The 284,351-nt window shown below is 45.7% G+C and overlaps 7 protein-coding genes and 16 long non-coding RNA genes across 36 annotated transcripts; 5 read left to right on the top strand and 18 right to left on the bottom strand.

The window, feature by feature from the left end:
- Positions 1–11,489: 11,489 nt before the first annotated feature.
- LOC310837696 (E3 ubiquitin-protein ligase TRIM39-like) lies at positions 11,490–27,065 on the bottom strand. 4 transcript variants are annotated; one of them, XM_083724688.1, is made up of 8 exons: positions 27,047–27,065; positions 25,478–25,684; positions 23,405–23,929; positions 19,000–19,098; positions 15,670–15,900; positions 14,698–14,720; positions 12,799–12,914; positions 11,490–12,122 (listed from the first exon to the last, which is right to left on the bottom strand). In XM_083724688.1, exons 3-8 carry the CDS (start codon positions 23,819–23,821, stop codon positions 11,575–11,577), a joined length of 1,434 nt encoding a protein of 477 aa, XP_083580814.1. In that variant the 5' UTR covers positions 23,822–23,929; positions 25,478–25,684; positions 27,047–27,065; the 3' UTR covers positions 11,490–11,574. The 4 variants fall into 4 exon arrangements, with proteins under 4 accessions (XP_083580814.1, XP_083580813.1, XP_083580815.1 ...); XM_083724687.1 differs by lacking the exon at positions 27,047–27,065 and adding an exon at positions 26,605–27,028; XM_083724689.1 differs by lacking the exon at positions 27,047–27,065 and adding an exon at positions 27,005–27,022.
- Positions 27,066–33,970: 6,905 nt separating this feature from the next.
- LOC310838143 lies at positions 33,971–37,511 on the top strand. The gene is made up of 3 exons (XR_014560724.1): positions 33,971–34,568; positions 36,473–36,592; positions 37,363–37,511. It is a non-coding gene; the product is annotated as an uncharacterized lncRNA (long non-coding RNA).
- A 7,682-nt stretch (positions 37,512–45,193) lies between these two features.
- On the top strand, positions 45,194–51,913 carry LOC310838042 (uncharacterized protein). Of its 3 annotated transcripts, XM_083725426.1 has the most exons (5): positions 45,198–45,490; positions 46,047–46,129; positions 47,945–48,061; positions 49,525–49,678; positions 51,651–51,913. In XM_083725426.1, the coding sequence occupies exons 2-5, from the start codon at positions 46,108–46,110 to the stop codon at positions 51,766–51,768; spliced, it is 411 nt and encodes a 136-aa protein (XP_083581552.1). In that variant the 5' UTR covers positions 45,198–45,490; positions 46,047–46,107; the 3' UTR covers positions 51,769–51,913. The 3 variants fall into 3 exon arrangements, 2 of the variants coding, with proteins under 2 accessions (XP_083581551.1, XP_083581552.1); XM_083725425.1 differs by lacking the exon at positions 46,047–46,129 and having other exon boundaries at positions 45,194–45,490; XR_014560653.1 differs by lacking the exon at positions 45,198–45,490 and having other exon boundaries at positions 45,511–46,129.
- A 1,387-nt stretch (positions 51,914–53,300) lies between these two features.
- LOC310836254 lies at positions 53,301–57,174 on the bottom strand. Of its 2 annotated transcripts, none has more exons than XR_014559955.1 (3): positions 57,036–57,174; positions 54,137–54,256; positions 53,301–53,923 (listed from the first exon to the last, which is right to left on the bottom strand). It is a non-coding gene; the product is annotated as an uncharacterized lncRNA (long non-coding RNA). The 2 variants fall into 2 exon arrangements; XR_014559956.1 differs by having other exon boundaries at positions 54,137–54,253; positions 57,036–57,153.
- A 6,122-nt stretch (positions 57,175–63,296) lies between these two features.
- On the bottom strand, positions 63,297–67,491 carry LOC310839466. Its single transcript, XR_014561537.1, has 3 exons — positions 66,917–67,491; positions 64,089–64,229; positions 63,297–63,423 (listed from the first exon to the last, which is right to left on the bottom strand). It is a non-coding gene; the product is annotated as an uncharacterized lncRNA (long non-coding RNA).
- A 969-nt stretch (positions 67,492–68,460) lies between these two features.
- On the top strand, positions 68,461–118,455 carry LOC310838256. Its single transcript, XR_014560858.1, has 5 exons — positions 68,461–68,912; positions 84,761–84,923; positions 100,680–100,842; positions 111,821–111,926; positions 118,268–118,455. It is a non-coding gene; the product is annotated as an uncharacterized lncRNA (long non-coding RNA).
- Positions 69,578–83,093, bottom strand: LOC310838081 (uncharacterized protein). Its single transcript, XM_083725477.1, has 3 exons — positions 82,929–83,093; positions 70,482–70,622; positions 69,578–69,760 (listed from the first exon to the last, which is right to left on the bottom strand). The coding sequence occupies exons 1-3, from the start codon at positions 82,993–82,995 to the stop codon at positions 69,627–69,629; spliced, it is 342 nt and encodes a 113-aa protein (XP_083581603.1). The 5' UTR covers positions 82,996–83,093; the 3' UTR covers positions 69,578–69,626.
- On the bottom strand, positions 85,589–99,011 carry LOC310838082 (uncharacterized protein). The gene is made up of 3 exons (XM_083725478.1): positions 98,847–99,011; positions 86,493–86,633; positions 85,589–85,771 (listed from the first exon to the last, which is right to left on the bottom strand). Exons 1-3 carry the CDS (start codon positions 98,911–98,913, stop codon positions 85,638–85,640), a joined length of 342 nt encoding a protein of 113 aa, XP_083581604.1. The 5' UTR covers positions 98,914–99,011; the 3' UTR covers positions 85,589–85,637.
- On the bottom strand, positions 101,508–115,061 carry LOC310838080 (uncharacterized protein). The gene is made up of 3 exons (XM_083725476.1): positions 114,897–115,061; positions 102,412–102,552; positions 101,508–101,690 (listed from the first exon to the last, which is right to left on the bottom strand). Exons 1-3 carry the CDS (start codon positions 114,961–114,963, stop codon positions 101,557–101,559), a joined length of 342 nt encoding a protein of 113 aa, XP_083581602.1. The 5' UTR covers positions 114,964–115,061; the 3' UTR covers positions 101,508–101,556.
- LOC310838079 (uncharacterized protein) lies at positions 117,558–152,996 on the bottom strand. Of its 6 annotated transcripts, XR_014560661.1 has the most exons (4): positions 152,979–152,996; positions 151,687–151,822; positions 140,178–140,318; positions 139,280–139,465 (listed from the first exon to the last, which is right to left on the bottom strand). XR_014560661.1 is itself a non-coding variant. In XM_083725475.1 (3 exons), the coding sequence occupies exons 1-3, from the start codon at positions 141,662–141,664 to the stop codon at positions 117,607–117,609; spliced, it is 342 nt and encodes a 113-aa protein (XP_083581601.1). In that variant the 5' UTR covers positions 141,665–141,787; the 3' UTR covers positions 117,558–117,606. The 6 variants fall into 6 exon arrangements, 3 of the variants coding, with proteins under 3 accessions (XP_083581601.1, XP_083581600.1, XP_083581599.1); XM_083725475.1 differs by lacking the exons at positions 139,280–139,465; positions 140,178–140,318; positions 151,687–151,822; positions 152,979–152,996 and adding exons at positions 117,558–117,740; positions 118,462–118,602; positions 141,598–141,787; XR_014560662.1 differs by lacking the exons at positions 151,687–151,822; positions 152,979–152,996 and adding an exon at positions 141,598–141,782 and having other exon boundaries at positions 140,178–140,430.
- LOC310839836 lies at positions 125,011–128,803 on the top strand. The gene is made up of 3 exons (XR_014561681.1): positions 125,011–125,224; positions 127,478–127,597; positions 128,408–128,803. It is a non-coding gene; the product is annotated as an uncharacterized lncRNA (long non-coding RNA).
- A 14,189-nt stretch (positions 152,997–167,185) lies between the features above and the next one.
- On the top strand, positions 167,186–169,165 carry LOC310838296. The gene is made up of 2 exons (XR_014560901.1): positions 167,186–168,052; positions 168,853–169,165. It is a non-coding gene; the product is annotated as an uncharacterized lncRNA (long non-coding RNA).
- On the bottom strand, positions 168,424–173,089 carry LOC310838233. Its single transcript, XR_014560833.1, has 3 exons — positions 172,751–173,089; positions 171,978–172,085; positions 168,424–168,914 (listed from the first exon to the last, which is right to left on the bottom strand). It is a non-coding gene; the product is annotated as an uncharacterized lncRNA (long non-coding RNA).
- Positions 173,090–176,550: 3,461 nt separating this feature from the next.
- On the bottom strand, positions 176,551–180,868 carry LOC310838120. The gene is made up of 3 exons (XR_014560696.1): positions 180,494–180,868; positions 178,863–178,973; positions 176,551–177,532 (listed from the first exon to the last, which is right to left on the bottom strand). It is a non-coding gene; the product is annotated as an uncharacterized lncRNA (long non-coding RNA).
- Positions 180,869–181,942: 1,074 nt separating this feature from the next.
- On the bottom strand, positions 181,943–241,339 carry LOC310838317. Its single transcript, XR_014560922.1, has 2 exons — positions 241,280–241,339; positions 181,943–183,049 (listed from the first exon to the last, which is right to left on the bottom strand). It is a non-coding gene; the product is annotated as an uncharacterized lncRNA (long non-coding RNA).
- LOC310838110 lies at positions 183,116–186,188 on the bottom strand. The gene is made up of 3 exons (XR_014560680.1): positions 185,994–186,188; positions 184,968–185,078; positions 183,116–183,627 (listed from the first exon to the last, which is right to left on the bottom strand). It is a non-coding gene; the product is annotated as an uncharacterized lncRNA (long non-coding RNA).
- LOC310838272 lies at positions 193,626–195,723 on the bottom strand. The gene is made up of 3 exons (XR_014560877.1): positions 195,509–195,723; positions 194,611–194,718; positions 193,626–194,300 (listed from the first exon to the last, which is right to left on the bottom strand). It is a non-coding gene; the product is annotated as an uncharacterized lncRNA (long non-coding RNA).
- LOC310838099 lies at positions 198,870–201,732 on the bottom strand. Its single transcript, XR_014560664.1, has 3 exons — positions 201,501–201,732; positions 200,668–200,775; positions 198,870–200,360 (listed from the first exon to the last, which is right to left on the bottom strand). It is a non-coding gene; the product is annotated as an uncharacterized lncRNA (long non-coding RNA).
- On the bottom strand, positions 209,318–217,227 carry LOC310838142. 3 transcript variants are annotated; one of them, XR_014560721.1, is made up of 3 exons: positions 216,938–217,221; positions 211,769–211,876; positions 209,318–210,498 (listed from the first exon to the last, which is right to left on the bottom strand). It is a non-coding gene; the product is annotated as an uncharacterized lncRNA (long non-coding RNA). The 3 variants fall into 3 exon arrangements; XR_014560722.1 differs by lacking the exon at positions 216,938–217,221 and adding an exon at positions 212,640–213,293; XR_014560723.1 differs by lacking the exons at positions 209,318–210,498; positions 211,769–211,876 and adding exons at positions 214,087–215,036; positions 215,348–215,455 and having other exon boundaries at positions 216,938–217,227.
- LOC310838114 lies at positions 230,132–237,639 on the bottom strand. Its single transcript, XR_014560685.1, has 3 exons — positions 237,288–237,639; positions 234,971–235,078; positions 230,132–231,312 (listed from the first exon to the last, which is right to left on the bottom strand). It is a non-coding gene; the product is annotated as an uncharacterized lncRNA (long non-coding RNA).
- Positions 241,340–241,484: 145 nt separating the features above from the next.
- LOC310838152 lies at positions 241,485–244,705 on the bottom strand. Its single transcript, XR_014560734.1, has 3 exons — positions 244,482–244,705; positions 243,371–243,481; positions 241,485–241,871 (listed from the first exon to the last, which is right to left on the bottom strand). It is a non-coding gene; the product is annotated as an uncharacterized lncRNA (long non-coding RNA).
- A 7,736-nt stretch (positions 244,706–252,441) lies between these two features.
- LOC310838131 lies at positions 252,442–259,225 on the bottom strand. The gene is made up of 3 exons (XR_014560710.1): positions 258,962–259,225; positions 258,074–258,178; positions 252,442–253,940 (listed from the first exon to the last, which is right to left on the bottom strand). It is a non-coding gene; the product is annotated as an uncharacterized lncRNA (long non-coding RNA).
- Positions 259,226–270,284: 11,059 nt separating this feature from the next.
- Positions 270,285–279,945, bottom strand: LOC310837623 (hyaluronidase-1-like). Its single transcript, XM_083724514.1, has 4 exons — positions 279,680–279,945; positions 275,976–276,928; positions 272,976–273,065; positions 270,285–270,654 (listed from the first exon to the last, which is right to left on the bottom strand). Exons 1-4 carry the CDS (start codon positions 279,861–279,863, stop codon positions 270,328–270,330), a joined length of 1,554 nt encoding a protein of 517 aa, XP_083580640.1. The 5' UTR covers positions 279,864–279,945; the 3' UTR covers positions 270,285–270,327.
- Between the last annotated feature and the right edge of the window lie 4,406 nt (positions 279,946–284,351).

Genomic DNA, 284,351 nt, shown 5'->3' on the forward strand with positions numbered 1-284,351 from the left:
TGTACAACCACAGATTGTCTTTAATTAACTTTGACTTGTGGTTTGCACCTGTCTGTCTTGAGTGACAATGGAGTGCGCTCTCCAGGGGTGATGTCAAATGGCTGCATTAGCAGCACCAAAGTAGTAGTAATAATAATAATAATTTTTATTTATATCCCGCCCTCCCCAGCCAAGGCCGGGCTCAGAGCGGCTTACAAGCAATAATAAAAACAAGATGAATGATTACAACTTAAAAACAAAAATAAAATACAACATTAAAATAATGGAACATTAAAATATTAAAATGTAGCCTCATCTCAGGAGGAGAAGGAAAAGAAAGAAAGAGAAAGAGAGAGAGAGAGAGAGAGAGAGAGAGGGGGAGGGAGGGAATCAAATTGGCTCCAAGCCAAAGGCCAGGCGGAACAACTCTGTCTTACAGGCCCTGCGGAAATAAATCAGATCCTGCAGGGCCCTGGTCTCATGAGACAGAGCGTTCCACCAGGCCGGAGCCAGAGTTGAAAAGGCCCTGGCTCTGGTTGAAGCCAATCTAACTTCCTTAGGGCCTGGGACCACTAGGGTGTTGTTATTTATGGACCTTGAGGCTCTCCGTGGGGCATACCAGGAGAGGCGGTCCCGAAAGTACGAGGGTCCTAGGCCGTGAAGGGCTTTAAAGGTCAAAAGCAGCACCTTAAATCTGACCCTGTACTCCACCGGGAGCCAGTGCAGCTTGAAAAACACTGGGTGAATATGCTCCCATGGCAGAGACCCCGTGAGGAGCCTCGCTGCAGCATTCTGTACCCACTGGAGTTCTGGGACAGCTTCAAGGGCAGCCCCGCGTAGAGCGAATTACAGTAGTCAAGCCTGGAGATGACCGTAGCATGGATCACTGTGGCCAGGTCGGGGCGGGAAAGGTAAGGGACCAACTGCTTGATGCAGCGAAGGTGGAAAAATGTCGCCTTGGCTGTTGCTGTAACTTGCGCCTCCATGGAAAGGGAGGCGTCAAGGATTACACCCAAACTCTTAACGGAAGGCAATGGCACTAATTGGGCCCCCGCAAGAGAAGGGAGTTGGTCCCTCATCCCCATGCCATCCCGACCTAGCCATAGGACCTCTGTCTTCGAAGGATTTAGTTTCAATCGGCTCTCACGAAACCATCCAGCCACAGCTTCCAAGCATCTGGTCAGTGTGTTCGGGGCCGAGTCGGTGTGGCCATTCATCAGCAGATAGAGCTGAGTGTCATCAGCATATTGGTGACAGCCCAGCCCAAAGCTCTGGATAATCTGGGCAAGGGGGCGCATAAAGATGTTAAAAAGCATCGGGGAGAGAATTGCACCCTGCGGCACTCCACACACCAAGGAATGGCGCGACGACATTTCCCTCCCTAGTGCCACCCTCTGTCCCCGACCAGAGATAAAAGAGCACAACCAGTTACGGGCTATGCCCTGTATCCCCACGTCTGCGAGGTGGTGGTCCAGAAGATCATGATCGACCATGTCAAAGGCTGCTGACAAATCTAAAAGGATCAGCAGTCCTGACCCGCCTCGATCCAGTTGTCTACGGAGATCATCTGCTAGGGCAACCAGAGCCGTCTCCATCCCAAAACCAGGACGGAAACCGGACTGAAATGGATCTAATGCCGATGTTTCCTCCAGAAACCTACCAAGCTGTTCAGCAACCGCTCTCTCAATTACCTTACCCAGGTATGGAAGATGTGAAACTGGGCGGTAATTGGATAGGTCTAAGGGATCTAATGAAGTTTTCTTTAAGAGTGGACACACCACTGCTTCCTTCAGTTCCCCTGGGAATGTCCCCGTGTCAAGGGACAAATTGATAATTTCAACCAGGGGGGTCCGCGCAACATCTGGACACTCCCTAATCAACCAAGACGGGCACGGATCAAGGAGGCAGGTGGTGGGCCTAGCCTACCAACTTGGATGAATCTATCCACATCAGTAGGGAATATCCGATTGAAATGGTCCAACACTGGACCTGAAGTCAGTTGAGGGGCCTCCAGTTCAGTCACTGTATCTAAATTGGCAGGGAGGTCACGGCGGAGCAACAGGACTTTCTCCGCAAAAAAGCTCGCGAATGCCTCGAGCTGTGGGTCGAATTTGTGCTTAAATTTGGTTGTCCTCCTAAGGACGTTATTGACCTAATTATTCTAAAAAGTTGTGCTGGGTGAGAGCTAGCGGATGCAATGGAAGCTGCAAAGTAAGATTTCTTAGCAGCTTTCATAGCCATCTCATAGGCTTTCATAAGCGTCCTATAAGATGTTCTTGAGGCTCCATCACGAGTCCGTCGCCATACTTGCTCTAGCCGTCTGAGATCCCGCTTCATTTTCCGGAGCTCCTCAGTAAACCAAGGGGCCCGGTTTCGATGGGGTCGCAGAGGGCGCTTAGGCGCGATCTCATCAATGGCTGCCAAGAGCCGGTTATTCCAGTCCTCAACAAGGTAATCTAATGAGTTGCCAGGAGGAGCAGGGTTCCGCAAGGCTTGTCGGAATCTATCAGGATCCATCAGTTTTCGCGGACGAGCCCAAATAGGTTCGCCACCTGAGTTGGGGAGGAGCGGGAAGTCAATCTTGGCTTTCAGAGCATAGTGATCAGACCATGGCACTTCCACAGTGGGGAGCATGATCACATCTATGCCAGCCCCAAAGATCAGATCCAGCGTGTGGCCTGCTTGATGAGTGGGGCCCAAAACAAACTGGGAGAGCCCTAGTAGTAGTAGTAGTAGTAGTAGTAGTGATTTATTATTTATACCTCACCCATCTGGCTGGGTTTCCCCAGCCACTCTGGGCGGCTCCCAACAGAATATTAAAAATAGAATCAAACATTAAAAACTTCCCTATACAGAGCTGCCTTCAGATGTCTTCTAAAAGTCAGATAGTTCTTTATGATGCTGGAGGAGACTCTTGAGAGTCCCATGGACTGCAAGAAGATCAGACCTCTCCATTCTGAAGGAAATCAGCCCTGAGTGCTCACTGGAAGGACAGATTGTGAAGCTGAGGCTCCAATACTTTGGCCACTTCATGAGAAGAGAAGACTCCCTGGAAAAGACCCTGATGCTGGGAAAGATGGAGGGCACAAGGAGAAGGGGATGACAGAGGACGAGATGGTTGGATAGTGTTCTCGAAGCTACCAACTTGAGTTTGACCAAGCTGCGGGAGGCAGTGGAAGACAGGAGTGCCTGGCGTGCTCTGGTCCATGGGGTCACGAAGAGTCGGACACGACTAAACGACTAAACAACAACATACAGAGCTGCCTTCAGATGTATTCTAAAAGTCAGATAGTTCTTTATTTCCTTGACATATGGTGGGAGGGCATTTCACAGGGCGGGCGCCACTACAAAGAAGGCCCTCTGCCTGGTTCCCTGTAACCTTACTTCTCACAGTGAGGGAACTGCCAGAAGGCCCTTGGCACTGGACCTCAGTGTCCGGGCTGAATGATGAGGGTGGAGATGCTCCTTCAGGTATACTGGGTTTAGGGCTTTAAAGTGACCTCCCTGGGGCACAAGCCTGGGCAGGGTTAGGGTCCTGGGTTGCCCAGACAACAAGACCGGCCTCTCTTGGCCTCTCTGATATGGACCAAAGGAAAGCAGAACAATGCATTTGGCACCAGCAGGAGTTGCGAGAAGGAGGTGTACAGTGGAACATTGCGTTATGGATGGGATCCGTTCCGGAGGCCCGTCCGTACCATGGAACTGACGCAAGCCGAAGTGCTACATCTGCGCACGCACATGGCATGGTTTAGTGTGTCTGCACATGCACGAGCGGCAAACCCCGGAAGTAACCCATTCTGGTACTTCCGGGTTGCCGTGGGATGCAACATGAAAACACGTAACCTGAAGTGGACGCAACATGAGGTAGAAGAAGAAGAGGAGGAGGTGTTTGGATTTGATATCCCTGAAGGAGTCTCAAAGCGGCTAACATTCTCCTTTCCCTTCTTCCCCCACAACAAACACTCTGAGAGGTGAGTGAGGCCGAGAGACTTCAGAGAAGTGTGACTGGCCCAAGGTCACCCAGCAGCTGCATGTGGAGGAGCAGAGACACAAACCCGGGTTCACCAGATTACGAGTCTACTGCTCTTAACCACTTCACCACACTGGCAAGGTGCCTTGAGTGCCATAATGTACGAAAGTGGCATGCAAGTGAAACAACAGTCAGGTTATGCACTCTGCTCTTTGTCTGTTGAGCGGGAGCAGATCATCCCTGACTGAGAAGGACAACATGGCCCAGGCTTTCCTTTTCGCCGCTTAGATTCTGCTCTGCCTGGAACTGGTTGGTAAGTTCTCCAGTTGCAATTATGATCTGTAAATGTGCTGCTTCTTATATTATTGCCTTTTCCAGGCTGTCCAGCTTCGTATACCTGGAAATTTTTAATATTGAATAAAGTGGTCTACAAGATTTTTTTTTTAAATGCATCTTAAAGAATAACAAAACAATTTAAGAAAGCGGAGTTCTAGAGGTGGGTCATCACAACTAGGAACATAGGATGCTAATGTGTTCAGACCCTGGCAACTCTCCAAGGGTTCTGGCAGGGATATCTCCCAGCTGTACTTGGAGCTCTGTGGGGCAGCATCTTCCATTAAATCTTTGCTTACAAGGAGTTGCTGGCAGGTCTCGTTCTGTTCCCTATTCTAGGGAGCCTCTACTGCAAAGCGTGTCTCTATGAACTAGACGGCACGTGTCTTGCTGGTAGGAGAATGTGCATAGGCCGCAAACGATGTGTGGCTATTACTGTCAGTCTGGGTAAGTGAGAGTTTTGCTGTCCCAGTTTTCCTCGATTTGGAACTACACCAACCCAGGTTCCGGGGGGGATGGGTGGCCTGAGCTACAGATCTTTTGCAATAGGTACAAGATCTGCCCCTCCTGTGGTTTCCTGCAACTATTTAATTGTGCTTCTTAAAATTGATATACTGTTTGATTGTATTTTTTTTTCTTAAAAAACTTTAAAAAATAAAATTCAGATTTTGAAATTTACAAGCAATTGTCAAACAACCAAAACAAAAAGAGAATTCAATAAATTCCCGTGGACTCCCCTTTGTGGCTCTTTATGTTAATTTTTTTCTTCCTGCATCTTCTCTATTAATTCAGTTCTATTGAAATTGCATTGCAACCATTCTCCAACGTTAAACTACAAGTGTCATTCCAGTCCTGCTGAAAAAAATTAATAGTTTACAATGATTTTTTGGTAAATGATATCTTTCCCCATTCCTTATTGACATTTTGGTCTTCCTGGTTTCTAATTCTTCCGGTCAATTTTTTTAAGAAATTCAAAGCGGTTTACGAAAAGAATAAAACAATGAAACAATCAGTTAAATCAACACTTTAAAACTTTCCAGAAATGGATTAAAATCAACAATAGCTGAAAAATAAGATTTAAATGCATGTGAACATTCTGCATGTCTGGATAGGTTTGGCTAAACAAATTGCAGAAGTTATGCTTCATGACCCTTTGTGGTGTCTTCCAATTCAACATTTCTATGATTCTGTGTTTTCAAGTTAAGGCACCTGCCTGATGTCAATAGGAAGGAGTTCCAAAGGTTCTGCCTTGCTGAAAGAGTTTCCTTATAAACATAGAATGAGTATCTTTAGTGGTAGCTAGAAGCCATGTAGGGCTAACAGAGTCAGGACGGCATGTTGGGAGTGGGAAACCATAATTGACTTAAATTTTCTAACCTCCCTGCATGGTGCCACTCACTGGCCAAGGGCTTATACAGCTAACACCACAATACAGTGGTACCTCGGGTTACAGACACTTCAGGTTACAGACGCTTCAGGTTACAGACTCCGCTAACCCAGAAATAGTACCTCAGGATGAGAACAGAAATTGTGTGGTGGCAGCGGGAGGCCCCATTAGCTAAAGTGGTACCTCAGGTTAAGAACAGTTTCAGGTTAAGAACAGACCTCCAAAACGAATTAAGTTCTTTTTTTTTAAATATTTTTTTATTAATTTTCCACACAAATAAAAACAAAACAGTCAACACACACAAACAAACACCAACATATAAACATGTATAATTTCAAATCTTTTTCTTTCATAACCTTACTTCTCGGACTTCCCCCTCCCTCCCCTTCTCTGCTTCCCTATTTTAAATGTATCTTCAACAACCCTTCAGATCGGTTAATTAATCACTTATTGTCTTTTTAAATTTCTTCTGATAATTAATCTATCAGTCAATTACAGCTGTAATTCCATATTTTCCTTTACCTTGACATTTTAACATTCATCAATATTACAACAGTTCTTAAGATATACTTTAAACTTCTTCCAATCTTCTTCCACCGTCTCTTTCTCTTGGTCACGAATTCTGCCAGTCATCTCTGCCAGTCCCATATAGTCAATCACCTTCGCCTGCCATTCTTCCAGCGTGGGTAGTTCTTGTGTCTTCCAATACAGAACGAATTAAGTTCTTAACCCGAGGTACCACTATGGGCAACAGATGCTGTTGTGACACAGCTCCCGTCATCCCTGACCGCTGTCCATGGTGCTGGCCGGGACATATGGGAGTTGTAGTCCAACGATAACTGGAGGGTACCACAGGAGCTACCCCTGATCTGTACGCCCAAGGCATGAGAAATGATGTTGGAATGGAAAGCACGTGGACATCATTTCTCATGTCATTCTATGCTTCTCCTTTTAGATGGATGCCAGCTGTTCTATACCTACGGGTGCTTCATGCCTCAATCCTATTTCTGTGGGATGACAAAGATCCGCCTCAATGGCCAACGAACAACGGTGAACTGCTGCTGGAGGGGGAACTTCTGCAACGCGAGGCTGCTCTATTGATGGTGTGATTTGCCACAAATGGGCAGAAGCGTGTGCATCTCTTCACTTTGGGCCATACCAAAGTCACGCCATACATTTAAAGCACTATTACATCCCTTTAGCAGCATGCTTCCCCGCTAAGAATCCTGGGAACCGCAGTTTTGTTAAGAGTGCTGATAATTGTAACTCTGCGTCGGACCTCCTAACACTCTTAACTGAGTTCTCCAGAACAATCTGGGGATGGGCAGCCGTGGTGTGACCATCGTAAAATCTGAAAAATTGACTTCTTCCTCCCTATTAAGGTCTTTGCGTCTTCTACATGCTTAGACCATCTAATCACTGTTTTCTGTTTTTTTTTAAAAAAAAGAAGACAGACCACTTTCTGGAAAATCACACTTGATGAAATTAAGTATTTTTTAAAAGCAGTATGCCAGTCTTTCACTATAATTCATTTTGGCAGTCCTATCCAGGTTTATAAATGTTCAGGAGTAGAAAGAAACAGGAAGTTGTTGTCTGTGCCATGGCCTGCACCCATCCTTTGCTCTTGCCACCACTTATATCCCAAAATTTAGACCACCCTGAGCCACAAAGCACAGAGTAGGATCACTCCAAGGGGGGGCTTCTGAGGAGACAAATTATAGGCCAAAGTGAAGGAAGGCCTGAGGTTTATTTATTATTCAGGGAACTTTTTAAATATTTAACGCTGTATTGATTTTAATACTTCATTGGGAGCCGCCCAGAGTGGCTGGGGAAACTCAGCCAGATGGGCGGGGTATAAATAATAAATTATTATTATTATTATTAGATTTTTATATATTAGATTTCTAGACTGGCCTTCACCCAAGGATTACAGCGCAGTTTATAAACACCAAAATACGTAACATAGTAACAAACATAAAAATGCCCCCCCCCCCCAGTTTAAAAGACCATTGATTGTTTACCTAATTAGCCAAAGGCCACGGGGAGGAGGAATGTTTCACAAAAGCACCAGGCATAGGCGCCAGGTTGCCCCAAGATTGTCTTCTTCTTTGGTGATCACTCATAGCCGAGTAAGATTGTCTTCCATAAACACGGTTTTAACAGTGAGTCCGTAAGTGACTGTAGAGGCCAATTCTGTATCCACACGTCTTTCCACAGTGGGGACATTGGTTTCTGGGTGGGAGTTGATCACGGTGTGGATTTGCCAAGCGTGCCTTCCTTTTAGCACGTTTCTCCCTTGCGTCCTGAGTTCGAGTGTCTTCAAAGCCCATGACACCTTTGGTAAAGGCTCTTCTCCAGCTGGAGCACTCGCAGGCCAGTGTTTCCCAGTTGTCAGTGTTTATACTACCTTTTTTAGATTTGCCTTGAGAGAGTCTTTAAATCTCTTTTGTTGACCACCAGCATTACGCTTTCCATTTTTAAGTTCTGCTAAAACAGTTCTGCTAGACCAGTCAGGTCCCCGCAGCTTTTTTTACTAGCTTCAGCTTGTAAAGCAGCTAGTGTTATTTTGGACAGGGATAGCCTGACCATGCACTGGTAAGCTCCAGGTTAGATTACTGCATTGCATTGCTGCCCCAAAAGTTGGCCTGGGAGCTGCAGCTACTGCAAAACTTGACTGCTACCTGGGGCAAGGTAAAGCCCCTGGTGTTACGTTGCTGCTGAAAGAACTGCAGCTCTGAGATCTTTCTCCCGGCCGATAAAATAAAAATGCCCAAGAAGTGACATACGCACACGCACACACATATTTTGCCAAATAAAACAAAGAGATTTTATTAATAATCTTACAAGCCACAAGACATAGATCTTGCCCTAAGCTGTGGGTTGCCAGCCCACTCATGCTCAAGGGTCGGACGCACCCAAGTCAGAGCTTCCTCAGCCGCATAGATGCACACGTACACTACTCAATCGCACAACTCCAGACACTACCATTGGAAGGTAGAGGCAAGCTGAGCCCCACAGGGCCTCACTGGGAGGGATGGGTTAAAGCCAATAACTAACCTGAGGCTGAAATGGGAATTGAATATCTTAGAACAAGGTGGGTGGGGAAACCTGTGGCCCTCCAGATGTTGCCTTAGTCCAGGCATGTCCAAAGTCAGTTTTGGGGGTCTAATCTGGCCCGCCGGTCTGTTTAATCTGGCCCCTGTGGCAGTTTATTTCCTGGGATAAAATCCTAAAAAAAACCCCTCAACAACTTCAACCCTAAGAAAAGGTCAACAACTTTGGTCGGCCCTCATGGCCCTTCACTTCATCAAATCTGGACCTCTTTTGAAAAAAGTTTAGACACCACTGCTCTAACTCCAATCCCCTCCAGCCAGCATGGTCCAGAGTCAGGGGTTGTGGCAGATGTGGTCCATCAACATCTGGAAGGGCCTTGCTGTAGAGGAATTTTCCCTGCCATGTTCAGAGGCTGTTGGAATCTTTATTCAACGTACATATTTTGCACTCAAGGGTATTCTAATCACAAACATAAAAAGGTAAAGGACCCCTGGACAGTAAATGCCAGTCAAAGGCAACTATGGGGTTGTGGTGCTCATCTCGCTTTTTTGTCCACAGACAGCTCTCCAGGTCATGTGGCCAGCATGACTAAACCGCTTCTGGCGCAACAGGACACCATGACGGAAGCCAGAGCACATGGAAACAGTTTACCTTTTCGCTGCAGTGGTACCTATTTATCTACTTGCACTGATGTGCTTTTGAACAGTCTGGACAAATGCCAGCTCCCTTGGCCTGAAAGTGAGATGAGCGCCTCAAGCCCATAGTTGCCTTTGACTGGACTTAACTGTCCAGGGGTCCTTTACTTTACCTTTACCAGTCACAAACATACATACCTTCTGCAATAACTTTTAATATTCTAACTCTGGTGGAATCTCTCAGGACGACGAGAGGCGATGGTGGGAAAGCTGCATATTCATCTGCTTCCCATTACCCTTCTTATTTGCTCTTGTCACCTATCAAAAGCTGCTTCTATCCCCAGCTTTAAGCAGCAGCAGCAGCAGCACCATTCCTCCATGAAAACTGCCCGAACAAAGGCTGTTTCCTAAGGCAGGAGCAGCCAAGCTGAGATCATATAATGACGGATGGCCACCCAACCTCTGCTTAAAAACCTCCAAAGCAGTGTGATGATGTCACACTACAGTGCAGCCAGGTTGGTCTGTGTTCCAAACAGGTAAACGTAGCAGCTGCATTTTGCTGACTTCCCCCAAAACATTGCCCCAAAAAGTGTTTTTGGGTGTGGCTCCCTCTGCCTCACATTTGACTAAGCCGTGCAACGTGGGTGAACTTCAGGACAGAAAGGTTTGCAGAGGTGCCTTTTCCTCAATTCAAGGGAACTACTGGAAAACGTTCACCATCCATTGCAGGCCATTGCCCTCGACTCACCTGTGCACTGTGGGCACTAGTTTTACCCGTGCCAAATGCCAGCAGGCATTCCTCTTCACAGCCCACAGGCAAGGGTCACAATACATGCCGTTCAATTCATGAAAGACTTTGGGATGGGATGGCAGCTTGAGTTAAAGCCAAATGGATGCCACCAACTACAAATCATACAACTGGCCCTTTGGATAAAATTTGGGCCCTAAGACCAGCTTGTCCATGGGCGCTCACTACCAGGTAGCTCTGCTTCCTGGGTCCGAGACAGAAACTCAGTTTCAGCACCCCTCAGTCCAGATCTGCCAGCTGGCTGCAAGGGCTGTGCATCCCATAATAGGGCTGGCCAATATATCAATATGTCACCCACAACTGGTTTCAGGTCCATACCATGATATTGCTTTCATAGTTTTTGACCTATTGTGAATCGCGATGTGCATTTGTGTGCTATGCAAAAAAAATAAATCACAATGTGGGGGAAACTGTGAAGCCAGCCAAGGCCTCTACATAGCTCCATGCTCATTTCAGACATTGTGATGTATCAGTATATCGTGATGTTTAGCTGGCGATGTACTGTGATGCTGAAAACCGGGTATTGCCCAGCCCTGGTCCATAGAGATCTCTTAATACTCTACCCAGGGAGTGCTGGGGTGTTCAAGAGGAAAGGATCCATACCTGGCCTGCTTTATTCTCACATGTACATTACAGAACTCTACCAAGACTATAGGAGGCTGCTTCTGCATATACTGGATAAGGTGCAGAAGGAGCAGCGAAGGGAAAAAGAGATGTTTTCTGCAATCTACACACGTGCAATGATGAATCCCTTCAGACAGGTCACTTCCCTCTACTGCCCATGTAGCACACGCCTGCCATGCTCTCATTCACACACATTTCTGACCAGCTCTGCCCACAGCTAATGCAAACAGTGTGGCTTGGTTTTTCTCCATCCTGCCCCCCAAGTTTCAGCATCACCGTCTCAGATTTAAGCCCCGTTTGAGGTTTGGGAAAGCAGAAGGAATCCATTTCTTCACTGGCCTCCACAAAAGCCGAACTACTCCAAAACAGGCTCTTTGCTTTTGTGGGAATATTCCCTTCATTAGTGTCACATCCCTTCAAGAAAATGTGAAGCCAAAAAGATAAATACCAAGATTTCTGTAGGGTTCCCGCGGTCCCCGCCCCCTTCAGTGGTGTTTTTGAAAGCCTTTCCACGTTTCCTTCTGCCATTCCCGGCTGGGGATGACGCAACTTGGGTTCTCCACTGAGAAACTGCCTTAAATAACTCCCTCAACACATTTGATAAGATATTTAAATTAATATTTTAGTGGGGGGTGGGTGGGAAACAGATATTTGATATTATCTACTTTCCTTTATGCTCTAATAATTCCCCCCCCCCCAAAATTCATTCAATTAAAAACCACCTTTGAGGGCTAATCCTAGAACGAGGTTGCGGGGGGCAGAGGGAGAAGAATCGGCCATCTTGTCACTCCCAGTCCGTGGGAGGCCGAATGATGAGGGGAGCAGCATTCTTGCGTCCGGCACGGATTCCTGGGTAGAAAAAAGGCCACAGCTTCTCCGTGAAGGTGTCGATGAAAGTGTAGATGTGGGAGCGGTCCGTCACATTGTAGAAGGAAAGCCTGCCGGCCTCGTAGTCCAGGAAGACACCCACTCGCTTGGGTTTGGTGGCGACACTGAGGGGCGTGAAGGGGGTGGTGGTGGCCGCATACTTGTCCCCGTTGAAGAGCCTCACCCGCCAATAGCCAGTCTCCGGCAGGGAGGTCGTCTCCCCTTTGCGGCTCACAGATTCGTTACAGACCCCTAGGGCCCAGTGGGTCTTTTCGCCCACTTCCACTTCCCAGTAGTGGCGGCCCGAAGTGAAGCCCTCCGTCGCCAGGACACAAGGGTAGGTGGTGAAGCGCCGCGGGCTGTCGGGCAGGTCTCGCAGGCGTTGCTCCACAAACTTGACGCTCTTCCGGTCCTCGGAGAGCACTAAGTTGGGATGGGCCGTCTCGGGGTCGAGGGTCAAATCTCCTGCAGGAAAAGGGAGAGACATTCGTTCAGGCTCGGCTGTGACGGTGGCCAGGCCTCAATGGCTCAGGATGCTCATATTTAGAGATTTCTCCGAATCCGTTCAACTTAAATGTTCGGAAACCAAGGCATGGCTTCCGATTGGCTGAAGGAAGCTCCTGCAACAAGCTCCTGCAGCCAATCAGCAGCCATGGAAGTCATGTCGGACTTTCGGGTTCCAAAGAACGTTTGCAAACCGGAACACTCACTTCTGGGTATGTGGCGTTGGGAGCCAAAAGATTCGACTCACAAGGTGTTTGGGATCCAAGGTACAACTGTATCATTCCTGTTACTGCTGACAACTGGCTGTGCTTGGTGGGGTGTGTGTGTGTGTCGCAAAACATCTGGAGCACATCAGATTGGGGAAGGCTAATACTGTTCCTCTCCCACTATCAACAATTCTAGCACACCTCTCCTGCACTCGGTTCATTACAGAGTTGTGTTGTGTGTGCAATGATCAGAATTAAGCTCAATTGTTTGGACGGTGCTAATCCGCAGAACCTATTCCAAACTCAAAGAGTTTTGTTGGCACTGTGGATGAACCCCCTGATCCATGAGCAATGGAGAAGAGGCCCAATTCTCCCAGTCCCCACACCAACCAAAAAGAAAAATGCCTGGATGTGGCACCACACCAGCTTACCTGTGAGCCTCTTGATGATTTTGCGCAGGACAAAGTACTGCCTGGGGAAGTTGCAGAAGTTCTTTTCCAGCTCGATGGAGACCAGGTTCAGCTTCTGGGCCTGCACCTCTTCACATCTGCAAGACAAAGAGAAGAGCAAGTTGGGTGAGGGCAAGTCCAGGGTTGGGGAACCTGTGGTCCCTTCAGACGTTGCCAGGCTCCCAACCCCTAGCAGCCCCAGCCAGGATGGACAAGAGTCAGGGATGCTGCAAGCTGTGGCCCCAGGAACATTGGTGGGCCCCAGGTTTACTGTCCCTGAAGTTGTCTATTGCTTCCATGTATCCCCCAATCATCTTTCATTTCATGGCTATTGTGAGGCCAGACTTCAAATACTTGTAAGGTCTGGTCACTGCCTGGATGAGTGACCACATGAGAACCGACATGTCTGCAGCCTTGGCTTCTGGGATGGAATGAAGGTGTGATATCAGTGTACAAACGTAAATAAGCGAGTAAAAATTCTTGAGATTCACAAGTACTTTCAATTCTGCTGATTCTCTTATGCTGCTTTTTACATACCTTTGTGCGTCTTAGTTTAATATGTTTTTTTATTTTTTGTAAACTGCCCTGGGAATATGATTGAAAGGCAGTTATAAAAAAATACCGTATTTTTCGCCCTATAGGCGCACCTAGTTTTTTTGGGGGGAAATACAGGGAAAAAAATATTTCCCCCCCAGGCGCGGGGCTAGGGCGGGGGAGGCCCGAGCTTCCCCTGACCCCAGTCCCCAAACAGGCAGCTCTCTGCAAGCCGTGGGAGACCAGCGCTGGCTCCTGCTGCTTGCGGAGAGATCCGCGAAGCCTGGACGCGCTGATCTCAGCGCGCGCAGGCTTCGGCATGCAGGCAACTCTCCGCGAAGCCTGGATGCGCTGAGCTCAGCGCGCGCAGGCTTCGGCATGCAGGCAACTCTTCGCAAGCAGCGGGAGCGCTCCCGCTGCTTGTGGAGAGGTCCGCGAAGCCTGGAGAGCGAGAGGGGTTGGTGCGCACCGACCCCTCTCGCTCTCCAGGCTTCAGCGAAAGCCTGCATTTGCCCCATAGGACGCACACACATTTCCCCTTCATTTTTGGAGGGGGAAAAGTGCATCCTATAGGGCGAAAAATACGGTACTTACAATAAATATATAAAAGAGTCTCCAACCCTGGGGTGGGGGGATGAATCATCTCCCAGGCTATAATTGAGCAACTTGTTTATTTTCATGGAGGTTTTATTTAGCTTTCACCAGGTTTCCCCAAACTTGGGTCTCCGGCTGTTTGTGGACTGCAACTCCCATCATCGCTAGGGAGCAGGACCAGTGGTCAGGGATGACGGGAACTGTAGTCCAGAAACAGCTGCAGACCCAATTTTGGGAAACCCTGCTGGCAGTGTTCGAAACTCCCGTTGTTCTAGGCACATTTCCACTAGTCTTGGCCTCGCTCAAAGGCCAATCTGTTCTTGGAAGGACTCCCACTAGGAATGAAGTGGCACTTTTAGATCCAGCACCTTGCCTTTGCCCTTGCAAGTATTTGCTTCAGCAAAGCAGGGGCCTTTCATACCGTCAACCACACCTGATGCCAAAAGAACAGTAAGGTAGGTTGCAAGGCAAACCTCTCTGGGGAGAGCTTTCCGCAGATATGAAGGCGGATGGCACCACCATAGAGAAGGCCCTGTTTTTAGTAGCTGCCCACCTCCTTTCAGACAGTAAAGGCATCCATTGGAAGTGCTCCTTCAAGAGGTAAGGAGACCAGGAGTCTTTAAAAGAGCATTTTATGTGTCAAACCAAGACAAATATTTGTCCAACAGCTGTTTAGGACAAGGACCACCTCATAGGACCCCATGTTAAAGAGGCAGTGAGGCTGTTGTGATGACCAAAGAATTTGCTCCTTACCTTTCGAGGGTGTGCTTCACATCCTGCATGAGAAGGACAAGAAATAAAAATGGTTAAGAGTCGTGTAGTCATTAAGGAGCCCAACCGCTAAGTAAAATCTATCTATGCAGACTGGTGAAATGAGGAAGATCCCACCTTTGGTTAAAGCAACACATATTATTCTGCTGTTTTAGCTTAAAAAAGCACAGGCAAGTTTTAAAAAAACCGAAACGCACCAAAAAGATTGTTGGACCTTTTGTGCAAACCACATCAACTTCCAGTCTGCCACTGCAATGTCCTGAAATATCAGCTATATGTATATATATCTATGCAAGGATCTGCCTTCACAAAGCAAACCAATTCTGATGACCTTACACTGGACTTCATGCTTGCATGAGGACTACAAAGAGCTAGAGCCCTACGCATCTTGCCCTGCTTCCCACAAGAGGCATACAGATTCGCATCCAAAGGGTCTATAGAAATTGGGGTTCACAGACCCTTATGGAAATGTTAGATGAGAGGTGGAGGAAGTGGGGAACAGAAATGGCCTGGCGCAAGACTAGAATTCATTCACCCTTTGTTCTCCTCTCATCCCTCTGAGTTGCACGATCAGTGATGGAACCAAAACCCCACATGAGCCCCATTCAATGGTGGTCCCAAGCCAAGAGCACTGCATTCCTAAGAAACTGGTTGAGGCAAATGATCTCTGGAGGTTCTTTGAACCCATCACATGCAATCACTGCTTCCTAAGAAAGTCCTGTTTAGAGCTTTATCTGCTCCATCAGGAAAAAAGGGGAAGCAGGTTCTCTCTTTCAAAAGACAGTTCAAGTCTTTTTTAATCTACTGTTGATTTACCGCCTGCCTTAAGCTTTACTGGTGGTTTACTACTCCTTACTAGAAAAAAGTAAGGGAAGGAGGCAGACTCAAGGGCTGCTGAAGAATGGGATGTTCCAAGCAGCATTTGTTCAGATGCAGGAGACAGGCACACCCCACCTTGAGCATCTCCATGCCTGACTGCAGACACTTCTCCTCGATTTCCGTGATGAGGCTGTTGAGGGAGACCCGCTGCTCAGACAGCTCAGCCACATTGTCCTTTAGTTTCTGCAAGATCTCCTTCTCCTCGTCCTCCAGGTGTTGCATCAGCACTTCTTGCTCCTCCTCCAGGAACAAATGCATCTCCTCGAACTCTCGGATGATGAGCTGGCGGCGGTCCTCAACCTTCCGCTGCAGGGAGATGGGAAACAGGGTTCAGGTAGGGCTCAATGAGGTCAATCCAATGAGGTTGATGCTCAGGATACAAAACCGTGGTGCGACACATTACAGAAGGACGTGACCCAGGAAGACCCAAATTCAAGTACTTGCTCAGTTGCGACTCTCACTGGGTCACCTTGGGACAGTCTCCCTCTCAGCCCAACTTACTGTATAGAAACAACAACAAAAAAGCCTTGACACCCTGAGCACCAATTTAGTGGATCAAAGTCCATTTCATCAGATGAATGATGATAATGTGATGAGGTGGATTCTGTCTATGAAAGCTTGCATCATAATAAATGTGTCAACCTTTAGAGTGTCACAAGAATCTTTGTGGTTTGTGCTCCAACAGACTAATGCTGGCTAACGCTCTTGAAATTGGAAGGTTACCAATTTTTTTGTGAGGACAGAGGAGAGTTATCCCACTGTGTACCACCTAGAGTTGGAGGAAAAGTGGGCTATGAAGTGTGGCAATCTAATTCGTTCCGGGGGTCTGTACTTACCCCGAAAAGTTCGTAACTGGAGGTGCCACTTCTGCGCATGCGCACAGCACAATAGAGGTATACACAATATACACAATCGAAGTGTATAGAAGTATACACTTCCGGGTTTGCCGTGTTCGCAACCCAAAAGTTATATATCCAGAGCGGTATGTAACCAGAGGGTCCACTGTAATGTGATTCTCTACTATGGGCAGTACTATGGCATCTTAATGCAACATTAAAAAGAACTAGATGAATTCATTTAGGCCAAGTCTGTCAGCCATTTTAGCCAAACTAAACCTCCTCGTTCAGAGGCAGTATACTTCTGAGTATCAAATGAGAGGGACAAAACCCAGCAGGGGAAGGTCCGGGAAACGTTCCTGCGCTGCTTCGGGGTTCCCAAAGGTACTAATGCTGAAAGAGTACATTGCTTGCTGCTGCCACTGTAAAGTTGGCATAATTTTGTTGTATTTTTTTAATTGTTTCAATATGCTTTGGTATATTTGTACAATTGTTGGCTATCCCAGGCTTTGCAAAGAGGATAATAGGAGCACAAACATTACATACACAAATGTGGCTACACATTTTCACCTGTATCACTAAGACAAATCCTCGTGTTCTCCCACCCACTTGCAGATGTGGCTTCTTAGCTGTTACTAATAGTAATGCACTTTTAAAGTTGTTTGAAGGGTGCTTTGTGGGTTGTTGTTGTTTTGCAAAACATTTTTTATCATCATCATCATCAAAAGCAATTTCCAGAGAAGCTAAAACTAAAAGAAATTAAAAGCAACGGAGCATAAAGAACTGTCAGGACTATAAGGAAGGGGGAAAAAGAGCACATTATCCTAAAGTATGCAATTCTGGTACATTACAATTTTCCGGTGTGCTACTGTGTTCCTTTTTATAATTGGTTCGTTTTGACATAAAAGTTAACAGAATGTATTTTCTTATACCATTCTGATTCTGCCATGGTGGGGGCAGAAGGGTATTTCCTGCCCACCGACCAGCAACAAAAAGTAGCACAGAGCTTTGAGATAGTTAACTATTTTGAGGGAATCTTGGTGCAGGTGTATCATAGCAAATGAAAATATCACAGACAGTCATACCTTGGAAGTCGAATGGAATCCGCTCCGGAAGTCCGTTCAATTTCCAAAACCAAAGCGCGGCTTCTGATTGGCTGCAGGAAGTCGCGGAAGCCCTGTTGGACGTTCGGCTTCCAAAAATAAGTTTGCAAACCAGAACAGTCACTTGGTGTTTGGGAGCCAAAAGGTTTGGGAACTAAGCTGTTCGAAAACCAAGGTACGACTGTACCAGCTTTTATTTTATACAGCGAGTGCTTTTATTAAGTTATTTCCTATTAAGTTTTCTTTCTTTTTTCGTTAGCAGTTACAAGCTCGGTGGAGCATGGGAATTCTGTGATATTCTTGTGGAGAAGCTGGTAAAATGTGGGTTGAACGAGGTAACTTAGGTAGATTTGTAGCTGGTTGACAGACAGAACCCGAAGAGTACTCATTAATGGTTCCTCATCATCTTGGGAAAAAATGGCAAGTAGGGTGCCGCAGGGTTCTGTTCTGGGCTCTTTATATTGAGGGGAGGCTCATCAAATTTGCAGATGACACCACACTGGAAGGGGGAGCCCATGCCCCAGAAGACAGAATCAGCATTCAATTTGACTTTCAGCAGATTGGAGAGCTGGGCCAAAACTAACAAAATAAATTCCAACAGGGGCAAATGTAAGGTTCTGCACTTAGGCAAGAAGAGCCAGCAGCACATATATAAATCGAGCTAGACTCTGCAACTGAAATCTAAAGCCTTCTCTGTGTGCCACCTCCACAAGGGAACTGGAGGGTGGCAACATGAGAACAGGCCTTTTCTGTAGTGGCTCCCTATTTGTGGCATGCTCTTCCCAGGGAGGTTTCCCTGGTGCCTTTGTTACATATCTTTAATTGCAACACAAAAACATTTCTCTTCAACCATGCCTTTGGCCTTTTAAAGCACACGTGACGTACTGTTGTTTTTAATGTGTGTGTTTTTCCTTTACCCCTTGGATATTAATGAAAGTTTGTTTTTTGTTTTCATAAAGACGCCTTGAGTTGCCTCAGTGAGAGAAAATGTTACTACTACTATTAGTAGTAAGGTAAAGGTAAAGGGACCCCTGACCATCAGGTCCAGTCATAGCCGACTCTGGGGTTGTGGCGCTCATCTCACTTTATTGGCCGAGGGAGCTGGCATACAGCTTCCGGGTCATGTGGCCAGCATGACTAAGCCCCTTCTGGTGAACCAGAGCAGCACACGGAAACGCCGTTTACCTTCCTGCCAGAGCGATACCTATTTATCTACTTGCACTTTGATGTGCTTTCAAACTGCTAGGTTGGCAGAAGTAGGGACTGAGCAACGGGAGTTCACCCCGTCGCGGAGATTCAAACCACCGACCTTCTGATCGGCAAGTCCTAGGCTCAGTGGTTTAACACACAGCGCCACCTGCGTCCCACTACTAGTAGAAATTCAAGCAAGGCTCACAGGGTTTCCACTTTGCTTTGGGAGAAAATTCCAAGTGAAAGAGATACAATCCACAGCATGCAGCACTTGCCTTGAGCTCCCCAGGCTTCTTCTCCTCCCGGGATCTGCACTGGCCGATCTCATGCAGCTTTCGTTCAAGTGGCTCCAGGCATTTCTGCAGCTTTTCCTGCTTGAAAGAGGAGATGGCATAATTGGAAGCTAGCACAGGAAAAGCAGTTAAAGAGTACGAGTCATGAGCATAAGAATCACCCATCTTGCTTCCTGCAGCGGCCAAAAAACAGACAGACACCTCTAGGACGCCCACAAGCAGTGTTAGAAACTCATATATATATATATATAAGCTAAGTGTCAAATAGCTCCATAAATAAGGTTACAGTCTCCAGAATGGAATGACCTCATCTTCAGAAAGCAGAGAAAGGAAGACCCAGGTAATTACCAACCTGTGATCTTATCCCTGACATCAATACCAGGGAAGAGCCTAGAACAGATAATTCAACAGTCATTCTATGAGCATTTAGAAAAGGATGCTGTGATTACTAAGACCCAGCATGGGTTTCTCAAAAATAAGTCATGCCAGATGGAATTACAAACTTGGTGGATCAGGAAAATGCTGTGGACATAATATATCTTGATTTCAGTAAGGCTTTTGACCCCCCCCCCCCCGGTGATATTCTCGTGAGGAAGCTGGTAAAATGTGGGTTGAATCATAGAATCATAGAGTTGGAAGAGACCACAAGGGCCATCGAGTCCAACCCCCTGCCAAGCAGGAAACAAGCAGGCAGGAATGAGGTAGCTGTTAGGTGGATTTGTAGCTGGTTGATTGACTGAACCCAAAGAGTACTCATTAATGGTTCCTTGACATCCTGGAAAAAACTGAGAAGTGGGGTGCCACAGGGTTCTGTCCTGAGCCTGTTGTTGTTCAATGTCTTTATAAATTACCTGGATGAAGGAATTGAGGGGGTGCTCATCAAATTTGCAGACACCAAACTGGGAGGGGTAGCTAATGCCACAGAGGACAGAATCAGAATTCAAAATGACCTTAACAGATTGGAGAAATGGGCGCAAAACAACCAATTGAATTTCAATAGGGACAAATGTAAGGTTCTGCACTTAGGCAGGGAGAACCAGATGCACAAATATAGGATGGGGGACACCTTGCATACTAGCAGTACATGTGCAAAGGTTCTAGGGGTCTTGATGGACCACAAACTTAGAGTCAACAGTATGATGCAGCAGCAGCAAAAACAAAACAAAACCTAACGCTATTCTAGGCTGCATCAACAGAAGTCTAGTGTCCAGATCGAGGGAAGTCATAGTGTCACTCTATTCTGCCTTGGTCAGACCACACATTGAATAGAGTGTCCAATTCTGTGCACCACAATTTAAGAAGGATCTTGACAAGCTGGAACATGTGCAGAGGAGGGCAACCAAGATGATCAAGGGTCTGGAAACTAAACCTTATGAGGAGCGTTTGAAGGTATGAGTATGTTTAGCCTGGAAAAGTGGAGACTGAGAGGAGATACGATAGCCATCTTCAAATATCTTAAGGGCTGTCACGAGGAGGAAGGAGCATGCTAGTTTTCTCTTGCTCTGGAGGGTAGGACTCAAAGCAAAGACTTCAAGTTGCAAGAAAAGAGATTCTGACTAAACATTCGGGGGGGGGGGGGAAATTCTGACAGTAAGAGCTGTCCAGCAGTGGAACAAACTCCCACGAGAGGTGGTGGACTCTTCTTCCTTGGAGGTTTTTAAACAGAGGTTGGATGGCCATCAGTCAAGGATGCTTTAGCTGAAATTCCGGCATTGCAGGGGGTTGGACTAGATGACCATTGGGTCCCTTCTAACTCTAAGACTCTATGTCTAGTTGCAATTTTGGAGTTAAACAGCTCTAAAATCTTATTTTTCATATGGTGGACTGACTGTGATTGATTCTCAGTTAAACATTTGGCTAGTTCCAATGGCTACATTGAGCTAGGTTAAGAACTTTGAGGACTTAAAGAAGAAAAGTCACTTTATCCAGGGACAATCTACATATACACTGGCCTATTCCTGCCTCTTTTTTGCGACAGGGAATTTCATTAGCGTGAGCAGTTTCTGAGCTCTGGGCACAGTACCGCACCTAAGATTTCAGATTAAAACAGCAGAATGGAAGGAAAGGAGGACCTTTTTCTGCCTCCCCACTTCCAGGTACTCTCTGAAGACTGGAGAAGAGACCCTCTTAAGAGTATTGGGGGGGGGGCAGGGGAAGGACTAGATCATGTGAAAAATAAATGAATATTTTAGTCGCAGTTCATTCATTTTCAGCTTTGAATTCTTGTTATAAAAAAGTGCACCTAACCTAGGTTCAAGGTGCCATTTAGCTCCTAGCTTTCATATCTCAGTTTCTAACACGTTGTCTGTATAGCATGGTGAGCAAGCATGATAAAGTGCTAGTGCATATTCCTGTATACTTTGATCTTTACAAGGTTTACTTATAAGCCCAGATGATTGTGTTATAGTACAGTGGAACCTCGGGTTGCGGATGTAATCCGTGACGGAGGCACGTCCACAACCCACAGTGTTCGCATCCTAAAGCGCTGTGTCTGCGCAGGCGCAATTTAGTGCTTCTGTGCAAGCGCGAGTGGCGAAACCCAGAAGTAACCCTTTCCGGTACTTCCGGGTTTCCCGCGGTTTGCAACCCAAAAACACGTAACCTGAAGCGTCCGTAACATGAGGCATGACTGCAGAATAGTTCATGATGTACCAACATAACTTAAAGTTAACATACCTAGACTGTTTATGCTCGTCTTGTGTCTAAACATTTTCTATTTTGGATTGAACTGCGTGGGTAAGGAGTTTTCTAAACTGGGAACTCTGGAGAATACTGTCAAGCAGAAAGCAGGAAGTCTCTAACGTTCTGCTGATCTCACTGGCTGAAGTGTGGTGTAGTATCAACAACAGACTGTTAGCCCTGTGTAACAGGTTATGGGCCAACTGACCTCACAAGTCTAACACGTACTGGTCAACATTTGGCCAGATGCATTCTGCACTAATTGAAGTGTTCACATCTTCAAGGGCGGCCTCGTGTACAGGGGGATTACTGCAATGCAAGCAAGGGAGAGGTTGCTGGAATTTGGGGAACTGTGAAAAAGAGTATTCTTCCCCAGAAACAACTGTAGCCTGGCAAGTAAGCAAGAGCTGGACAAAGGCACCACCTTGGACACTTGAGGTTCAAGTGAGAAAGCTGGATCTAGGTGTAGCCCACCCCATAGCAGCATAACTCCACTTAGAGCAGGCTGCATACCTTGTTCCCAAACATAAGAGCAACCTACCCACATTGTGTCTGTCATTCGCTGCCTTTATTTTGCTATTCTTCCAGCCTTCCTATTCATTATTTAAGCCTTCCCTCGCAAACAATTGTGTTCCCTTTCTCCATTCAACTCTGCACTGAATTCTCACTTCAAATTTCAAGCTCCTTCTCCTGATTTTTAAGGCTTTCCATTCCTCACCTCCATGAGACCCTCTGATAACGAAGTCCACCTCTGACTGCAGTGCCTAACAGAAATTCAACTAACACGGAAGCCACCAAGAAACAAAAGAGAGGCACCAGCATGCTCAGGGGACCCCTGAGTTTTGCAGAAGAGCCAACAACAGCAGCCCCCACCCAGACAACCCTATGGAGACTGAGAGCATAGTCAGTGGTCACTAGCAACCAGCTGAGCATTACTTTGAAAAGGAAAAAACGGGAGAGTGAATTGGCTTACTTATAGTTCCCTAGAGGAAGCCGTGGCTGGCTGGCTGGCTGGCTGGCTGAGCACTTTAATGATTAAACAAGCAAATCAAAATACAGTGGTGCCTCGCAAGACGAAAATAATCCGTTCCGCGAGTCTCTTCGTCTAGCGGTTTTTTCGTCTTGCGAAGCAACCCTATTAGCGGCTTAGCGCTATTAGCGGTTTAGCGGCTATTAAAGGCTTAGCGGCTTAGCGGCTAAAAGGCTATTGGCGGCTTAGCGGCTTAGAAAAAGGGGGGGAAAGCGAAAAAAATCGCAAGACGTTTTCGTCTTGCAAAGCAAGCCCATAAGGAAATTCGTCTTGCGAAGCGCATCGAGAAACGGAAAACCCTTTCGTCTAGCGGGTTTTTCGTCTTGCGAGGCATTCGTCTTGTGGGGCACCACTGTATAGGACAGCATTTTCTTGCAGTTCCCACTTGGGCTTCCCTATTCAATCAGGTTAAGAACAGTCTGTGCAAGTTTATGTGCTACTGTGATGGCAAAAAAGGCATCTGCCCACATCAAATGCATACCTCACACGGCTGGTGATGTTTCTGGTTGTTATTTATATACATTAATTGCATTGCTCATGGAAATGACTCCAAGTCACTTACAGACACAATAGAAATATTAAAACCAATTACTATGAACAAACTCAAATGTTGGTCTTCATGCCCTCTCCCGTCTTTTTTAAAAACTTGATTCCAGCCATGTCCCATCCGCATTTTACCTTATACTCCAAGGAGGCATCGTCCAGGGTCACCACCGTGTGGGAGCGGTGTTCGTGAGAGATCTCGCACACTAAGCAAACGGCCTCCTGGTCGTCCTTGCAGAAGAGGCGGAGGACTTCATTGTGCTTCTCGCACAAGTTCTCATCCCGCACCTTGCGCTTGTTCGTGACCTGCAGCTGCTTGGCTATCTCCACCATGTTGCCCAGCTGCCGGTTGGGCCTCAGAATGCGGTGGCGCGAAGTCTTACGGCAGACGGGGCAGGGGAAGTCCCGGTTCAGATCTTCCCACCAGCGGGTGATGCACACCCGGCAGAAATTGTGGCCGCAGTCAATGATCACGGGGTCCTTGAGGTACTCCAGGCAGACAGAGCAGCTGGCTTCTACCTGGAGGTTCTCCAAAGGGTTTGTGGTGGCCATGGCTCCTCAAAGGCAGGAGGGGGAAAGCATGGATGGCAGAACCAAGGGCTGTATCCAGCGTAGCACTAAGTCACTTATTGATATCCTTGTTGTGCTGGCGGAGCATTGCTGTGCAAAGGAAAACAAGTATATTACAAAAGACTGCTCGCCAACAGATGACACAGCTGTTGTGCAACAAGCTTCCACTAGCACAACAGCTGTTTGATTCCTTCATTGCACAATCTTTAAACTATGCCATCCACTAGTGCAAGGGATCTTGCACTAGCATACAATAACACTGCATATGGCCACGACAGAGTGGTGGCACAGTTCAATTTCTCCCAACTGTGTTCTTTTCATAAAAACACCATATTTGCACCATACACAGAATACACAGTTGTTCTCAAATACTAAGGCATGTGACCTACCATGTACACAGGCATGTGAAATATTTATAATTGAGCATAGTGTAAGCACACAGTAACTCATATACAACCCAAAACAATATGGAATGTTTTCCCTATATCCTTCACATCCTGATCACAGACCCTCTATTTAGCTCAGGCGTGGGGAATCCGTGGCCCTTCAGATGTTGCTGAACTTTGTTTTGTTCTTTTTACAAACTCTACTGAAAATTCTGAAAGCAACCACCAAACATTAAGTGTTGTCTTCCAGGACAAATACATGAACATATGTTAAGTCTTGCAAGTAGTCATCCACACAGCATCAAAACAAACTTGCAGCATCTTTTACATTACAAATTCAGGCCACTTCTACAGGGTATATACATCAATCTAAAGAGTTAAGATAATTTCTTCATGCACTGCTGAACTATAACTCCCATCATACCTGGCCATTGGCCATGTTTGCTGAGACTGATGTTTGTGTGGGGAATTAAGACTCTAATCCCTATTTGCAGAGTATGTGGAAGACAGCCCTTTAGTTCTCTTTTTCCTCCTATAAAAACCACACAAGATACTCATGTTTAAAGACCAAATAACTTTTACTTAGCGTACTTGCAGTTGCACACACACACATATATGTGTGTGTGTGTGTACATACACACACACAATGAAGGTGGAAGTTTATTTAGTTGCTAGAACATCTTACATAGACTGTTATTGACTAACATTTACTTTGACTCTGAGGCAAACAGCAGCACAACACAACACACCTGCTGCTCTAACCATTAAGACTCACAAGACTGTTAATAACTGAACCAACTGAAATACCACAGAGTGTATGAAACCAACTGAAATACCACAGAGAAACGCCACAGAGCGTATGACATCACAGGGTTCCACAGTCCTTTCAAACCTTAACCTTCTCCATATGCATTTTGGATGCTAACAGCCCAACAGTTTGTGGTTCAGCAACATACGGAGAGCAAAGTTCCCCGGACTTTCTCCTGCTGCTGCAAAATTAGTACAATCCCTGGAACCTATGACAGGTGTTCCTCTGCTATGTGTAATTTGCACACATTCTGCTAATGCTAAACACAGCAGCCCAACATCTGGAGGGCAGAATCTGTCTCCCAGATTCAAAGCTAACCTATTCACTTCATCACAGTGGCTCTCGACTAACCAATTAAAAAGTGTCCACTCTCAGCTACAGCAGTTTTAGTATTTGTCAGGGTACTTCAAAGCCCTTTAGGGCAGGCGATGCCAGACTACCTACCCTGTTGCTTGGAGCTCCTCAGCTGGAAGCGTATTTTCCTCTTTGAGCCGGGTTTTGGACAGCAAATATTTATCCATTGGGAGCTGGCCGAGGCATGATTGAACATCCCAGTTGAACAGTTAAGCTATGGCTGTTGATCTCTTCCAGTTCCTTAACACCAAGGCACCTTGCAAATGAGTCGTCTAGCATTTAACACTTTGGTATTCCCTTCGAAGGTCAAAAGGGAAAAAATATATATTTAGAAAGCAATAATACTTCCCATTTATGCAGCATATTTCCAAGTGTTCGAAGTACTTCTCATGTATTATCCAGTAACCCTTACAACAGCCTTTAAGGAAAATTAGTATTATAAATTATCCCCATACAGCAGATGAGGTGCTGAGATTGAGAAAACACTGGCTTGCCCAAGGGTATTTATATCTCAAGCAAGATCTGAATTAGAGACTTTCTAGCTTACCGAAACTCTGGGCCTGTCCACACTGGAGTAAACCATACATTTGTACCCGCTTGTCTCCCTATTAAAGTAGGGTCACCCTCTCCACCCATTTCGTTCCAGATCTTTTACCCCTTTAAATGTCGGCTTTTGAGATTTCCCCTTTTGTACAGCGATATCAAATTCACCCTGTGGGGCCCAGATAGTGGGCCATTGCCTCTGAACCATCTAGCAAAAGCTAAAACGCACCAGAAACACACTTTTAAACGGTCCTGTTTTAGTTAACAAGGGGACAGCAGCCTCCTTCCTGGCAAGCTGGTCACCGTTTATGCAGCGCTTCTCCCAAAACACTTCATAGGCGTTTATCTCAAGTGCTTGTACAACAGCCCAATCTAGTAGGCCCGGTATTGCTCTCACGTTGCGCTGTGTAGGAGCGGTGAACTGAGAGAATGCCGCACAATGAACAGAAAGAAGATACAGTACAGGGCTTTTATTTCAGCTCACCCCGTTCAGCTACTGCACCACTCCAGCGCAGGCAGAGGAGGAAGAGGCAGGGCAGCAGAGCTGGCGGTGGCCATCTGTCAGGGATACTTTAGTTGAGATCCCTGCATTGCAGAAGGGGATTGGGCTTGATGACCCCCAGATCCCTTCCAGCTATGGAATTCTAGGACTGAGGCAGGCACCTGAAGCGCACCTGCAACCTGAAGCACAGGAGATCTCTGTGGAGAGGACTTGGGCTCGGGGGCTAAGACTGCGGCAGCCCCAGCAACGCCCACCTGAGCCCAAGGCGCCCGTTGTTAAGACGGCGCGGTGTTTTGAACCGGCTGCCAGGGAGAAGCCAGAGGGGTGGGGATCTCACGGCGTGCAATAAGGGCAATTTCAGAGGGAGCTTTAGAGGGGTAATTACGGGAGGCCCCACACAACCCGCCGCTCCTTCGCGCAGCACGGCCGCAATTACGGCAGCCCCGCCGCCCCGCTTTGGCCCTCACTTTCCCGCCCCGCGAACATGAGGGCGACGGCTGACGGGGCGAACCGCACGGCCTGCTGGACGTCCAGCCAACCGCCAGCCCCCTCCTCCCACTTCCACAACAAACCCGTTCCGTAAACGCCAACACAGGAAGCGGCTCCTACGTTACCGGAAGCGACGCTCTGAGCTCCGCCGAGGCCATAGAGCTACAGCTTGATTCGTTCTCCCGCCCCGCCTCCTCCGCCGTTCTGGGAAGCGGCTCTGACGTCACCGGAAGCGACGCTCTGAGCGCCGCCGAGGCCATAGAGCTAACGGTTGATTCGTTCTCCCGGCCGCTTTCGCTATCTCCGTTTTCCATAGACGTGGCGTGTGGGTAGACTCACAAAAGGCGTCGCCTTCCGGGTTCCTTTCGCCACCCCCGTTCTGTAGGCCTTGCAGGGAGTTGCTCTGTAGGCCTTGCAGTTGCTCTGCTCTCCTGCGGTTCCCAGCAACTGCTATTCGGGAGCTTTGCTGCCTCCAGCTGCTGAGGAAGAGCCTAGCTGTCGTGGCTAGTACCGAATCCTCTTTTAGAGTCAACCTGGATAGCTCAGTTGGTTAGGGGATGGTGCTGATAACACCAAGGTTGTAGGTTTGATCCCCATATGGGACAGCTGCATATTCCTGCATTGCAGGGGGTTGGACTAGATGATCCTCAGGATCCCTTCCAACTCTACAATTCTATTCTATGGTTGGTGACCATCCCTGCCTCCTGTGGGAGGGAGTTCCGCAGTTTACCTGTGAAGAAGCACTTTCACCTGAACCTTCCAGCCATTACCTTCATCTGGTGCCCGCGAGTTTTGGTGGGACCAGAGAGGGAGAACTCTTCTTTCGCCACTTTCTTAAAATATATATATATATAAATTTTTTTATACCTTTCAAGTTTATACATTTCACTATTTTTTACAATCATTTTGACATTTCAAAGCTTGACTTCCCTCCCCTCTTTCTGCGCCCCTCTAAATCTATTTTTAATATCTTCTGCATAACTAAATTAACTTAATTTGCTCATTTATTCATCTTCGTTAAATATATACTTATGAAGCTGCATAATTTCACGCAATTCTATCACGTAACTTCTCACTTGCCTTTTCTCGAAACAAAAAAGTTCCCATTGCCGCAACTTTTCCACACAGGTGTTAGGGTGCACACACTCCACAGAAAACCAATACTAGCCCTTCAAAGTTTAGGAAATGTTCCCCTGAGGAAATGACACATTATTTTCACACACACACAGCACTCCCCGCCCCCAAGCCATCTTGGTTCTCCTAATGACTCTAAATATTTCCTCTGCAGAAGAGAAACCTTTCCCAGTAGCCCTTTCACTTCCAAATCCTTCAAATCCTGCCCTAAGGGCATATTTTGTGCATGAATAGGGTGGGCCTGTGACCTGGATTCAAGAACTAATCTATTTACCATCTCAAAGGAATAGCCAAACTACAATTCTCAGCATCCTTAACAGACTACAGTTTCTGGGATTCTCTCCATGACTGCTGAACTGATGTAAAACTAATTACAGGTAAGGAAATCAGCCCTGAGTGCTCACTGGAAGGACAGATCATGAAGCTGAGGCTCCAATACTTTGCCCACCTCATGAGAAGAGAAGACTCCCTGGAAAAGACCCTCATGTTGGGAAAGATGGAGGGCACAAGGAGAAGGGGATGACAGAGGACGAGGTGGTTGGACAGTGTTCTCAAAGCTACCAGGATGAGTTTGACCAAACTGCGGGAGGCAGTGGAAAACAGGAGTGCCTGGCGTGCTCTGGTCCATGGCGTCATGAAGAATTGGACACGACTAAACGACTACACTCAATATGCCTGCAAATTTGGAAAACTCAGCAGTGGTCAGAGGATTGGAGAAGATCAGTCTACATCCCAGTCCTAAAGAAGGGCAGAGGCAAAGAATGCTCCAACTACCGCACAATTGCACTCATTTCACATGCTAGCAAGGTTATGCTTAAAATTCTACAAGGCAGGCTTAAGTAGTATGTGGACCGAGAACTCCCAGAAGTGCAAGCTGGATTTCGAAGGGGCAGAGGAACCAGAGACCAAATTGCAAACATGCGCTGGATTATGGAGAAAGCTAGAGAGTTCCAGAAAGACATCTACTGCTGCTTCATTGACTATGCAAAAGCCTTTGACTGTGTCGACCACGGCAAACTATGGCAAGTTCTTAAAGAAATGGGAGTGCCTGATCACCTCATCTGTCTCCTGAGAAATCTCTATGTGGGAAAAGAAGCTACAGTTAGAACTGGATATAGAACAACTGATTGGTTTAAAATTGTCAAAGGAGTACGGCAAGGCTGTATATTGTCTTTTTAACTTATATGCAGAATTCATCATGCGAACGGCTGGGCTGGATGAATCCCAAGCCGGAATTAAGATCCCTGGAATAAATATCAACAACCTCAGATATGCAGATGACACAACCTTGATGGCAGAAAGTGAGGAGGAATTAAAGAACCTTTTAATGAGAGTGAAAGAGGAGAGCGCAAAATATGGTCTGAAGCTCAACATCAAAAAAACGAAGATCATGGCCACTGGGCCCATCACCTCCTGGCAAATAGAAGGGGAAGAAATGGAGGCAGTGAGAGATTTTACTTTCTTGGGCTCCATGATCACTGCAGATGGTGACAGCAGTCATGAAATTAAAAGACGCCTGCTCCTTGGGAGAAAGGTGATGGCAAACCTAGACAGCATCTTAAAAAGCAGAGACATCACCTTGCCAACAAAGGTCCATATAGTTAAAGCCATGATTTTCCCAGTAGTGATGTATGGAAGTGAGAGCTGGACCGTAAAGAAGGCTGATCGCCGAAGAATTGATGCTTTTGAATTATGGTGCTGGAGGAGACTCTTGAGAGTCCCATGGACTGCAAGAAGATCAAACGCATCCATTCTTAAGGAAATCAGCCCTTAGTGGTCACTGGAAGGACAGATCGTGAAGCTGAGGCTCCAATACTTTGGCTACCTCATGAGAAGAGAAGACTCCCTGGAAAAGACCCTGATGTTGGGAAAGATGGAGGGCACAAGGAGAAGGGGACAATAGAGGACAAGATGGTTGGATGGTGTTCTCGAAGCCACAAACATGAGTCTGACCAAACTGCGGGAGGCAGTGGAAGACAGAAGTGCCTGGCGTGCTCTGGTCCATGGGGTCACAAAGAGTCGGACATGACTAAACGACTAAACAACAAAATTGACAGATATAATAAGGCAAAAACCAAAAAGTGAAGTGAAAAAGGAAGGGGAGTGCCTAAATGAATACCTTAAAAGCCAAGGTTCAAGGACAGAAATCTGGCTGAGTCTGGAATAACCTTGTGAATTGAAAGGACAAGAAATGAGGGATTTATATCTAGATGTTAGGATAGAGATGATAAGGAAAACAGGAAGATACAAAGAGAGGTAAAGGAGGTGCTGTGGGATTGGTGGAAGTCATCCCCCCCCCCTTTTTAGTGTTTATTAATTTGTAAGATCTGGAAGCGAAAGGAAAGTCCAATGCTGCAAAGAAAAATATTGCATAGGAACCTGGAATGTAAGATCTATGAACCTGGGTAAGTTCGAGGTGGTCAAAAATGAGATGGCAAGAATAAATATTGACATCCTGGGCATCAGTGAACTAAAATGGACGGGAATGGGTGAATTCAGTTCGGATGACCATCATCTCTACTACTGTGGGCAAGAAACCCGTAAAAGAAATGGAGTAGCCCTCATAGTCAACAAAAGAGTGGCGAAAGCTGTACTGGGATGCAATCTCAAAAATGATAGAATGATCTCGATACGAATCCAAGGCAGACCTTTTAACATCACAGTAATCCAAGTTTATGCACCAACTACTTGTGCTGAAGAAACTGAAATTGACCAATTCTATGAAGACTTACAAGACCTTATAGAAGTGACACTAAAGAAGGATGTTCTTCTCATTATAGGGGATTGGAATGCTAAAGTAGGGAGTCAAGAGATAAAAGGAACAACTGGCAAGTTTGGCCTTGGAGATCAAAACGAAGCAGGGCAAAGGCTAATAGAGTTCTGTCAAGAGAACAAGCTGGTCATCACAAACACGCTTTTCCAACAACACAAGAGACGACTCTACACATGGACATCACCAGATGGGCAGCATCAAAATCAGATTGATTATATTCTCTGCAGACAAAGATGGAGAAGCTCTATACAGTGAGCAAAAACAAGACCTGGAGCTGACTGTGGCTCAGATCATCAGCTTCTTATAGCAAAATTCAAGCTTAAACTGAAGAAAGTAGGAAAAACCACTGGGCCGGTAAGATACAATCTAAGTCAAATCCCTTATGAATACACAGTGGAAGTGAGGAACAGGTTTAAGGATTTAGATTTGGTGGACAGAATGCCTGAAGAACTATGGATGGAGGCTTGTAACATTATACAGGAGGCAGCAACGAAAACCATCCCAATGAAAAGGAAATGCAAGAAAGCAAAGTGGCTGTCCAATGAGGCCTTACAAATAGCGGGGGAGAGAAGGCAAGCAAAATGCGAGGGAGATGGTGAAAGATACAGGAAATTGAATGCAGATTTCCAAAGAATAGCAAGGAGAGACAAGAAGACCTTCTTAAACGAGCAATGCAAAGAAATAGAGGAAAGCAACAGAATGGGAAGAATCAATTTTCTGTTCAAGAAAATTGGAGATATGAAAGGAACATTTCGTACAAAGATTTCCATAATAAAGGACAAAAGTGGAAAGGACCTAACAGAAGCAGAAGACATCAAGAAGAGGTGGCAAGAATACATGGAGGAATTATACCAGAAAGAAATGGATGTCTCGTATACCCCAGGTAGTGTGGTTGCTGACCTTGAGCCAGACATCCTGGAAAGTGAAGTCAAATGGGCCTTAGAAAGCACTGCAAATAACAAGGCCAGTGGAAGTGATGGTATTCCAGCTGAACTATTTAAAATTTTAAAAGATGATGCTGTTAAGGTGCTACACTCAATATGCCAGCAAGTTTGGAAAACTCAGCAGTGGCCAGAAGATTGGAGAAGATCAGTCTACATCCCAATCCCAAAGAAGGGCAGTGCCAAAGAATGCTCCAACTACCGCACAATTGCACTCATTTCACATGCTAGCAAGGTTATGCTTAAAATTCTACAAGGAAGGCTCAAGCAGTATGTGGACCGAGAACTCCCAGAAGTGCAAGCTGGATTTAGAAGAGGCAGAGGAACCAGAGACCAAATTGCAAACATGCGCTGGATTATGGAGAAAGCTAGAGAGTTCCAGAAAGACATCTACTTCTGCTTCATTGACTATGCAAAAGCCTTTGACTGTGTCGACCACGGCAAACTATGGCAAGTTCTTAAAGAAATGGGAGTGCCAGATCACTTCATCTGTCTCCTGAGAAATCTCTATGTGGGACAGGAAGCTACAGTTAGAACTGGATATGGAACAACTGATTGGTTCAAAATTGGGAAAGGAGTACGACAAGGCTGTATTTTGTCTCCCTGCTTATTTAACTTATATGCAGAATTCATCATGCGAACGGCTGGGCTGGATGAATCCCTAGCCGGAATTAAGATTGCCGGAAGAAATATCAACAACCTCAGATATGCAGATGACACAACCTTGATGGCAGAAAGTGAGGAGGAATTAAAGAACCTTTTAATGAGGGTGAAAGAGGAGAGCGCAAAATATGGTCTGAAGCTCAACATCAAAAAAACGAAGATCATGGCCACAGGTCCCATCACCTCCTGGCAAATAGAAGGGGAAGAAATGGAGGTAGTGAGAGATTTTACTTTCTTGGGCTCAATGATCACTGCAGGTGGTGACAGCAGCCACGTAATTAAAAGACGCCTGCTTCTTGGGAGAAGGGCAATGACAGGCCTAGACAACATCTTGAGAAGTAGAGACATCACCTTGCCAACAAAGGTTCGTATAGTTAAAGCTATGGTTTTCCCAGTAGTGATGTATGGAAGTGAGAGCTGGACCATAAAGAAGGCTGATCGCCGGAGAATTGATGCTTTTGAATTATGGTGCTGGAGGAGACTCTTGAGAGTCCCATGGACTGCAAGAAGATCAAACCTCTCCATACTGAAGGAAATCAACCCTGAGTGCTCACTGGAAGGACAGATTGTGAAGCTGAGGCTCCAGTACTTTGGCCACCTCATGAGAAGAGAAGACTCCCTGGAGAAGACCCTGATGTTGGGAAAGATGGAGGGCACAAGGAGAAGGGGACGGCAGAGGACAAGATGGTTGGATAGTGTTTTCGAGGTTACCAGCATGAGTTTGACCAAACTGCGGGAGGCAGTGGAGGACAGAGGTGCCTGGCGTTCTCTGGTCCATGGGGTCACGAAGAGTCGGACACGACTAAACGACTAAACAACAACAACAACAAGATCTGGATTTGTTTTTTTATATGCTAGTTTTTGTGTTTTGTGTATTGTTATTTTCTTTTTCTTTTTGTTGTGTGGAAAATACTAATAAAATTTACTAAAAAAGAAAAAGAAAGAAGAAAGAAAGAAAGAAAGAAAGAAAGAAAGAAAGAAAGAAAGAAAGAAAAGTGTCCCCGGACTCATTGAAAAAAATCTGGTAACCTTAAGCAGGGGGAAGAGAGGGGGAAAGCCTCATTGTGCAAGCAGAAGTCCTTGCATTGGGCTTCCATTGATGGGGCTGTTATAATGTATTTAATATAAGTCGGTGTTCTTCAGCTGCAGGTCCCTAGATGTTGTTGGATTACAATTCCCATCAACCCCAGCCAATTTATCCAATTGTCAGCGATGATGGGAGTTGCAATTCAGGCAACAACCCAAAGTGGAAGAACACCACAGTAAGTGGCAGTTTCAGAACAAACTTCTTGACATCTCTGTCGATTTCATCCTGTTAAAAGCTTAGAGTGCAGGAGAGAAGGTACGGCAAGTTTCTTTTTTGTTTAATAAAAGTGGGATATTCCTGGAGCAGAACATATGAGAACAGAATGATCGGAAGGTAGAAAGCTGCAATGGCAGGAGCTACAGAATCCAGGGCCAGGACACGTAGGCGTAGAATATATGGGTGCTTTCATTTTTTCAGAGAATTGAACGTACTTTGCTACGTTATTGCTACCCATGGTGTGTATACTCATCCCACTCTAGGATAAAGGAGATCAAAAAAATCCCAGAGTATCTAATTTTAATTCCTTTGTTTTGTTTTTGTCAGGTTGGCGTTGGTTAAATGTTTAGCTGGAGTTGGTGGTTATTTTAACTTGGGTGTAACTGTAAACTCTTTATTGTTGTTGTTACTGATTTCTATTGATTTATTGGTTGGTTTGTTGCGTGTGGGATATTTTGTTTTTTAATGTTTAATGTTTTGTTGCGTTTCTGTATGTGTTGTAAGCTGCCCAGAGAGGCTGCGGAAACCCGGCCAGATGGATGGGATATAATTTTTTTAAAAATGAAACATTATCTCACCTAAGAACCAAACATTAAAATGGTAATCAGAGATCCCATGTGTTCAATCCACCTTCAGAAGCGAAGGCTAATCTCTGGAGTGTAGATGTGTTCTATGGTTGGGATAAAAACCAGACTGCCCACAAATGAGAAGTCACTTTCTCTTTGTTAGTTCCATCTAAGAGGACACTGTTGTTGCTCAAGGATCACTGTGGCTAGGCATGGCTCACATTTGGCTACTTGCATCTTGCATTTTTCTCTGCTTCATAGCAGGAGGTAAGCCCAACAACTAATAATAATAATAATTAGGGGTACGCATATCCTGATGTTGGGAAAGATGGAGGGCATAAGAAGAAGGGGACGAGATGGTTGGACAGTGTTCTCGAAGCTACCAGCATGAGTTTGACCAAACTGCGGGAGGCAGTGGAAGACAGGAGTGCCTGGCGTGCTCTGGTCCAGGGGGTCACGAAGAGTCAGACACGACTAAACAACTAAACAACAACAGAAATACCCTTAAACATTTTGTGAATATAAGTTTGGCCTCATTGAGGGGCAGTATTTCAATATGAGTAGGAAAATGAAAGTACCCCTAAACATTTTTTTTAGAAAAAAGCACTAATTTAATAATAATAATAATAATAATAATAATACATGGGATGACACTGGTCTGGGCATCGTGTCCCACCACCCTTTTCCCCCATCCGCCACATACATTTAAAGCATATTTAAAACACATGGCTTCCCCAAAGGATTCTTGGGACCTGTAATTTACCCCTTACAGTTTTTTGATTCTCCGCACCTTTAACAAACTCCAGTTTCCAGGAGTCATTGAGGAAAGCTATGTGTTTCAAACGTATGACCTATAAGTCAAACCCCCAATTTGCTTCTCCCCTTCAAGGTAAATTACAAGGTAATTTATTGTTTTTAATTGTAGAATTAGATCAGATAGCTTTGCCACTTGGTCCCAGATGATATTGCAATATCTGTGAACGATACAAGCATACACTTCCTCAGAATCTTCGCCATCTGCTGCCTTTCTGTAAACCCCCACTTTCATGCAGCCCATGATATCATGAGGACAACTACATATCCAAATGCTTTTAAACTTGGGAAAGACAAATCGGTGTCAGAACTCAGTTTTCTTAAGGCTACCAGTCATTTCAATTCTTATTGCAAACAGTTTGTATGGCACTTTGTATTTTATTGTACTGGTATACTGGTATAATTGCTGTACATTGCCTTGGTGATATGAAAACGTTTTAGGTCATCTCAAAGGTTAACTCTGAAGGGGGGGAAAGGGAGAATGAGTGCTCTAAGAATATGCAGTTGCTTGGGCATATTGATTACGTATTTGTCTGATATATTGTAATGGTTTGTTTTACGAAGTCCTGAAAATGTTCTAATGTCTATATACACAAACTGAGTTGCTTAATGGATTATGTTTTGAAATGCTTTAGCATTGGATCATTAATGCTATTTAACACTGTCTTTGGGAGCCATTGTTATTCATTCCTGAGCAGTTATATATATAAAAAGGTAAAGGTAAAGGACCCCTGGACGGTTAAGTCTAGTCAAAGGCGGCTATGGGGTTGCGGAGCTCATCTTACTTTCAGGCTGAGGGAGCCAGCATTTGTCCACAGACAGCTTTCCGGGTCATGCAGTCAGCATGACTAAACCGCTTCTGGAGCAATGGGACACCATGACGGAAACCAGAGCACACGGAATTGTCGTTTACCTTCCCGCCACAGCGGTACCTATTTATCTACTTGCACTGGCGTGCTTTCAAGCTGCTAGGTTGGCAGGAGCTGGGACAGAGCAACGGGAGCTCACCCCGTGGGATTCGAACTCCCGACCTTCTGATCGGCAAGCCCAGGAGGCTCAGCAGTTTAGACCACAGCGCCACCCGCATCCTCGTTCCAGAGGAGCTAAAGCAGTTATACTAAAGCACCTGTCACACTCCTTGCACACGGCACTATGTCATGACATAGCAATGTGAACAGCACTGTGTCATGACATAGCTCCATTTTCATGAGCATTGCTGGGTTAAGGAGAAAAGGAGGAGGAAGATAATATCTCTTTTCACTATCCAGAATCTAGATAAACTTGATCTGGAGACACTTGCTAATGTGGATCCTAGGAGCAACCGCATTATTATTTTTAATGCTCTTTCTTAACGACAGATGCTGTTGTCTGCCGACAGTGTGCTACCATGAGGCCATGGATACCATGCATGCCATTAGGGAAAAGATGTGCTGCCATAAAGAACAGAATGGTCTGCATAATCTTGAAAATCTACAAAGGTAAGGTGTCTTGTCTTCTTAGCAACCTTGACCTTTTCCTTGCAAGCTAGCACTTATTTCAAGAGCATTGCTTTTGGGGAAAGTCATATTGTGTTGGCCTGTGGATTACAACAACAACAACAACAACAACAACAAATTTATACCCCGCCCATCTGGCTGCGCTTCCCCAGCCACTCTGGGCAGCTTTCAACAAAATTTTAAAATACAGTAATGCATCAAATATTAAAAGCTTCCCTAAACAGGGCTGCCTTCAGATGTCTTCTAAAAGTCTGGTCGTTGTTGTTCTCTTTGACATCTGGTGGGAGGGCATTCCACAGGGTAGGTGCCACTACCAAGAAGGCCCTCTGCCGGGTTCCCTGTAACTTGGCTTCTTGCAGTGAGGGAACCTCCAGAAGGCCCTCGGCGCTGGACCTCAGTGTCTAGGTAAAACAATGGGGGTGGAGATGCTCCTTCAGATATGAATACAGCTGCCACTGGGGCATCAATCCCCCGGCTGGCCTTAGATAGGTCAGGACTCACAGCTAGGCCTGGTCTACTGACGAACGAAGGTGAGGCACCTACCTTGAGTGGTGGAAGGAGTCCAAGAGGTGGTGCCTGCCTCACCTCCGCCACTCACCCTCCTCCACCGCCAGTGGAGAAGCAGCGGCTAGTGTGTCGTGGGCAGCAGGGCGGGGTGGCGGCACGTTCCTGTTTCACCTCAAGCAGAACATGAATAACAACATGAATCAAAACACTTTCCTTTCTCCCTGTGCCTCTTCCCACCACCCCAGGTTTGGAGCTGTGGCAGAAGGTCATGGGCTGCACGAATGTGGATGACGACAGGTGTAAGCAATGGAATTTTGACAAGCGCACTGGCAAACTGTACACATTCTCCTGTTGCGCCGATAAAAATTATTGCACTCAGCAATAATATATGGCAGTGTTGCGTGTCTTAGTTCTTTGTGTGACGTTAAGAGAAGAACAAAGAGGGGCCGAAGCGACCAGAAGTCTTTCAGTTAATTAACAGATACCGAAAAAGTGAGTCTTTGTTCAGCCGTCAGTCACACCATCTCCCATGGACACTGTGAGGGCCACAAACCTAGGCAGCTTTAAACAAATCCAGCGGCCACTATTCACCATGGCCACATGCTACTTAAAGGGCCAGAGGCAAATATGAGCTGTTGAGGATCATGAGTGGAAGAATGTTTCTGTGGTCATGTGGGCTGCCTTTAGACCTATGGTTGGCACTGTAAGGAGAATAATGGCTGGACCTGAGAGGCCCGTGGTCCGATTCGGCAGTGCTCTTCTTTTTATGCTTTTATTCTCTGGGATAGCTCAGTCGGTAGAGCATGAGACTCTTAATCTCAAGGTCATGGGTTTGAGCCTGATGTTGTGCAAAATAACCCTGCATTGCAGAGGTTTGGACCAGATGACTCCATGGTCCCTCCCTTCTATAGCTAAGCATGTGGCCCTTTCTTTATTTGAGATTTCCATTTGCCACCACGGGCAGGGAAACGGGGAGAATGCAAACACTGGGAGCAAAGTCCTCTCTTGTTGTATTGGGTGGCCACGTTGATGTGGAAACTGGAAGAGTAATTCTAGCCCACTTGGAATCTGTGACCCCCCCTTAAGCCAAGCTGCATCAGGGAATGCGGAAGAATAGGCTGATTTGTGGTGTGACAGACTCCAGCCAATCAATTCTGCCCACGGCCAGTTTCTGCAGTCACAGTGTGATCTTGGTTCCCTTTAGGGGTTGCAAATTGCAGATGTGCAGACCAGCAAATTAAGCACTGGGTACCTTGCCCCTGACCTAGGTAAAGGGTTAAGGGACGCCTTACCATTAGGTCCAGTTGCAGACGACTCTGGGGTTGCGGCGCTCATCTCGCTTTATTGGCCGAGGGAGCTGGCGTACCGGGTCATGTGGCCAGCATGATTAAGCCGCTTCTGGCGAACCAGAGCAGCGCACAGAAACACCGTTTACCTTTCCACCGAAGCGGTACCTATTTATCTACTTGCACTTCGTGCCATCGAACTGCTACGTTGGCAGGAGCAGGGACCAAGCAACGGGAGCTCACCCTGCCGGGGGATTCAAACCGCCGACCTCCTGATCGGCAAGCCCTAGGCTCTGTAGTTTAACCCACAGTGCTACCCGCATCCCTTTGCCCCTGACCTACAGATATAGAAAAAAAAAAGAGAGAGACTGTCGCTGAACACATGCCCTTCAATTTAAAAATAGTTGACGGGATTGTGGCACAACCGAGTCCAGTCAACCCATGCTATCTGCAAACAGTTTCCGCTGCCAGCTTGCAGACTTGATTTTCTCAGATGAAAGTACTGGAGAAGAAGAGATACATTTAAATGAAGCACAGCGAGACTCTTTACAAACTGGTCCCATTCCTCTACAAGCTATATATTTGGTCTCATGGCCAAAGTAAATGTGATGCTAAACACACATTATTAGAACACCCAGTTTGTCATGGGGTTTGTAGGATCTCATTGGGAATGCAGTGTGAGGGGAAAGGAGGCTTAACCCTTTCCTTCCCCACTGCTGTCCTCCTTACATGCATGCCCCCAATGTTGGTAATAGTATTCTAAGCTGTTTCCCTGAAGGTTTACAATGTGGGAATAGGAAGTACTCCCGCCCCCCACCCCCCACTTTAAGTAACTTTCTTTAACCAAATAAAACCAAACCAAGTTTCATAAAATGGATCAAATACACCCGGGACAATTATTTTTCTGCACCACCAATTACATCTCAAACAGTATCCAATACATGGCAAACACATCATATATCGTCCAATATATCATCCAAAACTGGTTTGAAGGCTGTATCATGATATTGTGGTTTCATCATTTTTGTCCTGGCAATAATATATCACAAATCAGTGTGCAAGTGCTATGCAAAAAAAGACAATGTGGGAAAACCCATGAAGTCAGCCAATGTTTCTATCGATTGCTGCAGTGCATCATAAAAGCAGGTGCTGGCAAAAATCAAGATGCAGTAAAAGCCATGAAGCTAGCCAATAATAATAATAATAATTTATTTATACCCCGCCTATCTCTGGGTTTCCCCAGCCACTCTGGGCAGCCCCCAATCGTATATTAAAAACACAATACAGCATTAAACATAAAAAACTTCCCTAAACAGGGTTGCCTTCAAATGTCTTCTAAAAGTCAGATAGTTGTTTATCTCCTTGACATCTGGTGGGAGGGCGTTCCACAGGGCGGGCGCCACTACTAAGAAGGCCCTCTGCCTGGTTCCCTGTAACCTCACTTCTTGCAGTGAGGGAACCACCAGAAGGCCCCTGGCCCTGGATCTCAGTGTCTCTACATAGCTCCATCCATATTTCAGAGATCGTGATAGATTGGTATATCACGATGTTTAGCTGGTAGGTGATAGCTCAGTTGGTAGAGAATGAGACTCTTAATCTCAGGGTCTTAATCTCAGGGTTGTGGGTTCAAGCACCAAACTGGGTGAAAGATTCCTGCATTGCAGGGGGTCAGACTAGATGTCCCTCATGGTCCCTTCCACCTCTACAATTCTATGAAATATACAGTGGTACCTCAGGTTACAGACACTTCAGGTTACAGACGCTTCAGGTTACAGATGCTTCAGGTTACAGACTCCGCTAACCCAGAAATAGTACCTCAGGTTAAGAACTTTGCTTCAGGATGAGAGCAGAAATCGTGTTTCAGCGGCACCACGGCAGCGGGAGGCCCCATTAGCTAAAGTGATACCTCAGGTTAAGAACAGTTTTAGGTTAAGAACAGGCCTCCAGAATGAATTAAGGTCGTAACCCGAGGTACCACTGTACCACTTTACTGAAAAAAGCCCTAGTTACCACATTCTGCACAACAGTAAGCACAACAGTAACCACAATCAGCGCTATTTTTCTAGAAAAGGAGATGCCGGAACTCACTATGAACCCCTCCCTTGTTCTCTTATAACGGCAATGGCGCCCACCTGAGAGGTGCTGAAACTGAGTTCTGGAAAGTTCCGGCCGGAAGAAAAAAAAGCCCTGACCACAATCCCCTAGATGCGGTGGGGGCCAATATGGATGCACACACTAGCTCTGCCCCCTCCGTCACAATTCTTTACCATCCAACTCATTGAAAGCAAGCATCTGAACTGGAAGTCTTTTATATCCAGGGATATAAAATGAAAGAACACAGCAGCAAATGATCTGCTCAGTGCTGGAATATAGGAAGGTGCCTCATACTGAGTTAGATCATTGGTTCGGCTATCTCGGTATTCTCTGCGGTGAATGTCAGGCATGAATCTCTCTCAACTTTACCTGGAGAAGCTGGAAAATGAACCTAAGGACCGTCTGCAGATGCTCCTTCACGTTTATTCCTATTTCATGTAAACCCCTTACAGATTTGTTTATTATGTTAAGCAATATATTTTTAAATAAAGAAACAAGTAAAAAAAAAGGAAAGGAAAGATGTACAGTACAGGGTGAGAGAGGAGATGTTGCCTATCATTTTTCAGGAGAAGAACAGCTGGGCGGCAATCTGTCATGGATGCTTTAACTGAGATTCTCGCATTGCAGGGGGCTGGACTAAACAACAACAACAACAACATTTTTATCCTGCCCTCCCCAGCCGAAGCCGGGCTCAGAGCGGCTAACAACAGTAAAAAAAGCACAGTTTACATAAAATCACAATCAATTAATTGAAATACCGTATTTTTCACCCTATAGGACGCACTTTTCCCCCTCCAAAAATGAAGGGGAAATGTGTGTGCGTCCTATGGGGCAAATGCAGGCTTTCACTGAAGCCTGGAGAGCGAGAGGGGTTGGTGCTCACCGACCCCTCTCACTCTCCAGGCTTCAGGAAGCTATCCGCAAGCCTGGGAGCCCGCAGGAGTTCCCGCCGGGCTCCCTAGGCTTCCCGATAGCAGCCTGCATCCCAAAACCCAGGGCTTGAGCTCAGCGCACCCCAGGCTTCGGGCTTCGCGCGGCTCTCCGCAAGCCATGGGAGCCTGGCGCGACTTTGCTCCGGGCTCCCATGGCTTGCGGAGAGCTGCCTGTTCTGGGGGCTGGGGTCAGGGGAAGCTCAGGCTTCCCCCGCCCCAGCCCTATGCCTGGGGGGGAAGTAATTCCCCCCCTTTATTCCCCCCCAAAAAAACTAGGTGCACCCTATGGGGCAAAAAATACGGGTACATTCTAAAATCAATTCATTCTAAAATCAATTCAGAGTCAAATTAATGGCAACCATTGGGCTAGAGTTCTATGAGGATTACAGAAGGAGAGAGTGTGCCTTGGCCAAAGGCCTGGTGGAACAGCTCTGTCTTTCAGGCCCTGCAGAAAGATGTCAAGTCCCGCAGGGCCCTAGTCTCTTGTGACAGAGCGTTCCACCAGATCGGGGCCACGGCCGAAAAAGCCCTGGCTCTGGTTGAGGCCAGCCTAACCTCCCTGTGGCCTGGGATCTCCAAGATGTTTTTATTTGAAGACCAGAAGATCCTCTGTGGGACATACCAGGAGAGGCGGTCCCGTAGGTACGAGGGTCCTAGATGACCCATGGGGGTCCCTTAAAACTCTACAGTTCTATGATTCTATGATTTGGGGAGAGCAAAATCAGAAGGCAGAATGTCGCAATGCCAGCATCCATAGCATCCAGGACAGGTTGGACATGTAGGCAAAGAAAATATGAGCATATTTGATCTTGTTCAGAGAACTGAATGTACCCTCACCCCACTCTATGATAAGGGAGCTCCAAGACTCCCAGAGTAATGTGTGCCAGCCGGTTTGTGTGCACATGCTGTGATCTCGACTACGATTCAAACATTCAAAAGGTTGTCTGTGATCTCAAGGCCCACCCGTCGCCTTTCAACCCACCTTCAGAAGTGAGGTCTAATCTCTGGAGAATAGATGTGTTCTGTTATCGGGATAAAAACCAGTTTGCCCACAAATGAGAAGTCGCTTTCTCTCTGTTGGCGCCAACAGGACAGGGCTTCTACTTGAGGACCGCCGAAAGCTAGCCATGGCTCGGATTGGGCTACTGGCTTCCTGTTTTTCCTCTGCTTCCTAGCAGGAGGTAAGCCCAACCAACGTTGTGGCTCTGTAAGGGTTAACCGATGCCTGTTTTAAATGCTTTTCCATGGCTTATATTGTACCGTTTTATGTTGTGTTCCGGTAAACTGGTTTGATGTATTTTTAAATGACATAATGGGATATAAGTATTTTTATATTTAAATAATAAATTAGAGGTAAAGGACCCCTGGACGGTTAAGTCCAGTCAAAGGTGACTATGGGGTTGCGGTGCTCATTTTGCTTTCAGGCTGAGGAAGCGTTTGTTTGTCCACAGACAGCTTTCTGGGTCATGTGGCCAGCAGGACTAAACCTCTTCTGGCACAACGGAACACTGTGATGGAAACCAGAGTGCACGGAAATGCCGTTTACCTTCCTGCCACAGCAGTACCTATTTATCTACTTGCACTGGAGTGCTTTCAAACTGCTAGGTTGGCAGGAGCTGGGACAGAGGAATGGGAGCTCACTCTGTTGCAGGGATTCGAACCACCAATCTTCCAGTTGGCAAGCCCAAGAGGCTCAGTGGTTTAGACCACAGCGCCACTCGTGTCCCTAGTGATGCTGCTCCTCATTTTCAGTGTTGGAGATAGTATGCCCCTGGATACCTGTTTGCTAGGAGTCACAGGTAGGGAGAAAGCCAACACTCTCTGATCCTGCTTGGGGGCTTGCCATAGGCATCCCATAGGCCACTGTGAGAAAAGGATGGTTCTTTGGATAGAAACATGGAAGGACAGCTCAGTTGGTTAGAGCGTGGTGCTGATAACACCAAGGTCGCAGGTGTGGTCCCCTTAAGGGGCATTTGCACATTCCTGCATTGCAGGGGGTTGGACTAGATCAGGCACCCCCAACCTGCAACCCTCCAGATGTTTTGGCCTACAACTCCCATGATTCCTAGCTAATAGGACCAGTGGTCAGGGGTGATGGGAATTGTAGTCCAAAACATCTGGAGGGCCGAAGGTTGGGGATGCCTGGACTAGATGATCCTCAGGGTCCTTTCCACCTCTACGATTCTGTGACTTTTTCTCTTCTCAATTAAGATGGGAAATCAATAGGAAATGCGTCTGGAAGGGAAGGGAATAGGGTATGAACTAATGAACATGCAAGAAGTAAGTAATTATGGATTTTTATTACCTTACTAAGGGAACTTCTTGGAGATAAAATTGAATACACTGGGCCGGAGGAAGAATATTCTGAGTCTCTGGTGATAACAACAATTGAAGAGGACCTTTTGGACCTTTTGCGTGGAAAGGAAAATGAACAAATTTGGAGACTGAAGATTGAGGAAGCGCCGCCTAACAGATTGAGGAATACCTGGACCTTGTCTTGGAGTGAACATTCTGAATGCTTTGAACAATCTGAATATACATAATGGACCGATGGAGAATTGGAAGTCCTTTCTATCTCTTTACCTTATGCCTCTTTCTGTCTCTCCTTTTTATTATATTTAGCATTTGTGCTTTTTGTTTTTGGTTGATTTCATTTTTGCTTAAGTTGTATTTCGTTTTCTGATGTCCTCTACTCTGAGTTGAGGAGGAAGCTCACAGGAAGGTCATGGAGGACTGACGAAGGACCTTGCGTGAGAGGCAGGGAAGGGAAGAACTCCCAGGGTGGAAGGCTGGGAGAAGCAATGGAAGCTCCCAGGTGAGAGCTGGGAGGGTCCACACCCTTTTGTGCGAGAAAAGGGTCAAGATCTACTAATACAGGACTCTCTCTTTTCCCTCTTTGTTTTCTCTTTGTTTTCTCTATTTTAATTTAGATTCATTTTTTAAATTGTATTATATGCTGAAAACTTTCAATAAAAATTCAGGTTTTTTTAAAAAAATTAAGTTACACGGTGTTTGCAGTAAGGAATCCCTCTGTCCACACAAACGCTGGGCCAAAACCTTTTCCCCAACCCCCTGCTTCCAAAAATAGACTCCTGCGAAAAAGAGGGGCTATTTGTATTTGTTTTATGCTTTCCAGGGGGGGTTCGGATGAATTTGTTTGACATTTTCCAGAGCAGAGTTCCAGTCAGATCAAACTCCTTGAAGATGAGCCTCCCTGTTGTTTTATAATTGTCCTTAAATAGGTTTGTATTTTTCGGGGAGAGCCAGACACCCAAATATTTTATTTTCTTTACCACTGTTATTTCCGTTTTGCTTTGCAACTGATCCCCCCTTTGTTCCCCGTTCATATTTTTTATAATAATAATAATATAATAATAATTTATTATTTGTACCCCGCCCATCTGGCTGGGTTTCCCCAGCCACTCTGGGCGGCTTCCAACAGAGATGAGAAATACACTAAAATGTCACATATTAAAAACTTCCCTGAACAGGGCTGCCTTCAGATGTCTTGTGAATGTCAGGTAGTTGTTTATCGCTTTGACATCTGATGGGAGGGCATTCCACAGGGCGGGCGCCACTACCGAGAAGGCCCTCTGCCTGGTTCCCTGTAACTTGGCTTCTCGCAGTGAGGGAACCGCCAGAAGGCCCTCGGAGCTGGACCTCAGTGTCCGGGCAGAACGATGGGGGAGGAGACGCTTTTACCATCGTTTTTGTTTTATTCTTGTTAATTTTCAGTCCGGCCAACAAACCGAAGTCTTCAATTACTTTTAATGCTTCGGCTGTCAAGATTTGTGGTTCCTGTAATGTCAAAACTATATTGTCAGCGAAGGCTTTGACCTTGTATTCCTTTTCTCCACACTTTATCCCTGTAATTCTTTCGGTCTCTCTTATATTTTGAAGTAATACTTCCAGTATTTGTTTTTGTTTTTTGCATTCCAGGGGGGTTTGGATGAATTTATTTGTCATTTTCCGGAGCAGAGTTCCAGTCAAATCAAACTCCTTGAAGATGGACCTGCCTGGCAAGCTGTTGAGTTCCGTCCTGGAAGGAAGTCAAGATACAGGTATGAAAAACATATGCAGTGCTGGGGGTTGGACTAGATGACCCTCGGGGTCCCTTCCAACTCTACTATTCTATGAAAACAGCAGCATCCAGGTGCAAAAAGGAATGATCAACAGACTTTGTGTGTGTGTGGAGGGGCGAAGGCGGACTCCATGATTTGCAGCACTACCAAAACAAGCCCTTTAAAAAATTCAAATAGGGATTTCCTTCCTTCTTTTTCTTTTAAGAATGGGGCAGACCCATTGGTGTCCATTATTAAGGACAGTCAGTCCTCTATTATGAATAAACAAGAAAGCAAATGAGAGATACATACCTGCAGTTGCCAGTCTCAGAAGAGCCAAGATTTAGGGAGTGGGAGGATGTTTCAATATTTCACTTGGGAGGGTCTTACATTCCATAGACCAGCAACGATCCTTTGGCTCATTGCCAAGAGAACATGTTGATCTTCGGAGTGTAGGTGTAGATTTTTTAAAAAAATAAACAACAACAACAATCACAACAACCACCGAGCAGTAGTTTCATTCAGTCTGTCAAATGGGGAACATACTCTTCCTCAGGGCTCGGGGGCCAGTCGTGTTCCAGCCATGGCTACTTGTAGTCTATGTTTTCCTCTGCCTCATGCCAGGAGACCTGTCAAAAGGTAAGTTGACCTCTGCCAGCTAGTGACATGTTCTATTATTCCTCCCTGCCAGACTTCACTTTCCTGTCTCTTCTTAAAAAGTGACAAACCCCCAAGCTGCTTTCTGAATTTGGAAGATAATTTGCAAGAGTGATGTTAAATTTCTGCAGAGATGTTTTCAGGGGAGGAAGAAGAAAAAAAAACTAGCTGAGAAAGGGTTAGCTGCCTTTGGAGAGCACACACATATTGGGATGTCAGAAGAGGAAAAGGATTTTCTATTTATCTTATATTACAACATTTAGCTAAATATTCTTTGAATTTCTTCCAATCCTCTTGTGTCTCCTTTCTGGTCACGGATTCTTCCAGTCAGGTCGGCCAGCTCCAAAAAGTCCAACATCTTCACCTGCCATTCTTCTATTGTTGGTATTGATCCATATTATTTCTCACTATTGCATTTTTATGTTTGCAAACAGCACATGATGGTTCTCTTACATTGTTTTGATATTTTCTTTGCCATTGAAATGAATATATGTTGCAAAAATGGTTCCACAATTTATGTAGCTTACTTTGAATAGCGGAGAGTGAGATGACTAACACAGCACTTGGCAGAAACCGAACCACAGTACAACGGAAACAGCGCTGGTTGTGATGAGTATAGGTTGGAATGCAAACTGCTGCCTTTTTACATCCCTACAGACCTACGCTCCATGGAGGTGAAGGCGGCTCACTGCTAGCATGATGTTGATTAACTTTCAATGTACTTGTTGTGGTGATGTGTGCAAGAGGTGGAGGGGCTTGCAGATTGCGTGGGAATCTAAAAAAATATACATCTCTCTGTGATCAGAGGCACATTGATGTCCTCTTCCCCCTGAGGTTCATTTTAGTAAAGGTCATTGTGGCATGATTAGAAAGGTTTTGCCCAATATTATCCTGAAACAATTAGCTTTATTCAACCAAACTGGATGCCTGCTACCTAAGTCCACGACAATTATGTGCTTTTATGGGAAAATATCAACAGTGTCCCTTTGGCAGGGGAGAGACATCCCCTTAGGTTGGGATCACCAAAGTTACAGGTGACAATAGCTTCCAATTCTTGAAATACAATTTTTGAAAATGTACCCAAGAAAAAGTGTGCCTCCACCCTGGTGATAGTCCAAGAGAGTTATCCCAGTGTGTTTCTGAGCACAATTCAAAGTGTTGGAGCTGACCTTTAAAGCCCTAAACGGCCTTGGCCAAGTATACCTGAAGGAGCATCTCCACCCCCATTGTTCTGCCTGGACACTGAGGTCCAGCTCCGAGCGCCTTCTGGTGGTTCCCTCACTGCGAGAAGTGAGGTTACAGGGAATCAGGCAGAGGGCCTTCTCGGTAGTGGCATCCACCCTGTGGAATTCCCTCCCCTCAGAGGTTAAGGAAATAAACTATCTGACTTTTAGAAGACATCTGAAGGCAGCCCTGTTTAGGGAAGTTTTTAATGTTTGAAGTTGTTGCTTTTTTATTATTGTTATTGGGAGACGCACAGAGTGGCTGGGGCAACTCTGTATGTATGTATGTATGTATGTATGTATGTATGTATGTATGTATAAATAAATAAATAAATAAATAAATAAATAAATATTATCATTATTCCATGGTCAGTTTGAAGCTGCAATTCTGGTAGCAAGCCCCACCGAACTCTACAGGACTTGCTTCTGAGTATACACATATAGAACCCTTCCTACGTACTCCTCAGGCAGTACTATAAAAAAGATAAAATTGGTGCGGTGAGCATTCAAGGTAAGAACAATGCATTTAGGCAGGGAGACGCTGCAATAAAACATGTCTCTGTCTCTTTAACAGCAGATGGCTTGGTCTGCCGGCAGTGTCTCTCTATGTGGCCAATGTCACCGTGCATTCCATATAAAAATTTCTGCCAAGTCCGTGGTGGTGCCTGCTTCACCCTGAAAGTCTTGGGGGGTAAGGAGCCTTTCTGGAGGTCATGCATTCTCTAAGTGCCAACCTTTTATAGAATTGGTCGTGTTGGACGCGGGACAGCATTCTGCTCCCAGGCATCCCTTGAACTATGCTGTCTCAAAGTGCTGGAACTGAAAGCAAGCCTCACATGTTATCTCACTGGACGAGATCCAGTGGAGTCCGCCCACTGAGGTCACGGAACCTAATTTCAGTGGGTCTACACTGAGTATGAGTTGCCTGGATATCACCAAATATTTTTATGCCAACCTGGTAAGGCAGGCCGTTTTCAAAATTATGCACATCCCAATATAATTCCTCTTCACACTGGAGAGCCAATGTGGTGTAGTGGTTAAGAGCAGTGGACTCGTAATCTGGTGAACCGGGTTCGCTTCCCCGCTCCTCCACATGCAGCTGCTGGGTGACCTTGGGCTGGTCACACTTCTTTGAAGTCTCTCAGCTTCACTCGCCTCACAGAGTGTTTGTTGTAGGGGAGGAAGGGAAAGGAGATTGTTAGCCATTTTGAGACTCCTTAAGGGGAGTGAAAGGTGGGATATCAAGTCCAAACTCTTCTTTTTTATTATTGTCTTTATACCAATCACCAGTGAAGATGTTATTGGTTATTTTGTATATTCAGTCTTATGGTTTCTTGGCACTAACACTGGATGGTGTTGCTGTTTTTCAAAGCAACTTTGATGGCTAACAATTCATTTCCTCCAGTTCCATAGTTAATTTGTGTCCTTTCATGTATGCTCCTGTCTCTTTTGTAAAACTGTAATATGCCTTATATTGATGGTATAGTACAATTTATTACATTCTCTAGAAAGGAATTGCGATAGTCCTTGGGGCGGGGGGAAGGTTTACTGGTATATGACACACATGACAAGATATTTATGCTAACTAAGCTGTACATTGTGGTGTTACGTTGGTCACAATAAATGTTGCATGTAAAACATATTTCAGATAAAATCTCATCACATTTTCTTAATGCTAAGAACCTTAAAGAAGAGATTAAAATTTAAAAATATAGATTTTTCTCTTCATTTGTTGTGTGTGTGTGTGGGGGGGGGAGAGGTGTTTTTGTGACCAATGCAACGTGCTCACCCAACTAAGCTCATCCGATTTTATTCCTAACATAAAAATTATTGTCAGTTCACTAAATGTGAAACCAAAACTTTCAGTACAGTAAAGGGTCATTAAACTATTGTCTGTTTCCTTGGAGAGGTCTTTAACTAATCTTTAGAAAAGAATTAGAGAGGTTCTGAGTCATCTTGGGTGTCATGCTCCTGGTTGCTTTACTCATGTGCAAAATGCCATTTCGAAAAGCTGTGGCCAGATAAGGAAAATTTGGAAAGTTATCTTTAAAATAACGCAGAACATGTTAACTCTATGAAAAAAATGGGTTTGTAGGCGGACATTTTCTTGGAATTTCCCTAATACAAACTCTTTTTCTCTTTTCGCAATTCCAGAAAAGCGGTTGGAGAAACTTATGCTAGGTTGCGAAGAGGATGCAAAGCACAAATGTGGAAGTCAGTGGAGACACCCCAAAACTGATTTCCATTACATATTTAGCTGCTGCTCTAATAAAGACAACTGCAATTGGAAACCCTGGATCCGTCCATGGTAACCCCTTTCTCTGAAATTGCCATAAAAGTTCATTCCATTTTCATGGAGTAATCAGGCAACCTCAGTGTGGTGTAGTGGTTAAGAGCAGTAGATTTGTAATCTGGGGAACCGGGTTCGCGTCTCTGCTCCTCCACATGCAGCTGCTGGGTGACCTTGGGCCAGTCACACTTCTCTGAAGTCTCTCAGCCCCACTCACCCCACAGAGTGTTTGTTGTGGGGGAGGAAGGGAAAGGAGAATGTTAGCCGCTTTGAGACTCCTTCGGGTAGTGATAAAGCGGGATATCAAGTCCAAACTCCTCTTCTTCTTCTTCTTCTTCTTCTTCTTCTTCTTCTTCTTCTTCTTCTTCTTCTTCTTCTTCTTCTTCATTGTCAGCTCACTGTATTCCAGAGTTTTCTGTGTTCTCCTCCCATTCCCCCTCCCCATTTTGTTTGCCACCATAGAATGCAGCTACAGCACCAGCCTGCCCAGTGTGTTAAGGCAAAGCACTATCGATGGTGTTTCTGGGTCACTGTGCCTTTAATCAAAAGCTTCCTGTTTTCAGGTTGTGGCCCTCTTCTTCCTTTCCCTTCGGAGCTGCTGGGAGACTAATGATGAATGGTTCCTCCACATTTAGCTGGCAATACCCAAACCACTTACCTAGGAGTAATAATCCCTGAAATAAATGGGATTGTGGTGTTTGCCCTCCTAGGTGTGTGACATCATACTGGGTTCATAAGGCAGCAGGGAAGTGAGCACAGTGGTGGCACAGGGATAAATAGACCGTTAAATGTCCGGCAACCCTGTGTGATCGCCACAAAAGTGGTGTCAGTGGTGGGATTCGAACCCATGCCCCCGAAGAGACTGGAGCCTTTTGTGGCAATCACACAGGGTCCCCGGACGTTTAACAGTCTATTGATCCCTGTGCCACCACTGTGCTCATTTCCCTGCTGCCAGCAACCCGTTACTCTCGGGTACACACTGAGTCCAGACAGTTGTTAAAATTGAAGCAAATAAACAAGTTTATTTTATAAGTATTAACAAGTTTGTGGTTTCTCAGAATATTCTTGTCAGTTTCTTTACTTTCTTTACCGGCCTATACCTTCCTAATACCTTCTGACTGATTATATCAACTGTTTGACTGACTCCTCCTAACCGGTTCTCTCACTCTCCCACATCAGACTAGCCCAACCCACAGACTTATCCTCTCAGTCTCTTCTCTAACTCCAGACTGACTTCTTAACAACTCTAACTCCTCCCCTTGGGTTCCTATTGGTTAGTCATTTTACAATTAGTTAACCCTTTCCTTATGAACCCAGTATGATGTCACACACCTAGGAGGGCAAACGCCACAGGGATGTACTTCTGTGTGGACCTGTATAGGATTGTGTTGTTCATCGGCCTCTGATCCCTGTGACAGCGTAGCAGAGGCACTTGACTAAAGCAGGCAGAAGAGAGAAAGTCCTACTGAACCAACCAGTATACAACTGGTATATGCTTGGGAGCTAGTGTAGGGAGGAGATGGACTTTTAAAGCCCTAAACGGCCTCGGTCCTGTATACCTGAAGGAGCGTCTACACCCCCATTGTTCTGCCCAGACACTGAGATCCAGTGCCGAGGGCCTTTTGGTGGTTCCCTCATTGCGAGAAGTGAGGTTACAGGGAACCAGACAGAGGGCTTTCTCGGTAGTGGCGCCCACCCTGTGGAACACTCTCCCTTCAGATGTGAAGGAAATAAGCAGCTATCCTATTTTTAAAAGACATCTGAAGGCAGCCCTGTTCAGGGAAGTTTTTAATATTTAACGCTGTATTGTTTTTAACACGTGATTGGGAGCCGCCCAGAGTGGCTGGGGAAACTCAGCCCGATGGGCGGGGTATAAATAATATATTATTATTATTATTATTATTATTATTATTATTATTATTATTATTGATCTTGCTGCTTTTCACTGCCTTAAAAAAAAACAACCCAGTGCGCATTGGTGCCTTTACAGGAAGAACTTTGATAATGAAGAAATAAGCCAGTTTGAAAAGCTGAAAAGCACGGAGGCGCCTGTGACAACATCGAAGGGACCAATTCAGAATTTGGATGGCAGCAGTGCCCCCATTTAAAGTTGCCTTGCGTTGGTGTTAGAAACTGGTGATTCTGAAATCCAGAATGATTCCTGCAGTTCAGTGGCGTGTCTCGGAGGCAAAACATCCTCGGCTTAAGAAATGAAAGGAAACTAATGTTTAATAAAAAAATCAATAGGCGTAATGCCGTTAGATGTGTGTGTGTTTCTTGCATCCACTTGTCCATTAAACTTGGAGGGCCTCTAGCGCCATTGATTAATGCTTAGCAACAACAGTCACCTTCAATGGCCTGGTTTGCAGTCAGCAGTCAGTTAGTGGCCCTTTTTCTGATTGCCCCTGCTATGAACCTAGCAACCTTTGCTGTTATCTGCTCATTTTGATCTGATAGAAGAAAGGACATTGTGGCAGTGGTTGAGCGCCCTGGGATGGTTAGTACAAGTGGGGTGATGATCTCGTTCCTCAGGTCTTTGTAGAGAGTACAGGACAGTAGGACATGTGCCGCTGTTTCGGTGCTACCATCTCCACAGGGGAAAGACATTTCTCAGGTGGGATCTTTTGGAATCAACCCTCAAGTACCGTAGATAGCAAAACATCCAGTCTTGCAAGTGCAAAAGCACGTCTGTATTTTGGGCTAATAAGTTTGTGCAGATATGAGGCCAGAGAATCAAAATGGAGAGGTGGAAACTGAACATACCAAGGGCAGAATTTCCTTATAGTGGCCAGGTTGTTCTGATGCTCGATATCTTTTAGACATTGACCAATTACCGTATTTTTTGCCCTATAGGACGCACCGTCCCATAAGATGCACCTAGTTTTTTTGGGGGGAAACAAAGGGGGGGAAATTATTCCCCCCCCCAAGCACGGGGCCGGGGCAGGGGAAGCCCGAGCTTCCCCCGACCCCAGCCCTCAGAACAGCCAACTCTCCACAAGCCGTGGGAGCCCAGCGCAGGGCTCCCGCGCCTTGCGGAGAGCTGCGTGAAGTCTGGGTGCACTGAGCTCAGCACGCCCAGCCTTTAGCATGCAGGCAACGCTCCCCACAGCTTGTGGAGATCTGCGCAAAGCCTGGAGAGCGAGAGGGGTCAGTGCGCACCGACCCCTCTCGCTCTCCAGGCTTCAGCGAAAGCCTGCATTCACCCCAAAGGATGCACACACATTTCCCCTTTATTTTTGGAGGGGGAAAAGTGTGTCCTATGGGGCGAAAAATACGGTAGACTGTTTGCTTTAGGACCACTATGCACTATTATACTAACAAACTGTGGGAGGCAGTGGAAGACAGGAGTGCCTGGCGTGCTCTTGTCCATGGGGTCACGAAGAGTCAGACATGACTAAATGACTAAACAACAACAACATGCACTATTATTGCATCAAGAATATGCTGCAGGAGCTGGCTTTATTAAATCTGTTTATAGATGACCGTAGGAATTTATTTTTCAAGGACCTGCTAATCGTTGCCATGTCTGCAGCTAGAAACATAACAACACAATATTGTGAACAGCTACTAACTTTAAAGGGATGGTGAGACAGAATATGAAATATTGCCCTTATGGAAAAGGAGCAAAGCATCTTAGAGTATGGCTTACTCTGGGACAATCTACGAAGAGAGTGGAAGACACCTGACAGATATAAGCAATTCTAAACTACTTACAAGCATATTTTTTGACTATATCATTTACATGATTGTACAGCAGATTCATGGAATGTTTCTTGGGGGAGGGGGAGGGTATATGTTTGGGTTTTTTGGCTACATGTATTTCTAGAAAGGGAATAATAAAGCTAATTATGATAGTAAACATGTTGGAGGAGACACCTGCATTACAACACCAGCCTAGAGGGGCCCTTAAGCCACTTCCTGCCCAGGAGGAGCCAATGGGGAGCCTGGGTGGGTGGAGTCAGCCAGAGCCAGAAGGCTCTACAAGAAGAAGACATAGCTATGTGGGTTATCACATGGGGCATCAGCAGCAGTTCCTGACAATATCTACAATTTAAATGTCAAAGGTGGGGGGAAATCAGAGATGCAAGTTCTCTTCCTTTTATGCTGGTTTTCTTCCAGGCATCAAACACTTGTCATTTTCATCACAGCAGACAAAGGCACGGCGTAGTTTTTTGTCCCCACGTATCTGTTCAATTCCGCATACCTTTGTGTTTTTGGATATGCACGCCTTCTCTACTTTTTTCAAGGCACCTCCTGGGCGGGCTGGGGAGAAAAAGGATAGATGAAAGGGCAGGATATGTCCTCAGTACAAGCAAAGTGCGAAGTGTAGCCACTTGTCTCTTTTCGGGAAATAACATATCCTCCAAGTGCCCCAATTTTCAAGTAACAGTCCCGGAATTGCAGAAGCCATCCCATTTTCTGATTTGATCCTGCAATGTCCAGAGGGATGGTAAGTACCCACAAAATAATCCTTACCTTCGTAAATTAATGTGGTCAAGCAGTATCCATCAGGGATTGTGCAGGTAAATAGAGGCCAGCACATCTTATTGGTGTCTGGATTAGTAATTGTGCAGTGGTGGCATGTTATGGCTTCTGCTGCAAAAGAGACACACTGTTGTAACTCTTCCTTGCAGACAACATCCCTAATGTGGTGTCAGGATGCTGTCAGCAGCCCCCGGCTGGTTGCCCAGGAAAGTATAAAGACAAGGGAAAGTTTCTTACTGCCCTTTTTTCAATCTTTAGAGAGAGAGGCTGTAGAACGCAGCCTCTTGGATAATGGTGTTGTCCCAAGTGAATCTCCACCCGCCCCGTCTCTCCCACTTCCCCGTCCGTTTCCTCTACTGGTGCTGCTACGTGCCCTCTGTCTTTCTGCTCTTTGCTCTCCTACTTTTAAGGCTCATCAGGTTCTGGGAGACAGAGGATCTGGAATGCTTTCCAATGACGTGTCAGCTGGGTGCTGTTCTGGCTCTCCCAGCTTCTCCCCTCATCTGCCTTTGAGCTACAACCTCCCTCTAAACTGTCTTCTACTTCCTCCTCCCTGGAAGGGTCAGGATGGGGAGGCAGTCTCCACCATTCCTCCTCTGCTAGTCCCAGACACGTGGGAAAGATATAAGAAGAGTTTTCTTCTGCCAGATGAAAGGTCCCAAACATCCACCGAGCTCAGCATCTTGTATGTGTTTTTGTAGTCACTAGCTAGATGTTTCTCCAACATGTTTATTTACACCATTTCCACCCTGAAATGTCAACACAGATAGACATGGTCTGAGAGGGAAAGGAAGAGTTTGGGAGGATGTTGGTAGTGCCTATCCACCCATGAGGCAAGGTGAGGTGTTGACCTCATGTGGCAGGAGCCACAAGGGCAGCAGATCTGGCCTTCAAGGAATGCATTGTTCAGTACTGCTGCCGCTGCCAGAACAGGAGTGCCTCCTTGGAGCTCAGAAGCCCACCCTCAATGCCGCCTCTATAGCATTCTCTTGGCAAACTAATGCCAGCGTACTGGAAGAAGCAAAAATCACCAGTGTTGAAGCAATGATTCTTCAACATCAACTTCGTTGAACCAGTCATGTTGTGCGGATGCCTGATGATCGTCTTCCAAAGCAACTACTCTATTCTGAACTTAAGAATGGAAAGCGTAATGCTGGTGGTCAAGAAAAGAAGTTTAAAGACTCTGCCAAGGTAAATCCTTAAAAATGTAGTATAAACACACACAATTGGGAAACACTGGCCTGCGAGTGCCCCAAATGGAGAACAGCCTTTACCAAAGGTGTTGTGGGCTTCGAAGACGTTCGAACTCAGGGAGAGAAGGAGAAACGAGCTAAGAGGAAGGCACGTTTGGCAAACACTCACTGTGATCAGCTGCTACCCAGAAACCTATGTCCCCACTATGGAAGGTCCTGTGGATCCAGAATTGGCCTCCACAGTCACTTACAGACTCACTTTTAAAACCGTGTTTATGGAAGACAATCTTACTCAACTACGAGTGATTGCCAAAGAAAGAGTGGCCTCTTGGGGAATAGGTTGCGCTGCTGGTCTGCCTGGGGGAGAAATGGTGGGGGTCGCCCTCTGGGGTCTCCTGGACACTGCACCTGCTTGCTGGAATTTAGAGCAGGGGGGTACTAAAAGTGATTTCCTTGAGAATGGGCTTCTTGAAACGGGGAAGAAAGTAGATAGTGCCACGTTAAATCAGAACAAATGTGGTTGTGGGATTCATGGTGGGGTAGGAGAGAAGGAGGGTTTATCAGTAGGGGAAGGAGAAAAGGGAATGTTGGATGCAAAATCATGGAGCAGGGGCTAACAGCCATGTACCCAAAGGGAAACTGTGGGGAGAAGTGTCTCCAATAGAGAATCAGTGGAAGGGAATGTACCAAATGCCACATCACGGGGCAGGGGATGAAAAAGATTTATCTTCATTCCAGATCTGAAAGGAACCTATCTTCTAATGTGGCCACCTGTTTCAGACACCTGCTAAAAACATATTTCTTGCAGCAAACCTATCCAGACGCATACTTTTATTATGTCTTCACTTGTTTGAAATATTACTAATTTTATTGGTCATTATGCATATATAGAAACGGGAAGACTAATTTTTGTTGGTCTTTCTATATATGCGTGCACACACATATCGTTAGATGAAAACTACTTAGGGATTTTTCTCTTTTGATTAAGCAATCTATGCATCTTATGGCGGACAGACCATGCAACACACACACACACACACACACACACACACACACACACTGCAGAAGTAGCCAAAGAACACAAATCCCACATGCTTCTTCTTGTTTGGAAGTTGAAGGGCTATGGTTTCCTCTGCTTCCTCCATGCCCCTCCACTGCACAGCTACCCCTTCTAGCTTCAATCGCAAAGGCCCGTAAGAAACGATATTAGAGGCTTTTGACCAATCCCAGCTCCTATGCTATCCAGCAACCCTTTCACAGAGCCAGCATGGTGTAGTGGTTAAGAGCGGTAGACTCATAATCTGGTGAACCGGGTTCGCTTCCCTGCTCCTCCACATGCAGCTGCTGGGTGACCTTGGGCCAGTCACACTTCTCTGAAGTTTCTCAGCCTCACTCACCTCACAGAGTGTTTGTTGTGGGGGAGGAAGGGAAAGGAGAATGTTAGCTGCTTTGAGACTCCTTTGGGTAGTGATAAAGTGGGATATCAAATCCAAACTCCTCTTCTTCTTCTTCTTCTTCTTCTTCTTCTTCTTCTTCTTCTTCTTCTTTACAGGCCTTGTTGGGAAATGAGGTCCAAATGTGGAAAAGCAAGAAAGGCAGCAATGCCCATCAACTTTGGACCCCCCTAGTCCCTGCAAATATTTTATTGGGGGCCGAAGGGACCTGGGACCCTTCGAGTTGTCACCTATGTGACTTACCTCCTGGCATGAGGCAGAGCATAACGCAGACAGCAAGCAGCCAAGCTGGAGCCACACGAGGCTCTTGAATCTCCAGGATGAAGCCGTAACCCATTTTATAGCCCTTTGGTATGAACAGAGAGAATACGAGATTGTGCCACTGGGGCGCCTGTTTTTCTTCTGTGGGCAGTTGGGTTTCTACCACCCTGGCAGCTGGGCAGCTCGGTTGAGTGGAGGAGCCTGGAAAGAGCCATCTATTATATAAGTCCAGATGAAGCCTTATTGGCTTCTCTCAGGTCACCTGATCAACCTGGGCTTGATAGCTGCAGTAACACACAATGGCGCTTTAGGACAGGCAGATGTCTGACCGTGATGACGAACGAGGTTAATCCATCCCAGTTCTACTTGTGGCAGATTATATGGTATATCTGTGTTGTTCATAGAATCATAGAATCATAGAGTTGGAAGAGACCACAAAGGCCATCGAGTCCAACCCCCTGCCAAGCAGGAAACACCATCAGAGCACTCCTGACATATGGTTGTCAAGCCTCTGCTTAAAGACCTCCAAAGAAGGAGATTCCACCACACTCCTTGGCAGCAAATTCCACTGTCGAACAGCTCTTACTGTCAGGAAGTTCTTCCTAATGTTTAGGTGGAATCTTCTTTCTTGTAGTTTGGAACCATTGCTCCGTGTCCGCTTCTCTGGAGCAGCAGAAAACAACCTTTCTCCCTCCTCTATGTGACATCCTTTTATATATTTGAACATGGCTATCATATCACCCCTTAACCTCCTCTTCTCCAGGCTAAACATGCCCAGCTCCCTTAGCCGTTCCTCATAAGGCATCATTTCCAGGCCTTTGACCATTTTGGTTGCCCTCCTCTGGACACATTCCAGTTTGTCAATGTCCTTCTTGAACTGTGGTTCAAGGTGAGGTCTGACCAGAGCAGAATACAGTGGCACTATTACTTCCCTTGATCTAGATGCAATACTCCTATTGATGCAGCCCAGAATTGCATTGGCTTTTTTAGCTGCCGCGTCACACTGTTGGCTCATGTCAAGTTTGTGGTCAACCAAGACTCCTAGATCCTTTTCACATATACTGCTCTCAAGCCAGGTGTCACCCATCTTGTATTTGTGCCTCTCATTTTTTTTTGCCCAAGTGCAATACTTTACATTTCTCCCTGTTAAAATTCATCTTGTTTGTTTTGGCCCAGTTCTCTAGACTGTCAAGGTCGTTTTGAAGTGTGATCCTGTCCTCTTGGGTGTTAGCCACCCATCCCAGTTTGGTGTCATCTGCAAATTTGATCAGGATGCCCTTGAGTCCATCATCCAAGTCGTTGATAAAGATGTTGAATAAGACCGGGCCCAAGACAGAACCCTGTGGCACCCCACTAGTCACTCTTCTCCAGGATGAAGAGGAACCATTGATGAGCACCCTTTGGGTTCGGTCAGTCAGCCAGTTACAAATCCACTGAGTGGTAGCATAGTCAAGACCGCATTTTACCAGCTTCTTTACAAGACTATCATGGGGAATATCATGTTGTTCTCTCTCTCTTATCAGATCAGCCCTTAGCAAGCACAGCATGTGTAAAAGAAACCCAGTGAGCCGTATTCACAGGTGGCTCAATTATTACCAAGGAAGCTGAACATTTGGCTTTTAGCTCTATCAAATGGCCATCTCAGCTCTTCCCTTTGCAACCACTGAGCCTCATCTCTATGATACTCTTCAAGGCTCAGGGAAGTTATGTGCTTGGGTAGTGATGTGATTCATCTCAAAAAAGCAACAACCTCCCAAAGGTTTACTGCACTTGCTGCATATGGATTGCTCTGTGTTCCAGAACTAATACTTGACATGTGGAAAGATAAATGACGAAACAGAATATTCAGAGACGGATGCACGAATTTGATCCAGGACAGAGTGGCCACATGTACACAGAAGGTGCACACACTGCGTTTTGTTTTGTGAGGTGAATGTGGTAAATGTAAAGTTGTCGCTCTTTGTGGGTTCATCCTACACTGTTAGGTGTATGTGGGAGACTGTTTAGGACTCAGTAAAGCACTGAGGGATGAGGGTCCCTCCGCCGCTGGGTCTGGAATGGTTTCTAGTGATAACATGTCAGCGAACTGTTCTCCTCCTCTTCCATTATTTCCCAGCTTTCCCCCTCATCTTCCTCTGAGGTGTTGAAGGAAGGATCGCAAGTGAGAGAGTGCAATTATGCCCCACTTGTGGGCTGCCCATGGGCAGGGAGTGAGCAGGATGGTGGACTGCACAGGCCTTTGGCGTGATCCACCTGAGCTCAACTTGTATGTTTGTATAAGTGATTTAGATCTGCACTGCAACCCTATGCTTGTTTACTCAGAAATCAGTGGGGCTTAGTCACCCACATTGTGTAGGATTGCAGCTGGGTTGTGTGCAGTACCAGATCAGCTCATGGTGAACATGGGTAAAATGAATCCAGTTCTGTTTGAACAGTCTTCACTGGTGGCACAAGGGAAGCCGAACATTTTATTTCTGGTCTATCAAATGGTCATCTCAGCTCTGTCCTTTGTAACCATTGAGCCTCATCATTGGATACTCTTCAAGGCACAGGGAAATTCTGTGCTTGGGTTATGATGTAGTTGTGTGTGTGTTTTTTAAAAAAGCCTAAAAGCTCCCATTCACTGCAGTCGCTGCATACTGATTGTTCTGCTTTGTAGACCTAACGCTTGAAATGTGGGATGATAATAACAGAACAGAACACTTGGGGATGCCAGATAAGAAGATGGAATCTTGCAGCATGACTTTGATCCAGAACAGGCTGGTAATGTGTACAACACAGAAGGTGCACGTGTTAGATTTTATTTTGGGTGACAAATGTGGTAAATATAAATATAAAGCTATCGCTCAGATGGGATTCTTACCTGGGATAAGATAATGTTAGAAATATAATTGATTTAATTGAATATTTGGGTTCCAGGAAAGATAAACAAGCAGCTTTGATATTTATAGATGCTGAGAAGGCATTTGATAATGTGTCTTGGTATTTTATGAAAAGAAATTTAGAACTTATGGATATGGGTCCAATGTTTCTTAATGGTATTCAGGCTATTTACTCTGAACAATATGCTAAGTTTTATCTCTCTCTCTCTCCCCCCCCCCACCCCACTTCAGGGATTTCATCTTTGGTACACTCCACCCCACTATTTTCCTATTCAGGACACTCCTTGACTCCCATGACCCCATTGGTGCATGGCTTTCTTTCTTTCTTTCTTTCTTTCTTTCTTTCTTTCTTTCTGAGCTATTTTTAAGGAAATTCGCCAGAAGCTACACTTCCAACACGGGTTGCCATGGGTCCTGATTTTCACGGACATTTCAGCAATTTCCACCCAGGCACTATTTCCAACAGCTGAATCCTGGCAATGTCCAGGAAATTCCAGACATACGGCTGAGGATATTTCACCCCTCCCATTGCAAGAATCTGCTGATGTTCCAGAGAGGAGGGGGCAGACTTTTGCTCGCTACTTATTCCGCTCTGGCCTTACTTCAAAGAGGGAGAGACTGAGTGTTACCTCTGTGTAGATAAGGTCGCTGCAAAAGCAGCTGCAACACTCAGTGCTGTCCAGCATCTCCATAAAGCTTTGTATATAGTTTCTATAGTACAGTAGCTGTAGAGAATAAAAGAAGATATTATTCAGTGCTGTCGTCCGAGTGATTTATGCTCTGCTGTACTCTGCTGTTTTCTGGAAGTGAGTTCGGTGCTCACAGCTCTGAGTTGTGAGTCCACAGCACTTAGACCTGTTCCTGTGCAGAAGGTGGTCTCTGGAAATGCTACCCCAGCTCGCCTGGCTCAGTCGGGGCTGAAGTGGTTGAGCCCAGTCGGTGGCACTGGCTGAAAGGCGAAGCTGACAATGGCAACCCCAATTTTTGTTGGGTCTATACACAAATGTAGGTTCAGATGTGCTCTTGTGAGTTGTATCTGAGGTGGTGCTAAGTAAATAAGTGTCCTGCCAGGACAAGGACTTCCGCTTTTGCAATAAGGCTCCCTCCTATGTGACCATTGCATACGTTCTAGGGGTTCCCTCAGCCGTCTGGAACAAATTTGGGGGCAGCGCAGGGTTCGCAGTCTCTCCTCTCTCTTTCTCTGAAGGAATAAATCTTTCCCTTGTTTCTGTTTGTTGATGTTGTATAGGAAAACCAGCATAAAGCGTTTGTATTGCAATAATAAAACTCTATATGCTTATGTGGTGTTGGTGGTGGAGGCAGTTGTTGTGGCAGCTCTTCACATGACACCAGGAAGAGGATGGCGCATTGCATAATAATAATTAATAATAATAATTTATTCATACCTCGCCTATCTGGCTGGGTTTCTCCAGCCACTCTGGGCAGCTTCCAACGAAATATTAAAATACAATAACCTATTAAACATTAAAAGCTTTCCTAAACAGAGCTGCCTTCAGATGTCTTCTAAAAATCTGGTAGTTGTTTTTCTTTTTGACATCTGATCAGAGGGTGTTCCACAGGGCGGATGCCGCTACCAAGAAGGCCCTCTGTCTGGTTCCCTGTAACTTGGCTTCTCACAGCGAGGGAACCGCCAGAAGGCCCTCAATGCTGGACCTTAGTGTCCGGGCAGAACGATGGAGGTGGAGATGCTCCTTTAGGTATACCGGACCAAGGCCGTTTAGGGCTTTAAAGGTTAGCACCAATACTTTGAATTGTGCTCGGAAACGCCTAGGAGGCTGTTGCAAGCTGTCACCAGCATTGGGAAACACTGAAAGGGTGGGGAGCTGGCATAGATTAATCCCTTCATGGGAGAGCAGCACCTTGAATTTAGCTACCTGTGGCATTCAGATTGCTAAAAGTTAGGAGTATCCTGAAAATACAGGGGGGAAACAAAGCACACTACAATATGGGCAGAGTGTGTTAGGGGAAACAGTTCAATGAATTGAGGGCAAGAAGTTTCCCAGAGCAATGAGGTTAGTGCTATGTCACTGTGAAGAGTGCCCCTTCCCCAAGGCGGTAATGAAGAGGGCTGTCAGCAGGGGTGGGGAGGCTCCAGCTGGGGGAACCCCCAGAGGAGGAAGGCTCAGAGCCGGGGATAGCTGTTGGGACACAGAAGTCAAAGCGAGAAGATTGGTGAGAGGAGGTGTCGGAAGCTAAAGGGGCAAAGACTCTCCTCCCTGAAAGAGAGGGGAGTGGTTGTGGGCGGGAGCCCGAACACTGCTCCTAGCAGGGGGCGTTGCCCCCTGCCTCCAACTCACCTGGCTGGCACTCATGCCCCCCCCCCCGGTGGCCATCCAACCAGGTGCCATGGGGGGGTCGTGTCCAGCAGCCTTTATGCTGCAGTGCCAGCCTCTCTCCCCGGCCTCATTTCTCTTCGTTGTCCTGTGCGAGTCACCCACCCTCCACTCCCTTTGAGTTAGGGCTTAGGTCATTGGCCTTGCTATGGACCTTAGGTTGGTCGCCCCGGTTGCCCGGGGGGCCTGGTAGGAGTTTTTTCCATTTGGCATTAGGCTTCTTGGTTTTTTCGCCTACCTCGTAGCAATCGTCACAACCTTTTGTGGTATTGGTGGGTAGGTTAGGCATTGGAATAATGTGTTGTGGTGTGTCGAAGTGCTAGGTGTGGCCATCGCCTATGCCTTCAATTTCTAGGGGTATTCCGTTAAAGGAATCTGGCGGTCGTGTATTCTGTCCGAAGCCTGCTTGGCGGGAGGCCATGGCACGACCCTCGGTGACATCAGGGGTGAGCCTATAGTTGGATTAGCATCAACAGGTGATGAACCCCTGGTGAATAAACCCACTTGTTTCGTGATCCAATGCCTAAGCCAATACCTTTTCATTGCTGTAATCAATAAAGTTGTGGCCTTTTCTAGCCCATTAACCTTATATCGCATGTCCCTGTGTCTTCATTTCACATCGCGGGGTTCGGGTCCTCGAACCACAACAGGCTTTAGTGAGCAGGAAGAGCCTGTGACAGGGAGCAGTTCAGACTCCAAGGCTGAAGCAAAGGACGGCAGTGGTGATCAAGGAACTGCTGAAGAAGCCAGGGAGTCTTCTCCTCCAGCTGTGACAAGCTCCCCTCCTCCCTGGCCTCCAAGAATGCTGAAATGTGGCACAGAATTTTTAATTTTTAATTTTTAAAAAGCATGCCCGTCCACTTGCTTGCCAAGACCACTGAATGCCACTGGGCCCACACAGAGACCACTCACATAGACATCCCCACATAGCAACGTAACGCACAGCCCTTTGTTCACATCAGAGTTCTTTTAATACAGCATCTTCCTTAGACTGCATTCAAAGGCAGTGGTCTCTGTCATTACAGCAGTGGAGCTCGTGCACTTGCTTTACAGCATGGTGGACCTTTCGAGTTTTGCAGCCCCTGGCATAGAAGCCGCATCGTTTGTAGTAGCGCAACACATGTTTAGTTACCACTGGGAAGAGAAAGAAAAGTATCTGGGTTACTGTTAGAATCTAGCGAAAGATGCGTGATGGTAATGGAAGGATTCGCTCATAGCAAGGTCCCCATCAGAGGCAGCTGGGGAAACGGGGGTCTGTGCTGAAAGGCAGGTTTTTGCTACCACTGTTCCCAGGTACAGCAACCAACACCCCCATTTATCCTCAAGAATGAATGGAAAATTCCCATGACATTAGGTGAAGCATTGCAATTGGGATGCCACTGGCCAGAGGGCCCAACCTGGCCCCTGACTTGAGATACCTCAGCCAGGTGGACTGTATCACATGGATCCTTTCTGTATCCAGGATCCTTTCTGTACCTTGGCATGCTAGAGTTTGACTGGAGAATTATAAGTAAACTTAGAAAACTCATGTTTTTCCTACTGCTTGCAGGTATTGTTGATTCAAAGGATTTCCAGGGGGATACATTTCATCATGTGACTGAGGGCTTGGAATCAGGTTTCGCATTAGCGTAGCTTAGAGCTTCCATTGGAACGAGGTGCTTCTCTCGTAGTTGTTCTTCTGCTGAAATTGCAAGATCCCCGACCTCCTCTGCACCCAGTCATACTAGCCATGCCCCACCACCCACCCATGGAAATGCACTGAAAATAAGGGGGAGGGAAAGGCAAGAAGGACCACTCACTTGAAGTGATTCTGTACAAGACGCAGGCTGCAGGGTGTCCTGTATGTGGATCATCAGGGCATTTTTCTACATATGGGGCAACTGGTACACACGGCTGTCCTTCACCCTCTGAATCGCACACAGTACACATTAAGGCATTTGCTGTCAGTGGAAGAAGAAAGAAAGAAAGAAAGAGAGAGAGAGAGAGAGAGAGAGAGAGAGAGAGAGAGAGAGAGAGAAAGGCATCTGCTGTAAGAAAGGCTTTTCTATTTACATGTCTTGTCCCTCCCTGGGCTTCTAAGTCACCAAACTAGTTGTTTCCTTCAAAGAAGGAAAATGCTGATCAGAAAGTTCTGGGACATGATCCATGAAGAAATAAAAAAGTTACGAAGAACTTCACATAGCAAAAGACCAGAAACATACTTTTTGGGAGTATTGAATAGTGATATTTCTAGAGAAAATACTACGTGACATCAGTGGCGAGAATCCTGGTGGCTAAGTACTGGAAGGGTAACCAGGTACCGACCAAAGAAGAATGGCTATGTAAATTATGTGAATATTTGGAACTGGCCAAATTGACAGATATAATAAGACTAAAGGCAATGAATACAGTCAAGAAGGAATGAAAGTGCTTGAATAATTATTTAGAAAGACAAGGTTCTAAAGTAAAAATTTGGCTGTGTCTAGAATGACCTCGTGAATGGAAAAGGGGAAACATACATATATACATATCAATATATTGAAAGCAATACTGAAACACAGATAAAATATAAAATGTGAAAGGAAGTGTTGTGAGAGTGATGGAAGTCTATTACTATTATTATTTTATAAAACAGTGTTTATTGTATTGAAATATGATAAAGGTAAAAGGTAAAGGTACCCCTGCCCGTACGGGCCAGTCTTGCCAGACTCTGGGGTTGTGCGCCCATCTCACTCAAGAGGCCAGGGGCCAGCGCTGTCCGAAGACACTTCCGGGTCACGTGGCCAGCGTGACATCGCTGCTCTGGTGAGCCAGAGCTGCACATGGAAACGCCGTTTACCTTCCCGCTAGAAAGCGGTCCCTATTTATCTACTTGCACCCGAGGGTGCTTTCGAACTGCTAGGTTGGCAGGCGCTGGGACCGAGCAACGGGAGCGCACCCCGCTGCGGGGATTCGAACCGCCGACCTTTCGATCGGCAAGCCCTAGGCGCTGAGGCTTTTACCCACAGCGCCACCCGCGTCCCATTGAAATATGATACTTTTCTTTATTCTTTTATGGTCTACTTTTCTTTTTCCCCCTTTCCCCCTTTATTTTTTTCTTTTTCTTTATCATATTCTTTATGTATGGCTTGGTATTGATGTGTTAACTTCGCAATAAAAATTATAAAATAAAAATAAAAATGTTGAGATGCCCTGAGTCTAAAAAGGACATTGAGGGTGTTGGTTTCTGCTTCCTTCACTGTGCAGCGAAGTGCTTGTCACGGGACAATGTTTTGCATTCCACAGTCAGAGTACTGTTGGGTTTCCCACGGGAAAGGGAGACTGGATGTGACGAACACTGGTTTCCTGTTTTTCACAGTTCTCTCGGTGTTTCCGAGGAGAGGAGTTGCTTCTCTGCTCTCGCAGAGGCAAGATGCATGTTTGTAATCTCTCAGCATTGAAGTGTAAATAAAGTAAAGTAAAGTATGTGGCACGTACTGCTCATCATTCCGCTGTGCAGAAGAGTCTGCAAATTCAACAGAAGGTGTAAATTGAGCCCCACGGAGTTCCGCAGAATGTGATTGGCTGCGTCTCAGGCTGCCTAGAACCAGGAGGACCCTCCCCTCTGCCACATCCCCATAACAGGCATCTGAGGGTGCAGCCAGCTCCAGCATTGTAGAGACTTTGCAGAAAGGGTCCTCTAGTGAGTCTCCTGAGACTGGCAGGTACCAAGCAGCAGCTTAGAGTTGCCATATTTCAAAAAGTAAAAATCTAGACACTAAAGTTGTAGAGCTATTATTCTTATTATTATTAGTGAGGGTTGTTGAGCTGTTGGGACAAAATTGCAAAAAAAGAGAGAGAAGAATAATGATGTTTGTGAGCTATTTTTAAGGAAAATTGCCCAAAATGATAATGCTGACATGGGTTGCCATATGTCTAGATTTCCACTGACATTTTGGTGATTTCTGCTGGGACACTGCTTCCGACGTATGGCAACCCTACAACAGCCGGATGGGCAACATCAACAGATGTTAACACCAGAGAGTTTGCACCAGCCGGGGTGTGTGTGTGTGTGTGTGTGTGTGTGTGTGTGTGTGTCACTGCAGCTATGATAGGAGGAGCACTGCCTGCAGCTGCCATTGTAAGCTGTCCAGTTTATGCAAACAATTAAACATTTTTTCAAAAATAGTTGTTGAACTGCTTGGGGAGCGGAAAGGCTGCACTTATGACTACTGCAAACTACTTTGATTTTTAAAAATCAAATGTTTTAACAAGTGAATAAATAAAGATAAAATAACCCCCCTGCCCTGTGCAATAGAGCTTCATGCCCCTGAAAAACTTTCTGAAGCAGGGACCGTGCAGGGATTACAAGGACAGGAGACATAGCAGGATTGTGGAAATAATCTCTGCCAATACCCTGACCCAAGCATGGTGGGTGATGATGCCTGTATAGATCTGGCACTTAATAGCATCAAAGCCTTTCTCCAGGCTACGTTTGCATTATTTCCAAAGTTAGCCTTTCAATCATTATCCCGAAATAGGTGCCAGAGCTAAAAAGAGAAAGAAAATAGCTTACGGGTTCGCCAGTTCTTAGGAAGGTAGGTGGTGGACATACAGCACACTTGAATTGGTGGCCTACCATGTTTTTCCATTGGCAGGTGGGACTTACCTCCACAGCTGAGGCAGAGCAAAAGACAGACTCCAAGCAGCCAGACCTGAGCCAAGCATGGCTTCATGTTAGCAAGGAAAAAGCTCTGTCTGATTAGAAAGACTGTTTTCAAGAGTGATTGCTTGGAGACAGAGGACTAGGCTTCCTGGTAATAAGGAGGAGGGAGAGCTCAAATAATTCTCTCGGTCTGAGGCTCAATACTGTCATTATATAAGGCCAAGAGGGGCCTTTTTGGCTGCTCAACCCATTCTAATGGGCTTCAAGGTACAAGAGGGCTCTGGGCTGGCTCTGAAGAGCAGCAGAGATGTGGGTGGTGGTTCCTTGAGCCGTTAAGTGCATCGTGTCCTGATTGTTTAACAGATCCTAATGGGATGTGGGTTCAGCTGGATGCTCTACAGAATGTTCCATACCTCAGTGGTCCTCTGATACTATCTTTTGTGGCAGCATGCCCATTCCTTTCAATGTGTTCTCTGCCCAGCTCCACATTTCCTGGTTGACTGAGCCACGCAAACCAAAACAGGAGCATGGTGCACCAGGGTAGGCAAGTTCAGTAGCTGATTTGGCTCTGAGGCCCAGAACATACAGCTTTTAATTTTAACAATCCTAAGTGCTTGTGATACCCCAGTAAAAAGGTAAAGGACCCCTGGATGGTAAAGTCCAGTCGAAGGCAACTATGGGATTAGGGTTAGGGTTAGGGTTCAGACAAGTTCAGAAGCTGATTGGGCTCTGAGGCCCAGAACATACAACTTTTAATTTTAACAATGCTAAGTGCTTGTGATACCCCAGTAAAAAGGTAAAAGGTAAAGGACCCATGGACGGATAAGTCCAGTCAAAGACAACTATGGGGTTGAGGCACCCATCTCACTTTCAGGCCAAGGGAGCCGGCGTTTGAGCACAGACAGCTTTCCGGGTCATGTGGCCAGTATGACTTAACCGCTTCTGGAGCAACAGAACAACATGACAAAAGCCAGAGCTCAGAGAAACACCATGTACCGTGGTACCTCATGTTACAGATGCTTCAGGTTACAGACACTTCAGGTTATGGACTCCGCTATCCCAGAAATAGTACCTTGGGTTAAGAAATTTGCTTCAGGATGAGAACAGAAATTGTGCGGTGGCAGCGCAATGGCAGCGGGAGGCCCCATTAGCTAAAGTGGTACCTCAGGTTAAGAACAGTTTCCGGAAAGAAATAAGTTCTTAACCCGAGGTACCAATGTACCTTCCCCCCACAGTGGTACCTATTTATCTGCTTGCATTGGTGAGCTTTCAAACTGCTAGGTTGGCAGGGGCTGGGACTGACCCAACTCGAGATTCTGAAATCTTGTACAGAATGTCCTAGAGCTCAGCTTCCAAATGATGCTGTCTTACATGGGAAGGAAGTGTATTCCTTTCAGTTAACAAGACTTTCATTATAGGAGGCTCAGAGGCACCTTCTTTCTTCCTCAGGGCACCTGTCCCTGCTAGGCTCAAAAGGCACAAGGAGCTTTTTAGGTGCATAATATACTGCTTCTTTGGACAAATCCAAATGGGCTGAAGCTGAGGAACCAGCCGGATGCAGTACAGAGTGTCCCAGACTTCAGCAACCCTCTTACATGTAGGGATTACTTGTTCACCACCAGGAAGCTTCAGCCAGGCCCATATGTGCTATTCACATGGTTGTTTCATAGTCCTAGGCCTCCCTGGTCCTCTGATGCTATCTTATGGGGAAGAATTGCAGTATGTGTTCCCCACCAGGAAGCTGCAGTCAGGCATACGTGATTGTTGCATCACATGGAACTTCAGCTGCGTTGGAACCAACAGACCTGGACCAAAGATCAGTTTTTACTTTAAAAGGTTTGGATACAGAAGGGAATATTTTACTCAAGGACCTAAAGGGCATATTTCACCAGCGCTACCGGGTGAATGGGCTGGGAGGTCACACAGCTACTGACCCTGCAGCCACTGAGTGGATTTCTGTGCGGTCCTTTCTGTACAGCCTCAGATGCTCCCAAGGGTGGTAAGTTGGACTAATTAAATGGAACCTTTTCCCCTCAAAAAGACTTCACCCAGAATCTTCAGTAAAAAGCCACTTTACAATGAATTGAAGAAATGAGTTTCGAAGCCTCTTGCTTGGCCTCCGTCACAGCAGAAAATTTTGGATTTTTCCAATCACTCATTCACCAGAAAGATATGAACGGAAAGCAGTCCTCTCTCCAGATGAAAAACCTAAGTTCAGTGGAGGCTGGTCTACTACTACTTATTCTTAAGTTTCCACTAGATTCCCAAACTACACTCTTTCTATTTTCCCCAACCTCCAGTACTGAATTTCAATGGAGAGAGAATCCTGAATATTTTTCTGTCAATCTCCCGTTCTCTGGCTAATCAGCTCTCTGCAAAAGGATTGTTGTGGTGAGGTGGTCCCACCCACTTGTTCCTAGGCAGAAAATACCAGGCAATAAGTAGTCATAGTAGCTGAACCTCGAGTAAGGAAGATGTCACTTGGTTTGAGCACCCAGGCTCAATGCAGCCATGGCATACAGCCAGGGGAAACCTTGTTGACATCCCAGCTCACCTGAGATGCCCATCCACTCACCTGCTCAGATTCTGCACCCATGCAGGCACACACAGAGGCCACTCACATAGAAATCCCCACACAGCAACCTAACTCAAATTGCACAGCCATTTGTTCACATAGGAGTTCTTTTAATACAGCATCCTTCTTAAACGACATTCAAAGGCAGTGGTCTCTGTCGTTACAGCAGTCGAGTTCGTGCACTTCCGGTACGTCATCGTAGACTTTTCGAGTTTTGCAGTCGCTGGTATAGAAGCCACATTTTTTGTAGTAGCGCAACACACGTCCAGTTTCTGAAGGGAAAAGAAAGAAAAGAATCTGGGTTACTGTTAGTAACTGGTGAAAGATGCTTGATGATAATGTCAGGATCCACCCTTGCTAGGTCCCCATCAGTGACAGCTGGGGAAACGGGGGTCTGTGCTGAAGGGCAGGTTTTTGCTACCACTGTTGCCTGGTATAGCACCCAACCCCCCTGCTTATCCACAAGAATGATTGGCAGCTCTTCCCTAGCATTAGGTGAAGCACTGCAATTGGGATGCCATTGGCCAGAGGGCCCAACCTTGCCCCTGACTTGAGATACCTCAGCCAGGTGGACTGCATCACATGGACTTATCCAGGATCCCATCTGTACCTTGACCTGCTAGAGTTTGACTGGAGAATCAAAAGTGAACTTAGAAACTTCATGTTTCTCTTACTGCCTGCAGGTATTGTTGCTTCAGAGAATTTCCAGGGGGATACGTTCCGTCATGTTCCTGAAGGCTTGCAATCAGGTTTCGTATAGAGGCTGCATTAGGATAGCTTAGAGCTCCATTGGAAGGAGGTGCTTGAACTACGAGAGAAGGACCTCATTCCAATGGAAGCTCTAAGCTTCCATTGTACTACTTGTACTACTGAAGTTGCAAGATCCCCGGCCTCCTCTGCACCCAGTGATACTAGCCATGCCCCATCAGCCACTCATGGAAATGCACTGAAAATAAGGGGGACGGGGAGGGAAAGACAAGAAGGACCACTCACTTGAAGTGATTCTGTACAAGACGCAGGCTGCAGGGTCTCCTGTACGCGGATCATCAGGGCATTTCTCTTCATATGGGGCAGCTTGTATACACGGCTGTCCTGGACCCTCTGAACTGCACAGGCTACAGATTAAGGCATTTGCTGTTAAAAGAAGAAAGGGAGGGAGGGAGGGAGGCACCTGCTGTAAGGCATGATTCTTTGTTTACATGTCTTTTTTTAAAAAAATAATATTTATTACATTTAAACATTACAAAAAAGGAAAGAAAAAAAGAAGAGAAAAGAATATAATACAATACAATGTATAAACATTACACAACACAACATTAACACAACAAACCAAACCAAACAAAGAAAAAACAATTTAAAACACACATCATATCATTTCAATATCTTATCTTTCATTCACTTGTTTCAACGACCTCCTCACACCTCCCTTTTTGTATTCCACTTCTATTAATTGTTTCAGCAATTCCTTTCCATCTTCCTCTATTTTCTGTCATATAATTGTCTTAACATATTTTAACCTTATTTTCCCTTTAATACTCTAATAATCTATTTCCTTATAACATTTCTGCTAAAGCCATATGAATTCATTCCAACATTTTTCTAACACTCATTAATTTTACAATATTTCTATAAATAGTCTTTAAACTTTTCCAATCTTCTTCCACCGTCTCTTCTCCCAGGTCTCGGATTCTGCCAGTCATTTCCGCCAATTCCCTATAGTCCATCAACCTGGTAATCTTCTGTCCGATGCTCTTAACTCTTTTCCAAGTCCCTTCTGCAAGTCTTCTTTGTATTTATACATGCACTTTACTTTGTCTTCTACTGATCTTATTTTCATTTTCCTTCCTTTGAGGCTGAAGAGTAGATCTCGGGGAAGCTCCCACCTAGAAATGATTTTATTCCTTCTCAACAGGGCAACCAAATCTCCGTAGTTAAACCCAAAATCCAAAAGATATTTCGGGACGTCTTTCAAAATTTCCACTATTGACTGTTGTTCTTCTGGGTTCTTCTGGTAGTTCCAACAGTCTCTTATTTTGTTCTTCTCTTTTCCCCCTCCTCTTCCAAGTCTGAAGGCCCTCTCAATTTTAATCTCTTCTTGACCCAAGTCCAGGTCCCCAAAATCAGCAAATTCCTGCGTGATAAAATCCATCAAACTCTCCTTCTCCAGTTCAGGTAGGGCTCTAATCCTCAAAATCTGATTTTCTTTAAATTCAGTCGTAGAAGGCATCAACTCATTGCATCTGTAAGGCTGGGACTCTCTCTCTCTCCAACTGTGTTGCTTTAGGTTCAACGGCAACAACTTTCTCCCTAGCCTTCTCCACAGTTTGCCATGTCAAAGTAGGTTCCTGTATCAATTTCTGAATAGTTTCTGTATTGATGTTCACTTTTTGTCCCAAATTATCAATTTTGGTAGTTACCACATCCACCTTCTTGTTAAGCTGTTCCAGTGAGTTACTTATCTTAATGCGACCGCTAAGGCCTCTTCTGGGAAGATTCTGGAGCAGATCATTAAGCAAACAGTCTGTGAGCACCTAGAAAGGAATGCTGTGATCACCAATAGTCAGCATGGATTTCTGAAAAATAAGTCATGTCAGACTAACCTGATCTCGTTTTTTGACAGAATTACAAGCCTGGTAGATGAAGGGAACGCAGTGGATGTAGTCTACCTTGATTTCAGCAAGGCATTTGACAAGGTGCCCCATGATATTCTTGTAAAGAAGCTGGTAAAATGCGGACTTGACTATGCTACCACTCCGTGGATTTGTAACTGGCTGACTGACCGGACCCAAAGGGTGCTCATCAATGGTTCCTCTTCATCCTGGAGAAGAGTGACTAGTGGGGTGCCACAGGGTTCTGTCTTGGGCCCGGTCTTATTCAACATCTTTATCAACGACTTGGATGATGGACTCAAGGGCATCCTGATCAAATTTGCAGATGACACCTGTCAGGGACTCAAGAGTGGGAGCACAGGGAAGGGAGGAGATGGAGAGCGAGGGGGAGCAATCCGAGGGCAGCGTAGGAGAAGATGACAGTAGCCCAAGAGATTCCATGAGCCTCTCCAGCGAATCGGAAGATTCACAGAAGGGGGCGCCGGTGGTCAGGGCAAGGGGGGCCCCAAGGGGGACACTCCAGAAACAAGGGGCCAGCGGGGACTCCCAGAGCAGCAGTTGGAGATCAGGACCAGCTTCCCCACCAGAGCGTAGTGGGGGGGAGGAGTCCCAGGTATCAGGGCCAGCGTATTCACCACCAGGGAGAGAAGATGAGTCAGGGTTGACCACGCCTACATCGGAGAGTCAGGCAGCGGTGGGGAGGTCACGTCCAGCCAGCTTCCAGGAGGAAGGAAGCAGTGATAGAAGCAGTGTAACGGTCAGGAGGAGGATCACGGGGTTGGTGCGAGTGCCAAGTTCAAATGTACAGGAGCGCGGGACAGCAGAGAACGAGGATTGGGAACCAGGTCCTAAAGCCCGCAGGAGGCAGGGGGAGGAGTCAGGCGACTCAGCGTCAGAAGAGTCCAGAATGGTGAATGCCCCAGCGGGCAGGAGGACCCACAGGAGGAGAGAGGAGAGGAAGAGGTGGAGCAGGGCTAGGATCTTAAACTGGTGTCAGAGGGGAGGAGATTCAGACGGAGCTTCGCCGGTCTAGGGTTTAAGACGTAGAGCTGCGCGCTGCGGCTTTGAAATGGAAACTGAACTTCAATAAAGACTTTTGTACATAACGACAGCCTGGCGTTGGTCCTCTGTGAGCTGGAACCTAGGGGAAGCTCTGACAACACCAAACTGGGAGGGGTGGCTAACACCCCAGAGGACAGGATCACACTTCAAAACGACCTTGACAGATTAGAGAACTGGGCCAAAACAAACAAGATGAATTTTAACAGGGAGAAATGTAAAGTATTGCACTTGGGCAAAAAAAATGAGAGGCACAAATACAAGATGGGTGACACCTGGCTTGAGAGCAGTACATGTGAAAAGGATCTAGGAGTCTTGGTTGACCACAAACTTGACATGAGCCAACAGTGTGACGCGGCAGCTAAAAAAGCCAATGCAATTCTGGGCTGCATCAATAGGAGTATAGCATCTAGATCAAGGGAAGTAATAGTGCCACTGTATTCTGCTCTGGTCAGACCTCACCTGGAGTACTGTGTCCAGTTCTGGGCACCACAGTTCAAGAAGGACACTGACAAACTGGAACGTGTCCAGAGGAGGGCAACCAAAATGGTCAAAGGCCTGGAAATGATGCCTTATGAGGAACGGCTAAGGGAGCTGGGCATGTTTAGCCTGGAGAAGAGGAGGTTAAGGGGTGATATGATAGCCATGTTCAAATATATAAAAGGATGTCACATAGAGGAGGGAGAAAGGTTGTTTTCTGCTGCTCCAGAGAAGCGGACACGGATCAATGGTTCCAAACTACAAGAAAAAAGATTCCACCTAAACATTAGGAGGAACTTCCTGACAGTAAGAGCTGTTCGACAGTGGAATTTGCTGCCAAGGAGTGTGGTGGAGTCTCCTTCTTTGGAGGTCTTTAAGCAGAGGCTTGACAACCATATGTCAGGAGTACTCTGATGGTGTTTCCTGCTTGGCAGCGGGTTGGACTCGATGGCCCTTGTGGTCTCTTCCAACTCTATGATTCTATGATTCTATGATTCAACCATACACAATTCAATCTGCATTGGAAAATAAGATTAAAGAACTTGACCCCAAAAGATAGAGGTTTAACAGCATATAACTTAAAATATCACAAGAAAACAAGGAAGGAGAATCAGAATCAGAGCCAACTGATCCCAAACATTCAAATCAGGGTGTATGTAGAAGATAGCGGGGAAGAACACAGGGCCTGGGTTAGTATAATAATAATAATAATAATAATAATAATAATAATAATACCCCACCCATCTGGCTGGGTTTCCCCAGCCACTCTGGGCAGCTTACAGCATATATAAAACATAATTTGTCTGGTGAGAGGTGATTCTTATGGTATTGGGGTCTTGAGCAGCATAAGGCTTTATAGATCAAACATAGCACTTTCAATTACCGTATTTTTCGCCCTATAGGACTCACTTTTTCCCCTGCAAAAATGAAGGGGAAATGTGTGTGCGTCGTATGGGGCGAATGCAGGCTTCAGGAAGCTATCCGCAAGCCTTGGGAGCCCGCGGGAGTTCCCGCCAGGCTCCCACGGCTTGTGGAGAGCTGCCTGAATCCCGAAGCCTGGGCGCACTGAGCAGTCACGCCAGGCTTTGTGTAGCTCTGCGCAAACCGCGGGAGGGGTCCTACGGCTTGCGGAGAGCAGCCTGTTCTGGGGGCTGGGGTCGGGGGAAGCTCGGGCTTCCCCCGCCCCAGACCCGCACCTGGGGGGAAAATAATTTTTTTCTTTATCCCCCCCCCAAACTAGGTGCGCCCTATGGGCCGGTGTGCCCTATGGGGCGAAAAATACGGTAGGCATGGAAATTAATTGGTAGCCAGTATAGTCAGGACAGGACAGGCCAGGCCTTACATTGCTTAGACCAGAGCATGTGTCTTGAGCCAAGGCAGCTGAAAGGCCATGTAAATACCGGTGCAATTTTGCCTTTTGGCAACATAAACGATTCTCCATGGGGCCTAAGGCTATCATACCTGCCAATCATAATGCCTATATGGTATCTGGGGTAATCTCTCTCTCTCTGCATACCTGTTGCTGGAGATCGCAAGTGAGAGAGTGCAATTATGCCCCACTTGTGGGCTGCCCATGGGCAGGGAGTGAGCAGGAGGGTGGACTGCACAGGCCTTTGGCGTGATCCACCTGAGCTCAACTTGCATGTTTGTATAAGTGATTTAGATCTGCACTGCAACCCTATGCCTGTTTACTCAGAAATCAGTGGGGCTTAGTCACCCGCGTTGTGTAGGATTGCAGCTGGGTTGTGCGCAGTACCAGATCAGCTCTTACTGAGTATGGGTAAAATGAATCCAGTTCCATTTGAACAGTCTTCACTGGTGGCGCAATGAGTACAAGGGAAGCCGAACATTTTGTTTCTGGTCTATCGAATGGTCATCTCAGCTCTGTGTTTTGTAACCATTGAGCCTCATCACTGGATACTCTTCAAGGCACAAGGAAATTCTGTGCTTGGGTTGTGATGTAGTGTGTGTGTGTGTGTGTGTGAGAGAGAGAGAGAGTGTGTGTGTGTGTGTGTTTAAAAAGCCTACAAGATCCCATTCACTGCAGTCGTTGCACATTGATTGCTCTGCTTTGTAGACCTAATGCTTGAAATGTGGGATGATAATAACAGAACAGAACACTTGGGGATGCCAGATAAGAAGATGGAATCTTGCAGCATGACTTTGATCCAGAACAGGCTGGTAATGTGTACACAGAGAAGGTGCACGCGTTAGATTTTATTTTGGGAGACGAATGTGGTAAATATAAATATAGAGCTATCGCTCAGATGGGATTCTTACCTGGGAGACAAATGAAAGGTAATGTTAGAAATATAATTGATTTAATTGAATATTTGGGTTCCAGGAAAGATAAACAAGCAGCTTTGATATTTATAGATGCTGAGAAGGCATTTGATAATGTGTCTTGGTATTTTATGAAAAGAAATTTAGAACTTATGGATATGGGTCCAATGTTTCTTAATGGTATTCAGGCTATTTACTCTGAACAATATGCTAAGTTTTATCTCTCTCTCTCTCTCTCCCCCCCCCACCCCACTTCAGGGATTTCATCTTTGGTACACTCCACCCCACTATTTTCCTATTCAGGACACTCCTTGACTCCCATGACCCCATTGGTGCATGGCTTTCTTTCTTTCTTTCTTTCTTTCTTTCTTTCTTTCTTTCTTTCTTTCTTTCTTTCTTAGCTATTTTTAAGGAAATTCGCCAGAAGCTACACTTCCAACACGGGTTGCCATGGGTCCTGATTTTCACGGACATTTCAGCAATTTCCACCCAGGCACTATTTCCAACAGCTGAATCCTGGCAATGTCCAGGAAATTCCAGACATACGGCTGAGGATATTTCACCCCTCCCATTGCAAGAATCTGCTGATGTTCCAGAGAGTAGGGGGCGGACTTTTGCTCGCTACTTATTCCGCTCTGGCCTTACTTCAAAGAGGGAGAGACTGAGTGCTACCTCTGTGTAGATAAGGTCGCTGCAAAAGCAGCTGCAACACTCAGTGCTGTCCAGCATCTCCATAAAGCTTTGTATATAGTTTCTATAGTACAGTAGCTGTAGAGAATAAAAGAAGATATTATTCAGTGCTGTCGTCCGAGTGATTTATGCTCTGCTGTACTCTGCTGTTTTCTGGAAGTGAGTTCGGTGCTCACAGCTCTGAGTTGTGAGTCCACAGCACTTAGACCTGTTCCTGTGCAGAAGGTGGTCTCTGGAAATGCTACCCCAGCTCGCCTGGCTCAGTCGGGGCTGAAGTGGTTGAGCCCAGTCGGTGGCACTGGCTGAAAGGCGAAGCTGACAATGGCAACCCCAATTTTTGTTGGGTCTATACACAAATGTAGGTTCAGATGTGCTCTTGTGAGTTGTATCTGAGGTGGTGCTAAGTAAATAAGTGTCCTGCCAGGGCAAGGACTTCCGCTTTTGCAATAAGGCTCCCTCCTATGTGACCATTGCATACGTTCTAGGGGTTCCCTCAGCCGTCTGGAACAAATTTGGGGGCAGCGCAGGGTTCACAGTCTCTCCTCTCTCTTTCTCTGAAGGAATAAATCTTTCCCTTGTTTCTGTTTGTTGATGTTGTATAGGAAAACCAGCATAAAGCGTTTGTATTGCAATAATAAAACTCTATATGCTTATGTGGTGTTGGTGGTGGAGGCAGTTGTTGTGGCAGCTCTTCACATGACACCAGGAAGAGGATGGCGCATTGCATAATAATAATTAATAAGAATAATTTATTCATACCTCGCCTATCTGGCTGGGTTTCTCCAGCCACTCTGGGCAGCTTCCAACGAAATATTAAAATACAATAACCTATTAAACATTAAAAGCTTTCCTAAACAGAGCTGCCTTCAGATGTCTTCTAAAAATCTGGTAGTTGTTTTTCTTTTTGACATCTGATCAGAGGGTGTTCCACAGGGCGGATGCCGCTACCAAGAAGGCCCTCTGTCTGGTTCCCTGTAACTTGGCTTCTCACAGCGAGGGAACCGCCAGAAGGCCCTCGATGCTGGACCTTAGTGTCCGGGCAGAACGATGGAGGTGGAGATGCTCCTTTAGGTATACCGGACCAAGGCCATTTAGGGCTTTAAAGGTTAGCATCAATACTTTGAATTGTGCTCGGAAACGCACAGGAGGCTGTTGCAAGCTGTCACCAGCATTGGGAAACACTGAAAGGGTGGGGAGCTGGCATAGATTAATCCCTTCATGGGAGAGCAGCACCTTGAATTTAGCTACCTGTGGCATTCAGATTGCTAAAAGTTAGGAGTATCCTGAAAATACAGGGGAAAACAAAGCACACTACAATATGGGCAGAGTGTGTTAGGGGAAACAGTTCAATGAATTGAGGGCAAGAAGTTTCCCAGAGCAATGAGGTTAGTGCTATGTCACTGTGAAGAGTGCCCCTTCCCCAAGGCGGTAATGAAGAGGGCTGTCAGCAGGGGTGGGGAGGCTCCAGCTGGGGGAACCCCCAGAGGAGGAAGGCTCAGAGCCGGGGATAGCTGTTGGGACACAGAAGTCAAAGCGAGAAGATTGGTGAGAGGAGGTGTCGGAAGCTAAAGGGGCAAAGACTCTCCTCCCTGAAAGAGAGGGGAGTGGTTGTGGGCGGGAGCCCGAACACTGCTCCTAGCAGGGGGCGTTGCCCCCTGCCTCCAACTCACCTGGCTGGCACTCATGCCCCCCCCCGGTGGCCATCCAACCAGGTGCCATGGGGGGGTCGTGTCCAGCAGCCTTTATGCTGCAGTGCCAGCCTCTCTCCCCGGCCTCATTTCTCTTCGTTGTCCTGTGCGAGTCACCCACCCTCCACTCCCTTTGAGTTAGGGCTTAGGTCATTGGCCTTGCTATGGACCTTAGGTTGGTCGCCCCGGTTGCCCGGGGGGCCTGGTAGGAGTTTTTTCCATTTGGCATTAGGCTTCTTGGTTTTTTCGCCTACCTCGTAGCAATCGTCACAACCTTTTGTGGTATTGGTGGGTAGGTTAGGCATTGGAATAATGTGTTGTGGTGTGTTGAAGTGCTAGGTGTGGCCATCGCCTATGCCTTCAATTTCTAGGGGTATTCCGTTAAAGGAATCTGGCGGTCGTGTATTCCGTCCGAAGCCTGCTTGGCGGGAGGCCATGGCACGACCCTCGGTGACATCAGGGGTGAGCCTATAGTTGGATTAGCATCAACAGGTGATGAACCCCTGGTGAATAAACCCACTTGTTTCGTGATCCAATTCCTAAGCCAATACCTTTTCATTGCTGTAATCAATAAAGTTGTGGCCTTTTCTAGCCCATTAACCTTATATCGCATGTCCCTGTGTCTTCATTTCACATCGCGGGGTTCGGGTCCTCGAACCACAACAGGCTTTAGTGAGCAGGAAGAGCCTGTGACAGGGAGCAGTTCAGACTCCAAGGCTGAAGCAAAGGACGGCAGTGGTGATCAAGAGACTGCTGAAGAAGCCAGGGAGTCTTCTCCTCCAGCTGTGACAAGCTCCCCTCCTCCCTGGCCTCCAAGAATGCTGAAATGTGGCACAGAATTTTTAATTTTTAATTTTTAAAAAGCATGCCCGTCCACTTGCTTGCCAAGACCACTGAATGCCACTGGGCCCACACAGAGACCACTCACATAGACATCCCCACACAGCAACGTAACGCACAGCCCTTTGTTCACATCAGAGATCTTTTAATACAGCATCTTCCTTAGACTGCATTCAAAGGCAGTGGTCTCTGTCATTACAGCAGTGGAGCTCGTGCACTTGCTTTACAGCATGGTGGACCTTTCGAGTTTTGCAGCCCCTGGCATAGAAGCCGCATCGTTTGTAGTAGCGCAACACATGTTTAGTTACCACTGGGAAGAGAAAGAAAAGTATCTGGGTTACTGTTAGAATCTAGCGAAAGATGTGTGATGGTAATAGAAGGATCCGCTCATGGCAAGGTCCCCATCAGAGGCAGCTGGGGAAACGGGGGTCTGTGCTGAAAGGCAGGTTTTTGCTACCACTGTTCCCAGGTACAGCAACCAACACCCCCATTTATCCTCAAGAATGAATGGAAATTTCCCATGACATTAGGTGAAGCATTGCAATTGGGATGCCACTGGCCAGAGGGCCCAACCTGGCCCCTGACTTGAGATACCTCAGCCAGGTGGACTGTATCACATGGATCCTTTCTGTATCCAGGATCCTTTCTGTACCTTGGCATGCTAGAGTTTGACTGGAGAATTATAAGTAAACTTAGAAAACTCATGTTTTTCCTACTGCTTGCAGGTATTGTTGATTCAAAGGATTTCCAGGGGGATACATTTCATCATGTGACTGAGGGCTTGGAATCAGGTTTCGCATTAGCGTAGCTTAGAGCTTCCATTGGAACGAGGTGCTTCTCTCGTAGTTCTTGTTCTGCTGAAATTGCAAGATCCCCGACCTCCTCTGCACCCAGTCATACTAGCCATGCCCCACCACCCACCCATGGAAATGCACTGAAAATAAGGGGGAGGGAAAGGCAAGAAGGACCACTCACTTGAAGTGATTCTGTACAAGACGCAGGCTACAGGGTGTCCTGTATGTGGATCATCAGGGCATTTTTCTACATATGGGGCAACTGGTACACACGGCTGTCCTTCACCCTCTGAATCGCACACAGTACACATTAAGGCATTTGCTGTCAGTGGAAGAAGAAAGAAAGAAAGAAAGAAAGAAAGAAAGAAAGAAAGAAAGAAAGAAAGAAAGAGAAAATCATCTGTTGTAAGAAAGGCTTTTCTATTTACATGTCTTGTCCCTCCCTGGGCTTCTAAGTCACCAAACTAGTTGTTTCCTTCAAAGAAGGAAAATGCTGATCAGAAAGTTCTGGGACATGATCCATGAAGAAATAAAAAAGTTACGAAGAACTTCACATAGCAAAAGACCAGAAACATACTTTTTGGGAGTATTGAATAGTGATATTTCTAGAGAAAATACTACGTGACATCAGTGGCGAGAATCCTGGTGGCTAAGTACTGGAAGGGTAACCAGGTACCGACCAAAGAAGAATGGCTATGTAAATTATGTGAATATTTGGAACTGGCCAAATTGACAGATATAATAAGACTAAAGGCAATGAATACAGTCAAGAAGGAATGAAAGTGCTTGAATAATTATTTAGAAAGACAAGGTTCTAAAGTAAAAATTTGGCTGTGTCTAGAATGACCTCGTGAATGGAAAAGGGGAAACATACATATATACATATCAATATATTGAAAGTAATACTGAAACACAGATAAAATATAAAATGTGAAAGGAAGTGTTGTGAGAGTGATGGAAGTCTATTACTATTATTATTTTATAAAACAGTGTTTATTGTATTGAAATATGATAAAGGTAAAAGGTAAAGGTACCCCTGCCCGTACGGGCCAGTCTTGCCAGACTCTGGGGTTGTGCGCCCATCTCACTCAAGAGGCCAGGGGCCAGCGCTGTCCGAAGACACTTCCGGGTCACGTGGCCAGCGTGACATCGCTGCTCTGGCGAGCCAGAGCTGCACACGGAAACGCCGTTTACCTTCCCGCTAGAAAGCGGTCCCTATTTATCTACTTGCACCCGAGGGTGCTTTCGAACTGCTAGGTTGGCAGGCGCTGGGACCGAGCAACGGGAGCGCACCCCGCTGCGGGGATTCGAACCGCCGACCTTTCGATCGGCAAGCCCTAGGCGCTGAGGCTTTTACCCACAGCGCCACCCGCGTCCCATTGAAATATGATACTTTTCTTTATTCTTTTATGGTCTACTTTTCTTTTTCCCCCTTTCCCCCTTTATTTTTTTCTTTTTCTTTATCATATTCTTTATGTATGGCTTGGTATTGATGTGTTAACTTCGCAATAAAAATTATAAAATAAAAATAAAAATGTTGAGATGCCCTGAGTCTAAAAAGGACATTGAGGGTGTTGGTTTCTGCTTCCTTCACTGTGCAGCGAAGTGCTTGTCACGGGACAATGTTTTGCATTCCACAGTCAGAGTACTGTTGGGTTTCCCACGGGAAAGGGAGACTGGATGTGACGAACACTGGTTTCCTGTTTTTCACAGTTCTCTCGGTGTTTCCGAGGAGAGGAGTTGCTTCTCTGCTCTCGCAGAGGCAAGATGCATGTTTGTAATCTCTCAGCATTGAAGTGTAAATAAAGTAAAGTAAAGTATGTGGCACGTACTGCTCATCATTCCGCTGTGCAGAAGAGTCTGCAAATTCAACAGAAGGTGTAAATTGAGCCCCACGGAGTTCCGCAGAATGTGATTGGCTGCGTCTCAGGCTGCCTAGAACCAGGAGGACCCTCCCCTCTGCCACATCCCCATAACAGGCATCTGAGGGTGCAGCCAGCTCCAGCATTGTAGAGACTTTGCAGAAAGGGTCCTCTAGTGAGTCTCCTGAGACTGGCAGGTACCAAGCAGCAGCTTAGAGTTGCCATATTTCAAAAAGTAAAAATCTAGACACTAAAGTTGTAGAGCTATTATTCTTATTATTATTAGTGAGGGTTGTTGAGCTGTTGGGACAAAATTGCAAAAAAAGAGAGAGAAGAATAATGATGTTTGTGAGCTATTTTTAAGGAAAATTGCCCAAAATGATAATGCTGACATGGGTTGCCATATGTCTAGATTTCCACTGACATTTTGGTGATTTCTGCTGGGACACTGCTTCCGACGTATGGCAACCCTACAACAGCCGGATGGGCAACATCAACAGATGTTAACACCAGAGAGTTTGCACCAGCCGGGGTGTGTGTGTGTGTGTGTGTGTGTGTGTGTGTCACTGCAGCTATGATAGGAGGAGCACTGCCTGCAGCTGCCATTGTAAGCTGTCCAGTTTATGCAAACAATTAAACATTTTTTCAAAAATAGTTGTTGAACTGCTTGGGGAGCGGAAAGGCTGCACTTATGACTACTGCAAACTACTTTGATTTTTAAAAATCAAATGTTTTAACAAGTGAATAAATAAAGATAAAATAACCCCCCTGCCCTGTGCAATAGAGCTTCATGCCCCTGAAAAACTTTCTGAAGCAGGGACCGTGCAGGGATTACAAGGACAGGAGACATAGCGGGATTGTGGAAATCATCTCTGCCAATACCCTGACCCAAGCATGGTGGGTGATGATGCCTGTATAGATCTGGCACTTAATAGCATCAAAGCCTTTCTCCAGGCTACGTTTGCATTATTTCCAAAGTTAGCCTTTCAATCATTATCCCGAAATAGGTGCCAGAGCTAAAAAGAGAAAGAAAATAGCTTACGGGTTCGCCAGTTCTTAGGAAGGTAGGTGGTGGACATACAGCACACTTGAATTGGTGGCCTACCATGTTTTTCCATTGGCAGGTGGGACTTACCTCCACAGCTGAGGCAGAGCAAAAGACAGACTCCAAGCAGCCAGACCTGAGCCAAGCATGGCTTCATGTTAGCAAGGAAAAAGCTCTGTCTGATTAGAAAGACTGTTTTCAAGAGTGATTGCTTGGAGACAGAGGACTAGGCTTCCTGGTAATAAGGAGGAGGGAGAGCTCAAATAATTCTCTCGGTCTGAGGCTCAATACTGTCATTATATAAGGCCAAGAGGGGCCTTTTTGGCTGCTCAACCCATTCTAATGGGCTTCAAGGTACAAGAGGGCTCTGGGCTGGCTCTGAAGAGCAGCAGAGATGTGGGTGGTGGTTCCTTGAGCCGTTAAGTGCATCGTGTCCTGATTGTTTAACAGATCCTAATGGGATGTGGGTTCAGCTGGATGCTCTACAGAATGTTCCATACCTCAGTGGTCCTCTGATACTATCTTTTGTGGCAGCATGCCCATTCCTTTCAATGTGTTCTCTGCCCAGCTCCACATTTCCTGGTTGACTGAGCCACGCAAACCAAAACAGGAGCATGGTGCACCAGGGTAGGCAAGTTCAGTAGCTGATTTGGCTCTGAGGCCCAGAACATACAGCTTTTAATTTTAACAATCCTAAGTGCTTGTGATACCCCAGTAAAAAGGTAAAGGACCCCTGGATGGTAAAGTCCAGTCGAAGGCAACTATGGGATTAGGGTTAGGGTTAGGGTTCAGACAAGTTCAGAAGCTGATTGGGCTCTGAGGCCCAGAACATACAACTTTTAATTTTAACAATGCTAAGTGCTTGTGATACCCCAGTAAAAAGGTAAAAGGTAAAGGACCCATGGACGGATAAGTCCAGTCAAAGACAACTATGGGGTTGAGGCACCCATCTCACTTTCAGGCCAAGGGAGCCGGCGTTTGAGCACAGACAGCTTTCCGGGTCATGTGGCCAGTATGACTTAACCGCTTCTGGAGCAACAGAACAACATGACAAAAGCCAGAGCTCAGAGAAACACCATGTACCGTGGTACCTCATGTTACAGATGCTTCAGGTTACAGACACTTCAGGTTATGGACTCCGCTATCCCAGAAATAGTACCTTGGATTAAGAAATTTGCTTCAGGATGAGAACAGAAATCGTGCGGTGGCAGCGCAACGGCAGCGGGAGGCCCCATTAGCTAAAGTGGTACCTCAGGTTAAAAACAGTTTCCGGAAAGAAATAAGTTCTTAACCCGAGGTACCAATGTACCTTCCCCCCACAGTGGTACCTATTTATCTGCTTGCATTGGTGAGCTTTCAAACTGCTAGGTTGGCAGGGGCTGGGACTGACCCAACTCGAGATTCTGAAACCCTGTACAGAATGTCCTAGAGCTCAGCTTCCAAATGATGCTGTCTTACATGGGAAGGAAGTGTATTCCTTTCAGTTAACAAGACTTTCATTATAGGAGGCTCAGAGGCACCTTCTTTCTTCCTCAGGGCACCTGTCCCTGCTAGGCTCAAAAGGCACAAGGAGCTTTTTAGGTGCATAATATACTGCTTCTTTGGACAAATCCAAATGGGCTGAAGCTGAGGAACCAGCCGGATGCAGTACAGAGTGTCCCAGACTTCAGCAACCCTCTTACATGTAGGGATTACTTGTTCACCACCAGGAAGCTTCAGCCAGGCCCATATGTGCTACTCACATGGTTGTTTCATAGTCCTAGGCCTCCCTGGTCCTCTGATGCTATCTTAAGGGAAGAATTGCAGTATGTGTTCCCCACCAGGAAGCTGCAGTCAGGCATACGTGATTGTTGCATCACATGGAACTTCAGCTGCGTTGGAACCAACAGACCTGGACCAAAGATCAGTTTTTATTTTAAAAGGTTTGGATACAGAAGGGAATATTTTACTCAAGGACCTAAAGGGCATATTTCACCAGCGCTACCGGGTGAATGGGCTGGGAGGTCACACAGCTACTGACCCTGCAGCCACTGAGTGGATTTCTGTGCGGTCCTTTCTGTACAGCCTCAGATGCTCCCAAGGGTGGTAAGTTGGACTAATTAAATGGAACCTTTTCCCCTCAAAAAGACTTCACCCAGAATCTTCAGTAAAAAGCCACTTTACAATGAATTGAAGAAATGAGTTTCGAAGCCTCTTGCTTGGCCTCCGTCACAGCAGAAAATTTTGGATTTTTCCAATCACTCATTCACCAGAAAGATATGAACGGAAAGCAGTCCTCTCTCCAGATGAAAAACCTAAGTTCAGTGGAGGCTGGTCTACTACTACTTATTCTTAAGTTTCCACTAGATTCCCAAACTACACTCTTTCTATTTTCCCCAACCTCCAGTACTGAATTTCAATGGAGAGAGAATCCTGAATATTTTTCTGTCAATCTCCCGTTCTCTGGCTAATCAGCTCTCTGCAAAAGGATTGTTGTGGTGAGGTGGTCCCACCCACTTGTTCCTAGGCAGAAAATACCAGGCAATAAGTAGTCATAGTAGCTGAACCTCGAGTAAGGAAGATGTCACTTGGTTTGAGCACCCAGGCTCAATGCAGCCATGGCATACAGCCAGGGGAAACCTTGTTGACATCCCAGCTCACCTGAGATGCCCATCCACTCACCTGCTCAGATTCTGCACCCATGCAGGCACACACAGAGGCCACTCACATAGAAATCCCCACACAGCAACCTAACTCAAATTGCACAGCCATTTGTTCACATAGGAGTTCTTTTAATACAGCATCCTTCTTAAACGACATTCAAAGGCAGTGGTCTCTGTCGTTACAGCAGTCGAGTTCGTGCACTTCCGGTACGTCATCGTAGACTTTTCGAGTTTTGCAGTCGCTGGTATAGAAGCCACATTTTTTGTAGTAGCGCAACACACGTCCAGTTTCTGAAGGGAAAAGAAAGAAAAGAATCTGGGTTACTGTTAGTAACTGGTGAAAGATGCTTGATGATAATGTCAGGATCCACCCTTGCTAGGTCCCCATCAGTGACAGCTGGGGAAACGGGGGTCTGTGCTGAAGGGCAGGTTTTTGCTACCACTGTTGCCTGGTATAGCACCCAACCCCCCTGCTTATCCACAAGAATGATTGGCAGCTCTTCCCTAGCATTAGGTGAAGCACTGCAATTGGGATGCCATTGGCCAGAGGGCCCAACCTTGCCCCTGACTTGAGATACCTCAGCCAGGTGGACTGCATCACATGGACTTATCCAGGATCCCATCTGTACCTTGACCTGCTAGAGTTTGACTGGAGAATCAAAAGTGAACTTAGAAACTTCATGTTTCTCTCACTGCCTGCAGGTATTGTTGCTTCAACGAATTTCCAGGGGAATACGTTCTGTCATGTTTCTGAAGGCTTGCAATCAGGTTTCGTATGGAGGCTGCATTAGGATAGCTTAGAGCTCCATTGGAAGGAGGTGCTTGAACAACGAGAGAAGGACCTCATTCCAATGGAAGCTCTAAGCTTCCATTGTACTACTTGTACTACTGAAGTTGCAAGATCCCCGGCCTCCTCTGCACCCAGTGATACTAGCCATGCCCCATCAGCCACTCATGGAAATGCACTGAAAATAAGGGGGACGGGGAGGGAAAGACAAGAAGGACCACTCACTTGAAGTGATTCTGTACAAGACGCAGGCTGCAGGGTCTCCTGTACGCGGATCATCAGGGCATTTCTCTTCATAAGGGGCAGCTTGTATACACGGCTGTCCTGGACCCTCTGAACTGCACAGGCTACAGATTAAGGCATTTGCTGTTAAAAGAAGAAAGGGAGGGAGGGAGGGAGGCACCTGCTGTAAGGCATGATTCTTTGTTTACATGTCTTTTTTTTAAAAAAATAATATTTATTACATTTAAACATTACAAAAAAGGAAAGAAAAAAAGAAGAGAAAAGAATATAATACAATACAATGTATAAACATTACACAACACAACATTAACACAACAAACCAAACCAAACAAAGAAAAAACAATTTAAAACACACATCATATCATTTCAATATCTTATCTTTCATTCACTTGTTCCAACGACCTCCTCACACCTCCCTTTTTGTATTCCACTTCTATTAATTGTTTCAGCAATTCCTTTCCATCTTCCTCTATTTTCTGTCATATAATTGTCTTAACATATTTTAACCTTATTTTCCCTTTAATACTCTAATAATCTATTTCCTTATAACATTTCTGCTAAAGCCATATGAATTCATTCCAACATTTTTCTAACACTCATTAATTTTACAATATTTCTATAAATAGTCTTTAAACTTTTCCAATCTTCTTCCACCATCTCTTCTCCCAGGTCTCGGATTCTGCCAGTCATTTCCGCCAATTCCATATAGTCCATCAACCTGGTAATCTTCTGTCCGATGCTCTTAACTCTTTTCCAAGTTCCTTCTGCAAGTCTTCTTTGTATTTATACATGCACTTTACTTTGTCTTCTACTGATCTTATTTTCATTTTCCTTCCTTTGAGGCTGAAGAGTAGATCTCGGGGAAGCTCCCACCTAGAAATGATTTTATTCCTTCTCAACAGGGCAACCAAATCTCCGTAGTTAAACCCAAAATCCAAAAGATATTTCGGGACGTCTTTCAAAATTTCCACTATTGACTGTTGTTCTTCTGGGTTCTTCTGGTAGTTCCAACAGTCTCTTATTTTGTTCTTCTCTTTTCCCCCTCCTCTTCCAAGTCTGAAGGCCCTCTCAATTTTAATCTCTTCTTGACCCAAGTCCAGGTCCCCAAAATCAGCAAATTCCTGCGTGATAAAATCCATCAAACTCTCCTTCTCCAGTTCAGGTAGGGCTCTAATCCTCAAAATCTGATTTTCTTTAAATTCAGTCGTAGAAGGCATCAACTCATTGCATCTGTAAGGCTGGGACTCTCTCTCTCTCCAACTGTGTTGCTTTAGGTTCAACGGCAACAACTTTCTCCCTAGCCTTCTCCACAGTTTGCCATGTCAAAGTAGGTTCCTGTATCAATTTCTGAATAGTTTCTGTATTGATGTTCACTTTTTGTCCCAAATTATCAATTTTGGTAGTTACCACATCCACCTTCTTGTTAAGCTGTTCCAGTGAGTTACTTATCTTAATGCGACCGCTAAGGCCTCTTCTGGGAAGATTCTGGAGCAGATCATTAAGCAAACAGTCTGTGAGCACCTAGAAAGGAATGCTGTGATCACCAATAGTCAGCATGGATTTCTGAAAAATAAGTCATGTCAGACTAACCTGATCTCGTTGTTTGACAGAATTACAAGCCTGGTAGATGAAGGGAACGCAGTGGATGTAGTCTACCTTGATTTCAGCAAGGCATTTGACAAGGTGCCCCATGATATTCTTGTAAAGAAGCTGGTAAAATGCGGACTTGACTATGCTACCACTCCGTGGATTTGTAACTGGCTGACTGACCGGACCCAAAGGGTGCTCATCAATGGTTCCTCTTCATCCTGGAGAAGAGTGACTAGTGGGGTGCCACAGGGTTCTGTCTTGGGCCCGGTCTTATTCAACATCTTTATCAACGACTTGGATGATGGACTCAAGGGCATCCTGATCAAATTTGCAGATGACACCTGTCAGGGACTCAAGAGTGGGAGCACAGGGAAGGGAGGAGATGGAGAGCGAGGGGGAGCAATCCGAGGGCAGCGTAGGAGAAGATGACAGTAGCCCAAGAGATTCCATGAGCCTCTCCAGCGAATCGGAAGATTCACAGAAGGGGGCGCCGGTGGTCAGGGCAAGGGGGGCCCCAAGGGGGACACTCCAGAAACAAGGGGCCAGCGGGGACTCCCAGAGCAGCAGTTGGAGATCAGGACCAGCTTCCCCACCAGAGCGTAGTGGGGGGGAGGAGTCCCAGGTATCAGGGCCAGCGTATTCACCACCAGGGAGAGAAGATGAGTCAGGGTTGACCACGCCTACATCGGAGAGTCAGGCAGCGGTGGGGAGGTCACGTCCAGCCAGCTTCCAGGAGGAAGGAAGCAGTGATAGAAGCAGTGTAACGGTCAGGAGGAGGATCACGGGGTTGGTGCGAGTGCCAAGTTCAAATGTACAGGAGCGCGGGACAGCAGAGAACGAGGATTGGGAACCAGGTCCTAAAGCCCGCAGGAGGCAGGGGGAGGAGTCAGGCGACTCAGCGTCAGAAGAGTCCAGAATGGTGAATGCCCCAGCGGGCAGGAGGACCCACAGGAGGAGAGAGGAGAGGAAGAGGTGGAGCAGGGCTAGGATCTTAAACTGGTGTCAGAGGGGAGGAGATTCAGACGGAGCTTCGCCGGTCTAGGGTTTAAGACGTAGAGCTGCGCGCTGCGGCTTTGAAATGGAAACTGAACTTCAATAAAGACTTTTGTACATAACGACAGCCTGGCGTTGGTCCTCTGTGAGCTGGAACCTAGGGGAAGCTCTGACAACACCAAACTGGGAGGGGTGGCTAACACCCCAGAGGACAGGATCACACTTCAAAACGACCTTGACAGATTAGAGAACTGGGCCAAAACAAACAAGATGAATTTTAACAGGGAGAAATGTAAAGTATTGCACTTGGGCAAAAAAAATGAGAGGCACAAATACAAGATGGGTGACACCTGGCTTGAGAGCAGTACATGTGAAAAGGATCTAGGAGTCTTGGTTGACCACAAACTTGACATGAGCCAACAGTGTGACGCGGCAGCTAAAAAAGCCAATGCAATTCTGGGCTGCATCAATAGGAGTATAGCATCTAGATCAAGGGAAGTAATAGTGCCACTGTATTCTGCTCTGGTCAGACCTCACCTGGAGTACTGTGTCCAGTTCTGGGCACCACAGTTCAAGAAGGACACTGACAAACTGGAACGTGTCCAGAGGAGGGCAACCAAAATGGTCAAAGGCCTGGAAATGATGCCTTATGAGGAACGGCTAAGGGAGCTGGGCATGTTTAGCCTGGAGAAGAGGAGGTTAAGGGGTGATATGATAGCCATGTTCAAATATATAAAAGGATGTCACATAGAGGAGGGAGAAAGGTTGTTTTCTGCTGCTCCAGAGAAGCGGACACGGATCAATGGTTCCAAACTACAAGAAAAAAGATTCCACCTAAACATTAGGAGGAACTTCCTGACAGTAAGAGCTGTTCGACAGTGGAATTTGCTGCCAAGGAGTGTGGTGGAGTCTCCTTCTTTGGAGGTCTTTAAGCAGAGGCTTGACAACCATATGTCAGGAGTACTCTGATGGTGTTTCCTGCTTGGCAGCGGGTTGGACTCGATGGCCCTTGTGGTCTCTTCCAACTCTATGATTCTATGATTCTATGATTCAACCATACACAATTCAATCTGCATTGGAAAATAAGATTAAAGAACTTGACCCCAAAAGATAGAGGTTTAACAGCATATAACTTAAAATATCACAAGAAAACAAGGAAGGAGAATCAGAATCAGAGCCAACTGATCCCAAACATTCAAATCAGGGTGTATGTAGAAGATAGCGGGGAAGAACACAGGGCCTGGGTTAGTATAATAATAATAATAATAATAATAATAATAATAATAATAATAATACCCCACCCATCTGGCTGGGTTTCCCCAGCCACTCTGGGCAGCTTACAGCATATATAAAACATAATTTGTCTGGTGAGAGGTGATTCTTATGGTATTGGGGTCTTGAGCAGCATAAGGCTTTATAGATCAAACATAGCACTTTCAATTACCGTATTTTTCGCCCTATAGGACTCACTTTTTCCCCTGCAAAAATGAAGGGGAAATGTGTGTGCGTCGTATGGGGCGAATGCAGGCTTCAGGAAGCTATCCGCAAGCCTTGGGAGCCCGCGGGAGTTCCCGCCAGGCTCCCACGGCTTGTGGAGAGCTGCCTGAATCCCGAAGCCTGGGCGCACTGAGCAGTCACGCCAGGCTTTGTGTAGCTCTGCGCAAACCGCGGGAGGGGTCCTACGGCTTGCGGAGAGCAGCCTGTTCTGGGGGCTGGGGTCGGGGGAAGCTCGGGCTTCCCCCGCCCCAGACCCGCACCTGGGGGGAAAATAATTTTTTTCTTTATCCCCCCCCCCAAACTAGGTGCGCCCTATGGGCCGGTGTGCCCTATGGGGCGAAAAATACGGTAGGCATGGAAATTAATTGGTAGCCAGTATAGTCAGGACAGGCCAGGCCAGGCCTTACATTGCTTAGACCAGAGCATGTGTCTTGAGCCAAGGCAGCTGAAAGGCCATGTAAATACCGGTGCAATTTTGCCTTTTGGCAACATAAACGATTCTCCATGGGGCCTAAGGCTATCATACCTGCCAATCATAATGCCTATATGGTATCTGGGGTAATCTCTCTCTCTCTGCATACCTGTTGCTGGAGATCGCAAGTGAGAGAGTGCAATTATGCCCCACTTGTGGGCTGCCCATGGGCAGGGAGTGAGCAGGAGGGTGGACTGCACAGGCCTTTGGCGTGATCCACCTGAGCTCAACTTGCATGTTTGTATAAGTGATTTAGATCTGCACTGCAACCCTATGCCTGTTTACTCAGAAATCAGTGGGGCTTAGTCACCCGCGTTGTGTAGGATTGCAGCTGGGTTGTGCGCAGTACCAGATCAGCTCTTACTGAGTATGGGTAAAATGAATCCAGTTCCATTTGAACAGTCTTCACTGGTGGCGCAATGAGTACAAGGGAAGCCGAACATTTTGTTTCTGGTCTATCGAATGGTCATCTCAGCTCTGTGTTTTGTAACCATTGAGCCTCATCACTGGATACTCTTCAAGGCACAAGGAAATTCTGTGCTTGGGTTGTGATGTAGTGTGTGTGTGTGTGTGAGAGAGAGAGAGAGTGTGTGTGTGTGTGTGTGTGTGTGTGTGTTTAAAAAGCCTACAAGATCCCATTCACTGCAGTCATTGCACATTGATTGCTCTGCTTTGTAGACCTAATGCTTGAAATGTGGGATGATAATAACAGAACAGAACACTTGGGGATGCCAGATAAGAAGATGGAATCTTGCAGCATGACTTTGATCCAGAACAGGCTGGTAATGTGTACACAGAGAAGGTGCACGCGTTAGATTTTATTTTGGGAGACGAATGTGGTAAATATAAATATAGAGCTATCGCTCAGATGGGATTCTTACCTGGGAGACAAATGAAAGGTAATGTTAGAAATATAATTGATTTAATTGAATATTTGGGTTCCAGGAAAGATAAACAAGCAGCTTTGATATTTATAGATGCTGAGAAGGCATTTGATAATGTGTCTTGGTATTTTATGAAAAGAAATTTAGAACTTATGGATATGGGTCCAATGTTTCTTAATGGTATTCAGGCTATTTACTCTGAACAATATGCTAAGTTTTATCTCTCTCTCTCTCTCCCCCCCCCCCACCCCACTTCAGGGATTTCATCTTTGGTACACTCCACCCCACTATTTTCCTATTCAGGACACTCCTTGACTCCCATGACCCCATTGGTGCATGGCTTTCTTTCTTTCTTTCTTTCTTTCTTTCTTTCTTTCTTTCTTTCTTAGCTATTTTTAAGGAAATTCGCCAGAAGCTACACTTCCAACACGGGTTGCCATGGGTCCTGATTTTCACGGACATTTCAGCAATTTCCACCCAGGCACTATTTCCAACAGCTGAATCCTGGCAATGTCCAGGAAATTCCAGACATACGGCTGAGGATATTTCACCCCTCCCATTGCAAGAATCTGCTGATGCTCCAGAGAGTAGGGGGCGGACTTTTGCTCGCTACTTATTCCGCTCTGGCCTTACTTCAAAGAGGGAGAGACTGAGTGTTACCTCTGTGTAGATAAGGTCACTGCAAAAGCAGCTGCAAAACTCAGTGCTGTCCAGCATCTCCATAAAGCTTTGTATATAGTTTCTATAGTACAGTAGCTGTAGAGAATAAAAGAAGATATTATTCAGTGCTGTCGTCCGAGTGATTTATGCTCTGCTGTACTCTGCTGTTTTCTGGAAGTGAGTTCGGTGCTCACAGCTCTGAGTTGTGAGTCCACAGCACTTAGACCTGTTCCTGTGCAGAAGGTGGTCTCTGGAAATGCTACCCCAGCTCGCCTGGCTCAGTCGGGGCTGAAGTGGTTGAGCCCAGTCGGTGGCACTGGCTCAAAGGCGAAGCTGACAATGGCAACCCCAATTTTTGTTGGGTCTATACACAAATGTAGGTTCAGATGTGCTCTTGTGAGTTGTATCTGAGGTGGTGCTAAGTAAATAAGTGTCCTGCCAGGGCAAGGACTTCCGCTTTTGCAATAAGGCTCCCTCCTATGTGACCATTGCATACGTTCTAGGGGTTCCCTCAGCCGTCTGGAACAAATTTGGGGGCAGCGCAGGGTTCACAGTCTCTCCTCTCTCTTTCTCTGAAGGAATAAATCTTTCCCTTGTTTCTGTTTGTTGATGTTGTATAGGAAAACCAGCATAAAGCGTTTGTATTGCAATAATAAAACTCTATATGCTTATGTGGTGTTGGTGGTGGAGGCAGTTGTTGTGGCAGCTCTTTACATGACACCAGGAAGAGGATGGCGCATTGCATAATAATAATTAATAAGAATAATTTATTCATACCTCGCCTATCTGGCTGGGTTTCTCCAGCCACTCTGGGCAGCTTCCAACGAAATATTAAAATACAATAACCTATTAAACATTAAAAGCTTTCCTAAACAGAGCTGCCTTCAGATGTCTTCTAAAAATCTGGTAGTTGTTTTTCTTTTTGACATCTGATCAGAGGGTGTTCCACAGGGCGGATGCCGCTACCAAGAAGGCCCTCTGTCTGGTTCCCTGTAACTTGGCTTCTCACAGCGAGGGAACCGCCAGAAGGCCCTCGATGCTGGACCTTAGTGTCCGGGCAGAACGATGGAGGTGGAGATGCTCCTTTAGGTATACCGGACCAAGGCCATTTAGGGCTTTAAAGGTTAGCATCAATACTTTGAATTGTGCTCGGAAACGCACAGGAGGCTGTTGCAAGCTGTCACCAGCATTGGGAAACACTGAAAGGGTGGGGAGCTGGCATAGATTAATCCCTTCATGGGAGAGCAGCACCTTGAATTTAGCTACCTGTGGCATTCAGATTGCTAAAAGTTAGGAGTATCCTGAAAATACAGGGGAAAACAAAGCACACTACAATATGGGCAGAGTGTGTTAGGGGAAACAGTTCAATGAATTGAGGGCAAGAAGTTTCCCAGAGCAATGAGGTTAGTGCTATGTCACTGTGAAGAGTGCCCCTTCCCCAAGGCGGTAATGAAGAGGGCTGTCAGCAGGGGTGGGGAGGCTCCAGCTGGGGGAACCCCCAGAGGAGGAAGGCTCAGAGCCGGGGATAGCTGTTGGGACACAGAAGTCAAAGCGAGAAGATTGGTGAGAGGAGGTGTCGGAAGCTAAAGGGGCAAAGACTCTCCTCCCTGAAAGAGAGGGGAGTGGTTGTGGGCGGGAGCCCGAACACTGCTCCTAGCAGGGGGCGTTGCCCCCTGCCTCCAACTCACCTGGCTGGCACTCATGCCCCCCCCCCCCGGTGGCCATCCAACCAGGTGCCATGGGGGGGTCGTGTCCAGCAGCCTTTATGCTGCAGTGCCAGCCTCTCTCCCCGGCCTCATTTCTCTTCGTTGTCCTGTGCGAGTCACCCACCCTCCACTCCCTTTGAGTTAGGGCTTAGGTCATTGGCCTTGCTATGGACCTTAGGTTGGTCGCCCCGGTTGCCCGGGGGGCCTGGTAGGAGTTTTTTCCATTTGGCATTAGGCTTCTTGGTTTTTTCGCCTACCTCGTAGCAATCGTCACAACCTTTTGTGGTATTGGTGGGTAGGTTAGGCATTGGAATAATGTGTTGTGGTGTGTTGAAGTGCTAGGTGTGGCCATCGCCTATGCCTTCAATTTCTAGGGGTATTCCGTTAAAGGAATCTGGCGGTCGTGTATTCCGTCCGAAGCCTGCTTGGCGGGAGGCCATGGCACGACCCTCGGTGACATCAGGGGTGAGCCTATAGTTGGATTAGCATCAACAGGTGATGAACCCCTGGTGAATAAACCCACTTGTTTCGTGATCCAATGCCTAAGCCAATACCTTTTCATTGCTGTAATCAATAAAGTTGTGGCCTTTTCTAGCCCATTAACCTTATATCGCATGTCCCTGTGTCTTCATTTCACATCGCGGGGTTCGGGTCCTCGAACCACAACAGGCTTTAGTGAGCAGGAAGAGCCTGTGACAGGGAGCAGTTCAGACTCCAAGGCTGAAGCAAAGGACGGCAGTGGTGATCAAGAGACTGCTGAAGAAGCCAGGGAGTCTTCTCCTCCAGCTGTGACAAGCTCCCCTCCTCCCTGGCCTCCAAGAATGCTGAAATGTGGCACAGAATTTTTAATTTTTAATTTTTAAAAAGCATGCCCGTCCACTTGCTTGCCAAGACCACTGAATGCCACTGGGCCCACACAGAGACCACTCACATAGACATCCCCACACAGCAACGTAACGCACAGCCCTTTGTTCACATCAGAGATCTTTTAATACAGCATCTTCCTTAGACTGCATTCAAAGGCAGTGGTCTCTGTCATTACAGCAGTGGAGCTCGTGCACTTGCTTTACAGTATGGTGGACCTTTCGAGTTTTGCAGCCCCTGGCATAGAAGCCGCATCGTTTGTAGTAGCGCAACACATGTTTAGTTACCACTGGGAAGAGAAAGAAAAGTATCTGGGTTACTGTTAGAATCTAGCGAAAGATGTGTGATGGTAATAGAAGGATCCGCTCATGGCAAGGTCCCCATCAGAGGCAGCTGGGGAAACGGGGGTCTGTGCTGAAAGGCAGGTTTTTGCTACCACTGTTCCCAGGTACAGCAACCAACACCCCCATTTATCCTCAAGAATGAATGGAAATTTCCCATGACATTAGGTGAAGCATTGCAATTGGGATGCCACTGGCCAGAGGGCCCAACCTGGCCCCTGACTTGAGATACCTCAGCCAGGTGGACTGTATCACATGGATCCTTTCTGTATCCAGGATCCTTTCTGTACCTTGGCATGCTAGAGTTTGACTGGAGAATTATAAGTAAACTTAGAAAACTCATGTTTTTCCTACTGCTTGCAGGTATTGTTGATTCAAAGGATTTCCAGGGGGATACATTTCATCATGTGACTGAGGGCTTGGAATCAGGTTTCGCATTAGCGTAGCTTAGAGCTTCCATTGGAACGAGGTGCTTCTCTCGTAGTTCTTGTTCTGCTGAAATTGCAAGATCCCCGACCTCCTCTGCACCCAGTCATACTAGCCATGCCCCACCACCCACCCATGGAAATGCACTGAAAATAAGGGGGAGGGAAAGGCAAGAAGGACCACTCACTTGAAGTGATTCTGTACAAGACGCAGGCTACAGGGTGTCCTGTATGTGGATCATCAGGGCATTTTTCTACATATGGGGCAACTGGTACACACGGCTGTCCTTCACCCTCTGAATCGCACACAGTACACATTAAGGCATTTGCTGTCAGTGGAAGAAGAAAGAAAGAAAGAAAGAAAGAAAGAAAGAAAGAGAAAATCATCTGTTGATCAGAAAGTTCTGGGACATGATCCATGAAGAAATAAAAAAGTTACTAAGAACTTCACATAGCAAAAGACCAGAAACATACTTTTTGGGAGTATTGAATAGTGATATTTCTAGAGAAAATACTACGTGACATCAGTGGCGAGAATCCTGGTGGCTAAGTACTGGAAGGGTAACCAGGTACCGACCAAAGAAGAATGGCTATGTAAATTATGTGAATATTTGGAACTGGCCAAATTGACAGATATAATAAGACTAAAGGCAATGAATACAGTCAAGAAGGAATGAAAGTGCTTGAATAATTATTTAGAAAGACAAGGTTCTAAAGTAAAAATTTGGCTGTGTCTAGAATGACCTCGTGAATGGAAAAGGGGAAACATACATATATACATATCAATATATTGAAAGTAATACTGAAATACAGATAAAATATAAAATGTGAAAGGAAGTGTTGTGAGAGTGATGGAAGTCTATTACTATTATTATTTTATAAAACAGTGTTTATTGTATTGAAATATGATAAAGGTAAAAGGTAAAGGTACCCCTGCCCGTACGGACCAGTCTTGCCAGACTCTGGGGTTGTGCGCCCATCTCACTCAAGAGGCCAGGGGCCAGCGCTGTCCGAAGACACTTCCGGGTCACGTGGCCAGCGTGACATCGCTGCTCTGGCGAGCCAGAGCTGCACACGGAAACGCCGTTTACCTTCCCGCTAGAAAGCGGTCCCTATTTATCTACTTGCACCCGAGGGTGCTTTCGAACTGCTAGGTTGGCAGGCGCTGGGACCGAGCAACGGGAGCGCACCCCGCTGCGGGGATTCGAACCGCCGACCTTTCGATTGGCAAGCCCTAGGCGCTGAGGCTTTTACCCACAGCGCCACCCGCGTCCCATTGAAATATGATACTTTTCTTTATTCTTTTATGGTCTACTTTTCTTTTTCCCCCTTTCCCCCTTTATTTTTTTCTTTTTCTTTATCATATTCTTTATGTATGGCTTGGTATTGATGTGTTAACTTCGCAATAAAAATTATAAAATAAAAATAAAAATGTTGAGATGCCCTGAGTCTAAAAAGGACATTGAGGGTGTTGGTTTCTGCTTCCTTCACTGTGCAGCGAAGTGCTTGTCACGGGACAATGTTTTGCATTCCACAGTCAGAGTACTGTTGGGTTTCCCACGGGAAAGGGAGACTGGATGTGACGAACACTGGTTTCCTGTTTTTCACAGTTCTCTCGGTGTTTCCGAGGAGAGGAGTTGCTTCTCTGCTCTCGCAGAGGCAAGATGCATGTTTGTAATCTCTCAGCATTGAAGTGTAAATAAAGTAAAGTAAAGTATGTGGCACGTACTGCTCATCATTCCGCTGTGCAGAAGAGTCTGCAAATTCAACAGAAGGTGTAAATTGAGCCCCACGGAGTTCCGCAGAATGTGATTGGCTGCGTCTCAGGCTGCCTAGAACCAGGAGGACCCTCCCCTCTGCCACATCCCCATAACAGGCATCTGAGGGTGCAGCCAGCTCCAGCATTGTAGAGACTTTGCAGAAAGGGTCCTCTAGTGAGTCTCCTGAGACTGGCAGGTACCAAGCAGCAGCTTAGAGTTGCCATATTTCAAAAAGTAAAAATCTAGACACTAAAGTTGTAGAGCTATTATTCTTATTATTATTAGTGAGGGTTGTTGAGCTGTTGGGACAAAATTGCAAAAAAAGAGAGAGAAGAATAATGATGTTTGTGAGCTATTTTTAAGGAAAATTGCCCAAAATGATAATGCTGACATGGGTTGCCATATGTCTAGATTTCCACTGACATTTTGGTGATTTCTGCTGGGACACTGCTTCCGACGTATGGCAACCCTACAACAGCCGGATGGGCAACATCAACAGATGTTAACACCAGAGAGTTTGCACCAGCCGGGGTGTGTGTGTGTGTGTGTGTGTGTGTGTGTGTGTGTGTGTGTCACTGCAGCTATGATAGGAGGAGCACTGCCTGCAGCTGCCATTGTAAGCTGTCCAGTTTATGCAAACAATTAAACATTTTTTCAAAAATAGTTGTTGAACTGCTTGGGGAGCGGAAAGGCTGCACTTATGACTACTGCAAACTACTTTGATTTTTAAAAATCAAATGTTTTAACAAGTGAATAAATAAAGATAAAATAACCCCCCTGCCCTGTGCAATAGAGCTTCATGCCCCTGAAAAACTTTCTGAAGCAGGGACCGTGCAGGGATTACAAGGACAGGAGACATAGCAGGATTGTGGAAATCATCTCTGCCAATACCCTGACCCAAGCATGGTGGGTGATGATGCCTGTATAGATCTGGCACTTAATAGCATCAAAGCCTTTCTCCAGGCTACGTTTGCATTATTTCCAAAGTTAGCCTTTCAATCATTATCCCGAAATAGGTGCCAGAGCTAAAAAGAGAAAGAAAATAGCTTACGGGTTCGCCAGTTCTTAGGAAGGTAGGTGGTGGACATACAGCACACTTGAATTGGTGGCCTACCATGTTTTTCCATTGGCAGGTGGGACTTACCTCCACAGCTGAGGCAGAGCAAAAGACAGACTCCAAGCAGCCAGACCTGAGCCAAGCATGGCTTCATGTTAGCAAGGAAAAAGCTCTGTCTGATTAGAAAGACTGTTTTCAAGAGTGATTGCTTGGAGACAGAGGACTAGGCTTCCTGGTAATAAGGAGGAGGGAGAGCTCAAATAATTCTCTCGGTCTGAGGCTCAATACTGTCATTATATAAGGCCAAGAGGGGCCTTTTTGGCTGCTCAACCCATTCTAATGGGCTTCAAGGTACAAGAGGGCTCTGGGCTGGCTCTGAAGAGCAGCAGAGATGTGGGTGGTGGTTCCTTGAGCCGTTAAGTGCATCGTGTCCTGATTGTTTAACAGATCCTAATGGGATGTGGGTTCAGCTGGATGCTCTACAGAATGTTCCATACCTCAGTGGTCCTCTGATACTATCTTTTGTGGCAGCATGCCCATTCCTTTCAATGTGTTCTCTGCCCAGCTCCACATTTCCTGGTTGACTGAGCCACGCAAACCAAAACAGGAGCATGGTGCACCAGGGTAGGCAAGTTCAGTAGCTGATTTGGCTCTGAGGCCCAGAACATACAGCTTTTAATTTTAACAATCCTAAGTGCTTGTGATACCCCAGTAAAAAGGTAAAGGACCCCTGGATGGTAAAGTCCAGTCGAAGGCAACTATGGGATTAGGGTTAGGGTTAGGGTTCAGACAAGTTCAGAAGCTGATTGGGCTCTGAGGCCCAGAACATACAACTTTTAATTTTAACAATGCTAAGTGCTTGTGATACCCCAGTAAAAAGGTAAAAGGTAAAGGACCCATGGACGGATAAGTCCAGTCAAAGACAACTATGGGGTTGAGGCACCCATCTCACTTTCAGGCCAAGGGAGCCGGCGTTTGAGCACAGACAGCTTTCCGGGTCATGTGGCCAGTATGACTTAACCGCTTCTGGAGCAACAGAACAACATGACAAAAGCCAGAGCTCAGAGAAACACCATGTACCGTGGTACCTCATGTTACAGATGCTTCAGGTTACAGACACTTCAGGTTATGGACTCCGCTATCCCAGAAATAGTACCTTGGGTTAAGAAATTTGCTTCAGGATGAGAACAGAAATTGTGCGGTGGCAGCGCAATGGCAGCGGGAGGCCCCATTAGCTAAAGTGGTACCTCAGGTTAAGAACAGTTTCCGGAAAGAAATAAGTTCTTAACCCGAGGTACCAATGTACCTTCCCCCCACAGTGGTACCTATTTATCTGCTTGCATTGGTGAGCTTTCAAACTGCTAGGTTGGCAGGGGCTGGGACTGACCCAACTCGAGATTCTGAAATCTTGTACAGAATGTCCTAGAGCTCAGCTTCCAAATGATGCTGTCTTACATGGGAAGGAAGTGTATTCCTTTCAGTTAACAAGACTTTCATTATAGGAGGCTCAGAGGCACCTTCTTTCTTCCTCAGGGCACCTGTCCCTGCTAGGCTCAAAAGGCACAAGGAGCTTTTTAGGTGCATAATATACTGCTTCTTTGGACAAATCCAAATGGGCTGAAGCTGAGGAACCAGCCGGATGCAGTACAGAGTGTCCCAGACTTCAGCAACCCTCTTACATGTAGGGATTACTTGTTCACCACCAGGAAGCTTCAGCCAGGCCCATATGTGCTATTCACATGGTTGTTTCATAGTCCTAGGCCTCCCTGGTCCTCTGATGCTATCTTATGGGGAAGAATTGCAGTATGTGTTCCCCACCAGGAAGCTGCAGTCAGGCATACGTGATTGTTGCATCACATGGAACTTCAGCTGCGTTGGAACCAACAGACCTGGACCAAAGATCAGTTTTTACTTTAAAAGGTTTGGATACAGAAGGGAATATTTTACTCAAGGACCTAAAGGGCATATTTCACCAGCGCTACCGGGTGAATGGGCTGGGAGGTCACACAGCTACTGACCCTGCAGCCACTGAGTGGATTTCTGTGCGGTCCTTTCTGTACAGCCTCAGATGCTCCCAAGGGTGGTAAGTTGGACTAATTAAATGGAACCTTTTCCCCTCAAAAAGACTTCACCCAGAATCTTCAGTAAAAAGCCACTTTACAATGAATTGAAGAAATGAGTTTCGAAGCCTCTTGCTTGGCCTCCGTCACAGCAGAAAATTTTGGATTTTTCCAATCACTCATTCACCAGAAAGATATGAACGGAAAGCAGTCCTCTCTCCAGATGAAAAACCTAAGTTCAGTGGAGGCTGGTCTACTACTACTTATTCTTAAGTTTCCACTAGATTCCCAAACTACACTCTTTCTATTTTCCCCAACCTCCAGTACTGAATTTCAATGGAGAGAGAATCCTGAATATTTTTCTGTCAATCTCCCGTTCTCTGGCTAATCAGCTCTCTGCAAAAGGATTGTTGTGGTGAGGTGGTCCCACCCACTTGTTCCTAGGCAGAAAATACCAGGCAATAAGTAGTCATAGTAGCTGAACCTCGAGTAAGGAAGATGTCACTTGGTTTGAGCACCCAGGCTCAATGCAGCCATGGCATACAGCCAGGGGAAACCTTGTTGACATCCCAGCTCACCTGAGATGCCCATCCACTCACCTGCTCAGATTCTGCACCCATGCAGGCACACACAGAGGCCACTCACATAGAAATCCCCACACAGCAACCTAACTCAAATTGCACAGCCATTTGTTCACATAGGAGTTCTTTTAATACAGCATCCTTCTTAAACGACATTCAAAGGCAGTGGTCTCTGTCGTTACAGCAGTCGAGTTCGTGCACTTCCGGTACGTCATCGTAGACTTTTCGAGTTTTGCAGTCGCTGGTATAGAAGCCACATTTTTTGTAGTAGCGCAACACACGTCCAGTTTCTGAAGGGAAAAGAAAGAAAAGAATCTGGGTTACTGTTAGTAACTGGTGAAAGATGCTTGATGATAATGTCAGGATCCACCCTTGCTAGGTCCCCATCAGTGACAGCTGGGGAAACGGGGGTCTGTGCTGAAGGGCAGGTTTTTGCTACCACTGTTGCCTGGTATAGCACCCAACCCCCCTGCTTATCCACAAGAATGATTGGCAGCTCTTCCCTAGCATTAGGTGAAGCACTGCAATTGGGATGCCATTGGCCAGAGGGCCCAACCTTGCCCCTGACTTGAGATACCTCAGCCAGGTGGACTGCATCACATGGACTTATCCAGGATCCCATCTGTACCTTGACCTGCTAGAGTTTGACTGGAGAATCAAAAGTGAACTTAGAAACTTCATGTTTCTCTCACTGCCTGCAGGTATTGTTGCTTCAACGAATTTCCAGGGGGATACGTTCTGTCATGTTTCTGAAGGCTTGCAATCAGGTTTCGTATAGAGGCTGCATTAAGATAGCTTAGAGCTCCATTGGAAGGAGGTGCTTGAACTACGAGAGAAGGACCTCATTCCAATGGAAGCTCTAAGCTTCCATTGTACTACTTGTACTACTGAAGTTGCAAGATCCCCGGCCTCCTCTGCACCCAGTGATACTAGCCATGCCCCATCAGCCACTCATGGAAATGCACTGAAAATAAGGGGGACGGGGAGAGAAAGACAAGAAGGACCACTCACTTGAAGTGATTCTGTACAAGACGCAGGCTGCAGGGTCTCCTGTACGCGGATCATCAGGGCATTTCTCTTCATGTGGGGCAGCTTGTATACACGGCTGTCCTTCAGCCTCTGAACTGCACAGGCTACAGATTAAGGCATTTGCTGTTAAAAGAAGAAAGGGAGGGAGGGAGGGAGGCACCTGCTGTAAGGCATGATTCTTTGTTTACATGTCTTTTTTAAAAAAAATAATATTTATTACATTTAAACATTACAAAAAAGGAAAGAAAAAAAGAAGAGAAAAGAATATAATACAATACAATGTATAAACATTACACAACACAACATTAACACAACAAACCAAACCAAACAAAGAAAAAACAATTTAAAACACACATCATATCATTTCAATATCTTATCTTTCATTCACTTGTTTCAACGACCTCCTCACACCTCCCTTTTTGTATTCCACTTCTATTAATTGTTTCAGCAATTCCTTTCCATCTTCCTCTATTTTCTGTCATATAATTGTCTTAACATATTTTAACCTTATTTTCCCTTTAATACTCTAATAATCTATTTCCTTATAACATTTCTGCTAAAGCCATATGAATTCATTCCAACATTTTTCTAACACTCATTAATTTTACAATATTTCTATAAATAGTCTTTAAACTTTTCCAATCTTCTTCCACCATCTCTTCTCCCAGGTCTCGGATTCTGCCAGTCATTTCCGCCAATTCCATATAGTCCATCAACCTGGTAATCTTCTGTCCGATGCTCTTAACTCTTTTCCAAGTCCCTTCTGCAAGTCTTCTTTGTATTTATACATGCACTTTACTTTGTCTTCTACTGATCTTATTTTTATTTTCCTTCCTTTGAGGCTGAAGAGTAGATCTCGGGGAAGCTCCCACCTAGAAATGATTTTATTCCTTCTCAACAGGGCAACCAAATCTCCGTAGTTAAACCCAAAATCCAAAAGATATTTCGGGACGTCTTTCAAAATTTCCACTATTGACTGTTGTTCTTCTGGGTTCTTCTGGTAGTTCCAACAGTCTCTTATTTTGTTCTTCTCTTTTCCCCCTCCTCTTCCAAGTCTGAAGGCCCTCTCAATTTTAATCTCTTCTTGACCCAAGTCCAGGTCCCCAAAATCAGCAAATTCCTGCGTGATAAAATCCATCAAACTCTCCTTCTCCAGTTCAGGTAGGGCTCTAATCCTCAAAATCTGATTTTCTTTAAATTCAGTCGTAGAAGGCATCAACTCATTGCATCTGTAAGGCTGGGACTCTCTCTCTCTCCAACTGTGTTGCTTTAGGTTCAACGGCAACAACTTTCTCCCTAGCCTTCTCCACAGTTTGCCATGTCAAAGTAGGTTCCTGTATCAATTTCTGAATAGTTTCTGTATTGATGTTCACTTTTTGTCCCAAATTATCAATTTTGGTAGTTACCACATCCACCTTCTTGTTAAGCTGTTCCAGTGAGTTACTTATCTTAATGCGACCGCTAAGGCCTCTTCTGGGAAGATTCTGGAGCAGATCATTAAGCAAACAGTCTGTGAGCACCTAGAAAGGAATGCTGTGATCACCAATAGTCAGCATGGATTTCTGAAAAATAAGTCATGTCAGACTAACCTGATCTCGTTTTTTGACAGAATTACAAGCCTGGTAGATGAAGGGAACGCAGTGGATGTAGTCTACCTTGATTTCAGCAAGGCATTTGACAAGGTGCCCCATGATATTCTTGTAAAGAAGCTGGTAAAATGCGGACTTGACTATGCTACCACTCCGTGGATTTGTAACTGGCTGACTGACCGGACCCAAAGGGTGCTCATCAATGGTTCCTCTTCATCCTGGAGAAGAGTGACTAGTGGGGTGCCACAGGGTTCTGTCTTGGGCCCGGTCTTATTCAACATCTTTATCAACGACTTGGATGATGGACTCAAGGGCATCCTGATCAAATTTGCAGATGACACCTGTCAGGGACTCAAGAGTGGGAGCACAGGGAAGGGAGGAGATGGAGAGCGAGGGGGAGCAATCCGAGGGCAGCGTAGGAGAAGATGACAGTAGCCCAAGAGATTCCATGAGCCTCTCCAGCGAATCGGAAGATTCACAGAAGGGGGCGCCGGTGGTCAGGGCAAGGGGGGCCCCAAGGGGGACACTCCAGAAACAAGGGGCCAGCGGGGACTCCCAGAGCAGCAGTTGGAGATCAGGACCAGCTTCCCCACCAGAGCGTAGTGGGGGGGAGGAGTCCCAGGTATCGGGGCCAGCGTATTCACCACCAGGGAGAGAAGATGAGTCAGGGTTGACCACGCCTACATCGGAGAGTCAGGCAGCGGTGGGGAGGTCACGTCCAGCCAGCTTCCAGGAGGAAGGAAGCAGTGATAGAAGCAGTGTAACGGTCAGGAGGAGGATCACGGGGTTGGTGCGAGTGCCAAGTTCAAATGTACAGGAGCGCGGGACAGCAGAGAACGAGGATTGGGAACCAGGTCCTAAAGCCCGCAGGAGGCAGGGGGAGGAGTCAGGCGACTCAGCGTCAGAAGAGTCCAGAATGGTGAATGCCCCAGCGGGCAGGAGGACCCACAGGAGGAGAGAGGAGAGGAAGAGGTGGAGCAGGGCTAGGATCTTAAACTGGTGTCAGAGGGGAGGAGATTCAGACGGAGCTTCGCCGGTCTAGGGTTTAAGACGTAGAGCTGCGCGCTGCGGCTTTGAAATGGAAACTGAACTTCAATAAAGACTTTTGTACATAACGACAGCCTGGCGTTGGTCCTCTGTGAGCTGGAACCTAGGGGCAGCTCTGACAACACCAAACTGGGAGGGGTGGCTAACACCCCAGAGGACAGGATCACACTTCAAAACGACCTTGACAGATTAGAGAACTGGGCCAAAACAAACAAGATGAATTTTAACAGGGAGAAATGTAAAGTATTGCACTTGGGCAAAAAAAATGAGAGGCACAAATACAAGATGGGTGACACCTGGCTTGAGAGCAGTACATGTGAAAAGGATCTAGGAGTCTTGGTTGACCACAAACTTGACATGAGCCAACAGTGTGACGCGGCAGCTAAAAAAGCCAATGCAATTCTGGGCTGCATCAATAGGAGTATAGCATCTAGATCAAGGGAAGTAATAGTGCCACTGTATTCTGCTCTGGTCAGACCTCACCTGGAGTACTGTGTCCAGTTCTGGGCACCACAGTTCAAGAAGGACACTGACAAACTGGAACGTGTCCAGAGGAGGGCAACCAAAATGGTCAAAGGCCTGGAAATGATGCCTTATGAGGAACGGCTAAGGGAGCTGGGCATGTTTAGCCTGGAGAAGAGGAGGTTAAGGGGTGATATGATAGCCATGTTCAAATATATAAAAGGATGTCACATAGAGGAGGGAGAAAGGTTGTTTTCTGCTGCTCCAGAGAAGCGGACACGGATCAATGGTTCCAAACTACAAGAAAAAAGATTCCACCTAAACATTAGGAGGAACTTCCTGACAGTAAGAGCTGTTCGACAGTGGAATTTGCTGCCAAGGAGTGTGGTGGAGTCTCCTTCTTTGGAGGTCTTTAAGCAGAGGCTTGACAACCATATGTCAGGAGTACTCTGATGGTGTTTCCTGCTTGGCAGCGGGTTGGACTCGATGGCCCTTGTGGTCTCTTCCAACTCTATGATTCTATGATTCTATGATTCAACCATACACAATTCAATCTGCATTGGAAAATAAGATTAAAGAACTTGACCCCAAAAGATAGAGGTTTAACAGCATATAACTTAAAATATCACAAGAAAACAAGGAAGGAGAATCAGAATCAGAGCCAACTGATCCCAAACATTCAAATCAGGGTGTATGTAGAAGATAGCGGGGAAGAACACAGGGCCTGGGTTAGTATAATAATAATAATAATAATAATAATAATAATAATAATAATACCCCACCCATCTGGCTGGGTTTCCCCAGCCACTCTGGGCAGCTTACAGCATATATAAAACATAATTTGTCTGGTGAGAGGTGATTCTTATGGTATTGGGGTCTTGAGCAGCATAAGGCTTTATAGATCAAACATAGCACTTTCAATTACCGTATTTTTCGCCCTATAGGACTCACTTTTTCCCCTGCAAAAATGAAGGGGAAATGTGTGTGCGTCGTATGGGGCGAATGCAGGCTTCAGGAAGCTATCCGCAAGCCTTGGGAGCCCGTGGGAGTTCCCGCCAGGCTCCCACGGCTTGTGGAGAGCTGCCTGAATCCCGAAGCCTGGGCGCACTGAGCAGTCACGCCAGGCTTTGTGTAGCTCTGCGCAAACCGCGGGAGGGGTCCTACGGCTTGCGGAGAGCAGCCTGTTCTGGGGGCTGGGGTCGGGGGAAGCTCGGGCTTCCCCCGCCCCAGACCCGCACCTGGGGGGAAAATAATTTTTTTCTTTATCCCCCCCCCCCAAACTAGGTGCGCCCTATGGGCCGGTGTGCCCTATGGGGCGAAAAATACGGTAGGCATGGAAATTAATTGGTAGCCAGTATAGTCAGGACAGGACAGGCCAGGCCTTACATTGCTTAGACCAGAGCATGTGTCTTGAGCCAAGGCAGCTGAAAGGCCATGTAAATACCGGTGCAATTTTGCCTTTTGGCAACATAAACGATTCTCCATGGGGCCTAAGGCTATCATACTTGCCAATCATAATGCCTATATGGTATCTGGGGTAATCTCTCTCTCTCTGCATACCTGTTGCTGGAGATCGCAAGTGAGAGAGTGCAATTATGCCCCACTTGTGGGCTGCCCATGGGCAGGGAGTGAGCAGGAGGGTGGACTGCACAGGCCTTTGGCGTGATCCACCTGAGCTCAACTTGCATGTTTGTATAAGTGATTTAGATCTGCACTGCAACCCTATGCCTGTTTACTCAGAAATCAGTGGGGCTTAGTCACCCGCGTTGTGTAGGATTGCAGCTGGGTTGTGCGCAGTACCAGATCAGCTCTTACTGAGTATGGGTAAAATGAATCCAGTTCCATTTGAACAGTCTTCACTGGTGGCGCAATGAGTACAAGGGAAGCCGAACATTTTGTTTCTGGTCTATCGAATGGTCATCTCAGCTCTGTGTTTTGTAACCATTGAGCCTCATCACTGGATACTCTTCAAGGCACAAGGAAATTCTGTGCTTGGGTTGTGATGTAGTGTGTGTGTGTGTGTGTGAGAGAGAGAGAGAGTGTGTGTGTGTGTGTGTGTGTGTGTGTGTTTAAAAAGCCTACAAGATCCCATTCACTGCAGTCGTTGCACATTGATTGCTCTGCTTTGTAGACCTAATGCTTGAAATGTGGGATGATAATAACAGAACAGAACACTTGGGGATGCCAGATAAGAAGATGGAATCTTGCAGCATGACTTTGATCCAGAACAGGCTGGTAATGTGTACACAGAGAAGGTGCACGCGTTAGATTTTATTTTGGGAGACGAATGTGGTAAATATAAATATAGAGCTATCGCTCAGATGGGATTCTTACCTGGGAGACAAATGAAAGGTAATGTTAGAAATATAATTGATTTAATTGAATATTTGGGTTCCAGGAAAGATAAACAAGCAGCTTTGATATTTATAGATGCTGAGAAGGCATTTGATAATGTGTCTTGGTATTTTATGAAAAGAAACTTAGAACTTATGGATATGGGTCCAATGTTTCTTAATGGTATTCAGGCTATTTACTCTGAACAATATGCTAAGTTTTATCTCTCTCTCTCTCTCTCCCCCCCCCCCACCCCACTTCAGGGATTTCATCTTTGGTACACTCCACCCCACTATTTTCCTATTCAGGACACTCCTTGACTCCCATGACCCCATTGGTGCATGGCTTTCTTTCTTTCTTTCTTTCTTTCTTTCTTTCTTTCTTTCTTTCTTTCTTTCTTTCTTTCTTTCTTTCTTAGCTATTTTTAAGGAAATTCGCCAGAAGCTACACTTCCAACACGGGTTGCCATGGGTCCTGATTTTCACGGACATTTCAGCAATTTCCACCCAGGCACTATTTCCAACAGCTGAATCCTGGCAATGTCCAGGAAATTCCAGACATACGGCTGAGGATATTTCACCCCTCCCATTGCAAGAATCTGCTGATGTTCCAGAGAGTAGGGGGCGGACTTTTGCTCGCTACTTATTCCGCTCTGGCCTTACTTCAAAGAGGGAGAGACTGAGTGTTACCTCTGTGTAGATAAGGTCACTGCAAAAGCAGCTGCAACACTCAGTGCTGTCCAGCATCTCCATAAAGCTTTGTATATAGTTTCTATAGTACAGTAGCTGTAGAGAATAAAAGAAGATATTATTCAGTGCTGTCGTCCGAGTGATTTATGTTCTGCTGTACTCTGCTGTTTTCTGGAAGTGAGTTCGGTGCTCACAGCTCTGAGTTGTGAGTCCACAGCACTTAGACCTGTTCCTGTGCAGAAGGTGGTCTCTGGAAATGCTACCCCAGCTCGCCTGGCTCAGTCGGGGCTGAAGTGGTTGAGCCCAGTCGGTGGCACTGGCTGAAAGGCGAAGCTGACAATGGCAACCCCAATTTTTGTTGGGTCTATACACAAATGTAGGTTCAGATGTGCTCTTGTGAGTTGTATCTGAGGTGGTGCTAAGTAAATAAGTGTCCTGCCAGGGCAAGGACTTCCGCTTTTGCAATAAGGCTCCCTCCTATGTGACCATTGCATACGTTCTAGGGGTTCCCTCAGCCGTCTGGAACAAATTTGGGGGCAGCGCAGGGTTCACAGTCTCTCCTCTCTCTTTCTCTGAAGGAATAAATCTTTCCCTTGTTTCTGTTTGTTGATGTTGTATAGGAAAACCAGCATAAAGCGTTTGTATTGCAATAATAAAACTCTATATGCTTATGTGGTGTTGGTGGTGGAGGCAGTTGTTGTGGCAGCTCTTCACATGACACCAGGAAGAGGATGGCGCATTGCATAATAATAATTAATAAGAATAATTTATTCATACCTCGCCTATCTGGCTGGGTTTCTCCAGCCACTCTGGGCAGCTTCCAACGAAATATTAAAATACAATAACCTATTAAACATTAAAAGCTTTCCTAAACAGAGCTGCCTTCAGATGTCTTCTAAAAATCTGGTAGTTGTTTTTCTTTTTGACATCTGATCAGAGGGTGTTCCACAGGGCGGATGCCGCTACCAAGAAGGCCCTCTGTCTGGTTCCCTGTAACTTGGCTTCTCACAGCGAGGGAACCGCCAGAAGGCCCTCGATGCTGGACCTTAGTGTCCGGGCAGAACGATGGAGGTGGAGATGCTCCTTTAGGTATACCGGACCAAGGCCATTTAGGGCTTTAAAGGTTAGCATCAATACTTTGAATTGTGCTCGGAAACGCACAGGAGGCTGTTGCAAGCTGTCACCAGCATTGGGAAACACTGAAAGGGTGGGGAGCTGGCATAGATTAATCCCTTCATGGGAGAGCAGCACCTTGAATTTAGCTACCTGTGGCATTCAGATTGCTAAAAGTTAGGAGTATCCTGAAAATACAGGGGAAAACAAAGCACACTACAATATGGGCAGAGTGTGTTAGGGGAAACAGTTCAATGAATTGAGGGCAAGAAGTTTCCCAGAGCAATGAGGTTAGTGCTATGTCACTGTGAAGAGTGCCCCTTCCCCAAGGCGGTAATGAAGAGGGCTGTCAGCAGGGGTGGGGAGGCTCCAGCTGGGGGAACCCCCAGAGGAGGAAGGCTCAGAGCCGGGGATAGCTGTTGGGACACAGAAGTCAAAGCGAGAAGATTGGTGAGAGGAGGTGTCGGAAGCTAAAGGGGCAAAGACTCTCCTCCCTGAAAGAGAGGGGAGTGGTTGTGGGCGGGAGCCCGAACACTGCTCCTAGCAGGGGGCGTTGCCCCCTGCCTCCAGCTCACCTGGCTGGCACTCATGCCCCCCCCGGTGGCCATCCAACCAGGTGCCATGGGGGGGTCGTGTCCAGCAGCCTTTATGCTGCAGTGCCAGCCTCTCTCCCCGGCCTCATTTCTCTTCGTTGTCCTGTGCGAGTCAGCCACCCTCCACTCCCTTTGAGTTAGGGCTTAGGTCATTGGCCTTGCTATGGACCTTAGGTTGGTCGCCCCGGTTGCCCGGGGGGCCTGGTAGGAGTTTTTTCCATTTGGCATTAGGCTTCTTGGTTTTTTCGCCTACCTCGTAGCAATCGTCACAACCTTTTGTGGTATTGGTGGGTAGGTTAGGCATTGGAATAATGTGTTGTGGTGTGTTGAAGTGCTAGGTGTGGCCATCGCCTATGCCTTCAATTTCTAGGGGTATTCCGTTAAAGGAATCTGGCGGTCGTGTATTCCGTCCGAAGCCTGCTTGGCGGGAGGCCATGGCACGACCCTCGGTGACATCAGGGGTGAGCCTATAGTTGGATTAGCATCAACAGGTGATGAACCCCTGGTGAATAAACCCACTTGTTTCGTGATCCAATGCCTAAGCCAATACCTTTTCATTGCTGTAATCAATAAAGTTGTGGCCTTTTCTAGCCCATTAACCTTATATCGCATGTCCCTGTGTCTTCATTTCACATCGCGGGGTTCGGGTCCTCGAACCACAACAGGCTTTAGTGAGCAGGAAGAGCCTGTGACAGGGAGCAGTTCAGACTCCAAGGCTGAAGCAAAGGACGGCAGTGGTGATCAAGAGACTGCTGAAGAAGCCAGGGAGTCTTCTCCTCCAGCTGTGACAAGCTCCCCTCCTCCCTGGCCTCCAAGAATGCTGAAATGTGGCACAGAATTTTTAATTTTTAATTTTTAAAAAGCATGCCCGTCCACTTGCTTGCCAAGACCACTGAATGCCACTGGGCCCACACAGAGACCACTCACATAGACATCCCCACACAGCAACGTAACGCACAGCCCTTTGTTCACATCAGAGTTCTTTTAATACAGCATCTTCCTTAGACTGCATTCAAAGGCAGTGGTCTCTGTCATTACAGCAGTGGAGCTCGTGCACTTGCTTTACAGCATGGTGGACCTTTCGAGTTTTGCAGCCCCTGGCATAGAAGCCGCATCGTTTGTAGTAGCGCAACACATGTTTAGTTACCACTGGGAAGAGAAAGAAAAGTATCTGGGTTACTGTTAGAATCTAGCGAAAGATGCGTGATGGTAATGGAAGGATTCGCTCATAGCAAGGTCCCCATCAGAGGCAGCTGGGGAAACGGGGGTCTGTGCTGAAAGGCAGGTTTTTGCTACCACTGTTCCCAGGTACAGCAACCAACACCCCCATTTATCCTCAAGAATGAATGGAAAATTCCCATGACATTAGGTGAAGCATTGCAATTGGGATGCCACTGGCCAGAGGGCCCAACCTGGCCCCTGACTTGAGATACCTCAGCCAGGTGGACTGTATCACATGGATCCTTTCTGTATCCAGGATCCTTTCTGTACCTTGGCATGCTAGAGTTTGACTGGAGAATTATAAGTAAACTTAGAAAACTCATGTTTTTCCTACTGCTTGCAGGTATTGTTGATTCAAAGGATTTCCAGGGGGATACATTTCATCATGTGACTGAGGGCTTGGAATCAGGTTTCGCATTAGCGTAGCTTAGAGCTTCCATTGGAACGAGGTGCTTCTCTCGTAGTTCTTGTTCTGCTGAAATTGCAAGATCCCCGACCTCCTCTGCACCCAGTCATACTAGCCATGCCCCACCACCCACCCATGGAAATGCACTGAAAATAAGGGGGAGGGAAAGGCAAGAAGGACCACTCACTTGAAGTGATTCTGTACAAGACGCAGGCTGCAGGGTGTCCTGTATGTGGATCATCAGGGCATTTTTCTACATATGGGGCAACTGGTACACACGGCTGTCCTTCACCCTCTGAATCGCACACAGTACACATTAAGGCATTTGCTGTCAGTGGAAGAAGAAAGAAAGAAAGAAAGAAAGAAAGAAAGAAAGAAAGAAAGAAAGAAAGAAAGAAAGAAAGAGAAAATCATCTGTTGTAAGAAAGGCTTTTCTATTTACATGTCTTGTCCCTCCCTGGGCTTCTAAGTCACCAAACTAGTTGTTTCCTTCAAAGAAGGAAAATGCTGATCAGAAAGTTCTGGGACATGATCCATGAAGAAATAAAAAAGTTACGAAGAACTTCACATAGCAAAAGACCAGAAACATACTTTTTGGGAGTATTGAATAGTGATATTTCTAGAGAAAATACTACGTGACATCAGTGGCGAGAATCCTGGTGGCTAAGTACTGGAAGGGTAACCAGGTACCGACCAAAGAAGAATGGCTATGTAAATTATGTGAATATTTGGAACTGGCCAAATTGACAGATATAATAAGACTAAAGGCAATGAATACAGTCAAGAAGGAATGAAAGTGCTTGAATAATTATTTAGAAAGACAAGGTTCTAAAGTAAAAATTTGGCTGTGTCTAGAATGACCTCGTGAATGGAAAAGGGGAAACATACATATATACATATCAATATATTGAAAGTAATACTGAAATACAGATAAAATATAAAATGTGAAAGGAAGTGTTGTGAGAGTGATGGAAGTCTATTACTATTATTATTTTATAAAACAGTGTTTATTGTATTGAAATATGATAAAGGTAAAAGGTAAAGGTACCCCTGCCCGTACGGACCAGTCTTGCCAGACTCTGGGGTTGTGCGCCCATCTCACTCAAGAGGCCAGGGGCCAGCGCTGTCCGAAGACACTTCCGGGTCACGTGGCCAGCGTGACATCGCTGCTCTGGCGAGCCAGAGCTGCACACGGAAACGCCGTTTACCTTCCCGCTAGAAAGCGGTCCCTATTTATCTACTTGCACCCGAGGGTGCTTTCGAACTGCTAGGTTGGCAGGCGCTGGGACCGAGCAACGGGAGCGCACCCCGCTGCGGGGATTCGAACCGCCGACCTTTCGATCGGCAAGCCCTAGGCGCTGAGGCTTTTACCCACAGCGCCACCCGCGTCCCATTGAAATATGATACTTTTCTTTATTCTTTTATGGTCTACTTTTCTTTTTCCCCCTTTCCCCCTTTATTTTTTTCTTTTTCTTTATCATATTCTTTATGTATGGCTTGGTATTGATGTGTTAACTTCGCAATAAAAATTATAAAATAAAAATAAAAATGTTGAGATGCCCTGAGTCTAAAAAGGACATTGAGGGTGTTGGTTTCTGCTTCCTTCACTGTGCAGCGAAGTGCTTGTCACGGGACAATGTTTTGCATTCCACAGTCAGAGTACTGTTGGGTTTCCCACGGGAAAGGGAGACTGGATGTGACGAACACTGGTTTCCTGTTTTTCACAGTTCTCTCGGTGTTTCCGAGGAGAGGAGTTGCTTCTCTGCTCTCGCAGAGGCAAGATGCATGTTTGTAATCTCTCAGCATTGAAGTGTAAATAAAGTAAAGTAAAGTATGTGGCACGTACTGCTCATCATTCCGCTGTGCAGAAGAGTCTGCAAATTCAACAGAAGGTGTAAATTGAGCCCCACGGAGTTCCGCAGAATGTGATTGGCTGCGTCTCAGGCTGCCTAGAACCAGGAGGACCCTCCCCTCTGCCACATCCCCATAACAGGCATCTGAGGGTGCAGCCAGCTCCAGCATTGTAGAGACTTTGCAGAAAGGGTCCTCTAGTGAGTCTCCTGAGACTGGCAGGTACCAAGCAGCAGCTTAGAGTTGCCATATTTCAAAAAGTAAAAATCTAGACACTAAAGTTGTAGAGCTATTATTCTTATTATTATTAGTGAGGGTTGTTGAGCTGTTGGGACAAAATTGCAAAAAAAGAGAGAGAAGAATAATGATGTTTGTGAGCTATTTTTAAGGAAAATTGCCCAAAATGATAATGCTGACATGGGTTGCCATATGTCTAGATTTCCACTGACATTTTGGTGATTTCTGCTGGGACACTGCTTCCGACGTATGGCAACCCTACAACAGCCGGATGGGCAACATCAACAGATGTTAACACCAGAGAGTTTGCACCAGCCGGGGTGTGTGTGTGTGTGTGTGTGTGTGTGTGTGTGTCACTGCAGCTATGATAGGAGGAGCACTGCCTGCAGCTGCCATTGTAAGCTGTCCAGTTTATGCAAACAATTAAACATTTTTTCAAAAATAGTTGTTGAACTGCTTGGGGAGCGGAAAGGCTGCACTTATGACTACTGCAAACTACTTTGATTTTTAAAAATCAAATGTTTTAACAAGTGAATAAATAAAGATAAAATAACCCCCCTGCCCTGTGCAATAGAGCTTCATGCCCCTGAAAAACTTTCTGAAGCAGGGACCGTGCAGGGATTACAAGGACAGGAGACATAGCGGGATTGTGGAAATCATCTCTGCCAATACCCTGACCCAAGCATGGTGGGTGATGATGCCTGTATAGATCTGGCACTTAATAGCATCAAAGCCTTTCTCCAGGCTACGTTTGCATTATTTCCAAAGTTAGCCTTTCAATCATTATCCCGAAATAGGTGCCAGAGCTAAAAAGAGAAAGAAAATAGCTTACGGGTTCGCCAGTTCTTAGGAAGGTAGGTGGTGGACATACAGCACACTTGAATTGGTGGCCTACCATGTTTTTCCATTGGCAGGTGGGACTTACCTCCACAGCTGAGGCAGAGCAAAAGACAGACTCCAAGCAGCCAGACCTGAGCCAAGCATGGCTTCATGTTAGCAAGGAAAAAGCTCTGTCTGATTAGAAAGACTGTTTTCAAGAGTGATTGCTTGGAGACAGAGGACTAGGCTTCCTGGTAATAAGGAGGAGGGAGAGCTCAAATAATTCTCTCGGTCTGAGGCTCAATACTGTCATTATATAAGGCCAAGAGGGGCCTTTTTGGCTGCTCAACCCATTCTAATGGGCTTCAAGGTACAAGAGGGCTCTGGGCTGGCTCTGAAGAGCAGCAGAGATGTGGGTGGTGGTTCCTTGAGCCGTTAAGTGCATCGTGTCCTGATTGTTTAACAGATCCTAATGGGATGTGGGTTCAGCTGGATGCTCTACAGAATGTTCCATACCTCAGTGGTCCTCTGATACTATCTTTTGTGGCAGCATGCCCATTCCTTTCAATGTGTTCTCTGCCCAGCTCCACATTTCCTGGTTGACTGAGCCATGCAAACCAAAACAGGAGCATGGTGCACCAGGGTAGGCAAGTTCAGTAGCTGATTTGGCTCTGAGGCCCAGAACATACAGCTTTTAATTTTAACAATCCTAAGTGCTTGTGATACCCCAGTAAAAAGGTAAAGGACCCCTGGATGGTAAAGTCCAGTCGAAGGCAACTATGGGATTAGGGTTAGGGTTAGGGTTCAGACAAGTTCAGAAGCTGATTGGGCTCTGAGGCCCAGAACATACAACTTTTAATTTTAACAATGCTAAGTGCTTGTGATACCCCAGTAAAAAGGTAAAAGGTAAAGGACCCATGGACGGATAAGTCCAGTCAAAGACAACTATGGGGTTGAGGCACCCATCTCACTTTCAGGCCAAGGGAGCCGGCGTTTGAGCACAGACAGCTTTCCGGGTCATGTGGCCAGTATGACTTAACCGCTTCTGGAGCAACAGAACAACATGACAAAAGCCAGAGCTCAGAGAAACACCATGTACCGTGGTACCTCATGTTACAGATGCTTCAGGTTACAGACACTTCAGGTTATGGACTCCGCTATCCCAGAAATAGTACCTTGGGTTAAGAAATTTGCTTCAGGATGAGAACAGAAATTGTGCGGTGGCAGCGCAATGGCAGCGGGAGGCCCCATTAGCTAAAGTGGTACCTCAGGTTAAGAACAGTTTCCGGAAAGAAATAAGTTCTTAACCCGAGGTACCAATGTACCTTCCCCCCACAGTGGTACCTATTTATCTGCTTGCATTGGTGAGCTTTCAAACTGCTAGGTTGGCAGGGGCTGGGACTGACCCAACTCGAGATTCTGAAATCTTGTACAGAATGTCCTAGAGCTCAGCTTCCAAATGATGCTGTCTTACATGGGAAGGAAGTGTATTCCTTTCAGTTAACAAGACTTTCATTATAGGAGGCTCAGAGGCACCTTCTTTCTTCCTCAGGGCACCTGTCCCTGCTAGGCTCAAAAGGCACAAGGAGCTTTTTAGGTGCATAATATACTGCTTCTTTGGACAAATCCAAATGGGCTGAAGCTGAGGAACCAGCCGGATGCAGTACAGAGTGTCCCAGACTTCAGCAACCCTCTTACATGTAGGGATTACTTGTTCACCACCAGGAAGCTTCAGCCAGGCCCATATGTGCTATTCACATGGTTGTTTCATAGTCCTAGGCCTCCCTGGTCCTCTGATGCTATCTTATGGGGAAGAATTGCAGTATGTGTTCCCCACCAGGAAGCTGCAGTCAGGCATACGTGATTGTTGCATCACATGGAACTTCAGCTGCGTTGGAACCAACAGACCTGGACCAAAGATCAGTTTTTACTTTAAAAGGTTTGGATACAGAAGGGAATATTTTACTCAAGGACCTAAAGGGCATATTTCACCAGCGCTACCGGGTGAATGGGCTGGGAGGTCACACAGCTACTGACCCTGCAGCCACTGAGTGGATTTCTGTGCGGTCCTTTCTGTACAGCCTCAGATGCTCCCAAGGGTGGTAAGTTGGACTAATTAAATGGAACCTTTTCCCCTCAAAAAGACTTCACCCAGAATCTTCAGTAAAAAGCCACTTTACAATGAATTGAAGAAATGAGTTTCGAAGCCTCTTGCTTGGCCTCCGTCACAGCAGAAAATTTTGGATTTTTCCAATCACTCATTCACCAGAAAGATATGAACGGAAAGCAGTCCTCTCTCCAGATGAAAAACCTAAGTTCAGTGGAGGCTGGTCTACTACTACTTATTCTTAAGTTTCCACTAGATTCCCAAACTACACTCTTTCTATTTTCCCCAACCTCCAGTACTGAATTTCAATGGAGAGAGAATCCTGAATATTTTTCTGTCAATCTCCCGTTCTCTGGCTAATCAGCTCTCTGCAAAAGGATTGTTGTGGTGAGGTGGTCCCACCCACTTGTTCCTAGGCAGAAAATACCAGGCAATAAGTAGTCATAGTAGCTGAACCTCGAGTAAGGAAGATGTCACTTGGTTTGAGCACCCAGGCTCAATGCAGCCATGGCATACAGCCAGGGGAAACCTTGTTGACATCCCAGCTCACCTGAGATGCCCATCCACTCACCTGCTCAGATTCTGCACCCATGCAGGCACACACAGAGGCCACTCACATAGAAATCCCCACACAGCAACCTAACTCAAATTGCACAGCCATTTGTTCACATAGGAGTTCTTTTAATACAGCATCCTTCTTAAACGACATTCAAAGGCAGTGGTCTCTGTCGTTACAGCAGTCGAGTTCGTGCACTTCCGGTACGTCATCGTAGACTTTTCGAGTTTTGCAGTCGCTGGTATAGAAGCCACATTTTTTGTAGTAGCGCAACACACGTCCAGTTTCTGAAGGGAAAAGAAAGAAAAGAATCTGGGTTACTGTTAGTAACTGGTGAAAGATGCTTGATGATAATGTCAGGATCCACCCTTGCTAGGTCCCCATCAGTGACAGCTGGGGAAACGGGGGTCTGTGCTGAAGGGCAGGTTTTTGCTACCACTGTTGCCTGGTATAGCACCCAACCCCCCTGCTTATCCACAAGAATGATTGGCAGCTCTTCCCTAGCATTAGGTGAAGCACTGCAATTGGGATGCCATTGGCCAGAGGGCCCAACCTTGCCCCTGACTTGAGATACCTCAGCCAGGTGGACTGCATCACATGGACTTATCCAGGATCCCATCTGTACCTTGACCTGCTAGAGTTTGACTGGAGAATCAAAAGTGAACTTAGAAACTTCATGTTTCTCTCACTGCCTGCAGGTATTGTTGCTTCAACGAATTTCCAGGGGAATACGTTCTGTCATGTTTCTGAAGGCTTGCAATCAGGTTTCGTATGGAGGCTGCATTAGGATAGCTTAGAGCTCCATTGGAAGGAGGTGCTTGAACAACGAGAGAAGGACCTCATTCCAATGGAAGCTCTAAGCTTCCATTGTACTACTTGTACTACTGAAGTTGCAAGATCCCCGGCCTCCTCTGCACCCAGTGATACTAGCCATGCCCCATCAGCCACTCATGGAAATGCACTGAAAATAAGGGGGACGGGGAGGGAAAGACAAGAAGGACCACTCACTTGAAGTGATTCTGTACAAGACGCAGGCTGCAGGGTCTCCTGTACGCGGATCATCAGGGCATTTCTCTTCATATGGGGCAGCTTGTATACACGGCTGTCCTGGACCCTCTGAACTGCACAGGCTACAGATTAAGGCATTTGCTGTTAAAAGAAGAAAGGGAGGGAGGGAGGGAGGCACCTGCTGTAAGGCATGATTCTTTGTTTACATGTCTTTTTTAAAAAAAATAATATTTATTACATTTAAACATTACAAAAAAGGAAAGAAAAAAAGAAGAGAAAAGAATATAATACAATACAATGTATAAACATTACACAACACAACATTAACACAACAAACCAAACCAAACAAAGAAAAAACAATTTAAAACACACATCATATCATTTCAATATCTTATCTTTCATTCACTTGTTTCAACGACCTCCTCACACCTCCCTTTTTGTATTCCACTTCTATTAATTGTTTCAGCAATTCCTTTCCATCTTCCTCTATTTTCTGTCATATAATTGTCTTAACATATTTTAACCTTATTTTCCCTTTAATACTCTAATAATCTATTTCCTTATAACATTTCTGCTAAAGCCATATGAATTCATTCCAACATTTTTCTAACACTCATTAATTTTACAATATTTCTATAAATAGTCTTTAAACTTTTCCAATCTTCTTCCACCGTCTCTTCTCCCAGGTCTCGGATTCTGCCAGTCATTTCCGCCAATTCCCTATAGTCCATCAACCTGGTAATCTTCTGTCCGATGCTCTTAACTCTTTTCCAAGTTCCTTCTGCAAGTCTTCTTTGTATTTATACATGCACTTTACTTTGTCTTCTACTGATCTTATTTTTATTTTCCTTCCTTTGAGGCTGAAGAGTAGATCTCGGGGAAGCTCCCACCTAGAAATGATTTTATTCCTTCTCAACAGGGCAACCAAATCTCCGTAGTTAAACCCAAAATCCAAAAGATATTTCGGGACGTCTTTCAAAATTTCCACTATTGACTGTTGTTCTTCTGGGTTCTTCTGGTAGTTCCAACAGTCTCTTATTTTGTTCTTCTCTTTTCCCCCTCCTCTTCCAAGTCTGAAGGCCCTCTCAATTTTAATCTCTTCTTGACCCAAGTCCAGGTCCCCAAAATCAGCAAATTCCTGCGTGATAAAATCCATCAAACTCTCCTTCTCCAGTTCAGGTAGGGCTCTAATCCTCAAAATCTGATTTTCTTTAAATTCAGTCGTAGAAGGCATCAACTCATTGCATCTGTAAGGCTGGGACTCTCTCTCTCTCCAACTGTGTTGCTTTAGGTTCAACGGCAACAACTTTCTCCCTAGCCTTCTCCACAGTTTGCCATGTCAAAGTAGGTTCCTGTATCAATTTCTGAATAGTTTCTGTATTGATGTTCACTTTTTGTCCCAAATTATCAATTTTGGTAGTTACCACATCCACCTTCTTGTTAAGCTGTTCCAGTGAGTTACTTATCTTACTTAATGCGACCGCTAAGGCCTCTTCTGGAAAGATTCTGGAGCAGATCATTAAGCAAACAGTCTGTGAGCACCTAGAAAGGAATGCTGTGATCACCAATAGTCAGCATGGATTTCTGAAAAATAAGTCATGTCAGACTAACCTGATCTCGTTTTTTGACAGAATTACAAGCCTGGTAGATGAAGGGAACGCAGTGGATGTAGTCTACCTTGATTTCAGCAAGGCATTTGACAAGGTGCCCCATGATATTCTTGTAAAGAAGCTGGTAAAATGCGGACTTGACTATGCTACCACTCAGTGGATTTGTAACTGGCTGACTGACCGAACCCAAAGGGTGCTCATCAATGGTTCCTCTTCATCCTGGAGAAGAGTGACTAGTGGGGTGCCACAGGGTTCTGTCTTGGGCCCGGTCTTATTCAACATCTTTATCAACGACTTGGATGATGGACTCAAGGGCATCCTGATCAAATTTGCAGATGACACCTGTCAGGGACTCAAGAGCGGGAGCACAGGGAAGGGAGGAGATGGAGAGCGAGGGGGAGCAATCAGAGGGCAGCGTAGGAGAAGATGACAGTAGCCCAAGAGATTCCATGAGCCTCTCCAGCGAATCGGAAGATTCACAGAAGGGGGCGCCGGTGGTCAGGGCAAGGGGGGCCCCAAGGGGGACACTCCAGAAACAAGGGGCCAGCGGGGACTCCCAGAGCAGCAGTTGGAGATCAGGCCAGCTTCCCCACCAGAGCGTAGTGGGGGGGAGGAGTCCCAGGTATCGGGGCCAGCGTATTCACCACCAGGGAGAGAAGATGAGTCAGGGTTGACCACGCCTACATCGGAGAGTCAGGCAACGGAGGGGAGGTCACGTCCAGCCAGCTTCCAGGAGGAAGGAAGCAGTGATAGAAGCAGTGTAACGGTCAGGAGGAGGATCACGGGGTTGGCGCGAGTGCCAAGTTCAAATGTACAGGAGCGCGGGACAGCAGAGAACGAGGATTGGGAACCAGGTCCTAAAGCCCGCAGGAGGCAGGGGGAGGAGTCAGGCGACTCAGCGTCAGAAGAGTCCAGAATGGTGAATGCCCCAGTGGGCAGGAGGACCCAGAGGAGGAGAGAGGAGAGGAAGAGGTGGAGCAGGGCTAGGATCTTAAACTGGTGTCAGAGGGGAGGAGATTCAGACGGAGCTTCGCCGGTCTAGGGTTTAAGACGTAGAGCTGCACACTGCGGCTTTGAAATGGAAACTGAACTTCAATAAAGACTTTTGTACATAACGACAGCCTGGCGTTGGTCCTCTGTGAGCTGGAACCTAGGGGCAGCTCTGACAACACCAAACTGGGAGGGGTGGCTAACACCCCAGAGGACAGGATCACACTTCAAAACGACCTTGACAGATTAGAGAACTGGGCCAAAACAAACAAGATAAATTTTAACAGGGAGAAATGTAAAGTATTGCACTTGGGCAAAAAAAAATGAGAGGCACAAATACAAGATGGGTGACACCTGGCTTGAGAGCAGTACATGTGAAAAGGATCTAGGAGTCTTGGTTGACCACAAACTTGACATGAGCCAACAGTGTGACGCGGCAGCTAAAAAAGCCAATGCAATTCTGGGCTGCATCTAGATCAAGGGAAGTAATAGTGCCACTGTATTCTGCTCTGGTCAGACCTCACCTGGAGTACTGTGTCCAGTTCTGGGCACCACAGTTCAAGAAGGACACTGACAAACTGGAACGTGTCCAGAGGAGGGCAACCAAAATGGTCAAAGGCCTGGAAATGATGCCTTATGAGGAACGGCTAAGGGAGCTGGGCATGTTTAGCCTGGAGAAGAGGAGGTTAAGGGGTGATATGATAGCCATGTTCAAATATATAAAAGGATGTCACATAGAGGAGGGAGAAAGGTTGTTTTCTGCTGCTCCAGAGAAGCGGACACGGATCAATGGTTCCAAACTACAAGAAAAAAGATTCCACCTAAACATTAGGAGGAACTTCCTGACAGTAAGAGCTGTTCGACAGTGGAATTTGCTGCCAAGGAGTGTGGTGGAGTCTCCTTCTTTGGAGGTCTTTAAGCAGAGGCTTGACAACCATATGTCAGGAGTACTCTGATGGTGTTTCCTGCTTGGCAGCGGGTTGGACTCGATGGCCCTTGTGGTCTCTTCCAACTCTATGATTCTATGATTCTATGATTCAACCATACACAATTCAATCTGCATTGGAAAATAAGATTAAAGAACTTGACACCAAAAGATAGAGGTTTAACAGCATATAACTTAAAATATCACAAGAAAACAAGGAAGGAGAATCAGAATCAGAGCCAACTGATCCCAAACATTCAAATCAGGGTGTATGTAGAAGATAGCGGGGAAGAACACAGGGCCTGGGTTAGTATAATAATAATAATAATAATAATAATAATAATAATAATAATACCCCACCCATCTGGCTGGGTTTCCCCAGCCACTCTGGGCAGCTTACAGCATATATAAAACATAATTTGTCTGGTGAGAGGTGATTCTTATGGTATTGGGGTCTTGAGCAGCATAAGGCTTTATAGATCAAACAGCACTTTCAATTACTGTATTTTTCGCCCTATAGGACTCACTTTTTCCCCTGCAAAAATGAAGGGGAAATGTGTGTGCATCGTATGGGGCGAATGCAGGCTTCAGGAAGCTATCCGCAAGCCTTGGGAGCCCGCGGGAGTTCCCGCCAGGCTCCCACGGCTTGTGGAGAGCTGCCTGAATCCCGAAGCCTGGGCGCACTGAGCAGTCACGCCAGGCTTTGTGTAGCTCTGCGCAAACCGCGGGAGGGGTCCTACGGCTTGCTGAAAGCAGCCTGTTCTGGGGGCTGGGGTCGGGGGAAGCTCGGGCTTCCCCCGCCCCAGACCCGCACCTGGGGGGAAAATAATTTTTTTCTTTATCCCCCCCCCCAAACTAGGTGCGCCCTATGGGCCGGTGTGCCCTATGGGGCGAAAAATATGGTAGGCATGGAAATTAATTGGTAGCCAGTATAGTCAGGACAGGACAGGCCAGGCCTTACATTGCTTAGACCAGAGCATGTGTCTTGAGCCAAGGCAGCTGAAAGGCCATGTAAATACCGGTGCAATTTTGCCTTTTGGCAACATAAACGATTCTCCATGGGGCCTAAGGCTATCATACCTGCCAATCATAATGCCTATATGGTATCTGGGGTAATCTCTCTCTCTCTGCATACCTGTTGCTGGAGATCGCAAGTGAGAGAGTGCAATTATGCCCCACTTGTGGGCTGCCCATGGGCAGGGAGTGAGCAGGAGGGTGGACTGCACAGGCCTTTGGCGTGATCCACCTGAGCTCAACTTGCATGTTTGTATAAGTGATTTAGATCTGCACTGCAACCCTATGCCTGTTTACTCAGAAATCAGTGGGGCTTAGTCACCCGCGTTGTGTAGGATTGCAGCTGGGTTGTGCGCAGTACCAGATCAGCTCTTACTGAGTATGGGTAAAATGAATCCAGTTCCATTTGAACAGTCTTCACTGGTGGCGCAATGAGTACAAGGGAAGCCGAACATTTTGTTTCTGGTCTATCGAATGGTCATCTCAGCTCTGTGTTTTGTAACCATTGAGCCTCATCACTGGATACTCTTCAAGGCACAAGGAAATTCTGTGCTTGGGTTGTGATGTAGTGTGTGTGTGTGTGAGAGAGAGAGAGAGAGTGAGAGTGTGTGTGTGTGTGTGTGTGTTTAAAAAGCCTACAAGATCCCATTCACTGCAGTCGTTGCACATTGATTGCTCTGCTTTGTAGACCTAATGCTTGAAATGTGGGATGATAATAACAGAACAGAACACTTGGGGATGCCAGATAAGAAGATGGAATCTTGCAGCATGACTTTGATCCAGAACAGGCTGGTAATGTGTACACAGAGAAGGTGCACGCGTTAGATTTTATTTTGAGAGACGAATGTGGTAAATATAAATATAGAGCTATCGCTCAGATGGGATTCTTACCTGGGAGACAAATGAAAGGTAATGTTAGAAATATAATTGATTTAATTGAATATTTGGGTTCCAGGAAAGATAAACAAGCAGCTTTGATATTTATAGATGCTGAGAAGGCATTTGATAATGTGTCTTGGTATTTTATGAAAAGAAACTTAGAACTTATGGATATGGGTCCAATGTTTCTTAATGGTATTCAGGCTATTTACTCTGAACAATATGCTAAGTTATCAGTCAATAGAACATTGACCGACAAGATTGAGACTACAAAAGGAACTAGACATGGGTGCCCATTTTCACCATTATAATAGTCCTTGAGGTCCTGACAAGGAAGTTAGAAGTTAGAAGCAACTATGGAAATGAAGGGGATTGGTATTGGTTCAAAAGAATATAAATTAAAGTCCTTTGCTGATTCCAGCACTGACATTAGAACAACCGATATCCAGCGCAGTGGAAGTACTGGAGAGAATAGAAGTATATGGGCAATTAGCGGGTTTTATACTCAATAAATCCAAAACAAAATTATTAACTAAGAATATGGATAGTAAGGAAAAAGGGGAACTGCAACAGAAAACAGGAATGATGATAGCAAAAAAAGAGAGTAAAATATTTGGGAGTCTGGTTCACATCTAAAAATATAAATCTGTATAAGGATAATTATGAAAAAGTGTGGAATGAAGTCAAAAGATATTTGGAAATTTGGGGAAGAATGAAATTATCATTTATGGGAAGAATTTCTGCTATAAAAATGAGCGTGCTACCAAGAATGTTATTTTCCCCCCAAACATTCCCGATTATCAGCGGAACAGGACAATTCAATATATGGCAAAAGAGATTTTCAAAATTTGTCTGGCAAGGGAAAAAAAACAAGAATTAAGTATAAGCTTTTGGCAGATGCTTTTGACCTATGAAGAGGTTAACCTGCAAAAGAAGGCTTAACTGAGGGAGGGCAGGGGAGGAGAAGCTCTGGAGCTGACTGAGGATTCCCAGGTAAGTTCTGCCGGCTATTGTGTGGGCAGGGCGGTCCCTCCCCTTATCTGGCCAAATCTCCTGGCAACACCTCCCCAGCCGGGATAGGATAACTGACAGAGGTAGGAGGAGACCTCCAGGTGTCCGGCTGCGGGTGGTGATGGTGAAGCCAGGCTGTATTGCCAGGAGCAGCATAGGTCCAGGGGTGTGAGCTCCAAAACAGACTCCACAACAGCAAGAGGTCAGGTCAGTTTCTCCTCCATGCCAACAGGCTGGACAATGTGTTATGGCTTCACCCTGCAGACCCAGAGGCCACACTTGGCTAAGCTTTGGCTACTTGCTGCCTGCGTTGCTCTCTGCTTTGGGCTAGGAGGTAAGTCCCGCTTATGAGAAAGGAGGGGAGTTACACACCAGTGCTTGGAATCCTTTTTTGAGGGGAAAAATACTTTTTCATAAAGTCAGCAGGTGCTGAAATGACAGCAGAGGTGGCAACAGCAGAGGGAACTCCAAAGAGTAGGCAGATGTCACAACACACCAAAGACCTAAATGGTGTGGAACGGGCCTCCTGATAACATGGTCCCTTGCAGGAGGTTCTCTCTAGGAGAGCACAGTGATACGTTGGGTATGGAAGGGAGGAGGAGACCCGCAACTGGTGGGGATTGTTCCAGCTATTAGTCGAGCCTTTTATTCTTCCTGTTAGTAATGTATTTTTATTGATTACAGTAAGGTCCCAGGGTGGGAGAATTTGGAGAAAGCTCTGAAACAGATTTTGTGGTTCCCTGGAGGTGGGGGGGGAGGGGAGAGGAAGAGACCTTTCAAAGGTGCAAGAAGAAATCTGTGTGCTGATGAAGCAATCTGCTTAGTATTGCTGCCCAATAACAATAACAATAATTTATTATTTATATCCTGCCCATCTGGCTGAGTTTCCCCAGCCATTCTGGGCGGCTCCCAGTGTTAAAAACATGCCATGTTTTAGTGGATCAGGTCCAACATGGTTTCTTTAAACTAAAATTTGAAGCAAGCTTGCAGTTTTAAACCATGCACACTTGATTTTGCACACAATTCTCAAGCATCCAGCTCCTCCTGTTCTGCAGCCTCCTTTGTACCTGGGTTTTCACTATGCCTTTCCCTCCCTACTCCTTTTCTGCCGACCTCTCGCCCAAGACACCTTGCGAGGCTCCCTGTATGCAAAAGAGGCTCCTCTGAACATATGCAGAGTGCCTTTTCCTCCCCCACTGTGTTTTCCCACCTGCCCATGACTGATCTCCTATGTATACTCCATTTTCCTTCTCTCTCTCTCTCTCTCCCCACCCCCACCCCACCTCAGGGATTTCGTCTTTGGTACACTCCATCCCACTATTTTCCTATTCAGGACACTCCTTGACTCCCATGACCCCATTGGTGCATGGCTATTAGCCCCACCTCCACCCCACCCCATGATTTTGTATCCTTGCTAATTATGCTTTCCCTTTTCTCCATCCCCTTCTGATAAACCCTACTCCCCTCCCACCCCCTATCACAAATCCCACCACGGCACTTGATGTTTTTATTCTGTGGACCGCCCTGAGTTCTAATGATGCAGCACAGTATAGAAATCATATACAGTGGTACCTTGGTTCTCAAACGCCTTGGTACTCAAACAACTTGGAATCCAAACACTGCAAACCTGGTTTGCGAACTTTTCCCGGAAGCTGAACGTGCTCTGATTTGAGTGCCACACTTCCATTTTGAGTGTTATGCTGAGGTCTGTCTGTTTTTGCTATTTATTTTGCCTTTTTGTTTTTGTGGCCCTTTTTGTTTTGATTTGTTTTTTTTTGTGACTGTGTGGAACCCACTTCAGCTACTGATTGATTGATTGTGTGTGTGACTGCAGTATATTGTTTATTGCTTTCATTTTATGGCTCAATGGTCTCGTTAGAGAGTTAAATTGTTTTTAAAAGTCTGGAAAGGATTAATCCATTTTGCATCACTTTCTATGGGAACGCGCGCCTTGGTTTTGGAATGCTTTGGTTTTGGAACAGACTTCCGGAACGGATTAAGTTTGAGAACCAAGGTACCACTGTGGATGGATGGATAGATAGATAGATAGATAGACAGACAGACAGACAGATGTAGATAGATGATAGATGATAGATGATAGATGATAGATGATAGATGATAGATGATAGATGATAGATGATAGATGGATAGATAGATGATAGATGATAGATAGATAGATATAGATATAGATAAAATGGAACTATATTCTTGCCCCTTTCAAAAAACCCACTTTTAGCACACTTCTTCCCCTTAGCTAGCTATTTCCCTTTCACATATCCCCAAAATTGAAGAAGACACATGTGCTTTGGAAACTGGGATTCACCTTTATAGCTCAGCTCCCATTCAAGGGGCTTAGAATTTTCCCCAAGGTCTGCTATCAGCCCCTGAATGGGCAGGGCAGAAATGTTGCCAATAAATTTGTGGGAGTCTTCTGGGAAGCACCCAGCTTGTTGCTGCAAAAAGCGAGACGGTGAGCTTGGTGGATGTCTGGGGCTGCTCTTCTGGCACAGCAGAACTCTTCTTAGACCCTTCTCACCTAGGCAGGTTGCTTGCCAGGAAGAGCTGAAATGAGACATTTCTTTTACAGCAGTAGCAATCCACTGCCAGGTCTGCAAACTGGTGCCGGAGGGGAGCATGCAGTGCTGGCCTAGAAGAAGCAATTGCACAATGAGGGATGGATATTGCTTGCAGTTAATAACTATTGATGGTAAGGATTCTGTCAAGGGTGCTTGCCATTGTCTCTGCTCCAACCCCTAAAACAGCTGTGGAGAAGCTTTGGCTCTCCAGGTGTTGTTTTAATTTCAGTCCACCATTCTGACTTTTTGTATGTTTTGAATTATTGCTGGGGTGGGTGGCACTGTGGTCTAAACCACTGAGCCTCCTGGGCTTGCCGATCAGAAGGTCGGCGGTTTGAATCCCTGTGACGGGGTGAGCTCCCGTGGCTCTGTCCCAGCTCCTGCCAACCTAGCAGTTCGAAAGCACACCAGTGCAAGTAGATAAATAGGTACCGCTGTGGCGGGAAGGTAAACAGTGTTTCCATACACTCTGGTTTCTGTCAGTGTTCCATTGCACCAGAAGCGGTTTAGTGCTGCTGGCCACATGACCTGGAAAGCTGTCTGCGGACAAATGCCGGCTCCCTCAGCCTGAAAGCGAGATGAGCGCCACAACACATAGTCAGCTTGGACTGGACTTAACCATCCAGGGGTCCTTTACCTTTTACCTTTACCTGTGGTGATGGGAGGAGACCAGCAGTACCTCCTAATTACTGAGAGTGAAGGCAGTATGGTGATGGGAGCTGCCAAGAAGAAGCCATATGTGGCCTTCAAAGTGCATGCTGCAGCTGTCATTGGCACCGTGGCAGCAGTGGTGGGTGATGGAGGCCAGTTCTGCTGCCCCCGTGGATCCTGCCGCCTGAGGCGGTTACCTCCTCTTGCCTCATGGGTGGACCAGCCTGGCTTAGCATTCTACTTGTACCGAGGACGTATCCTGCACGTTCATTTGGCCTTTGTCTCCACAGTCGAAACAGATACCGTAAAACATATACGTAGGAACTGCATTTCCAAAACCACAAAGATGTGCAAGCGCAAATTCCTGAGCGACGACAGAAAAGAAATCTACGCTTTTGCCTGCTGTGATGAAAATGGGTGTTTGATGCCTCATGGAATGGTCAACTGAAGTGTATAGTGAAGATGATCTGGACACAAAAGCTTTTCTCTTTCTTTCTTTCTTTCTTTCTTTCTTTCTTTCTTTCTTTCTTAGCTATTTTTAAGGAAATTAACTAGAAGCTACACTTCCAACACGGGTTGCCATGGGTCCTGATTTTCACGGACATTTCAGCGATTTCCACCCAGGCACTATTTCCAACAGTTGAATCCTGGCAATGTCCAGGAAATTCCAGACATGTGGCTGAGGATATTTCTATGCGTATGAATATAAATCCTCCGTCCAGTCACGCTTCCTCTGGGCAGCTCTGCTTGGAAGCGCTGACCTGGCAGGATAGCAGCAGAGTAAATGCAGCGGTCCTGAGTCCATGTGAGAAAGGGATAAATTAAGTCCAAAGACAGATCGGTTCTTATCTCTAGAAGTGTTTATTTACAAGCCATAAATCAGTCTCTTCCATCAGAGTTTTCCTGCATTCTCCGTGCTTCCAAAAGCACATAGATTCACAGCCTCTCCGTTGAGCTGTGACTCTCAGGCAAAATCGAAAGGAACTTTTACAAAGCCTGTGACGTCCGGCCCTGCTTCGGGCTCCTCCCAGATACAGGACACCACGGAGTTTTAACCCTGTCTGTTCCAAACTCCACAATTTCACCCCTCCCATTGCAAGAATCTGCTGATGTTCCAGAGAGGAGGGGGCGGACCTTTGCTCGCTACTTATTCCACTGCAGCCTCACTTCAAAGAGGGAGAGACGGAGTGTTACCTCTGTGTAGATAAGGTCGCTGCAAAAGCAGCTTCAACACTCAGTGCTGTCCAGCATCTCCATAAAGCTTTGCATTTAGTTTCTATAGTACAGTAGCTGTAGAGAATAAAAGAAGATATTCTTCAGCGCTGTCGTCCGAGTGATTTATGCTCTGCTGTACTCTGCTGTTTTCTGGAAGTGAGTTCGGTGCTCACAGCTCTGAGTTGTGAGTCCACAGCACTTAGACCTGTTCCTGTGCAGAAGATGGTCTCTGGAAATGCTACGCCAGCTCGCCTGGCTCAGTCGGGGCTGAAGTGGTTGAGCCCAGTCGGTGGCACTGGCTGAAAGGCGAAGCTGACAATGGCAACCCCAATTTTTGTTGGGTCTATACACAAATGTAGGTTCAGATGTGCTCTTGTGAGTTGTATCTGAGGTGGTGCTAAGTAAATAAGTGTCCTGCCAGGGCAAGGACTTCCGCTTTTGCAATAAGGCTCCCTCCTATGTGACCATTGCATACGTTCTAGGGGTTCCCTCAGCCGTCTGGAACAAATTTGGGGGCAGCGCAGGGTTCGCCGTCTCTCCTCCCTCTTTCTCTGAAGGAATAAATCTTTCCCTTGTTTCTGTTCGTTGATGTTGTATAGGAAAATCAACATAAAGCGTTTGTATTGCAATAATAAAACTCTATATGCTTATGTGGTGTTGGTGGTGGAGGCAGTCGTCGTGGCAGCTCTTCGCATGACACCAGGAAGAGGATGGCGCATTGCATAATAATAATAATAATAATAATAATAATAATAATAATAATTTATACATACCCCGCCTATCTGGCTGGTTTTCTCCAGCCACTCTGGGCGGCTTCCAACGGAATATTAAAATACCTATTAAACATTAAAAGCTTTCCTAAACAGAGCTGCCTTCAGATGTCTTCTAAAAATCTGGTAGTTGTTTTTCTTTTTGACATCTGATCAGAGAGTGTTCCACAGGGCGGATGCCACTACCAAGAAGGCCCTCTGTCTGGTTCCCTGTAACTTGGCTTCTCACAGCGAGGGAACTGCCAGAAGGCCCTGGATGCTGGACCTTAGTTTCCGGGCAGAACGTCTTGGAACTTTGAAGTGTCAGGCATAGCTCTAATGGCTTTAGCCCAAACGTAGCAGAGTTTTCCTGCACAGCGAAGAAGCTAGTTGAGGTGGAAATGACTTGTCAGCTAGACTCAGAATAACTATTTACAGGATTTATTAAAAGGAAAAATAAAACCAGCAGAGTTTCTGCATACAAAACAAAGCAAAATAAATCCTTTCTTTCTCTCTCTCTCTACACAGCACTTCTACTCCTAACACACCCACAACACAAACCGTGCTAGCATTCCTAGATAACACAGTTGAGTGCTGGTCGTTAACCAATCAGAGTAAGTGGTTTCTAGGTCAAGCAGACCTTGGCTTTCTGCCAAGAGTTAATTGACACTGCCTTGAGTTAATTGTGTGAAGCCAGAATCTGTAAGTTTTCATGAGAATCAATTAACAGAAACTGAACACCCCCTCACAGATTCTGCTGGACAATTAACATCAAATAACACCTATGTAGGAGATTATTTTTCCAGCAAACCTAAACCCTTGCACATTTGCTTGTTCTTTATCTTTGCCAATGGTTTAGTTAATACATCTGCTACATTTTCTTCACTTGATACATAAGTACATGTGATTATATTGTCTTGTACACAGCAACGTACATTTTGGTATTTTACAGAGATATGTTTGGAACGTGATTTAAAACCCTCAGTTTTACTTAAGGTTATACAAGCCTGATTATCAATGTAAACTCGTACTGGTTCTCCACAATTTACATTTAAATCTGCTAACAAATGCTTGAAATAAATCACCTCGTTGCACAATTCACTCAATGCGGCGTACTCGGATTCCGTTGATGACACACTTACAACGTCTTGCTTGTGTGACCGTCAGCTGATTAAAGCTCCACCGACCATTATGACTAGTCCTGTGACAGATTTTCTATCTGGCAAATTTCCCCAGTCACTATCACAGTAGCAACTCAACATTTCATCCTCTGAAGAATTTAATTGTAACATATAGCCAATTGTCTGTTTGAGGTATCACAGAACTTGTTTTACCCCTTTCCAGGCATTTAGTGTGGGTTTTGAGACCAATCTACTTAATATGCCTACTGCGTAGCTAATATCAGGTCTGGACCACTGTGCTAGATACAATAAACTTCCTAAGATATTAACTGATGCGAAAGAAAGAGGGGGATTTGCCCTGCCAGACTTGAGGTTATATTATGAATCCGCAGCCTTCTGCTGGTTGAAAGATTGGATCTTACTGGAAAACACTGATGTCCTAGATCTGGAAGGGTTTGACAATGCTTTTGGGTGGCATGCATATTTGTGGTATGACAAGGTTAAAGTGCACAAACTGTTTAAAAACCACATTGTCAGGAGAGCAATTTTAATGGTCTGGACAAAATATAAAGACTTATTGGAGAGTAAGACTCCGAGGTGGCTCTCACCGGTGGAGGCCAAGGCACGTAAGAGACCTAATATGGAAGCCAATTGGCCTAAATATGGGGAAATTATTGAAAAGATTGGAGACAATTGGAGGTTGCAGAGCTTGGAAAAATTAAAAAACAAGGTGCGAGATTGGTTGCATTATGCACAAATTCAAGAGGTCTTTAAAGTAGATAAGAAGGTTGGATTCCAGGTGGAAAAATCGAAACTAGAGACAGAATTGTTAGAACCAAAAAGTAAACTACTTTCGAGAATGTATAACCTGCTGCTTAAATGGAATACTCAGGATGAGACAGTCAAATCCGCAATGATAAAGTGGGCGCAGGACTTGGGGCATAACATTATGTTTGAAGACTGGGAAAGGTTATGGAACACCGGAATGAAATTTACGGCATGTAGTGCCTTGAAGGAAAACATTATGAAAATGATATACCGGTGGTACATGACCCCAGTCAAGCTTGCTAAGATATATCACCTGTCTGATAATAAATGCTGGAAATGTAAGGAGGCGGAAGGGACATTCTTTCACCTCTGGTGGACCTGCCCGAGGGTGAAGGCCTTTTGGGAAATGATTCATAATGAACTAAAAAAGGTACTTAGATTTACCTTACCTAAGAAACCAGAGGCCTTCCTCTTGGGCATGGTGGACCAGAGGGTGTTTAAGAAGGATAGAACTTTTTTTATGTACGCCACCACAGCAGCAAGGATTTTGATTGCAAAATATTGGAAGTCACAAGATTTACTCACACTGGAGGAATGGCAAACGCAGTTGATGGACTACATGGAACTGGCCGAAATGACTGGCAGAATCCGAGACTTGGGAGAAGAAACAATCGAGGAGGACTGGAAAAAATTTAAAGTCTATTTGGAAAAACATTATAAGTTGTATGAATGTTAAAAAACGCACCTTTTAGGAAATTCTAGCTTCAGTAATGTTAAACTAAAGAAATGGAAATTAAGGTACAAGAAGTCAGAGATAGAATAATGAAACAACTTTATTGTGTTAAAATGAAAACGTACATGATTTGGGTCATAATATATTTGAAATTGGGTGACATGATAAAATGAAAGATACAACAAGTATTGAAACAAGTTAACAAATTGCTGATGTAATGTATCACAGAGAATGCAGGGTTGGGATGACGCGGGGAAGTTCAGTAGATTTGGAAAAAAGAACAAGAAAATTTGTAACTTTCTTTCTCTACTTTTATAATATGCTCTTTATTCTTTTTTCTGTACTTCATAAAACTAATAAAAAATATTATAAAAAAAATAAATACAATAAACTTCCAATTACAGAATGATATACATCAGGATGTTCAAATTCAGGACTCTCATCTATATGAAGCGTTTTTATGAAACCTGGATCCATAGGCACCACTGCCCCTTTGCAATCCTGCATCCTGTATGTAGTCAGTAATTGTTTAACTTTGTTCTGCTGACTAATTAGGCAGCTGCCATCTTGGGCCCAGCACACTTCCAACCCTAGATATGTCCTAACCGGGCCTAAGTCTTTCACTTTGAACTTACTGGACAATTGCTTGGCAAACCTTTTAGTTTGTTTATCTGTTTTGCAAGCATACAATACATCATCTACATAAATCAGACAAAACTCTTGATCACTGCCTGTACCACGTACATAAACACAATTGTCAGCTGTACTCTCCTGTCACCAGAGGTTTAAGTTTGTACACCCACCTGCAGCCTACAATCTTTGCCCCCTCAGGCGCTGCTACTGGTGTAAAGACCTTGTGCTCATTCAGAGAGGACATCTCTTCCTCCATTGCCTATTTCCAGAGCTCTGCCTCCTCTTTTGGTAACTTTAACACCTCCTGAAAACTCTTGGGCTCTGCAATTTGCAGTATCTGGAGAAAAGCGCACCGGAGGCACTCCTTTGTTTTGTCTTTTAGATCTTCTGGGAGAAAATTTTTCTTCTGACCCACTTTCCTCCTCAGAACTACGACCTCTCTTTTGTTGCTTAGCAACTGGTCTCTGGCTAATTCCACTTTCTTGAGAGCTCTTATCTGAACTTTCCTCCCCCTCAGACTCTGATTCTCTATGTTTACCTTCAGAGTCATGAATCTCCTGGGAAGGTTCAAACCAAACCTCAGTATTGGCATGTAGTCTCTCCCAGCCACTATGTTCACAAAAACTGGCATTTCTGGAGATCACAATGCCATTTGTCCCTTCAGCAAAGCGGAAACCTTTTCCCAGCTCCTGGTAGCCCACAAACACTAACTGTTTGGTCTTAGGATCTCCCTTCTTTCTCATTTGTTTTGGAATTAATACCCAGGCTTTTGATCCAAACACATGCAAATGGTCAATTTTGGGTTTTTTTCTGAAACAATTTAAAGTACGGAGTTGTACCTATTGTTTGATGAAAGAGCCTATTTTGGAGATAACACGCAGTGAGCATGCTCTCCCCCCAATAAGACATGGGCAAATCAGCATCATCAAGCATGGCAAACATCATATTTTGTAAAGATCTGTGTTTTCGCTCTGCAACGCCATTCTCCTCTGGGGAAAAAACGTTCGTTTTTCTATGCCCAATGCCACGCTTTTGTAACCAATCTCTAAAAGCATTTGACATAAATTCGCCACCTCTGTCCGTCTGAATCCTTCTGAGTTTAATGGACAGAAATCTTTCCACAGATGCCACCCAGCCTTTAAACTTAGTGAACACGTCACCCTTATTCTTCATGGGAAAAACCCAAGAGTAACGCGTGGCGTCATCCACAATTGTTAATGAAAAACGCGATCCACCCCTGCTTACAGGAAATGGACCGATTACGTCCATGTGAACCAGCTGTAGCGGTGACTCACTAACTCTGTCACTTCTGGGGTAAGAGACTCTGTGGGATTTAACCTTTTTACAAACATTACAATCAAGGTACTTGTTACAACTCTTTAACTTACCCCCATCAGCCAATTCAGACATTTTTAGTACACTTTTCCAGCAAGCATGCCCCATTTTCCTATGCAATAAGTGCACACAGTTGTCATGTATAGCTTTGTTATTCACTGCAGGCTGAGATTTACTGACTACTGCTGCAACTTGAGATCCTGCTTTAAGCCAAAACAAGCCTCCCTCTGACTTAGCAGTGCCTAAAATCTCACCAGCCTTCTTAATAATGCAACTGTCTCCTTCAAAGTACACTTTAAACCCAGCTTTTAGCAAACAATCTACAGACATCAGATTGCTCCTTAATGAAGGCACACAAAGTACATTTTGCAGGCATTCACGAAGACAAGGAACAAAAACTGCACCCCCCGAAATCACTTCGGAAGTACTTCCGTCTGCTAGAGCCACCTGGCTGCGCTGTGCTGAGTTCTTGGAAACAAACAGTTCATCTGAATTTACGATATGCCGAGACGCTCCCGAATCGACCACCCAGACAGCTTGTTTCTCATCAGCAATCTTGACCTCGGTGGTCACCAGCTGAGCCGACTGTTTTCGTTTGAAGAATTTCTTTTTTCGCTGCTGCTGCTGCTGATCTCGTCTCTGCTCTTGCACTGGCCACTGAGACTTGACCAACTCCGGACATTGTCGTTTAGATGCGCTGAAGACCCACATCGGAAACAACGCCTAACAGCAAACGCTGACTCCTCACCGGTACACTGCTTTTGCTTCACCTCTGGCACGGCATGAGAACTCCTTCCAAACCGCCCGCCTGTAGAAGCCTCTGCAGCAAACGACCTTTCTTGCCTCTTCTGCCATTCTTCAATCAAACGCCCAGTAACATAACTGACTGATAAATCACGCTCCTGTATGCCTTCTAGAGACAAAACTAAATTATCCCAGCTTTCCAGGAGAGAACTCAAAATAATAGTCACCTTCTCCTGCTGGTCTAACGCACAGTCTCTTTCCTGTAGCGCAGCAAACTTTAACTGTAAACTGTGTAGGTGTTCCTGCATTGTAACCCCAGGCTGTAACATTGCCTTGTACAATGCCTTGCGAATGAACAGCTTGGAAACCGCTGTCTCACGCACATGGAGTTCTTTAAGTGCTTGCCACACACCTCTAGCTGTCTTGATTCCCCTCACATACGGCAACTGGGAATCTTCCAGCCCCAAGACAATTGTGGCCCTTGCTCTTTGGTCTTTATCGAGGTCTTCATCATCAGGCTTCGCAGGAAACTTACTCACCACTTGCCAGAGACAATCCCTCTGCAGCACTGCCTGCATGCGTTCCGACCACAGCAAGTAATTGGAGTCATTCAGACGCTCAAAAGCCATCTGAACTGGTTGTGAGGCCATCTTGAGAGCGATGTCCCTGGAACCCGGAACCAGCTACTCACGACCACCGAGAGAGAAAACAGGAACCACAGCACCCAGCACAAGCACGCTGCAGCTGTTGTCCTTGTGTCCACTGCGTCACCAGCTCACAGCAGTCAGGAACCAGCCAGTGTCCATCTGCTGCACCAACAGGAACAACAACTTCTGGAACTACTGGAACCAACACCGTTGATGCTGACACCACCACAACTCAGGCTGGCAGCACAATACCCATAACCTCTTGGAAACTTTGAAGTGTCAGGCATAGCTCTAATGGCTTTAGCCCAAACGTAGCAGAGTTTTCCTGCACAGCGAAGAAGCTAGTTGAGGTGGAAATGACTTGTCAGCTAGACTCAGAATAAATATTTACAGGATTTATTAAAAGGAAAAATAAAACCAGCGGAGTTTCTGCATACAAAACAAAGCAAAATAAATCATTTCTTTCTCTCTCTCTCTACACAGCACTTCTACTCCTAACACACCCACAACACAAACTGTGCTAGCATTCCTAGATAACAGAGTTGAGTGCTGGTCGTTAACCAATCAGAGTAAGTAGTTTCTAGGTCAAGCAGACCTTGGCTTTCTGCCAAGAGTTAATTGACACTGCCTTGAGTTAATTGTGTGAAGCCAGAATCTGTACGTTTTCATGAGAATCAATTAACAGAAACTGAACAGAACGATGGAGGTGGAGATGCTCCTTTAGGTATACTGGACCAAGGCCGTTTAGGGCTTTAAAGGTTCGCACCAATACTTTGAATTATGCTCAGAAATGCACAGGAGGCTGTTGCAAGCTGTCACCAGCATCGGGAAACACTGAAAGGGTGGGGAGCTGGCATAGATTAATCCCTTCATGGGAGAGCAGCACCTTGAATTTAGCTACCTGTGGCATTCAGATTGCTAAAAGTTAGAAATATCCTGAAAATACAGGGGAAAACAAAGCACATTACAATATGGGCAGTTACAGATAAGTAGCCGTGTTGGTCTGCCATAGTCAAAACAAATTTTTTTTTTTCTTCCAGTAGCACCTCAAAGACCAACTAAGTCAGTTCTTGGTATGAGCTTTCGTGTGCATGCACACTTCTTCTGTTGAGCAACACGTCTCTCTGTCTGAGGCTCAATACTGTCATTATATAAGGCCGAGAGGGGCCTTCTTGGCTGCTCAACCCATTCTAATGGGCTTCAAGGTACAAGAGGGCTCTGGGGTAGCTCTGAAGAGCAGTAGAGATGTGGGTGGTGGTTCCTTGAGCCATTAAGTGCATTGTGTCCTGATTGTTTAACAAATGGTAATGGGATGTGGGTTTAGCTGGATGCTCTACAGAATGTCCCAGACCTCAGTGGTCCTCTGATGCTATCTTTTGTGGAGGCATGCCTGTTCCTTTCAATGTGTTCTCTGCCCAGCTCCACATTTCCTGGTTGACTGAGCCACGCAAACCAAAACAGGAGCATGGTGCACCAGGGTAGGCAAGTTCAGTAGCTGATTTGGCTCTGTGGCCCAGAACATACAGCTTTTAATTTTAACAATCCTAAGTGCTTGTGATACGAGAGTAAAAAGGTAAGGGACCCCTGGATGGTAAAGTCCGGTTGAAACCAACTATGGGGTTGAGGTGCTCATCTCGCTTTCAGGTCGAGGGAGCCGGCGTTTGTCCGCAGACAGCTTTCCGGGTCATGTGGCCAGCAGGACTAAACTGCTTCTGGCACAACGGGACAACATGACTGAAGCCAGAGTGCACGGAAATGCAATGTCCCTTTCCGCCACAGCGGTACCTATTTATCTACTTGCACTGGTGCATTTTTGGACTGCAAGTTGGCCGGAGCTGGGACTGATCCAACTTGAGATGCCAAATGCTGTACAGAATGTCCTAGAGCTCAGCTTCCAAATGATGCTGTCTTACATGGGAAGGAAGTGTATTCCTTTCAGTTAACAAGACTTTCATTATATGAGGCTCAGAGGCACCTTCTTTCTTCCTCAGGGCACCTGTCCCTGCTAGGCTCAAAAGGCACAAGGAGCTTTTTAGGTGCATAATATACTGCTTCTTTGGACAAATCCAAATGGGCTGAAGCTGAGGAACCAGCCGGATGCAGTACAGAGTGTCCCAGACTTCAGCAACCCTCTTACATGTAGGGATTACTTGTTCACCACCAGGAAGCTTCAGCCAGGCCCATATGTGCTACTCACATGGTTGTTTCATAGTCCTAGGCCTCCATGGGCCCCTGATGCTATCTATGGGGAAGGATTGCAGTATGTGTTCCCCACCAGGAAGCTGCAGCCACGCATATGTGATTGTTGCATCACACAAAACTTCAGCTGACTAGGCACCATCAGACCTGGACTAAAGACCAGTTTTTATATTAAAAAGTTTGGATACAGAAGGGAATATTTTACTCAAGGATCTAAAGGGCATATTTCACCAGCGCTACTGGGTGAATTGGCTGGGAGGTCACACAGCTACAGACCCTGCAGCCACTGAGTGGATTTCTGTGCGGTCCTTTCTGTACAGCCTCAGATGCTCCCAAGGGTGGTAAGTTGGACTAATTAAATGGAACCTTTTCCCCTCAAAAAGACTTCACCCAGAATCTTCAATAAAAAGCCACTTTACAATGAATTGAAGAAATGAGTTTCGAAGTCTCTTGCTTGGCCTCCGTCACAGCAGAAAATTTTGGATTTTTCCAATCACTCATTCACCAGAAAGATATGAAGAGAAAGAAGTCTTCTCTCCAGATGAAAAACCTAAGTTCAGTGGAGGCTGGTCGACTACTACTTGTTCTTAAGTTTCCACTAGATTCCCAAACTACACTCTTTCTATTTCCCCCAACCTCCAGTACTGAATTTCAATGGAGAGAGAATCCTGAATATTTTTCTGTCAATCTCCCGTTCTCTGGCTAATCAGCTCTCTGCAAAAGGATTGTTGTGGTGAGGTGGTCCACCCACTTGTTCCTAGGCAGAAAATACCAGGCAATAAGTAGTCATAGTAGCTGAACCTCGAGTAAGGAAGATGTCACTTGGTTTGAGCACCCAGGCTCAATGCAGCCATGGCATACAGCCAGGGGAAACCTTGTTGACATCCCAGCTCACCTGAGATGCCCACCCACTCACCTGCTGAGACCCTGCACCCATGCACGCCACTGGGCACACACAGAGCCCACTCACATAGACATCCCCAAACAGCAACACAACCTAACACAAATTGCACAGCCATTTTTTCACATAGGAGTTCTTTTAATACAGCATCCTTCTTAGACGGCATTCAAACGCAGTGGTCTCTGTCGTTACAGCAGTGGAGCTCGTGCACTTGCTGTACGCCCTGGTGGACTTTTCGAGTTTTGCAGTCGCTGGTATAGAAGCCGCATTTTTTATAGTAGCGCAAGACATGTTTAGTTGCCACTGGGAAGAGAAAGAAAAGTATCTGGTTTACTGTTAGTAACTGGGGGATGATGCTTGATGATAATGTCAGGATCCACCCTTGCTAGGTTCCCACCAGTGACAGCTGGAGAAACGGGGGTCTGTGCTGAAGGGCAGGTTTTTGCTACCACTGTTGCCAGGTATAGCACCCAACCCCCCTGCTTAGCCTCAAGAATGATTGGCAGCTCTTCCCTGGCATTAAGTGAAGCACTGCAATTGGGACGCCATTGGCCAGAGGGCCCAACCTGGCCCCTGACTTGAGATACCTCAGCCAGGTGGACTGCATCACATGGACTTATCCAGGATCCCATCTGTACCTTGACCTGCTAGAGTATGACTGGAGAATCAAAAGTGAACTTAGAAACTTCATGTTTCTCTCACTGCCTGCAGGTATTGTTGCTTCAGAGAATTTCCAGGGGGATACGTTCCGTCATGTTCCTGAAGGCTTGCAATCAGGTTTCGTATGGAGGCTGCATTAGGATAGCTTAGAGCTCCATTGGAAGGAGGTGCTTGAACTACGAGAGAAGGACCTCATTCCAATGGAAGCTCTAAGCTTCCATTGTACTACTTGTACTACTGAAGTTGCAAGATCCCCGGCCTCCTCTGCACCCAGTGATAGTAGCCATGCCCCATCAGCCACTCATGGAAATGCACTGAAAATAAGGGGGAGGGAAAGACAAGAAGGACCACTCACTTGAAGTGATTCTGTACAAGACGCAGGCTGCAGGGTCTCCTGTACGCGGATCATCAGGGCATTTCTCTTCATGTGGGGTAGCTGGTACACATGGCTGTCCTTCAGCCTCTGAACTGCACACGCTACAGATTAAGGCATTTGCTGTTAAAAGAAGAAAGGGAGGGAGGGGGGGAGGCACCTGCTGTAAGGCATGCTTCTTTGTTTACATGTCTTGTCCCTTCCTGAGCTTCTAAGTCACCAATCCCGTTGTTTCCTTCAAAGAAGAAAAATGCTGAGATGCCCTGATTCTAAAAAGGACATTGGTGGTTCTTACAGAAGGTGTAAATTGATCCCCACGGAGTTCCGCAGAACGTGATTGGCTGCGTCTCAGGCTGCCTAGAACCAGGAGGACCCTCCCCTCTACCACATCCCCATAACAGGCATCTGAGGGTCAGCCAGATCCAGCATTGTAGAGACTTTGCAGAAAGGGTCCTCTAGTGAGTCTCCTGAGAGTGGCAGGTGCCAAGCAGCAGCTTAGAGTTGCCATATTTCAAAAAGTAAAAACCAAGACACCAAAGTTGTAGAGCTTTTATTCTTCTTCTCCTTATTAGCCAGGGTTGTTGATTTTTGGGACATAATTGCAAAAAAGAGAGAAAAGAATAAAGAGGTTTTTGAGCTATTTTTAAGGGAAATTTCCCAATACGATAATGCTGACATGGGTTGCCATATGTCTGCATTTCCACTGATATTTTTAGTGATTTCTGCTGGGACACTGCTTCCGACGTATGGCAACCCTACAACAGCCGGATGGGCAACATCAACAGATGTGAACAACAGAGAGTTTGCACCAACGAGTGTGTGTGTGTGTCATTGCAGCTATGTTAGAAGGAGCACTGCCTACAGCTCCCATTTTAAGCTGCCAGGTTTATGCAGACAATTAAACATTTTTTCAAAACTAGTTGGTGAACTGCTTGGGGAGCGGAAAGGCTGCACTTATGACTATTGCAAATTACTATGTTTTTTAAAATCAAATGTTTTAATAAGTAAATAAATAAAGTTAAAACAAGGCCCCCTCCCCCTGCCCTGTGCAATAGAACATCATTCCCCTGAAAAACATTCTGAAGTTGGGACCGTGCAGGGATTACAAGGACAGGAGACATAGTGGGATCTGTGGAAATCATCTCTGCCAATACCCTGACCCAAGCACGGTGGGTGATGATGCCTGTATAGATCTGGCACTTAATAGCATCTAAACCTTTCTCCAGGTCTGCGTTATTTTCAAACTTAGCCTTTCAATCATTATCCCCAAATTGGTGCCAGAGCTAAAAAGAGAAAGAAAATAGCTTACGGGTTCACCAGTTCTTAGGAAGATAGGTGGTGGACATACAGCACATTTGAATTGGTGGCCTACCATGTTTTTCCATTGGCAGGTGGGACTTACCTCCACAGCTGAGGCAGAGCAAAAGACAGACTCCAAGCAGCCAGACCTGAGCCAAGCGTGGCTTCATGTTAGCAAGGAAAAAGCTCTGTCTGATTAGAATGACTGTTTTCAAGAGTGATTGCTTGGAGACAGAGGACTAGGCTTCCTGGTAATAAGGAGGAGGGAGAGCTCAAATACTTCTCTCGGTCTGAGGCTCAATACTGTCATTATATAAGGCCGAGAGGGGCCTTCTTGGCTGCTCAACCCATTCTAATGGGCTTCAAGGTACAAGAGGGCTCTGGGGTGGCTCTGAAGAGCAGCAGAGATGTGGGTGGTGCTTCCTTGAGCCATTAAGTGCATCATGTCCTGATTGTTTAACAAATGTTAATGGGATGTGGGTTCAGCTGGATGCTCTACAGAATGTTCCATACCTCAGTGGTCCTCTGATACTATCTTTTGTGGCAGCATGCCCATTCCTTTCAATGGGTTCTCTGCCCAGCTCCACATTTCTTGGTTGAGTGGGCCACGTGAACCAAAAGAGGAGCATGGTGCACCAGGGTAGGCAAGTACAGTAGCTGATTGGGCTCTGAGGCCCAGAACATACAGCTTTTAATTTTAACAATCCTAAGTGCTTGTGATACCCCAGTAAAAAGGTAAAAGGTAAAGGACCCGTGGACGGATAAGTCCAGTCAAAGACAACTATGGGGTTGAGGCACTCATCTCGCTTTCAGGCCAAGGGAGCCGGCGTTTGACCACAGACAGCTTTCCAGGTCATGTGGCCAGCATGACTAAACCGCTTCTGGAGCAACAGAACAACATGACAAAAGCCAGAGCACACGGAAACGCCATGTACAGTAATACCTCAGGTTACAGACACTTCAGGTTACAGACTCCGCTAACCCAGAAATAGTACCCCGGGTTAAGAACTTTGCTTCAGGCTGAGAACACATATTGTGTGGCAGCGGCGCAATGGCAGTGGGAGGCTCCATTAGCTACAATGGTACCTCAGGTTAAGAACAGTTTCAGGATAAGAACGGACTTCCAGAAAGAAATAAGTTCTCAACCCGATATACCACTGTACCTTCCTGCCACAGCGGTACTTATTTATCTACTTGCATTGGTGCGCTTTCAAGCTGCTAGGTTGGCAGAGGCTGGGGCTGACCCAACTCGAGATTCTGAAACCCTGTACAGAATGTCCTAGAGCTCAGCTTCCAAATGACGCTGTCTTACATGGGAAGGAAGTGTATTCCTTTCAGTTAACAAGACTTTCATTATATGAGGCTCAGAGGCACCTTCTATGTTCCTCAGGGCACCTGTCCCTGCTAGGCTCGAAAGGCATAAGGAGCTTTTTAGGTGCATAATATACTGCTTCTTTGGACAAATCCAAATGGGCTGAAGCTGAGGAACCAGCCGGATGCTGTACAGAGTGTCCCAGACTTCAGCAACCCTCTTACATGTAAGGATTACTTGTTCACCACCAGGAAGCTTCAGCCAGGCCCATATGTGCTACTCACATGGTTGTTTCATAGTCCTAGGCTTCCCTGGTCCTCTGATGCTATCGATGGGGAAGGATTGCAGTATGTGTTCCCCACCAGGAAGCTGCAGCCAGGCATACGTGATTGTTGCATCACACGAAACGTCAGCTGACTAGGGACCATCAGACCTGGACCAAAGATCAGTTTTACATTTAAAGGTTTGGATACAGAAGGGAATATTTTACTCAAGGACCTAAAGGGCATATTTCACCAGCGCTACTGGGTGAATTGGCTAGGAGGTCACACAGCTACAGACCCTGCAGCCACTGAGTGGATTTCTGTGCGGTCCTTTCTGTACAGCCTCAGATGCTCCCAAGGGTGGTAAGTTGGACTAATTAAATGGAACCTTTTCCCCTCAAAAAGACTTCACCCAGAATCCTCAGTAAAAAGACATTTTACAATGAACTGAAGAAATGATAGCTTGGAGTGATAGCTTAGAGACAGCAGACTAGGCTTCCTGGCAGTAAGTAGAAGGGGCAGCTCTTTCTCTGTTGAGCAACACGTCTCTCTGTCTGAGGCTCAATACTGTCATTATATAAGGCCGAGAGGGGCCTTCTTGGCTGCTCAACCCATTCTAGTGGGCTTCAAGGTACAAGAGGGCTCTGGGGTGGTTCTGAAGAGCAGCAGAGATGTTGGTGGTGGTTCCTTGAGCCATTAAGTGCATCGTGTCCTGATTGTTTAACAAATGGTAGTGGGATGTGGGTTCAGCGGGATGCTCTACAGAATGTCCCAGACCTCAGTGGTCCTCTGATGCTATCTTTGGTGGAGGCATGCCTGTTCCTTTCAATGGGTTCTCTGCCCAGCTCCACATTTCCTGGTTGACTGAGCCACGCAAACCAAAAGAGGAGCATGGTGCACCAGGGCAGGCAAGTTCAGAAGCTGATTGGGCTCTGAGGCCCAGAACATACAGTTTTTAATTTTAACAATCCTAAGTCCTTGTGATACCCCAGTAAAAAGGTAAATATGATGGGATAGTGAGCTGCTTGTGCGTAAAAGCTTGATCCCTCTGGGGTTTGGCTGGTCATCCAAACCGAGGCACTAACGGAGCCCCCAAAGCATGACTCCGTCAGTCGCTGGTAGAATCTGACAGTGGGCGTCTACGGAATTTACGCCAACATAAAAGCTGTTTGACGGACATGCGCCTTCGTGACTCTCTGCGTGACAGTTTCCGGCGAAGGGTGGGAGTTCCTAATGGGGGTTTTGTTACCTCTTCGCTATTCTCACTAGAAGTATCCCAGAGCCTCCCCTCCGCTGTGACTCCTGCACTCCCCCTGCTGGTTCCTTCCTCTGCTGCAGATTCTCTCCTATTCTCCTGGAGCCTGTCCACCACCTGTCCCTCCGATGGCAGTTCCCTGACATCCACCTCCCCCCCAGGGCCCCCTTCACCCCCTCCCGCCTCCTCTCCCACTGGCGGTGAGGGCGGAAAGCCCCTGAAGGAACTCTCCTCGTCATCCGAGGATTCAAACACTTCTAGCCACGGCGTACCGTCTCTCTCCCCGTCTTCCTCTTCTTCGTCGGAGTCGGCTTCCTCACCCACCCCTGACTCTGGGAACCCTTCAAACTCTCCTTCCTCATCGGTGGTCCCAAAGTGTTCCCTTCTAAATCGTGCTACGGGTTGCGGTTTTCTTGGGAAACGCTGATGAAATGTTTCTATTAAGACCTCGTCATTGACTACCTCTGCTGGTACCCAAGTGTTTTCCGACTCTACTTCCCCCTCCCATTCTACCAGATATTCCACCTGATTCCCCTTCCACCTGGAATCAATGATTCCTGCCACGTTCATGTCGCGCTCTCTCTCTTCTATCACGGGCGTTTGGGTGGCCTCTCTCTCACGCTCCCCCCACTCACGTCCCTCTCGGTACGGCGACAGTAATGACCTGTGAAATACTGGGTGTAATTTCATGTGACTGGGCAGCCTGAGTTTGAATGCTACTGGGTTGACCTGCTGTATGACCTCAAAGGGTCCCAATCTTTTGGGTCTCAATTTCTTACTCCCGCCCTTGAACGGTAGTCCTTGGGTGGATAACCACACCCGGTCTCCCACCCTTATAGTTTCACCTTCCCTCCTATTTCTGTCTGCTTGCTTCTTATATTCTTCCTTGGCTTTCTCTAAGTTAAGTTGAAGCTGACGGTGGATCGCTTCCATCTCTTCAAAAAAATATTCCGCTGCCGGCACGCTCCACCTCTCCCCTCCCTCTCCTGGGAATGCCCGGGGGTGACACCCATAATTTGCCAGAAAGGGACTCATCCCTGTGGACACGTTCTCCGCGTTGTTGTAGGCAAATTCTGCTAGAGGTAACTTATCCACCCAATCATTTTCTCTGTCTTTTACATAACACCTCAGGTATTGTTGTAAAATCCCGTTTGCCCTTTCCGCTTGCCCATTTGTTTCTGGGTGCCGGGCAGTTGAGAAATTGAGTTCTACGTGCAGTAAGCTCATAAGTTTCCTCCAGAACCTGGAAGTAAATTGTTTCCCTCTGTCGCTCAAAACCCTCAAGGGGGCGCCATGCAACCTAAAAATATGTTCTACAAACAACTTGGCGGTTTCCTCCGCTGTGACCGCATGTGAACAAGCTATAAAATGACACATCTTGGTTAATAGATCTACCACCACCATGACAGCTGTTTTGCCTTTGGATTTTGGCAGGTCCGTCATAAAATCTATGGATACTGCCTCCCATGGCCTTTCTGGCGTGGGTAAGGGTTGTAATAGCCCCGCTGGCGCCACCCTCTCTCCTTTCGCTCGCTGGCACCTGTCGCAACCCCTGACATATTCCCGTACGTCCTCCCTCACCTTGGGCCACCAAAACTCCCTGGTAACCAACCACATGGTTTTGTGCTGTCCAAAATGTCCTGCTGTGGGGCTGTCATGCAACTGCTTGAGTACTCTGCCCCTCAGTTCCCCATCGGGTATGTACAGTGCCCCTTTGTAATACAATGCCCCGTTCTTTTCTTCAAACCCCCCTGTGTTCTCCTCTGTCCTCCTGAGCTCTCTGAGTTTCTCTTGGGCGTATTCATCGTTCTCAGTACCCTCTATCAGTTCCCTCTGCCCCACCAATGCCGCCCCACACACCCAGCGGTCTTCAGGGATTACATGCCTTGCCTCAGGCGCTCCCTCCCCCTCTAAGTACTCAGGTTTCCTGGAAAGAGCGTCCGCCCTCACGTTCTCGGAGCCGGGCACGTAACGAATCTCAAAGTGGAATTTGGAGAACTCCTGGGCCCATCGCACTTGTCTCTGGTTCAGCACTCGGGCTGTTCTCCAGTATTCCAGATTTTTGTGGTCAGTTCGGACTTGAACCTTGTGCTGCGCCCCAATCAGCAAGTGCCGCCATTTCCGGAATGCTTCATGAATGGCGAGCAGTTCTCGGTCGTATACTGTGTAGTTCCTCTCGGATTTGTTCAACTTCCGCGAGAAGAATGCACACGGTCTCCATTCAGACGTATCTTTTCCCGGCTGGAGAAGAACGGCCCCCACCGCTCGGTCTGACGCGTCAGTCTCTACTCTCATTGGTTGTTGTAGATCCACGTGCAAAAGTTGCTCTTCCGACGCAAACGCCTGCTTTAAACGTTCGAACGCCTGCTGCGCTTCTTCCGTCCAAACAAATTTCTTTTTGCTACTAAGACAATCCGTGATGGGCGCTGTTAAATGGGCAAAGTTTTTGATGAACTTCCTATAGAAGTTTCCGAAGCCCAGGAACCGTTGCACGTCCTTCTTGGTCTTTGGTGTTTTCCATTCCAGTACCGCTTGAACCTTGCTGGGATCCATGGCCAATCCCTTGTCAGACAACCGGTACCCCAGGAATTCCACCTCCCTGGTATGAAACTGACACTTCTCCAGTTTCACCCACAGCCGGTTTTCTCGCAGCTTGCTCAGTACCTCTCTTACATCTCGCACATGCTGCTCCTCATTCTCTGAGTACACCAGGACGTCATCTAAGAACGCTACGCAGTTCTTGTAGAGCAGTGGCCCCAGGACGTGATTCATGAATGATTGAAAGCAGGCGGAGCCCGCTTGTAATCCGAAAGGCATAACCCGGTACTCAAAAGCCCCCAAGGGGGTGAACATAGTGGTCTTCCACTCATCCCCCTTTCTCACACGTATCAAGTTATATGCCCCCCTAAGGTCCAGCTTGGTAAAAATTTTCCCTTTATCCGCATCTTGAGCCCTCCTCTCCTCGAGCCTCGCCGTTTGCAGCGCCAGCTGGACCTCCAACGCCCTGTACCTTTCTTCCAGGCTTGGACCTGCTCCAGCTCCTCCGGTTCCGGCTGGTTCGCTCATGATGCCCTCTGCTTGCACAAGCTGCTTTCAAAGACTGTCAGATTGCTATGATGGGATAGTGAGCTGCTTGTGCGTAAAAGCTTGATCCCTCTGGGGTTTGGCTGGTCATCCAAACCGAGGCACTAACGGAGCCCCCAAAGCATGACTCCGTCAGTCGCTGGTAGAATCTGACAGTGGGCGTCTACGGAATTTACGCCAACATAAAAGCTGTTTGACGGACATGCGCCTTCGTGACTCTCTGCGTGACAGTTTCCGGCGAAGGGTGGGAGTTCCTAATGGGGGTTTTGTTACCTCTTCGCTATTCTCACTAGAAGTATCCCAGAGCCTCCCCTCCGCTGTGACTCCTGCACTCCCCCTGCTGGTTCCTTCCTCTGCTGCAGATTCTCTCCTATTCTCCTGGAGCCTGTCCACCACCTGTCCCTCCGATGGCAGTTCCCTGACAGTAAAGGACCCCTGGATGGTAAAGTCCGGTCGAAACCAACTATGGGGCTGAGGCGCTCATCTTGCTTTCAGGCCGAGGGAGCCGGCGTTTGTCCGCAGACAGCTTTCCGGGTCATGTGGCCAGCAGGACTAAACTGCTTCTGGCACAACGGGACAACATGACTGAAGCCAGAGTGCACGGAAATGCAATGTCCCTTTCCGCCACAGCGGTACCTATTTATCTACTTGCACTGGTGCATTTTTGGACTGCAAGTTGGCCGGAGCTGGGACTGATCCAACTTGAGATGCCAAATGCTGTACAGAATGTCCTAGAGCTCAGCTTCCAAATGATGCTGTCTTACATGGGAAGGAAGTGTATTCCTTTCAGTTAACAAGACTTTCATTATATGAGGCTCAGAGGCACCTTCTTTCTTCCTCAGGGCACCTGTCCCTGCTAGGCTCAAAAGGCACAAGGAGCTTTTTAGGTGCATAATATACTGCTTCTTTGGACAAATCCAAATGGGCTGAAGCTGAGGAACCAGCCGGATGCAGTACAGAGTGTTCCAGACTTCAGCAACCCTCTTACATGTAGGGATTACTTGTTCACCACCAGGAAGCTTCAGCCAGGCCCATATGTGCTACTCACATGGTTGTTTCATAGCCCTAGGCCTCCATGGGCCCCTGATGCTATCTATGGGGAAGGATTGCAGTATGTGTTCCCCACCAGGAAGCTGCAGCCAGGCATATGTGATTGTTGCATCACACGAGACGTCACCTGACTAGGGACCATCAGACCTGGATCGAAGACCAGTTTTTACATTTAAAGGTTTGGATACAGAAGGGAATATTTTACTCAAGGACCTAAAGGACATATTTCACCAGCGCTACTGGGTGAATTGGCTGGGAAGTCACACAGCTACAGACCCTGCAACCACTGAGTGGATTTCTGTGCGGTCCTTTCTGTACAGCCTCAGATGCTCCCAAGGGTGGTAAGTTGGACTAATTAAATGGAACCTTTTCCCGTCAAAAAGACTTCACCCAGAATCTTCAGTAAAAAGACACTTTACAATGAATTGAAGAAATGAGTTTCGAAGCCTCTTGCTTGGCCTCTGTCACAGCAGAAAATTTTGGATTTTTCCAATCACTCATTCACCAGAAAGATATGAAGAGAAAGAAGTCCTCTCTCCAGATGAAAAACCTAAGTTCAGTGGAGGCTGGTCGACTACTACTTGTTCTTAAGTTTCCACTAGATTCCCAAACTACACTCTTTCTATTTTCCCCAACCTCCAGTACTGAATTTCAATGGAGACAGAATCCTGAATATTTTTCTGTCAATCTCCCGTTCTCTGGCTAATCAGCTCTCTACAAAAGGATTGTTGTGGTGAGGTGGTCCCACCCACTTGTTCCTAGGCAGAAAATACCAGGCAATAAGTAGTCATAGTAGCTGAACCTCTAGTAAGGAAGATGTCACTTGGTTTGAAGACCCAGGCTAAATGCAGCCGTGGCATACAGCCAGGAGAAACATCCCAGCTCACCTGAGATGCCCACCCACTCACCTGCTGAGACCCTGCACCCATGCATGCCACTGGGCACACACAGAGCCCACTCACATAGACATCCCCAAACAGCAACACAACCTAACACAAATTGCACAGCCATTTGTTCACATAGGAGTTCTTTTAATACAGCATCCTCCTTAGACGGCATTCAAAGACAGTGGTCTCTGTCGTTACAGCACTTGAGCTCATACTCTTGCGGTACATCCTTATCGACTTTTCGAGTTCCACAGACTTTGGTATAGAAGCCACATTTTTTGTAGTAGCGCATCACTTTTGTAGTACCGGAAAACGCTGGGAAGAGAAAGAAAAGTATCTGGGTTACTGTTAACAAGTAGTGAACGATGCCTGACGGAAATAGAAGGATGCACTCTTTGCATCAGAGACAGCTGGGGAAATGGAGGTCTGTGCTGAAAGGCAGGATTTTGCCACCACTGTTGCCAGGTATAGCACCCAACACCCCTGCTTATCCTCAAGAATGAATGGCAACTCTTCCATTATATTAGGTGAAGCATTGCAGTTGGGATGCCACTGGCCAGAGCGCCAAACCTGGCCCCTGACTTGAGATACCTCAAGAATTAAAGGTAAACTCAGAAAATTCATGTTTCTCTCACTGCCTGCAGGTATTGCTGCTTCAAAGAATTTTCAGGGGCATACGTTCCGTCATGTTCCTGAGTGCTTGCAATCAGGTTTCATAGAGAGATTGCATTAGCGTAGCTTAGAGGTGCTTCTCTCGTTCTTGTACTATTGAAGTTGCAAGATCCCCACCCCCCTCTGCACCCAGTTGTACTAGCCATGCCCACCACCCACCCATGGAAATGCACTGAAAATAAGGGGGAAAGAAAGACGAGAAGGATCGCTCACTTGCTGAGATTGTGTACAAGACGCAGGCTGCAGGGTGTCCTGTATGTGGATGATCAGAGCATGTCTGTATTTTAGGGGGATGTGGTAGACACGGCTCTTCTGGACCTCCTGAAGTGCAGACACTGCATTTTAAGGCATTTGCTGTTAAAAGAAGAAAGAAAGTCACAAAAGAAAGAAAGTCTAAGTCACCAAACTCGTTGTTTCCTTCAAAAACGAAAAATGCTGAGATGCCCTGAGTCTAAAAAGGACATTGGGGGTTCTTACAGAAGGTGTAAATTGAGCCCCACGGAGTTCCGCAGAACGTGATTGGCTGCGTCTCAGGCTGCCTAGAACCAGGAGGACCCTCCCCTCTGCCACATCCCCATAACAGGCAACTTAGTGTGCAGCCAGCTCCAGCATTGTAGAGACTTTGCAGAAAGGGTCCTCTAGTGCAGTGTTTCCCAACCTTGTGCCTCCAGATGTTTTTGGCCTACAACTCCCATCATCCCTAGCTAGCAAGACCAGTGGTCAGGGATGATGGGAGTTGTAGGCCAAAAACATCTGGAGGCACAAGGTTGGGAAACACTGCTCTAGTGAGCCTCCTGAGAGTGGCAGGTGCCACGCAGCAGCTTAGAGTTGCCATATTTCAAAAAGTGAAAATCCGAACACAAAAGATGTCAATCTTTTATTATTATTATTTTCTTTTGGCCAAAGCTGTTGACCTTTTTGGGCAAAATTGGAAAGAAAAACCTAAAAAAAGTTAAGAATGAAGTTTTTGAGCTATTTTAAAGGGAAATCGCCAAAAACGATACTGCCAACATGGGTTGCTATTTTTTAGCGATCAAAAGCACCTCCGGGTGCAAGTAGATAAATAGGGACCGCTTTCCAGCGGGAAGGTAAACGGCGTTTCCATGTGCGGCTCTGGCTCGCCAGAGCAGCGATGTCACGCTGGCCACGTGACCCGGAAGTGTCTCCGGACAGCGCTGGCCCCTGGCCTCTTGAGTGAGATGGGCGCACAACCCCAGAGTCTGGCAAGACTGGCCCGTACGGGCAGGGGTACCTTTACCTTTACCTTTACCCGGACACCGACATATGGCAACCCTACAGCAACTTCATTAGAAAGTCAACAGAGCATCATTCCACTGAAAAACTATCTGAAGTTGGGACTGTGCAGGGATAACAAGGACAGGAGACATAGTGGGATCTGTGGAAATCATCTCTGCCAATACCCTGACATTGAGCCAAGCATGGTGGGTGATGATGCCTGTATTTATCTGTTACTTAATAGCATCTAAACCTTTATCCAGGTCTGCGTTATTTCCAAGGTTAGACTTTCAATCATTATCCCCAAGTAGGTGCCAGAGCTAAAAAGAAAAAAGCTTACGGGTTCGCCAGTTCTTAGAAAGATAGGTGCTGGACATACAGCACATTTGAACTGGTGGCCTACCATGTTTTTCCATTGGCAGGTGGGACTTACCTCCACAGCTGAGGCAGAGCAAAACACAGACTTCAAGCAGCCAGACGTGAACCATGTGTGGCTTCATGTTAGCAAGGAAAAAGCCCTGTTCGATTAGAAAGACTGTTTTGAAGAGTGATTGCTTGGAGACAGCAGGCTAGGCTTCCTGGTAATAAGAAGGAGGAAGAGCTCCACCTTTATTGAACTCTCTGTCTGAGGAGCCAAGCTAAAAACAGTCATTATATAAGGCCCAGAGGGGCCTTCTTGGCTCCTCACCCTATTTTAATGGCCTTGAAAGGTACATGAAGTCTCTGGCAATAAGTTGGGGTTGCTCTGGAGAGCAGCAGAGGTTGTCGTTCCTGCAGCTGTTAAGTGCATCATGTACTGATTGTCCACACAAATCCTCATGGGTTCTGATGGATGCTCTACAGAATGTCCCAGACCTCTGGGGCCATCTGATGGATGGAGGCATGCTTGTTCCTTTCAATGAGTTTTGGCTGCCTCTCAGGCTGCCTACAACTACATCCCCATAACAGGTATCTAATTGTCAGGACAGCTCCAGCATTGAAGGTATCTTGGAGAAAGGGTCCTTCATTGAGCCTCCTGTGAGTAGCAGGCAGCAGCAGCAGCAGCAGCAGCTGGAATGGCAACTTCAGCAAGCGTTAACAGTAGAGAGTCCTAAGAAGGAGACAGGGCATCTTTCTTAGAAGGAGCAGAGGCTGCAGCTTCCACTGGATTGCACACATTAAACTCTAAAGGCGTGTTCATAGGAGTGCTGCTTGCAGCTGATACATTACGCCACGCAGACAATTATCAAACTCTTTCTGCAGAATACTTAGCCGGTGAACTGTGTTTTTACGGGGATGGGGCTGGAGGTTGTGCTATGAATACAGTAAACTGCTTGGTAATTGGTTTTTGTTTTTGTTTACAAAATGAAACTATTTATTAAGCCACAAAATGGAGACTATTTATTAAGCAAGTAAATAATACCCACCCCCAATATAACGTCATTCCAGCAGAAAACTACCCAAAGTTGGGACTGTGAAGGGATTACTTCTGTTAGAGTGCTGCTGGCAGGAAGAAATTGTCTTCTCCAGGGACATACAGCACATGTTTACTGGTGGTCTGCCTTATTTTATGTTCTGCAGGTGGGACTTACCTCCACAACTGAGGCAGAGCAAAACACAGACTCCAAGCGGTCAGGCGTGAGCTAAGTGTGGCGTCCTGTTAGCAAGGAAAAAGCCCTGCCCCATAGGAAAGACTTTTGGTACGTTGAGGCTGTTTTGAAGGCTGAAAGCTTGGAGACAGCAGACTAGGTTTCCTGGCAGTAAGTAGAAGGGGCAGCTCTTTCTCTGTTGAGCAACACGTCTCTCCGTCTGAGGCTCAATACAGACATTATATAAGGCCGAGAGGGGCCTTCTTGGCTGCTCAACCCATTCTAGTGGGCTTCAATGTACAAGAGGGCTCTGGGGTGGCTCTGAAGAGCAGCAGAGATGTGGGTGGTGGTTCCTTGAGCCGTTAAGTGCATCATGTCCTGATTGTTTAACAAATCCTAATGGGACGTGAGTTTAGCTGGATGCTCTACAGAATGTCCCAGACCTCAGTGGTCCTCTGATACTATCTTTGGTGGAGGCATGCCTGTTCCTTTTAATGGGTTCTCTGCCCAGCTCCACATTTCTTGGTTGAGTGGGCCACGTGAACCAAAAGAGGAGCATGGTGCACCAGGGCAGGCAAGTTCAGAAGCTGATTGGGCTCTGAGGCCCAGAACAAAGAGTTACAAACAGCTTTTAATTTTAACATTGCTAAGTGCTTGTGATACCCCAGTGACCTCATCCAGAGCAGCAGAACTGGCTTGCTGATATGAGACTTTTGCTGGGTTTGAGGGCTCACCTAAGACTTCAAGGAAGTTTACATCTGGGGGTCTTCCTGCATCTCAGACTGCATCTTAGCCTACTCCTGTGTCTTCATCCCAGGGTGTCTCTCAGCCTAATCCTGTTTCAATGCAATTAAGCTTTCTTCTAGATCAGTGGCGTAGCGTGGGTTGTCAGCACCCGGGGCAAGGCAAGCAATTTGCGCCCCCTAACCCATGGATTTGCGCCCCCTAACCCCCAGATGTTGCGCCCAGTGCGGCCGGCCCCCCCTGCACCCCCACGCTACCCACTGCAAGGGTCATCCACCACAGTGGGTGATCGAAAACTAAATTTTAATTGCCTCAAAATGAACGTGCCATAAAAGCATTTTTGCAAAAATTAAGCCCTATGTACTTAAATGAATGACACTGTTTGATGGTATGATCACCCAGGATCATGTTATGTCCTGGGACTTCCCTAATTCAGTCCAATTCCATCTGTACAGCTAGGGGCACAACACAGCAGAGAACAGGTGAAATATGACTGGTGCAGAGAGGTGATGGAAAATTATTCAAGACTCAACAGCATTCCTGGGCAGATGTTCAGCAAGGAGTAATTAGAAAGACGAGCATGCACACTATGCCAAAAGGTCAGGAAGCTCACTATGTATCTTGTTACAGCTGGGTCCTAAACATATGCAGTTGAAAGTTGTTAAAATGGACCTTGCTAGGCCTCTAGAATCTGAAACTACAGCGAACTTCAAGCACACAGTACAGCAGCCATGAAATAGATGGCATGTGTAACTCTCTGTCACTTTTGTGCCGCTTAGTCAACTTCGCTGCTGGTTACGTGAGACCTTGGCATCCTTCAGGATGATATGATTGGAAGGTAACCCAAGGTTGTCAGCATTATGAGATCTTATCTACCTGAAGAAGCAACAGCCATGAAACCAAAACAAAGGAGAAACCATGGCATGTTTTGGAAAATCAGCGCTGCTGTGTGTCACAGTTGCCTTGTGATCAAGCAAGGGTCCCTGTTACATTAGTCTCATTCCCGCTTGATTTTGGCAATTCATAGTCTTGGGGCCACATTAAGAATGGCATTAATGCTAAAGATGGGAAAGTCCATCTCCTGGTTCAGTTCCTGATCAATATAGAGTGTATAGAGAATAATTTTCTGTCTCCTCATACTCCTTCCTGCAACCTGCTGGCTAGTCCGTTCTGCTCTGCTTAGGCAAAGAGCATAATACGTATTGCCCCAGCCTGGATATGTTTGTGAATTTATAACTTCTATTTCACAACTAGATGGGGGTGAGGGCTTTTGGAGACTGTTTTTGATTGCTTTGTTAATGCAATTGCCCTTTTTAAACTAATGATTTACTCTTATTATTAAACCATACATATATTATTTTCTACCATATTGTTTTAAGTTGCTTTATTTCATGCAATGTCATATTTATTCATTATAATATTTGCTTGCTGCCAACTTAAATAAAATATCAAGGCAGCATATTACAGTATATACAATAAAAACATAGACTACAAAAAATTAAAATAATAATTAAAATGACTGGCTGATCAAGAAAGTTTGGACAACTGCATAGGTCTGTCAGCATAAAAAGATATCCGAGCAACACTTGAGCAATTGATAAAAATTGTTTTAAATTTAGAAGTATAATATTTGGAAAGTACAAAATAAGGTATGAAACAAGGTAATAATTTGCTGACATTCTTATTATAAATAATGCAGGGTAAGGAGATGTGAAGAAGTCCAATCAGTTATATAAGAAAAGTTGTACTGAATGGTTGGTTATATTTTTCTCTTTTTTCTTTTTTCTTTCTTTCTTTCTATATGGCTCTTTGGTATTTTGGTTCTGGCTTTTTGGTGTAGGGATCTTGTATTATGTATTTGAAAATTTAATAAAATATTTATAAAAAAATAAATGAATATTTTTATGGGTGTGGACAATGAGGAGCGTTTCTTATGCTTAATATCTGCAACACATTGAGTGCTCGTCCAGAAAAGTTGAGACTCACCCTCCAGTGCTATGCTCATGAGGCGCTTTCCTTCTCGTTGCTTAGGACTTCGTAGCAGCGGGGGAACCGCCAAAAAAGCCCCTTCGGCGCGCGGGAGGAGCGAGCCGCCCGCTTTCCCGCCCTCGCCGGCCTCCTGGGGCGCACGCAGCGCTCGCGCCCTCCGCAGCCCGCCCAAACGCGCGCCAATGCCGGGCGACGCGCCCCCTCCGGGAAGCGCGACGTAGGCGCCGCTCCTGCACCCAACGGCCTTTTCTGCAGGGCTTCTAGCTGCAAGCGAGTGTGCGCGCAGAAGGCGGCGCCTGGGCTGGGGAGCGCGCAGCCTCGTCCTTTCCTTCGCAGCCAGCACTGTGTGAGAGAGAGTGAGCCACCAGGACCAGGTAGGGGCAGAGAGCTCCGAGTGCGCCCCCAAAAATGTTGCGCCCGGTGCCGCTGGCACCCCTTGCACCCCCCACGCTACGCCACTGTTCTAGATGCACGGTGCCAGCTTAAAGAGACTCTTCTTTCTGTCGTGAATTCTTTTTATTAATTTTTGCTTAAATGATCAAAAAGAAAAACAATGACAGCACGGAAAAACAAAAACACGAAAAGAAAAACGATTACAGCCATTACATCGAAATAAAATAAAACAGATTTCTAAACATAATGACTATTTCCTTTTACATTTCTTTGCTTGTTCAATTGTCTCTTTATATCTCTAGATATTTTAATCCTTCCTTTGTACACCTATTGACTTCCATCCCTACTGGTTTCAGGCTTTTTACATTAAATAATTTATTTCTCTTGCAGTTACTAATTATAATAGACTTATACATCATAAGATCTAAATCAATCCTGCTGTGGTTTTTATGTTCTTATAGTTCTCTTCAATGTAGGTCATGAATTTTTTCCAGTCATTCGTAAACTTTGTGTTTTTTTGGTTTCTAATTTTTTGTGTCATTTTTGCAAGTTGTACAAATTCAAATAACTTTGTTTGCCAATCTCTAATTTCTGGGATACTTTGGCTTTTCCAATTTTGGGCAATTAATAATCTGGCAGCAGCTGTGGCATATTGAAATAATGTTTTATCTTCGTTTTTAATTTCATCCCCGATTATACCCAATAGGAAGGCCTCCGGCTTTTTAATAAAGGTATATTTAAATATTTTTTTTAGTTCATTATAAATGCCTTCCCAATATTTCTTCATTACTTCGCATGTCCACCACATGTGGAAAAAATTACCTTCTCTAGTTTTACATTTCCAACAAGATTTACTAGCTGTTTTGTACATCTTCCCCAGTTTTGCCGGGGTGATGTACCACCTGTACATCATCTTTTCTAAGTTTTCCCTTAGTGTTGCACATGCTGTGAATTTCATTCCGTTAGTCCATAAATTCCGCCACTTATCATAGTCTATGTTATATCCCAGATCCATTGCCCATCTAGTCATAACTTCCTTTATTTCTTCGTCTTTCGTATCCCACTCCAATAATAAGTCATGCATTTTAGATAATAACTTACAATTACCCTCAATTATTTCTGTCTGGAATTTGGATTTCTTCTCGTTCATCCCTACTTTTTTGTGATCTGTCCATATTGCATTTATTTCGTGGAATTGTAGCCAACTTGTCAAATTACCTTTCAGCTCTTCATACGTTCTCATCTTCCATCTGTTTTCTGATCTTTATTACTCTTTGCTCTTGCCTCCTTCTCAGCTGCCATGCTAGTAATTTACCCGTTTTGTTAGCTGACTCGAAATATTTTTGCTTCATTGCTTTAATTTTCCATTCTATTTCCTGGTTTGTTAACATTGAGTATTGCGGTTGTAGCAGTTTAATTGTTTGCCTATTTTGTTCGTCCTTCGGGTTTACTATTAATTTTTTCTCGCATTCTTTTAACTGGTTAAGAGTTTCTTCTTTCTTTTGTTCCCTTACTTTCTTCCTATAGCTGTTTTGCTGTATAAAAAACCCTCTTAAAACCGCTTTACTAGCATCCCAGACTATGTCTGGGGTTGTTTCATTATTGAGATTCAGGCTGAAATATTCTTTTAAGGTGTCTTTAGCTTTTTCTACAACCTCTTCATTCTCTAATAGGTATTCATTCAATCTCCATCTAAATCCACCCTGTGATCTACCTTTTATTTCCAGTGCAACCGGGTTATGATCCGAGAAGGTTCTAGGTTGGATTTCACACTTTGTAGTTCTTAGCGTAAGCTCCCTAGAGACCCAAATTTGATCAATTCTACTCCAGCTCTTATATGGTTCTGAAAAGAAGGTAAATTGTTTCTCTATTGCATGTTTATATCTCCAGATGTCTACTAAATCTAAGTTTTCCTCCATGTTTTTAAAGGATTTCGGCAACTTCCCTTGTTTCTTTTCCCCCTTTTCTATTTGTTTGTCTAATTCCGGTTCTGGCACTCCATTAAAGTCTCCCATTAGGATCGTCTTGTTAGAATCTAATTCCAATAACATTTGTTCCAATTTCTTAAAGAATTCTGGCTTATTCAAATTTGGGGCATATACATTTATCACATTAAGTTTTTCACCTTGGAAGTTAATTTGTATTCCCAAGATTCTTCCTTCGTTATCTTTACAAATCACTTTGGGGTCCCATTTTTCTTTCACATAAATTACCACCCCTCTTTTCTTTTCCGTTGTACAGTTTGTAAACTCCTGGCCCAGCTTTTTGTGTATCAGGATATGCTTATGTTTTTTAGTTACGTGGGTCTCCTGTAAACATATTAGGTCCAAATTCTTTCTTTTCAACACATTCACAATTTTATTCCTTTTAACTTTTTCATTCAAACCGTTCACATTCCATGACAAAGTTTTCAAATTCATTATAATGACTACTATTCAATCTACAAAAACTTAGTGTTTTAAATACGAGTGGTTTTGTTCTCTTCCTCCTACTCTTCTGCTTCCTCCGCCGCTGCTTCCTCTTCTTCCTCTTCTTCGTCTACTTCTTCTTCCCTACTTCTTCTTTCCTGGTCTCTGAACCCTTCTTGGTCTTTTCCTCTTTCCCCCTTCTTTCCTCTCCCCTCCAGGTCTCCACCCCTTCCCTCTTGTCTCTCCTCCATACCTCCCAATTCTTTCTCATATCTGCGCATAAATTTCTTCACTTCTTGTATCTCAGCAATTCTAAATTTTTTACCCTTATAGAAAAAAGAAATCCCTTCAGGAAACTCCCATCTATATTGTATATTGTTCTTTTTTAAGACATTTGTCAGATGTTTGTACCCTTCTCTTTTGCGCAGGAGTCTGGTTGGTATCTCTTTAAAAATAATGATCGGTTTACCATCAATAATTAATTTTTTCTGAAAACTTCTTTTTAATATCATGTTTTTCATTTCTATCGAGTTAAAGATAACCAGACAGTCTCCTGCTATTTTTTTTTAATTTCACTTGTTTAGCCCTTGTTTTAATTCTGAAAACGTTTTCCATCGTATATGCAACCTCTTCTTCTTTCAATTCTAGCCATTTCGCTAGCTCTTGGATCATTTTTTCTTTAATGTTTTCATTTATCTCTTCTCCTATTCCCCTAAACTTCAGATTTAGCTGTTTTTGTTTCATTTCAATCATCGCCAAATTATCTAAGATTTGGTCTTGGTTTTTATTTAAATTTTCTATCTCATCTCTTATCTTATCTGTCTCTTTTCTTTGTTCTGTCATTTCTTTCTGAATTTTTTTGTTAGTTTCTTCCATAGCCTTCGAACGGGATGTCAGATCTTTAATTTTGCCTGACAGTTCTCCTACAGCTCCCTCTATTTTCTTGTCTATTAACTCATGTATCTCTCCTAATTTTTTTTCCAGGTGTATTTCATTCTGTTTAAATTCTTCCTTTATTTTTAACCATAGAAAATCTAAATCCTTTATCTCCTCTTGGCGGGATGTTTTCCTTTCCAGTGGTGTTCCACCTGCCTTTTTCCCATCTTTCCCTGCCATTTTCTTCTTCACCGGTTTCAAAATAGATGTCCTGCAATGCTTATTCTCTCCCCAAGGGGGCGCACACTCTGCACCCTATCTGCTAACTTATTAATCACTTTGTTCCAATACACTTTTATCCGTTCAGGTTGCCACTTCTAAAATACCAGTTACTAGATGGTAATGTTATTTTAGATGGTATTTATAAACAAGGAGCACCGTAAACAGTGAACAATGAGCTATATGGGAGTCAGACAGAGGGGGTAGATATGAAGGTCAGACAAAGCAAACAAAAATTCCCTCCAACAATCTTTATCCTTATTTTCTATCTAAACTTCTAAATTTCTTTTCCTAATTACTCCAATTCAAAATTTCCCCCAGAGTTTCCCCCAGAAGGTTATGTCAATACTTAAGAGTTAAACTCCCAAAAAGGGGAACAGCAAAAAACAAAGACAAAAAATTCTCTCCAACCACAGGAGGCGTAGAAGCATCAGAGCTGTTCTTAGAAGGAAAGAGAGTTTTTTACAAACTGGGCAGGTAGTTGTGCCCAGTCTTGGCAACACAGCTCAATGAAGACCACACCTTTGGGGTTCCAAATACGAAGAACAGGATAACACGAAATTTTTACTTGGCTTCTATCTCCTAATGTTAATGCTAGTATTTATATTCTTCAGCCACTTGCTGGCTTAATCCAAATTCGGGTTGTAAGAGAAGGGTGTGGAAAAGACAGGGGCAGGAACACAGATGTCTTGGCGTCCTAAAATCCTATGGAGAGTCCTAAGGGAAAAAGGAAAAGGCAAAAAACAAGAGGGGAAAAAATAAAAATAAAAAATCAGGTATTAATATGTCCTCAATGTTCTGGTTTTGCTTCTCTCTCTTCAAGAGCCGAAAAATCTGAGTGTCAAAGTCTTTTTATGTCTCCAGTATTCAATCAGTCAGTCAGGATGATAAATTGGCTATAAGTCTGTAAGTGCGTCCTCTCAGCTCAGGAGAAGCAAGGGAGAGAGAGAAGAAAAAAAAAAAGAAGAAAAAAGGGGAAAAAAATAAAAAAGGTAAAAAATAAAAAACAAAAAATAGGGAAAATAGAAAAAATATGAAGAAAAAAAGAGATATAGTGTAATTTAACTAAGGGGGGGTAGACCCATACACTTCAATATCAAGGAGAACAAACCTCCAACTTCTTTAAAGAGGGGGGGAGGTTGTTTCCCAAATTAATAAACCGAGGGAGAGGGGAGGGGGACCTTCCCCTCTATATATTTAAACAAATGTCTTCATGTTAGCCTTCAGAAGCGGAGGACTCCAGAAGAGGGTCAGGTTGTTAATTTATTCCATCCTTTGCAGCCTCAAAATATTTCTCCCCCTCCTTCGCGACGTCAGAATGTTCTACTTTGTAACCACTCTATTCCATTTATTCCTTTGACTCTGTATCTTCTCCCCCCAAAAAAGTACAAAGTCTGTTCGGTTACTTTTATAATAGTTTGTTTCCTTTGTTTCCTCTGCCTCGCTAGAAGTATAGCCAAGGGCTTTCACTTTTCAGTTCTCCGCAGCGGGCGCTAAGTCACTTCCTTTCTTCTCTCTTATGATTGAGTGCCCTGCGCCATATTAGCTCTGAAAAAACAGGTCGGGTTCCTTACTTCAATCATTTAACATCCAGTTTTCACTTAGTGCTTGATCCCAGTTTTTCGTTCTAAATTACTCCGTAAGCACTAAGGGCTCTGTTCTTAAAGTTGTGGAAATTTGCCGCTTTTCCAGTAGGAGCTAGAGGCATTGCTGCGCGGGGTCTGCAGAGCTTACCATATGCGTTCTCAGTCCCGTCGCTCTCGGATCCTTTAGAAAAAAAACCCGAAGAAGCTTCGGAACCGCTCCAATGCTGCTGGATAGCTAATCCCTCAAGGTGTCCCCTCTTGAGGTTTCGGGGGTCGCAGTGCCCTTGCGTCGCCCCCAAGCCCCCACACAGTTCGGAAAAGCTCTTAGCGGCTTTTCCGCGCTCCCTACTGCTTGCGATCTCAAACCGGAAGTCCGAGACTCTTCTTTCTGATATCAGCTTTCTCCTCTCCCCCTCCTGTGGCAAGATCCAGCTCTGCACCTATGCCCAGCTCAGCTCCTGCCACCATTCTTACTGCTGTTTCTGTCCTTCTCAGACTGCATTTCAGCAGGCTACTTACTCACTAGCTGAGATCCAGGGTTGTTGCTTCACTAGATCCTCATGATGTCCCATGGGATAAAGATTCCAGGAAGCATATTTCTCACTAGCTCTTTTTGATCAATTTGCAGACTCACCTGAGGCGATGACTTCAGATCTGACTGTCATGAATGAGGATGAATGGAGCAGAGACTGCTGGCTTTCAGTAATTTAGTTAAAGAATAGAAGGAGAATTCCACAGGTGCCTAAATTTAGATTTGGGGCAAGTAGCATTTGGTGAGAGAGCCCCAGCAGAGATTTAAGATCACAAAACGTGCAGCAAGGTAAAGCGTGGATATTGGCTGTTAGACCTTTAAAAGATCCACTTTGAGTTTTGCATTGCTAGTCAGGAAACAGAAAGCGATTGGGAGGATGGCAATTGTCCACCACTCTTTGAAAAGCCATGCTTTCTTAGACAAAAGTTGCAGAACTATGTGAAAAAGAGATACTTTTAAGTTAGCATCCTTTCTCCAAATTACTGTGCCTGGAGCTCCCTGGATAAATAATAATCCATTGTGATTATATTGTCGTCAAGTCGTTCACAATTTAATATTGACTTCTCTAAGATCCACGACAAAGCACCACCTTTCAGAAATTCCCCCAGACGTCAATCCTGCCTTTGAAATCCCAGTAATCATACATACGGCAGCCTTACTTCTGTCACTCAGGACTTGTTTCCTTAATCACCCCATTTCCGAAAGGAATAATAGAATTGTAGAGTTGGAAGGGACCCTAAGGATCATTTAGTCCAACTTACTGCAATGCAGACTTGCAGAAACATCCTAATTGGGGTCCCCCCCAGCAGGTACTCACCAGAACTGAGTTCTGGCGCCTCTCAGGTGGGTGCCATTGCCATTATGAGAACAAGAGAGACATTCACAGTTAGTTCCGGCACTTCTTTTTCTAGAAAAATAGCACTGATTCTAATGATGATGATGATGATGATGATGATGATGATGATGATTATCATTATTATTTATTCCCCAGCCACTCTGGGCGGCTTCCAACCAAATATTAAAATACAGTAATACATCAAACATTAAAAGCTTCTCTAAACAGGGCTGCCTTCAAATGTCTTCTAAAAGTTTGGTAGTTGTTGTTCTCTTTGACATCTGGTGAGAGGGTGTTCCACTGGGTGGGCGCCACTAATAAAAAGCTATGGCTTAGCTAATACTCTAGGGTTGCCAAGTCCAGTTGCTGACTGGGCTCATGTAATTTAGGGACTCTGAGCCATGATTTATGTACATATTTTTTATTTGAACAGCACCATATATGACGGAGGAGTGTTGTGCAGCATCTCTTCATTTTTACCTATACGTCTCTAGCAATATTTTGGGGTGGCTCTGAAGGACACAGGAGATGTGGGCAGCAGTTTCCTCTAGCTATTTGGTGGTACAATGGACTCATTAATGGGAGAAATACAAACAGATTGAAAGATCACCTGGATGCTGCACAGAATGCATTGGATAAGAACATAAGAAGTACCTACAGGATCAGACCAGTGGCCCATCCAGTCCAGCATCTTGTTTTAACACCAGCCAACTACATCCCTGGAGGAAGACAGAAAGCAGGTCCTTAGTGTAACAGCACTCTCCCGACTTGTAATTCTCAGTAACTGGTTTTCAGAGGCACGCCTTGAGTGCTGGGTGTCAGGGAGCATGCTGAGGAGGGCTGCACTGAGGAAGAATGGTGGGAGCCACCCCTTCCTCCTGAATCATCCCAGGAGCAGGAGGACAGTATTGTAGCCTTATTGGACTTTACCAATTGGTAGGGTGAGCGTTGCTCCCGGATGGGAGGAAGGAAGTCAAATGACACCGAGGGTTGGTTCAGAGAAAGAGTTTATTCTGCTCTCCGGATAGCAGCAGGCAAGTCCAAAGAAATGAGAAATTTCATGCAGTATGTATATCCTCCAGGCACCCTCTCCCCCCTTCCCCAGGAATCCAGCCACGTCAGCTTATACACACAGGTTGACATCACAGATGTTCCTGCTTTGGTACTCTTAACCATAAAAGGGTTTTCCTCTTCCTGTACTCTTGAACATATAAGGGTATTCCTGTTCCGGCAATCTTATCTTGGAGTAAGAGGTCACCAACTCCTGGCGCCGTTCCCGGGTGGCTGACAAGGTCTGTGCCTCAGTGTAAGATAAGACCCAGATGCGCCATCCCTGCTCCACTGGAACAGTCAAGGCCATACATTGCCGCCACAGACTGATAAGGGAGAGGGCTTTGAGCACTTGTTTATACAGCTGGGTTTCTGTTATGCATTTGCTCAACAGCTCAAGTTAATGCATTTTAGAAATGCAGAGGGACATAGTTCAGAAGGCAGGGAAATGCTGGATGGGGAATAGCTAGCAGAAGAAACACTAGAAAAGAGAGAGTTAACAGATTCACAGTACACTCTGGATAGTACACGCTGGATCTTCTTTCTTCTTCTTTGGTGATCACTTGTAGCCGAGTAAGACTGTCTTCCATAAACACGGTTTTAACAATGAGTCCGTAAGTGATTGTGGAGGCCAATTCTGGATCCACACGTACTTCCACAGTGGGGATACTGGTTTCTGGGCAGAAGTTGATCACGCTGGATAGCACGTGCTGGATAATACATGCTCTAGATAGTCTCTGGATAGGGACTCTGGATAGTACACGCTGGACTTGATCTTTGGTGCAGGTATAGACATGATCAGACCCTGTGGTGGTGCCATGGTCCAATCACTACGCTCTGAAAGCTAGGATTGACTTCCCACCCAACCCTGCCTGGGTGGCAAGCCTATTTGGGCTTACCCGCGAAGGCTGATAGATCCTGATGTATTCCGTCAGGACTTGCGGGACCCTGCTCCCCCTAGCGGCTCATTAGATGAGCTCGTTGAGGGTTGGAATAACTGGCTCTTGGCAGCCATCAATGAGATCGCACCTATGCGCCCTCAGCGACCCCACTGAAACAGGGCCCCTTGGTTTACCGAGGAGCTCTGGAAAATGAAGGGAGACCTTAGATGGCTACAGTGAATATGGTGGCGTGCTCGTGATGGAGCCTCAAGAACATCTTATAGGACGCTTATGAAAGCCTATGAGATGGCAGTGAAAGCTGCTTAGAAGTTTTACTTCTCGGAGACCACCAGGGGGCGCGTTGGAAGATGGCCGACAATAACATCTCTCTGACCCACATGAGGTAGTTCAGGGGCTGCTATGGGAAGTAGGCAGCCTTCCCTTCCCACCAGGATGTGGTGGGACCCTGTCTTGCCAGCGGTGTTCATAATGCACCCCCTGATCCGAGAGATGGGGGTGCAGAACACTTGGCACAAGCCCTCGGTGAGGTCAGCTCTTCCTGACGCCGATTCCGATTAGCGCGTGCTGGTTGCTTCAGTCTGGATTTATAATTGGAAACAGATGATTGGAAATGAACCTGAAGCACATATATCAAGCAATGCTCGACAGATAAGGCTGCTGAATAATGGATCTCTGGGACTGAGAGCGACGGACGGATAAGTAAATCTTTTGATATGACACCACCAAGAGACTGTGTGTTTGGAACAAAGGGGGGGTGGAGGAAAGACTTTTTTTTCTTTATGTGATATGATGTGATAAAATAATCCTCCACTCCAGAAAGAAACAAGATTGTTGCGTTTTTTTAAGAAGCATAAGCAGAAGTTTAAGAGCTGTGTGGGAGATGGAAAAAAGATCGGTGGTCGCTGAGGAATTTTTATGACGCAGTTAAAAAATGGCGTCTCGCCAAGACAGGCTGCAGAAGAAAAGAGAAAGATGGGGGAGGAGAATCAGGAATGCTGGAAGGAGAAGGAGTACGAAACTGAAGTTTGACCTGACAGAGCCCCCTGATCTACTTGATTTATTCAGCTAGCCTGGAAAATAAGGACAATGAAGATTAATTTTGTCTACGGAGGTGTCGAACAGGACTGTCCTGGACTAAACCCACACACAGAGAGAAACCAGCTTTCAGTCTGCTTATGAGAACCATCAGAGATCGCAAAGAAAGGAATATGATAACAACAAGATGAAGAAAATATATAAAGAACTATCTGGTCTGAACTGGATAGAACTGATTAATTAACGCAGTAAAATAAGTGAAGTCTGGAAATAGCCGGAATTTTGGACTCATGCGGAGCTTGATATATGGGTACTCCCAAAAAATTTAAAATTTGGCTGTATAATTTGGAACCAATGTGATTTGAATAATATGATGTGATTGGCCTGTTAATAAAAATTATTTTAAAAAAAGAAAGAAGTTTTACTTCTCAGCTTCCATCGCATCCGCTAGCTCTCACCCGGCACAACTTTTTAGTATAATTAAGTCTTTAACGTCCCCAGAGGAACAACCGAATTTAAATATGAATTTGATTCATAGCTGTGAGACATTTGCGAGCTCGGATAAAGTCTTGCTACTCCACCGTGACCTCCCTGCCAATTTGGATACAGCAACAGAACTGGAGGCACCTCGATGGTCTTTGGGTCCTGCACTGGACCACTTCGACCAGATACTCCCAGCCGATGTGGACAGACTACTCCAAGCTGGAAAGCCCACCACTTGCCCCCTTGACCTGTGCCCGTCCTGGCTGATTAGAGTGTGCCCGAACGAGGTGCGGGTCCCCTGGGCTGATATCATCAATTTTTCCCTTGGCACAGGGACATTCCCAGGGGAGTTGAAGGAGGCAGTGGTGCATCTGCTCTTAAAGAAAATATCATCAGATCCTCCAGATCTATCCAATTACCGCCCGGTTTTGAACCTCTCGTACCTGGGTAAGGTAATTGAGAGAGCGGCTGCTGAACATCTTGATAGGTTTCTGGATGAAACATTGGCCTTGGATCCATTCCAGTCTGGCTTTCACCCTGGACATGGGACCGAGGTGGCCCTGGTCGCCCTAACAGATGATCTCTGTAGGCAGCTGGTTTGAGGTGGGTCTAGGCTACTGTTTCTTCAAGATCTGTCAGCAGCCTTCGACATGGTTGACCATGAACTATTGGACCATCGCCTTGCAGACGTGGGGATTCAAGGCACAGTCTTACAATGGCTGCACTATTTCATTTCAGGTCAGGGACAGAGGGTGGTGCTAGGGGAGGAGTTGTCATCATGGTACCCCTTGGCGTGTGGAGTGCCACAGGGCGCAATCCTCTCCCCAATGCTCTTTAACATCTTTATGCACCCTCTTGCCTAGCTTGTTCGGAGCTTCGGGCTGGGTTGTCATCAATATGCTGATGACACCAACTTTATCTGCTGATGGATGGCCATCCTGATTCAGCCCCAGATACACTGACCAGATGTTTGGAAATTGTGGCTGGATGGTTGCATGGGAGTTGGTTGAAGCTAAATCCTTTAAAGATAAAGGTCTTCTGGTTGGGTTGAGACTACATGGGGTTGGGGGGTAAACTCCTATCCCTTGCAGGGGAGCAATTAGTGCCAGCACCTTCTGTCAAGACTCTGGGTGTAACCCTCGACACCTCCCTCTCTATGGAGGCGCAGGTTACAGCTACAGCAAAGGCAGCATTTTTCCATCTCCCCCGTGTCAAGCAGTTGGTTCCTTATCTTTCTCACCCTGATCTAGCCACAATGATCCATGCAATGGTCACCTCCAGGATTGATTACTGTAACTGACTCTATGCAGGGCTTCCCATGAAGGTAACCCAGAAACTCCAGCGGGTGCAGAATGCTGCGGCAAGACTACTTATAGGGTCTTCACCATGGGACTACATCCAACCAGTGCTATATCAGCTGCACTGTCTCCCAGTGGAGTACAGGGTTAAGTTTAAGGTGCTGGTTCTAACCTTTAAAGCCCTATATGACCTGGGACACTCGTACCTATGGGACTGCCTCTCCTGGTATGCCCCGCAGATGACCTTATGGTCTGCAAACAATAACAACTTGGAGGTCCCTTTTGCATTACTTTCTATGGAAAAGCACACCTTGGTTTTGGAATGCTTTGGTTTTGGAACGGACTTTCAGAACGGGTAGATTTTGACAACCAAGGTACCACTGCACAGCAATTTCTTGTGTGGTCAAGGTACAATAATTACACAGGAACCAAAATAAAATACAGACTACAACTTCACTTTTAAACTTTAATGAAAGAAAGCTTTGATAGGTAAGGTAAAACAATTATTACATGCTATTATTCTCACGTTATTTCTGCATGCAAAACTAGCAGTAATTTTAACTATTATTATTGAACTCTATCTTAATTGGCCACCTAGAACTCCCACCAGTCCAAAATACATAAAAGCTTTCCTACATTCCACTTACATCGCAATGTTCAAGAAAGAGAACAGAAAACATTTGAGCTCTCCAACCAAGGAGGGGCTTGGAAGAACAGGGTTCCATGAGCTCCAGGAAGAGATGAATTGAGAATCTGATGGACAATGACCTAGGAGAGTCTGGATGGAAGTGGCTCCAGCCTCCCCCCTAACCATCTTGACCGTGAGTATGGGATGGGATACTCTAACAAGGCAATTAAGGACTGACCTTGAGACATTTGAAGGCAGTCCTGTATCGAGACGTTTTCAATGTCGGATGGTTTTATGTATTTTTATATTCTCTTGGAAGCTTCCCAGAGTCTACAGGCCCAGGGTGTGCACCCTTCCTCCGCTCAAGTGAGCTACCAATAAATGAGGCCACACAGTGGAATGAAATAAAATCAGGGCACAACTGTATTGACTACAGATGAAGTGGTTTGGCTATAGGCATTGGGTAAGCATTTATTTCCGGTCTGCCTACCGGAAATGACATCAGGGTCAACCTGGCAGTGGGGAGTCCCATGACTTACATCAAATAGGGGGATCCCTGCAGAGGCTAGAACCCTTCCCCCCATCTGGGCAAATGGACATACGCAACTCCATCACAGACCCCTTTAAGAGGATACCCTATTTCTTGAGTGGAAGGCCAGGGGACAACCCCCCCTCCAAGCAAGGCTAAGCTTACCCAATGCCTAAACCACCAAAGTTGTGACAATTGGGGTTTGTTGCTTTTCTGTGTTTGCTCTATCATTTGAATTAAAATGGCAGGAGGAAGACCAGACATCCGTCAAAAGCAAAGGATATGAAATGTTCTAATATTATGTCTTTCCAAGGAGAAAGTGAAAGAGAAGGAGAAAGATTGGCTGCCCACCCTTTACCATGAGGTTTCTGGATGGGTTAAAACAATACAAGAATAGAACAGTAAAATCAGTCAAAACACATGTCAGTATCACAGCATTGTATTTTAACTTTATCTTCTTCTAGTCCGCAGAATTTTTCATAATGACCTTCGCCACAAAATTGGATCTTCAACCTGTTTGTTGGATCTGGCGAGAGAAAGAGAATTGCTTATGTTGATACTAACTAGTGAGTCGAGTCCATAGTTCATACCAAAAGAACAGACAAAGCTCACAGCACATTGAAATAAATTCCATTTTAAGCTCCATTGACAAATGCATACCTAAAACTGAATTTTTTCCCATGCTAAAACTACTAAAGTGTCAACATTAAAATAAAATAACGTTAAAAAATGTGCAAAATACATGTCTAAATAAAACAAACCCTCAAATCTCAGAAACTCCACCGCTGTTTTCAAGGATGAATCCGAAATACCTTTCCTTCAGACTGAAAAATAGGCTACTTTCCAAGTGACATGCCAGTTAGTTCCTTGAAGCAGAAACCTTACTTTCCTGTCCCTCTCCAACATTTCATCTTCTTAAGCAAGGTCCCTCTATGTAATGTGGTTTAATATAAGACTATAGCTGGCATTCAAGACTCCAATGAAGCAGCTCTTCCAGTACTGCTGGAAGACTGTTGCACAGTCTGTCTTGCATTGATATGTCCAGGAATCTCCCCAGCTGCACAACTGAATCCACGTGTTCAAAATGGAGTTGGGGAAAAGCTTTCTAATACTCCATTTTCATTGGAAATGTCTGGTGTTTTTCAGAGGACTCCCCTGCTGTGAGTGCCTGCAGGTTCTGTCCCTGCCACTCACCACCTGGCCTAGGCGGGGCCTGACAGGCCTCAAAAGGACTGTTGCCACTGCTGTTGTTGTTGCCCAGGAGAACTCAGAACAGCACAGTTCTTTTAAATATGTTTTTAAAAAATTCTATTTTTACCTTTTAAAATTATTTTTGGTGTGTGGGGGGTGGGATGGATGTTTAGTCGGGTTTGGGAATGTTTAATTTTGGTATGTTTGTAATTTTTACTGTTTTTGGTTTGTATTTTTTGTGTGTGTGTTTTTTAATTAAGTTTTATTTTGTTCATAAGGGGAGGGGTCAGGGCTGCCTGGGAGTGGGTCCCAGCTAACAAAATGGCTGGGGCAGGTTCCACAGGGGGGGGATGCACTGGGACAACCGATCTCAGTGATCATGGGCAGGAGGAGGAGTTATGCTAAGACCAGACCATGTCATTACCGAGGAGGCAGGTTTAGTCGTTGTTTGAGGACTATCCCTGCCTCCATGTCTGGTCTTGACCAGACGGATACTGGAATCAGCAAGGGATACCCACATAACCTGAAGGTGCTGCTATGCAATGCCAGGTCAATGATTCATAAGACCACTGCCATCCATGACTGGATGGAGGACTTAACCTGGCATGTGTAACAGAGACTTGGTTGGATGAAGCAGATGGATCTGTCCTTGCCGCTGCTTGTCCACCAGGTTAGTCTAACGCACAGCAACCCAGGCCTTGTGGGTGGGGAGGTGGGGTTGCAGTGATTTTTAGGAAGATGTTACTCCTTACATTACCAAGAGAATTCAGAGCCTGACCAGAAAATCATAACTGAATGTAGTAAATTTATTATGCACAGTAATTTTATTATGCACTAGCAAAACTTTGGGCTCTTCCATTTATTAAGGTTTCATCCTGATCTGTTCAAGGTTATTCTTATTCTTTATTAACTCTCTCTATACCAACATTCATCCAAAGATCACTGGGTGCCTTACAGTATAAAAACACAAACATACATACCATAATAACAAATGAAAACAAAGAACCTCCCCCCCCCCCCATTATTAAAGGCCATAGATTGTTTAATTAGCCAAAGGTCTGGGAGGAGTGGAATGTTTTTGCTTGGCATCTAAAGTTATATAATGATGGTGCCAGGAGAGCCTGTCTGGCGAGAGCATTCCACAAATGGGAAGCCACTGCAGAAAAGGATCATTTTTGTATTGCTTCCTGCATAGAAAGCACATAGAGAAGGGCCTCAGATGATGACTGCAGGGTCCAGGAGGTCAATACATTTGGGGAGTGGCCATCCTTGAGGTCTGAGCCATGTATGGTTTTATAGGTTAAAACCAGCGCTTCGAATTGGGTCCAAAAACTGATTGGCTGTTGGTGTAATTAGGCCAGGATTGGTGTTATATGCTCAAACTGTCTTGGCCCGGTGAGTAGTCTGACAGCTGAATGTGGGATGTGTGTCGCTTCCTGTTCCCCCATAAGTGACTCAGCAAATGAGTGTGACTCTATAAAAGCAGAGTCATGCAGCCATTTTGTCTCAGTTCTGTTCGACTCAGTCCCCTCCATTTTGTTGGCTGCTGGCTCTCAGCTAGCAGCACTTGGGCCCGTCCTCACAAAGGATGTAAGCCACATTGTATGTTTGTAACCTGAAGCTTAAAGCCTGCCTTCCTGGATGTGTACTGTGAACAACTTGTGAGTAAACTTATTGTTATACTTTTAAAGTCAAACTTGTGAGTCTTTATTATATTTTAGGAGGAAGAAAAGGGGACACCAGAAATAATCCATCTGGGCAAGCCAGAGTGGATTAGTCATTTTGTGGGGATTCAAAGAAATCTATCAGCTAGCTTCCATGAGTACAGAAGGGGATTTGCTCTGCTACATCACTCACTAGTGGGAGTGAAGGAAGGATAACACTTAAGAAATATTTCCATGCCAACTATCCTAAACATCCCCACACTGAATTCTGGACCAGCTGCATTTTCCTAACTGTCTTCAAAGGCAGCACCACGTATAATGCACTGCAGTAATCTAACCTAGCAGACCCTCCAAGTATCCCTATTTTGCAGGGACCTCCCTGACTTTGAGAAGCTGGTTTCTGATTTGATTCTGGAATGTCCCGTTTTTTCTTAGGATGTCCCTATTTTCATCAGATAAATGTTGGAGAGTAAGGAGGACTCTGAAGGCAATCCTGTATAGGGAAGTTTTTTTAAAAAAATGTTTAATGTTTTATTATGTTTTTATGCATGTCAGAAGCTTCCCAGAGTGGCTGGGGCAACCCAGTAAGCTGTGTGGGGTATAAATAATAAAATTGCCATTGTGGAATGGGATATTCCCATTTTCATCAGAGAAATGAAGAGGTTACCAGAGCATAGAAGAGACAAGTGCTCATTGCAGCATAGAAAAAGAGGAACATAGAAAAGATGCCTTACCTTTAACTCTTTCTGCCATTACACAGAATGACCCGTCACATGTGGCATCATTTGGTACACATGGCATGCCAGGACGAAATGACCTGCATAGTCTGCATTTCACAGCATCTGTTGTAGGAGGCACAAAAAATTGTTCTATTGTTTCTCCCTGAAAGCATCACCTTCACACATTGGTCACCAAATCTGGGGCTTCATTAGGAGGTAGACAACGTGACTGAAGTCCTGGGAATCCTACCACTTCCCTCATTTATATTTATTTTCTTTCCTGTATATACTGAAAAGCATAGTACCAAGCGAACCCCCTTTTTTTTTCAATTGTGGAGGGGCCAATTGATTCAATGTCCCAACTTATAAAATCCTGTGTGCACACATAGCTGTCAGAATTGATCCTAGAGAGGTAGGATTCTTTTCCCCTCAGAAAGTCTGACTAAATTTACACCTCTGCAGATGGGGAAACTCTATGCAGATTCATAGCATGCTCCTGGGCCCTTAGTCTATCAACACATTCCACCCAGACAACAGAATAAACTTTTTCCCAAAGATGGCGCTCCCAGAAGAAAAGCAGCTTCCTCGCTCAATGGAAGCTTAACTCTGTCCTGAAATGAGCTCTAAGCTCACCACATCACAAGGATTTGCAAACTCTTGGCAGAAGACATTTCCCCCTTACCACCCCAAAGTATATCTCTCCTGCTACTAATAGATTCAACCTATCTAAAACAGTGGCTTATTCTTCTTTTAAATCTTCTGGGATGGGGGGTGGAGGCAATACTTACCTCCAGTCCTGAGGCAAAGCAGAACACAGAATGTAAGTAGCCAGACCTGAAGCAGACGTGGCTTTCGATTACCAAGAAACAAGCTCTGCTCCATTGGAATGCCTTTTGTATGGAGAGACAGCTTTCAAAGGCTAGCAGCTGAGAAACCGCAGGTTTTCAGGACAGGCAGGAACACGCTGTTCAGTCTGAGGAGCCGGGTTCAAGATATCCATTATATACGGCTGGGAGGAACCCTCTTGGCTTCTTGCCTCATCCTGGTGGGCTTGAAAGGTCCAAAGAGCCCTTGGCAATATGCTTGGGTCACTCGGATGGGCAGCAGAGAGTGAAGGCAATGGTTGTCTTCGGTCCTTTCAGGCATAAAGTACTGATTGTTAGGACAACCCAAATGGGCTGAGAAATTGGCTGCATACTGTACAAAATGTCGCGGACCGTGGCGGATGCCTGATGCTATCTTACGAGGGTTTTCTGTTCAGCTCCAGGTTTTTTTCTTGTTTTTTTTTGTCCAACCCAATCCCAGCTCCTGCTCGTAGCCTCTCCATATTTTTTTAAAAAATTATATTGTAATGGTTGTAAGCGATTACTTGTGCGTAAGTTGCCTTCAGTTTTGGTTAGATTGCCTGGCCAACCATGCTTTGGCTGCCAGCTCACACTCCGTGGCCCGTCAGTCACTCGCAGAATCCGTCAGTGGGAGTTTCTTGAACCTCTTCCAGCATACGAGCTGTTTGACGCCAAGTCTCCTCCTACTTTCCCTGCGTGGAACTCGTCTGCACAAGTAAGGGGAAGGCAGGGGCGTGTCAGCGCTCTCCCCACTAGTCTCTGGTGAAGGGCCTTGGAAACCTGTTTCCAAATCCTCCATCTCCCTCTCTTCTCTACTGGTGTTACGCTGAATTCCTTCCCCCCCGCTGGTCCCCTCTCCGGCATCGTTTTGGAGCCTAGCCTCCACCTCTCGCTCTGATGTCAGTTCCCTGACAAATATTTATTAGCTTTTCAACAAGAAAAAAGTTACAAAAATAGTAAAAAGAAAATACAAAAAGTACAAACACCAGAAAAAGAAAAAAGAATAAAACAATTAAACATAAGTCCCTCTTTCTTTACTTATTTTCATGACTTCCTCACACCTCCCTTTTTTGTATTCCAGTTAATAGTTAGTTCAGCAAATCTATACCCTCTTTGTTTACTCTTAATTCTTTTTCTTCACATATTATAACTTCAAATTTTCATCTAATATCAATCCAATTTTCCATATTCCTATTTTGCCTTATTTGCTAAAACCACTTCATTTCATTCCAACATCATTAACATTCAATAATTTTACAGTGTTTCTGTAAATAATCTTTAAATTTCTTCCAGTCTTTTTCCACCAACTTTTCTCCCTGGTCTCGGATTCTACCAGTCATTTCTGCCAATTCCATATAGTCCATTACTTTCATCTGCCATTCTTCCAGGGTGGGTAGATCTTGTGTCTTCCAATACTTTGCGATGAGTATTCTTGCTGCTGCTGTAGCATACATAAAGAAAGTTCTGTCCTTCTTTAACACCAATTGACCGACCATGCCCAGGAGAAAGGCCTCTGGTTTCTTCAGGAAGGTATATTTAAATACCTTTTTCATTTCATTATAGATCATCCCCCAGAAAGCCTTAATCCTTGGGCACGTCCAGCAAAGGTGAAAGAATGTACCTTCGGTCTCCTTACGTTTCCAACATTCATTATTAGGCAAAGGATATAGTTTTGCAAGCTTGACTGGAGTCATGTACCACCTGTAGATCATTTTCATAATATTCTCTCTTAAGGCATTACATGCCGTAAACTTCATACCTGTGGTCCACAACTGTTCCCAGTCAGCAAACATAATGTTATGTCCAACATCTTGTGCCCATTTAATCAAAGCCGATTTTACCGTTTCATCCTGAGTATTCCATTTCAACAGCAAGTTATACATTCTTGATAATATCTTAGTTTTGGGTTCTAACAGTTCTGTTTCCAATTTTGATTTTTCCACCTGGAAGCCAATTTTTTTATCCAGATTGTAAGCCTCCCTTACTTGAAAATAGTGAAGCCAGTCTCACACTTTATAGTTAAGCTTCTCAAAACTCTGCAATTTCAGTTTATCGCCCTCCTGTTCCAGAATCTCCCAATATTGGCCTCCATATTGAGTTTTTTCAGAGCCTTCGCTTCCATAGGTGATAGCCACCTTGGGGTTTTATTTTCAACAGCTCCAGGTTTCAGTTGTAATAGTAAGATGTGCCGAACAGGCAACTCTCAACCAGCCTGCAGATGAAACACAATGGGTGACTTCTGGCCAGCCCATTTTCTCGAATCGTTGTGTTAGCAGCTTTCTTTTGTATCTCACTGCGGCTCATAGTGGAATGAATGATGTGCACAGCCATGTGTTTCTGTTCTCCATGAGTGATAAATAAGTGGTCCTTTCATATTGCATGTATCTTCAACTTTACTCAAAGATGTGGGACATGGAGAGACAGCAGGCTTGCAAGACAGACTCTGATTCCTGGCAATCCCATGAACAGAATTCATATTTCTTGGAGCCAGAGAGCATCCAATAGGAGCTGATGCTTTTAATTGGGGAGAGGTGGAAGGTTGGCTGGTTAGTCAATTGACTGAGGCCCTTTTATTTTGGAATCTGAGTGCAAAGACTTGGAGAAACATACTAATATGGTACGATTATGTTAATACTTCCAGATGCTGACTGGGCTCATGTGATTTGTGTATGGGATTCTATTTGAAGACTGCCATATATGATGCAAGAGTGCTATGCAGAATGGAGGATCTGCATTGTTGTATTTTTGTCTGTGCTTGTCGGAAGCTGGAGGGAAAGCAGGAGAGGGAGAGGAAGTGCTGGTGAGCACAAACATCTGTTGCAAAGCATGGGATATGGCACATCCTTTTAAAATAGGCATTTGTTGTTGGATCAAAGAAAGGAATTAGAACAAAATAATAAGGCCTCACAATAAACACATCAATCGTGAGGAACAGAAAATATAAGGTAAGTGATTTCTTGTGTGATCAAGATACAAAAATTACACAGGAACCAAAATAGAACACAGACCACAAGTTCATTTTTCAACTTTATTGAAGGAAAGCATTGTTGCGTAAGTTACAACAAATATTGCAAGCTATTATTCTCGCATTTGTTCTGCATGCAAAACTAGAAGTAATTTTAACTATTATTATTGATCTCTATCTTGATTGGCCACCTAGAACTCCCTCCAGTCCAAACTACTTAAAAGCCTTGCTATGTTCCAATTACATGGCAATGGTCAGGAAAGAGAAAAGAGAACATTTGAGCTCTCCAACCAAAGAGGGGTTGGGAAGAACAGGGACCCATGAGCTCCAGGAAGAGATGAATTAATAATCTGATGGGCGTGACCTAGGAGAGTCTGGATGGAAGTGGCTCCAGCCTCCCCCCTGACCATCCTGACTGTGAGTATCGGTTGGGATGCTCTAACAAGGCAATTAAGGACTGACCTTGAGACATTTGAAGGCAGTCTTGTATAGGCAAGTTTTCAATGCCGGATGGTTTAATGCGTTTTTATATTCTCTAGGAAGCTTCCCAGAGTCTACAGGCCCAGGGTGTGCACCCTTCTTCGGCTCAAGTGAGCTACCAATTAAGGACGCCACACAGTGGAATGAGATCAAATCAGGCCACAATTTTATTGACTACAGATGAAGTAGTTTGCCTATAGGCATCGGATAAGCATTTATTTCCGGTCTGCCTACCCGAAATGACATCAGGGTCAACCCGGCAGTGGGGATTCCCATGACTTACATCAAATACCCCTACCCCTAGGAACGCTGAGGCCCAAGCCCTTCCCCCCATCTGGGCAAATGGACAGAAGCAACTCCATCACAGACCCCTTTAAGAGGATACCCTATTTCTGGAGGGGAAGGCCAGGGTACAACCCCCCCTCCAACCAAGGCTAAGGCTACCCAATGCCTAAACCGCCAAAGTTGTGACGATTGCTACAGGGTTAGGCAAAACCTCCAGGTCATAGCCAATTCCCCAGGTAGGCAAATTCCTACCCGGCACCAACAATACAGCGACCACCACAGCCATTGCAAAGTCAATTCAATTTGCAAATGCAAAATGGGTGGCTTGATCCAACGAAGAAATGCTGGACATCGGGGGCTGGCGTGGGCTGTTTTAAATCCCCCAGGAGTGGACCTGAGGGAATCCAGATTGTTCCCTCTCCACACCAGCCTGCAATTGGCCCATTTGGCAGGCTGATGAAGAGCAGGATTTCAAACCAGGAGTATGAGCCGAAGGGGGTACCTAAAAGGGGGTAAACAGACATCTGGGGCTACACATTTAAGATGAGTGGGGAACATTTTTATTATTATTGTGTTATGGTTATGGTTATTGTTATTACTACTGTTACTATTATCACCAGTGGTGTACTAGTGGAGGCAGTGGTAGAATCACAGTCTCGGGGTGGGGTTTGTTGCTTTTCTGTGTTTGCTCTGTCATTTGAATTGCAATGGCAGGAGGAAGACCAGACATTCGTCAAAAGCAAAGGGTATGAAGTGTTCTAATATTATGTTTTTCAAAGGAGAAAGTGAAAGAGAAGGAGAAAGATTGGCTGCCCACCCTTTACCATGAGGTTTCTGGATGGGTTAAAACAATATAAGAATAGAACAGTAAAATCAGTCAAAACACATGTCAGTTTCACAGCATTGTACTTTAAAAATCTCTCCGTTCGTTCCACAGAATTTTTTTTTCTCAGGTTCGCCACAAAATTTGAAGATCTGCGACTCCTTATTTGGACCTGGCGAGAGAAAGAGAAGTGCTTATGTTGAGTGGAGTCCATAGTTCATACCAAAAAAGAGACGAAGCTCACAGCACATTGAAATAAACTCCATTTTAAGCTCCATTGACAAATGAATACCTAAAACTGATTTTTTTCCCATGCTAAAACTACTAAAGTGCCAATATTAAAATAAAATAAAGTTGAAACATGTGCAAAATACATGTCCACATAAAACAAACCCTTAAATCTCAGAATCTCCAACACTGTTTTCAAGGATAAATCCCAAATACCTTTCCTTCAGACTGAAAAATAGGCTACTTTCCAAGTGACATGCCAGTTAGTTCCTTGAAGCAGAAACCTCACTTTTCCTGTCCCTCTCCAACATTTCATCTTCTTAAGCAAGGTCCCTCTATGTAATGTGGCTTAATGTAAGAATATAGCTGGCATTCAAGACTCTAATGAAGCAGCTCTTCCAGTTCTGCTGGAAGACTGTTGCACAGTCTGTCTTGCAGTGATTTGTCCAGGAATCTCCCCAGCTGCAAAATTGAATTCATGTGTTCAAAATGGAGCTGGGGAAAAGCTTTCTAATACTTATTTTCATGGGGAAATGCTTGGTATTTTTCATATTGCTGCTGCAACTTTGCACTTGCCAAGCAATGCCCAATATTTGACAGCTCTGTCGATTTGTCCCATTAACCACTCTGTTAAAAAGGTGTTACTATTAGAGATTACCGCCCACACACTTCTGCTGCGCTTTTCTGCTTGTGTGGTGGCACCTCGGTAAAACCACTTCTTACTGTTTGTAGCAGAGTTTTCCCCAGAGGCAGAGGACAAGACTCACAGTATCAGCAGCACATATTGTCTTCCTTCCCACCTCATTGTTGGCGTGCGTACTGATGGTGTGTGATTTCCTGGTGCAGAAATTGCAACTGCAGCTTCCTCCCTTTATTTGCACCTCCAGCTGACACCAATGAAGCCTAGAGTACCACTACTATACACTAAAGAAAATTCTGGAACCCTCTTTAAAGCTTCCAGGAACTTTTGTCTGTTTCTTAAAGAATGTTTGCCTAACAGTTACTCCTTACATTACCAAGTGAATTCAGACACAGTCTCTATATAGTTGGACGAGCCTGCTGTATTGGGAAGTTTTTAAAATGTTTAATGTTTTATTATGTTTTTATATATTTTGGAAGCTTCCCAGAGTGGCTGGGTCAACCCAGTAAGATGTGTGGGGTATAAATAATAAAATTGCCATTGTGGAATGGGATATTCCCATTTTCATCAGAAATATGAAGAGGTTACCAGAGCATAGAATAGGCAAGTCATAGTCACAGAAAAGCCTTCTTACCTGCCAATCTTTCTGTCATTACACAATATAACCCCGTACATGTCAAATAATTTGGTTTACACGGCTTGCCAGGACCAGGTGACAGGCATTTTCTGCATTTCACAGCATCTGCTGTACGAGGCACAAAAATTTGTTTTATTGTTTGTCCCTGAAAGCATCACCTTCACCCATCGGTCACTAAATCCGGGGCTTCATTAGGAGGTAAACGAGGGGTCTGAAGCCCCAGGAACTCCTACCACTTCCCTCATTTATATTATTTTTTTTCCCTGGATGTACATCAAAGCATAGTACCAAGTGAGACCCCCCTTTTTTTTCATTTGTGGAGGGACCAATTGATTTTCAGTCTCCCAACCCATAAAATCCTATAGGCACCCATAGCTGTCAGAATAGATCCTAGAGCAGTAGGATTCCCCCCCCCCCCATCAGAAAGTCTGACTAAATTTACATCTCTGCGGATGGGGAAACTCTATGCAGATTCATAGCATGCTCCTGGGCCCTTAGTCTATCAACACATTCCGCCCAGACACGGGAATCCTCTTCTTTCCAAAGATGGCGCTCCCAGAAGAAAAGCAGCTTCCTCCCTAAATTGAAGCTTAACTCTGTCCTGAAATGAGCTCTAAACTATTGGTCTCCACTTTTAGACCTGGCAGAAAAAGCTGGAATATATGCCCATTGGTCATATTCAGTGCACTCATGACGTTACTGAAAGGATTTGTGCCTTTCCAACAGAAGTTCTCCCTTTCACTCCTCCCAATGCCTGCTTCGTATCTTGCCCAAATTTACCTCCGGATGTTTGGGGAATGCACTGAATAGATTTAGGGCCCACTCAGGAGGAGGAGGGAAGTCCCATTGTGGAGGCACAAATCCTTGCACTAATGGCAGAACGTATTTAATGTTACATGAGACATTCTCTCTCCATCCCTGCACCTATAAATCATAAAGGGAAAGGACTCCTGGACAGTGAAGTTGATTCAAAGGTGATGATGGGGTACGGCGCTCTTCTCGCTTTCTGGCATTTGTCCACAGACAGATTTTGGGGTCATGTTGCCAGCATGACTAAACCACTTCGGTGGCAACGGAACACTGTGACAGAAGCCAGAGCGCATGGAAATGCCATTTTCCTTCCCATCACAGTGGTATCTATTTATCTACTTGCACTGGCATGCTTTTGAACTGCTAAGTCGGCAGGAGTTGCGACCGAGCAACGGGAGCTCACCCCGTCATGGGGATTTCAACCGCCAACCTTCCAATTGGCAAACCCAAGAGGCTCAGTGGTTTAGACCACAGTGCTACCTGCATCCTACAAATATACCAGATGTTGGGCAGCCTGATTCACTCCTACATACATACAGAGCTGCCTTCCAGCATTTCAAGCTATCTGTCCATTTTGCGTCATTATTGTACCCACTCTCTTCTCCTTAAACTTTTCAACTGGAGATGCTAAGGGATTAACCTGGGGCTTTCTGCATGAAAAGCATGCACAATAACACTGAATTATTGCAGACCTATGGCAGAAGGCATTTCCCCCTTACCACCCCAAAGTATATCTCTCCTGCTACTAATAGAGTCAACCTATGTAAAACAGTAGCTTCTTCTTCTTTTACCTCTTCTGGGATGGGGACCATACTTACCTCCAGTCCTGAAGCAAAGAAGAAAGCAGAATGTAAGTAGCCAGACCTGAAGCAGACGTGGCCTTGGATTACCAAGAAACAAGCTCTGCCCCATTGGAATGCCTTTTGTATGGAGAGACAGCTTTCAAAGGCTAGCAGCTGAGAAAACGCAGGTTTTCAGGACAGGCAGGAACACGCTGTTCAGTCTGAGGAGCCGGGTTCAAGATATCCATTATATACAGTTGGGAGGAACCCTCTTGGCTTCTTGCCTCATCCTGGTGGCCTTGAAAGGTCCAAAGAGCCTCTGGCAATATGCTTGGGTCACTCGGATGGGCAGCAGAGAGTGAAGGCAATGGTTGTCTTGGGCCCTTTCAGGCATAAAGTACTGATTGTTGGGACAACCCAAATGGGCTGAGAAATCGGCTGCATACTGTACAGAATGTCGCGGACCGTGGCGGATGCCTGATGCTATCTTACGAGGGTTTTCTGTTCAGCTCCAGGTTTCAGTTGTACTAGTATGATGTGCCGAGCAGGCAACTCTCAACCAGCCTGCAGATGAAACACAATTGGTGACTTCTGGCCAGCCCATATTCCCAAATCATTGTGTTAGCAGCTTTCTTTTGTATCTCACTGCTGCTCACATCGCAGTGAATGGTATGCCCAGCCATGTGTTACTGCCAGTCCTACATGAGTGATAAATAAGTGGTCCTTTCATATTTCATGTATCTTCAACTTTACTCAACTTTACTTGGTATCTGAAGAAGTGTGCTTGCACACGAAAGCTCATACCTAGAACTAACTTAGTTGGTCTTTAAGGTGCTACTGGAAGGAATTTTTTTATTTTGTTTTTACTCAAAGATGTGGGACATGGAGGGACAGCAGGCTTGCAAGACAAACTCTCATTCCTGGCAATCCCATGAACAGAACTCATATTTCTTGGAGCCAGATAGCATCCAATAGGAGCAGATGCTTTTAATTGGGGAGAGGTGGAAGGTTGGCTGGTTAGTCAATTGACTGAGGCCCTTTTATTTTGGAATCGTGAGTGGAAAGACTTGGAGAAACATACTAATATGGTACGATTATGTTAATACTTCCAGATGCTGACTGGGCTCATGTGATTTGTGTATGGGATTCTATTTGAAGACTGCCATATATGATGCAAGAGTGTTATGCAGAATGGAGGATCTGCATTGTTGTATTTTTGTCTGTGCTTGCCGGAAGATGGAGGGAAAGCAGGAGAGGGAGAGGAAGTGCTGCTGAGCACAGAAGTCTGTTGCAAAGCATGGGATATGGCACATCCTTTAAAAATAGGCATTTGTTGTTGGATCAAAGAAAGGAATTAGAACAAAATAATAAGGCCTCACAATAAACTCATCAATCGTGAGGAACAGAAAATATAAGGTAAGTGATTTCTTGTGTGATCAAGATACAAAAATTACACAGGAACCAAAATAGAACACAGACCACAACTTCATTTTTCAACTTTATTGAAGGAAAGCATTGTTGCTTAAGTTACAACAAATATTGCAAGCTATTATTCTCGCATTTGTTCTGCATGCAAACCTAGAAGTAATTTTAACTATTATTATTGATCTCTATCTTGATTAGCCACCTAGAACTCCCTCCAGTCCAAACTACTTAAAAGCCTTGCTATGTTCCAATTACATGGCAATGGTCAGGAAAGAGAAAAGAGAACATTTGAGCTCTCCAACCAAAGAGGGGTTGGGAAGAACAGGGACCCATGAGCTCCAGGAAGAGATGAATTAATAATCTGATGGGCGTGACCTAGGAGAGTCTGGATGGAAGTGGCTCCAGCCTCCCCCCTGACCATCCTGACTGTGAGTATCGGTTGGGATGCTCTAACAAGGCAATTAAGGACTGACCTTGAGACATTTGAAGGCAGTCTTGTATAGGCAAGTTTTCAATGCCGGATGGTTTAATGCGTTTTTATATTCTCTAGGAAGCTTCCCAGAGTCTACAGGCCCAGGGTGTGCACCCTTCTTCGGCTCAAGTGAGCTACCAATTAAGGAGGCCACACAGTGGAATGAGATCAAATCAGGCCACAATTTTATTGACTACAGATGAAGTAGTTTGCCTATAGGCATTGGGTAAGCATTTATTTCTGGTCTGCCTACAGGAAATGACATCAGGGTCAACCCGGCAGTGGGGATTCCCATGACTTACATCAAATAGGGGGATCCCCACAGGGATCCCTACCCCTAGGAACGCTGAGGCCCAAGCCCTTCCCCCCATCTGGGCAAATGGACAGAAGCAACTCCATCACAGACCCCTTTAAGAGGATACCCTATTTCTGGAGGGGAAGGCCAGGGTACAACCCCCCCCTCCAACCAAGGCTAAGGCTACCCAACGCCAAAACCGCCAAAGTTGTGATGATTGCTACAGGGTTAGGCAAAACCTCCAGGTCATAGCCAATTCCCCAGGTAGGCAAATTCCTACCCGGCACCAACAATACAGCGACCACCGCAGCCATTGCAAAGTCAATTCAATTTGTAAATGCAAAATGGGTGGCTTGATCCAACGAAGAAATGCTGGACATCGGGGGCTGGTGTGTTCCCTCTCCACACCAGCCTGCAATCGGCCCATTTGGCAGGCTGATGAAGAGCAAGATTTCAAACCAGGAGTATGAGCCGAAGGGGGTACCTAAAAGGGGGTAAACAGACATCTGGGGCTACACATTTAAGATGAGTGGGGAACATTTTTATTATTATTGTGTTATGGTTATGGTTATTGTTATTACTACTGTTACTATTATCACCAGTGGTGTACTAGTGGAGGCAGTGGTAGAATCACAGTCTCGGGGTGGGGTTTGTTGCTTTTCTGTGTTTGCTCTGTCATTTGAATTGCAATGGCAGGAGGAAGACCAGACATCCGTCAAAAGCAAAGGGTATGAAGTGTTCTAATATGTTTTTCAAAGGAGAAAGTGAAAGAGAAGGAGAAAGATTGGCTGCCCACCCTTTACCATGAGGTTTTATGGATGGGTTAAAACAATATAAGAATAGAACAGTAAAATCAGTCAAAACACATGTCAGTTTCACAGCATTGTACTTTAAAATTATCTTTCTTTTTCGTTCCGCAGTATTTTTTATACTGAGCTTCGCCACAAAATTTGAGGGTCTGCAACTCTTTATTTGGACCTGGTGAGAGAAAGAGAAGGGCTTATGTTGATAGTAACTAGTGAGTGGAGTCCATAGTTCATACCAAAAAAGAGACGAAGCTCACAGCACATTGAAATAAATTCCATTTTAAGCTCCATTGACAAATGCATACCTAAAACTGATTTTTTTCCCATGCTAAAACTACTAAAATGTCAATATTAAAATAAAATAAAGTTAAAACATGTGCAAAATACATGTCCACATAAAACAAACCCTTAAATCTCAGAATCTCCACCACTGTTTTCAAGGATAAATCCCAAATACCTTTCCTTCAGACTGAAAAATAGGCTACTTTCCAAGTGACATGCCAGTTAGTTCCTTGAAGCAGAAACCTCACTTTTCCTGTCCCTCTCCAACATTTCATCTTCTTAAGCAAGGTCCCTCTATGTAATGTGGCTTAATGTAAGAATATAGCTGGCATTCAAGACTCTAATGAAGCAGCTCTTCCAGTTCTGCTGGAAGACTGTTGCACAGTCTGTCTTGCAGTGATTTGTCCAGGAATCTCCCCAGCTGCAAAATTGAATTCATGTGTTCAAAATGGAGCTGGGGAAAAGCTTTCTAATACTTATTTTCATGAGAAAATGCTTGGTATTTTTCATATTGCTGCTGCAACTTTGCACTTGCCAAGCAATGCCCAATATTTGACAGCTCTGTCGATTTGTCCCATTAACCACTCTGTTAAAAAGGTGTTACTATTAGAGATTACCGCCCACACACTTCTGCTGCGCTTTTCTGCTTGTGTGGTGGCACCTCGGTAAAACCACTTCTTACTGTTTGTAGCAGAGTTTTCCCCAGAGGCAGAGGACAAGACTCACAGTATCAGCAGCACATATTGTCTTCCTTCCCACCTCATTGTTGGCGTACGTACTGATGGTGTAATTTCCTGGTGCAGAAATTGCAACTGCAGCTTCCTCCCTTTATTTGCACCTCCAACTGACACCAATGAAGCCTAGAGTACCACTACTATACACTAAAGAAAATTCTGGAACCCTCTTTAAAGCTTCCAGGAACTTTTGTCTGTTTCTTAAAGAATGTTTGCCTAACAGTTATTCCTTACATTACCAAGTGAATTTAGTCGCAGTCTCTACATAGTTGGATGAGCCTGCTGTATAGGGAGGTTTTTAAAATGTTTAATGTTTATTATGTTGTTATATATTTTGGAAGCTTCCCAGAGTGGCTGGGTCAACCCAGTAAGGTGCGTGGGGTATAAATAATAAAATTGCCATTGTGGAATGGGATATTCTCATTTTCATCAGAGAAATGAAGAGGTTATCAGAGCATAGAATAAGCAAGTCATAGTCACAGAAAAGCCTTCTTACCTCCCAATCTTTGTGTCATTACACAGTATGGCCCGTTACATATCGAATTATTTGGTTTACACGGCTTGCCAGGACCAAGTGACAGGCATTTTCTGCATTTCACAGCATCTGCTGCACGAGGCAAAAAAAAATTGTTTTATTGTTTGTCCCTGAAAGCATCACCTTCACCCATCAGTCACTAAATCCGGGGCTTCATTAGGAGGTAAACGAGGGGTCTGAAGCCCCAGGAACTCCTACCACTTTTCTCATTTATATTAATTTTTTTCCTGGATGTACTGCAAAGCATAGTACCAAATGAGACCCCCCTTTTTTCCATTTGTGGAGGGACCAATTGATTTTCAGTCTCCCAACCCATAAAATCCTATAGGCACCCATAGCTGTCAGAATAGATCCTAGAGCAGTAGGATTTTTCTGTCCAAAGACAGATTTCGGGGTCATGTGGCCAGCATGACTAAACCACTTCGGTGGCAATGGAACACTGTGACAGAAGCCAGAGCGCATGGAAATGCCATTTTCCTTCCCATCACAGTGGTATCTATTTATCTACTTGCACTGGCATGCTTTTGAACTGCTAAGTCGGCAGGAGTTGCGACCGAGCAACGGGAGCTCACCCCGTCATGGGGATTTCAACCGCCAACCTTCCAATTGGCAAACCCAAGAGGCTCAGTGGTTTAGACCACAGTGCTACCTGCATCCTACAAATATACCAGGCGTTGGGCAGCCTGATTCACTCCTACATACATACAGAGCTGCCTTCCAGCATTTCAAGCTACCTGTCTATTTTGCGTCATTATTGTACCCACTCTCTTCTCCTTAAACTTTTCAACTGGAGATGCTAAGGGATTAACCTGGGGCTTTCTGCATGAAAAGCATGCACAATAACATTGAATTATTGCAGACCTATGGCAGAAGGCATTTTCCCCTTACCACCCCAAAGTATATCTCTCCTGCTACTAATAGAGTCAACCTATGTAAAACAGTAGCTTCTTCTTCTTTTACCTCTTCTGGGATGGGGGCAATACTTACCTCCAGTCCTGAAGCAAAGAAGAATGCAGAATGTAAGTAGCCAGACCTGAAGCAGACGTGGCCTTCGATTACCAAGAAACAAGCTCTGCTCCATTGGAATGCCTTTTGTATGGAGAGACAGCTTTCAAAGGCTAGCAGCTGAGAAAACGCAGGTTTTCAGGACAGGCAGGAACACGCGGCTCAATTTGAGGAGCTGGGTTCAAGATATCCATTATATAAGGCTGGGAGGAACCCTCTTGGCTTCTTGCCTCATCCTGGTGGCCTTGAAAGGTCCAAGGAGCCTCTGTCAATATCCTGGGTTGACAGTGAAGAATAGCAAGGATGAAGGCAGTGGTTGCCTTGGGCCATTTCAGGCACAAAGTGCTGGTTGTTAGGACAAATCCAGATGGCCTGAGGGATCAGCTGAATGCTTCCCAGTACGTCCCAGATCTCATCTTTTGTGGAAGAATTGCTTGCTCCTTTCATTGGGTTTCCTGTTCAGCTCTGGGTTTCAATTGTGACACGAAGACGTTCTGAGGAACCAATACTCAAATAGCCTGCATGCTGGCTTGATCATCCATATTGCTAAAAAGTTCTGTTAGAAGGAGCTCATTTTTTTATTCTGTTACTGCTCACAGCAGTATGAAAGGTGTGCACAAGTCTGTTTCTCTGTCCACCTTCCATGAGTGATACATGGTCCTTTAATATTACATCCATCTTAGACCATGTTCAAGACATAGGACCCGGAAATCAAAGCAGGTGAGCCCATGTCATTCATTTACCTCCTGGTGGATGTTTGTGGCTCCACAGCATTGGTTATAGATGCCAGTTTATCAAGTTATCAGTTGATTCATGTGGTAAAGTATCAATTTACCATCATCAGCTGAAGGGCAAGTTTTGCTACCACTGTTCCCAAGTGCAGTGATTGCCTTTCCTCTGAAAGGAATGAATGGCAACTCTTCATTTGCAGTGGAGTAGGTCAAGTGTTGCAGTTGAGAGATCTATGGGCAGAAGCTGAAACCTGTTCTCTGACTTTTGACTGCTATAGCTAGGATGCCCCACTCACCTGCCCCTAATTAGGAAACCCAATCTTGATATGGATAGAAACACCTGGTAATAACTTTTAGCGACAGGTCAGCTTCTGAGAAACAACAAGTTTCTTGGCTTGAGGAACCAGGTTCAACATAGCCATTATATAAAGCCAATAGGAACCTTATTAGCATCTCAGGGCACCTGATCCTGATGGGGTTGGTGGGTACCAGAAGCCTCTGGCAACATGCTGGGGTGTCTCTGAGGAACAACAAAGATGTGGGGAGTGACTGCCTTTCAGTATTAGGGACATAATGTGCTGATTGTTAGGATAAATCCTGATGGACTGAGGGAATAGCCAAATGTTGTACAGAATGTCCCAGACCTCTGTGGCCAACTGATAGTATCTAACATGGAAGGAAACCTGTTTCAGTTAACAACACCTCTATTATATAAGGCTAAGACAAACCTTCTTGGTTTCTTCCCTCATGCTGGTGAGCTTGAACGGTGCAAAGGTAAAAGGTAAAGGACCCCTGGACCGTTAAGTGCAGTCAAAGGTGACTCTGGGGTTGTGGCGCTCATCTTGCTTTCAGGCTGAGGGAACTGACATTTGTACACAGACAGTTTTCTGGGTCATGTGGTATGTATGACTAAACAGGTTCTGGAGCAAGAGGATACTGTGACGGAAACCAGAGCGCATGGAAACCCCATTTACCTGCCTGCTACAGCAGTAACTATTTATCTACTTGCACTGAATTGAAATACTTTATTGTAACTTGTACAACTTGTATACAGTGAGATTACGCTGCCATGCTTTCAAATTGCTAGGTTGGCAGGAGCTGGCACAGAGCAATGGGAGCTCACCTGTCATGTGGATTCAAACCGCCAACCTTCTGATCAGCAAGCCCAAGAGGTTTCGTGGTTTAGACCACAGCACCACCCATGTGAAGCCTCTGTGAATATGCTGGGGTAGCACTGAAGAGCAACAGAGATGTGGGTAGTAGTTCCTTAAGATGTTAGGTGCATAATGTACTGATTTTTCAGACAAATCAAAATGGGCTACACAGAATGTCCCAGGCTTCTATGAGCATCTGATGGCAGAGTAGATTTCTCCACAGCCAATCAGGGCCTAGGGGCATATTTTCCCAGAACTAAAGGGTATATGTGAATCCCCCTTCTGCTACAATAGTAAGTTTTTGCTGTTCCCAGTGATCCCATAACCAGAAAGAATAATAAAATTGCTTCTTAAAACTGTTAAATCACTTTATCTTGCCCAGGGAAATAAGTGTTCTTTGGGCTTAGGTGAATTTGTAGCTGCCTGATTGACTAACAGTAGTATCACCTAGTCCACATCTTACCAACTTCTCCACAAAACTATCACTGGGGACTTTGTGAAAAGCCTTACTGAAATCAAGGTACATTACACCCACAACATTCCCCTGATCCATGAAACTACAGAGATGATGTCATCAGGAAGGGTGTGGCTTCTTGGACTTTGATCTCTGCTTCCTTGAAGAAGGATTTATGACAAGAGATAGGCTGCACCTCACAAGAATGTGTTTGCTAAGAGCCTCACAAACTTGATCAGGAGAGCTTTAAACTTGATCCTAAGAAGGATGGAAAGAACTTTACAGATGACAAAGAACAACTGGTGCTGGGTGCTGGTGCTTCATGGATTCACAGGAAACAGAAACCTACTAAAGGGCAAGCAAGCAAAAGAAGGAAGCAGCTGGAGGGAATGACTAATGGTTTTAGTTGTCTCTATACTAATGCACAGAGTATGGGAAACAAGCAAGATAAATTGGAGCTTTTAATACAGGATGGCAAATATTACCTGGTAGGCATTACTGAAACCTATTGGGATGAGTCTCATGAGTGGAACATAGGAATTGAGAGATATAACCTGTTCAAAAGGAATAGACAATTAGCTGAGGGGAAGGGAGGTCTCAGGCTTAAATAGTCAAATGTTGTTGTTCTTGTTATTTAATAATGATGTTATGTTGGGAAAAAATGTAAATACCAATATAATTGTTATAAAAAACAAAACAAAAGGAATAGACCAAACAGGAAGGGAGGAGTAGCAGCATTATATGTTAAAAAATGTGCACACTGGAGCATGGAAAGCTGATTATGAGGATATGGGTAAAAAATTCATGAGAGAGAAACAACAGTGACCTTACCATGGGTGTTTGCTATAGAATGCCAAGCCAGACTGAAGATTGGATGATGCTTTCCTAGACCATATCACCAAACATTCAAAAAGAAGAGATGTAGTAGCTATGGGAGACTTCATCTTCCCCGATATCTGTTGGACCTCAAATGCTGCCAAGAATGTAAGCTCTGACAAATTCCTCCATTGCCTCCCTGACAATTTCATTGCCCAGAAGGTGGAAGAAGCAACAAGAGAATCACCTATCTTGGACCTGGTCCTCACCAGCTGGGAGAAATTGATTGATGAAGTGGAAATACTGGGAAATTTGGGAGGAAATGATCATGTGCTTCTGGGTTTCATGGAACAGAGCCAAGAGAATGCTGAATGTAGTCAGACAGGCACTTAAGGAGCTTGTGGAAGGGATTTATCATCATCATCATCATCAAGGCAATAGTGTGCTGCCGGAGCATATTGGCCCCGATGGGTCCCTGGCATTTGCCCAAGTATTCCTCCAGGCATGCGCTGATTCTTTCCAACATGGCAGCAGAGATAGTCCAGACATGAGGAAGAGCAAAACACAGAGTGCAAACTGGCAGGTCAGAGCAAGTCTGGCCCCCAATCACTCAGACAGAAGACTTGCCCTATTCAAAAGTCATAGAATCATAGAATCATAGAGTTGGAAGAGACCACAAGGGCCATCGAGTCCAACCCCCTGCCAAGCAGGAAACACCATCAGAGCACTCCTGACATATGGTTGTCAAGCCTCTGCTTAAATACCTCCAAAGAAGGAGACTCCACCACACTCCTTGGCAGCAAATTCCACTGTCGAACAGCTCGTACTGTCAGGAAGTTCCTCATAATGTTTAGGTGGAATCTTTTTTCTTGTAGTTTGGAACCATTGCTCCGTGTCCGCTTCTCTGGAGCAGCAGAAAACAACCTTTCTCCCTCCTTTATGTGACATCCTTTTATATATTTGAACATGGCTATCATATCACCCCTTAACCTCCTCTTCTCCAGGCTAAACATGCCCAGCTCCCTTAGCCGTTCCTCATAAGGCATCGTTTCCAGGCCTTTGATCATTTTGGTTGCCCTCCTCTGGACACGTTCCAGTTTGTCAGTGTCCTTCTTGAACTGTGGTGCCCAGAACTGGACACAGTACTCCAGGTGAGGTCTGACCAGAGCAGAATACAGTGGCACTATTACTTCCCTTGATCTAGATGCTATACTCCTATTGATGCAGCCCAGAATTGCTGCATCACACTGTTGGCTCATGTCAAGTTTGTGGTCAACCAAGACTCCTAGATCCTTTTCACATGTACTGCTCTCAAACCAGGTGTCACCCATCTTGTATTTGTGTCTCTCTTTTTTTTTGCCCAAGTGCAATACTTTACATTTCTCCCTGTTAAAATTCATCTTGTTTGTTTTGGCCCAGTTCTCCAATCTGTCAAGGTCGTTTTGAAGTGTGATCCTGTCCTCTGGGGTGTTAGCCACCCCTCCCAGTTTGGTGTCATCTGCAAATTTGATCAGGATGCCCTTGAGTCCATCATCCAAGTCGTTGATAAAGATGTTGAATAAGACTGGGCCCAAGACAGAACCCTGTGGCACCCCACTAGTCACTCTTCTCCAGAATGAAGAGGAACCATTGATGAGCACCCTTTGGGTTCAGTCAGTCAGCCAGTTACAAATCCACTGAGTGGTAGCATAGTCAAGACCGCATTTTACCAGCTTCTTTACAAGAATTTCATGGGGCACCTTGTCAAATGCCTTGCTGAAATCAAGGTAGGCTACATCCACTGCGTTCCCTTCATCTACCAGGCTTGTAATTCTGTCAAAAAACGAGATCAGGTTAGTCTGACATGACTTATTTTTCAGAAATCCATGCTGACTATTGGTGATCACAGCATTCCTTTCTAGGTGCTCACAGACTGTTTGCTTAATGATCGGCTCCAGAATCTTCCCTGGTATTGATGTCAGACTGACCGGGCCGTAATTATTTGGGTCCTCTCTTCTCCCCTTTTTGAAAATAGGGACAACATTTGCCCTCCTCCAGTCTGCCGGGACTTTGCCTGTTCTCCAGGAAATCTCAAAGATGACTGCCAGTGGTTCTGAGATCACATCTGCCAGTTCTTTTAATACTCTTGGATGCAGTTCATCTGGCCCTGGAGACTTGAATACATCTAAACTAGCCAAGTATTCTTGTACTATCTCCTTAGTTATTCTGGGCTGTGTTTCCTCTGCTGAATCATTTGCTCCAAATTCTTCAGGTCGAGCATCATTTTCTTTATCGGAGAAGACTGAGGCAAAGAAGGCATTGAGGAGTTCAGCCCTTTCTGTGTCCCCTGTTTGCATTTCACCATCTTCTCCTCTGAGTGACCCCACTGTTTCTTTGTTCTTCCTTTTGCTACGAACATACCCATAAAAGCCTTTTTTGTTGCTTTTAACCTCTCTAGCAAGCCTGAGTTCATTCTGTGTTTAGCTTTTCTGACTTTGTGTCTACACGTGCTGGCTATTTGTTTGAATTCCTCTTTGGTGGTTTCCCCCCTTTTCCATTTTTTGTACACATCCTTTTTTAATCTTAACTCAGTTAAAATTTCTTTAGATAGCCACCCTGGCTTCTTTAGGCACCTTCCATGTTTCCGTCTCATTGGTATTGCCTGAAGTTGTGCTTTTACTATCTCCCTCTTAACAAACTCCCAGCCATCTTGAACTCCCTTTTCTTTTAGTATTACTGTCCATGGGATCTCACCCAGCACTTCCCTAAGTTTTATGAAGTCGGCTTTCTTAAAGTCAAGAAATTGAGTCCTAGTATGCTTGGCTGCTCCTTTCCGCTGTATAGTAAACTTCAGAAGAGCATGATCACTTGCGCCTAATGATCCTTCCACTTCTACCCCACTAACCAGGTCATCAACATTGGTTAGGACCAGATCTAAAATGGCTGTTACTCTTGTTGCTTCTCCCACTTTCTGGACAACGAAGTTGTCTGCAAGGCCAGTGAGGAATCTGTTTGACCTTATGCTCTTGGCTGAGTTTGACATCCAGCAAATATCCGGGTAATTGAAGTCCCCCCTTACTACTATCTCCTTTCCTTTTGCATGCTTGGCCATCTGTTCCAGGAAGGCATCATCTATGTCCTCCATTTGGCTTGGGGATCTATAGTAAACTCCCACAATGAGGTCCCTGTTATTCTTCTCTTCCTTAATTTCGACCCAAATGCTCTCACTTTGGCTTTGAAGTTCTAAATCTTGGATCTCTTCACAGGTATACACATCCCTGACATATAATGCCACTCCTCCTCCTTTCTTGTCTGGTCTGTTTCTCTGAAATAGATTGTATCCCTCCATTATTACATTCCAGTCGTGGGACTTATCCCACCAGGTTTCAGTGATGCCTATTATGTCATATTTAGTCCTTTGTGTACTGAGAAAATGGTATTAAAGGGAGCCAGCTGAGAGATAGCAGACTTGCAAGACATCCTATGAAATCCCATGAAAAGGTTTTCTGGCCCCCTCCATATTTCTTGGAGCCAGATAGCATCCAATAGGAGCTGATACTTTTAACTGAGGAGAGGTGGAAGGTTGGCTGGTTAGTCAGTTGACTGAAGCCCTTTTATTTTGGAATCTGAGTGCAAAAACTTGGAGAAACATACTAACATGCTATGGTTATGTTAATGTTTCCAGATGCTGACTGGGCTCATGTGATTTATGTTTGGGATTCTATTTGAAGACTGCATATACGATGCAAGAGTGTTATGCAGAATGGAGGATCTGCATTGTTTGTTTTGCCCTGTCATATTCTTGCCTGTGTCTTCCGGAAGCTGGAGGGGCCCAGAGAGGTAAAGGAAATGCAGCTGAGCACAGAAGTCTTTTGCAAAGCATGGGATATGACCCATATAATTAAGATTTCCTCAATTTTGAGGAAAGGAAAATATGAGGTACAGTGATTTCTTTTGTGATCAAGATACAGTAATTACACAGGAGCCAAAATAGAATACAGACCGCAACTTCATTTTTAAATTTTATTGAAAGAAATCATTGATGCGTAAGGTACAACAAATAATACAAGCTATTATTTTCGCCTCATTACTGCACGCATTATTACTGCATGCAAAACTAGCAGTGATTTTAACTATTATTATTGAACTCTATCGTGGTTGGCCACCTAGAACTCCCACCAGTCCAAACTACTTAAAACTTTGCTACGTTCCAGTCACATGGCAATGTTCAGGAAAGAGAACAGAGAACATTTGAGTTCTCCAACCAAGGAGAGGTTGGGAAGAACAGGGTTCCATGAGCTCCAGGAAGAGAGGAATTGTCACCATCCCTAGCACAGGTTATTGTATTTGATAACATCTTCTGTGATTTGCCAAGTTCAAGCAGGGATGGGGAGTGATAAAGAGACCCACAAATCCTACAGACAGTGCAAATCACTGCTTGGTACATGTCCATCAACTCTCCAAGAAACGACCCATTCCAGTCAATTATGCACTTTTGCAAGTGGAACTTACTTTTCAAAATATCAGACAGTGAAGGAGTGCATAAATGAGTGAGAACAAATGAGTGGTCCCCCTCTCGAGAACAGGAAGGAGAAATGAAGTTGTGAACTGAATGCATGTTTGATTAACAAGTATGGATAGCCAAATTGGGGGGTTTCCTGTGCTCATGGAGGCTTCCCAATGCACTTAGGGAGCTGGAAAATCATCGGTCTAAGATATATGGCAGCCCTCCACAAATACAGAAGACTCCCCAGGTCACACAGTCAGCCACCATTTTGTGGAGGACGATGAGGCTGTTGGGTGTGGAACATCCCCTGAATGTGATTTTTGGACGTGGCATCAGAATATTTGTGTGGGGCTTTTGTCTGTCATTTGAATTGCAATGGCAGGAGGAAGACCTGGCCTCCATTGAAAGGAAATGATATGAAACGTTCTAATATTATGTCTATCAAAGGAGAAAGATTGGTTACCCACCCTTTTACATGGATAGGCGAAAACAACTTTAGAATAGAATAGTAAGATCAGTTAAAACATAAGTCGCTATTACAGCATGATACTTTCTTTTTATCTCCCGATGTCACCTCTGTCCCACAGAGTTTTTTCGAACTGTCTTCACCACATTCTTTGACGTAGTTAGTCAATTTGCCATTTTGTCCTGGAGAGAGATAGATAAGTACTTAGGTTGATACCAACTAGTGAATGAAGAGAATTTTACTGAATTAGTCCATAGTCCATATCTAGAGAGAGAAAAGCTTTCCCCACATTTTAAACTTCATTTAAAAATATGCACTTAAATAGAATTTTGAATTTATTTTGCTAAAACTACTAAAATGTCAACATTAAAATAAAATGAACATTTATGAAAGATACATGTCCAATTTTTTTATTTTTAGTTTTAAACTTATATCTCAGGTTATTCTAGCCCCAGCATAGAAAAAGGAAGATGGTTGACTGGAAAGACTTACCTGAAAATGTTTCTATCTTCAGGCAGAATGGTCCCGTGCATGTCTTCTCCTTCGGTTCGCATGGCTTGCCAGGCCCCTTTGAAGAGCACAGTCTGCATTTCACAGCGTCTGTTGTAACAGGCAGCATTTCGTTTGTGAAGGGACCAATCAATATTCAATGTCCAACTAAACTTGCATCTCTGTGTATAGATTAAGAGATGGAAATTGTTTGTGGCAAGCTCCTGTGCACCTTCCACCTAGACAACTAGACCCTCTTTTCCAAAGATAGCACAATCTGTCCTGCAACTTGCAGTGTTCATGTTTTCATCAGGAGGCAGGAGAAAAGCAGCTTCCTTTCATAGGTAGAAGGGAAATTGAACTCTCCCCTGAAATGGGCTCCAAGGTACAGGATTTCACCTTAAGAACTGGTTCTGCTGAATTGAAACAATCGTCAGTAGGGTTTTCTGCAGTTTGATGTGCTTGGATTCAGCCACAAACAGTGGGTTTTCCTCAGGAAAGTGGTGAGGCTAATGGAAAACCGCCTGGCTCTTTCCTCCAAAGCACAGGATGAGCAGCAGTGTGCATGAGCCCTGAATCTACCCAGCTATACACATAGAAGAGATGGGTAATTTGATTCTACAAACACAGGGAGCTGCCTTGTCTATTTTGCCCCATTATCAGGATGCTCCACTCTCTTCTCACTGAAATGTTCACCTGGCGATGATAGGTAGGAGATTAACTAGGGGCTTTCTCAATGGAAGGCATGTGCTCCAACACTGAACTATCACGTCCCCACTTTAGGAGGCATGTATTCCACTCTTGCCCCAAAGTACATCCCCACCTATAGTTTTACCTATGTAAAGCAGTGTCTTATTCTTGTTTTACCTATTTTGAGATGGGGAATGGGGGCAATACTTACCACCAGTCCTGAGCAAAAGCAGAACACAGAATGCAAGTAGCCAGACCTGAAGCAGACGTGGCCTTCGATTACCAAGAAACAGGCTCTGCTCCATTGGAATGCCTTTTGTATGGAGAGAAAGCTTTCAAAGGCTAGCAGCTGAGAAATCGCAGGCTATCAGGCAGACAAGAACACACTGCGCAGTTTGAGGTGCCTAGTTCAAGACATCCATTATATAAGGCCAAAAGGAACCTTCTTGCCTCATCCTGGTGGCCTTGAAAGGTCCAAGGAGCCTCTGGCAATATCCTGGGTTGACAGTGAAGAATAGCAAGGATGAAGACAGTGGTTGCCTTGGGCCATTTCAGGCACAAAGTGCTGGTTGTTAGGACAAATCCAAATGGGCTGAGGGATCAGCTGAATGCTGCACAGAACGTCCCAGATCTCATCTTTTGTGAAAGAATTGCTTGCTCCTTTCATTGGGGTCCCTGTTCAGCTCTGGGTTTCAATTGTGACACGAAGACGTTCTGAGCAGCCAATTCTCAAATAGCTGCATTCTGGCTGGATCATCCATATTGCTAAAAAGTTCTGTTAGAAGGAGCTCACTTTTTTATTCTGTTGCTGCTCACAGCAGTATGAAGGGTGTGCACAAGTATGTTTCTCTGTCCACCTTCCGTGAGTGATACATGGTGAAGGAATGATCACCGGGTGTGGAGCACACTTCCACCGGCAGACAAAGCCACAGGTGTCTGAACATCATGCCCTCTATCTAACCTTTGCTCTCTTAGTGGTCTGCTGTGCCCTGTCTCTGACCTTTGTCTCCTTCGTCATACATGGTTCAAGGGGAAATGACCCAGTGGAAACAGGTGCCAAAATAACTTTGTACCACCCCTCGATCTCAGGATTGGAAGACGTGTAAAGATCACCGTCCAAAATCTATCTAACTGGGTTTGCATATTGTGCTAATAAAGAGAGCTTCGGCAGAGCTAGCTGGCAGTTTGCTTATGCACAGCTCACCTGCATTACCAACTCCTGCCTTGTGTCCTTCACTTCCCATGGTCCTTTAATATTGCATCTGTCTTAGACCATGTTCAAAGACATAGGACCCGGAAATCAAAGCAGGTGAGCCCATGTCATACATTTTCCTCCTGATGGATTTTTGTGGCTCCACAGCATTGGTTATAGATGCCAGTTTAACAAGTTATCAGTTGATTTGTGTGGTAATCTACCACCATCAGCTGAAGGGCAAGTTTTGCTACCACTGTTCCCAAGTGCACTGTTCCCAAGTGCCTTTCCTCTGACTGGAATGAATGGCAACTCTTCACTTGCAGGGGAGTAGGTCAAGTGTGGCAGTTGAAAGATCTATGGGCAGAAGCTGAAATCTGTACTCTGACTTTTGACTGCTATAGCCAGGATGCCCCTTGTTTGAAAACCCAATCTTGCTCTGGATAGGAAAACCTGGTAATAACTAGTGGCAACAGGTCAGCTTCTGAAAACAACAAGTTGCTTGGCTTGAGGAACCAGGTTCAACATAGCCATTATATAAAGCCAATAGGAACCTTATTAGCATCTCAGGGCACCTGATCCTGATGGGGTTGGTGGGACTGAGGGAATGGACTGAGGGAATAGCCAAATGTTGTACAGAATGTCCCGGACCTCTGTAGCCATCTGATAATATCTAATGTGGAAGGAACACCTGTTTCTTTCAATTAACAAGACCTCATTGTGGCTTTGTTGCAGTGTGCATGTACAGCAGAAACAGCCCTGGTCTTTAACTGGATGGGCAGCTACATGGGAGTGCAAAGTGCTGCATAAAAATTCTCCCTTTTAAGGGACACAGGTGGCGCTGAGCCTCTTCGACTTGCTGATCAGAAGGCCAGCAGTTCAAATCCCCATGACAGGGTGAGCTCCTGTTGCTCTGTCGCAGCTTCTGCCAACCTAGCAGTTTGAAGGCATGCCAGTGCAAGTAGATAAATAGGTACCACTCCGGCAGGAAGATAAATGGCGTTTCCGTGTGCTGCTCTGGTTTTGGTGTTCTGTTGCACCAGAAGCGGCTTAGTCGTGCTGGCCACATGACCCAGAAAAACTATGAACAACGCCGGCTCCCTCGGCCTGTAAAGGAAGATGTGCGCCGCAACCCCAGATTTGTCTGCGACTGGACTTAACTGTCAGGGATCCTTTACCTTTACCTTTACTACTATTTAAGGCTAGGAGGTAAGCTTGAACGGTGAAAAGGTAAAAGGTAAAGGACCCCTGGAAGGTTAAGTGCAGTCAAAGGCAACTATGGGGTGCAGCGCTCATCTCTCTTTCAGGCCGAGGGAGCCGGTGTTTGGCCCCAGACAGCTTTCCGGGTCATGTGGCCTGCATGACTAAACTGCTTCTGGTACAACAGGACACCGTGACAGAAACTGGAGTGCATGGAAATGCTGTTTACCTTCCCGCTACAGCGGAAACTATTTATCTACTTGCACTGGCGTGCTTTCAAATTGCTAGGTTGGCAGGAGCTGGGACAGAGCAACAGGAGCTCACCCTATTGGCAAACCCAAGAGGCTCCATGGTTTAGACCACAGCACCACCGCATGAAGCCTCTGTGAATATGCTTGGGTGGCCCTGAAGAGGAACAGGGATGCGGGTAGTAATTCCTTAAGATGTTAGGTGCATAATGTACTGATTTTTCAGAAAAATCGAAATGGGCTATACAGAATGTCCTAGGGGCATATTTTTCCAGAACTAAAGGGTGTATGTGAATCCCCCTTGTGCCACAATAGTACATTTTTGCTGTTCCCAGTGGTCCCATAAACCTAAGGAATAATAAAATACTTGCTTCTAAAAAATTGTTATTCACTTTATCTTGCCCAGGGAAATCCAAATCTTGGTAAGTGTTTCTTGTGTTTAGTCAATCAGCCAACTACAAATTCACCTAACCATAGTATCAGCTAGTCCACATCTTACCAACTTCTCCTCAAAACTATCACTGAGGACTTTGTTTGTTTTCCATACTCTGTGCATTGGTATAGAGACAACTAAGACCATTAGTAATTCCCTCCAGCTGCTTCCTTCTTTTGCTTGCTTGCCCTTTAGTAGGTTTCTCAGTTTCCTGTGCATGAGAAAGTTATACTTTCTCATTAAAATTCCCTCAGTCTTGAGGAAAGGAAAAGATAAGGTACAGTGATTACTTTTGTGTTCGAGTTACAATAATTACACAGGAACCAAAATAGAATACAGACTGCAACTGGATTTTTAAACTTTATTGAAAGGAAGCGTGATGGTTTGCATGATAGTTGCTGCTGTCAAGAAGCAGGTTTTTGCCTGTGTTTGCATACATTTGGACACCATTTTGAAACCAGATGACAGACCAGAAGCAAAACAGAATACAGACCACAAGTTCACTTACAAATTTTATTGAAAGAAAACATTGAAGCATCCAATAAAACAATATCACAAGGTCTTATTCTTACGTTATTCTGCATGCAAAACTAGCAGTAATTTTAACTATTATTATTGAACTCTATCTTGATTGGCCACCTAGAACTCCCACCAGTCCAAACTACTTAAAAGCTTTGCTACGTTCCACTTGCATTGCAATGTTCAGGAAGGACAACAGAGAACAAACTCTCTCTGCCCAAGAAGCCTTGGAGCAGCAGGATTCCATGAGCTCCAGGAAGAGAGGAATTTAGAATCTGATGGACGGGGCCCAGGAGAAGCTCCAGCTCCTGACCTGACCATCCAGGCCGTGAGTATGGGATGGGATGCTTTAACAAGGCAATTAAGGGCTGGCCAATCAGGACTGCTCCCAGAGTTAGGTTGCCTGCTGTTCTGCAAAATGTAAAATCACAGCCTAGGGATGGGATTTGTTGCTTTCCTATGGTTGTTTAGAGATCACAGAGTTTTGAGTGCAAGATTGAGAGCAGCGAGGGAGAATATTGGTGTGAAAAGAGGTTTTTCAAAAATTGGTGCCCTAATCTGAAACAAAACATTGCAACCGTTTGGGGTAGATGCTTCTTCTCCAGAGCATGGAAGCACCACCCAAGTTTGTACTTGTATTTGTTTTCAATGAACCTTGTCACCATCCCTAGCACAGGTTAGTATATTTGATAACATCTTCTGTGATTTGCCAAGTTCAAGCAGGGATTGGCGAGTGACAAAGAGACATGTCTATCAACTCTCCAAGGAACGTCCCACCCCACCCCAATACCCAAGTCAATTATGCACTTTTGCATGGGGAAGTTACTTTTCAAACTATCAGACAGTGCATAAAGGAGTGCATAAAGGAGTGAGCACAAATGAGTGGTCTCCTCTCGGGAGCAGGAAGGAGAAATGAAGTTGTGAACTGGATGAGTGTTTGATTAACAAGTATGGATAGCCAAATTGGGGGTTTCCTGTGCTCATGGAGGCTTCCCAGTGCACTTAGGGTGCTGGTAAATCATTGGTCTAAGATGTATGGCAGCCCTCCGCAAATACAGAAGACTCCCCAGGTCACACAGTCAGCCACCATTTTGTGGAGGACGATGAGGCTGTTGGGTGTGGAACATCCCCTGAATGTGATTTTTGGACGTGGCATCAGAATATTTGTGTGGGGCTTTTGTCTGTCATTTGACTTGAATCCATCGAAAGGAAAGGATATGAAATCTTCTAATATTATATCTCTCAAAGGAGAAAGAGAAGGAGAAAGATTTGTTACCCACCCTTTTACCATGAGGTTTCTGGATAGGGGTAAACAACTTAAGAATAGAATAGTAAGATCAGTCAAAACATAAGTCAGTATGGCAGCATGCTACTGTCTTTTTCACTTTCCCTGGCATCACTTTTCCACAGAATTCTTTCCAACTGTCAGCACCACATTCTCTGACATAATTAGTCACTTCACCGCTTTGACCTGGCGAGAGAAAGAGAAGTACTTATGTTGATATTAACTAGTGAATGAAGAGAATTTTACTGAATTAGTCCATAGTCTGTATCAAGAAATACTCCACATCAAAGTAAATTACATTTTAGACATCATTTTAAAATGTGCACTTAAACAGAATTTTGAATTTATGCTGCTAAATGTCAACCTTAAAATAAAATAAAGTTAAAACTTATGAAAGATACATGTCCTTTAAAAAAACAACAACCAACCCTTAAATCTCAGGTCGTCCTAGTCCCAGCATAGAAAAAGGAAGGAAGAGACAAGAAATACTTACCATAAGTCTCTACCATAATACAGAATGGTCCCTCACATGTCTTCCCCTTCGGTTCGCATGGCTTGCCAGGACTAAGTGACCTGCATTTTCTGCAGTTCACAGCATCTGCTGTAAGAGACAGCATTTCATTTGGGTAGGAACCAACCAATATTCAATATCCTAAACCACCAAAATCCTGCTGGCACACATAGCTTTCAGAATCGATCCCAGTACAACAATAGAAGAATGCTATCCTTCTTGGAAAGTGAGACTAAATTTGCATTTCTGTGTATAGATTAAGGATGGAAATTGTACGCAAATTAGTGGCAAGCTCCTGTGCCCTGAGACTAGCAACAACTTCCAGCTAGACAACTAGACCCTCTTTTCCAAAGATGACACGATCTGTCCTGCAGCTTGCAGTGTTCATGCTTTGATCAGGAGCCAGGAGAAAAGCATTTTCCTCCCTCTGGTAAAAGGGAGGTTGAATTCTCCCCTGAAATTGGCTCAAAGGTACAGAATTCCACCTTGAGAACTGGCTTTAACCTAGAAGTTGCTGAATTACAACTTATCACTAAACTGAAAACTATGTATAGACCTCGTCTTAATAGAAATATTGGATTCCTGTCTCATTACATATGCTAATCATCTGCATACTATCCCTTGCTTTTTCCTGCAGGACTAACTGCAGTCGTTAACAGTCGTCAACAGGTTTACCAAACCCATTGAGTCAATCACCCACCTCCTACTACCCTCCTGAGGAAAACCCCTCCCCACCCTCCCACTATATATAAGGGTCGGGTGACTTCTGTTTCAGTGTACCTATTCAGGGACTGGTGGGTGGGGACCATACTTACCTCCAGTCCTGAAGCAAAGCAGAACACAGAACGTAAGTAGCCAGACCTGAACCAAACGTTGGCCGCGGTTCTCAAGAAACAAGCTCTGCCCCATTGGAAAACCTTCTTGTATGAAGCCTTTTTGCTTTCGAAGGCTGACAGCTGAGAGACTACGGGATGGCAGGGCAGATCGGTATTAGTTACTCAAGCTCTGTTCAGGAACACGCTGCTCAGTTTGAGGAGCCAGATTCAAGATATCCATTATATAAGGCTGGGAGAAACCGTCTTGGCTCCTCGCCTCATCCTGGTTTCCTTGAAAGGTCCAAGGAGCCTCTGGCAACATCCTTGGGCCACTCGGATGGGCAGCGGAGAGTGAAGGCGATGGTTGTCTTGGGCCCTTTCAGGCATAAAGTGCTGATTGTTAGGACAAATCCAAATGGACTGAGGGATCAGCTGAATGGTGTACAAAATGTCCCGGACCTCAGGGGATGCCTGATGCTATCTCACGAGGGTTTTGTCCAGCTCCAGGTTTCAATTGTAATAGTACAATGTGCCGAGCAGGCAACTCTCAACCAGCCTGCAGATCTATTATTATTATTATTATTATTATTATTATTATTATTATTATTTATACCTCACCATCTGGCTGGGCTTCCCCACTCTGGGCGGCTTCCAACAAAATATTAAAATACAGTAATGCATCAAACATTAAAAGCTTCCCTAAACAGGGCTGCCTTCATATGTCTTCTAAAAGTCTGGTAGTTGTTGTTCTCTTTGACACCTGGTGGGAGGGCGTTCCACAGGGTGGGAGCCACAACCGAGAAGGCCCTCTGCCTGGTTCCCTGTAACTTGGCAGTGAGGGAACCACCAGAAGGCTCTTGGCACTGGACCTCAATGTCCGGGCAGAACAATGGGGGTGGAGATGCTCCTTCAGATATACTGGACCGAGGCCGTTTAGGGCTTTAAAGGTCAGCACCAACACTTTGAAATGTGCTTGGAAACGTACTGGGAGCCAATGCAGGTCTTTCAAGACCAGTGTTATGTGGTCTCAGTGGCCGCTCCCAGTCACCAGTCTAGCTGCTGCATTCTGGCTTAGTTGTAGTTTCTGGGTCACATTAAAAGGTAGCCCCATGTAGAGCACATTGCAGTAGTCCAAGCGAGAGATAACCAGAGCATGCACCACTCTGGCGAGGCAGTCTGCGGGCAGGTAGGGTCTCAGCTTTTCTACCAGATGGAGCTGATAAACAGCTGCCATGGACACAGAATTGACCTGCGCCTCCATGGACAGCTGTGAGTACAAAATGACTCCCAGGCTGCGCACCTGGTCCTTCAGGGACACAGTTACCCCATTCAGGACCAGGGAGTCCTCCACACCTGCCCGCCTCCGGTCCACCCAAAACAGTACTTCTGTCTTGTCAGGATTCAACCTCAATCCATTAGCCGCCATCCATCCTGCAACCGCCTCCAGACACACAGGATGTTCACCGTCTTCACTAGTTCTGATTTGAAAGAGAGGTAGAGCTGGGTATCATCCACATATTGATAGACAAACCCACAGCCCAAACCCCCTGATGATCTCTCCCAGCGGCTGCATGTAGATGTTGAAAAGCATGGGGGAGAGGACAGAACCCTGAGGCACCCCACAAGTGAGAGCCTAGGGGTCTGAACACTCATTCCCCACCACCACTTTCTGAAAACGGCCCAGGAGGAAGGAGTGGAACCACTGTATGACAGTGCCTTCAGCTCCCAGCCCATCTAGACAGTCCAGGATATTATGGTCGATGTATCAAACGCCACTGAGAGATCCAGCAGAACTAGGAAACAGCTCTCACCTTTGTCCCTAGCCCACCGGAGATCATCGACCAGTGCAACCAAGGCAGTTTCAGTCCCATGATGAGGCCTGAATCCCGACTGGAAGGGATCCAAATGGTCTGCTACTTCAAGGCAAGCCTGGAGTTGTTCAGCAACCACTCACTCAATCACCTTGCCCAAGAACGGAAGATTTGAGACTGGGCGATTGTTGGCCATATTGGCCGCATCTAAAGATGGTTTTTTATGAAGCGGTTTGATGTTGATGTTGTTGTTGTTTAGTCGTTTAGTCGTGTCCGACTCTTCGTGACCCCATGGACCAGAGAACGCCAGGAACTCCTGTCTTCCACTGCCTCCCACAGTTTGGTCAAACTCATGCTGGTAACCTCGAAAACACTATCCAACCATCTCGTCATCTGTCGCCCCCTTCTCCTTGTGCCCTCCATCTTTCCCAACATCAGGGTCTTTTCCAGGGAGTCTTCTCTTCTCATGAGGTGGCCAAAGTACTGGAGCCTCAGCTACAAGATCTGTCCTTCCAGTGAGCACTCAGGGCTGATTTCCTTCAGAATGGAGAGGTTTGATCTTCTTGAATCCATGGGACTCTCAAGAGTCTCCTCCAGCACCATAATTCAAAAGCATCAATTCTTCGGCGATCAGCCTTCTTTATGGTCCAGCTCTCACTTCCATACATCACTACTGGGAAAACCATAGCTTTAACTATACGAACCTTTGTTGGCAAGGTGATGTCTCTACTTCTCAAGATGCTGTCTAGGCCTGTCATTGCCCTTCTCCCAAGAAGCAGGCGTCTTTTAATTTCGTGGCTGCTGTCACCATCTGCACTGATCATGGAGCCCAAGAAAGTAAAATCTCTCACTGCCTCCATTTCTTCCCCTTCTATTTGCCAGGAGGTGATGGGACCAGTGGCCATGATCTTTGTTTTTTTTATGTTGAGCTTCAGACCATATTTTGCGCTCTTCTCTTTCACCCTCATTAAAAGGTTCTTTAATTCCTCCTCACTTTCTGCCATCAAGGTTGTGTCATCTGCATATCTGAGGTTGTTGATATTTCTTCCGGCAATCTTAATTCCGGCTAGGGATTCATCCAGCCCAGCCTTTCGCATGATGAATTCTGCATATAAGTTAAATAAGCAGGGAGACAAAATACAGCCTTGTCGTACTCCTTTCCCAATCAAAGCGGTTTGATAGCCGCCTCTTTTAGCGGGTCTGGGAAGGCTCACTCACAGAGAGAAGCATTCACCACCCCACGAAGCCCATCGCTCAGCCCTTCCCGGCTAGCTTTTATTAGCCAGGATAGACAAGGATCAAGGAGGCAGGTGGTTGGTTTCACTTGTCCAAGCAGCCTGTCCACATCCTCGGGGGTAACAGATTGGAATCGATCCCACGCAAATTGACTAGACAGGACTCTAGCACTCTCCTGCCCTGGCACCTGCTCCTACGGTGGAGTCTAACTCTTCCTGAATCTGAGGGACTTTATCTGCAAAAAAAACTTTGCAAAATTATTGCAGGAGATCATGTGGCCCATACTGGGTCCTGATGAAGCAGAATGGGTGACTACTGGCCAGCCCATATTCCCGAATCGTTGTGTTAGCAGCTTTCATTTGTACAGCGTAATGAATGGTATGCACAGCCATGTGTTTCTGTCAGTCTTCCATGAGTGATATATAAGTGATCCTTTAATTTTGCATGTATCTTTGACCTTGCTCAAAGACCTGGGACACTGTAATTGCCATTCCTGCCATCCCCCTTCATCCCCCTTCATGGAAGTTTATGGCTCTACAGTGTTGGCCATAGATCTCAGTGTAGCAAGCTATATTAACTGAGTTAAGATTAAAAAAGGATGTGTACAAAAAAATGGGAAGGGGGGGGACCACCAAAGAGGAATTCAAACAAATAGCCAGCACGTGTAGACACAAAGTCAGAAAAGCTAAAGCACAGAATGAACTCAGGCTTGCTAGAGAGGTTAAAAGCAACAAAAAAGGCTTTTATGGGTATGTTCGTAGCAAAAGGAAGAACAAAGAAACAGTGGGGTCACTCAGAGGAGAAGATGGTGAAATGCAAAAAGGGGACACAGAAAGGGCTGAACTCCTCAATGCCTTCTTTGCCTCAGTCTTCTCCGATAAAGAGCCCGACCTGAAGAATTTGGAGCCAATGATTCAGCAGAGGAAACACAGCCCAGAATAACTAAGGAGATAGTACAAGAATACCTGGCTAGTTTAGATGTATTCATGTCTCCAGGGCCAGATGAACTGCATCCAAGAGTATTAAAAGAACTGGCAGATGTGATCTCAGAACCACTGGCAGTCATCTTTGAGAATTCCTGGAGAACAGGCGAAGTCCCGGCAGACTGGAGGAGGGCAAATGTTGTCCCTATTTTCTAAAAGGAGAAAAGAGAGGACCCAAATAATTACCGCCCAGTCAGTCTGACATCAATACCAGGGAAGATTCTGGAGCAGATCATTAAGCAAACAGTCTGTGAGCACCTAGAAAGGAATGCTGTGATCACCAATAGTCAGCATGGATTTCTGAAAAATAAGTCATGTCAGACTAACCTGATCTCGTTTTTTGACAGATTTACAAGCCTGGTAGATGAAGGGAACACAGTGGATGTAGCCTACCTTGATTTCAGCAAGGCATTTGACAAGGTGCCCCATGAAATTCTTGTAAAGAAGCTGGTAAAATGCGGTCTTGACTATGCTACCACTCAGTGGATTTGTAACTGGCTGACTGACTGAACCCAAAGGGTGCTCATCAATGGTTCCTCTTCATTCTGGAGAAGAGTGACTAGTGGGGTGTCACAGGGTTCTGTCTTGGGCCCGGTCTTATTCAACATCTTTATCAACGACTTGGATGATGGACTCAAGGGCATCCTGATCAAATTTGCAGATGACACCAAACTGGGAGGGGTGGCTAACACCCCAGAGGACAGGATCACACTTCAAAACGACCTTGACAGATTAGAGAACTGAGCCAAAACAAACAAGATGAATTTTAACAGGGAGAAATGTAAAGTATTGCACTTGGGCAAAAAAAATGAGAGGCACAAATACAAGATGGCTGACACCTGGCTTGAGAGCAGTACATGTGAAAAGTATCTAGGAGTCTTGGTTGACCACAAACTTGACATGAGCCAACAGTGTGATGCGGCAATTCTGGGCTGCATCAATAGGAGTATAGCATCTAGATCAAGGGAAGTAATAGTGCCACTGTATTCTGCTCTGGTCAGACCTCACCTGGAGTACTGTGTCCAGTTCTGGGCACCACAGTTCAAGAAGGACACTGACAAACTGGAACGTGTCCAGAGGAGGGAAACCAAAATGGTCAAAGGCCTGGAAACGATGCCTTATGAGGAACGGCTAAGGGAGCTGGGCATGTTTAGCCTGGAGAAGAGGAGGTTAAGGGGTGATATGATAGCCATGTTCAAATATATAAAAGGATGTCACATAGAGGAGGGAGAAAGGTTGTTTTCTGGTGCTCCAGAGAAGTGGACACAGAGCAATGGATCCAAACTACAAGAAAGAAGATTCCACCTAAACATTAGGAAGAACTTCCTGACAGTAAGAGCTGTTCGACAGTGGAATTTGCTGCCAAGGAGTGTGGTGGAGTCTCCTTCTTTGGAGGTATTTAAGCAGAGGCTTGACAACCATATGTCAGGAGTGCTCTGATGGTGTTTCCTGCTTGGCAGGGGGTTGGACTCGATGGCCCTTGTGGTCTCTTCCAACTCTATGATTCTATGATTCTATGAATGTGGCAAGGTATCTCTTTAACATGTTTACCTGGCGGAGGGGGATTTTGTGTGTATGGGTGTTATGTACTGAGTTGAACAGGATCCAAAATGCAGCAGTCTGGTTGGTCCTAGAACAATAGGATTCAGAATGCAGCAGTCTGATTGGTCCTAGAACAATGCAGCAGTATGATTGGTCGGCAGGAGCCACCCAATCCAGCTCCAGATAGAAGTGAATCCACAACCTGATTGGCCTACAGGAGAATTCCGGAATTAGACAATCACGTGCAGCCCATTGTGCAAATCATGTATATAAAGCAGATACTTTGAGGGGACTTCCATTCCCTCCTCACCACTATGAGCTGAATAAAGAGCATGAAATCCACTCTCAACTCTGAGTATATTTCAATGTGTTACTCTTAATATTAACTAAAAGACCTATAATGGAAGGAGTGTGTTTGCAAGGGTTTGGGGTATGCAGGCCTCCATCAGAGACAGTTTGGATGATATGCAGGCACTGAGTGGATTTCTGTGCAACCATTTTGACCTTGCCCCAGACACTCCCACAGCTTGTAAATTGGATGAATTAAATGGAACCCCTTTTCCTCAAAAGGACTGCACCAGAATCCTCAGTAAAATGCTGTTTTTCAATGAACCATAGAAACGAGTATTGTGTTGCGGGGGGGGGGGGGAGAACGAAAAAAAGAAATGTAGAGGGCTCCGTCTGCCACAACAATAAGTTTTGGAATATCACAATCATTCAGTCACCAGGATGATACAACAGGAAACCAGTCCTCTGTCCAAATGCAAAAACTGAATTCACTGGAGGATGATCTGTTAGAGCCAGCAATTTATTTTCAAGGCTGGATCTAGACGCATCAAAAAAGCGTTTCAGGAAAACATGTTGTAAGCTTCATAAAGGGAAATCACGTTGGCAAAAAGATGGGATTCCACAGCACCATCTGGTGGCACAATGTTATAAAGTATATGAAGCACTTTTTCTTTACTAATGTAGCTGAACCCCAAGTTTCCCCTGGATTCCCAAACTACGCTCTTTCGGTTCCCCTCAACGTCCAATAATGTATTTCAATGTAGAAAGAGTCCTGAATACTTTTCTGGTTAATCCGTTCTCTACACTCTTTGCAAAAGGTTTGCTGTGCTGAGACGGTCGCACCCATTTGTCCCTTGGCAGAAAAAGAAACAGGCAACAAATAGCAGTAGTAGCTTAACTTATGGTAAGGAAGATGTTGCTCATGTTTGAAGAATCAGGTTCAATGCAGCCATTGTATACGGCCGGGGGGCATCTCAGCTCACCTGATCCTGGTGGGTTTGGAAAGTGCATGAGGCTTTCGGCAATATGCTGGGGTATCTCTGAAATGCAAGGGGGATGAGGGCACTGGTTCTCTTCGGCTATTTGGTGTACTGTTATACTGATTGTTAGCCAAAATTCTAATGGGCGGAGGGACCAATGTGGAACACAGTGTCCTAGACCTCCATGCCCACCTGATACAGTGGTACCTCGGGTTACATACGCTTCAGGTTACATACGCTTCAGGTTACAGACTCCACTAACCCAGAAATAGTGCTTCAGGTTAAGAACTTTGCTTCAGTATGAGAACAGAAATTGTGCTCCGGCGGCGCAGCAGCAGGAGGAGGCCCCTTAGCTAAAGTGGTGCTTCAGTTTAAGAACAGTTTCAGGTTAAGTACGGACCTCCGGAATGAATTAAGTACTTAACCTGAGGTACCACTGTACTGGGGACGCAGGTGGCGCTGTGGGTTAAAGCCTCAGCGCCTAGGACTTGCCGATCGAAAGGTTGGCGGTTCGAATCTCTGCGGCGGGGTGCGCTCCCACTGCTCGGTCCCAGCGCCTGCCAACCTAGCAGTTCGAAAGCACCTCCGGGTGCAAGTAGATAAATAGGGACCGCTTACTGGTGGGAAGGTAAACGGCGTTTCCGTGTGCGGCTCTGGCTCGCCAGATGCAGCTTTGTCACGCTGGCCACGTGACCCGGAAGTGTCTCCGGATAGCACTGGCCCCCGGCCTCTTGAGTGAGATGGGCGCACAACCCCAGAGTCTGTCAAGACTGGCCCGTACGGGCAGGGGTACCTTTACCTTTACCTTTTTACCACTGTACTATCTTATGAGAAAAGAGTGCCTGTTCCTTCCAATTCACAAGACACTTATTATATGAGGCTGGGAGGAACCTTCTTGATTTTTGCCTGTGTTTGCATACATTTGGACACCATTTTGAAGCCAGATGACAGACTGGAAGCAAAATATAGACCACAAGTTCACTTGCAAACTTTATTGAAAGTAACCATTGAAGCATCTGATAAAACAATATTACAAGGTATTACTCTCACGTTATTTCTGCATGCAAATCTAGCAATCGTTTTAACTATTATTATCGAACTCTATCATGATTGGCCACCTAGAACTCCCACCAGTCCACACTACTTAAAAGCTTTGCTATGTTCCAGTTACATTGCAATGATCAGGAAAGAGAAAAGAGAACATTTGAACTCTCCAACCAAGGAGGGGTTGGGAAGAACAGAGGGGTTCCATGAGCTCCAGGAAGAGATGAATTGAGAATCTGATGGACAGGACCCAGGAGAGTCCAAATAGAAGTGGTTCCAGACACCCCCCAACCATCCTGACTGACTGTGTGGAAGGAGATCTTCTAAGAACGTGGTTAAGAGCTGATAAATAATCAGGGTCCTGTCAGAATTAGGGCAGATGCCTGTTATGCCAAATGTACGATCCCTCTCTAGGAATGGGGCTCATGATCATTCAGAGTTTGCAGAGAATCATGAGACTCAGACAGAGAACAGACCAAGATAGAAAACTGTCCTATAACTTGAGGCAGATGGTTTTGCTCCTGAGCATGCAGAGACCATCCAAGTTTGCCCTCTTGTTTAACGAATCTCATCACTATCCCAACCACAAGCGAATGTTTTGGATAAAATTTTCTGTGATTTGCCCAGTTCTAGCAAGGGAGGGGAACTCTGGCCTCTGGGCATAAGGAAGCATTCTGGTCTTCCCCATTTGGCACAAGGGGCTATTTCAGAAGACCCTCAGCCCAGCCCACATCCACCCTACGCCTGACTTCATATGAGGTCAGGTGTGGGGAAGGTAAGAGTAGACAGTGTAAAGCACCGCTTGGTAGGTGTCTATGAACTCATCAAGAAACATCCCATCCCACCCTCTTGCTGCAGTCAACTGCACACTTTTGTTGGGAGAAGTTACAGTGAAGGAATGCATAAATGAGTGGACACAAATGGGTGGCCCTCTTCTCTGGAACAGGAAGGTGGAGCAGTTTAGGAACAGAATAATAAAATCAGTCAAAACATAAGTCAGTTTGACAGCACGACATTTTCAGTTTCATTGCATCTGATGGTTCCATTCCACATGCCCCTATCATATTATCAGGGCCACATTCTTTGATGGTCTTCACCAATTCACCTCTATCAACTGGAGAGAGATAGAGAAGTATCTTTGTTGAGATTAACCAGTCAATGAAGATAATTTTATTGTATTAGTCCAAAATCCATACCAAAAGAGAGAACAAAGGTTATTCCTCTTCCAACTATACTTTACATTTTGAACTCAATCTTGAAAAGTATACTTAAAACAGACACGTGAATTTATTTTGCTAAAGCTACTTAAGTGTCAACATTAAAATAAAAGTAGGTTACCAAGAATGCCCTCTGCCTGGTTCCCTGTAACTTCATTTCTTGCAGTGAGGGAACCGCCAGAAGGCCCTCGGAGCTGGACCTCAGAGAAGTATCCAGTGAATGAAGATAATTTTATTGTATTAGTCCAATAATACAACATGAATGATGGGGGTGGAGATGCTCCTTCAGGTATACTGGACCGAGGCCATTTAGGGCTTTAAAGGTCAGCACCAACACTTTGAATTGTGCTTGGAAACGTACTGGGAGCCAATGTAGGTCTTTCAGGACCAGTGTTATACGGTTTCGGTGGCCACTCCCAGTCACTAGTCTGACTGCCTCATTCTGGATTAGTTGTAGTTTCCGGGTCACCTTTAAAGGTAGCCCCACATAGAGTGCATTGGTAGTCTAAGCGGGAGATAACAGAGCATGCACCACTCTGGAGAGACAGTCTGCGGGCAGGTAGGGTCTCAGCCTGCGTACCAGATGGAGCTGGTAGACAGACACAGAATTGACCTGTGCCTCCATGGACAGCTGTGAGTCCAAAATGACTCCCATGCTGTGCACCTGGTCCTTCAGGGGCACACTTACCCCATTCAGGACCAGGAGTCCTCCACACCCTTCCACCTCCTGTCCCTCCAAAACAGTACTTCTGTCTTGTCAGAAGAAGAAGAAGAAGAAGAATTTGGATTTGATATCCTGCCTCTCACTCCCCTTAAGGAGTCTCAAAGTGGCTAACATCCTCCTTTCCCTTCCTCCCCCACAACAAACACTCTGTGAGGTGAGTGGGGCTGAGAGACTTCAGAGAAGTGTGACTGGCCCAATGTCACCCAGCAGCTGCATGTGGAGGAGCAGAGACACGAACCCAGTTCACCAGATTACAAGACTACCGCTCTTAACCACTACACCACACTGGCTCTCCAGGATTCAGGATTCAGCCTCAATCTGTTAGCTGCCTCCAACTGCCTCCAGACACTCACACAAGGACACAAGTAAGTTACAAGGACTTTGTTTTCTACACTGAGGCCCACCATAAAAAAGGAGGAACATCGATAGGAGAGTCTCTTTACCTGAAAAGGTTTCTACCATCATACAGAATGATGCCTCACATGTCACATCATTTGGTACGCATGGCTCGCCAGGACCTTTTATGATGCATCTTCTGCATATCACAGCATCTGTTGTAAGAGACAGTATTTCATTGGTGGAAGGACCAATTGATATTCATTACCCTAACCCACCAAAATCCTATCAGCACACATAGCTGTCAGAAGAGACCCCAGAACAGAAATGGTATAATCTTTTTTCCCTTGGACAGTCGGACAAAATTTGCATTTCTGTGTATATATTAAGAGATGGAAAATGTACGCAAATTTGTAGCACGCTCCAGTGGCTAGCAACACCTTCCGCCTAGACAGCTGGACCTTCTTTCTCGAAGATGGTACACTCTGAATTGAAGCAATCGTCAGTCGGGTTGTCTGTGGATTGACGTTTGTTTGGATTCAGCCGAAAGTAGCGAGTTTTCCTGAAGAAAGTGGTGGGGGGAAATGGAAAACCCCTTGGCCCTTGCCTCAAAAGCACACGATGAGCAGCCCTAAATCTCTCCAACTACACACATGCAACAAGAGGTGGGCGATTTGATTCACTTCTACAAACACAGGGAACTGCCTTGTCTATTTTGCCCCATTATCAGGATACGCCACGATCTGCTCACTGAAACGTTCAACTGGAGATGGTAGGTAAGGGATTAACTTGGGGCTTTCTTCATGGAAGGCAAGAGCTCTAACACTGAAATATCACAACCCCACTAGAGGAGGCATATATTCCACTCTTGTCCCAAAGTACATCCCCTCTGGGTTGCTTATAGATTCAACCTATGTAGAAGAGTGGCTTATTCTTGCTTCACCTGTTCAGGGACTGGTGGGTGGGGACCATACTTACCTCCAGTCCTGAAGCAAAGCAGAACACAGAATGTGAGTAGGCAGACCTGAAGGAGACATGGCCTTCGATTACCAAGAAACAAGCTCTGCTCCATTGGAGAGGCAGCTTTCAAAGCCTAGCAGCTGAGAAACCACAGGTTTTGAGGGCAGGCAGGAACACGCTGCTCACTTTGAGGAGCCGGGTTCAAGATATGCCATTATATATGGCTGGGAGGAACCCTCTTGGCTTCTCACCTCATCCTGGTGGCCTTGAAAGGTCCAAGGAGCCTCTGGCAATATGCTTGGGCCACTCAGATGGGTAGCAGAGAGTGAAGGCGATGGTTGTCTTGGGCCCTTTCAGGCATAAAGTGCTGATTGTTAGCCGAAATCCAGATGGGCTGAGGAATCAGCTGCATGCTGTACAGAATGTCGCGGACCTCAGCGGATGCCTGATGCTATCTTATGAGGGTTTTCTGTTCTGCTCCAGGTTTCAGTTGTAATAGTAAGATGTGCCGAGCAGGCAACTCTCAACCAGCCTGCAGATGAAACACAATGGGTGACTTCTGGCCAGCCCATATTCCCGAATCATTGTGTTAGCAACTTTCTTTTGTATCTCACTGCTGCTCATAGTGGAATGAATGATGTGCACAGCCATGTGTTTCTGTTCTCCATGAGTCATAAATAAGTGGTCCTTTGATATTGCATGTATCTCCAACTTTACTCAAAGATGTGACACATGGAGAGACAGCAGGCTTGCAAGACAGACTCTCATTCTGGCCACCTCCATATTTATTGGAGCCAAACCGCATCCAATAGGAGCTGATGCATTTAATTGGGGAGAGGTGGAAGGTTGGCTGGTTAGTCAGTTGACTGAGGCCCTTTTATTTTGGAATCTGAGTGCAAAGACTTGGAGAAACAGACTAATATGGTACGGATACATTAATACTTCCAGATGCTGACTGGGCTCATGTGATTTGTCTATGGGATTCTATTTGAACACTGCCATATACGATGCAAGAGTGTTATGCAGAATGGAGGATCTGCATTGTTTGTTCTGCCCTGTCGTATTCTTGCCTGTGTCTTCCGGAAGATGGAGGGGCCCAGAGAGGGAAAGGAAATGCAGCTGAGCACAGAGGTCTGTTGCAAAGCATGGGATATGGCCCATATAATTAAGATTTCCTCAATTTTGAGGAAAGGATAATATGAGGTACAGTGATTTCTTTTGTGATCAAGATACAGTAATTACACAGGAGCCAAAATAGAATACAGACCGCAACTTCATTTTTAAATTTTATTGAAAGAAATCATTGATGCGTAAGGTACAACAAAAATACAAACTATTATTTTCGCCTCATTACTGCATGCAAAACTAGCAGTGATTTTAACTATTATTATTGAACTCTATCTTGATTGGCCACCTAGAACTCCCACCAGTCTAAACTACTTAAAACTTTGCTACGTTCCAGTCACATGGCAATGTTCAGGAAGGAGATCAGAGAACATTCAAACTCTCCAACCAAGGAGATGTTGGGAAGAACAGGATTCCATGAGCTCCAGGAAGAGAGGAATTGTCACCATCCCTAGCGCAGGTTATTGTATTTGATAACATCTTCTGTGATTTGCCAAGTTCAAGCAGGGATGGGGAGTGATAAAGAGACCCACAAATCCTATAGACAGTGCAAATCACTGCTTGGTACATGTCCATCAACTCTCCAAGAAACGACCCATTCCACCCCAATATCTAAGTCAATTATGCACTTTTGCAAGTGGAACTTACTTTTCAAAATATCAGACAGTGAAGGAGTGCATAAATGAGTGAGCACAAATGAGTGGTCCCCCTCTCGAGAACAGGAAGGAGAAATGAAGTTGTGAACTGAATGCATGTTTGATTAACAAGTATGGATAGCCAAATTGGGGGGTTTCCTGTGCTCATGGAGGCTTCCCAATGCACTTAGGGAGCTGGAAAATCATCGGTCTAAGATATATGGCAGCCCTCCACAAATACAGAAGACTCCCCAGGTCACACAGTCAGCCACCATTTTGTGGAGGACGATGAGGCTGTTGGTGTGGAACATCCCCTGAATGTGATTTTTGGACGTGGCATCAGAATATTTGTGTGGGGCTTTTGTCTGTCATTTGAATTGCAATGGCAGGAGGAAGACCTGGCCTCCATTGAAAGGAAATGATATGAAACGTTCTAATATTATGTCTATCAAAGGAGAAAGATTGGTTACCCACCCTTTTACATGGATAGGCGAAAACAACTTTAGAATAGAATAGTAAGATCAGTTAAAACATAAGTCGCTATTACAGCATGATACTTTCTTTTTATCTCCCGATGTCACCTCTGTCCCACAGAGTTTTTTCGAACTGTCTTCACCACATTCTTTGACGTAATTAGTCAATTTGCCATTTTGTCCTGGAGAGAGATAGATAAGTACTTAGGTTGATACCAACTAGTGAATGAAGAGAATTTTACTGAATTAGTCCATAGTCCATATCTAGAGAGAGAAAAGCTTTCCCCACATTTTAAACTTCATTTAAAAATATGCACTTAAATAGAATTTTGAATTTATTTTGCTAAAACTACTAAAATGTCAACATTAAAATAAAATGAACATTTATGAAAGATACATGTCCAATTTTTTTTATTTTTAGTTTTAAACTTATATCTCAGGTTATTCTAGCCCCAGCATAGAAAAAGGAAGATGGTTGACTGGAAAGACTTACCTGAAAATGTTTCTATCTTCAGGCAGAATGGTCCCGTGCATGTCTTCTCCTTCGGTTCGCATGGCTTGCCAGGCCCCTTTGAAGAGCACAGTCTGCATTTCACAGCGTCTGTTGTAACAGACAGCATTTCGTTTGTGAAGGGACCAATCAATATTCAATGTCCAACTAAACTTACATCTCTGTGTATAGATTAAGAGATGGAAATTGTTTGTGGCAAGCTCCTGTGCACCTTCCACCTAGACAACTAGACCCTCTTTTCCAAAGATAGCACAATCTGTCCTGCAACTTGCAGTGTTCATGTTTTCATCAGGAGGCAGGAGAAAAGCAGCTTCCTTTGCGTGGACAGGCGGAGTCCCCAGATCCCGCGCGGTCCCCCCGTCATGTGGAATAATGACTCAAGACAACATGCTATGGGATTAAATTGGCCACAACTTTATTAAATTTCAAATGTGGGTAGACCTTGGCTCAGGCATTGGGCGTTCTCCCTCCCCAGTCCCCAGCCGGGGACCTAGGGAGCATCAGGGTTATCCAGTGTGTGTGGGGGGGGATGGGCCGGCTCTGGAGAACATATGTTCAAGCAGAGATAGCTGCCCCTGTCACGCCGCCGCCGCAGGGGAGAGCAATGACGACCTTTCGGCGTACGGTCAAAGCCTCCCTTCAGAAAACCCCTTTAACGGGGAACCCTGGTATCGCCGCCGCAAAGAGGAAGATGGACTAAAGGATTCCGCCCAAGGCCTGATACCGCCACCTGAGACCGCAATGAGGATTCCCAGGTAAGATCCTCCGTCTATTGTGTGGGCAGGTAATCCCTCCCCTACCTGGCCTGGTCTCCTTGGCAACGCTTCCCCCAGGTGGGATTGGACAACTGACTGAGGTAGGCGGAGACCTCCAGGTATCCCACCTGAGGGAAGGCAAAGCCAAGCCTATGCTGTTGGAGCCGCTCCAGATCTAGGGGCTGTATGCGTCCACGCAAAGGGTGCCCCCCGTTTTAAGTGGGGAGCGGTCATTCACAGGTAAAAGGGAAATTGAACTCTCCCCTGAAATGGGCTCCAAGGTACAGGATTTCACCTTAAGAACTGGATCTGCTGAATCGGAACAATCATCAGTAGGGTTTTCTGTGGTTTGATGTGCTTGGATTCAGCCACAAACAGCGGGTTTTCCTCAGGAAAGTGGTGAGGCTAATGGAAAACCGCCTGGCTCTTTCCTCCAAAGCACAGGATGAGCAGCAGTGTGCATGAGCCCTGAATCTACCCAGCTATACACATAGAAGAGATGGGTAATTTGATTCTACAAACACAGGGAGCTGCCTTGTCTATTTTGCCCCATTATCAGGATGCTCCACTCTCTTCTCACTGAAATGTTCACCTGGAGATGATAGGTAGGAGATTAACTAGGGGCTTTCTCAATGGAAGGCATGTGCTCCAACACTGAACTATCACGTCCCCACTTTAGGAGGCATGTATTCCACGCTTGCCCCAAAGTACATCCCCACCAGTTGCTCCTAGATTTTACCTATAGTTTTACCTATGTAAAGCAGTGTCTTATTCTTGTTTTACCTATTTTGGGATGGGGAATGGGGGCAATACTTACCACCAGTCCTGAGCAAAAGCAGAACACAGAATGTAAGTAGCCAGACCTGAAGCAGACGTGGCCTTCGATTACCAAGAAACAAGCTCTGCTCCATTGGAATGCCTTTTGTATGGAGAGAAAGCTTTCGAAGGCTAGCAGCTGAGAAATCGCAGGCTATCAGGCAGACAAGAACACACTGCGCAGTTTGAGGTGCCTAGTTCAAGACATCCATTATATAAGGCCAAAAGGAACCTTCTTGGCTTTTTGCCTCATCCTGGTGGCCTTGAAAGGTCCCAGGAGCCTCTGGCAATATCCTGGGTTGACAGTGAAGAATAGGGAAGATGAAGGCAGTGGTTGCCTTGGGCCATTTCAGGCACAAAGTGCTATTTGTTAGGACAAATCCAAATGGGCTGAGGGATCAGCTGAATGCTGCACAGAACGTCCCAGATCTCATCTTTTGTGGAAGAATTGCTTGCTCCTTTCAATTGGGTTTCCTGTTCAGCTCTGGGTTTCAAGTGTAACACGAAGATGTTTTGAGGAACCAATACTCAAATAGCCTTCATACTGGCTTGATCATCCATGCTGCTAAAAAGTTCTGTTAGAAGGAGCTCACTTTTTTATTCTGTTGCTGCTCACAGCAGTATGAAGGGTGTGCACAAGTATGTTTCTCTGTCCACCTTCCGTGAGTGATACATGGTGAAGGAATGATCACCGGGTGGGAAGCACACTTCCACCTGCCGGGTGTGGAGCACACTTCCACCGGCAGACAAAGCCACAGGTGTCTGAACATCATGCCTTCTATCTAACCTTTGCTCTCTTAGTGGTCTGTTGTGCCCTGTCTGTGCCCTGTCTCCTTCGTCATACATGGTTCAAGGGGAAAATGACCCGGTGGAGACAGGTGCCAAAATAACTTTGTACCACCCCTCGATCTCAGGATTGGAAGATGTGTAAAGGTCACAGTCCAAAATCTATCTAACTGGTTTTGCATATTGTGCTAATAAAAAGAGCTTCGGCAGAGCTAGCTGGCAGCTTGCTTATGCACAGCTCACCTGCATTACCAACTCCTGCCTCGTGTCCTTCACTCCCCTTGGTCCTTTAATATTGCATCCGTCTTAGACCATGTTCAAAGACATAGGACCCGGAAATCAAAGCAGGTGAGCCCATGTTATACATTTGCCTCCTGATGGATTTTTGTGGCTCCACAACATTGGTTATAGATGCCAGTTTAACAAGTTATCAGTAGGTTTGTGTGGTAAAGTATCAATCTACCACCATCAGCTGAAGGGCAAGTTTTGCTACCACTGTTCCCAAGTGCAGTGATTGCCTTTCCTCTGATTGGAATGAATGATGACTCTTCACGTGCAGATAAAAAAATCTGGTAATAACTAGTAGCAACTGGTCAGCTTCTGAAAAACAATGGTTGCTTGGCTTGAGAAACCAGCTTCAACATAGCCATTATATAAAACCAATAGGAACCTTATTAGCATCTCAGGGCACCTGATCCTGATGGGGTTGGTGGGTACCAGAAGCCTCTGGCAACATGCTGGGGTGTCTGAGGAACAACAATGATGTGGGGAATGTAGGTACCTCTCCGACAGGAAGGTAAACAGCGTTTCCATGTGCTGCTCTGGTTTTGGTGTTCTGTTGCACCAGAAGTGGCTTAGTCGTGCTGGCCACATGACCCAGAAAAACTATGGAGAAACGCCGGCTCCCTCGGCCTGTAAATAAATATGTGCGCCGCAACCCCAGATTTGTCTGCGACTGGATTTAACTGTCAGGGATCCTTTACCTTTACCTTTACTATTATTTAAGGCTAGGAGGAACCTTCTTGGCTTCTTCTCTCATGCTGGTAAGCTTGAACGGTGAAAAGGTAAAAGGTAAAGGACCCCTGGACAGTTAAGTGCAGTCAAAGGCAGCTATGAGGTGCAGCGCTCATCTCTCTTTCAGGCCGAGAGAGCCGGCGTTTGTCCCCAGACAGCTTTCTGGGTCATGTGGCCTGCATGATTAAACTGCTTCTGGTGCCACAGGACACCGTGACAGAAACTGGAGTGCATAGAAATGCTGTTTACCTGCCTGCTACAGCGGAAACTATTTATCTACTTGCACTGGCGTGCTTTCGAATTGCTAGGTTGGCAGGAGCTGGGACAGAGCAACAGGAGCTCACCCTATTGGCAAACCCAAGAGGCTCCATGGTTTAGACCACAGCACCACCGCATGAAGCCTCTGTGAATATGCTTGGGTGGCCCTGAAGAGGAACAGGGATGCGGGTAGTAATTCCTTAAGGTGTTAGGTGCATAATGTACTGATTTTTCAGAAAAATCGAAATGGGCTATACAGAATGTCCCAGGCTTCTATGAGCACCTGATGCCAGAGTAGATTTTCCCTCAGCCATTCAGGGCCTAGGGGCATATTTCCCCAGAACTAAAGTGTGTATGTGAATCCCCCTTGTGCCACAATAGTACGTTTTTGCTGTTCCCAGTGGTCCCATAAACCTAAGGAATAATAAAATACTTCCTTCTAAAAAATTGTTAATCACTTTATCTTGCCCAGGGAAATCCAAATCTTGGTAAGTGTTTCTTGTGTTTAGTCAATCAGCCAGTTACAAATTCACCTAACCATAGTATCGGCTAGTCCACATCTTACCAACTTCTCCTCAAAACTATCACTGAGGACTTTGTTTGTTTTCCATACTCTGTGCATTGGTATAGAGACAACTAAGACCATTAGTAATTCCCTCCAGCTGCTTCCTTCTTTTGCTTGCTTGCCCTTTAGTAGGTTTCTCAGTTTCCTGTGCATCCATAAAGCACCAGCACCCCACACCAGTTGTACTTTCTCATTAAAATTCCCTCAGTCTTGAGGAAAGGAAAAGATAAGGTACAGTGATTTCTTTTGTGTTCGAGTTACAATAATTAAACAGGTAGCAAAATAGAATACAGACCACAAGTTCACTTACAAACTTTATTGAAAGAAAGCATTGAAGCATCCAATAAAACAATATCACAAGGTCTTATTCTTACGTTATTCTGCATGCAAAACTAGCAGTAATTTTAACTATTATTATTGAACTCTATCTTGATTGGCCACCTAGAACTCCCACCAGTCCAAACTACTTAAAAGCTTTGCTACGTTCCACTTGCATTGCAATGTTCTAGAAGGACAACAGAGAACAAACTCTCTCTGCCCAAGAAGCCTTGGAGCAGCAGGATTCCATGAGCTCCAGGAAGAGGGGAATTTAGAATCTGATGGACGGGGCCCAGGAGAAGCTCCAGCTCCTGACCTGACCATCCAGGCCGTGAATATAGGATGGAATGCTTTAACAAGGCAATTAAGGGCTGGCCAATCAGGACTGCTCCCAGAGTTAGGTTGCCTGCTGTTCTGCAAAATGTAAAATCACAGCCTAGGGATGGGATTTGTTGCTTTCCTATGCATGTTTAGAGATCACAGAGTTTTGAGTGCAAGATTGAGAGCAGTGAGGGAGAATATTGGTGTGAAAAGAGGTTTTTCAAAAATTGGTGCCCTAATCTGAAACAAAACATTGCTATCGGTTGGTGTAGATGCTTCTTCTCCAGAGCATGGAAGCACCACCCAAGTTTGTACTTGTATTTTCTTTCAATGAACCATATGTGGTCTCAGTGGCCGCTCCCAGTCACCAGTCTAGCTGCTGCATTCTGGCTTAGTTGTAGTTTCTGGGTCACCTTAAAAGGTACCCCCACATAGAGCACATTGCAGTAGTCCAAGCGAGAGATAACCATAGCATGCACCACTCTGGCGAGGCAGTCTGCGGGCAGGTAGGGTCTCAGCTTGTGAACCAGATGGAGCTGATAAACAGCTGCCATGGACACAGAATTGACCTGCGCCTCCATGGACAGATGTGAGTCCAAAATGACTCCCAGGCTGCGCACCTGGTCCTTCAGGGACACAGTTACCCCATTCAGGACCAGGGAGTCCTCCACACCTGCCCACCTTCGGTCCACCCAAAACAGTACTTCTGTCTTGTCAGGATTCAACCTCAATCCATTAGCCGCCATCCATCCTGCAACCGCCTCCAGACACACAGGATGTTCACCGTCTTCACTGGTTCTGATTTGAAAGAGAGGTAGAGCTGGGTATCATCCACATATTGATGGACAAACCCACAGCCCAAACCCCCTGATGATCTCTCCCAGCGGCTGCATGTTAATGTTGAAAAGCATGGGGGAGAGGATAGAACCCTGAGGCACCCCACAAGTGAGAGCCCAGGGGTCTGAACACTCATTACCCACCACCACTTTCTGAAAACGGCCGAGGAGGAAGGAGTGGAACCACTGTATGACAGTGCCTTCAGCTCCCAGCCCATCTAGACAGTCCAGAAGAATATTATGGTCGATGTATCAAACGCCACTGAGAGATCCAGCAGAACTAGGAAACAGCTCTCACCATTGTCCCTAGCCCACCGAAGATCATCGACCAGTGCGACCAAGGCAGTTTCAGTCCCATGATGATGATGATGAATTCCGAGTGGAAGGGATCCAAATGGTCTGCTTCTTCAAGGCGAGCCTGGAGTTGTTCAGCAACCACTTGCTCAATCACCTTGCCCAAGAACGGAAGATTTGAGACTGGGCAATTGTTGGCCATATTGGCAGCATCTAAAGATGTTTTTTTATGAAGCGGTTTGATAGCCGCCTCTTTTAGCGGGTCTGGGAAGGCTCACTCACAGAGAGAAGCATTCACCACCCCACGAAGCCCATCGCCCAGCCCTTCCCGGCTAGCTTTTATTAGCCAGGATAGACAAGGATCAAGGAGGCAGGTGGTTGGTTTCACTTGTCCAAGCAGCGTGTCCACATCCTCGGGGGTAACAGATTGGAATCGATCCCACGCAAATTGACTAGACAGGACTCTAGCACTCTCCTGCCCTGGCTCTGCTCCTATGGTGGAGTCTAACTCTTCCTGAATCTGAGGGACTTTATCTGCAAAAAACTTTGCAAAATCATTGCAGGAGATCATGTGGCCCATACTGGGTCCTGATGAAACAGAATGGGTGACTGCTGGCCAGCCCATATTCCCGAATCGTTGTTTTAGCAGCTTTCATTTGTACAGCGTAATGAATGGTATGCACAGCCATGTGTTTCTGCCAGTCTTCCATGAGTGATATATAAGTGATCCTTTAATTTTGCATTTATTTTGCATGTATGTTTACCTGGGGGACGGGGATTTTGTGTGTATGTGTTATTCTTAGTATTAACTAATGAGACCTATAATGGAAGGAGTGTGTTTGCAAGGGTTTGGGGTATGCAGGCCTCCATCAGAGATAGTTTGGATGATATGCAGGCACTGAGTGGATTTCTGTGCAACCATTTTGACCTTGCCCCAGACACTCCCACAGCTTGTAAATTGGACAAATTAAATTGAACCCTTTTTCCTCAAAAAGACTGCACCAGAATCCTCAGTAAAATGCTGTTTTACAATGAACCATAGAAACGAGTATTGTGTAGCGGGGGGAGGAGGGGGGAGAACGAAAAAAAGAAATTTAGAGGGCTCCGTCTGCCACAACAGTAAGTTTTGGAATATCCCAATCACTCAGTCACCAGGACGATACAACAGGAAACCAGTCCTCTGTCCAAATGCAAAAACTGAATTCACTGGAGGAAGCCAGCAATTTATTTTCAAGGCTGGATCTAGACGCATCAAAAAAAGCGTTTCAGGAAAACATGTTGTAAACTTCATAAAGGGAAATCACGTTGGCAAAAAGATGGGATTCCACAGCACCATCTGGTGGCACAATGTTATAAAGTATATGAAGCATTTTTTCTTTACTAATGTAGCTGAACCCCGAGTTCCCCCTGGATTCCCAAACTACGCTCTTTCTGTTCCCCTCAACATCCAATAATGTATTTCAATGTAGAAAGAGTCCTGAATACTTTTCTGATTAATCCGTTCTCTACACTCTTTGCAAAAGGTTTGCTGTGCTGAGACGGTCGCACCCATTTGTCCCTTGGCAGAAAAAGAAACAGGCAACAAATAGCAGTAGTAGCTTAACTTATGGTAAGGAAGATGTTGCTCATGTTTGAAGAATCAGGTTCAATGCAGCTATTGTATACGGCCGGGGGGCATCTCAGCTCACCTGATCCTGGTGGGTTTGGAAAGTGCATGAGGCTTTCGGCAATATGCTGGGGTATCTCTGAAATGCAAGGGGGATGAGGGCACTGGTTCTCTTCGGCTATTTGGTGTACTGGTATACTGATTGTTAGCTGAAATCCTAATGGGCGGAGGGACCAATGTTGAACACAGTGTCCTAGACCTCCATGCCCACCTGGTACCTCGGGTTACATACGCTTCAGGTTACATACGCTTCAGGTTACAGACTCCACTAACCCAGAAATAGTGCTTCATGTTAAGAACTTTGCTTCAGGATGAGAACAGAAATTGTGCTCCGGCGGCGCGGCAGCAGCAGGAGGCCCCTTAGCTAAAGTGGTGCTTCAGTTTAAGAACAGTTTCAGGTTAAGTACGGACCTCTGGAATGAATTAAGTGTTGTGTATTGAGTCAAAGGATTTTATATCTGTATTATTATTGTCTGTATTTGCATTAGGGTAAAGTAACTGCCTTTTGGTTCCAGAGGGTACAGCTACTATTGGTTCATTTAAGCTGCTGTATTTGGATCTTCTGTCTTATTGGTTTCCTCCAAAAGGCAGGACTGTGATTGCCTGATATTGTTCCCTCCAAAATGTATCCTTTCTAGCTAGTTCCCTGTCCCTATAAATGTAGCTCTCCCCTCCTCAGGCCTTAGTCTTGTTTGCTTTAATAAAGAAGTGTTACTAGAGAACTGTCTCCAGCATATTATGTCAAGAGAGCTGAAATCACAAACCCCACGTCACAACAACTGGCGACGAAGGTGGGATCCGGAATGCTGAGGAGCGGTTAAACGCAGCCCTGCCTCAGAGTCCGGATTGTAGTTAAGAACATGACTCACTGGCCAGCTGAGAAGACGACCCTGCCCACAGGACAATGGAGAGTCCAAGGGTATTGGAGCCCTTCCAGCCATCAGAGCCCCACACGTGGGAAGACTACGTCAAACGCTTCGAGTTCTTCGCAGTGGCTCAAGGGATCACCGATGCCAGCAAAAGAAGGGCCACATTCCTGAACTACTGTGGGCCTGAGATCTTCAAGCTGGCCAAGACATTGCTTGCTCCAGCGAAGCTAAGTGAGACATATGCGTATGAATATAAATCCTCCGTCCAGTCACGCTTCCTCTGGGCAGCTCTGCTTGGAAGTGCTGACCTGGCAGGATAGCAGCAGAGTAAATGCAGCGGTCCTGAGTCCATGTGAGAAAGGGATAAATTAAGTCCAAAGACAGATCGGTTCTTATCTCTAGAAGTGTTTATTTACAAGCCATAAATCCATCGGAAACCTCCGCCATTCCGGCATCTCTCCGTGCTTCCAAAAGCACACACATTCACAGCCTCTCCGTTGAGCTGTGTCTCTCAGGCAGAATCGAAAGGAACTCTGCCTACAGGCTGTGACGCACTCCTTTGCGTCAAGCTCCTCCCAGATACAGGACACCACGGAGTTTTAACCCTGTTTGTTCCAAACTCCACACCCCTCTTGCCCTGCATCTGGGGACAATAGCCAACAATGCTTTCCCCATACACAGACCCTCACAGAACTCCTCGTGCTTCTGGAAGGTTAATGGTTTTGTGAAACCATCAGCGAGGTTCTTTGTTGAGGGACAGTATTTCAGAGCAACTAGCCCCTCACGAACGCTCTGACACACATTTTGAAAACGTATGTCCAAATGTTTGGTTCTCGCCTTGAATTGCCCCGTCTCAGCTAATTTAAGGCACGGTTGATTGTCTTCATGCACCACAACGGGTAGACAAACCTCTCCACAGATTTCCTCGACCAAACACACATAGAACTCCAGCTCTCTGCAAGCATCTGATAGCGCACTGAACTCAGCTTCAGTAGACGAAAGCGCTATGAGACTTTGCTTCCGGGACCTCCACCCTATCACTGAGTCCCCAAACTTCACCACTAGACCTGACACTGATTTGCGGTCCTCAGAGTTACCCCAATCTGCGTCCACAAAGCAAGTCAGTTTGACTTCTCCTTGAGCTGGCAACCTAAGACAAAAATCTTTGGTATCTTGCAGGTAACGCAGCACCCGCTTTATACCATTCCAGGCCTGCACACTAGGACTTGAAGCCTCTCTACTGAGCAGATTGACAGCAAATGCAATGTCTGGTCTGCTCCACTGTGACAGATACAACAGACTACCCAGAGCTGACTGAAAGAGTTCAGTATTTTCGAACACCACGCGTTCTACTTGCTGACACTCCTTCAGGTATCCAGTCTCCATGGGTGATCTGGCACCTGCACAATCAGACATCCTGAACTTCTCAAGCAACTGTTCAATCTTACCTTTCTGGCAAAGCAAAAAGCTTCCATCACTTGCTCTTGTGATCTGCACGCCTAAATAGGATTTGACATCTCCAAGCTGCTTCAGCTTGAACCGCTTTCCAAGCTCTCTAGCAAACTTCTCCACCTGTTTACCTGTCTGTGCGATGATCAAAATATCATCAACGAAGACCTGGATCACTTCCTGTTTCAAGCCTGAATCTCTAATGTAAAGACAACTGTCTGCAAGAAATCTCTTAAAACCTAGCTCTTCTAAGGCTTCATGTAGGCACATATTCCAATTCCTGGAAGATTGGCGTAATCCATAGATGGATTTGTGCAACCGCCACACGGCGCCTGGCTCACTGACTTCAAACCCTAGAGGAGGAAGCATGTACAACTCCTCCTTGAGATCTGAGTTCAGGTAGGCGACATCTACATCAAAATGGTTCACCTTCCAACCTCTCTGTGCTGCTATTGCCAGAAGCGTTCTCAGAGTCTCTGCTCTTGAGGCTGGCGAATACACTTCCGTGAAATGTACACCCTTTTTCTGTGTGAATCCTCGGGCCACTAATCTCGCTTTATACTGTGGTTCTCCTGCTTCTGTGGGTTTCAAACGGTAAACCCATCTACAACTAACAGCTTTTTGGTTAGCCAGCAGCTGAGTGAGTGAGAACACACCAAGAGACTCCATTGAGTTCATCTCCTTCTGCATCGCCTCACGCCATTTGCTGGCTTCTTCCTGAGGCAACTTTTGAACATCCTCAAAGGATTCAGGCTCACATCTAGCCACACCAACCCAGACACTAGTGGCTTCATACCTTTCAGGTGGCTTTCCCTTGGTTGATCTAGCTGACCTCCTCAGCGTGAATTCTGGAACTGCGCCTGATTCACCTGGATCAACCCTACTAACCTCTGTGTCAGAAACATCCCCCTCTGACCTGCTGTGCCGTTTCGGGCGTACAGCTGGTTCTGCTGGTGAGGATGGTGCACTCCTTAGCTTAGACTTTACAGTGACCTGTGGAGGGGTCCTGGGACTCCCTTTTGGAGAGACTGGCGCTGGACCCTGCGGCTGTGGACCGTGCACATCAGCAGCAGGTTCAGCCTTGCCCTCCTCCTCTTCCTCATCTGAGTCTGATAGAACATCTGGGTTCCCGTGAAGATGTTTCCACCCACTCTGCTCGCAAAACTCAGCACTGCCGCTAATAAGCAGCTTAGACTGGTTGCCAGTAGGGTATGCGAAACGTCACGCCTTTGAACCCGGCTCATAGCCCACAAAGATCATCTTCCTAGACCTTGGCTCACCCTTTCTGCACATGGCCTTTGGAATGAGAACCCAAGCCTCAGAACCAAAAACATGAAAGTAGTGTACTTTAGGCTTCCTCTGATGCAACAAAAAAAACGGTGTGTTGTCTACACTGGAATTGTACACCCGATTTTGCACAAAGCATGCTGTCTTATAACTCTCAGCCCAAAAGCGCTGTGGCAAACCTGAGTCTGCCAACGTAGCGTTTGCAGATTCCTGTAGTGTGTGAAACTTTCTCTCTGCAACTCCATTCTGTTGCGGACTGTAGGGGGCAGACAATTGATGACTGATACCCTTCTGCCTGAAAAACGATTGCAGCGCAGAACCTGTGAACTGCCCCCCGCGATCAGATTGAAAGGAAATCACCCTGGTAGAGAACTGCAGCTCTATCGCTGTGATCCAATCCCTGATCAGTGCAGCTGCTTCTGACTTACATTTAAGCGCAAAAACCCAACAAAACCTCGAAAAATCGTCAATCAGAACCAGAACCCACTTAGACCCAGCTAAAGAAGGTGTTGGCATGGGCCCTGACAAATCTGCATGCACAAGTTCAAAGGGTTTGCTGGTTCGCCTCTCTGATCTGGGATATGGGCAAGTTGTGACTTTCAATTGCTTACAGGCTTGACAATCTAGGTATTTGTCACAAACCTTGAACCTACAACCAATGGTATTTTCGGCAGCTTTTCGCACAAGCGACCACCCAGCGTGCCCAAATTTTCTGTGCCATAAATGAATACAATCATTGTGTGGTGGGACGTTTGCACACTGCACATGGGCATCTTCAATGGACTCTCCACTAGCCCCATTTTCCACCAGCCCCATTTTTCCACCAGTCCCATTTTCCACTAGTCCCATTTTTCCACCAACCCCCTTTTCAACAGGCATCTGCACCAGAAAGAGCCTGTCCGTTCTCTCAACGCTGTAGATCTTCTTCCCATCCCTGTAAAAAGAGCACAAATTGTTAGAGAACCGAACATCGAACCCTTCATCATTTAGTGCTGGCACACTTAAAAGAGAGTGTGCAAGCTCTGGAACCACAAAAACTTGCACCCAATGATCCAAAAAAGAACAATAAAGAAACTCAGATTCAGTCAATGGTCTCTGAGACCCATCTGCTAATTTCACATAGCGTTTAGTTTTAACTGTCTTGCAGTCCCTCAGGAACTCTCGAGAATTTACGAGAGTGTGTGTGGCTCCCCTATCGATGATTAGAGATAAAGTGTCTCTCTGGCTGTTTTCCAAAGCTGCCATGGCGTTGCTCGCACCCCCACCGGGGCCTCTGCCAGTGTCCTTCCTGGTTGCCATGGCCACAGCCTCCCCCCGACCAAGGCTTTTGCCTTTTCCCAGAGACACCGTCGCAGCTGTGAGGTGAAGAGACAACTTGTCTTTGTTGTCCTCCTGGCCTGCAGCTTTCTCACGTCGCTGCTGAGAACTGGCCCTGGGAAACTGCTTTGTTGACATTCCACTGCAGCTGGTGCCCTCGGCAGCCTGGGCCTCTAGCGGATGCTTCCCAGCGCTGTTGGACGTCACAGCAAAGCACAAACAACTTTCGGAGACTTTCGCTTTCTCAGAGCTCTTGGAATGGCCTGCACCCCCACTGGTGGGTGCACAGTAGCCTGAGGAACAGCTTGCCACTGCCTTCCTCCTTTCAGCTCTCAGCTTTTCTCCAGCACACAGTCCATCACACAGACGTGTTGAAGCATTGCAACAGCTCCCCAACACTGTCCCAGCCCCCACTGGGCTTTCTGGGCATCCTTCAGCCCCTCCTGAGCTTCCTCCAGCCCCTCTGGTCTGGCTCCCGCTGAGCTTTCACACACACTCCTCAGCGCCTGCCAGGTGGCCTGGGCCGATTCAACGCCCTCCAGATGAGGCTTCAGCACAGCGTCCACAGCTGCTTGCAACATGCAAAGCTGCCTCTGCTCTCTCTCCCTCAGCAGAGCAGTAGCTTGCCTGGGTGGGGCCGGCTCCTTCTGGACTGGACTCCAGAGCCCTGTGGCCACAAACCACCCCCTTGCTCTTCTTGACCAGGCCTCCCAATTGGCTCCATGCAATTTTTCACCGGGGTAGCTCTCTTGGCTCTGCTGTGCTTGAGCAGCAGCCATCTCCTCCCCCCGGGGCTTCAAACGTAATCACTCTGCCAGCAAGCAGGTCCTCCGAAGCAGCGGCCGTCTCTCTTGGCTCTTGGCTCCGATCACCAGCATCTCCCACTGCCTTTCCTGGCAGGAGATTACAGCAACTCAAAGCTGGCAGCCTTCCTCCCTTCTCACACTTGTCAGGAAACACATAACGTCCATAACCTATGCGTATGAATATAAATCCTCCGTCCAGTCACGCTTCCTCTGGGCAGCTCTGCTTGGAAGCGCTGACCTGGCAGGATAGCAGCAGTGTAAATGCAGCGGTCCTGAGTCCATGTGAGAAAGGGATAAATTAAGTCCAAAGACAGATCGGTTCTTATCTCTAGAAGTGTTTATTTACAAGCCATAAATCCATCGGAAACCTCCTCCATTCCGGCATCTCTCCGTGCTTCCAACAGCACACACATTCACAGCCTCTCCGTTGAGCTGTGTCTCTCAGGCAGAATCGAAAGGAACTCTGCCTACAGGCTGTGACGCACTCCTTTGCGTCAAGTTCCTCCCAGATACAGGACACCACGGAGTTTTAACCCTGTTTGTTCCAAACTCCACAAGACATCTCTCAAAGATATTCTTGCCTGCCTAACAAGCCATTTGGCGCCTACTGAGACCAAGATGGCCCGGCCGATGGAGTTTCATAAGAGGCAGCAGCGTGCTGGGGAGTCTGTATCTGCATTTCTAGCTGAACTGCGGAAGCTCGCTCAGCACTGCGACTTCCAAGATCTGGAAGAGACTCTCCTGGATCGGTTTATCGGTGGTCTGAGCAGCAAGAAAGCCAGAAGACGCATCGTGGCTAAAGAAGAGGTTACCCTGGCTTCAGCCTTGAAGGAGGCCACCGCCACGGAGAATTATGAAAGAGAGGAGCTTGATGCCAGTCGCAGGGCCCCTAAGCCACAGATAGAAGTTGCGCATGCCATGGACGAGCTAGAGGCTACTCCGAGCCAGAGCCCAGTCCGTGGGGTCGAGTCAGTGCGTCAGGCCTGCACAGTGCACAAAGATCACCGAGGCAGGTGCCCTAGTTGTGGCGGAAACCATGAGTGGAAGAGTTGTCGTTTCTGGGGTGCTATGTGCCGGACGTGCGGGAAGACAGGGCACATTGCCAGGGTCTGTAGATCGGCGGCGTTGGGAGCGACAGGAGCACCTAGACTGGAGCATCACAGACCGCCCACAGCAAACCATGTTCTTAAGGACTGCCACTACGTAACGGACCTTTGGAATGAATTAAGTACATAACCTGAGGTACCACTGTACTATCTTATGTGAAAAGAATGCTGTTCCTTCCAATTCACAAGACACTTATTATATGAGGCTGGGAGGAACCTTCTTGATTTTTGCCTTTGTTTGCATACATTCGGACACCATTTTGAAGCCAGATGACAGACTGGAAGCAAACTATAGACCACAAGTTCACTTGCAAACTTTATTGAAAGTAACCATTGAAGCATCTGATAAAACAATATTACAAGGTATTACTCTCACGTTATTTCTGCATGCAAATCTAGCAATCGTTTTAACTATTATTATCGAACTCTATCATGATTGGCCACCTAGAACTCCCACCAGTCCACACTACTTAAAAGCTTTGCTATGTTCCAGTTACATTGCAATCATCAGGAAAGAGAAAAGAGAACATTTGAGTGCTCCAACCAAGGACGGGTTGGGAAGAACAGAGGGGTTCCATGAGCTCCAGGAAGAGATGAATTGAGAATTTGATGGACAGGACCCAGGAGAGTCCAAATAAAAGTGGTTCCAGACTCCCCCCAACCATCCTGACTGACTGTGTGGAAGGAGATCTTCTAAGAACGTGGTTAAGAGCTGATAAATAATCAGGGTCCTGTCAGAATTAGGGCAGATTCCTGTTATGCCAAATGTATGATCCCTCTCTAGGAATGGGGCTCATGATCATTCAGAGTTTGCAGAGAATCATGAGACTCAGACAGAGAACAGACCAAGATAGAAAACTGTCCTATGACTTGAGGCAGATGGTTTTGCTCACGAGCATGCAGAGACCATCCAAGTTTGCCCTCTAGTTTAATGAATCTCATCACTATCCCAACCACAAGCGAATGTTTTGGATAAAATTTTCTGTGATTTGCCCAGTTCTAGCAAGGGAGGGGAACTCTGGCCTCTGGGCATAAGGAAGCATTCTGGTCTTCCCCATTTGGCACAAGGGGCTATTTCAGAAGACCCCCAGCCCAGCCCACATCCACCCTACGCCTGACTTCATATGAGGTCAGGTGTGGGGAAGGTAAGAGTAGACAGCGTAAAGCACCGCTTGGTAGGTGTCTATGAACTCATCAAGGAACATCCCATCCCACCCTCTTGCTGCAATCAACTGCACACTTTTGTTGGGAGAAGTTACAGTGAAGGAATGCATAAATGAGTGGACACAAATGGGTGGCCCTCTTCTCTGGAACAGGAAGGAGGAGCGGTTTAGGAACAGAATAGTAAAATCAGTCAAAACATAAGTCAGTTTGACAGCACGACGTTTTCATTTTCGTTGCACCTGATATTTCCATTCCACATGCCCTTTTCATATGATCAGGGCCACAGTCTTTGAAGGCTCTCACCAATTCACCTGTTTCAACTGGAGAGAGAGAGAGAAGTATCTTTGTTGAGATTAACCAGTCAATGAAGATAATTTTATTGTATTAGTCCAAAATCCATACCAAAAGAGAGGACAAAGGTTACTCCTCTTCCAACTATACTTTACATTTTGAACTCAATCTTGAAAAGTATACTTAAAACAGACACGTGAATTTATTTTGCTAAAGCTACTTAAGTGTCAACATTAAAATAAAAGTAGGTTAAAGCATATGCAAAATATATGTCTAAATAAAACAAACCCTTAAATCTCAGAATCTCCACCCTTGTTGTCAAGGATAAATCCCAAATATTTTCCCTTCAGACTGAAAAATAGGCCACTTTCCAAGTGACATGCCAGTTCCTTGATGCAGAAACCTCTCCAACATTTCATCTTCTTAAGCAAGGTCCCTCTACATAATGTGGCTTAATATAAGAATATAGCTGGCATTCAAGACTTTAATGAGGCAACTCTTCCATTACTGCTGGAAGACTGTTGCCCAGTCTGCCTTGCAGTGATATGTCCATGAATCTCCCCAGCTTCACAACTGAATCCATGTGTTCAAAATGGAGTTGGGGGAAAGCTCTCTAATGCTCCATTTTCATTGGAAATGCTTGGTATTTTCCGTATTGCTGCTGAGACTTTGCACTTGCCAACCAATGCACTGCCATGTGACAATACGCTACGCATCATGCACCATGTTGATGAGGAAAGGGACAGCTCTGTCAATTGCTCATTGACTGCTTTGGTAAAATATGTTACTCCTTACATTACCAAGTCAATTCGGAGCCTGACCAGAAAATTTGAACTGTTGTAGTAAATTTATTATCGCATTGGCCCGAATATAAGCCTGATCCCCCCCCCAAATTCCAACAGTGAAAAGTTCAAGTACGGCTTATATCCATGCCCTTACACCACTGGCAAAGTGGCACAGCTCCCCCCCAGGAAGCAGCCCGGAAGCGTGGGGCAATGGCGCACTGCTCGCCCTCCGCTCCCAAGCCTTCCCCAAGCCACCAGAAAGAAGGTGGAAGGCCGCCAGCACAGCGGTGTGGCTCCCCCCAGGAAGCAGCCTGAGTATTGTCTTTTTTCTCTCCCCCCCCCCTTCAATTCTAAAAGTGTGGTTTATTTGTGGGTGTGGCTTATATTCATGCCAATGCGGTACTCCCTAGAGAAACTTTGGGCTCTTCCATTTATTGAGTATTCATCCTGACTTGCTCAAGGTTAGATGATCAATGTGGAGGCCACGTATGTTTTACGACATCATGAATCTCCAATAAAAGGGGCAGCAAGACATTACAATATAGAAGTTTTTCCATTTTCTTGAAGTTTATTCCTCTACTATTTAGGAAATATGCCCGTTTGTTGTTTAGTCGTTTAGTCGCATCAGACTCTTCATGACCCCATGGACCAGAGCACGCCAGGCACTCCTGTCTTCCACTGCCTCCCGCAGTTTGGTCAGACTCATGTTTGTAGCTTCAAGAACACTGTCCAACCATCTCATCCTCAGTCGTCCCCTTCTCCTTGTCCCCTCCATCTTTCCCAACATCAGGGTCTTTTCCAGGGAGTCTTCTCTTCTCACGAGGTGGCCAAATACTGGAGCCTCAGCTTCACGACCTGTCCTTCCAGGGAGCACTCAGGGCTGATTTCCTTAAGAATGGAGAGGTTTGATCTTCTTGAATCCATGGGACTCTCTAGAGTCTCCTCCAGCACCATAATTCAAAAGCATCAATTCTTTGGCGATCAGCCTTCTTTATGGTCCAGCTCTCACTTCCATACATCACTACCAGGAAAACCATGGCTTTAACTATATGGACTTTTGTTGGCAAGGTGATGTCTCTGCTTTTTAAGACGCTGTCTAGGTTTGCCATCGCCTTTCTCCCAAGGAGCAGGCGTCTTTTAATTTCGTGGCTGCTGTCACCATCTGCACTGATCATGGAGCCCAAGAAAGTAAAATCTCTCACTGCCTCCATTTCTTCCCCTTCTATTTGCCAGGAGGTGATGGGACCAGTGGCCATGATCTTCGTTTTTTTTATGTTGAGCTTCAGACCATATTTTGTGCTGTCCTCTTTCACCCTCATTAAAAGGTTCTTTAATTCCTCCTCACTTTCTGCCATCAAGGTTGTGTCATCTGCATATCTGGGGTGGTTGATATTTCTTCCGGCGATATTAATTCCGGCTTGGGATTCATCCAGCCCAGCCTTTCGCATGATGAATTCTGCAAAAAAGTTAAATAAGCAGGGAGACAATATACAGCCTTGCAGTACTCCTTTCCCAATTTTGAACCAATCAGTTGTTCCATATCCAGTTCTAACTGTAGTTTCTTGTCCCACATAGAGATTTCTCAGGAGACAGATGAGGTGGTCAGGCACTCCCATTTCTTTAAGAACTTGCCATAGTTTGCTGTGGTCCACACAGTCAAAGGCTTTTGCATAGTCAATGAAGCAGAAGTAGATGTCTTTCTGGAACTCTCTAGCTTTCTCCATAATCCAGCGCATGTTTGCAATTTGGTCTCTGGTTCCTCTGCCCCTTCGAAATCCAGCTTGCACTTCTGGGAGTTCTCGGTCCACATACTGCTTAAGCCTGCCTTGTAGAATTTTAAGCATAACCTTGCTAGCGTGTGAAATGAGTGCAATTGTGCGGTAGTTGGAGCATTCTTTGGCACTGCCCTTCTTTGGGATTGGGATGTAGACTGATCTTCTCCAATCCTCTGGCCACTGCTGAGTTTTCCAAATTTGCTGGCATATTGAGTGTAGCACCTTAACAGCATAATCGTTTAAAATTTTAAATAGTTCAGATGTCTTCTAAAAGTCAGATAGTTGTTTATTTCTTTGACATCTGAGGGGAGAGCATTCCACAGGGCGGGCGCTACTACCGAGAATGCCCTCTGCCTGGTTCCCTGTAACTTCGTTTCTTGCAGTGAGGAAACCGCCAGAAGGCCCTCGGAGCTGGACCTCGGAGAAGTATCCAGTGAATGAAGATAATTTTATTTGATTAGTCCAATAATACAACATGAATGATGGGGGTGGAGATGCTCCTTCAGGTATACTGGACCGAGGCCATTTTGGGCTTTAAAGGTCAGCACCAACACTTTGAATTGTGCTTGGAAACGTACTGGGAGCCAATGTAAGTCTTACAGGACCAGTGTTATGCGGTTTCAGTGGCCACTCCCAGTCACTAGTCTGGCTGCCTCATTCTGGATTGGTTGTAGTTTCCGGGTCACCTTTAAAGGTAGCCCCACATAGAGCGCATTGCTAGTCCAAGTGGGAGATAACCAGAGCATGCACCACTCTGGAGAGACAGTCTGTGGGCAGGTAGGGTCTCAGCCTGCGTACCAGATGGAGCTGGTAGACAGACACAGAATTGACCTGTGCCTCCATGGACAGCTGTGAGTCCAAAATGACTCCCATGCTGCGCACCTGGTCCTTCAGGGGCACACTTACCCCATTCAGGACCAGGGAGTCCTCCACACCCTTCCACCTCCTGTCCCTCCAAAACAGTACTTCTGTCTTGTCAGGATTCAGCCTCAATCTGTTAGCCGCCATCTATCCTCCAACTGCCTCCAGACACTCAAACAAGGACACAAGTAAGGTACAAGGACTTTGTTTTCTACACTGAGGCCCACCATAAAAAAGGAGGAACGTCGACAGGAGAGTCTCCTTACCTGAAAACGTTTCTACGAACATACAGAATGATGCCTCACATGTCATATCATTCGGTACGCATGGCTCTCCAGGACCTTTTATGATGCATCTTCTGCATTTCACAGCATCTGTTGTAAGAGACAGTATTTCATTGGTGGAAGGACCAATTGATATTCATTGCCCTAACCCACCAAAATCCTATCAGCCCACATAGCTGTCAGCAGAGACCCCAGAACAGAAATGGTATAATCTTTTTTCCCCTTGGACAGTCGGACAAAATTTGCATTTCTGTGTATATATTAAGAGATGGAAATTGTACGTAAATTTGTAGCACGCTCCTGTGGCCTGAGACTAGCAACACCTTCCGCCTAGACAGCTGGACCTTCTTTCTCGAAGATGGCACACTCTGAATCGAAGCAATCATCTGGGGGCCACTAGGGGCGCATTGGAAAATGGCCGACAATACCATCTCTCCGACCCACACGGGGTAATTAAGAGGCTGTTATGGGAGTAGGCAGTGTGGTGCAGTGGTTAAGAGCGGTAGTCTTGTAATCTGGGGAACCGGGTTCGAGTCTCCGCTCCTCCACATGCAGCTCCTGGGTGACCTTGGGCTAGTCACACTTCTCTGACGTCTCTCAGCCCCACTCACCTCACAGAGTGTTTGTTGTGGGAGAGGAAGGGAAAGGAGAATGTTAGCCGCTTTGAGACTCCTGAAGGGGAGTGAAAGGCGGGATATCAAATCCAAACTCCTCTTCTTCTTCTTCTTCTTCTTCTTCTTCTTCTTCTTCTTCTTGGCAGCCTCCCTTGTTGCCTCATGGAAATGGGGAACACTGCCCTTGCCTGCTGTGCCCATAAATCACCCCCTAATTCGAAAGAAGGGGGTGAGGGCCCTAGGCAGAATGTCCCCATGTGGACCTCGGCTCTCCTGGACCCTGTCTCTGATCGCGCACTAGCTGCAGCAATTTGGAATAATTAATTACAAAAGAAGCAAATGCACACATTGAAGAAGTCTGCTAATTTAAGTGACCTCTGCAAAAGAAGACGACGGGTCAGAGAAACAGGAATATTTTACGATGAAGATACACCAAAGGCTGGGTATGCTGACAACGGGACTGAATGGGGGGGGACCTTTTTTACTTTGCTTCTATGTGATTTACAAGAACCCCTCCTCATTAGAATTGTCGGTTGAACTGACCCAAGCAGGATGATTAAGGTCTGTGTGGAGATAAACTTTAACCAAAAGTATGCTTTATGGAGATCGAGAAGCAATAAGAGCTTTTGGAATGGCGCAGCAATTAATTCGGAGTCGCCATCTTGCCAAAGGATTTATAGCTGGGAGGAAGAACGGACTTGTTTTCAGACTGCATTCCTGGTGAATCTCCTCAGAGGTTTTGAGAAAGGAGGCAGATTGGTGAAGATTAATGACGCTAAGACTGTTTTGATGTATGGGAGTGATGTTACATGGAAAACGTCTGCATATGGCTACTGGATAAAAAAATAATAATATCCATGCTGGATTACAAACTGTTTTAACCAGCTTGTGGAGTCTATCAGAGGTCACAAAGAGAAAGGGAAAATATATGAAAATAACAACAAGAGATGTGGAAAAACAATAAGAAAGGACTGGATAGTACTGTGAACATCATAAGGTTAGATTTGTGGACATTAAAACAGCAGTAAGAAGCAAGAAGTTGATTGGATCCCTTCGGAATTTGAAATATGGGTACCCCCAACAAAAATTTAAAATTTGGCTGTATAATTTGGAATTTATGTAATTTGGTTTGATTTGATGTGATTGGTCGGTTAATTAAAAAAAATATTCTTAAAAAAAAAGAATCGAAGCAATCGTCAGTCGGGTTTTCTATGGATTGACGTTTGTTTGGATTCAGCCGAAAGTAGCGAGTTTTCCTGAAGAAAGTGGTGGGGGGAAATGGAAAACCCCTTGGCCCTTGCCTCAAAAGCACAGGATGAGCAGCAGTGTGCATGAGCCCTAAATCTCTCCAACTATACACATGCAACAAGAGGTGGGTGATTTGATTCACTTCTACAAACACAGGGAACGGCCTTGTCTATTTTGCCCCATTATCAGGATACGCCACGATCTTCTATCTGAAATGTTCAACTGGAGATGGTAGGTAAGGGATTAACTTGGGGCTTTCTTCAACGAAAGGCAAGAGCTCTAACACTGAAATATCACAACCCCACTGAAAGAGGCATATATTCCACTCTTGCCCCAAAGTACATCCCCTCCGGGTTGCTCATAGATTTAATCTATGTAGAAGAGTGGCTTATTCTTGCTTCACCTGTTCAGGGACAGGAAGTGGGGACCATACTTACCTCCAGTCCTGAAGCAAAGCAGAACACAGAACGTAAGTAGCCAGACCTGAAGGAGACGTGGCCTTCGATTACCAAGAAACAAGCTCTGCTCCATTGGAATGCCTTTTGTATGGAGAGACAGCTTTGGAAGGCTAGCAGCTGAGAAATCGAAGGCTTTCAGGGCAGACAAGAACACACTGCGCAGTTTGAGGAGCCGAGTTCAAGACATCCATTATATAAGGCCAAAAGGAACCTTCTTGGCTTCTTGCCTCATCCTGGTGGCCTTTAAAGGTCCCAGGAGCCTTTGGCAATATCCTGAGTTGACAGTGAAGAATAGCAAGGATGAAGGCAGTGGTTGCCTTGGGCCATTTCAGGCACAAAGTGCTATTTGTTAGGACAAATCCAGATGGCCTGAGGGGTCAGCTGAATGCTTCCCAGTACGTCCCAGATCTCATCTTTTGTGAAAGAATTGTTTGCTCCTTTCATTGGGGTCCCTGTTCAGCGCTGGGTTTCAATTGTGACACGAAGACGTTCTGAGCAGCCAATTCTCAAATAGCTGCATTCTGGCTGGATCATCCATATTGCTAAAAAAGTTCTGTTAGAAGGAGATCACTTTTTTATTCTGTTGCTGCTCACAGCAGTATGAAAGGTGTGCACAAGTACCGTATTTTTCGCCCTATAGGACACAACGTCCCATAAGGCGCACCTAGTTTTTTTGGGGGAAAATAAAGGGGGAAAATTATTTTTTTTTTCCCAGGCACGGGGCTGGGGCAGGGGAGGCCCGCCCGAGCTTCCCCCGACCCCAGGCCCCAAACAGGCAGCTCTCTGCAAGACGTGGGAGCCCAGCTGCTTTCGGAGAGGTCCACGAAGCCTGGACGTGATGAGCTCAGCTCTCGCAGGCTTCAGCATGCAGGCAAATCTCCGCAAGCAGCGGGAGTGCTCTGTCTTAGACCATGTTCAAAGACATAGGACCCTGAAATCAAAGCAGGTGAGCCCATGTCATACATTTGCCTCCTGATGGATGTTTGTGGCTCCACAGCATTGGTTATAGATGCCAGTTTAACAAGTTATCAGTTGATTCGTGTGGTAAAGTATCAATTTACCACCATCAGCTGAAGGGCAAGTTTTGCTACCACTGTTCCCAAGTGCAGTGATTGCCTTTCCTCTGAAAGGAATGAATGACGACTCTTCACTTGCAGGGGAGTAGGTCAAGTGTTGCAGTTGAGAGATCTATGGGCAGAAGCTGAAATCTGTTCTCTGACTTTTGACCGCTATACCCAGGATGTCCCACCCACCTGCCCCTAGTTAGAAAACCCAGTCTTGCTCTAGATAGAAAAATCTGGTTATAACTGGTAGTAACTGGTCAGCTTCTAAAAAACAATGGTTGCTTGGCTTGAGGAACCAGGTTCAGCATAGCCATTATATAAAGCCAATAGGAACCTTATTAGCATCTCAGGGCACCTGATCCTGATGGGGTTGGTGGGTACAAGAAGCCTCTGGCAACATGCTGGGGTGTCTCTGAGGAACAACCAAGATGTGGGGAGCTGCTGCCTTTCAGTATTGGGGGTAAAATGAGCTGATTGTTAGGATAAATCCTGATGGGCTGAGGGAATAGCCAAATGTTGTACAGAATGTCCCAGACCTCTGTGGCCAACTGATAGTATCTAATATGGAAGGAACACCTGTTTCTCTCAGTTAACAAGACCTCTATTATATAAGGCTAAGAGAAACCTTCTTGGTTTCTTCTCTCATGCTGGTGAGCTCGAACGGTGCAAAGGTAAAAGGTAAAGGACCCCTGGACAGTTAAGTGCAGTCAAAGGCGACTCTGGGGTTGCGGCGCTCATCTTGTTTTCAGGGCAAGGGAACCGGCATTTGTCCACAGAGAGTTTTCCGGGTCATGTGGTCTGTATGACTAAACAGCTTCTGGAGCAACAGGACACTGTGACGGAAACCAAAGCACGTGGAAACCCCATTTACCTGCCTGCTACAGCAGTAACTATTTATCTACTTGCACTGAATTGAAATACTTTATTGTCACTTGTACAACTTGTATACAGTGAGATTGCACTGCCATGCTTTCAAATTGCTAGGTTGGCAGGAGCTGGGACAGAGCAATGGGAGCTCACTCCGTCATGCGGATTTGAACCGCCGACCTTCTGATCAGCAAGCCCAAGAGGTTTCATGGTTTAGACCACAGCGCCACCCACGTGAAGCCTCTGTGAATATGCTGGGGTAACAAAGATGTGGGTAGTAGTTCCTTAAGATGTTAGGTGCATAATGTACTGATTTTTCAGACAAATCAAAATGGGCTACACAGAATGTCCCAGGCTTCTATGAGCACCTGATGGCAGAGTAGATTTTTCCACAGCCAATCAGGGCCTAGGGGCATATTTTCCCAGAACTAAAGGGTATATGTGAATCCTCCTTCTGCTACAATAGTAAGTTTTTGCTGTTCCCAGTGATCCCATAACCAGTATTCCTCCAGGCATGTGATGATTCTTTCCAACATGGCAGCAGAGATAGTCCAGACATGAGGAAGAGCAAAACACAGAGTGCAAACCGGCATGTCAGAGCAAGTCTGGCCCCCAATCACTCAGACAGAAGACTTGCCCTATTCAAAAGTCCTTTGTGTACTGAGAATATGGTATTAAAGGGAGCCAGCTGAGAGATAGCACACTTGCAAGACATCCCATGAAATCCCATGAAAAGGTTTTCTGGCCACCTCCATATTTCTTGGAGCCATATAGCATCCAATAGGAGCTGATGCTTTTAACTGGGGAGAGGTTGAAGTTTGGCTGGTTAGTCAGTTGACTGAGGCCCTTTTATTTTGGAATCTGAGTGCAAAAACTTGGAGAAACATACTAACATGCTATGGTTATGGTTATGTTAATGTTTCCAGATGCTGACTGGGCTCATGTGATTTGTGTTTGGGATTCTATTTGAAGACTGCCATATATGATGCAAGAGTGTTATGCAGAATGGAGGATCTGCTTTGTTGTATTTTTTCTGTGCCTGCCGGAAGCTGGAGGGAAAGCAGGAGAGGGAGAGGAAGTGCTGCTGAGCACAGAAGTCTGTTGCAAAGCATACTTTTAAAATAGGCAGGAACAGAAAATATAAGGTACAGTGATTTCTTGTGTGATCAAGACACAAAAATTACACAGGAATAAAATAGAACACAGACCACAACTTCATTTTTAAACTTTATTGAAGGAAAGCATTATCGCAAAAGGTACAACAAATATTGCAAGCTATTATTCTCACATTTTTTTCTGCACGCAAAACCAGCAGTGAGTTTAACTATTATTATTGATCTCTATCTTGATTGGCCACCTAGAACTCCCTCCAGTCCAAACTACTTAAAAGCCTTGCTACGTTCCAATTACATGGCAATGCTCAATAAAGTGAAAAGAGAATATTTGAGCTCTCCAACTAAGGAGGGGTTGGGAAGAACAGCATCCGATGAGCACCAGGAAGAGATGAATTGAGAATCTGATGGACATGACCTAGGAGAGTCTGAATGGAAGTGGCTTCAGCCTCCCCTCTGACCATCTTGACTGTGATAGTGGGATGAGATGCTCTAACAAGGCAATTAAGGACTGACCTCTGAAGGCAGTCCTGTATCGAGAAGTTTTCAATGTCAGATGGTTTGTTGTATTTTTATATTCTGTTAGAAGCTTCCTAGAGTCTTCAGGCCCAGGGTGTGCACCCTTCCTCCGCTCAAGTGTGCTACCAATAAATGAGGCCACACAGTGGAATGAGATCAAATCAGGCCACAATTTTATTGACTACAGATGAAGTGGTTTGGCCATAGGCATTGGCTAAGCATTTATTTCCGGTCTGCCTACCGGAAATGACATCAGGGTCAACCCGGCAGTGAGAATTCCTATGACTTACATCAAAAAGGGGGATCCCCGCAGGGATCTCTACCCCTAGGAACACTGAGGCCCAAGCCCCCCTCCCACTTGGGCAAATGGACAGAAGCATCACGGACCCCTTTAACAGCATACCCTAACAGCATAACCCCCGGGAGTGGACCTGAGGGAATCCTGATTGTTCCCTCTCTGCCCCAGCCTTGGCCAAATTGTGAGGCTGAAGAAGAGCAGGATTTCAAGCCAGGAGCATGAGCCGAAGGGGGTACCTAAAATGGGGTAAATGAACATCTGGAGCTCCACATTTAAGATGAGTGAGGAACAAATTTGTTATTATTACTATTGCTATCAGTTGTGTACTAGTGGAGGCAGTGGTAGAATCACAGTCTCGGGGTGGGGTTTGTTGCTTTTCTGTGTTTGCTCTGTCTTTTGAATTAAAATGGCAGGAGGAAGACCAGACATCCGTCAAAAGCAAAGGATATGAAATGTTCTAATATTATGTCTTTCCAAGGAGAAAGTGAAAGAGAAGGAGAAAGATTGGCTGCCCACCCTTTACCATGAGGTTTCTGGATGGGTTAAAACAATACAAGAATACAACAGTAAAATCAGTCAAAACAGAAGTCGGTTTCACAGCAATGTACTTTAAGTTTTTCTCCTGTTTTCGTTTCTGTTCCACAGAGCTTTTTATTCTCAGCTTTGCCACAGAATTTCATGATCTTCAAGTTTTGGTTTTGACCTGGCGAGAGAAAGAGAAGTACTTATGCTGATGCTAACTGGTGAGTGGAGTCCAAAGTGTTAGGATTCCTGCTCCATGTTTGCAGTCATGGGATTGTTTTCTATCACATGACGGTGTATGTTTTCATTCCACAGTGTGGGAAGTGACAGAGACAGGATGCGTATGTTACTGTGTTTCCGTGATGCGGGACTATTGTCCTTTCTCTTTTCTGTCTGATGAGAAAGAGGAAGGAGCTAAGTCAGAATGCTCCAAGTGTATTATCTGTAAATAAAAGTGGTTTAGCCAAAATGCTGTGCTACTGAGTTTGTTAAACAAACTACTAACACCCTGCTGTTCCTAAGCGTGCTAATGCCACTTGGTATGATGATGTTCGGGCTAGAGAAAGCTTTTGAAGCTCCCGTCAGACCAGGAGGGAGAGAACATGCTAGTTGGGCCTGTGTCTCTACCAGGGTCCTACACATGAGTAGGACAATCCTAACACATAGTTCATACCAAAAGAAAAGACAAAGCTCACAGCACATTGAAATAAATTCCATTTTAAGCTCCACTGACAAATGCATACCTAAAACTGATCCCCCCCCTTCTAAAATTACTAAAGTGTCAACATTAAAATAAAATAAAATAAAATAAAACATATGCAAAATACATGTCTAAATAAAACAAATCCTTAAATCTCAGAATCTCCACCACTGTTGTCTAGGATAAATCCCAAATACCTTTCCTTCAGACTGAAAAATAGGCTACTTTCCAAGTGACATGCCAGTTAGTTCCTTGAAACAGAAACCTCACTTTTCCTGTCCCTCTCCAACATTTCATCTTCTTAAGCAAGGTCCCTCTACGTAATGTGGCTTAATGTAAGAATATAGCTGGCATTCAAGACTCCAATGAAGCAGCTCTTCCAGTTCTGCTGGAAGACTGTTGTACAGTCTGTCTTGCAGTGATATGTCCAAGAATCTCCCCAGCTGCACAACTGAATCCATGTGTTCAAAATGGAGTTGGAAAAGCTTTCTAATGCTCCATTCATTGTAAATGCCCAGTGTTTCCCATATTGCTGCTGCAACTTTGCACTTGTCAAGCAATGCACAATATTTGACAAGGAAAGGTCAGCTCTGTCAATTTGTTCATGAACCAATTAGAGAAGCCGGTTTCTGATTTGATTCTGGAATGCCCCACTTTATCTTAGGATGTGCCTATTTTCATTGGAGAAATGTTGGAGGGTATGGAGGACTCCCAAGCAATCTGAAGGCAATCCTATATGGGGAAGGTTTTTTTAAAAAAAAATGTTTAATGTTTTATTATGTTTTTATGCATGTTGGAAGCTGCCTAGAGTGGCTGGGGCAACCCAGTAAGATGTGTGCGGTATAAATAGTATAATTACCATTGTGGAATGGGATATTCCCATTTTCATCGGAGAAATGAAGAGGTTACCAGAGCACAGAAGAGGCAAATCCTAGTCACATCATCAAAAAGGAGGAACATAGAGAGAAAAGCCTCCTTACCTGACAATCTTTCTGTCATTACACAGAATGGCCCCTCACATGTCTTCGCCTTTGATCCACATGGCTTGTCACGACCTGTTGGCATGCATTTTCTGCATTTTACAGCATCTGCTGTAGGAGGCACAAAAAATTGTTTTATTGTTTCTCCCTGAAAGCATCACCTTCACGCACTGGTCACCAAATCTGGGGCTTCATTAGGAGGTAGACAAGGAGTCTGAAGCCCGGCGACTCCTACCACTTCCCTCATTTATATCAATTTTCTTTCCTGGATGTACTGCAAAGCATAGTAACAAGCGAAACCCCTTTCTTTAATTTGGGATGGGACCAAAAGATTTTCAATATCCCAACCCACCAAAATGCTGTGGGCACACATAGCTGTCAGAATAGATCCTAGAGCATTAGGATTCTTTTCCCCATGGAAAGTCGGACAAAATTTACACCTCTGTGGATGAGAAAACTCTATGCAGATTCATAGCATGCTCCTGGGCCCTTAGTCTAGCAACACATTCCACCCAGACAACAGAATCAACCTTTTTCCAAAGATGGCGCTCCCAGAAGAAAAGCAGCTTTCTCCCTTTCTCCCTCAATGGAAGCTTAACTCTGTCCTGCAATGAGCTCTAAGCTCACCCCTATTTATCTACTTGCACTGGTGTGTTTTTAAACTGCTAGGTTGGCAGCACCTGGGACAGAGCAATGGGAGCTCAACCCACCACAAGGATTTAAACCACCAACCTTCCAATCGGCAAACCTAAGATGCTCAGTGGTTTAGACCACAACACCACCACTACACATATACCAGGCGTTGGGCAGCCTGATTCACTCCTACATACATACAGAGCTGCCTTCCAGCATTTCACGCCACCTGTCCATTTTGCTCCTTTATTGTTCCCAGAGTCTCAAGATGTCCCACCCTCTCTTCCTCAAACCTTCGGACTGGAGATGCTAACGGATTAACCTGGGGCTTTCTGCATGAAAGCATGTACCATAACACTAAATTATTGCAAACTTATGGCAGAAGGCATTTCCCCCTTACCACCCCAAAGTATATCACTCCTGCTACTAATATAGCTTCTTCTTCTTTTACCTCTTCTGGGATGGGGGCAATACTTACCTCCAGTCCTGAAGCAAAGAAGAAAGCAGAATGTAAGTAGCCAGACCTGAAGCAGACGTGGCCTTCGATTACCAAGAAACAAGCTCTGCTCCATTGGAATGCCTTTTGTATGGAGAGACAGCTTTCAAAGGCTAGCAGCTGAGAAACCGCAGGTTTTCAGGACAGGCAGGAACACGCTGTTCAGTCTGAGGAGCCGGGTTCAAGATATCCATTATATACAGCTGGGAGGAGCCCTCTTGGCTTCCTGCTTCATCCTGGTGACCTTGAAAGGTCCAAGGAGCCTCTGGCAATATGCTTGGGCCACTCAGATGGGCAGCAGAGAGTGAAGGCGATGGTTGTCTTGGGCCCTTTCAGGCATAAAGTGCTGATTGTTAGGACAACCCAAATGGGCTGAGAAATCAGCTGCATGCTGTACAGAATGTCGCGGACCGTGGCGGATGCCTGATGCTATCTTACGAGGGTTTTCTGTTCAGCTCCAGGTTTCAGTTGTAATAGTAAGATGTGCCGAGCAGGCAACTCTCAACCAGCCTGCAGATAAAACACAATGGGTGACTTCTGGCCAGCCCATATTCCCAAATCGTTGTGTTAGCAGCTTTCTTTTGTATCTCACTGTGGCTCATAGTGGAATGAATGATGTGCACAGCCATGTGTTTCTGTTCTCCATGAGTCATAAATAAGTGGTCCTTTGATATTGCATGTATCTTCAACTTTACTCAAAGATGTGGGACATGGAGAGACAGCAGGCTTGCAAGACAGACTCTCATTCCTGGCAATCCCATAAACAGATATTCTGGCCACCTTCATATTTATTGGAGCCAAACCGCATCCAATAGGAGCTGATGCTTTTAATTGGGGAGAGGTGGAAGGTTGGCTGGTTAGTCAGTTGACTGAGGCCCTTTTATTCTGGAATCTGAGTGCAAAGACTTGGAGAAACAGACTAATATGGTACGGTTACATTAATACTTCCAGATGCTGACTGGGCTCATGTGATTTGTGCCATATACGATGCAAGAGTGTTATGCAGAATGGAGGATCTGCATTGTTTGTTTTGCCCTGTCGTATTCTTGCCTGTGTCTTCCGGAAGCTGGAGGGGCCCAGAGAGGGAAAGGAAATGCAGCTGAGCACAGAGGTCTGTTGCAAAGCATGGGATATGGCCCATATAATTAAGATTTCCTCAATTTTGAGGAAAGGAAAATATGAGGTACAGTGATTTCTTTTGTGATCAAGATACAGTAATTACACAGGAGCCAAAATCGAATACAGACCGCAACTTCATTTTTAAATTTTATTGAAAGAAATCATTGATGCTTAAGGTACAACAAATAATACAAACTATTATTTTCGCATTATTACTGCACGCAAAACCAGCAGTGAGTTTAACTATTATTATTGAACTCTATCACGGTTGGCCACCTAGAACTCCAACCAGTCCAAACTACTTAAAACTTTGCTACGTTCCAGTCACATGGCAATGTTGAGGAAAGAAAACAGAGAACATTTGAGTTCTCCAACCAAGGAGAGGTTGGGAAGAATGGGGTTCCATGAGCTCCAGGAAGAGAGGAATTGTCACCATCCCTAGCACAGGCTATTGTATTTGATAACATCTTCTGTGAAGTTCACGCAGGGATGGGGAGTGATAAAGAGATCCACAAATCCTGTAGACAGTGCAAATCACTGCTTGGTACATGTCCATCAACTCCCCAAGAAATGAACCATTCCACCCCAATACCTATGTCAATTATGCACTTTTGCAAGAGGAACCTACTTTTGAAAATATCAGACAATGAACGAGTGCATAAATGAGTGAGCACAAATGAGTGGTCCTCCTCTCGAGAACAGGAAGGAGAAATGAAGTTGTGAACTGAATGACTGTTTGATTAACAAGTATGGATAGCCAAATTGGGGAGGGTTTCCTGTGTAGAACATCCCCTTAATGTGATGATTAGACGTGGCATCAGAATGTCTGCATGGTGCTTTTGTCTGTCATTTGAATTGCAATGGCAGGAGGAAGACCTGGCCTCTATCGAAAGGAAATGATATGAAACGTTGTAATATTATTCTATCAAAGGGGAAAGATTGGTTATCCACCCTTTTACATGGCTAGGCGAAAACAACTTTAGAATAGAATGATCAGTCAAAACATAAGTCGCTATTACCTGAAGGAGCGTCTCCACACCCATCATTCTGCACAGAACGTCCCAGATCTCATCTTTTGTGGAAGAATTGCTTGCTCCTTTCATTGGGTTCCCTGTTCAGCTCTGGGTTTCAATTGTGACACGAAGATGTTTTGAGGAACCAATACTCAAATAGCCTGCATACTGGCTTGATCATCCATATTGCTAAAAAGTTGTTAGAAGGAGCTCACTTTTTTATTCTGTTGCTGCTCACAGCAGTATGAAAGGTGTGCACAAGTATGTTTCTCTGTACACCTTCCATGAGTGATACATGGTGAAGGAATGATCACCGGGTGGGAAGCACACTTCCACCTGCCGGGTGTGGAGCACACTTCCACCCTCAGGCAGGCCTCACCTGTGGAGCACACTTCCACCAGCAGACAAGCCTCAGCTGTCTGACCACGTGACCTTCAGCTGTGGAGCACACTTCCACCGGCAGACAAAGCCACAGGTGTCTGAACATCATGCCCTCTATCTAACCTTTGTTCTCTTAGTGGTCTGCTGTGCCCTGTCTCTGACCTTTGTCTCCTTCGTCATACATGGTTCAAGGGGAAATGACCCAGTGGAAACAGGTGCCAAAATAACTTTGTACCACCCCTCGATCTCAGGATTGGAAGATGTGTAAAGGTCACAGTCCAAAATCTATCTAACTGGTTTTGCATACTGTGCTAATAAAAAGAGCTTCGGCAGAGCTAGCTGGCAGCTTGCTTATGCACAGCTCACCTGCATTACCAACTCCTGCCTCGTGTCCTTCACTTCCCTTGGTCCTTTAATATTGCATCCGTCTTAGACCATGTTCAAAGACATAGGACCCGGAAATCAAAGCAGGTGAGCCCATGTTATACATTTGCCTCCTGATGGATTTTTGTGGCTCCACAGCATTGGTTATAGATGCCAGTTTAACAAGTTATCAGTTGATTTGTGTGGTAATCTACCACCATCAGCTGAAGGGCAAGTTTTCCTACCACTGTTCCCAAGTGCATTGATTGCCTTTCCTCTGACTGGAATGAATGGCAGCTCTTCACTTGCAGGGGAGTAGGTCAAGTGTTGCAGTTGAGAGAACTATGGGCAGAAGTTGACATCTGTACTCTGACTTTTGACTGCTATAGCCAGGATGCCCCTTGTTTGAAAACCCAATCTTGCTCTGGATAGAAAAACCTGGTAATAACTAGTGGCAGCAGGTCAGCTTCTGAGAAACAACAAGTTTCTTGGCTTGAGGAACCAGGTTCAACATAGCCATTATATAAAGCCAATAGGAACCTTATTAGCATCTCAGGGCACCTGATCCTGATGGGGTTGGTGGGACTGAGGGAATGGACTGAGGGAATAGCCAAATGTTGTACAGAATGTCCCGGACCTCTGTAGCCTCCTGATAATATCTAACGTGGAAGGAACACCTGTTTCTTTCAATTAACAAGACCTCATTGTGGCTTTGTTGCAGTGTGCATGTACAGCAGAAACAGCCCCGGTCTGTAACTGGATGGGCAGCTACATGGGTGTGCAAAGTGCTGCATAAAAATTCTCCCTTTTAAGGGACACAGGTGGCGCTGTGGTGTAAACCACTGAGCCTCTTCGACTTGCTGATCAGAAGGCCAGCAGTTCAAATCCCCGTGACAGGGTGAGCTCCTGTTGCTCTGTCGCAGCTTCTGCCAACCTAGCAGTTTGAAAGCATGCCAGTGCAAGTAGATAAATAGGTACCACTCCGGCAGGAAGATAAACGGCGTTTCCGTGTGTTGCTCTGGTTTTGGTGTTCTGTTGCACCAGAAGCGGCTTAGTCGTGCTGGCCACATGACCCAGAAAAACTATGGACAAACACTGGCTCCCTCAGCCTATAAAGCAAGATGTGCGCTGCAACCTCAGATTTGTCTGTGACAAAAGGGATCCTTTACCTTTACTACTATTTAAGGCTAGGAGGTAAGCTTGAACGGTGAAAAGGTAAAAGGTAAAGGACCCCTGGAAGGTTAAGTGCAGTCAAAGGCAGCTATGAGGTGCAGCGCTCATCTCTCTTTCAGGCCGAGGGAGCCGGCGTTTGTCCCCAGACAGCTTTCCGGGTCATGTGGCCTGCATGACTAAACTGCTTCTGGTACAACAGGACACCGTGACAGAAACTGGAGTGCATGGAAACGCTATTTACCTGCCCGCTACAGCGGAAACTATTTATCTACTTGCACTGGCGTGCTTTCGAATTGCTAGGTTGGCAGGAGCTGGGACAGAGCAACAGGAGCTCACCCTATTGGCAAACCCAAGAGGCTCCATGGTTTAGACCACAGCACCACCGTATGAAGCCTCTGTGAATATGCTTGGGTGGCCCTGAAGAGGAACAGGGATGCGGGTAGTAATTCCTTAAGATGTTAGGTGCATAATGTACTGATTTTTCAGAAAATGGGCTATACTGTAGCACCCTGCTTGTGGTTAATGCTTAGCTGGAATGAAATATTCAACGCAGCAATAGAGAAATTAAAATAATAATTTATTTGTCAGACAAATAAATGAGAGGCACAGTGGTATGGTTACCAAGCTCTGGCCTGGCCTCCTGCCATTCTGGCCAGCACTTATATTTCCTTAATCCAGCCCCCTTGCTCCTCCTGTGGCTGCCTCTGTCCAATCAGCCTGGTTGAAATTCCTATTGGCTGTTTGCTAGAACCAATCACAAAAGATACACCCACTTCCTTCTGTCCTTTTATGGAACACAAAGAGCTATATATTCTTCCATCTATAAATGACAAATAAGTAGTAATATATCTTACATGTGTCTCAACAAGGAATCTTAATTACCAGCTCACCTCTTGCCCTCCTTGCCCTATTGCCTTCCAAAACAGATAGTTAATCTTGAATTTTTATCTTCAACAGATGTCAAGGATCTTGAGTTCACATCAACATTGAAAGATCTCCTTCATTTGAAGGTTTCTAAACAAAAAGCCTGACAACTATATATCAGGAGTGCTCTATGGCGTCTCCTGTCTGGCAGGGGGCTAGGCTGGTGGCTGACTTAATTTCAGGATAGTTAAAACTCTTATAACTATATGAAATAAGAATCTAGCATTTCTTAAATCCTTTGCATAATTACATTTAAGCCAATATATTTAATACATTATCATAGGTAGCCTTTTAAAAGGAATAAGGCCTTTGTAAAGTAAAAAAGGAACTCAGTATAAAAAACAGCTTCAAAAGAAGCCTCTTCAGTTTACACCCCTCCTTTCACCCCTCCTTTCCAGCCAGCTGCTTTCCCATTAGCTCTTCCCAACATTTATTGCCCTTTAACTCTCTCAGTTTAAAAAAAAGAAACAGCTTTAAAAGATTTCCTTAAAATGCTCTCTTTTTCTGCCAGCTAGATGCCTCTCCATTGCTCTTGGCCTTTTTAACCTTAGGAAGAAGATATGGCTCATTTTACTGGGAGGCACATGGTATCATTTTATTATTTACTCATTCCTAATTATGTTTATCTCTGCTTTTTTATCTTCTGTAACATGTAGGATCAGTGTCCGCTCTCAGCCTGTAATTTCCTTTTTTACGACTTTGAGAATTGTTTTCTGCTATAAATCAGGGGGCCCCTTGTCTAGGAGGAAAAACATTGCCAAGGCCTTTTAGGCAGCTGGTCTTTTGCCTGGCATGAAACATTTGAAAATCTTTAACATACAGGCCCTGATTGAAATATATAAGCTTTGATAAAAAATGCAGGCTTATGATTAGATGCCTCAATACAGAATGTCCCAGGCTTCCAAGAGCACCTGATGCCAGAGTAGATTTTCCCTCAGCCATTCAGGGCCTAGGGGCATATTTTTCCAGAACTAAAGGGTGTATGTGGATCCCCCTTGTGCCACAATAGTACGTTTTTGCTGTTCCCAGTGATCCCTTAATCAGAAGGAATAATAAAATACTTGCTTCTAAAAAATTGTTAATCACTTTATCTTGCCCAGGGAAATCCAAATCTTGGTAAGTGTTTCTTCTGTTTAGTCAATCAGCCAGCTACAAATTCACCTAACCATAGTATCACATCTTACCAACTTCTCCTCAAAACTATCACTGAGGACTTTGTTTGTTTCCCATACTCTGTGCATTGGTATAGAGACAACTCAGACCATTAGTAGGGGACGCGGGTGGCGCTGTGGGTTAAACCACAGTGCCTAGGACTTGCTGATCGAAAGGTTGGCAGTTCGAATCCCCTCGACGGCGTGAGCTCCCGTTGTTCGGTCCCAGCTCCTGCCAACCTAGCAGTTCGAAAGCACGTCAAAGTGCAAGTAGATAAATAGGGACCACTCTCGAGCGGGAAGGTAAACAGCGTTTCCGTGTGCTGCGCTGGTGCTGGCTCACCAGCTGCGGCTTAGTCACGCTGGGCACGTGACCTGGAAGCTGTCTTCGGACAAGCGCCAGCTCCCGGACTCTTGAGCGAGATGAGCACACCACCCCAGAGTCGGTCACGACTGGACCTGTTTGTCAGGGTACCTAAGACCATTAGTACCTAAGACCATTAGGTTTGTCAGGGTACCTAGGACCATTGGGATGGCAGAAAGTGAGGAGGAATTAAATTAAATTAATGAGGGTGAAAGAGGAGAGCGCAAAATATGGTCTGAAGCTCAACATCAAAAAGACCAAGATCATGGCCACTGGGCCTATCACCTCCTGGCAAATAGAAGGGGAAGAAATGGAGGCAGTGAGAGATTTTACTTTCTTGGGCTCCATGATCAGTGCAGATGGTGACAGCAGCCACGAAATTAAAAGGCGCCTGCTCCTTGGGAGAAAGGCGATGGCAAACCTAGACAGCGTCTTAAAAAGCAGAGACATCACCTTGCCAACAAAGGTCCGTATAGCTAAAGCTATGGTTTCCCCAGTAGTGATGTATGGAAGTGAGAGCCGGACCATAAAGAAGGCTGATCGCCGAAGAACTGATGCTTTTGAATTATGGTGCTGGAGGAGACTCTTGAGAGTCCCATGGACTGCAAGAAGATCAAACCTCTCCATTCTTAAGGAAATCAGCCCTGAGTGGTCACTGGAAGGACAGATCGTGAAGCTGAGGCTCCAATACTTTGGCCACCTCATGAGAAGAGAAGAGAAGACTCCCTGGAAAAGACCCTGATGTTGGGAAAGATGGAGGGCACAAGGAGAAAGGGACGACAGAGGACGAGATGGTTGGACAGTGTTCTCGAAGCTACAAACATGAGTCTGACAAAACTGTGGGAGGCAGTGGAAGACAGGAGCGCCTGGTGTGCTCTGGTCCATGGGGTTACGAAGAGTTGGACACGACTAAACGACTAAACAACAGCAAAATGTTATAATTGACCACTGTAGCTAAGTCTACAGTCTGTTCGTTGCAGAAGGTTGCTTCAAGCAAACCATGGTGAATATTGAATAAAGAGGTCATCTGGAGGAGCCCTTGGCTGAGAACTCCTCATATCTGAGAATTTCTAATTGTATTGGGGCTGAATCAATAATAGTCAGTGAGATGCCCTCCAAATGTTGCCAGACTGGTCTCCACCTCCCAGCATCCCTATGCATTCATTTATTCTTTATTTTGTGATGCCAAGTGTGTGCACGGCCGTGTGTGAGTAGATCACATGCAGGTGAGGCGGGTGGTGCCTGTATCGGGAACAAATGGCATGTGCTGTCTTTGATGCTGAATAGTTCTTTTTCTCTGCCTGCATTTGGACATCTCTTCAGGTATCCCTATCTCAGTTTGCATGATGGTTGCGGCTATCAAGAAGCAGGTTTTTGCCTGTGTTTGCATACATTTGGACACCATTTTGAAGCCAGATGACAGACTGGAAGCAAAATAGAATACAGACCACAAGTTCACGTGCAAACTTTATTGAAAGAAAGCATTGAAGCATCCAATAAAACAATATCACAAGGTATTACTCTCATGTTATATCTGCATGCAAAACTAGCAATCGTTTTAACTATTATTAGCAAACTCTATCGTGATTGGCCACCTAGAACTCCCACCAGTCCAAACTACTTAAAAGCATTGCTACGTTCCAGTTACATTGCAATGTTCAGGAAAGAGAAAAGAGAACATTTGAGCGCTCCAACCAAGGAGGGGTTGGGAAGAACAGATGGGTTCCATGAGCTCCAGGAAGAGATGAATTGAGAATCCAAAGGACAGGACCCAGGAGAATGTAGATGGAAGTGTCTCCAGCCCCTTACCTGACCATCCTGACTGACTGTGTGGAATGAGATGTTCTCAGAATGTAATTAGGAGCTGAGAAATCATCAGGGCCCTGCCAGAATTAGGGCAGATGCCTGATATGCCAAATGTACGATTCCCTCTCTAGGAATGGGGCTCATGATCATTCAGAGTTTGCAGAGAATCATGAGACTCAGACAGAGAAGAGACCAAGATAGAAAACTGTCCTATGACTTGAGGCAGATGGTTTTGCTCACGAGCATGCAGAGACCATCCAACTTCACCCTCTTGTTTAATGAATCTCGTCACCATCCCTACCACAAAAGCTAATATTTTTGATAACCTTTTCTGTGATTTGCCCAGTTCTAGCAAGGGAGGGGAACTCTGGCCTTTGGGCATAAGGAAGCATTCTGGTCTTCCCCATTTGGCACAAGAGACGCTTTCAGAAGACCCCCAGCCCAGCCCACATCCACCCTACGCCTGACTTCATATGAGGTCAGGTGTGGGGAAGGTAAGAGTAGACAGTGTAAAGCACCGCTTGGTAGGTGTCTATGAACTCATCAAGGAACATCCCATCCCACCCTCTTGCTGAAGTCAATTGCACACTTTTGTTGGGAGAAGTTACAGTGAAGGAATGCATAAATGAGTGGACACAAATGGGTGGTCCTCTTCTCTGGAACAGGAAGGAGGAGCAGTTTAGGAACAGAATAGTAAAATCAGTCAAAACATAAGTCAGTTTCACAGCACAACATTTTCATTTTAGTTTCATCTGATAGTTCCATTCCACATGCCCTTTTCATATGATCAGGGCCACATTCTTTGAAGGCTTTCACCAATTCACCAGTTTCAACTGGAGAGAGATAGAGAAGTATCTTTTTTGAGATTAACCAGTCAATGAAGATGATTTTATTGTATTAGTTCAAAATCCATACCAAAAGAGAGGACAAAGGTTATTCCTCATCCAACTCTGATCTACATTTACATCTAGAACAGGAAGGAGGAGCAATTCAAGAACAGAATAGTAAAATCAGTCAAAACATAAGTCAGTTTTACAGCATGACAATTTCTTTATTTCTCCCTTGACCTTTGCTTCCTGTCCACATTTATCTTTCAAACGTTCAGTGCCACAGTGTGTGAAGACTGAAAGCAATTCACCAGTTGTACCTGGAGAGAGAAAATAAAGTTTTGAGATTAACTAGTGAATGAAGGGAATTTTATTGAATAAGAACATAGTCTGTTCCAAAAGAGAAGACAAAGCTTATTCTCCATAGAAATATATATTTTACATTTTAAACTCAATCTTTATAAGTAAACTCAAAACCAAGCATAGGCAAACTCAGCCCTCCAGATGTTTTGGGACTTCAATTCCCATCATCCCTGACCACTGGTCCTGTCAGCTAGGGATCATGGGAGTTGTAGTTCCAAAACACCTGGAGGGCCGAGTTTGCCTATGCCTGCTCAAAACAGAACTTTGAAATTATTCTGCTAAAATGTCAACATAAAAACAGAATAAAAAAACAGAATAAAATTAAAGCATGTGAAAGATACATGTCCAAATAAAAGAAACAAATATAATAATCTCCACCACTGTTGTCTAGGATAGATCCCGAATACCTTTCCCTCAGACTGGAAGTCTTTACTGCAAAATGGACCGCTTTCCAAGTGACATTCCCATTAACTTCCTGTAACAGTAACCTTACTTTTCCTGTCCCTCTCCAACATTTCATCTTCTTAAGTAGTCCAATTTTTTCTAGAAAAAGAGGTGCAGGAACTCACCATGAACTCCTCTCTTGTTGTTTTAGAATGACAATGGCGACTATCTGAGAGGTGTCGGAACTGAGTTCCGGCAAGTTCTGGCTGAAAAAAAGCCCTGTTCTTAAGCAAGGTCCCTATATCCAATGCGGTTTAATACAAAAATATAGCTGGCATCCAAGGCCAGGAAAATCTTCCAGTACTGCTGCCCCACAGTTGCCCAGTCTGTCTTGCTGTGATATGTCCATGAATCTCCCCAGCTGCACAGTTGAACCAATGTGTTCAAAATGGAGTTGGGTTAAAGCTTTCTAATACTCTATTTTAATTGGAAATGTCCAGTATTTATCATATCGCTGATACTTTCCACCTGCCGAGTGGTGCACAGTGTTTGACAAGGAAAGGACAGTCTTGTCATTTGTTCATTAACCGCTTTGTTCATTACTAAGTGAATTCAGAGCCTGTCCGGAAAATCTGAATTGTTGTACAGTAGTAGATTTATTGTTCCCTAGTGAAACTTGAGGCAATTCCATTTATTGAACATTCATCTTTATTTGCTCAAGGTTACATGATATCTGTGGCAGCCTTCAACGAATTTTTACTGAAATTAGTGGGTCTAACTTAGTCATGTTTATACATTCAGTATTTCTGAGTAAAACCTAGTTGAATACTACCTCAGACCCTCACTCTCTTATCCATTTTTATTATTAGTTTTACCACATCATGAATCCACAAGAACAGGAACAGCAAATCATTACAATACATAAGTTGTCCCATTTTCTTGATTTTGATTGCTCCAGTATATAATATAAGAAATATGCCCCTTTTCTCTATAAATAGGGTACTTCATTGCCCTTTTGGACCATTACTACAAGTTTTAACTTAACCATGCAAACTATGAAGCTGCTGGGAGAGATCATCAGGGGGTTTGGACTGGGTGTCCATCAATATGCAGATGATACTCAGCTCTACCTCTCTTTCAAATCAGAACCAGTGAAGGCGGTGAAGGTCCTGTGTGACTGTCTGGAGGCGGTTGGAGGATGGATGGCGGCTAATAGGTTGAGGATGAATCCTGACAAGACAGAAGTACTGTTTTGGGGGGACAGGGGGCGGGCGGGTGTGGGGGATTCCCTGGTCCTGAATGGGGTAACTGTGCCCCTGAAGGACCAGGTGTGGAGCATGGGAGTCATTTTGGACTCACAGCTGTCCATGGAGGCACAGGTTAATTCTGTGTCCAGGGCAGCTGTCTACCAGCTCCACCTGGTACGCAGGCTAAGACCCTACCTGCCCGCGGACTGTCTTGCCAGAGTGGTGCATGCTCTAGTTATCTCCCGCTTGGACTACTGCAACGCGCTCTACGTGGGGCTACCTTTGAAGGTGACCCGGAAACTGCAATTAATCCAGAATGCGGCAGCTAGACCGGTGACTGGGAGTGGCCGCCGGGACCACATAACACCGGTTCTGAGATATGTGCATTGGCTCCCAGTACGTTTCCGAGCACAATTCAAAGTGTTGGTGCTGACCTTTAAAGCCCTAAACGGCCTCGGTCCAGTATACCTGAAGGAGCGTTTCCACCCCCATCGTTCTCCCCGAACACTGAGATCCAGCGCCGAGGGCCTTCTGGCGGTTCCCTCATTGCGAGAAGTAAGGTTACAGGGAACCAGACAGAGGGCCTTCTCGGTAGTGGCGCCTGCCCTATGTAACGCCCTCCCAGCAGACATCAAAGCAATAAACAACTATTTTACTTTTAAAAGACAACTGAAGGCAGCCCTCTTTAGGGAAATTTTTAATGTTTGATGCTGTACTGTTTTTAATATTCAGTTGGAAGCCGCCCAGAGTGGCTGGGGAAACCCAGCCAGATGGGCGGGGTATAAATAAATTATTATTATTATTATTATTATTATTAGGGTAGTGATAAAGCGGGATATTAAATCCCAACTCTTCTTCTTCTTGTCAGAGCTTGGCAAGGGCCACACCATTTCAAAAAATGTAAGAAAGTGAAGGGGTTCTGGGAAATGATATATAATGAGTTAAAGAAAATGCTGAAATATAGCTTTGTAAAGAAACCAGAAGCCTTCTTACTGGGAATAACCAAAAATCAAATAAATAAGAGAGACTGTAAGCTTTTTCAGTATGCAATAACAGCGGCGAGACTACTGTTGGCCCAAAAATGGAAACAAGAAGAATTACCGACTTTGGAAGATTGGAGAACAAAATTAATAGACTATGCAGAACTGGACAAATTAACTGGGAAAATCAGACTTCAAAGAGACCACAAGTTTTTAGAGGACTGGGGAAAATTTAGAGAATATTTGAAAACTGTATGTGAGGAACACACAACGCTAGTGTGCTTTAAAGAAGCTTTGTGAAAAAAATAAGGAATATTGCATGAATGTAAATGAGTATAAAATATTTTATTGATAGGCGATACTATAATTAAGGAATGCAAGGATAGAAAATTAATTATGGATGATTGTCAGAGGAGTTGAGGGAAGTTCAAAAAGATAAAATACGTGATGTGTTATGTGGTATGAACAGAGATGTTATAGAAAATTCAATTAAGAAATTATTAAAAAAAAGTGTTGGAACCATGTGATCATTGTTGCTGTCTCTAGAAAGCTGTGCTGCTGATAATATGCCACAGAATACTTACCAAAAAAAATTAACAAAGCCACTTCCTGAGCTGGAGAGGAGGTGGGGTTGCGGGCTTCACGCCCTCCCCCATGTGCACGAGGGAATCCTCGGCCGCGTCATCTCCCTTGCCAGCCAATCGGCTGACTCGGGAGGCATGGCCTGCTGAGGATCTTCCTCTTTCGTTGCTCCAGCTGATCCGGTTTCCCATCCCTCCCACCCTTCAGGCAGGCTCCTTGAGATTGCTGTGAACTTCGGTTGGTCGCCGTCAAAGGGCCTGGTAGGAATTTTTTCCACTTGGCAAATTGGCTCCAGCCATTTGGTTTTTCACCTACCTCATAGCAAATCGTCACAACTCCTCGGCATTGGCAGTTAGGCATTGGTAAGGGTATTCTTATGTAGATGAGAAGGAGGGGAGGAAGTGCCATCACCTTCCCCCACACCGAAGGGTAGTCCAGTCAAGCATTCCGGGGGGCGTTGCCCTGTCCAAAGCCTATGGAGGTGTGGGCCTAAGGCACGCCCCCGAGCAGTGACCCCAGGGGAGCTCCTATTTGATGTGCATCAGCAGGACTCCCCCTTCTGGCAGTTAACCCTTTCCGGTCTTCATGCATTCGGGCTGAAGCTGGATAGTCAATAGGACTAATGCCTAAGCCAATACCGCTCATTTCTGTAACCAATAAAGTTGTGGCCGATTTTCGCCCATTAACTTAAATCATGGTGTCATGTGTCTTTATTTCCAGTGGGGGGAAGCAGGAACTCGCCACGCAACTAAGGGAATGCACGGGCATCTGCTGTGGCCAAAAGGGGAAGCTTTGTTTACACTCTGCAGAATAGTAAATATGGAATACAAGGCTTTGTTTTCTACATTGAAGCGTAGCATAGAAAAAGGAGGAATGTCAACAGGAAACATTCCTTACCCGAAAAGCTTTCTATCTTCATACAATATGATCCCTGACATGTCACATCATGGTTTCTGCAAAACTTCACATCACCTGGATTGCAGATTCTGCATTTCACAGCATCTGTTGTAAGAGACATCATTTCATTTGAGGAGGGACCCGTCAATCTTCAATGTCCTAACCCATCAAAATCCTGTTGGCCCACACAGCTGTCAGAATAGGTCCCACAACAGCAATAGCACAATTCTTTTTCTCTTGGAAAGTCAGACTATATTTGCATCTCTGTATATAGCATAAGATATGGAAATTGTATGCAAATTTATGGCAGGCTCCTGTGCCCCAAGACTAGCAACACCTTCCGCCTAGACAGATGGACCTTCTTTCTTGAAGATGGCACACTCTGAATCGAAGCAATCGTCAGTCAGGTTTTCTGTGGATTGACGTTTGTTTGGATTCAGCCGAAAGTAGCGAGTTTTCCTGAAGAAAGTGGTGGGGGGAAATGGAAAACCCCTTGGCCCTTGCCTCAAAAGCACAGGATGAGCAGCAGTGTGCATGAGCCCTAAATCTCTCCAACTATACACATGCAACAAGAGGTGGGTGATTTGATTCACTTCTACAAACACAGGGAACTGCCTTGTCTATTTTGCCCCATTATCAGGATACGCCACGATCTGCTCACTGCAACGTTCAACTGGAGATGGTAGGTAAGGGATTAACTTGGGGCTTTCTTCACGGAAGGCAAGAGCTCTAACACTGAAATATCACAACCCCACTGAAAGAGGCATATATTCCACTCTTGCCCCAAAGTACATCCCCTCCGGGTTGCTCATAGATTTAATCTATGTAGAAGAGTGGCTTATTCTTGCTTCACCTATTCAGGGACTGGTGGGTGGGGACCATACTTACCTCCAGTCCTGAAGCAAAGCAGAACACAGAACGTAAGTAGCCAGACCTGAACCAAACGTTGGCCGCGGTTCTCAAGAAACAAGCTCTGCCCCATCGGAAAACCTTCTTGTATGAAGCCTTTTTGCTTTCGAAGGCTGACAGCTGAGAGACTACGGGATGGCAGGGCAGATCAGTATTAGCTGCTCAAGCTCTGGTCAGGAACACGCTGCTCAGTTTGAGGAGCCAGGTTCAAGACGTCCATTATATAAGGCTGGGAGGAATCCTCTTGGCTTCTTGCCTCATCCTGGTGGCCTTGAAAGGTCCAAGTAGCCTCTGGCAACATCCTTGGGTCATTCTGAAGGGTAGCGGAAAGTGAAGGCAATGGTTGTCTTGGGCCCTTTCAGGCATAAAGTGCTGATTGTTAGGACAAATCCAAATGGACTGAGGGATCAGCTGAGTGGTGTACAGAATGTCCCTGACCTCAGGGGATGCCTGATGCTATCTTACGTGGGACACATGTCCACTCTTTCCATTGTGTTTTCTGTCCAGCTCTAGGTTTCATTGTAATACCATGATGTGCTGATCAGGAAACTCTCAACCAGCCTTCAGTAAAACAGAAAGGCTGAATGCTGGCTTTATGTTCCATATTCCTGATGCATTCATCATCATCATCATCACCATCACCATCACCATCTTATTTGTATGACGTCTTTCCACAGGCAAGGTATCAATTTACCATGTCCACCTGGGAAGGGGGGGGAGGGTTTTGTGTGTGTGTGTTACTCTTAGCATTAACTAATGAATCCCATGAGGGACAGAGTGTGTTTTCAAGCGGGGACAGGCATCTGAAACAACTTTGACAACAGATTTATGAACTGAAGGGCAGGTTTTGCTACCACTGTTCCCAAGTGCAGCGATTGACTTCCTTCCCATAGGAATGAATGGCAACTCTTCACTTTCAGGGGGTTAGGTCAAGTGTTGCAGTTGGGACATCTGTGGCCAGAAGCTTTGGATACGCCACTGAGCTCATCCAGAGATAAGGAGGTGGCCTGTTGAAATGCACCACATTGAGGAAACTGTGGTACCTCGGGTTACAGACGCTTCAGATTACACACTCTGTTAATCCAGAAATAGTACCTTGGGTTAAGAACTTTGCTTCAGGATGAGAACAGAAATCGCGCCGTGGCACCAGCTCAGCGGCAGCGGGAGGCCCCATTAGCTAAAGTGGTACCCCAGGTTAAGAACAGTTTCAGGTTAAGAACGGACCTCCAGAACGAATTAAGTTCTTAACACGAGGTACCACTGTACTGTATATTGACACCCTAGAATGTGGCTGAAAGTTTATAAGTTAAATCAGTGCTTGCCTCTGTTGTTCATTTCAGAACATGTCAAGTTGGAATAATTCTATGGAACACATTTACTCATATGATGAAGTGACTACTAGACTTTATTTATTAGCATAGCTTCAAGGTTCCATCAGCAACCCATTTCAATGTAAGGAGAGGCCTGAATACTTTTCTGTCAAGGTCCCATTCTCTAGCCAATCAGCTCTCTGCACTATTGGGCCAATCACAATCTAAAAGGATCGCTATGGTCTGCATGGTCTCTAGACACAAAACCCAATCTTTCTCTAGACAGTAAAAGGTGGTAATAACTAGTAGTAGCAGTTCATATTCTGATAAGCAATAGGTTGCTTGCTGAACACAGCCATTGTATAAAACCAATAGGAACATTATTGGCATCTCAGGTACAAGAAGCCTCTGGCAAAACGCTTTGGTCTCTCTGAGGAACAGCAAAGGTGTGGGGAGTGGTTCCCTTTGGCTCTTTGGAGAATAATGTACGGATTATTTGGGGAAATCCCCATGGACTGAGGGATCAACCAAATGCTGTACAGAATGTCCTAGACTTCCATGGCCACCTGATGCTATCTTACATGATAGAATTATGTGATCTCAGCTAGGGTTCCAGGTGGAGAAATCGAAATTGGAAACTGAACTGTTAGAACCTAAGACCAAGGTACTTTCAAGAATGTATAACTTGCTGTTAAAATGGAATACACAAGATGAAATGGTTAAATCGGCTATGATAAAGTGGGCACAGGACATTGGGTATAATATTATGTTTGAGGATTGGGAAAGGTTGTGGACCACTGGGTTGAATTTGACTGCATGTAATGCTTTGAAGGAAAATGTAATGAAAATGATATATAGATGGTACATGACCCCGGTTAAACTTGCCAAAATATACCATTTGTCTGATAACAAATGCTGGAAATGTAAAGGAGAAGAAGGAACATTCTTTCACCTCTGGTGGACCTGCCCTAAAGTGAAGGCCTTCTGGGAAATGATATATAATGAGCTGAAAAAGGTATTTAAATATACCTTCCCTAAGAAACCAGAGGCCTTCCTTCTGGGTATTGTCGGCCAGAGGGTGATAAAGAAGGACAGAACTTTTTTCCTGTATGCAACAACAGCAGCAAGGATACTCATCGCTAAGCATTGGAAAACTCAAGATCTACCCACACTAGAAGAATGGCAGATGCAACTGATAGACTATATGGAACTAGCTGAGATGACCGGCAGAATCCGAGACCTGGGTGAGGAGAGGGTTGAAGAAGACTGGAAGAAACTTAAGACTTATCTACAAAAACATTGTAATTTGGTTGAATCTTAAGAAGGATGCTAGATCATAAATAATTGTGCACCACTAAATTAGATGGAATCAGGATGATAAATGAGATCGAGGGAAATATAAACTTTTTGGAGAACTGTTGGATTATACTTAAATGAATGGGACACAAGAATGTAAACAAGATGATAAATTGCTGGTAAAAATTTATAACGATGTAAGTGGGAGCGGAAGGGACGCAGGTGGCGCTGTGGGTAAAAGCCTCAGCGCCTAGGGCTTGCCGATCGAAAGGTCGGCGGTTCAAATCCCTGCGGCGGGATGCGCTCCCGTCGTTCGGTCCCAGCGCCTGCCAACCTAGCAGTTCGAAAGCACCCGTGGGTGCAAGTAGATAAATAGGGACCGCTTACTAGCGGGAAGGTAAACGGCGTTTCCGTGTGCGGCTCTGGCTCTGGCTCTGGCCAGAGCAGCGATGTCACGCTGGCCACGTGACCCGGAAGTGTCTCCGGACAGCGCTGGCCCCTGGCCTCTTGAGTGAGATGGGCGCACAACCCCAGAGTCTGTCAAGACTGGCCCGTACGGGCAGGGGTACCTTTACCTTTACCTTTTAAGTGGGAGCGGGAGACGTGAGGGAGTCCAAAGAAGCTTTGAAACTATGTTATGATACATGTTATACTGTTTATTATTTTTGCACTTGTATTTAAAAACCTTAAAAAATATTTTTTTAAAAAAAATAGAATTATGTGATCTCTACCAGGAAGCTGCAGCCAGGCATATGTGGTTGTTGCACCACACAATCATTCAGCTGAATGCGGGCCATTAGACCTGGACTAGAGAATTTTTACATAAAAAGGCCTGGATACAGAAGAACAGATTTTAGCCAAATGCATCTTTTCCCCAGAACTAGAGTTTGTATGTGTGGAGGGACTATGCAGTCATTGGGGATCATTTTGACCTTGCCTTACACACTCGCACAGCTTGTAAGCTGGACTAATTGAATGGAACCTTTTTCCCTCAAAAAGACTGCACCCAGAATTTTAAATGAACCAAAGGAATGAGTACTGTATACTATATACAAGAGAAGGAAAGAAAGAAGTTTAGAGGGCCCCTCTGTCACAGCAGTAAGTTTCGGGATATCCCAATCACTCAGTCACCAGAAGGATACGAAAGGAAACAAGTCCTTTCTCCAAATGCAAAAACTGAGTTCAGCTGAAGCTGGTCTATTAGGGCCAATGATTTATCCTCAAGTTTCCACTAGATTCCCAAATTACACCCTTTCGGTCCCCCACAACCTCCAACAATCTATTTCAATGAGTCCTTCATTCTTTTCTGCCACTCTCCTATTCTCTAGATAATCTCTGCAAAAGCATTGATGTGGTGAGGAGGGTCCACCTACCTGCCTGTAGGCGGGGGGGGGGGGGACACCCAATTAGTAGTAGTAGTAGCTTAACTTCTGGTAAGGAAGATGTCACCCGGTTTGAAGAACCAGACACAACGCAACTATGCTATAAGGCCAGAGGGAGCCTGGCTGGCATCTAAGCTCATCTGATCCTGGTGGGTTTGGAAGCTACAAAAGGTTTTCGGCTAGGCTGTCTCTCAAAAGCAGGAGTGACGTGGGCTGTGAATCCCTTGGCCTATTCGTGGCATGGTGTAGTGATTGTTAGCAGAAATCCTAATGGGCTGAGGGATCAGCCCAATGCTGTACACCATGTCTTAGACCTCCTTGCCCACCTAATACTATCTTATGTGAAAGGAATGCCTGTTCCTTTCACAGGGCACCGGTTATATGAGGCTGGGAGGAACCTTCTTGGTTTCTTACCTCATTACGGTCAGCTTGACAGGTACAAGAAGCCCCGGTCAATATGGTAAGGTGGCTCTGAAGAGCAGCAGGGGTGTGGGTGGGGGTTCCTCTTCACATGAAAGAGGGAGCAAGCTTGTTTTCTCCTGCTCTAGGGGGTAGGACTCAAACCAATGGCTTCAAGTTACAAGAAAGCCACTTCTGAGCTGGAGAGGAGATGGGGTTACGGGCCCACCCCCTCCCACACACATGGGGGCTGGCTCTTAGGCCCCGCGAGAGGAAGGGAATCCTCGGGCGCATCACCGACCCAGCTGGCCAATCAGTGGGCTGAGAAGGCGTGGCCTAGCGCATTTAAGGCTGGCGCGCCCGGGGACCACCCTCTTTACCCCATTCCAGCTGCCCTGGTTTTCCCATCCCACCGGTGGGATTGGGAAGCTAGGTTTAGCTAGCTTTGACCTTGCTATGGACTCCGGTTTTTCGCCGCAAGGGGCCTGGTAGGTATTTTTCCACTTGGCACATTTCCAGCCATTTGGTTTTTTCGCCTAAAGGTAAAGGTAAAGGTACCCCTGCCCGTACGGGCCAGTCTTGACAGACTCTAGGGTTGTGTGCTCATCTCACTCTAGAGGCCGGGAGCCAGCACTGTCCGCAGACACCTCCGGGTCACGTGGCCAGTGTGACGAAGCTGCTCTGGCGAGCCAGAGCCGCACACGGAAACGCCATTTACCTTCCCGCTAGTAAGCAGTCCCTATTTATCTACTTGCACCCAGGGGTGCTTTCGAACTGCTAGGTTGGCAGGCGCTGGGACCGAGCAACGGGAGCGCACCCCGCCGCGGGGATTCGAACCACCGACCATGCGATCGGCAAGTCCTAGGCACTGAGGTTTTACCCACAGCGCCACCCGCGTCGCCGCAAGGGGCCTGGTAGTTTTTTTCCACTTGGCACATTTCCAGCCATTTGGTTTTTTCGCCTACCTCGTAGCAAACGTCACAACTTCCTCGGTATTGGCGGTTAGGCATTGGCAGGGGTTATTGTTATGGAAATGAAGGGGGAAGGAAGCGCCATCACCTTCCCCCAAGGAAAAGGGTGGTCCGGTAGAGGACTCTGGGGGGTGTTGCCCTGTCCAAAACCTAGGGAGGTGAGGGCCTATGGCACACCCCCGAGCGGTGATACCTGGGGGATCCTAGTTGGCGTACTTCAGCAGGACTCCCCCGGCTTGTGATTAACCCTTCCTGGTCTCCATGCTGGGTAGTCGATAGGAGCCAATGCCTAAGGCCAATAGCTTTCAATTCCTGTAATCAATAAAGTTGTGGCCTTTTACGCCCATTCACTTTAAATAATGTCTTCATTTCACACGGGGGGGAGGGGACTTGCCACGCAAAGGAGATTCCAACTAAAAATATGGAAAAACATTCTGACAGTAAGAGCTGTTCAACAGTGGAACCGTCTCCTTGGAGGTTTTTAAGCAGAGGCTGGATGGCCATCTTTCACAGATGCTTTAGCTGAAATTCCTGCATTGCAGGGAGTTAAACTAGATGGCCCTTGGGGTCCCTTCTATGATTCTATGATAATTCGGTGCAAAATGTACAGATTGTGTACACAAATTGAAATGGGCTGTACATAATGTCCCAGAGTTTGGTGCTGGAAGCTGGAGGAGCCATTGGTGGTCAAGATGATTGATAGGAGGCCATTGTTCTCAGGGACCATCTTGCCTGCATCCATCCTATTAACCCTAGAGCTGCCTGCACACTGAGAAGAGGCCATGTGCCACCTGGTCAAGCTGACCGCCTCCTCCCCAGTACTGGAGATGACCTGGTTCAAACTTCCTGATCCCTATATTGCTTGGGGAAAATGCTTGATGGTCCTTGGGTCTGAGCACTGCCAGAGCCACTGCCACGTGGTATAATCCATGAGTGGCCGCAACTGTATAGGGTGTTGCCAGTGAGGCCTCTTACAGGGGTGAAGAGCCAACTTCTGAGATGTGCTTTGTGAGAAAGAAGCGGACAAGTTGCTGCAGCATCAGCCATACAACTGCATCATTGAGCTATTCCTGGGGGCGCCGTTCCCTGCTGGCTGCCTATATGTCAGAGATAGGACTGAACAGGAAGGCTGGGAACTGTCCCCTCCTCTGCCTCCTCGGCTCCTCTCGGAAGAGGAGGGGGAGTGGGAAGATTTGCGCCCCTTGTATCCAGCCGTTTCAAGAGGAGAAGGAGACAGGGTTGACTTACAGCTGTGGGAGTTTTTGGAGAAGAATTTGGCAAGTGGCTTCATCCATCTGTTGAAGGCACCAGGCAGTGCCCCGATGGTCAAGAAGTGGAGGACAGTGGTGCTGCATGGATTACAGAAGCCTCAACTGAGCCCCCACTCAGTCCCCACTGGCCTTCATAGGATAGCTGCTTGAGGGTCTGAGGGTGGCCAAAGTCTTCACAAAATGTCAGGAATGAACCAGCTCCAAGCAAAGGTTTGCAGCCAGCTGCAGAAAGGAGCCAAGAACAGAGAAGCTTTGATGTTAGTCAGGCAGGGGAGAGCTGGCAGCTGCAGACTTCAGCTCTTCCTGACCTTGACGGGCAGGATGATATGGCAGGAGCTGAGAGCAGGCTAGAACACAGCCAAAGCTCGCCAACAGCACAATCAGGCACGAACAAACTCAGAGACAGCCTCTCAGAAAAGGAAGAGGTTGGAGCTGACCCAATAATGGGAGCAAATGGGAGGGCTGCTAGATAGGAAGCAAAACAAGAGGCACAAGGGTCATAAGTTCAATATCTTCTTTAGATGCCGGAAGGAGTCTTCAGAAGTCTTAAGTAATGATGCCGGAGGCTTTGTTAGAGCCGTCTGGAGCTATGTTTGTTTTTGCAATAAATCCTCCTTTTTAATTAGCTACGCTTATTGTGTTATCAAGCTAGGAACCTGGACTCCTGATACAAAATTGGACCTGAGGTGGGCATACAAGATGAGTGGAAAACAATAACCCAAGAGAAGACGCCAGTGATTTATTACGCAAGGCAGGAGCCAGGGCTGGAGGAAGGAGAAAAATCTGAGCAGGAGGAGATGGAGCAGGGGGCAGGATGTGGGGCGGGAGCTGGGGCCACTCTGAAGAGCAGCAGGGATAAGGGCAGTGGTTGCCTTGGGCCATTTCAGGCACAAAGTGCTGGTTGTTAAGACAAATCCAAATGGGGTGAGGGATCAGCTGTGTGCCATACAGAATGTCCCGGACTGTCAGGGACTGGGCAGAGGAGACTGCCTCCTCAGCCTGACCCTTCCAGGGGGGAGGAAGAGGAAGACAGTTTAGATTTACAACAGGGGTTTGCGGGAGCTCACAGCTCAGAGGCAAATGGGGGGGGGGAGTTGGGAAATAATGGGAGAGGAGGAAGAGGAGGAGGAAGCAGCAGAGAGATGACAGCCGATGGACACAGTGTGTTTAGAAAGCATTCCAGGACCACCACCACCACCCTGAACCCAGCAAGCCATAAAGGTAGGAGAGCAAAGAGCTCAAAGACAGAGGGCACATAGCAGCTCCCATAGAAGTGACAAATGAGGAAGTGGGAGAGATGGGGGGATGGGGGGATGGGGACAACACCATTATCCAAGAGGCTGGGTTCTATAGCCGCTCTCTGTAAATACTGAATAAAAAGAAACCTCCCTTGTCTTTATACTTTCCCTTTGTCTTTATACTTTATACTATACTGGCAATCAGCTGGGAGTCACTCATAGCAGCCTGACACAGACCTCAGCTGATGCCTGATGGCATCTTACGTGGAAGATATGCCTGTTCCTTTCACTGGGTTTTCTGTTCAGATCTAGCTTTAAATTGTAACACCTTGATGTGCTGAGCAATCTACTCTCAACCAACCTGCAGGTGAAACAGAATGGATGAACGCTGGCTTTATAGGCCATATTCCCTAATTTTTTCCTGTTAGGCCAGCACTTTTCTGGTTGTAGCATCAGGAGATATCTTGTTGCTATCTTCTCATGATCTCTTCAGGAAGGAACAATAGTGATGGCTAGCCAGAGCTGCAAAAGTTTAGACGAATACAAATACAAATACAATATATTTATTGTCATTGTCCCATACAGAACAATGAAATTGAAAATCTACATAAGACATTCAAAAACCCCTAAAAACTCTGAAACCCCATTTTAAAATACAATATACTATAGAGACTCCTTATGCTGTGTTTAGGGACGCAGGTGGCGCTGTGGGTTAAAGCCTCAGCACCTAGGACTTGCCGATCGAAAGGTCGGCGGTTCGAATCCCTGCGGCGGGGTGTGCTCCCGCTGCTCGGTCCCAGCGCCTGCCAACCTAGCAGTTCGAAAGCACCTCCGGGTGCAAGTAGATAAATAGGGACCGCTTACCAGCGGGAAGGTAAACGGCGTTTCCATGTGCAGCTCTGGCTCGCCAGAGCAGCGATGTCACGCTGGCCACGTGACCCGGAAGTGTCTCCGGACAGCGCTGGCCCCTGGCCTCTTGAGTGAGATGGGCGCACAACCCCAGAGTCTGTCAAGACTGGCCCGTACGGGCAGGGGTACCTTTACCTTTACCTTTTATGCTGTGTTTAGAACCAGAATTGCATTTGCGTAGAACCTGTTTCTCAGGTGGTTAGTCCTGGTCTTTATAACCCTATACCTTCTTCCAGAAGGCAGAAGCTGAAAGAGATCATTTCCGGGGTGTGAACTATCCTGCGCTATCTCTGCAGATTTCTTATGGCATCTGACAGCATAGAGTTGATCTAAGGTGGGAAGAGTGCACCCAACCCCTTTCTGCCACTGTAGTACATTTGAGCTTTTCCCTATTACTCAGTAACCAGAAGGTTATGAAAGGAGACTAGTTCCCTCTCCAAATGTAAGGCCTAAGTTTAGTGGAGGTTGCTCCATTTGTGGCCAGCAATTTATTTTTAATTTCCCACTGAAATCCCAAAGCCAGAATCTTTCTGTCCCACCCGTCCTTCAATAATCCATTTCAATCTAGAGAATCTCAAATACTTTCCCGTTAAACTCTCATTCCCTGCACAGGTTAGCCATTCTCAATCCAAGCAGAGCACTATGGCCACAAAGTCCCACCAGTTTGGCTGAAAAACCTGGGAGTAGCTCAACTTCTGGCAAGCGAGACCTCACTTAGTTTGAGGAGCTAGGTTCAACTCAGCCCTTGTATAAGGCCAGGGGAACCTCCTTGGCTTCCCAGTTCATCTGGGCTTGAAAGGTACAAGAAGCTTCTGGCAACAACCTGGGGTGACTCTGGAGAGCAGCAGAGATGTGGGTTCTCTCTGCCTTTGTGGGGCATAATGTACTGATTGTTAGGGAAAATCCTAACAGGTTGAAGAATCAGCTGGATGCTGCACAGAATGTCCCAGACCTCAGAGGCCACCTGATAATATCTGATGTGTGTTCCTGGCAATTAGCAATACATCCATTGTATAAGGCTGGGAGGAACCTTGTTGGCTTCTCGCTTCATCCCGGGGGATCTTGAAAGGTAGAGGACACCTCTGCCAATATGCTGGGATGGCTCCGAAGAGCAACAGAGGTGTGGGCAGAAGTTCCTTGGGCTTTTCGGCACACGATGTACTGATTTTTCAGACGAATCCAAATGGCCCGAAGGATCAGCTGAATGCTGCACAGAATGTCTCATATTCCGGTGGCCCTCTGATGCTATCTGAACAGGGAAGGACTATTATCAAAAGTATGATCTGTGATTTGTCCAGCTGGAGATGTAAATTTGGTGTCCATTTCAGCCATTAAATATATCAGACAGGGACATAGCTAGGTGACAACAAGCTGCTGACTTATAAAGTCTTGTACAACTTGAGACCTGATTACTTGAAGGAGTGTCTGCCTGCATATTAAGATCTGTGGGAGAGGCCCTCTTGATGATTCTGAAGCCCCCTGAGATATGTTATGTAGGGGTGATTCCCTGCTCAGTTGTGCTACCCTTGGCCCTCTGATATATGGGTAGTGCTGATTCTGATGAGTTTGAGACACCAACTTTAGGCATATCTTTTCACTGAAACATTTGCTTAGCGCCTCTGCCTATTTCTTGTAGTTTTCTTTGCTGTCAAGAAAGATGTGATGGACTCATCCCTGTTGGACTGCCTTGGCCCACTCGCACGCCGCCCCTGAGGTGGAAGGAAGCCACTTCCTGAACCCCACCCCAGGCATGAGCTACTCACATGGTTGGCAGAGGAAGGCTGAGGCTCCTCCCCTTCACACACACAGACATTTGGGCCCCTCTCCCAGGGGCTGATGGGAGATGTAGCAAATGCTGGTGCCATGTTGGAAGGCACCAATGCAGCTGCCATCCCAGGAGCTGCTTTTACAGCCTCCATCCACAGGCCACGCAAAATTGGGATGCCCGTGATGAAGGAAGAGCCCAGGGCACTTTCAAGGAAAGCAGGGTAGCCCTGCTTAAAGGTAAAGATAAAAGGTAAAGGACCCCTGGATGGTTAAGTCCAGTCAAAGGTGACTGTGGGGTGTGGCGTTCATCTTGCTTTTCAGGTTAAGGGAGCCAACGTTTGTCCACAGACAGCTTTCCAGGTCATGTAGCCAGCATGACTAAACCGCTTTTAGTGCATCAGGACACTGTGATGGAAACCAGAGGACACAGAAACGTCGTTTAATTTCCCGCCACAGTGGTACCTATTTATCTACTTGAACTTTGACATGCTTTCGAAATGCTAGGTTGGCAGGAGCAGGGACAGAGCAACAGGAGCTCACCCCGTCATGGGGATTCGAACCGCTGTCCTTCCAATCGACAAGCCCAAGAGGCTCAGTAGTTTAGACCACAGCGCCACCCGCTTAAAACGGGGCACTTGGCCGGCATGTAATATATACCACATTTTTAACCCATTGCTATTGCAATGGGTTACAAACGAGCTATAAAATATTTTAAATAAACAGATGAATAAAAATAATCAAAAGCGGAACAGTGCAATATTGAGTAAGAGAGACTGAATTGCCTTTATTGTCAGTATGGTTTTCACCCTTTTGAGGACGAAGGCCACTTGCAAGCCGACCCCTTCCATCCCTGGTAACAGTGGCAGATGAAACTACTTTTCAGGGCCTTTCTATCCTTCTGCCTCAGATATCCTTTCACGAGGACTTTTCTTGCATCAGAGTTATCAAAGACAATCTTATAACGGTGAGAAGGCAAATGCAGATAAGCATCCGATTCACTGTTTCTACGAACACATCTTCCATTCGTGTTGCAGAGAGTTTTGCTGCAGAACGTGGCCGCAGAAGTCACATTAATGATGTAACGTCCCAAGGGACCACTGATATAGCTTTTCAGTTGCAAGCAGCTTTCCTAAAAGAAAAAAAAGACAACAACAGGCTTAGTGGCAGAGCGATACCTTGCACATCTACAGGGAAGTAAACCCCACAGGGTCCACGGTGGCTCACTCCCATATAAACTGGAATATTGCGTTGCAGATTGCATCTCTATTGTCAAATGACCAGGACAGATACTTGTCTGAGTGATCAAGGAATGTGTCCATGGCAAAGAAGGGAATGGGGGGGGGGGAATTCCCTAAATCTCAGTTTTATTTATTTATCTGTATGTTTCTACAGCCCATGGTAGGGAGGAAAGCAGCAAAATGGGTTCTTCATTTTGCTCCTCATCTTTTTCTGTAATTTCCAGATCTGTTGACACCACCACGGGATGCGGGTGGCGCTGTGGGTTAAACCACAGAGCCTAGGGCTTGCTGATCGAAAAGTCAGCAGTTTGAATCCCCGCGACGGGGTAAGCTCCCGTTGCTCGGTCCCTGCTCCTGCCAACCTAGCAGTTCGAAAGCACTCAGTGCAAGTAGATCAATAGGTACCGCTCCAGCGGGAAGGTAAACGGCGATTCCGTGTGCTGCTCTGGTTCTCCAGAAGCGGCTTCGTCATGCTGGCCACATGACCTGGAAGCTGTACACCGGCTCCCTCAGCCAATAAAGCAAGATGAGCACTGCAACCTCAGAGTTGGCCACGACTGGACCTAATGGTCAGGGGTCCCATTACCTTTACCTTGACACCACCACGACGTGTAGGTATATAGGTTTGCCTAGTAGGAGAGCCCACTCAGCTGAGCCACCAAGATTGTCACATTCAGGTGGTATACTAAGGGCTTCTTCATTTACATTTTGCACTGCTCTTTCTGAGCTCTCCCCCCTTCTCTCTATCTCTCTTTCTTTCCTTCTTTCTTCCTTTTCTTTCTTTCTTTCTTTCTTTCTTTCTTTCTTTCTTTCTTTCTTTCTTTCTTTCTTTCTTTCTGCCCCAGAGCTTTCACCACAAAAATCAGCTCTTTGAAGAATCTCTTTTCTCCTTTACTTTTTTTTGTTCTTTTTATGATTTTAAATTCTTGAGAGCCCTCTGTTTAGCTTACTCATATGTCAGTTTTATTTTCTGAAGCCCAGAGCTTTCTTTCAGAGGGTACTCAAGGCTACGCAGCACTGGCACCTCTGTTTTGTTGTTAAAAAGTGTGGCACTTACTTCATGGTGATTACTGGCACCCATTTTTCTTTTTTTAAAAAAAGCACTGCTGAAGACTTATATTTGGGGTAAAAAGATACATACAGAGAGGTGTTGGACAGAAGAGGAAGGCAGGCAAGAAAGGTCTTTCTCCAGGTGTGAGGTTGAGGAAGGGGGAAGCTCCCAGGTGAGAGCTGGGAGGTTTACTTCCCTGTATGTGGACTGAACATTAAGATACAATTGTGGTAGATTTTGTGTTGCTGCTGCTGGTGGTGCTGTTCTGTTCTGTTCTATTATTTTATTTTATTTTATTTTATTTTATTTTATTTTATTTTTTCTTTCTTCTTTCTCCCCCGTTTCTTCTTCTGTTATATTTTTTTGTTTCTCTTTCTGCATTACATTATTATCATTATTATTATTACTCTTTAGACCAGTTTGGTTTTTTACTGTATTACAGTGGTAAAAGGGTAAAGGTACCCCTGCTCATACGGGCCAGTCTTGACAGAGTCTAGGGTTGTGCGCTCATCTCACTCTAGAGGCCGGGAGCCAGCGCTGTCCGAAGACACTTCCGGGTCACGTGGGCAGCGTGACAAGCTGCATCTGGCGAGCCAGCCCAGCACACAGAATGCCATTTACCTTCCTGCTAGTAAGTGGTCCCTATTTATCTACTTGCACCTGGGGGTGCTTTCGAACTGCTAGGTTGGCAGGCGCTGGGACCGAACGATGGGAGCGCAACCCGCCGCGGGGATTCGAACCGCCGACCATGCGATCGGCAAGTCCTACGCGCTGAGGTTTTACCCACAGCGCCACCCGCATCCCATTACAGTGGTACCTCAGGTTAAGTACTTAATTCGTTCCGGAGGTCCGTTCTTAACCTGAAACTGTTCTTAACCTGAAGCACCACTTTAGCTAATGGGGCCTTCTGCTGCCGCCGCGTCGTGGGAGCCCGATTTCTGTTCTTATCCTGAAGCAAAGTTCTTAACCTGAAGCACTATTTCTGGGTTAGCGGAGTGTGTAACCTGAAGCATATGTAACCTGAAGCGTATGTAACCAGCGGTACCACTGTATATCTAAAAAAACAAAATTAATACACGGGGGTGGGGAGAGAAGAAGATGAGAGATTACCCAAGAATTCTTGCAAAATCAAATACATTTTATTAACCCAGATTCACTTACTTTACTTAGGGCATACCGATGGTTTCCCCACAGGACGACTCCTGCGGCCCCCAGTGCTGCACTCTCACCAATAGTATTCACCAAGTCTTCCTGAAAAGTAAAGCAGGAACATGCATAATAACCAAGAGGCAAAGGTAAGGCACTGCTGTGATGTCCCCCTATGAACCAACCTGCGATCATAACCTGAAGCTCTTCTTCATGTGCCTCCTCCACGAGAGGTCCAGAGAGCGACAACACAAGAACGGGCCTTTTTGGTGGTGGCTCCCTGCTTGTGGAGCACTCTCCCCAGGGACGCTCACCTGGCGCCTTCATTACATAGTTTTAGGCACCAAGCAGTAACCTTCTTCTCCCAGGGCTTTGGCTAATTAAATGATCTATGGCCTTTTAAACTGTGTTGGGGGGGGGGGCGCGAGGATAGCTTTTGTTTATTACTATGGTGTGTATTTTTGTGTTTTTATATTGTAAACCATTCCATGATCCTTCGATGAAGGGTGATATAGAAATAATAATATATAATAATAATAATAATAATAATAATAATAATAATAATAATATACACACTTGTTTTGCTTTTCTTTGCTTTTTTGGTTCACCGTTGCATAAACCACTAAAGAAACAGGTTTTTTGAACACTACAACCCACCCCCTTTGCAACACCTGTTTGCCAGAGATTTCACTGGTAGGAATGTGCACACCAGAGGGTATAATGCCGTTTTCTATAACACTGTCAACCCTCTTTTACAAACAAAGGCTAGTGTCTATGTCCTGTGAAAACATGCAGCAATTTCAATAGTGTGAGATCAATCCGAATGACCAGGATAGGTAAAGGTAAAGGTAAAGGGACCCCTGACCGTTAGGTCCAGTCGCAGATGACTCTGGGGTTGCGGCGCTCATCTCACTTTACTGGCCGAAGGAGCCGGCGTACAGCTTCTGGGTCATGTGGCCAGCATGACTAAGCCACTTCTGGCGAACCAGAGCAGCACACGGAAACACTGTTTACCTTCCCGCTGGAGTGGTACCTATTTATCTACTTGCACTGTGTGCTTTCGAACTGCTAGGTTGCCAAGAGCAGAGACCAAGCAATGGGAGCTCACCCCATCACGGGGATTTGAACTGTCGACCTTCTGAACAGCAATCCAAATGACCAGGATACGGCACAATAAATGCGAACCCTTTTCAGCACCCATAAAGCTCAAAAACTCTGTATTCCGAAAACTGCATCCCTGCTACCTATGTAACTCAACTCTGAAACTGCCCGGATAGCTCGGTTGGTTAGAGCATGGTGTTGACAGTGCCAAGGTTGCTGGTTTGATCCTGGCAACTGCATATTCCCGCATTGCAGGGGGTTGGGCTGCTCAACAATCCTCAGGGTCCCTTCCAACTCTACGATTCTACTGTGAGCTCCCATGCCACCTCTGGCCCTGTGCTTTTCTACAACTCTATGAACCTGTTGGGAAAAGTTGCCATGTCAACAGTATGTGGGTGATGTCCAGCTCTTTTTCAGGAGAGGATGTGCAGTTGCTGGATCGGAGTCTGGGTGCAGCAATGAGCTAGGTGAGGGCCAGTGAGTTGAGACTGAACTCTGTCGAGATGAAAGTGCTGGTGGTGGGCAGTACTTGGCTCCATGCTGGATGAGGCCAAACTCTTCCAGAAGGATCAGGTGTGTAGATTGGGCGGTATTCAAGGACCCAACATTGGAAGGCTGTCTGGATACGTCGAAAGGAGTTCCTGCGCTTGGAGATGGTGTAAAATGAGGCTGCCAGGCTTCTGGGTGGCATTGCGATTTGGGAATGGACCTCACCAATCCTTAAAGAACAGCACCGGAATGCAAGCAGGCCCAGTTTATAGACTTTGGTTTATAAAGTAGCTTCCTGGGCCCAAAATACTTGAATGCTTGCCTCTGCCAGTATATGCTACTATCTGCAGCAGAGGCCCTGTTGTGGTCCTGTGACTGTGGCACATCATGCAGCCAGCTCACATAGCTCATTGTCAGTTATGGCTGTAGTACTTCGCTGTGGTGCTCTGCTGAGGAACTCTCTCCCACTAGAAATATGACACACACACATATACCCCGTTCTGCTGTTGCCAACTTTTCATCACCACATGAAGAACATTCTGGTGTGTTTAAAGGCGTTGGCTCCTGGAGGCCAAGGCACTTTGACCCCTCCCCATCTTTTTTTTTTTTGAAAGGGCAGAGCCTCTTCAATATTCAGAGGACCTCACTCGCGATATCAGGGTGCTGCGTTGGGCCCCCTCAATTGTCCAGAGAATCTGGCACCTCTGGGTGTATTGTGCATTTAGGGAAGAGAGTGCTTAGTCCTGCTCTGTTCACCATGACAGTATATTTCTTTTTAGAGTGTTTATGGTTTAAATGCATATATTTGTGGTTTAAATGTATATGTATATGTATATGTGTTATAGTACACATATATTAGGGCTGCTATACGTCCGGGTTTTCCTTTCCTGGACATATCCAGGATTCGTCCAGGTGGAATTCCCCAAAACCGGGACATATGGCAACTCATGCTGGGAGTGTTGTTATTTTGGCGATTTTCCTTAAAAATACCTCAAAAACTCAATATATTTTTGGGGAAATTTTTCAAAAAAAAGCAGCTCAGAAACTTTAGCCAAATTAAGAAGAACAAGAAGAATAAACGCTTAACAACTTTTGTGTCTGCAAAGTGCTCCTTCATAAGTGGCCCCTCTGTATGAGCAATCTGCAGGAAAGTCCCTTGCAAGGCAACAACTGCTCAAGAGATTGTCTACTTGTGAGACTACTGCACTTTTGGAGCCCAAAGGATACTAGTTCACTCTCTGGAGCAGGGAGTTCTGGTTTCAAGGCATTGCCTACTTAGTGACAGAAGTTGTCCTAGGATCTTGCATGAATTCCTTTCTCTAACATTGAAGCTTTCACCCGTATACAATCAGGTACCTGCTCAACAGTAATGTTTAAGCTGGTTCTGGGAGGTTTATAGCTTCTAGTCTATGCCTTTCCCCTTACCTCTGTCAAAGGGCTGAACGTTCTGGCATAAAATGGCCTAGAATACACAAAAACAGGCAAGGCATAGTCCTTTCTAGCCATGGTAGCAACACGCATTGCTTCCATAACCCGATAGCGCACAAATCTCTGAGAGTTCCGACTTGACTGCAGCTTGTGCTGCAGGTATACGGAAGGATATAGGGCAGTGCTTTCTTTCCATAACCAAAGCAGACGGTCATTCAATTTCAAGTCAAGCTTTTCACATTTTCCTGTGTATTTATCTGGATGCACCATGAAATTATAATTATGGCATTCCGGGTATAGATGGTAACCCCAGAGTCCCTTTGGTCTCATTCTTTTCGCTTCGATAAGGGTGCTCTTCATAAACGTCTCCCCTGCCTTTTCAAATGCTTGCTTGGCGGCGCTCCTGATTCTGAAACTAGACCAGTGAGGATTCTTCTTTCTAATAGGTTCGAGAGACCAAATTTTGTACATATTTCTAGTGCCCACGTTCCTCATCCACTGGGGCTTCCAGTCTTCCCAGTCAATGACTCCAAGTCCCTGGAATTGATTTGTAGGTATGGCCTTTTTGAGATCAGACTTGACTTTGGCGATGTGCTTGTAAAGGTTTCCACGCTGTGGTATTCCTCCATTGATGGGCTTAACGGGGCTCTTTAAATAGGGGTAGTAGCCCAAGCGATTGTGATAAAATATTGTCACAGTGGAGCCACTCAAATTGTCATTGGGATTTGCGTGAATTTTAAAAGTTCTAAGGTCTAAATCCACCTTGTACCGCAGCTGGCACAGTCTGGTTGGTGCGTTCCATAGCACTACGAAAGGTTTGCGTGCGAACAATGGAGTCCTCGCATGCATAATTTCTTTACCATCCACCACCATCACTAACATCCAGACTCCTAGACATGTAATCCACAGATGGCGCAGAGTATGCCATTTTTCTGATACTGCTGTGGCAACTTCATCAAAGGGTGGAAGGAGGGAGGGGGAAACAGAAAGAAAACATTAGTGAACAGTGAAGACAATATCTTTAAAAAAAAAAAACATTGTGATTTGATTTTACAAATGAAAAAATAATTGCAATGCCAAATGCATATCCATAAAATGAGATTTCTCTTAATCTTGTGACTCCCCCCCCCCACATCACTTCCACGAGTTCTATTGTCAACATTTCCAACTGCATATTATTTCATAGTCTATGTTTTATATCAATCCCTATTATCCATGGTATTTGTTACATTACAAGTGAGATTTAAATCCTGCTAATGTTTTCATCTGCTCACAGTTGTCTCCTAAATCAATTATAAATTTCTCCCATCCTTCCTTGAATTTCTTGTCTTCTTGGTCTCTGAGTTTCCCAGTCAGCCTTGCCATTTCAGCATAGTCTAACAGCTTAGTTTGCCCTTCCTCTCTGTTAGGGACTCTTTCTTCTTTCCATCAGTGAAGACAAGACCTAACATAACTTTTTCTAACTGGTGAATCAGTTAAAAATCACAGCCCTAGAGCAAACTAGCCCCAGTAAGGCTGCTGCAGAGGCTTGATTGGCAAGTCAGCCTTTCCCAGAAATCAATCCCAGGTTGCAGAATCTAATGTAGCAAAACAGACACCAACCTCTCCATGTGCAACCCAGGGCTACAATCTACAATCATGGTTTTTAACATTAAGGAAGGGTTAAGGAATGCTTTTGATAAGCTAGATTGGACACATGATGTCCTGCTATTTACGTTCTTAATGTGTTATTACCTTGTCTTTTTTAATCGCTATGGTGGTCATGTGGAATTGCTATGAGGAATTATGAAAAATGAAGCAAGCCATTGTGTCAGCGGTGAAAGCATTGCTTTGACTGGGTTTGAGTCATTGACACGATTTCTGATTCAACCCCACAAGTCTTCATCTCTGCCCCATTTTCTCTATGCCTGACAGTCATGTACAGTGGTACCTCAGGTTAAGTACTTAATTCGTTCCGGAGGTCCGTTCTTAACCTGAAACTGTTCTTAACCTGAAGCACCACTTTAGCTAATGGGACCTCCTGCTGCTGCCGCGCCGCTGCCACGCAATTTCTGTTCTCATCCCGAAGCAAAGTTCTTAACCTGAAGCACTATTTCTGGGTTAGCGGAGTCTGTAACCTGAAGCGTATGTAACCTGAAGCGTATGTAACCCAAGGTACCACTGTATAAGCATTCTACACAGACCAGTTGCTTACCAGGCATCTTGGGTACATAAGGATAAGGAGGTAGCTTTGATGTAGCTTTTGTTAATCGTAGGGCCAGGAAACAGAGTTCACAAGGAGGTGGTAAAATGCCTGTCTTTCCTTGCCTGTCCTTCCTTTCCTAAGGTTTATTACCTCCGGGGTTTGATGAATGCATTCCTCCTTGATTCCTGTTTATTTAGCCTGAACATGTATGCATGCTCAAATAGGAAGTAGTTCTTTGTAGTTAAGAGGCTTCCTCTGATCTGACTTTGTCCCCAGGTGGGGATTTTTTTAATGCTCAGAGGAAATCTGATTGGTTCTTACAAATGCTGTGTAAAAGTTCTTTTGTTAATAAAAATGACCTGGACCAGGGAGTCGCAGGCACACTTTCTCCCAAAGGTCTGGCTGGTCAAGCCTCGTGTCTATTGTATTAATCAGGGTCCAGTCCTTCCTTTGACTCCAGAACACAACAAATCACTTAATTTTTAATCATTTTATGCTGATATAGTGGTGAAACACTGCTCATATGTCCCTGTGTGGCGTTTTACCCTATTTTTGCTGCATTCAAACTCCAATCCCCCTCTCATGGTATTTGAGGGACAGTGTTCAGGGAGAGAGAGATAATTAAAATATGACAGCGGAGGGCAGGGCAGAGCAAGCAGCCAGCAGCAGGTTACAGAAACAGCATTACTTATATTTGACCAAAAAAAGGAGAGAAAAAGGTTAAGAAAAAAGTATGGCCTGTGATGTTTTGGAACAATGTATCTGATATTGTTCTAATAGGGGGGAATAACGTTAAACAAGTCAGTGTAGATCCAGCCCTACTTCCTCCCCTTCAAAGCCAACTTGGTCTTTGTAGAAAGGATGCTTCCAGAGGAGGGGGAAAGTTCCATGAAAATTTTAAAGCCCAGTTACTTCCCTTTAGCAATCTAACAGCTGGTACCCCACCTGCATTGCTCATAGCCTTGCACTTAGCATAGCATAGCAACATGGACACAGGCAGGAGTCTTGTAGCCTAAGGTCATCCCTGTTGCAGAAAGGGAAACTACTAGTCCCTTTGCTACCACCAATTCACAGTCTACTTTGGCATAAAACAGGGAGGCTAAATTAGAAATGCTTCTGAGGGAGTCCATAATGTGTTGTGTTCCATGGCAAATCATCAGCACTGGTTTAAAGGTGTGTTTTTGTTTGTTTGCAAATTTATTTTCTGCAAATTTATTTTCCAAAAGATTGAACCATATCTATGGAGATTCAAATGAAGTATGCTGGATATTTAAGGTGAGTTATGTGGATATGCTGGCTGCAGACACCATTTTAATATTGAAGTAAGCCCCTCTTCCCCACGATGGTATTTACCAACACAATAGTAGCCATTGTCCTCTTCTGTTTGTTTTGGGCTTCCAGAGTTAGCCTCTCAGAGGTTGTCCCTGCTAAAACATCCCAAACTACCCATCAAAGCTCAAAAAGCAGCGTGGGGATTTCTCTGATTTTAGGAAGAAAGGTGGTAGGTGGGACTTACCTCCACACCTGAGGCAGAGCAAGACTGCAAGCAGCCATTTCTGAGCCAATCCTGGCCCCCAATGATCAAAGAAGAAGCCCTGCTGCATCAGAAAGCCTCTTTGTACTGAGAGGAGGCTGGTTTTGAAGGATGTCAGCTGAGAGAAAGCAGGCTTGCAAGGGAGACTCAGATTCATGGCAACCATAGTCGTGTAACCTCTAGAAAGCAACGCATTGCTCAGTTTGAGGAACCAGGAGCAGGTGGTCCATTATATGAGGCTGGGAGGAGCCTTCTTGGCTTTTCAGATCACCTGGCCCTGGTGGGTTTGAAAGGTGCTATAAGCCTCTGGCAATATGCTGGGGTGGTTCTAAAGAGCCGCAGAGATGTGGGCAGTGGTTCCATTGGGATATTTAGGGCATAATGTACTGATAGCTCAGATAAATTCAAGTGGGTTGATGGATCAGCTGAAGCCATATAGAATGCCCTCGATAAGAACATAAGAAGAGCTTGCTGGATCAGGCCAGTGAACTTCTAGTCCAGCATCTTGTTCTCACAGGATAGCTCAGTTGGTTAGAGCATGGTGTTGATAAAGCCACTTCCGCGCAATCAGGGGAATCCTCGGGGCCGTGTCATCCCCTGAGCCAGCTAATCAGCTGGCTCGGGGTGTGCGGCTTGCCTCACTTAAGGCAAGTGCGGCCCCAGGATCTCCCTCTTTTGGCTGCTCAGCTGCTGAGGTTTCCCACCCACCCGCCCACCCTTTAAGGTTCCCCTTCTGACCTTGCTATGGACCTCGGTTGGTCACCATTAAAGGACCTGGTAGGAATTTTTTCCACTTGGCAAATTGGCACTGCCCATTTGGTTTTTCGCCTACCTCGTAGCAAATTGTCACAACTACTTTGGTTTTGGCGGTTAGGCATTGGTAGGGGTATTGTTATGTAGATGTGGTGGTGGGGAGTGCCATCACCTCCCCCGCATATTGAAGGGTAGTCTGGTAAAGGATTCCGGGGGGCGTGGCTTCTTCCGAAGCCTATGGAGGCCAGGGCCTAAAGCGCGCCCCTGAGCGGTGACGCCGGGGGAGTCCCTAGTTGATGTGCATCAGCAGGGCTCCCCCTGCTGGTGTTAACCCTTCCCAGTCTTCTAGCAAACAGGCTGAAGCAGGATAGTTGGATAGGACCAATACCTAAGCCAATACCGCTCATCACCTGTAACCAATAAAGTTGTGGCCAATTTTAGCCCATTAACCTAAAATAATGATATCACATGTCTTTATTTCTACTGGTGGGAGGCGAGAACTTGCCACGCAACACCAAGGTCTTAGCTTTGATCCCTGTATGGGGCAGCTGCATTGCAGGGGGTTAGACTCAATGATCCTCAGAATCCCTTCCAACTCTACAATTCAATGATTAATCCGGAAGCTTAAGGGAAGCAAAAAAGCAGGACATGAGCACAACAGGACTATCTTCACATGTGATTCCCAGCAACTAGCATTCAGGGGCATACTCTGATCTCTGAGACCTCTTTATGTCTGTCAGGGACCGTGCTGAAGGAATGGTGGGAGCCTCCCCCTCCCCCTGCTCCTGTTCAGAATCCTCTTCCTAGAAAGTCTCCTAGAAATTATTTGTTGCATAAGCTAGAATAGCAGGGAAATATCAGGTAAAATATGCCTGTTTAAATGTCTGAATCCCCTTTGCAGTTGACCGCTATTTTATCTAGCTCTTTTCTCCTGATCTTCTTAGCTGCCAATGCACATAGTGCTACTTTATAACTTACAAAGTCATCAGTATCGCTCAGCAGCCATTTCACCCTTTCCACCCTGTTAGCATGTATTCCATTCGTAAGCAGGGGTTTTATAAATCGGTCTCTTGGATCTCTATATAGCAGGCATTGCAATAAATACAGATCCTCTACACAGGGTTGCCCACATATACAAAGTCTCTCCTCGTATTGTACTTTGCCATACCGACCATCCAACACCATCGAGGGCATCGATTGGAATCGTAATTCTGTAAAAGTGATTCTTAGTACAGCAAGTGGGAGCTTTGTCAGATATCTAGCTCGGGTGTGCTCCATTTTAATAAGTGGGAACCATAGTGAACTTTTGATAGAGGCAACTGTGGATAAATTCCTTTCTACATCGGACCTAAAGAGACAATCTCTTAGGCTCTTCCTATCCATCTTCATGGTCACCTGACGATCTTGTAATTGATATTGGGACAAGAGGCTTTGGGTGCCGGCCTTCCAGCATTTGGTCTGTTCCCATTCAGTGTGGGACATAGTGGGGAATCTCTCCTCCGAGTGTGATTGGAGTCTTTTCACATAGTTTAGACACAGATAGTCAGTTCTAGCCCATATTGTTGTCACGTCCGCTTCAGCACGGATAAGAGCAGCTGGGGTCCCGTTGGGGAGCGAGAGCACTTTCCTGAGAAATTTGTTCTGCACTATTTCTAAGGCTTTGTTAGCATTTGGGTCCATGCCCCTTATCACTGCTCCATAGAGCATTTAGGAAACCACTTTATTGGCGAAGATTTTCAGTACGGGTTCTACACTGGCCACGCAGTATAAAACAGAATTTCATTAGTGCCCCACAAGCTTTCTGCCTGGTGGAACAGCTCTGTCTTGCAGGCCCTGCGGAAAGATGTCAAGTCCCGCAAGGCCCTAGTCTCTTGTGGCAGAGCGTTCCACCAGATCGGAGCCACAGCCAAAAAAGCCCTGGCTCTGGTTGAGGCCAGCCTAACTGTGATGGGATAATGAGCTGCTTGTGCGTAAAGCTTGATCCCTCCGGGTTTTGGCTGGTCACCCAACCTGAGTCTCTAACGGAGCCCCCAACGCATGACTCCGTCAGTCGCTGGTAGAATCCGACAGTGGGCGTCTACGGAACTTACTCCAACATAAAAGCTGTTTGACGGACTTGCGCCTCCTGGACTCTCTGCGTGACAGCTTCCGGCGAGGGGTGGGGGTTCCTAAAGGGGGTCTTGTTACCTCCTCACTGTTCTCACTGGAAGTATCCCAGAGCCTCCCCTCCGACTCCCTTTCCCTTTGAGCTCCTGCTCTCCCCCTACTGGTTCCCTCTTCTGCTGCAGAGTCTCTCCTATTCTCCTGGAGCCTTTCTACCACCTGTTCTTCCGATGGCAGTTCCCTGACATCCACCTCCCCCCCAGGGCCCCCTTCACCCCCTCCCGCCTCCTCTCCCACTGGCGGTGAGGGTGGAAAGCCCCTGAAGGAACTCTCCTCGTCGTCCGTGGATTCAATCACTTCTTGCCACGGCTTACCGTCTCTTGCCCCGTCTTCCTCTTCTTCGTCGGAGTCTGCTTCCTCATCCACCCCTGACTCTGGGAACCCTTCAAACTCCCCTTCCTCATCGGTGGTCCCGAAATGTTCCCTTCTAAATCGTGCCACGGGCTGCGGTTTCCTTGGGAAACTCCTATGAAACGTTTCTATTAAAATCTCGTCATTGACTGCCTCTGCTGGTACCCATGTGTTTTCTGACTCTACTTCCCCCTCCCATTCTACCAAATATTCCACCTGATTCCTCTTCCACCTGGAATCAATGATTCCTGCCACGTTCATGTCGCGTTCTCTCTCTTCTATCACAGGCGTTTGGGTGACCTCCCTCTCACGTTCCCCCCACTCACGTCCCTCTCGGTACGGCGACAGTAATGACCTGTGAAATACTGGGTGCAATTTCATGTGACTGGGCAATCTGAGTTTGAATGCTACTGGGTTGACCTGCTGTATGACCTCAAAGGGTCCCAATCTTTTGGGTCTCAATTTCTTACTCCCTCCCTTGAACGGTAGTCCTTGGGTGGATAGCCACACCCGGTTTCCCACCCTTATAGTTTCACCTTCCCTCCTATTTCTGTCTGCTTGCTTCTTATATTCTTCCTTGGCTTTCTCTTATTGAGTTGGAGCTGACGGTGGATCGCTTCCATCTCTTCAACAAAATGTTCCGCCGCCGGCACGCTCCACCTCTCCCCTCCCTCTCCTGGAAAAGCCCGGGGATGACACCCATAATTTGCCAGAAAGGGACTCATCCCTGTGGACACATTCTCCGCGTTGTTGTAGGCAAATTCTGCCAGAGGTAACTTATCTACCCAATCATTTTCTCTGTCCTGAACATAACACCTCAGGTATTGTTGTAAAATCCCGTTTGCCCTCTTCGCTCGCCCATTTGTTTCTGGGTGCCGGGCAGTTGAAAAATTGATTTCCACGTGCAGTAAGCTCATGAGTTTCCTCCAGAACCTGGAAGTAAACTGTTTCCCTCTATCGCTGACCACCCTCAAGGGGGTGCCATGCAACCTGAAAATATGCTCTACAAACAACTTGGCGGTTTCCTCCGCTGTGACCGCATGTGAACAGGCTATAAAATGACACATCTTAGTTAATAGATCTACCACCACCATGACCGCTGTCTTGCCTTTGGATTTTGGCAGGTCCGTCATAAAATCTATGGATACTGCCTCCCATGGCTGTTCTGGTGTGGGTAAGGGTTCTAATAGCCCCGCCGGTGCCAGCCTCTCCCCTTTCGCTCGCTGGCACCTGTCGCACCCCCTGACATATTCCCGTACATCCTCCCTCACCTTGGGCCACCAAAACTCCCTGGTAACCAACCACATGGTCTTGTGCTGCCCGAAGTGCCCCGCTGTGGGGCTGTCGTGCAACTGCTTGAGTACTCTGCCCCTCAGTTCCCCATCGG

Source organism: Podarcis gaigeae (genome assembly GCF_964106915.1).
Source record: "Podarcis gaigeae genome assembly, chromosome: 2".
In the NCBI taxonomy this organism is placed as follows: Eukaryota; Metazoa; Chordata; class Lepidosauria; order Squamata; family Lacertidae; genus Podarcis; species Podarcis gaigeae.

Bases quoted from the DNA above. Each gene is read 5' to 3' on its own strand.
- LOC310838042 (XM_083725425.1), top strand. From the start codon at position 45,379: ATGAATTTATTTGTCATTTTCCGGAGCAGAGTTCCAGTCAAATCAAAC. The intron at 45,491-47,944 runs GTATGAAAAACA...TCTCTTTAACAG, and splicing joins GGAAGGAAGTCAAGATACAG to CAGATGGCTTGGTCTGCCGG. The intron at 49,679-51,650 runs GTAACCCCTTTC...GTGCCTTTACAG, and splicing joins AAACCCTGGATCCGTCCATG to GAAGAACTTTGATAATGAAG.
- LOC310837696 (XM_083724688.1), bottom strand. From the start codon at position 23,821: ATGGCCACCACAAACCCTTTGGAGAACCTCCAGGTAGAAGCCAGCTGC. The intron at 14,721-15,669 runs GTGGGGTGTGCC...CTTCTCATGCAG, and splicing joins CAGGCATGGAGATGCTCAAG to GATGTGAAGCACACCCTCGA. The intron at 12,915-14,697 runs GTAAGGAGCAAA...TTTGTCTTGCAG, and splicing joins GTGAAGCACACCCTCGAAAG to ATGTGAAGAGGTGCAGGCCC.
- LOC310838081 (XM_083725477.1), bottom strand. From the start codon at position 82,995: ATGAAGCCATGCTTGGCTCAGGTCTGGCTGCTTGGAGTCTGTCTTTTG. The intron at 70,623-82,928 runs GTAAGTCCCACC...TTCTTTTAACAG, and splicing joins GCTCTGCCTCAGCTGTGGAG to CAAATGCCTTAATCTGTAGC. The intron at 69,761-70,481 runs GTGAGTGGTCCT...TTTTCCCTTCAG, and splicing joins CTTGTACAGAATCACTTCAA to AAACTGGACGTGTGTTGCGC.
- LOC310838079 (XM_083725474.1), bottom strand. From the start codon at position 151,753: ATGAAGCCACACATGGTTCACGTCTGGCTGCTTGAAGTCTGTGTTTTG. The intron at 140,319-151,686 runs GTAAGTCCCACC...TTCTTTTAACAG, and splicing joins GCTCTGCCTCAGCTGTGGAG to CAAATGCCTTAATCTGTAGC. The intron at 139,466-140,177 runs GTGAGTGGTCCT...TTCTCTTCCCAG, and splicing joins CTTGTACAGAATCACTTCAA to TGGCAACTAAACATGTCTTG.
- LOC310837623 (XM_083724514.1), bottom strand. From the start codon at position 279,863: ATGGTTGCCATGAATCTGAGTCTCCCTTGCAAGCCTGCTTTCTCTCAG. The intron at 276,929-279,679 runs GTAAGTCCCACC...CCTTTGATGAAG, and splicing joins GCTCTGCCTCAGGTGTGGAG to TTGCCACAGCAGTATCAGAA. The intron at 270,655-272,975 runs GTAAGTGAATCT...TTTTTCTTTTAG, and splicing joins ATCGGTATGCCCTAAGTAAA to GAAAGCTGCTTGCAACTGAA.
- LOC310838080 (XM_083725476.1), bottom strand. From the start codon at position 114,963: ATGAAGCCATGCTTGGCTCAGGTCTGGCTGCTTGGAGTCTGTCTTTTG. The intron at 102,553-114,896 runs GTAAGTCCCACC...TTCTTTTAACAG, and splicing joins GCTCTGCCTCAGCTGTGGAG to CAAATGCCTTAATCTGTAGC. The intron at 101,691-102,411 runs GTGAGTGGTCCT...TTTTCCCTTCAG, and splicing joins CTTGTACAGAATCACTTCAA to AAACTGGACGTGTGTTGCGC.
- LOC310838082 (XM_083725478.1), bottom strand. From the start codon at position 98,913: ATGAAGCCATGCTTGGCTCAGGTCTGGCTGCTTGGAGTCTGTCTTTTG. The intron at 86,634-98,846 runs GTAAGTCCCACC...TTCTTTTAACAG, and splicing joins GCTCTGCCTCAGCTGTGGAG to CAAATGCCTTAATCTGTAGC. The intron at 85,772-86,492 runs GTGAGTGGTCCT...TTTTCCCTTCAG, and splicing joins CTTGTACAGAATCACTTCAA to AAACTGGACGTGTGTTGCGC.